The 288,358-nt window shown below is 36.6% G+C and overlaps 1 protein-coding gene across 2 annotated transcripts; it reads left to right on the top strand.

Moving 5' to 3' along the window:
- The first annotated feature begins 139,105 nt into the window (after positions 1 to 139,105).
- TUSC3 (tumor suppressor candidate 3) lies at positions 139,106 to 277,032 on the top strand. 2 transcript variants are annotated; one of them, XM_056326628.1, is made up of 10 exons: positions 139,106 to 139,296; positions 187,854 to 188,023; positions 198,696 to 198,813; positions 201,257 to 201,397; positions 201,903 to 202,043; positions 211,674 to 211,763; positions 250,842 to 250,905; positions 265,053 to 265,127; positions 267,467 to 267,557; positions 276,747 to 277,032. In XM_056326628.1, exons 1-10 carry the CDS (start codon positions 139,165 to 139,167, stop codon positions 276,760 to 276,762), a joined length of 1,038 nt encoding a protein of 345 aa, XP_056182603.1. In that variant the 5' UTR covers positions 139,106 to 139,164; the 3' UTR covers positions 276,763 to 277,032. The 2 variants fall into 2 exon arrangements, with proteins under 2 accessions (XP_056182603.1, XP_056182602.1); XM_056326627.1 differs by lacking the exon at positions 139,106 to 139,296 and adding an exon at positions 139,497 to 139,766.
- Positions 277,033 to 288,358: the final 11,326 nt, after the last annotated feature.

The raw sequence follows: 288,358 nt of genomic DNA, 5'->3' as shown, positions 1-288,358 counted from the left end.
TCATGCTTTCCAAAGCACAGATGTACAACTGCACATTGGAAGAAAGGGAGGTTCTTATTAAATCTGTTCTTGTATGTCCATGTTTAAATTATCAGTAATTTCAAAGAAACATAAAAATATGAGTTATCCAACTTTAAGGTCTTGCATGAAAATTGAGGAACAATAAATTTCATTGGTGATGACAAGCAATTGGTAAAAGCAACTTGATCATTTATTAAGCTGGGTACAAGCAAAAAAACCCTATTTTAATCCCACCAAGAATGTGGTTGCATATCAAGGATAGAGGAGCAAAATAGTTCTTTGCAGAGGCAGTGACTGTATCCTAGGAAGCAGTAAAAGAAAAGGTTTTGGGATATAGCAAGAAGCAAAGGTGAATAAGGTTACTTACACATGGACTAACCATTCATGCTCTTGCTCTCTGAAAGGGTGAATGTGATCTTTGAACATAGAATTAGGAGGGTTTCAAAACTAGAGACATTTTTATACTAGTAGAGCAATTATTGGAACCATTCCATGGTATATTTCAGGAACATCTTTAATGTTAAACAAAGGTCCACATCTTTTAATCTTCATGGAGAAAATTACTCAGAATGGATGGCACAGGATTGTTCTGTCTCAGCCAGAAACAAATTATGGGCAGGAATAATTATCTCTTTTGTTAAATTCATACTTTAAATATACCTATATATAAACATCCTTTTATAGAGATCATATGCCTAGAACCTATCTAAACAGGTTAGGTTGACATGGATATTTATATAGAATTTAAAAAAAAATACATAATCTCCTCTTGCTTTTTATAATCTGTATTTCCTGTACACGTTGTTTCTATCGTGTTATGAAATGTTAAAATATTACTGAAATATAAAAATATGTATTTCTGAGAATCTTAATATTTCAAAAGTAAATTTATGCTAGTAAAAGTGTCAGGAATCCTTTATGAATTGAATAACACGTGAAAACAATTTTTCTTAGTTTTCATTGTTCTGCTATTATACTGCCTCCCATTTCTACACCTTTTGTCTTCTCAACATCAGTCATCACTAAAACTTAGATATTGATGAAGGGGATACACTGCATTAACTTTCCTGTGGCAGAGTCCCATCAGCAACAGCTGTTGATTCAGAAGTGCATGCTGTGACTACCCCACCAGTATCACATAGCCATATTTCCTTTATTTTACTTTTTGCTTGGGCTCAACTGCTCTTCAAATCAGCTCTCTTACCACACCTGAAAATATTTCAGTTTTATCTGCAACAAAACTAGCAATTCAACCAATTTGACTGTAGTCTTCTAAATGAGCCTCATCTTGTCATTGTTTTTGGATAATGAAAGCTTCCAGATGTAAAATCTTCAATTGTTTTAAGTGAGAAAAAAATGAACTTTTTAAATTTTTGGTATCACTGTAGACTCTTGAGTGTACAAAATGACAATATAGTGTACAGTGTTTCAATTTAGCAGCTGAATACGATAAATCATAGCTACTTAAAATGTACCTGATCACCTGTGAGTGAGAATTTATTTGCTGAAGCTCTGAAGAGAGCTGATTCTGCAGAGCTAGATATACATAGTAAAGAGTTTCATAGGATAATCATCTGTAGTGCAGGAAAATATCTGTTCATTACTGTCTTTATGTATATATTCACAGTCACGAGCTCAACTTCTATTATATGAAATACATTCTTTGTTTGATCAAAATGAAGAGACATAAAAATGGTAAAAGCACTTCAGCTCCAATTTGTATTACCACATGTTATTTACCAAAATAAAATCGTGTTCATTTTTGCTTGCTGCTGCCCACTAAGACAGTAATTCTGAGTCAGCATCAGGAGAGTCTTCTTTATTTTTACCAGAACTTTCTCTGGAGCCACATAGGATGATAAGTCTCATGCATGTTATTTATTGTTCTTCAGGTCTTTGGAAAAGGTGATCTACCATCATCTGAGGTCTAGACGCTGATCTCTATCTACCCAGTAACAATTCTGTTCTCATTTATTCCCCTGTGCTCATTTTGTGACTTTTACTAATTAAAATTAAATTCCTGAATAAATAATGTATCAGTAGACTACAGCATTTTCTATGGCTAGAAATTAATTGTATTTTACCCATTAATTTGAATATATTTACTTAAGATGTTTTTAGGAACATTTAAGAACAAACCAAGATCTCATTCTGAGACCTTCCGTGTTTACTAATGATTATTTGCACTTTAAAGCTACAAGCGTAGGAAAGTAGTTAAAGACATACCCTTGGTGTCATGAAGTTTCCAGGGCTGGTTTTGAGCATTGAAAAAGTGAAACTAATTACTTTGGAGTTCTTTGAGGATCTCCACAACAGATTAAATTAACTCAATAACATAATAAATATATAAACAAGTTATAATAATAATGTTTGGATTATGACTCTTTGCAACTTGATTGTTAAACATAAGAAACCATAAAACACACTTTTTGTTATAATTACGATGTCAGCAAGCAGTTACAAGGTAAGAAGGTGGCTGAAGCTATGATGTTTCAATATAGATATAGTAAGAAAATATTTGCATTGTGTATGTTGATACAGCACTGTATATTTCTCCAATGTTAAGTATGAAAGATTAGATTTCCTAGTTGCCTGGATACACTAAGATTTTGCTCAGATTTTTGCAACAGGCTCCAGATTAGTATAAAAAAGAAATGAAATCAGAAAAGTATGTGTTCTGTATTTAAAATATTGGTCACACAAGCATACCCCTGCTTGCTTTCATTAGTTCCAGGCTTAAAGCCAACACAAGATTTACTTCCCTTTCAATGCTATTTTTATTTATTATATTTTCCAGCTTGTCTCTTTTTATTTACAGTCAGAAAAGCTTAGCCTCAAATGCTCTAAAAGTTCCCCTTACACACCTACCTATCTAGGTGGAGGTTTTGATGAAGCTGTATGGCAACTGAATGCACATTCCTGATGCAGTTTAAGTGACCTAATTCCAACCCAGATTGCAACAGTTCAAGAAAATTATATTTTCAGAAAAAAAAAAAAAATTCCCTTTCCTGATCATTTGTGGATTTGTGGGAGTGGATGCACCATGTAAATGGCTGTGTGTCCACAGGTTAGGAGATGGTGCAGCAACTGCCATCTGCTCAGCAGGGTGGCTTGCTAAAGGCCACAGGAAGAACCTGCCCACCAACTGGAAAACCTCCAAAGCCAATTTCACAGGAAATTTGCAGGGCCTAATTCTCAGGATCCTATCACAAAACATATGCCTAAATCCCATGAACAGCCAGATTTGGCAGGTATTCTCAAGCACAAGCGTAACAGGCACCAAATAGCACACAAAGTGGTTGTACAGTAGGTTTCCTCTCAGAAAATGGCAGCCAGACGGAGCACTGCTGATACTACCACTGTTTTATCTAATTATATCACTCACCCAAGCTGGGAAGGCCACAATTCATTCCCTTCACCTGTCAGGAGGGATTAAAATTCGTACGTAATACGTCTTCTGCAGGTGCTTCTACATTAGCATTTTATTTCAGCTCGATTGCATGCTTTTGAAGAGCTCTTCCTCATGTCTCCATTTAGTGCCCTGTGGTTAGCACTGCCTTTCCAGTTGCCTCCATTGAAAGTCTTGAAGTATATTTTCTCATGCCCTTTTGGCGGTGATAAACCAGAAAATATATTCTGGGAGAACCCCTGTGTCCTGCAGTTACTGAAAGGCATTCAGTCCTCGGTGATGGGCTAGAGATAGCCTGGAAAAAAATCCTGAAAAGTGTGGTACTCCTGTACATGTCAGTCCTCAGCATTGTCTGCTCTGTTCACATCTGCTGCTGCTGGGCTGTAGCACAGCCATAGCCTGAGAGATCGGCAGGCACCTCCTCGCACATGATCCGAAATTGTTTAATGTCATAGCAAAGAATTCAGGATTCATTTTGCTGGAGACACATAAGTGTGCACACACAAGGCTATAAGGTAACGGTTAGTGTACTTCAAATAAAGCTGTGATCTGAGTACCTATTCCTTGCTATGAGAAACATCTCTCTATGTTTCTAGTGTCAATTTAAATGCAAAGAGCGGTGGGTTACCTTCTGAATATGTTCTGTTTCAGTAGAAACTGCCATACTCCTGGACTTTCATGCAGACTGTTGTTTTGCATTGTCTGGGCTCCCTTTGTATCAGACAAACAGCATCAGCAGAATTAGTATCTCCTATCATGCCTCTTTTAAGTCAGATATAATTATTCCATGAGATAAAGCACAAATCAGTAATAAGGTTATTGCAATATTCTGAGGTGTAATCATAAGAAGCATTTACAGACTATTTTCAGGAACATGCAGAGATAGTACTTCACTTCCAGTGCAGCAGGACAGTTTGAATTTCCTTGAAATTGCCTTTCGTTTGGAACCCAGATTTTCCCTTTCTAAATGTAAAAAATAATTAGAAGAGCCAAAACATAACATATGACCAAGACCATTATTCATATTAGACTAGAACAGACTTTGTGATTTCTTAGACTAGACTAGGCTAGGACTAAACTATTTCAGTTGGAAGGGGCCTACAATGGCCATCTAGTCCAACTGCCTGACCAGTTCAGGGCTGACCAAGTTAAAGCATGTTGTTAAGGGTGTTGTCCAAATGACTCTTAAACACTGACAGGCTTGGAGCATCAATCACCTGTTAAGGAAGCCTTTTCCAGTGTTTGACCACCCTCCTGATAGGGAAATGGTACCGAATGTTCAGCATGTACCTCCCCTGATACAGCTTTGAACCATTACCACAAGCCCTATCACTGGACACCAGGGAGAAGAGCTCAGCACCTCCTTCCCCACTTCCCCTCCTCAGGAAGCTGTGGAGAACAATGGTCACCCCTCAACATCTTTTTCTCCAAACTAGACAAACCCAAACTCCTTATAGGATGTTCCTTCCAGGCCTTTCGCTAGCTATGTTGCCTTCCTCTGGATGCGTTCAAGGACCTTCACATCCTTCTTAAATTGTGGGGGCCGGAACTCACACAGTGCTCAAGGTGAGGTCACACCAACACTGATTACAGTGGGATAATCACCTCTAAATTGGCTTTTTAAGGAGGTAATAACTTCTCAGACCACTATCTACTCCATGGGACTTATCTGCCCTGACCTATTTTAGTGACTAGTACTGAAATAAAATATGCAATAAAAAAGAATTTAATAGAGGTTATAGATAATAATAAAGAGAAAATTGGGGAAAAATGTGACAAGAAATAGGACAGACACACACATTATCAATCTGCTAAGCTTATTTGCTATTGTGTAACCTCCCAGGATCCAAGAAATATGTCTATTCACTGATGGAAAAAGTAACAACTTGACTTGCAACATCTTTCTACATTAAGAAAACATTACTACTTGGTATGGCTTTTTGATTTAGTTAGTCAGATCAGTGAAAAATACAGGAATAGGTATAAAAGTTCTTTTACTATGTTTACTCTCTGCAGTACAGAGAGTTATTGCCTAGGATTAACTGATGATTAACTGATGAATCGATATTTCATCCAGACTGTTCTTACATCTTTACAGTGGTAGGAGTAAAGAATTTCTGATGCAGCGATTGGAAGCTCTAATCACTATGCATTTCATAGCATTGGGTCAAATATTACTTGCATAGTCATACAAATACTGTAAGTGGGAGAGGTTAAAGAGTATTAATAACTAAAATATTAAGTTAAACCATTCTACTGACATTCCTGCAAAAGGAGGAGGATCAGCTCAGAGCCTTACTTGAAAAAAGTAATCTAGCAGAGGTAGGAATGGTGGGAATTCTAGAAATCCTCTTCCCATTTGATGCCTTGCTTTCTGAAAGTAAATGACATCAACTGATGTGATCTAAATCCAACTTGTACGTAGTCTTCATGGTTGACCAGTCCAGCATACTGTAAGCTTCTGTGCTACAGTCTACTTGACAGAATAAGAGAGTCACTTCTGGGATTGCTGTCTGACATGTGCAGAATCATTCTTAATACTGCAATCCCTTAGGAAAAAGCTTTTATCCTGTCAGAGGCTTCAGTGTCAGCCTTAAAAATAGATATCTATACATATGTATCTACATCTGCTTATCAGTAAAACAAGACCTTTTATCTCCAGAATGTGCAAATATTCAAATTAAATGCATTATTAAAACAAAATATTAAATTAATTGTTTAACTTCATAGCTGTGTAAACTAAATTATTAAACATTTAAATTTCTTCACGAAAGTCAGTGAGAAGCATACTGTCTCTTTCTCCAGTGAAGTAAACAATTGAAAATGTAAGACTTTCAATTGAACTTAGGATTTTCAAAGAAAACCCAGCTTTTAGATCACAGCAAAAAACCCCTGACTGATCAAACCATTCTGCATGAAATTGTACAGTTCAATGAAGATGCAGATGTACTGTAGATTACAGGCACTAATTTTCTTGTAGCTGAACCCTCCCTGTTCCCCCAAACACCCTCTACATTAAATTCCAGTTTGAAAAATGATCACAGAATCATTTAGGTTGGAAAAGACCTTTGAGATCATCAAGTCCAACCGTTGACCCAGGACTGCCAAGTCCATCACTAAACCATGACCTTAAGCACTGTATTTTCTAAACACCTCCAGGGATGGTTATCGCACCATCTCCCTAGGAAGCCTGTTCCAATGCTTGAGAACCCTTTTGGTAAAGATTTTTTTCCTAATATCCAATCTAAACCTGGTGTAACTTGAGGCTTTTTCCTCTTGTCCTGTCCCTTGTTATCTGGGAGAAGCAACCTACCCCCACTTGCCTACAACCTCCTTTCAGGGAGCTGTAGGGAGCAAGGGGATCCCCCTGTGTCTCCTTTCCTCCACACCAAACACCCCCAGTTGCCTCAGCTGCTCCTGGTAAGACTTGTGCTCCAGACCCTTCACCAGCTTCTTTGCCCTTCTATTCTATTATTATGTTAATTGGAGCATGTAAAGGAGAGAAGTCAGAAGACACTATCATTTTATCTGTGTAATCCCAGGGAACTCCAAGTGACAGAGACTTTGAAGACCTAGTTAATTATTGTATCATATGTTACATCCAGAAAAAATCCTCTATTAACAGCATTAATGGAGTAAAGTGCAGTATCCAATAATCAGAAAATAGAAGAACTAAGGTTGACTTGTAAATCTTAGTCATACTGGTTTTCTGCATATACACCAATTTGGTGATTACTCCATGCACTTGAGGTGAGGAAGAATTTGAAATACACTGAATGTTTCAAAAAAAATGCAAGTATGTCCCCTTAACAAGCTGCAGTGCTTGACTTAAGTCTGTGGAACTACTTAGTATGTAAGAGATGCTGGGCTAAACATAACCAATGAAAACCAATGGGCAGCCAAAGTCAGACCTGGCAAATAAAAGCACACCTTCTAGACTACAAATAGTGGTCCAGAGCACAAGCGCTCAGAAGACAAGAGCATACCTAACTGCACATACCTAGTCGCAGTGCAAGATGCATTCCTCATGGTCTTCCCTCAAGGTCACACTACCAAACAAACCAAAATCATGCAACAGATGGACTCTTTCAGGTGGTATGGTTCTGTTTTAAACTGCAGATAAACTAATCTGTTATAATGGTCACTTCTAGTCCTGAAACCCATTAATCTTTTTTTCATGTCACAGTTAAAAAGAAAAGTGCAGGAATCTGCTTAGATTTCCTAGTTTACCTAAAGTTATGATTTCTGAACACCTGCTAATGTCCTAAAACACCTTTTAAACATCATAATAGTTTATGTGCAATATTTTATGGGTTTTTGTTCTCAGTGAGGATACTTTTAAGGATCAGTGGGGTATTGTCTATTGTGGTGACTCAAGTCGAGGCAGACTGAAAAAAACACTATGTCTGCGTGGCTGGCTTCAGACAAAATGGCCTTTATTGTTTATACAAACTATTTAGATATCTTAGACAGTACAGGTGTTAGACCCTGATAGGTTCTTGTGTCCTTCTTGCTTGCTGTTTGCTGTTACGGTAGGTGCCCGTATGCTGTGGTTCTAAGTTCCGGTTCTTCACATCCTGTTTACATACCTGACAATTTGTGGCTGTCTTAAAGGTACACGGCTAAGTCTTTGAAGTCAACTAACTTGTCTGCAGACCCCAACAATTCCCCCTTTTTGTTTTTTGAACAGCTAGTACCCGGTTTGTCATGTTCTGCAGGGCCCTTGCAAACATGACAGCAACCAAGGCAACAGCAAACAAACAATACTGCCAACTGAGTGAATTGATGCCAAAATAGCTGACATTTTCTCAGATTTTGGTAACATGTTGCTGCAATGGGGCACCTAAAATCCATGCAGCACATACCATCAAAATCCTCACAGCCATGTTCTTGAGCCAACAACAAAAAGCCAATAGTTGCTCTGTTATATATGTAATAGTAGCAAATTTGACTCACATTCTTAATTGCCTAACAAACAAGGTGATTTAACTTTTTAATGCTTTCCCTGCTGTTACTTCAAATAAGAGAAGAACCGCTGCAATATGTTCCCATCAGTTCCATAAATCAACTACATCATTACATGCTTCATCCAAAGTTATATTGCGTTTAAACACATTATGCTTATCAACATGTTCACGTGTTGATTTATGCAGGTATCATGGTCCCATCATAGCCTTTCACTACATTAGCATCTACATAAAGACAACTATCGACATTCAAAGTGCAAACAATATTGACTTCTTTTGGGTTAACATTATACAGAGGTAATCAATTATCGAAAATATCAAGACTTTCAGTAAGATTCTTCATTCCCCGCATACATTCACTTTCTTGCAACAATGTCTGCAAGTCAGTTTCAAGGAAGGGCACACCAAACAAGGACTGGTTCAGTAAGGAGGCCACACATTAGTTGTTGGGTTGACCGACGGCAGCAGCGCTCCTACGATCCGGCACACTAAGCTCAGGCCGCACACAGCGAGCAGGTATCCATCGCGGACCTTCATCTGTAGAAACACAAACATAACCTCTCCTCCAAGTTAACAATTCATGCGGTCCCGACCAATGCCCGGTATGAGGATCTTTCATGCATACCAAGACACCTTCATGCTTGTGCTGCTTGTCACCAATTGACACAAAATGTCGCACAATGGGAGGCACCACATGGTTGGCAGAGATTTTCAGAAAGTTCAAAACATAACATGCTTTCTTTAATTGTGCCTCTGGGGTCATTCCCTTAATTCCACCACCACCCCCCCCCTTTTTTTTTTTTTTTTAAGTTAGTGCCACTTTATTAATAGACTCACACCAATTTATACCCCCAGCTAAAATACACATGCTATGCAGGCTTTGTTATTTAAAGGCAATAGGTTAAAACTACTCGTTCACACGCTTCCATCTCCCCTATGATTGGTCCCAGTGTGGTGCCCACACGGTGCTCCCCCCTTGTGCCGGCATCCTGTTTTTTCTCATCTTTCTGTCCAACTCTTATCTCTCTGCGAGTACAGTTTCTTTGTCTCCCTTGGCCTTGCATATGTCCTTCACAACACTTGCAGCTTGTTACAGCTTTGGCCTGCTCGGCCTGCTATTACAACAAAGTTATGTGGTCTGGATTGCTCATAATATATCTATTGTCTTCCAGCCATTCCACAAATCCCCCTTCTTGTTTTTGAGCGATCCAGACCCTTTTTATTATTCTGTTCATAATTCTCATAAAGCAATTCCACACACAGATCAATATCATTAAAAAGATTACAGTGGCAATTAATACCGTTGTCCTGTGCAGAAACAAATCTTTTAACCATCCAGTAATTCCTAAATTCTGTAGCCAGTCCATTAACCCATTCTCAATCTTTATAGCCTGTACATTTTTTCTTAACTCAGCAAGCTGCTTATGAATAGAGTTGGAGTGATCAAATTCATATGCTTTCCTTAGTGCTGTTCACTACAGGCTACTCTCTACTGTTCATGCTGTTTCCTTATCTTCTAGAGGTGAGATCACATTCCTCCTTTGTTTCTGTCTCATCCTAGTTTCTTCTCATCCTCCCTTAAAGTTATTTAACTCTTTGCTGCAGGATCTCAGCTGCACATTGTCAGAGCAAGGCCAAAACAACCCACTGTCTCTGTTCTGTTGTTCCGTACAATCCTACAATTCCCTAATTCTACAATTCCCTTTTTTTTTTTTAACAGCATAATACATTTCAACTGCTGTAATACAGTAGAGTATAGACAGCTTTTGTGCGTGACAGGACACAGTCACCCTATACTGCGAAACAGATTTTTGCAAGTCCTGTACTACTTTCCAAGCAAATGGTGTATGAACATGAGGATTACCAGCAGCCGCATCTCCCAATACAATAGGATATGCATGCAGCGCATCAGTGGAAGGCGTAGTAAGATCAAGGAGTAGTCCGCCTACCAGTTCTACTAAAACCCAGTTGCCCTTTCTTAATGCCCCATCTCTTACAGCCTGCCAAAATCACCGAGGGTCTCGCATCATTACTGTACCACTGGAAACTGGATTTTTATCACGTCCAACTTCTTCATTGCCTGTGACTGATAACATTTTTGTAGCTGGACCCAAATCTGGGTTTTCAGCATTTCCATCCCGCACAGCCACAGGTGGAGCAGGCTAGGTGGGTGAGAGGGCTGGAGCCGAGGGAGAAAGGAGTGTGGGCTGCCACAAATGTTCACGGCGGGGCGGGTAGGAGGTCTAGGATCAGTCCGCTGAGGTTTCTGCTTGTCGTCCTTGGAATCAGAATCAGCATCAAGTATAAGTTGATGCAGTTGGAGAGATTCAGGGGATTCGGGGCATTGGGGAGTGGCATCTGGTAAGGGGGACAGACTCTCCCTCTCCCCCTGATCCTCTTGTCTGTATTCTGGAGGGGGATACAGTGGAGGTTTGAACCATGTACCCTCACTCGCATTTTGCTGACTTTTTTAGCCCCCACTCTCATTTGGCTGACTTTTTAAGCTCCCACTCACGTCTTGCAGACTCTGCAAGTCTCCACTCGCATTTTGCTGATTTTGCAAGCCCCCATTTACATCTTGCAGATTTTTGAAGCCCCCTACAACATGTCTAAGCAGTCCCCATGTAGGCAAAAGCCCTGGCGCCTTTTTGTCCCCTTTCTCCAGAGCTTCTGACAGTGTTGATCCTAAATTGTCCCAGGTAGACACACTAAGAGCAGTTGCGGGGGACACTTCCACTCCGTGTGTTCTGGCCCACAATCACATATTTTTTAACCAAAGCTGATCTAAAGTAATTCCACGCTTCTCTAATACTAATTTCCACATTGAGAGCACTATGGTATCTTCTTTAGATAACTTACTCCCCATGTTGTCCCTGTTGGCTCACCTTACCAGTGTCACGTTCTCCCAGGATCTTGCAGCCGCTTGCTGCGCTACTCCGCTTCACCAGGCTCCGCCTCCCCAGCAACCCACTGGTCACAGTCTCAGGATCTGCTCCTGACACCCCTTACTGGGGTCAGATTGGCACAGTCTCAGGGTCTCTTTTTGATACCATTTACTGGGATCACATCCGCACATCGGGGTCACCAAATGCGGTGACACAAGTCGAGGCAGACTGAAAAAAACACTATGTCTGCGTGGCTGGCTTCAGACAAAATGGCCTTTATTGTTTATACAAACTATAGACAGTACAGGTGTTAGACCCTGATAGGTTTTTGTGTCCTTCTTGCTTGCTATTTGCTGTTGCTGTAGGTGCCCGTATGCTGTGGTTCTAAGTTCCGGTTCTTTACATCCTGTTTACATACCTGACAGTCTGTGGCTGTCTTAAAGGTACACGGCTAAGTCTTTGAAGTCAACTAACTTGTCTGCAGACCTGCTGCCAACCCCAACAGTCTAATTTCCCCCATCTCTTCCTTCTCTTTCCTTTTCCATTCATCTCTTTTCCTTTCTCTCACCATTTGGAGATGTGAAAGTGGGAGAGCTAAGCCAAGGAAGTGACTTTTTCACTTTGCTGTGAAGCCAGGGAGATTTGTGGTCATCCTAATCTCCATTGGTAAGGAGTTCCCAAACCCAGGTGCTGCTGCTGAGCAAGCCAGCTTCTGCTCTTATGGGCTTTGCTGTCATGATTGACAGCTTCATCACTAAGGAACACAGCTGTCAGGGCATGGTTGTGTTGCAAAAATACCAACAACCCCAAAACCAACCAGACAAAAATGTATTCTCCAGCATGTCTGGAGGTAATACCTCAGATAGCTCTAAGTTAACATGTATTCAAGCAAGAAGAAACCAGTGTGTTCTTTTAGCACATTTGTCCTGAAATACGTGTGATAGAAATAAATGGGAAGCTTTTTGTGTGACTTAATTTTAATCAATGAAATACACCGTTATGAGCTGGAAGAGATACATACTTACATGGGCCAAATCCTTGACTAAGGAGATGCTATTTTTACATCCTCATTTCCTGAGTGCAGCTGCACCTCCAAGCCAAAAGCAGAACGCCTGTAAAAATAAGTGTAGAATTTAGTTCTTAAATCCATTTTAAGAGCATAATAAAGAGCCATGTGGGGGGTTTGTTTGAAACTTTGAGTTGGTGGAAGTGTTATACTTTTGTGACTGAGAATATTCCTTCAGGCACCCAAATTTGGGCCTAAGACCAAGCACTGAGCAACCAGTCTCAAAACCTTTGTTTAGTTGTGAATTTCTTTAGACTTTTTTGGGACTTAACACTGCATCATAAAAGTTGCTTTGATTTGTAACTGAAAGACTAGGTAAGATTTAGTAGTTTTTAGATGCCTTTTGCTTATTGGCACATTACAGCAAAACAAAGGGATTGAATTGAGCAGCCCCCCCCACCCCCAGCCTTTACTGCTGCATGCTAAAGAAAATGCATGATGTGCTTCATTTTTCCTAACTTCTATTATTTCAAACGAACCACTGCTTAATGTTTTCAAGGCCATTTGTTTTTGATTAAACATTTTTGTTGTGTTTCATAACAGAAATTTTTAATGCTCAATTCCCAGTGCCACATCCCTCACCATTCCAAACTATCCTTTCAAGCCCTTGCATGGCAGTCACAGGCCCCAGCTGCAGAAAACATTTTCTCCAGCAGCAGAAGCAGCAGCAGCTGCCGGCTGCTTGGCAGGCTCAGCAGCCAGCTGCAGGGCCAGGGCTGCCAGCACCTCTGGGGCTGAGATGCAGCAGCAATGTTGATGTGTGCTGCCTCCACGCCTACAGCCTCAGATACCCCTCTCATTCTTCAGCAGAAGACTTTGCACACTTGTGTCCATTTCAGTTCAAGAGGCTTCAACAAGACATTAGGATATTTTTTTAATTGGTGCAATAGAAATGGGTCACTGCCAGGTCATCATAATTTCCTTCCAAAGTCCCAGCTTAAAGGCTCGCCCTCCTTGAATGTTAAACTTTCTTTGCTCAGTAGGCAGGCGAGCAGGCTGTCTGCCAAGCCAAGAAACTCGTTTTTGTGCACTCTCACACATGACCCATATATTTGTGACTAGGTTTTCAATGATGCGCCAAGGAGCTGCGATGTCTGCGATTCACTGCCACCTGGAGGAGTTCAAGTTAGGCTGGAAGGGCCTTCCTGCCTCCAGTTGTGTTTTAACTCTTCAGAATGGCTTTTAGATTTCATTTGGCACCCCTAACAGAAAAATCAGACTGGAAGCTAGGTTTAAATATAAAGTTGTATGTGCATGTGTGTGTTTAAATCATGGTTTATTAAAGCAAAAGAGAATTGATATAAATAAAATGACTTCTCATCTCAGTAAACCATGTCTGCATTGCTTTATTACCTTTAGTCATGGAGTGCAAACACAGCTTGAATTCATTCTTTATTTCTCCACTTTCCTCATTTTAAAATGAGCCTATTTATTTTCTTTTCATAAATAATATTCATGAGATGGAAAAGCTTTAACATTTTATAAACTGTGCTGTATTTCTGTTTACTTAGTCAATTGCAAATTCAAAGAATTTTAGCAAGTGCTAATGCTCTGTTGTGTCTTTAGGTTCTTGAATATTCAGATTTCGATATTAAACCTCTGGCTACCCAATAATTATGAAAGTGTCCATAGTGTTTTCTAGGATGATAACAGACAGTCCAACAAAAAATATTTCCTCAGCATTCCAGAGATATGGAAAGCAGTAAGTCACATCTAATAAAAAAATCTCCTTCTATTTTCTGATATTTTGCCAATTAAATGCAGTTTCTGTTCCAATGGTATAAGGCTCCCAAAGTGTTTTTAAAGCATATATTTACTTAGTAAATATTACTGAGATCCAAGAGCAGTTTATAATTCAAATCATGGACTAGATACAGATTGATTCTTAGCTTTCAAGTAAGATTTTAAACATATACTGTTAATGATTTAGGTCTCTAGTCAACAAATATGTTACACATGAAAGTGCAAATGCCTCCAGCTGAGCACCCTGGGAGACATCTCAGATGAGTTGTGCAACGAATTGGCCAAAATCCATCTGAGGACACCTCTTCAAATAATCATTTTATATGGCACGGCATAAAAAGCGTCTCTTTGGCTTATCTCCCTTTTCACACATAAGGTGCTTATGGGAAGAGAGATGGAAATCAATTTAGATGCACACCTACAGCCCCCTATTTTGCCATCATGACCACACTTTAGCAGGTTTGGTCTGCAGTTTCAGCCTGCAGCATATGCCAGCTTCCATGAGCTTGTTCAGCCTCATCCATTCACACATCCAAGCCTCCAATGCACATCCCAAGGTACACATCTTTTGTAAAGAATACTATTGTGGAGCTACACTACTTGAAGGATTAAGCATACCAGTCCTTAAAGTTTGTAAATTTTGCTCTGACTCGTACAAGAACAAGTAGTCCCTTTTACCAGACTTTCGTCCTTCTGGCTGCATTAGATATACCTACCACAAGAGCTAACTTTTCAAACTGGATGTTGCTTTTAGGTATTTTGTCCATAAACAGTCAGCAACTGTAGCAGTGAAGAAGAGACCTTTCAAGGCTAAGAAGAGTTTATTTTATCTAAGACTGAAACTAAAAACATTCCTGATTTTCACATTAAAAAAAATCCCTCTCTTGCAAACCAAAGTTTACATAAAAGTAAGATAAATAGCTTCAGTTACATTTTGTATAGAATTAATCAATGTGTCCTCCAAACCAAACGTTACCATTTTATTTTAAATCCCTCAGGCCTACCCTATCTTATTGTTTAGTTTTAGAGTTATATGGTCTGACAAATTTTTGTTTTGCTTATACGAAGCAGATTTGCTTAAGTATGACTATTATTGTGTTTTTCATCATATCATCTAACCAGACTTGATGGGAAAATTTGAAAAGGGTAGGTAGATGAATACGCAAAGATATTTTTAATTCAGTTGGCTAAAATGTTTTAAAGGATTTCTAAAAATTGGGTAACAAAAGTTCATTTTCTAAGTTGTCCACAAGCAACTAAATTTACAATCTGTGTTTAAAAACTGCTGAACACCCTCTCAGTTCAGAAGAAAGCCTATTAAAAAATATACTGTCAAATTAAAGCAGCCCTCCATCCTTTAATTATAGTTTAATTTCCTGCTATGTTTTCCATCAGAATTTTAACAGACATTATTGAAATCTTTGTGATTAACAGGACAATTACAATCTCTCCTCCACAGATATAGGTCTTTTTGCTTGTTTTTGCACCCAGAATGATATCTTCCAAGATCTTTCCTTCTTATTTGATCAACCATCACTTTTTTTCATATTTTGGCAAGTTTTTTTTTATAATTTCCTATATTATAGGCTTTCTCTTCTTTTCTTCTGGAAAGATTTCTGGGGTTTTTCTCCTCTACTCTAGACTTCTGAGTTTTGGGGGGTTTTGTTTGTTTTGTACATTTTTAATATCTGGTTGGATTTACTCCTGCACTCCTGGGAACAATGACCTATTGCACATTTTAAGCATCTTGAGTCATAAATGGAGAAAGCCATAGTACAACATACCTTCACACAAAGTTGTGTGAATAATGAAAAATACATGGTGCGAAAGTTAAAATATATGCTCCAGTGAAGGAGCTTCCATTCACTTGCTCATAGAAATTGTGCATCAGACAGCTGAAAACACAGAAGGGCTGAGGAATTTCTTGAGGCCAGACTTTCTACCAGGAGGTGCGATAATGGTAGGAAATGAAAGGAGAAGAGGTGAAGGATTTTCTTTGGTGGGGGAGAAGCATGTACAAAATGTTATTACCTAAGTGGAATGTTGTTACCTAAAGCTAAATTTAGCAGAATACTAGACTTAATTGCTCTTTGGAAATTTTCTAAGGGAGCTCAGGTAACCCCAGGCAGTTCTTTGGCTTACTAATTTTTCATCTTCATGAGACAGCATTGTTACAGTGTGCAGGCAGGGGACCCTGGCCTGGGGTTTATTGAACAGAAAATGAGAAACTTCTGAGCAGAAACTGCTGGACATAGCAAATAAAGTGAGAAGCTGACAAAAGTTGCAGATAGCACTGTAAGGAATGAGCAGCTATCACAGACTGTTAAGGGGAAGTTATGTGCTAAATGGTCAATCTTCTCAGATAATTAGAAGGAAGCACTGAGGACCTTTCTGGTAATACTTAGGTACTGCTGGCAACACAAGGCTGTAAGTGTATCAGTACTACCAATCAGTATTATCAATATAACCATATAAGTAACACCCTTAAATTGTACTGTATAGGGCTGATACTACCTAGGGAACAGGACCAGAAATACTGAATTTTGACACAAATGTAGCAAAGCCACTGGGGGGAAAAAAGTAATTATGGTTGGGCTTTTTACTTGGATGGAGATAAGATCACAGAAAGGGAGGAAGTCCGTGTGTTTGGGGGAAGACCAAGAACTGGAAAATGGGAAGAAGGAAGGACAAAAAGATCTGGTCTACCGACATCAGTCGTAAGCCTACCTTTATAAACACTTGTTTGTGACTAAGGCTGTAATACACTATATATATATGTGTAGTTTTAACGTAAACATAAAGTTAACCCATTTCTTCTTTCCCTCAGAAATTCCCAAAAATTACCTTTTGCAAGGTAGTATGGCAGCAGAGGAGGATGATTTAATATCTAGTGGGAGGAAACACCCTCCAAAAAGTCTTGAGAAGGCAAAACTGGATTGCATTTTATAGGTTTGATAGAAAAACATGTCTCCTGATACAACAGCAGCTGTATGACAGACAGTGATTTATAAACAGGAGAATTAGAAATGCAAGTTTGCCAGTCTGTGTGTGTGTAGCCTGCATTAATAGTTGATATTAGACACCATGTCTTAGAGATAAGTTTCATATAGTGCTTCAACTTTTTATTGATTTAATTTATAAAACTGGTGTAAGATGAATAACCTACTAGTGGAAAGGGAATTTTTTTATCCTTATATTAAAAATTGTGTCATTTTCTTTTAAACAGAAGTACCTCATAGAAAGTTTTAAACTGCTATTTCTATTATATGCATTTTCTGATATAGGCTTAACATGTCTACCTTTTAAAGCATTGCCTACATTTAAATATGTTGTCATAAGAATTCTTAAAATACAAAACATTTAAAAAGGGATTGGAAAATATTTAAGACTTCTAAATGTGGTTGTTGATATCAAGGAGAGGCAAGTGATTATTTTGTACTCTATGGTGATATTTTATTTAGACAAGTTGATCCCTGTAACCTTTGAGCCCCTAGCGTTTGGAAGGGAGACTGTTTGCCAAAATATTGAGAAGTTTTGATCAGGTCTGAACACAGGTTTGTCAAAATTCTCATTTTATGCCATGTATCCCTCAATTCTGGCTATATTTGAGAATCTTAAATAATGAAATTACAGTTCCACATTCTAATATATTCCACCTAGAATAAAGCTGAAAGGCTGAAGAACTAGCTACTGGCTGTAAATTAGGGAATCCCCATCAGCTGCATTCTCAGATTAAGCTTGATACAACACAGCTGGGCCTCTCTTAATTTAGTTTTATAAATAACAAACTCTACTCAGCAGGTTTGTTACTGTACTCAAATTCTGGTTACTCTGGGTTTCTTTAAAAATAATAATGTTCATTTTAACAGAAGTAGCAAAAAATAAATAAAATTGACTGCATAGATGCCTGTAGTTCTCACATATTGAGGTTTTCATAGACTACAGCTTGTGATAGCAAAGATTTTTGTGCTTGGAGTAATATTGGGGCAGGAAGTGTCATGGTTTAACCCCAGCTGGCAACTAAACCCCACACAGCTGCTCACGCACTCCCCGCAGTGGGATGGAGAGACCATCAGAAAGGTAAAAGAGAAAACTTGTGGATTGAAATAAAAGCTTAATAGGTAAAGCAAAAGCTGCACACACAACCAAAGCAAGGAATTCACTCACCACCTCCCACCAGCAAGCCAGTGTTCAGCCATCTCCAGAAAGGCTGGGCCCCATCATGGAGAACAGTTACTTGGGAAGGCAAAAAGCCTTAACTACAAGCATTTTCCCTTTCCTTCTTTGTCCTCCAGATTTACATGCGGAGCATGATGCCATACAGTATGGAATACCCCTTTGGTCAGCTGGGGTCAGTTGTCCCAGCTGTGCCCCCACCTGCTCACTGCTGGGGTGGGGTGAGGGGCAGAAAAGGCCTTGGCTCTGTGTCAGCACCACTCAGCAGTAACTAAAACATCCCTGAATCAACACTGTTTTCAGCACAAATCCAAAACAAAGCCCCATACTAACTGCTATAAAGATAATTCTATCCCAGCCAAAACCAGCACAGTGAGATTTTCCAGGAAGATAAATCTAACTTAAAATAAAGTCAGGTATCAATAAATGTTGATGAGCTTTTTAACTTTTAAAATATATTATTAATCTAGTCAAGTTGTAGAATTATTATTATATTTTTATATTGAGTCACATACTTTCAAAGTCCCTTGAGCAAATCTTAACCCCACAAGTAGCTATTTCAAAGCCCTTGTATCACCTGTGTTTCTGATAAGGCCTACCTGAGGCCACAATAAATTCAGCAGTAATGAAAGCTTCCCTAGTCCTAATGTATGCAAACTGTGCCCTAGATCATCTGTACTATTAAATTATCTAGTTTTCTAATTATTTCTACTATTCAGTTAGTTTGTAGAAGTTGGTCAGTTTCATTACAACACCTCTACACTATTCTGTGGATCCAAGAGCATTAGTTCACTTAAGGTAAGACCACTTAATTGCAAAATTCCATCATTTCCATGGCTATAGAAAATTTGAAGTGTTTTGTTTTGTGTTTTTTTTTTTATATGGATACAAAAGTCAGAATGTTACCTGAAGAGTGTTTGTATTTCCTAAGCTTCTAACTAGCCTGATGTTAAAGCAGCCTTTTCCAGAGGAGCCCTTATAAAATTAAAATAAGTTTGCAAATATCTTAAATCTTCATTTTGAATGCTTGCTATATCTTCAATATAATAAAATGTACAGTTATTAAATTCCAAAATATGTCTGTGCATATCTAAATCTGAAGCAGAAGTCTGTATTGGGAAAACATATACAAACTCATTTGCTTTGTGTCTCTTATGAGCTCAGTATTTCACCTTTATAAAATGCATATACATACATGAACATGCACACATTCCTGAATGTGCTTATACATGTAAGAATACAGATATTCTTGTTTTGCACTAGTTACTGGATCAACGTTAAACGATTCATGGGATGACCCAACAGTAAAGCTTTCGAAACCTTTGAATATGAGAGAGATCACCAACTTACAAAACCATCTTATATTATCGGTTAAATAGAGAATATTATCCCTGTTTAAGAATATGGCATACAAATAACACTGAAGGTCTGAGACTTACTACTCTAGAAGCATCATCATACACAGGGCTTACCTAGTACTGTCTTTTGACCTTTTCTCCGTGAATTATACTAACAAAGGCTGTATTAACTTTTTCATTACTCCTTTTCTTAACATGAGTTGAAATAACATTATATCTATTTGAAGAATCTGTATTTGTAATAGCTGTGTTTGTGCTTGACCTGGGTGCCTTATGTGTAAAGCATCTGTCAGATATGACAGCTATGTTTTTGTCAGCCACAAGTAGAAATGCAGCCAGTGATCTCATTCAATTTCTACGTGATATTCCTTTCACAGTGAAGAACCACTACAAAATGTAGCACATTATTTACGACTGGAAGTCTTTGGTTAGAAAAGGCTCAGGGCTGGGATCAGACCAAGCAATGAAGGTCAGGGCTGAAACACATTAATTTTTAGGAATGCAATAGAAAGCTTGAACTTCATTTACTAAGGCGTATGGGTCACTGACTTTGCCCTTTCCAGACACAGATACCCAGCATGTGTCAATGAGATTGCAGTGAAAGGAATGAAGATAGAACCTACTTTATATCCAAGGATAGCACTCCTTCATTTGCAAGAATGTTCAATTAATTTGAACAATGAGACCACAAAGAGCAAACAAGCAGGCTTTTCTAATCTATTTAATTTTCTCTCAGAGCTTTTCATATCAGCATCACCTAGAATATCCTGGAAAGCTGTACCTCCTCACAGTCCTCACTCAGACCAGGTGGGAAGACTTGCAGAAGTTTGGAGAGGGGTTATCTTCTCTTCCTTGCTAATTGCAGATGGAGTTTTTTTAGTTTTGCTTTTAGGTTTTAGTTGGGGTTTTTTTGTCATTTGCTTTTTTTACTCATCATTTGACTGGAGCATCAGATTTAAAGCGAGTAGGTGACAGTACATACTGATGTACTGCTCTATCAGTACAGTCACATGCAACTCCTCCACAAAGCACTATTTCAGAGAACTTAAGTGAATTATTTTGGTTTTCAACATACAACATATACTCAAACGTCACTGTCACAATTTTTTTTTTTTTTTCCAGAAAGACATGTTACAATGTTAAATGTTAGGGGAGGCTTCTGAAGTCTTTTGTGCTAGCATGGTAATAGTGTATATTGCTTTAAGACTATTGTCTTATTGCTCGCTTCAGTGAAGTGAACATTTTCAGGCAAATTATTATAACCAGTAAAATACTTCTTCCTGTCTTACCTTCCCTAAATAGTGCAACAAGTGACATGGTTTTATGGAGGTGAGTTTGGTCTGTAGTTCACATTGAGGTCTCCATTTGCCATTTGTGACCATAAGGGTTCAAAGACGGGGATCTCTATGTAAATAGTCAATATTTCTAAGAAACTATAACTTCCTTCAGTTTATATAGACAAGGAAATACACCAATATTTTTCAGATGAGGAAAAGAAATAAACTTTGCTTTTACTTTGTTTGCTCTTTAAGTGAACAACCTAGAATCCATTAAGATTAAGTTAAAACAGGCTGGCTACTAAGCTCTTGCATTTTTAAACAACCTGAACAGAATGACATGATAATATAAAGTCAATTAGAAGACAAGAAATAGTAAAAGAATTATGACAACATGGCTTTAAACTGTAACCAACAAAATTAATACATTTCTGCAATTATTCAAAGCAGCACAGTCAACACTGAAGAGATCTAAATTTCACTAAATATAATTTTTTGTCAGTTTTTCTTCCAAATACTCCTTTACTTTGATAATATACCCTATGCCAATAATATGCCTATAGGTATACTGATAAGAATCTTCTGTGTCTTACAACCCTTATTTTGATACGAGCAATGTATTTCTTTCAGTGTTTAATAACAATACCTTATTGCCGATTGAACTAAAGGGTAACCTATGTTTTTAAAAAAAACTTTCATACAGTATAATCATAAGATATCTAACTTGTGTTGCTTTCAATAATAGATTGTGCTTACATGTCAATCTAAAAATAATATATCTCAGTTTTCATTGAGCCCTGATAGTTCTTTAAATAACATCCTCTTTCTATTCCAAATAACGTTAAATCCTGACTAGGACAGACTTACAGCCTAAGCATTTACTATTTTTAGGTTAGAAATATATTACTGTAGAGGAATGAAGGCAGTGGGTTGATTAGCATTGTTAATATAGGGTTTGTCTCTCTGTCCACTTCTGATTGTCCTAGTGAATGGATGATCAATCTCCATGTTGTTAATAAGGCTGCAGCATTTTTGTCTCCCCTCGAGCCAGCCTTAAGAAGTACCTTTCCAATACTTTGCCATGTCTGAACGCTGAAAACCTTTTCCACTGTAACTAGCAAATCATACTTTTTACATCACACTAGCAGAATTCTTATTGCCATTTTATCATATTTTACACCTCTTTTCAAATATACCCATAAGCATTTTTAAATATAGAATTTGTCTCCCTGTCCACCTTTAATTGTTCTAGTAAGTCTAAGACTAATCTCCATGTTGTTAGTGATGTTGTTGCAGTTTTATCCCACCTCGAGGCAGCCTCAAAAAGTAGTTTTCTAGCATTTTGCCACATCTGAATGCTGGAGACATTTTTCAGCATAACTAGCACATCATTTACTTTGCTCCATCCTAGCAAAGTTCTTACTGCCTTCTTGTTACACTTCATGGTGTTTTGTTTTTTTTCAAATATAAGCATCATTAACATAGAATTTTCTTCTTCTGCACCCGTATCAATTAGTCCCAATCTACATTGAGCACCAAAAGTTGCCATTTGAGTTAGGATGGACAACAAATATGACAATACACCCATATCAATTAGTTGTCAACAGCTCACCTCTCACAGCGCCTGTTATGGATTGCAGGTTCTCCTGCTTGTCTCAGCTACATCGGGCACCAGTTGTTGTAGTCAGAGTCCAACTCAGCTAGCCTCACACAAGGCACCAATTGTGGCAGCACAAACCAACTAGTAGGCTGCAACAAGGCTTTTAGAGTTGATCAGATTCTACTATCCATGCTCTTGCTCTTTCCTTCAGAAGACAAAGCACACTACTCCTCCCCCACAAGTCTCAGTGCTATTTAACTACTTGGTGGAATGAGCTACACCTGCACATCATCCATGTCAATCAACCCACTGCCGCTGAGGCAAGGCCACAGCTGCATGTTATCAATGATAATCAACCCACTGCCTTCATTCCGCTCCATATTATGTAGTATATTAACTCAAATAACAACTTAATTTCCTCTGAAGTGACTAAATAGAGCCTTTCATTTACTTTGCTAAGTGGTGAAGGCTGGTTAAACTCCCATGGATGTAAATCCTGAGAGGGACAGATTTTTTTTCTCTTGGTAGTGAGATTTTTGGTGGAAGTGGTGGTGGTTTGTTTTTGGTAGGGTTTTTTTTCTGCATCTTTTTAAGCATTTTTTCAGTACACTCCTACACAAATGCAATTATGAAAAATATAAAATTACACAATTTATGTACATAAAGATACAGAAAATATATAAAGTAAGTCAATTCAATGCAATGGCAAGTTACAAACTTTATAAACACCATCAAAACATCTCCTGTTCTCATTTCTCAGTTACAAGCTTGGACTTTTTATCTGTGCAACAAGTAATGTCCTGGAAATATAAATACATGCAACTTTACTGAGATAAGTAAACTAATCTACTATGACGGCAATAACTAAAAGCACAAAATTACTTGTATGTATAAAATGGTATATTTCAGGATTCTCAGTCTTCTTACTTCTGTAAAAGACTGATTTTTCAGACTTTTGCAGAGGTTAGAGGTTTTATGATCAGAACATAGAGCAACAGTTCTGGCCATAACTGTAACAAACTACTGATTGATGGAGAAACACAGGGACAGGGAAGAAAAAGATAGAAAACTTTCAGGAGGAATTGCTTGTCATGAAGATCTCTAAAGAGAAAAGATCAAGCTGTGTGAAAAAATAGGGTTCATGCCCCATAAAGTGTTCTTAGTCTTTGGAAAGACTTTATTTATTTTGAAATATGACAATGCTGACATACCAAAAAGATTATGCTAGAAGGAGTTTACTGAAGACAGCAAAATGTTTTGTTTCTAAAAACTGATTCCAATAAAACACTTCCAAAATGTCACATTTCATAATACCATTTTGTTATGAATTTTCACATACAATACCAAAATGTTTAGCTGAAAAGCAAAGTACATTCTTAACATTAAAAAACAATTTAAAGGATATTCTTGTCAGAAAAAAATTATGAGAACAAAAAATTTCAAATAACTATAGAGAATTACCTGTACCCTGGAAAAATCTAAGACCATTGTTGCATTCTCTGGAAGATATAACTGCTCTAAACACTTCACACTCATTCTGGAGAGCCAAGTAAATGATCCATTGTGTTGACACAGGCTTTGACAATCAAATTGTGTGAACTGTACCTACAGGCATTTTATGCATATTAATAATCATGTTCTTCATGTCCTACTATGCTGCAATGTGTAGTTACAGCAAGTTTTTTGAAAAAACTTTTCCCAGAAATATATTTTGTATGCCAACACTGACAGCTAGAACTCTGATGATCTCCTGACTGAATCTGTACTGTATGGTCAGTGGATGCCACCCTGTGTGAGGTTCCAATCATCGGTGGTATGCTGAGAGCACATATGTGGGTATCATTCATGTGAAAGACAAAGAGGACTAATTTCTCAAGAACTGACACCTATTATTAAGCACAAAGAAGTTGCCGTGAACCAGTTATCTGACACACAGTGAACATCTAACCTTGTCTACCAGTAACAACCTTGTCATATGAATAGATCCTCATACATTCATTCAGAAACAGAAACACCTTACCCTGTGACCTCAAGAGTAAAAAAAAAACACAGGCTTCCTAGGAGAAAATGATTTTTCATGTTTTATTTTCTCATCTCCTCTTTTCTCTCCCTGTTAAATTGCTGAATTATTACTGGTGCGAAAGCACATTTGGATAATGTCATCAATCCCCTAGTTATTTCATGAGTTATTTAAAGTGATACTTGGCCATTGGGACTAGGTGGCTACTGATATCTTAGAATCTGGGTAGAGTTTGTATGCTGCTATTTATTTACATTGTTATAATATAAAAAGTACCCATTTTACCAATTATACCAAAACGCCAGTATTTTACCTACAGTTTCTGTTATGAGGGCTAAAAAATAATAAGAAACCAAGTATTTTATTCTGCTTTCTGTTTCAAAAATGGAGCTCACAGTACTGTTCTCTCATTATGTTTGGTGGTATTTGTTGGTTGCTAATAACGTATTTAATCTATCAGCATTCACACTTCACTGAAGATGATAGTGTGCTAGATCAACTCTTTCAGGTTAAATGAAGGAATAATTAAATGTCTTCCTATATGGAGGCAGCTGAAAGAATAGAAGATACTGATAGAGGCACTGGTCTTCATAAAGAGGCTGGAACAAGAACTCAGGGAAAAGTGAAGCTATTTCTGGAACAGATAACAAATGTTATGGCAAAGGAATTGCCAAGCTGTATGGAAAGCCTTAAGAGTAAAGGATTGAAAAGAGAAATAGTGAGTTTAGTTGAAAGAGGAAACAATGAGGAAAGCTACATTTTGGCAGATACCTGGCTAGAAAGACAGTGCGAACTTCTGAAGAATGAAAACTGCCTTTTGTTGTTTATTCCATCTCAGTCCAGGGGACATAGGAAATATTAAAAAAAAAAAATAGAAAGGAAAAAGTTATGTAGTCACCCAAAATATGTTCCTGACTGTATAAATCAGTTTATCCTCTGATTTGAAACATATCTTAAGCATTAGCCTAACCAATTGGGCTACAGGCAGCTATTTTACACCTGTCAAGGGAGAGTGGTCTTTTGCCTTATACTGTGTACTACAGCATGTCAGATAAGTGACTTATTATTACCTTGTATTTTTCAAGCATTTGGTGGTATTCTTAAGCGACTCTGGGGAAAGGAATATTATTTCAAATAAACCTGAATTTTGGAGGTGCCAGCATCCATTATTTTACACCCACATTAAAATTCCACTTGTAGCTAGGTTTCACTGGCAGAAAAGTCATCATGTGTGTCCAGTAAAACCTCAAAGGTAGGCCAACCTAAGAAATACTTTATAGGAAGAATGATGTGGAAGTGGATGGGTTCTCTACATCAGCGGAACCTGAGACAGAAATTATCCATGGGAAACTCCTAAAACACCTGACATTGCATCTTCCTTCTCAATAGAGGAACAGAAAACATCCATGGAACATTGCTTCTGACTGAAAAGATATATTGTACACAGTGGCTCAGTGGATGTGCTGAGACTATTAGTAGATTAAGGCTACCATTGTTGAGAATCAGTACTGGTATGGCATGATGCTTATATATCATTACATTTGGCTATATTCGTGTATTGTAGCTACATCATAGCCAGTGGTCACTGCTAACTTGCTTTTTCTCTGACATGATCTATAGACAGATAAAATAAGCACATCAGAGTAAAGGTTGTCAGACAAAAACCCCATACATGTGATGAAGTTCCAAAGGACAGTCTTGCTCTTGTGAATATGCCTCGTGGACATTTGTTTTAGCAGCAGCATGATCAGTGCTGTAATGGTGCAGATATAAACCTTTACCACTGACCAGCAGAAAGCACGCGTTTATACAAAACTATCAGAAAATATTTTGTTCAGCGTGCCCGTTTGTGTCAGCTTTGACAGATTCTTGGTATAGAACTGAAGTTCTTGGTGTTATGCGTTAAATGCTGGCTCAGCTGGAGCTGCTCTGCTCCTCTGCCCACGTGCCTCACCCAAAGTGCAGGGGAAGTGCTTCCTGCTTGGTAACCTTGCAGTGCAGGTTTCACCCCTTCTTGTGGGAAAACAAGCTCCGACTATACCAAGACAGACAATCCATGCTTGCCATAATAGTAAAGACGGTTGATTCTTCCTGTTCTTGGTGTCTTCTTCAAGCATGAAATTACTGGCTTTGCAGGATCCTGCCTTTCTGCCTCACCCTTTTCCTTTTCTGCTTTTATATGTGGTCTCTGATAGACCTCTTGTTTGCTTGAAAAAAACAGAGCAATGAGATTAATATTTTTTTAAATTTCCAATTTTTCAAAGTTTTGTGGAGTGGAAGAAACACTATCTACGCTGGGTCTACTCTTCAGTTCAAGATCAGTTAAATGAACAAACTATGAGTGTGTTTGTGGAACAGAGCCCAAGTATAATATAACAGGGAACAAGCCACATGAAAAAAAAATAAATCAGAGCAAAAGAATCCTTAAAGTTTATGCTGTTTAACACAATCTAATAGGAATAACACAAAAAAGTCTAGGTTACATTCCAAAACTACCTTTAATGGAAGAAGTCTTTAAAAAAATATGAAAATTTCTGAAAATGATACATATGCTCATATTTCCAAGGTTAAATATGTTCTTTGAACCACAGAGACCACAGAGCAGGACCAGACTTCTAAGATCAATTTCTGACCAAATATGGTGTTAGTATTTACTTTAATGTCATTTTAGATGTAATGAAGAAGGCACTGCCTTTATGAGGCACCATCTAATATAGACTGTTCCTTCTAGGAAGTTTTGTTTGCCTTTAACAATGTATATATTAGATTATTTTTAAATCAATAAGATGGGTACAAGCTAGATTGTGATAACTTCATTTCTGAATAAATATTTTCTGTATTTTCATTACAAAAATCTATGATGTATAAGAAACCTTTTTATTTTCACAAAGCAAAGGCATAATCTATCAGGTTCTTGCTCGTGTCAGTTCTCAGTAATCCCAGTTAAATACTGCAGCACTAGTCCCATTAGTAAGGCTTTGTCCTGTTGTCATAAGACTGAATCTGTAGTTATATAAATACATTTGACAAGAGGGAGTTTTTTTCCCCCTAAATCTGATTATAATATAAACTCTACTTCTTGTTTTAAAATACCTTCCATCAATAAATTGATTTTACACACATAGCTATATTTAAATACTTCTTGCAGCCACCTTCTGGCTAGCTCCAGTATTTCAGCCATTGGACACAAAAAGTAATGAGTATAAACTAGATCATAGAAAAGCAATTAAAAGTAAAATGCAGAGGTGAAGAGAACAGCATTTTGCCTCAGAAAATTAGCTGGAGGGTTTCTTTTCCTATTTAAGTAAATTTTTAAACGATTGGACCTGTTAATGATGTTTAAGTGAACTGCTGAAATATGAGAACTGAGAATGCTTAATTTTATCCTATTTATATCTGGGTGGATATTTAAAAATTATGCCATTTCCTACTAAGTATTGCTTGGTTGCCTATTTATTGATGTTGTTCTTGGAAGAAAATGAAAATTATCTTTTGCTTATGCAGCAAATAAATTTTGATTTTCTATCACAGATATTTTTAAATTCCATATGTAAAATTCCAAATACAACACTCTGAAGATGTTTTTTTTTATCAGCTTGTGAAAAAGAATGGTAAGACAGCTATCCACCCCAGAACATTCAGTGACCCACAAAACCCTTTTTGTCCTGTGCATCTTGATAAACATTCCAGTCAGAGTACAAAAATTCTGTATTTAAGTGTATTCTGAATACACTTAAAATCTTTCCATATGATGAAGCAATCACTCTTCATTGTGCTTATTAGTATTTTTTCTCAGTTCTTCAGCATGCAAACATTGAACTCCATCCTGCTGTTCTTATTCTCAGAAATAGTTTCTGTGTAATGAAGCACACAAAAGGATCTCAGCCTAGCTGTATGCCCTCAGGGGCCTAGTTTCTTTTTTTGAGAAGAAGTCCTATTGATTTCAGTAAATGATTTGAGTATATAAAATTACTCTCAAGCTCAGGTACCTGTAGAAACTCTGATCTAGGGAAAGCAGCACAGCCTAAGAACATTTCCTACATTGTCCCTGCAATTAAATTCTATACAGAATTTATTATATTCTACTACCTCCCGTCTAGTCTAGGTCTAGTCTACTAGTTTCTCTACCATATCTGGAATCAATATACATATAGATATATAGCTTAAATATATAGTATATTATAGTACCATAGCATAACTCAGGTGGGTAGAGCCTTGTGAAAGCCTTTAGTCCAACCTCCTGCTAAGGAAGCAGGGCTAGCTGTGCCATCAGTCCAGGTGGCTCAGGGCTTTACCCAGTCTGGTCTTGAAGGTGTCCAAGAACGGAGCCTGCCCAACCTCTCTAAGTGACCTGACAGACTTTCCTCCTGGGGAAAACATTCCTCTTTACAGCCAGTTTGAACCTCTCAGTTTATACCGATTGTCTTTCATCCATGCACCACCATGAAGACCCTGGCTGCATCTTCTCAATGACCTTCCCGAAGTTTCTGGGGGGCTGTGGTTAGGTCCCACACAGTAAAAACTTCTCCATGCTGAACAAGCCCTAGTCATGCAGCCTCTGCTCAGAGGATGAGCGATCCAGTCCCTGTCAGCTTGGTCACTCTCCCCTAGACTTGCATCTTTGTTGTACGCGGGGGGGGGGGGGGGGGGGGGGGGGGGGGGCGGGGGGCTAAAGCTTAAAGCTGGGGGGCAATGTTCTGGATGTGATCTTAGTGCTGCATAGAGGGGGATAATTCCTTTCCTTCACTGACTGGCTGTACCTCTGCTAATGCAGCCCAGGAGGCTGGTGGCCCTCTCAGCTGCCCAGGTGCTGCCCACCAGCACCCCCACGTCCTCTTCCACGGAGCTGCTCCACGCAGCAGTCCCCAGGCTGTATCGTTGCAGGGGGTTGTTTCTTTACAGGTGCAGGATTTGGCCTTTGCCCTGGCTGAATTTTGTAAGGGTCCTGCTGGCCCACTCCTCCAGCCTGTCTGGGTCCATCTGGATGGCAGTCCTGCACACAAGTGCATCAGTGGGTATCCCCTCAGTGGTGTCATCTGAATATCTTTGAATCATAGAATCATTTAGGTAGGAAAAGATCTTTAAGAGCATCGAGTCCAATTGTAAACCTAACAGCACCAAGTCCAACACTAAACCATGTCCCTAAGTGGCACATCTGCACATCTTTGAAATACCTCCAGGCATGCACATATTTCTGTGTAGATGTGTATATACATATATTTATTTATACTTACACACATCATAGGTTTTCCATCAGTCTACCAGGCATAATATCCTGTACATAGTATTTAAAAAATAATTGTGCATTTCTCAGGTCTGATTAAGATGTGCTTAAACTTCTGTTGAAGTGTAGTGATGCTAAATTAAACTAGAACTCAAAGTAAGAATCATGTTCTCAAAATTCGTGTGCAAATTCATTTTGTTAACAGTCTTCTCTAAATGTTTGCTTTTTTCCTCCACATCTAGCATGGAATTTTACTTTGAAAAATGGTGGCTTTTGTCAGAGTCAGTGGAATGATAATCAGCTCATCATTAAAGACAGAAAAATTTAAAGCTATGAAACAAGGCATAATCAGGTCTATCACCTATGAGTAGGAGGTCTTTTAGCTACAAAAGTCTTGATAAGTAATTTCAGTTTTTTCTGTGAGTTCGTATACCCCTCTAGTTTTAACACACAAGCAATCATTAAAGTTCATTGGCTATCAGTGTCCCACTAGGAGAAACCTTTACAGCTCATTACCAACTTCAGTTTCTGTGGAGGATCCTGAAACATGCACCAGCTTGTAGAAGGTAAATCACAGGTGCAGGTTTTCACTCTCAAAAGGTGGCTAACTGTACAGTGAACAGAGTCTCACCCTAAACATCTGCCAGCAGAGTGGGCTTCCCACGTTAGCTTACAAATGCATCCCAATTTAAAGAAATGCTTCCTTATAATCTGTCCATAAATGCTTTAGAAACTTCCAAGACCCCTAGTAAGTTCATTATATACAGGGATTTGAAGTAATCCTGTAAGCTCTTAATATAAATAGATGTAATTACACTTACCTATTCTATTTATCTTCTAAAAGCATATTTTCCGTATTTTATTACATTCTGAAGGCTCCTTGTCCTTACTTATCTGCAATGATTTTAAGAAAGGAAAATATTTCTGGTTAAATGCTGTAAAGTTGGAATTCTAGTTAAATGCTGCCAAGTTGTCTGAAGGCTTCTTATCATCAGCAGATGACCTGGATTTTCAGCGATTATGCACACTTTCTTCCATTGAGGAACTGTTTGTTTTCTTTTCTTGTTATCCTTGAACAACCCTAAGTAGAAGACAAAATGGTATATTTATCTTCCTCATTGTCTTTTCCCTCAGCTAAACTGACAAACCGCAGCTCATGCCCTTTACATGGTAGTTTTTGACTTTGTACAACCCGAAGGAAAAGGAAAGAGTGGAAGGGGACAGGGATTTTTTCTGGAGTTTGCAGTGCAATGAAAACAGACATTCAGTCATATACAGAGTTAAGAAGGAAGGTTATAAATGTGGTCTTAAAGACCACTATGTAGAACTAATAAGTGAGCAAAGCAACATTTAAGCGATTTGGCCTGCTAATAGAGATGGGTCTGCCAACCCATACCACAAGCAAATAAGAAGCAGTCAGCTGTTAACCAAAGGGATGTTCCACCAGCTGTAGAGATCACAGACAGGCTATTTACTGGCAAGCTCCTGAGCATTCTAAAAATTATTGTGATAAAACCATTCATTTTAAGCTCTGAAGAGTGTGAATAACATACAGCATATGTTGTGCTCTCAATATGAGGACTAGCAAATCGGTGTTGACTACAGATCAGAAGACTTTATCTATGTAAACTGTATAATTTATCTTCTGATAGAAACTTATATTTAATATAAAGTGCAACAAGGTACCATAAATTTTATGGAAAATGCCAGTTGATCTACTAATGGCTCCTCTTTTAAGAAGATTAAAATAATCTAAGTGATACACAATTTTTTGCTGCTTCTTGGTATTACTTCTTTATTGAGCAAAAAGAATACATGATATTCAGTCTTTGAAGAATATAACAACCATAACCATCAGCATGTCAAATGCAGGAATGCAAAAGTTCCAGAAAACAACCAGTTCTGGCCTATATTTCAGTGAAGAGTTAAACATTGCTGAAGACAACAGAGCTACAAAATGATAGTTGTGGTTTTAGCCTCTCCGTACTGCATTTAAAGTGTACATCCAGCTATTTAATTTTTTACCACTTTCCCACATCTCTCTATTTATATTCCAAGCTCTTAACTATTTAACAAAATGTTGTTCTTTCAATAAGTTTTCTTCATTTTTCCATGTATTTCTGGATTTTTCCTCAAGCTTCTTATATCATGCTGCAGTTCTGAAATACTTGATTTGCTTTAGCACTTTCCAAATTTTTTACTTTGTGTTTCAGTTCTTTCTTCATGACTTCACTCTTTGTGCCTTATCACTTTATCAGACCATCATAGGTATTTTTAGGACAACTTGTATCTAGGCACCTTATCACTATTAAAGGTATTAGAAATTGCTCTCAAATAATTCTATAAAAAAGACATATTCATCAGGAGGAGTCGTGCTGCAGAGATACAAGAAGTGCTGACAAAGGGCTGGTCATTCCTACTCCCATGCACTGCAAACCTGCAGGATAAACAGCCTCACAATTAAATGAAGTAGGAAATAGTGATCAGGCATAATTCCATTTTTTATGTGATGCCTTTTCTGTACAAACAGTGATAACAGGCATTCTACATCAGTAAGTTCACACAGGCACACATAGGTAATAAGGCTGAGGCAGATATTAAGAAGGTATATGGACAATCTGATCTTCCTACAGAACAATTATGAAACTGGTCAGCGAGGATAAGACACAGTCTCATTTTCTCACCTGTGCCATGACTGGTCTAGGAGAAGTCTTTTGCCACACCCTGCTCACATGAGTAACACAGTGTCACTCATTCCAGTACAGAGAAAGCTGAGTGCAGCTTGAGAATGCGCACTTATGTATACACAGTGCTGTCATAGCTCCAGAAGAGTAGTAGATGGTGTTGCACTACATGGAGAAGCTCTCATTCCTATATCATCACTATTGTCATGAGCTTTTCCATGCAAAGTGGCAAACAGTATTTTATAATTTGTCATCAAAGAAATGGACTGCCACAAGTGAAATCACTCCTGATGCTTCCTTTCCTTTGGCTACCAGGAATCCAGCTGCAAAACTTCCTGGTAATCTTTCTGACTCAGGAAGATTGGAAAGACTCAGAAAGACCTCAGGAAGGATGGGATTCCTTTCATTTCCTTCTTTTTTTTTCCTACTGTTAAGTACTTCAAAAACAGTACTACCCAGCCTCCCTGATGCTTTAGTGTCTCAGATGAACAAAGAGCTCTCAGAAGCTGCTTGTGGTGGTGTGGACAGATTTATTTTCTAAACCTGAGGCAACTACTGTTCTTATCTCTGCTTTTCCATCCTGTAAAAGAGATGAGATGGAAAAAGCCATCATGGGCTTGATATCAGTGAATAATTGTTACCTGATAAAATAGTGTTCAACAGCCTGCCAGTGCTGGTTGGGAGGCCAAGAAACATAATCTGGCAGCCCCTTCTTGTCCAGGAAATCCCTGCTGTTGCTGCTTCCTATATGTTTTTTCATCAGATATACAGGCAAAGATTTGCCATTCAAGTGTAAAAATCAGACCCAGGGTCTCAAAACTCAGTCACAGGGTAAGCATGGACTCAAGAGACCCTGAAGCACCCCAAACTGCCATCGAGTCATCCAGTGAAAAATCACAAGGAAGCTGACATCTGGTAGGAATACATTCCCAACACCATGTCAAATTATATTTTGACCACAGACATAGACACAGAGAATTGATTCAAACAATTTAAAGCAAATGTCACTGCCAGTTTCTTCAAGGTTTCAGAAGTCTCTGGGATCTCACTACCACATACCTTATTATATTCTCAGACTGAAACAGAGAAAAAAAGCTTTTCTTCCTTTTTCTGCTGTTATTTGATTTTCCAGTTTTGAATGAAGTTATTATTGAACTGAATTAGTTGGAAACTGAACAGAAGAATGTATTCTTCCTGTACCTGCAGAAGAAGAAACATCTGGTAATGTTCCAATAAAATAGTTCCAAATATTAAGCTAATATCTTTTACTTCATTGTCATTAGCATTTAGAACAAATACTTACTAATTGATCTTTTTTAATGTAAAGGACAGTTAAAGTAATGTAAATACAGACTATTTAGAGTTTTAGCCGTGTCCCATTTTTAATATCTGTTGATTTTTACTTGCTTGTATATTCATTAACAATTTCTTGTTCCCATTCTACATATTTGGTTTGAGTTTGGGGGGGTTTTTGCTGTTCTTTAACTGGGGATTTGGTTTCTATTTTTTTAGGGTTGTACTTCCACATTGCTGTTTCCCAGTTTATTGCACCTTAGAACACTGCTAGAGTTAACCTTGAAACTTACAAACTAAATTTGCCCTTGTAAATGTAACAGGGCCGTGGACCACTGTCAGGTCTTTGCAAGTGGTCTTGAACAGCTGAATTAGTAGTATATTGTACTTTTCCCTGTCCTCCATAGGTTGCATAAGACAGCATCAAATGTTTTGCACTAGTCCAAGTAGATATCTGTTGCTGCTCCCTCATCCACCAATGCTGTAACGCTGTCACAGAAGGCCACCAAACTTGTCAGCCATGGCTTTCCCGTAGTGAAGCCATGTTGACTGTCACCAATCACCTCCTTATTTTCCATGTGCCTTAGCATAGTTTCCAGGAGGATCTGCTCCATGATCTTGCCAGGCACTGAGGTGACACTGACCTGCCTGTAATTCCCCAGTTTTTGTTTATTTCCCTTTTTAAAAGTGAGGGTTATGTTTTCCCTTTTCCAGACAGTAGGAACTTCACCAGATTGCCACATCAAATATGATGGATAGTGGCTTAGCCACTTAATCTGCCAGTTCCCTCAGGACCTGTGGATTCATGTCATCGGGTCCCACAGACTTGTGCATATTCAGGTTCCATAGATGGTCTCCAGCCTGATCTTCTCCTACACCATACGGTTGTGCATTCTCCCAGTCCCTGTTTTTGCCTTCTGCAACTCAGGCTGTATGGCTGAGCACTTGCCAGTGACAACTGAGTACCTCAGCCTTCTCCATGTCCTGGGTAACCAGGTCTCCCATTTCCTTCCAGAGGGCCCATGTTTTCCCTAGTCGTCCTTTTATCACTGATGCATCTATAGAGGCTTTTCTTGTAGCCCTTGATGAGAACACATAGAAGTGAATGGTTGTGAAACCCAACATGCTTCTGTAGGAAAGTAATAAACTCAACTTTACAACACTGGGAAATCTTAATATATCAGGGGGGAAAGCGCCCGTTTTTCTTTATGTGCATATTACAAAGCAATAACTTCCATAAAAGATAGACAAGCTGCTTTGGTGTTTAGTACTGAAAAGAAAACAAGAAGAGGTACCTGCTAGTGGCTACCAGGAAAGCTTTCTGATGAGATACAAACCCAGACCCCTTATTTAGGAATCTTTGTTAGATAAAAACTACATGATTTGTGACGCTGTTATAAAAGGCTGTAGCTGCAATGAAACAGAGTATTTTACCCATCCACCAGGAAAGTCTGATAACTTTCAGACTTTCAGGAAAGTCTTATAACTTTCAGCTTCTGAGGTTGAAGATTTTTATAAAGATAGTGAATGACTGAAGACTTGAATGCAATCTGAATGTTTAGAGTCTTTCAAGATATGTACTAGGTGTTTGGTCAGTAAATTCATGCGCAGACCATAGCAGAAATTGCAGTTTCTTATTTTGAATGTTCATTTAAATTCCTTTGTATAATTCTGTATAATTCTTGAATAGTTCCATCTTTTTAATGTTAAATGCTGGATATTAAATCAAGGCAGTTATCAACCCACACTGTAATTATTCTGTTATGGCTATCTATTTCTGCTTAGCCTTTAAGAAACATATTCACAACTTTATCTTGTTAATGTTAATGTTTTATCATTGTTAATGTAATCCATTAAGTTTTGCATTTACTTCCTGAGTTCTGCCAGAAGATCTTTCCTTGCTCATTTATGGCATTAACAGAGCCAGCTGCTTCACATGTGTATTTAAGAATAGAGGTCTGCAGTTTGGCGGTATGTATCTGCAGAGAACAAATCTGGACTTGTGCGCCTGTGTGAGTGCATGCACATGGTTATTGCCTTGTATCCACTAATGCCACAGGAACTTAAACTTCAGAACCTGATGTGCTGAGTTGTTAAAAAATAATACTGTGTATTCAGGTTTAGTACTACAACATAATTCATAAAGTTGAGTCAAGGATTCATGTTCTAAGTTCAATTTAGCATAGGTAAAATATGAATTGTTGCGTTTCCATTTCCTCTCTGATGTACTTAATGCACTGAATTCCAACCAAAAAATTTACATACATTTCATTAATGCCTCTGAATATATGCTTATTTTCAAGAGGCCTATGAAGTCTCAGAAATTGCTGGAAAATGGGTATAGAACAACTTCCAAATAAACTCAAAAAACTGAAGTAATTGCTGTCCCTATGCACGTCCTGACAGGTGTGAGATGAGCTGTATTTTAAGGTTTTGCTGATTATGTCTCTCCTGGAATACACCATGATTAATGATGGTGCTGATGGAGTAAATCTTTATTAAAGGTAACAGTTAAATGATTAACAGACACAACAGCCAACAGTAATACAGAAAATTATGAAAAAAAGAAATCCCTATGACTGAGCATTCTTGTGAACTAATTATAAAGGAAAACAGGTCATTAGTAAAAAATCAAGTTTAGATTCTTGCCTTATTATTCATAATCACGAACTATTGTCCTGGCTGTAACACTCCCCCCACCAAGACAATGCTCTGCAGTAGTTTCTAAGGCATTATCTTCCAACACCTACCCTCCCCCGCCCCCCCCCCCCCCCCCCCCCCCGCAAAGTTTTAATAACTTGGAAGAGCAACTAAAACCAGACATAACCATACATGAATCACACTGCATACCAACAGTCTCACCATTTCAATGCTTTCGGTGCTTTTAAATGTGTTGCTGTGTGTTACCAACTGTCCCAGTGAAATTTCTGTGTGAATCCACTATTCATAGATATACTTTCATTATTTATGTTACAATAGTGTCTAGTTGCCCTCTCTGAGACTAGAGTGCTATAAATTCCTCTAATTAAATGAGAAATAGCTTCCGCTCTTGGAAATAGAATAGATAGGCAAACAGCAGAAGAAAGGAAGCATTATTAACTACATATTAAAGATGAGAAGTTGAGGGACAGACTCAGGAGATATGTGAATTATATTTTCTGGGGGAGGACTGAAGGGAAAAAAAAACCACATTTGCACTGACTGAAAACAAACTTTTTTTTGGTCAAAAAATTCAAAGTATTCCTTTTATATTGAGATTTATATTTCATTCAACATAAAAAAATAATCTTTTTTTTTTTTTGAGGAAAACCATGGAAACCATGGAAAGAAAGCCCTACATTTACAGGACATCATTCCATTTCTATGGAAAGAAAGCCCTACATTTACAGGACATCTTTCCATTTCTAAGGAAAATGTCATCCTCCATTCTACCCTTCATCTTAGTTATAGAGCTCTCTTAGAATTAACTTTCTTTATCTTAGCTCCATCTGACCAGTCAAATTCCTAATCACAGTATTCTTATGTACATTGAGAAAGAATGAAATGAGATAATTTTCATTTTTTCTGTTGACTTCAGTTCTACTTTATATAAATACCTAAAATATAGAACTCTGCTGTTTCTAGTCATTACTAGAGTTATCATCTCTCTTTTTCAATGCATATATAACTATTCCATGTAAGATGGAATGGCATTGGTGGAAAGCAGTTGAAAGCAATCTACACCAAGATGCTATGCAATGCCTTATAGGATTAAAAAAGTGCTCAAAGAAAGAGGTTCCAATAATTTCCAGGAAATTATGTGTTATATAAATGGAATTTACATTTTAATGGATTAGGGACAGTAGACTTTACTTTCTCTTATTGTCATCAGAAAGGTTTCAGAATTGTGAGCATAAGCTATTTTGATGTTTCTGAAAATTTTAAAGCATGCAGCCTCCTCCAAATAGCAGATTTTGGTTAAAATAATTCAAAAGTTCTGGTGAGAAAAAAGGTGATTTACTCAAGTCACATGTGAAATATCTGGTAGGGACAGAATATGAAGCATGTGCTTCTGTGCTCTAGTCCATATCATTTGTCCATCAATTATAGAATTCAAGGTACAGAAAATGAAGCATACAACGTAAAAAAATAATTGCAATTTCATGAAGCTTCTTTTAATTCAGATTCCTCACAGACATCAGCTATCATTTTCATTGAAAATGCTTTCTGTTCTATTTGGACTTTTCATGTCATATCAAAGAGTCATGTTTGACTTCAGAACCAAAATGCAGCATGACTAAGAAAAGAATAAGAATCCTTTTTAACTTCAAAGTCTTGAATGGCATGAAATTTTGTTTCCAAGGAAACTGCAGATTTTACTTTGGTAGAGGCTACACCACAAAGAAGGTGTAAAAGCCGTCTTGTAAATGGTCTCTACATATGTCAAAGCAATGTACAAGATTCTTTGGTCTCCTTCCTGCCATGGAAAAGAAGTGAAGTTAATTTCATTCTTACCATTTATATGAACCAACAAAGACAGTAGTTCTGTAGTGTCAAAATGTAAGAAAATCAGAATTCAAGTATTATTGCTATCCATGAAAAACTATAACCTGAAACTATTTACAGAAATCACAGTGAGGCCCATTACTCTATGGAAGTAATGAAAGTCTGGAATATCTCCATCTTTTTGACTGGAATCACATTCTTGCCTTTATCCATAGATATTTACATGCTGGAAAGATACATCGCCAGTAAGAAGCCATGTCACTCTACTAAAGTTTAGTGTTATACCGATTTGTATCAGCTGAAAAGTTGATAGATTGTGGTGTCTCCAGTGCTATTCAAAATAGACCTTTATATAATATTGCTAAATTTCATTAAAACTAAATGCCTAAATGTAAAGAAATATGATGTTTATATGCTCTGCCATTTTCCTATGAAAAAGGAAGTCCCAATAGTAGATCTTTCCTGCTGAGTATATATATGTTTTTATACAAAACCTCTCACCATTACTTTTTTAAGTTGCTGTAAATTCCCATTTGTTTTTTCCTCAAGTGATCCCAAACCCGATTCATTTAGCATGATGTTACAGCAGTAATTAACAAAATGATGAGTCAGTGCCTTCATTTGTAGTGCAGTATGGTCAGATTATACAATACGCTTTTCTCCTCTAGCTATATTTCCTTAACTTCTATTGTGTCCTTCCGTTTACTAATACCTCAGATCTGGTGAACCAAACTCTTGGATGCTGGAAATACTTCCTATCTTAAAGGAGCAATAACAGCAGTACAGATTTACACTGTTTCTGGAATCAGCTATAAAATCTCAATCAGATAAGCTTTCTTAAAATACTCAGATATTCTTAGATTCCTCTAAATTTAGTGTCCTGTGTATTACACAGAAAAACTAAAACTGTTGCAAAAAACGTATTATTTCTGAAGAGTCAACTACTCTTAATATGAGCTTCACGTCCCCATAGTGATTGTTCCAACACCATCAGCCCATTATACCCTCTTCATTCTGTTAACTGCTTGCCACAGTTCATGTAAGCTTTACTTCAAGTGTGCATTGATGTCAACCATTACTTTGATTAACTCAGAACAAAGAACAACTGTCCATAACAGTATTTAACCTTTCACACAAGCAGTAAGTAATGAGTGAAGGTCTTCAGAAACTCCTGTCCTTACAGCAAAAAAGTCTGCCCTCTAAGCTGCTGACATTTTGGTGATAGATACCAAACCCACTTATCATTCAAGCCAAGAAACTTCATCATTAGTAGCACTGGGAATAAACGTTCATCATGTAGGCTTTATTGTCTGCAAGGGCTGCTTTTATGTGCTTAGTTTTAGAGCTCACTTTAAAACAATTTGGCTTGCATTGCAAAGTAAGTGAGAAAAAGCATTACCTTTCCTATTAGATGGCAAGAGCTGTATTTTGAAATCTGGCATCTAGACCATAACTCTCATAGGCTTCACTGATAAAGATATAAATATTCTTTTGAAAGCAATGGATGCCTGAGACAGAGAGTAGAAGTCACCACATAGCAAAGAGCAATTACAGTTTGGGTTGTTGGGTTGGTTATGTTTAGAATACATGTTGTTCCCTGAATACCTTCAGGAAAGATATAAAACTTGCCTGTGCCCTTCTCACTGGAATACACTCAGAAAATCAAAACCAATTTCTTATAAGGCGTTAGAATTTCATTTTGTTCTATGTCTTATCTTTGTGTGAAGGATGACATTGCATCTTTAGCCCTAAGTAGCCTGATTAAATGACTCAAATTTACATCACTGTTCAATAAATTGTTGATGGGACCATAAGCATCAGTCTTGTATTAGCTGGTGCTTGCCTGTTCTAGCATGGTACTCCTTTTTATGAAATTCCTAAAAAAAAAATCTCATATGAAATACCACCTTCAGTAGATGAAACTGCATTTGGAATGGAAACAACGACCCTAAGCCATTGCTGCTGTCTGTGTTCCATTTGGCACTGTCGATAGGTTCCATCATGTTGGACCGTTATTGGAACTTCTTTTTTCCTACAAAAAGTTTCCAGCCCTGACAGTTACATAACAGGATAAACAAAGCAAGCAAACATAGCCTCAAGGTCTTAAAAATTTTAAATCCTATTTTAAGGGAAACAGCTTTAACCTGATGATCCATTAAGGTCCTTATGGAACAGCACATAGATAAGTGGGATGTACTACATACCCTATAAAAAGTCATTATGTGAGAGATTATTAATTCCAAAAGACTAATTTACTTGGTGATCTTGTTCCTTTCTTGATTAGCTCAGTGCATCTCTCAAGCTTGGCACTGAAAAGCGAAGACAATGTTTTAAAAAGTGTGTGCAAGGGCCTGGCTGACTTCTTGGATGAATCAGCCATGCAGGTGGGACCTAATTTCAGGCAATACAGTGGCCTTGTATAACACAAAAACCACAACGTAATTTTATGTGAATAAAAATCCCAGTGAGGCACTTCTGTGAACACTGCTCTTTGCTAAAATTTTAAATGTTTTTTTTTAAAAAAAATGTTCTGCCATTCATATTAATTTTATTGACGTTTGCTGTAGTTATAAATGAAACAGTTAAAGAGCTGGAGGCGTTCTGAAATTACTGACAGCTGTGAAGAACATGGTAAAGCTTGTGAAACTGTTCCCTTTAGTGATTTCAAGACCAGCTTCTCAGAGAATGAAGTGCATCTCGTCCTGTACAATGCAGGGAATAATTTCTGTGAAAAATGCTGTGAGAGGAGATAGGTATCATGATGGGTAGAATATGATTCAGTAATTTTTTTAACTGTGTTGAGGTAAAATATACGGAAGTAAACAAGCAGAGCAGATAGAAATTGTGACCAATATGCATCACAGATTTCATTTAAAACAGAAGCCAGCCCTTCACCTGAGTGAAATGTCCATTCTGCTGCAGTGTGGAAGATGGTAGCCCATTTATAGTCATACTATTCCAGAGTTTGCTACAGACAATTTAAGTCATAAAAATGGCTTCAACAGCTCAGAGTTACTCTAATTTATTCTCAACTGCAAGCACCTCAAAGGAGTCGGCATAGTGCCACCATGTAATGTTCTTGCCTCATGCACATGTTAGTATAATCTAGCCCACTCCCCAGCCGTGGAGATGGTGCATGTGTCTCACTAGTCCTGGCTGTCACACTTCTTCTCACTAGTCCTGGCTGTCACACTTCTTCATTCCTCCTCAGACTGTCTGTATCTGACTGTGGACAGTGGCTCTGAACCATCTGAATTTTAAAAAGTGGTTTTATGGGCCAGCCAGGTCATAGACCAATGCTGTCAGCAAAGAAACTGCAGCACTGCATACACAGCAGTGTATGTAGCTCACATATTACGATCACAATGAAAAGAAGTTCTCTCACCACAACAATAAGATCCACCAATAACATAAGTCAAAGATGTCAAAGTGTATGCAGCTTCTAATATACTATTTTTCATATTTTAATACTACAGTGTGGTAGATTTTCTCTTCAGGCCCTTTCAAGAATTTTAGCTATGCTATAATAGTTACCCTTCTATCTCCTCCTTAAGAAAGGAACCTGTCTGAGAAATCGAATCCCTAGGATTTTATGGGAAAGTTTCCACCTTTCATTTAAGAAGTCAGAAACCAAATGGCACAATGTTTGTAAGCCAAGGGGAAGAAGCATGTGCTGATCTTATCCCTCCAACTTTCTACCTTACTGTTGCAACAGATTCAGACAATAAGGCACCTAAAGTATGCCTAGAAGTGATCCTTAAAAAAAAAAAAAAAAAAAGAGTTCAGGTTCCCTCTCTGGAAATTGCAACAATTAATATTTCACCCATTTGGGAATGGCACTATTGAATTGGCATCATGCCCTCACAGAAAGCATTTTCAGAAGTTCCTGAGCAGAACAACTAGCAGAATGAATAATATATATACATATGTACATAGGTTTTATTCTGGTGAATATTGTCAATATGCTCAGTATATATATATTTTAAGGTTTGCTTGTGGGTGTTTTGGGGTTCTTTGCTATGTAGTGAGGATTTACGCTAACATTACTTTTTTGAATTTGTACAAGGCTTCCATCATTTCTAAAGCAGAATTCTATATGAAAGTAATCAGTGTACATCCTTTTTCATAAAACATAGCTTATGTTTTTTGTGGAGGGAATTGGAAGGGATTTTTAGTTTGGTGGTGTATGTTCACATATAAAGATACTGAAAAGCAGAGGAAAAGTTTATATCTGTATGTGCTTTTTTAGTTAATATCAGAATGGGAATTATATAGCTAATCGCCACCTATCTTCTCTCTGCAACAAATGTAATTTAAGATTGAAATGTAACTTTATTGGAGAAGAGACCAAGTTGATCAAACAGTATGAAAAATAGAATTTATGATTGTTTGTTATGAAATTATTTTCCCCTGATACTGTTCATCATATAGCTTAGTGAAAACCAGGATAAATCATTCGTGAAAGTATGAACCTGCATTTGGAACTGAGGCAATTGAAGCATTGTTCTGAATGTAAGTTTGTAAATGAAGGATTTTTTTTTTCCTGAGTATGTTTCAAGAGTTTTCAGCAAGAAATGTTCACACAATCATTCTCCACTGTCTGTTGGATTAGAACCAAGGACATGAAAAAATTCTGGCTTTAAATGAATATTACTATGCAACAGGTCTTGAATACAAAGAAAAAATATTTTCTTTATGAAAACAACTATATGTATGCACAGGTTATAGCACATGGAGTGAGAAGATTGGAAGGTAACAAACTACTGAGAGAAAATTAGTTCACAGAGGTTCCAGCAATTCTTTGCCTGCCCTTGTCAAAGGTTGGTTATGACAAAATTAATCAAATGAGATTTTTTTAAAAGTGTACACCCTGTATAACTAGAAAGAGAATATTTGCATGACATCCAAACAGCTCATAATGGTAGCAACAATGATGCTAAGAGTTTATGCTACAGAGATGCTAAAAAGGTAATACAGGAGACATAATTTAATCATTTCAGAAACCCAAACAGATGGATCTCTCCTTCAGATATAAGACTTCATACATGCAAGTACAATTATAGAATGAAACAACACAAACACACTGTTTCTGGGTACATGCATATAGGACCTCAGGTCCTGTACCTGAGGTAATAGAACCTCATTCCTGATTACCCCTTACCTATCGCTACAAAAGTAGTTTGATATTTTCTAATGAAGCAACATAAAGAGGTGTCGTGGTTTAACCCCAGCTGGTAATGAAGTACCACGCTGCCGTTCACTTGCTCCCCCATCACCCCGAGGGATGGGGAGGAGAGCTGGAAAAGAGTGTAAAACTTGGGGGTTGAGATAAGGACAATTTAATAGTTGAACCGGAATAAAAATGAAAGAACAGTAATAACAATAATGACAATAACAGTTATAATGAAAAGGGGAAGGGAAAGAATAAATTCCAGAGGGAAAGGAAGAAAGGAACACGCGGTGCATAACACAACTGCTCACCACCCGTGACTGATGCCCAGCCAGTCCCAGAGCAACGATCTGCCCATCCCCGCCAACCCCCCAGGTATATATACCAGACATGACATCCCATGGTATGGAATACCTCTTTGGCAAGTTCAGATCAGCTTCCCTGGATGTGTTCCCTCCCAATTACTTGTGCCTCTCCAGCCTTTTAGCTAGCAAGGCCTGAGGAACTGAAAAGTCTCACATCAAAGCCAAAACACAGCACCGCACTAGCTCCTAAGAAGATAATTAGCTCCATCCCATCTGAAACCAGGACAATAGGATATTGAATCTCTGTAGCTGTGATGCTGTATCTGGCTGGATTTAATGCATCTTCTCTGCCCCATTAGATTTACAACATGCTATGGTCCAGAATATCATATTCTTTCACATTGATGCAGAAATCTGTATCTACAGTACTGAAGATCAATATCCCCCAATTCTTTCTATATGTATACTGACAGTTCTTTACAGTGAATCTCTGATTTTCATAGTTGGTGTCAAGTTTATATTCTAGGGTCTATACACTGAAAAATTAAATGTCATTTGGTTTAATTCATTACATCCTCTGCTAATGGTCTGGTTTCATTGTACACTCATTGACACTGCTGATTTCATGCAGCATCAGCTTTCCTGTAGGAGGTTTTGCTTTTCTATCATTTGTTTCACAGCTTTTCCTATTTTTTTTTCCTCTATGAAATACCCATGTAAAAACAATGCATGAGGGAGGAGAGGGGGATTACTTACTGAAAGATTTATAGTTGTACACGTCTGAGATTTATATTCAGCAGAACAGTGCCCTTACCATAAGGTACATCTGCATTGCCCTTGAGTATATCACCTGCTGTGTATTGGTAGACTTGGAATGCTTACTATGTTGCTATTAATTTAATTAATGAAAGAGCCAAGCACATTTTTGGATGAAGCCCTGGGGTATTTCTGAGTTTGCAGTGTGAAATAGACCTTCTGTGTGATCTGTGATCATTATTCCTACCTTTTGCCCTCAGCGTAGCCTCCCTGCTCTGTGACCAAGCAGTCTTCTTGGGGCAAATGTGAAGAGTTTTCAGAGCAGTAATTGTTCGTGTGCCCTTACGGATATTACACTGATTTATATATATCAGTCTCTAGTTTAAACTTAGCCCACTGATATTTTTCCCTCTTGTAATGTCTATAAACATTTTGTCTGTACCTGGCTGAGCTGTTGTAGCTAGAACTGTTTTTGCTGCTGAGCTAGCATTGGTGTTTGCTTCCAAATAAACATGTTCTTTATTGAAGGTTGTCATTGAGACTAGGTAATTTTTTCTGGGTTTTGTACCTCCTTTAAAATATTTTGACTTTTTAAAAATTTGGTGAGTGTTCACCTACTTTACCCATTTTCCCACACTTTCAAAATACTACTTCCTTTTCCGTTCCTTTTCAGACATTCAAACTGGCTGTTGGTTTATGTTGTTGCTTTTGTGGTAGACCAAAAGCTACTTAAAACTGTGTATGTAATTTTTGTTCCTATTTAATTATAAACAGAACTTGCAGACTGTTTCAACTTTGTTAGAAATATTCACTACTCCCAGTAAATAAAATGCAGCAATAATTCTTTGACTTCGGAAATTCAAATATTATCCTAGCTCAATTAATTTTATACATACCACAAATACAGGTGTCAATTTCTTTATCATTAAACTCAGGTGTTCTGACATCTTCCATTTAGTTACAAATATGCATGCCACATACTGATGCTGGGTTTTTGTTTCTTCAGCTGACACATCATAATAAATACCTTTACCTGTTTCGCCAGTAAGATTAGGCCAATAACAAAATCCATCTCTGTATGCTTGGATTTCAGGAGTCAATCTATATGCAAAATGAGTAATTTCTAGTTCCTTAGAAAATATGCACCCCCATGATTCGTTCCTAGTAGTCAAGTTCTAGCTGATTTGGGTTACTCTGGCATTTTTAACAGACTGTCAAGCTTTGGTATTTTTATTTAGATAATGATTTAGGTACTGCATATATTATATCATCTTGAGTTTATGATCTCATTTTTCATTATAAGAAAAAAAGCTGTATATCAGTATTTCATTTCCTCTTGCTTTTCATTTTCCATTTGAACAGAAATTATTAAGAAGCTCTGGCAGAGAATAACAGCAGGTCAATAACTTAAATGGTAAGGTAAGTTAGATGGTAACTCCTATTAACAGTGCTGGGAGAAAGCCGGGAAAATCACCTTAGAAAAGAAGCTTCCTAGTAGATGCATATCGTTCCCTCCAGCAGATTTGTTAATGAACTACACCAGAGCTGGAATATAAAGTATAAGGTTAACCTATGGCATTTGCTATTTTTGGCTGCTTAAATCTAAAGAAGATCTATCTGATTAAAATGTGGTAAATTTTCCCCTTTTGAAAATAAGTTTTGCAAAAGAACCCTGCAAAGGAAAATCACCTGATTATGTCTGCATTTTCCTCTGCTTTTTTTTTAGCAAAGCTAACAGATTAGGTAGCCACTGAAGTCTACCTACCTCACTGTTTTGTTTATGCATAACAGAACAGACAAACCTATACTAAAGGCAGGAGTTTTGGTAAGATGCAAAATGTGCTGAGACAGGACTTGTAAAACATTGCTGGATGTCAGGCTGAAATTCTTAAGAAGGATTGCGCCAAAAAAAAAAAAAAAAAGTCTTCTTACTCCCTGCTGGCCTGAGCATTGCCTCACCCCTCACCAGGGCTTCAAAGAAAACAACTGCAACTGAGCCCTCCCCTGGGTCTTCTGACAATAATTTCATGTAAAGAAATACAATCTTAAGCAAGATCCCTCTTCAGTTTTTTTACCATGATATCACTCTATGGAATGTGCTATTGCCATATCTTTTAACTTCGTAGTGACAAATATGAAAATTTGTTTGTATTTTCTTTACAAGAACAGAAAAAAATTAATATTTATAACAGATTTGGTCTACAGGGAATAAATTACTGTTTGGCTAAACTGTACATAAGTGCATTTTGGTTCTTTCTTTAATTACTGTCTGTTTAAAATAATCAATTTAAAATAATTACATGTATTACTTTCATTCCCTTAGTCTTGATACTCTCCTGGGTTTGGCTCGGATAGAGTTAATTTTCTTTCTAGTAGTTGGGACAGTGCTGTGTTTTGGATTTAGGATGAGAATAATGTTGGTAACACACTGATATTTCAGTTGTTGCTAAACAGTTCTTAGACAAAGACAAGGACTTCTCAGTTTCCGATGCTCTGCCAGTGACAAGGTGCACAAGATGTTGGGAAGGAGCAGAACCAGGACAGCCAACGCAAAGTACCCAAAGATACCATAGAACGCCATGCTTGGTATATAAAGTGGGGAGACTTGGCCAGGAGGGGCCAGTCACTGCTGGGGGCCTGGATGCATCGGTGAGCAATTATATTGTGTATCACTTGGTTTTCTTGAGTTTTATTTCTCTCTTTTTTTGTTATCTCCCTTTTAAGTAGTAGTAGTAGTAGTATATTTTATTTTATTTCAATAATTAAACTTTTCTTATCTCAACTCATGGGGTTTCTCTTTTTGCCGATTCTCCTCCCAATCCCATCAGGGTGTAGGCAGTGAGCAAGCAGGTGCATGGTACTTAGCTGCTGGCTGGGCTCAAACCACAACAGATACCTATGTCATGCACTTGTTTTATTATATATAGCATTTCTAGATACTCATGGTTGTTATATTATTAGACTACTTGCCTGGAGATCACTTTTGATATTAAGCATGGCTCTATTAAAATTTAATAAGAATCAAATTCTAAATGTCTCAGGAACAAAACTTTTCCACAAGTCTGTTTATGGGAAAATTTTGCATACAGCATGCTTCCCCTGAGCTCTGGCTACAGCCAGGAGATTTTTCTCTTCTGATATATAATAAATTGACTTTCATCTTTTTTTAAAAGAAGAGTATATCAAAGTCCTTGAAAGTACAGATTATTTTAAATACTGTTAATAAATTTACTGCAGAACTTAGAGTATGTGTAAAGGAATTGAGAATTTTTTAGGACAAATATTAAAATTATATTCAGTTATAACAATAGAATTTTGAAGGTGCACACACTGTTTTGACTTTATATACCCGTCTAGTGTATGGTACATCACTGTACTTAATACATTGATTCTTCAGTAGTGGAAACGGAAAATTTTAAACAGCACAGGCAAATATGACAACTCATCCAGGTGATATAGAGTACAAGGTAGTTTCTGTTCCATTTTTATACTACAGAGAATCAGTTACGACAAAGTGAAATAGTTGACTCAAAATCAGGGTTTTTTTAAATGTTGTTGATGTCTGCTAAAGGGGAACAGAGACCTTGACTAGAAGATAATGAAAATGGATGAGCACATGTGTTACAAAAAGTAAACACAGCATCAGCTATATTGTTCAAGACTTTTATAGTGTAATTAGAATTCAAATAAGAACATCCATTACAACAACATTAAATGAAAACTTTTGACCTTTGATATTTAACAACATGAATCTGGTAAACATATTTTCAGGAAGCCTGAAAAACATCTTTGCTTGCAAAGCAGAATAAAAATTATTGTTCTGCCTTTTTGCTTAGTAGAAATAATGTTAACAGTTCAAACAAAAATGCCTTTTAAAGGATGGTTTGTGAAGTAATACATAGTAGTTTTTCAAGTTCTCACTGGTCTACACAAAGAAATGCTCACAGAATTAAGAGGCTGATCCGTTTCAACCTGATAATTTACTGTTCACATTTTAAAGTGTCAGCTTGCAGTTCTTTCCCATGCAAAATATAAATTTGGAAATGCAGACTAGCCTAAGTTGAAAGCAGAGATTGAAAGCAAATCATTACCTTTCCATAAAATTAACAAGATTTTTCTGCTCTCCCTCTAATAGCCTTATCCTTCAGGGATGACATTTAAGAGCTATGAAGCCCCTATTTATGTTTTTGCATTCAAAATGTTATTTCCACTCTCTTTAGTCCTATGAAGTCACAGAGACTTCACAGAAATGAAAACTGAATTAACCAAACCTTTATTAGCTCTTGGATTTTTTTCTTTTTTTTTTTTTTTCTTTTATTTCCTTCCTAGAGGTTAGTCTTGTAAGGAGACCTAGTAGATTATTGTGTGATGCTTCACTCTTCCAGCAAAAAAAAAAGAGCTAAGGGGTAGCTGATACCAATACCTTAGTATCACACATTCCAACCACCTTAAACCTTCTCTGAGATATTTAGCTTCTGGGATCATATAAAATTAAATTAGAAGTTTGCATTATATAACAAGTTTCTAAGGTGAATAAAGAGGTGAAATAAAAGATGTGATCCTATTTGCTCTAAAAAAGAAAAAAAATTAGTCTTTCTCACAAATCTACTATTCAAATTATTCATTTTCAGAACTTGGCTTAATATTTTTACATGACTGAGATTAAAAATGTTCTTTTTGAAATAAGTACTTTTTGAAATAAATAGAAGCATTCAGGACAGAGATTGGTTGGGGCATTATGTATATAACTGCATTCAAAATTATAATAATGTCAGGAGTTGCTTCCTGTTTAAAGATGAATGCAAAAGTGTCAGTTTGATGTATTGCAAGCTTCACTACTATATTTGCATTGCTGAGATGGAAGAGACATCTCAGTTGACCTAGAAATGAGTGGTATAGTGAGGGACATTGGATGTCCCACAGCAGTCTTCATGGTGGTCTGGCTTTCATCTGCTGGTCTTTGAGATGTTGACTGAAAGCTTCACTTGCTTTTAATAGGATAAGATGGGGAAGGGACACAGAGTAGAGACTGGATGTCTTCTTGAACTCAGTAGCCACAAAATCAGCATTTTCTGAAAAAGACAAACAAGAAAGACTAGAGAAGTAGAAGATCATGTGAAAAGAGTGCAACAGAAAGGCTGAAAAAAAACCCCAAGTAAATTAAGAAGAGATAGAAAGAAAGTAAAATGGTTATCTGATAAAAAGGAGTGAAAGCCAATTATATAGAAAATATAACATGATCAGTCTTATGGAAGAGAGGATCCAATGACTAGAGATTCAACTAGAGACACTAGTAAGTTTCAGACATGACAAAGGAGAAGAGGAAGGAAGGGATGCAATTCAGATTCTAGATTACAAGATCTGTAGGCATCTACTAAACATAGCCAGTGCCACATATTGCAAGATCCTTTATTAATAACAACAGACAATCTAAAGAGGATACAAAGGGCAGAAGGATGCAGGAGTAACTATTTAGGTGTAGCACAGAAGCTGAGAAGGGACCTTGACTGGAGCATGGGAGAAATCACTGATCACTCTTTATGCTGGGGTAAATTAAATTACAGGAAAAAAATGCATACACCCAGTGTCTGCAGATAGTAAAAAAGAGACAACTTAGGTGATATGCAGTAACATTTTTCCAAGTCCTTTCCAAATCGATTGGAGAGTGGCAAGTTCAAGTATTAGTATTGTAAGGAATGTACGACTACTGGGACCACTGATGCAACAAAGGAAGCTTTTTTGATGGATTGATTCTACCTGACGTATTAGTCATTCATGACTGAATCTGGCATGAAAGAACAATATTTACTAAAAAATACAGAGAATGAGATGAGATATATTTTTGGTTGTAATGGTCTTTGGCTGTAATGGTCTTTGGCTGTAATGGTCTTTGGCTGTAATGACCAAGATAAGGAAAAGAAAGAAAATTAGGGTACACTGAGGAATTCCAAGAAAGAAAATGGAAGTGATATGCAAGACCTGTTATAGTGATGTGGACACCAAAGACATGATGAAAGGATATTGCAAATAAAATTTTAAAAAATAGGCAATATACATAGATACATATATTTATTTATAAAAAGGTAAAATTGGTAGTGTCCTATTGCATGGTAACAATATAAAAGATTCTAGAAGTGTAACAGAATCATAGAATCATAGAACAGCTCAGGTTGGAAGAAACTTCAAAAGAGGTCTCCCATGCAACCTTTCATGGGAAAGAAAGGCTAAATTAGGTGATCTAGCACCCTGCCCGATCACACTTTGAAAACCTCCTGTGACAGGAACTCCACCACATCCTTGGGGAAGTCGTTTCAGTGATTAATTGTTCTCACTATAAAAAACAAATCTTTCTTATGAAACAAATCTTAAGATGAAACCTCTCCTAGTGCAACTTGTACCTGTTGCCCCTTGTCCTTTCCACGTGGCTCCTTATGAAAAGAGAGACTCTGGCCTCTTTGTAGCTGTCACTGATGTACTGGCATACTGTGATGAGGTCCTCCTGAGCCTTCTCTTAACACAGACAGTTTAAGATCTGTTTGGGCTAAAGTCACTTTGGAGATGAATAATGAAAGGTTCTACAGTGATATTAGTAGGAACTGCAGGAGGTTTAGTGACCATTGTGTTTATACGTAGATGAAAGTTTCTTTATCCAATAGCCACTGATGGGAATTGTCAATATAAATGGAAGGAAACAGTGTTGAGTTTGGACAAAAGTCCTCACAGCTTTATCACTCAAACTAACAAGAATAGACTACTTATTACAGGCAACTGAAGTGTTTAACATTAAAAAGGAAAGTTTGAAAGGCAATATTTTAATTGTTCTTGAGACTGCCTGACTGCAAAGTAGTAAATGTGGTCCTTACATATGGTGAAGGATATGGGAAAGAAGATAACAGTCAGATCCTGCATGCAGTGCTACTGAACAAGATTTCAACATGGAAGTAAAAAAACCTGTAATGTAGGTTTATCAAAGATAGTTCATGTCAGAGACAGTAATCTTTGGCTTTGAGAGAACGATTAATGTTTCAAGATAATGAGAGACTTTTCTGTCTTTCAATAACCACTGAGTAAAGGTTTTGATATGGTACCACACAGAAGACTACTAGTTCGATTAGGATTAATGTGGTAACTTAGGGGAGAAAAGCAAGTAAGTAAAGGTGAGATAATGGACTATATTGAAAAGACAATTATTGGGCTACAAAGGTCTATCTTGCACTGAGAATCTTGGCACAGAAAGAAAGACTGAGGGTAAATCTGTTGATTACATGAAGCCACATGGCTATTGTGTAGATGAATTCCAAGACGTGGGACAGAAAATAACAGATGATCCTGAGAGCAAAATATAAATCAGACAAAGTTTTAACCAGCTAAACGCACAGGAACTACTCTGAATTTACTCTGTAAGCTTCAGTTCATCATTTGGAGAGTTCATAGCGTATTTTTCATTTCAGTGTATATATGTGTGTATTATATATGTATACATGACACATAAATTACCATTTTTATGCAGCTGTGAAAGGCCTAAAAAACCATTAAAAACAGTTGCAGATGTGCAAATATCTATATGCTAAAGAGAGGGATGTCTGTGACCATTGAATGACTAATGAGGATCTATGTAAGACAGAGGTAATATCATGCAGGGAGGATGAGCAGATCAGGAAATGGCCCAATATAGCATGCAAAGAGTTAAATATTTGGCATCTGACCTTGAAAACATGCTTAGTGTTTGGCTAATCTAAATACATATTAAAATGCATGATAGATGCATGTCAGAAGACAGTATCAAATAGAAAAACATATAGATATAAAGGACAGTCATCACTTGCAGTCACTCGTTTCCAGCTGCTGAAACCTCCTGCGTGCTGTTTAATCACTGCTACACTGTGTTATGCTCGTTATTTGCCAGACTGTGGGATAAAAAACACTGAGTGACAGCTTTGGTATTTGACCAGGCTTTGTGGCTGGACAAGGTTAAATGAGTGTCATCTCTGGACTGATGTTAGAAATAGCTTCTAAGCAGTCAATTGTGTTCACTGAAGAAGGAGTCTCTGCAGTGCCAGTAACAGCCAGGGAGCCAAAATGGCCAGTGGCCAGTGGAAGACAGATTCTGAGAGAAGCCAACAGCAAAAATATCTGTTTTTACTAGTGATGGGGGAGTATTACGATAAGTGTTTAATAACATTTTCATCTAAACTTCTTTACACAGTTCCAAGATAATGTGCAAGAGGGAATTCCAGCGCATTTTGGTACAGAGATGGAGCAATAGGAGAACTAGAGAACTGGTGGACTTCTGTGAGAGTAAACAGAGAAGCTGGTTTATTTAATCTAGCAAAATGAAAAATTGAAGGTGAAAACTGAATGTCCCAAGGACTACACACCAGTTGCGGGGAAGACTATTTAAAATTCAAAGGAGCAAATTCAAAACAAGAAAAGGTAGATAAAGGTGTGGCAAAAAATAACTTTGGTTTATTTAAATTAAGGGGGAAAAAAGTTACCTCTTTTCAGTGCAGTGATGTTCCAAAACAGGTTTAAGTAAGAGTGGAGTGGAGACAGCCACTTAACAAGCTTTGAGGTAGACCATAATAAACACAGGAATAAGATTGTGTTATAGTAATAGCAAGATAAAACAGAAAGTTCCTTTTACTGCTGTGCTCTGTGTTTCTGTGGAGGATCTTTTTATATTCTTTTTCTTATAACCTTATACTTTGCAAGCAAATAATTCACATTATTCATGCAATGCCAAAACATTTACCTTTTGTTTAAAATATAAACCAAATCCTAGCTCTTGTGCTTCATTTCTGTGACATACCTGTTGTCTCTTTCTAGCTGGCACAAATCAAAATCCCCCATTAAATGAAGTCACTGGTAAAAGAAAACAGTCAGCCAAGAAAAATGGAGCAAGCTCTAGGAAATCTTCAGTTTAGGATGTATGACTATATGGGAAACCTGGAGCTACTAACACACACTTCTGTACTCTACCATAACACCTGAGGATAACAGAAAGCAAGAGGTCTAGTGCAAATTTTATCTTAAGACTATGTAGCAAACCATTGGAGGCTATATATGAAACCACTATGATTTCTGTGATGTTGCCAGATGAATTTTGCCGTGCTGTATTTATTGCAGTCTTTCACTGCATGTGGATATGACTAATGCACATTTATTGGCATATCTATGTAAAAAATTTCCCTATTATATTGCTTACCTACTGGAAATGCCTAGTGACAACACACGGTAATATCAACAACCTCCTGATTAATACCAGAGAGCACATTTACAATCAAACGGTCTATATCAATGAGGCATGTGGAGAACATTTTGTACATGAGTTCAGCATTTCATGGAGTAGTGCCATTACTGACATAAAACTACCCGTTATTCACCTCATGAGCTTTGTTGTACTGTTTCAGAAAGCTTAATCTTATATAAACTGGTATTTCTCATGTCTTAAAATAGATGATTGTAATATGGTTTAGAATTTTATTTTTTTTTGGCAGCCAACCTTAACCACCCTGTGAAACACAATGCCATACAATGCGATCTCTGCTCCACGACTGCAGGCAGAGAACTACAAAAAAAGGTCAGTGGACATATTGCCCATTGTTAAGGTGAAGATGTAGATGTAGAAACAAATTTCTGTGTTGCTTTGGAAAATGAAAATCACCATTAACACAGTACAATACAGTGGAGGTTTTGCTACTTCTGCCATTTCTGACTTTATCTTTGGAGACAAGTATTTCTTACTGTATTTAGGCATGATTTGTGAAACAGGTTGCTTTGAAAAGCAACTGAGTTGACTTTCATAAAAAAGAAGGTTCTAGTCAAATTTTTAAAAATATATACGCTATTTATTTTTTAATTTATTCTCATAAGCAAGGTTTCGAAATTAATGATTGCTTTTTCATTATTAATTGGATAATCAGTTCAATTTTCAGCTTACAATGCTTTTCTTCTGGAACACTAAGAAAAATGGTTTTGAGTCATGAAAGTCAACAGTTTTGTTATTTTTCATAGAAGACTAGCAGGTTTTAGGATAACAATTATTTAACAACAAGAAATAACTTTAGGGATAAAGCGTGCAGATGCTGTGCAATCTGTTCTAGCTGCATTCATGACCTCAGTTGCTGCAACTGGTCCTTTTGTATATATGTGTGAGAAACAGAGTTATTATGGGGCTAATTAATAAAAAAAATGCCTGTATATACATAAACAAGTAGGTACTAGATCAAAGTACAAGTATATAGCAGTAAAGAATACAGGTCACTGTTGCTGAGGTTTACAAACCTGCAGCTTCCATGCCAGGTCTATGCCTGCAGATATTCTCAAGGATCTCTGATGAAACCCTGTCCTTGAAATACCAGCCATGAGCTCCCCCACTCCCAGGGGTTTAGTTGTGTGGATGTGAAGGACCCAGGTCCAGCCCTGATGTGGCTTAGCTGTGTTACCTTGACTCACACTGCAGAGAAAGAGCCATGAGACAGCCTGTGGAGACAGAAAAAGGTAAAAGTTACAGAAGTAGGACTGCTGAAACAGGATCATTAATAAATCAGGAGGAAAAACATCAGCAAGGAATGGTATAAAGCCCAAACAGAAAACAGGGAGGCTAGTTAGTTCTGCTGGAGGTCATTAGGTCAAGTTGTCAGTACTGTCAGTTGATGGGAGACAACAGCTCAGCAACATCCAGGATCAGTCCCACATAGCTACAGAAGCTAACTTCTCCTCTGGAGATCCCCTTTCTGGCATTTTTGTGCTGTGCTGTATGGTCTTGGTATGCTGTATCAGGGGAGGTGGACATGACAGTGCTTGGCCAAACAGCTCCCTAAAACTCCTTTATGTTTTAAAGTTGTGTATACCCCACTTGCAGAGCCTCTTTGCACCTGCCTAAAGATGCCCAGACAAAGAGTTCCAAGTGAGGGGCTGTAACATCAGGATGTATCCCTTGTGCTTTGTCATGGAGACTATGTGGCAACACCCGGTAAGGCTCAACTCCTTAGAGCACGTGGCTTTCTATCTGTCAGGCAGGTTCTTAGTCAAAGAAAATTGATAGACCTTTTCTCACTGTGCCTTACTGAAATGCAGACTCAAAGGGCAACAATTACTTTTATATTCATTAACCCAGTTGGTACCACTTTGCAGCTTTTCTGTTAACCACCCACACCCTAAGTTTTCTGCCTGAGCAGCTATAAGAGCACTTCAAACCTTACATTTCAAATGTCATGAGCAAGTAAAACTGTTTCTCATCTGGAGAAACATGGATTTGACAGACAGACCACTCAATGGATAAGGAATTGGCTGGATGGTCACACTAAAAGAGTTGTAGATAGCTCTTGGTAAATTTGACTACAGGAAGTGCCTAGACCTTTCTCCTGGGGCAGGGACAGGCAGCAGACCTGCCTGCAAAAGGTGTTCCCAGGTGGAGGGGCTCTTGCAGCAGATGGCTGAGCTGCAGGAGGCAGTGAAAGTGCTGCATAACAGCAGGGAGGCTGAGAAGGAGTTAGACAGCTGGTTTCAAGTGTGGTCTGCAGTGGACATTGGGTTTAACGGATTGACCACTTGATGGATAAGGAATTGGCTGGATGGTCACACTCGAAGAGTTGTGGTCAATGGCTCAATGTCCAAGTGGAGACCAGACGAGTGGTGTTCCTCATGGGTTGGTACTGGGACCAGTGCTGTTTAACATCTTTGTCAGGGATTGAGTGCACCCTCAACAAGTTTGCTGATGACACCAAGCTGTGTGGTATGGTCAACACATTGCAGGAAAGGGATGCCATCCAGAGGGACATTATGACAGGCTGTGAAGGTGGGCCCTTGAAAACTTCATGAAGTTCAACAAGCACAAATGCAAGGTCCTGCATATGGGTTGGGGCAAACCCCACTATCAATACAGGCTGGGCAGAGAAGGGATTTGGAGCAGCCCTGAGGAGAAAGACTGGAGAGTGTTGGTGGATGAAAAGCTCAACATAGCCCAGCAGCATGTGCTTGAAGTCTAGAAAGCCAACCATATCCTCAAGTGTATCAAAAGAACCATGACCAGCAGGTCGAAGGAGGTGATTCTGCCCCTCTGCTTCACTCCCGTGAGACTCCAACTGGAGTACTGTGTCCAGCTGTGAGGCCCACAACACAAGAAGGACATAGACCTGTTAGACTGAGTCCAGAGGAGGGCCACGAAGATGGTCAGAGGGCTGGAGCAGCTCTCCTATGAAGAAACACAGGGACAGTTTGGGTTGTTCAGCCTGCAGAAGAGAAGGCTCCAGGGAGACCTTATTGCAGATTTCCAGTACCTCAAGGGGGCCTACAAGACTGCTGGAGAGGGACTTTTTACAAGGGCAGGTAGTGATAGGATGAGGGGTAATAACTAAACTGGAAGAGGGTAGATTTAGATTATATATTAGGAAGAAATTCCTTATTGTGAGGGTGGTGAGGCACTGGAACAGGTTGCCCAGAGAAGATGTGGATGCCCCATCCCTGGCAGTGTTCCAGGCCAGGCTGGATGGGGCTTTGAGCAACCTGGTCTAGTGGAAGGTGTCCTTGCCCATGGCAGGGGGGTTGGGACTAGATGATCTTTGAGGTCCCTTCCAAACCATTCTGTGATCTAGAAGTTGAGGACAACTGCAGAAAAATATTCAGTTAGCACATTAACAAAAAATGCTGGGAGTGTCCGCAGAAGCTTTAAATGAAACAAAAGGAAAGATGTATATACAGTTTTTCACGCAATGACAGTTGAACATTGGATATATTTCTCAACAATAAAGAAATGGGGAGATGTAAAGAAATTACTGTAGCAGGTTAAAGTGGTAAGTGAATGTGGCATTACACTGAAGGTTCAGGAGCCTGGATTAAAACGTGGCTGAAACTTTGCCTTGTTTATTATAGAAAAACTGCTGTAGTCTGCTCTAAAGCAGTATAGACATGACATAGTTTAATGTGGTAATGCACTACTGTGAATTGATGTTGACCTTACCCTTGGCATTTGGCTTTAGCGTTTTATTTCATTCCCTTGTTTCATTAATGATGAAGCATCTCTCCCTTTGTAATTATCATTGGTAATTGACTGCACACCCAGAAGGAGAATACTTTCTTTTTTCTTGGACACTGAGCTGGGCTGGAGGCTTTGTATTTTGCCTGTTTGATTAATGTAATTATAACATACATATATATATATATATACATATATATATATATATATGTGTGTGTGTGTGCCTCATTAACATAACAGACAATCTACTTAAGATCATCACATTTGAAAATGTCAATTTCCAATTCAATCTTAAGATCATTCCAGTTTAACGATTTATCTTTATGAACGCATACAATTAATCTAAAGTTTCGTAGCAAGTAATAGGCTCTTCCACTGATATATCTTCTCTTTGGTGGAATGATACATTCTCTACTGCCTTCCTTACCCATGTAATATAGATCATCTTAAAGAAAAAGAATAAAAAAACAAATCAATAAATATTGTTACCTAATTTCAATACCTATTTTTGGGAAAGGGCCTTTGTCTACTCTTTCTGATGCATCCAAAGACAAACACATCCCATGCAAAAATTGTAGCAACACATACATCATGTTGGGCTAATGTGGATTTGTGAAATGCTAATAATAACAAAGCATGGTCGAAAGTGTTATCATCCAGCCAAAATAGTTTTTTTGGTGATAGCTTTCTTATGGAGTGCTGGAGTAACATTCTTACGTCCTTCTCTACAGCATACCAATCTTGTTTCTTCCACAGAGCAAGGAACAAATTTAATCCTTTCAGTATGGAAATCTGCATGCAGATGCAGCACAAGAAGTCCATGGTCTTTTCTCATTATAGAAAAGAATATACCTCTGTGACCTTTAGAACCACAAGTAAAACTTTTTTTTTTTCTGTTTTGTTGTCCTGTGGGATATTAACTATCTCGATGCTAAATATAAATGAATATAAATATAAATATTCCAGTATATTGTTTTATTGAGTTAACTGTTTTTCTTCAGAATTATAGATATAAGAAAAATGCATGAAAACATAAAAATTCATTAATGGTTTCCTTATTCTTTTGAATATATTAATGGCTTAAAAGTATTTTTCCTAATTTATAAGGCCTCTGGCAATATTGAGTCCTAGTTCTTCAATTTTTCCTTTCTTCCTTTTCCTATTGGTATAATTTTTAGGTCAGAATATTCTGATTCATAGTTTTGTCCTAAATATAGTTTAAAGACTGTGGGTGTCTGAGCATTTAGTGTGTGTTTTCACAGTGTAATGAAATTCCTATTTATATTTGGAAAACTGGTTGTGGATTTAGTTTTTTAAAGCAGAATTTGAAAGATCTATTTTCTGTGTTGCTTTTACTTGCTTGGGATGCAAAATTCCCTGGGACTCTGGAAAGGGCACTTTAGAAATTAAATTTACTATTATTGCTGTTTTGTCCACAAGTAAAAGCTGTTGTTAGTGACAACTAAGTTGCAGCCTTACAGCTCCCTGCCCACTATTATAATGCTCCAGTCTTCTCCTTTTGGGCTCAAACATCTTATGCTTAGATTAAGCTGAAAAATTTTGGTTGGCTGATTGACTGAAATTTGTTCAGCATTTTTTTAGTTAGCAAAACTTGCTTTACAAGAATCTGTACACAAACAAACCAGCAAATATATTTAACAAAGAGGACGCATTTTAAAAAGCTCATTTTTGTTAGAACACATAACTTGAAGAAGTTGAAACATGAAGGCCAGATGGTTAGCTGCTGTAAATATTGTAGTTTCATTCATTTAAATGAAGCTTTGCCTGTTCATAAATATTAGTCCTCCACTGTCTGTCTCCTACCCAGTATGTCTCAATGAGGAGTTATCATTCATAATGAGCTGATCTGAAGTGGTGAGTGGGAGGGTGTATGTGTAATTGTGAGTGCCAGAAGTTACTTGGAAACTTGAGGCATGTAGAATATTAAACTTCTGAGAAGTTTTCTAGAACTCTAATTACCGTTAAAGCATAACTTCAAATTAAGTTTTAAAAATGTGGTTTGCTCTCATTCTATTATTACTTGATATTAGACAGCAAGAAACTCAAAGGTTTCGTTGTAATATAAATTCTATACAAAACCGTTTAGTGTATTAATACATAACTGTAGGTTTATGGATTACTACTTAATAAAGTAGCATTATTTGTTACAGCTGAAATTACCTGAAATTACTCTGTGTTAACTTACTTTGTGAATCTTATATTATTTACCATATTCCAACTGCATATTGCTGTAGGCTGCCTGAATAGTTAAAAGACTGTGTTAACAAAACTGAAAGACAGAGTAAGCATCTGACAAAAAAGTCAGCCTCGGGTGCTCTGTTTTTGTACAATTTAAGAATGGATGGAAATCCTTGTCAGGATGAAATCTGATAACTGCTTATATTCAGTGTAGGAACCTTGGAGTAATACAGGAAATGTTTTCCTTCTTGATAAAATAATTCTTTAAAAATAGTCCATTTGCCCTAAAACTACTCAAAAGTTTCTTCTGTAAAAAAATGTAGGAAAGAATATATTAATAAAACTTGGAAGAAAGTGATACAGATTCTCTTTCTTTCTCTTCCCACCTAGTGGTTAGGGCATTCATCTCGGTTGATGGAGGCACAAAATCAATTTTCTCCCCTGCTTGAAAGGGATTAATTCCGTATTGTAGCAAGGACTCTTTCCCACAATACTGTGATGTATTTCGGGGTGGGTTACACTCAGTATCTCCCCTTGACTGTGACCCTTTAAGTATTGGATATATATCAAGAAAACTGGCTCTAGAAGCTGACGGCTTTAAGGGTGTTTCAGTCATTCCCCCAGGTCTGACAGACTTTGCCTTCTGAGCCCAGTGGCCTGCATTAACCGCAGATACTGAGCAAATGCTGTCTTTTGAATACCTTCCAGCCTGGTGATCTTATCTGAGACATGAAAAATTATACTTAGAACAAGAATTTCAATTAAATATGCCCCAAAATAAACATGTTGTGCAGTGGTCTTTCCCAGCCACTGAATATTTAAGTAGAAAAGCATCACCAGGCGAAACTGAAACTAGCTTACTCAGAATATTTTATTGTATGGCACTTAGCACACTCTGGAGGTAGACGGAAACTGCCAAGTCAGAGGACAACTCTGAATTTGGGTCAGGCACCACGGGGGCTAGGTATGGGCGGGGGGGGAGGGGGGAGGGTGTACAAATCACAGGTATTGGAGTATGCAAGAGAAGAGTTGCCATCAACTTCACCATGTATATCCTTCAGTTCTGTGAATGGTGTTTAGACAGGCTCTTTTATAATTTATTATTTTCAAAATAGAAATAAAATTATTGCGCTCCATGTCACAATAATATTTCATCCCATCTACAGTTATTATCTTTTCTTCTCACTTCTGAATTTCTACATATATAAATATATCTAGTTTTGTGTGTGTCCAAGATATATGTACAGATGCATATATATGTACATAAACATCTATATGTATAAACTCAAATGTATTTTTTCTCTTTTTTAGGACCATGATAGATGGCATTTGCTTTTCCCGTTTGCTGCATTTTGCTGTGCCAGATTCCTTCAAGTAAGGAATGCTTGGATTAGGTGTAAGTCTCTGAAATCAAATGGAATTTGCATGTTGTAATTCACTTGTCCCATCCCCTGCCCTGGCACGCTGCGGGTGCTAGGTGAGTGTGCCAGGAGGGGAAGCTTCCCCAGGGCAAGATGGATCTCACAGGGGAGTGTGGGCACTGCAAAAACTGGGAAAGCCATAAGAGGTGTAAAGAGTGACACAAAGGCAACTCCAGGATATGACAGGGGGGAAATAAAATGATATTCCAGGAAGCAGACAACATGGTATGGAGACACATGCAGACTGGATGCCCACAGCATCGGACATCCCTGAAGGGCTGCCAGGGTGAGGGAAAGCCTGGAAGAAAGGGGCTGTCCTTCAGGGAGTGTGTTTTTGATGCCTTTCATTCTGTCTCATGTAACTGATTACACAATTTTCGGATTTAAAGGATTTTTTTAACACATTTCAGTTTTTTCTGAAGTAAAGCCAGGATTCTGAGCTTTAAAATCCTAGTAGCTTTTTGGAGGTGGCACGCTGCCTAAGTAGATCCAGTCAAAGCAGCAGCAAGTTAATGTGTCATCATAAAGGCAAGACAAGAAAGTACTTATTATTTGTTGCATCTCCATTTTATTAGTCTCAAGGCTATATTAAAGGACACACAAGGAAGCAGGCACAATCTAAACCCTTTTACTTTTACTAAAGAGGAAGAAGATGGTGAAAAGCTCCAAGAGGGGTGAAATCTATAAACACTTTAGGATGGGTCTGTCAAAGTGGGAGCTGGCTAGGCTGGCAGCAGCATAAATATGTCTAAATAATACTGGTGCATCAGCAATCAGCCCTCTTTATCCTAAATGTTTCATACCTTTGAGGAATGAGCAGAACATGATGTATTTGGAAAAAGCTCTATTAGTTGCTTCAATCAACTTTTGCCACAGGCTGCCAAAAGGAAGTCCTTGAGGGAAACCTTAACCCTCCCGTATTAATTCAAATTTGTACCCAAAGGTAACTCGGGCCTTGGTCTGAATGATATTACTGCGACATACTCTGCTGAAAGTCACACACCTGAGTGGGTGCCCTCAGTGAGACCCTGCAAAGAAGTGGTCCTGAAAGATGTCTCTTAGCTTGGTAACCATGACAGTAGCTTTCCCAAATACTTTCTGCTAATGAAGAGTCCAAAATGTCACATCTGCTTGGTATTTTTTTCCCAGTGTATTCTGTGGATATTACCATTACTTTCAGAAACTGAGAAACTGAGGAGGAGCCCAGTCCTGATTAGAAATCCAGGTGCTTGTACACTGGGCAGGTGATGTGGGGTCGAGGGGGAGAGGAGAGGGCTGTGTAGTGGGAAAGAGGTGAGGGGTAGTCTAACTCCTCACCAAAACAAAATCACAAAAGACAGATCACAAGCAGCCACACTGAACGTAATCAGATCTCACAGATCTACAAAGACATGCGAGCTTGTGGGAAGAAGGATCTCTTGAATTATTACTTTAAATAGCAATCAGCGGTGTATTCAGCGCCTATGAGCAAAGTCAGTTCCCAAGGGTTGGTTAGCATCAGTCTAACACAGCATCTGAAGTGTTTTAATTACAAACCAGAAAGCTTGTTCCTCCTGAGGGATAATGGAGGACAGTAGATGTGGGTTGCATGTGGAAATAAGTCTGAAAAGTCAAGTGACCCTAGGAAAGGGATAATTGCATCCTGGTCCTTGGCCTCAGGGAGGAAAGGCTGGCAAAAGCTCAGGGACCTCCCAACCCTCTTCATGCTGTGCTTAGACCACAGGGATCCCCTGACACTCCCCCGCCTTCCCTCCCAGGAGATGATGTCTCAGCAGGGCTGAGGCTCAGAACCCTGCAGCTGCACAGGATGAACTGGAGCCATGCAGCACCGCATGACATGCAATGGAAAGCCACCTCCAGTCGTGTGCTAATGGACGCATCCTCAGCATAGTGTCCAGGCGTCACACAGGTGTTTCCTGCTCCCAGCCTGCAGCTGGGCATGTGGTAGTGGCTGGGGAAGGTGTCCCTCCCTTTTTTATCACTGATAATTGAATTAAAATCCAATAAAATGTCAGTCCTCACAAACATTTCTCCCTGATACATGCTGCTACCTGTTTTAACAGCTGCAGAAAAAAACTGTCTTTTTCCATGCCTATCTGCAAATATCTAGTGTATCTACCTCCTGTAGCTGTTTTAAGTTAATTCCGTGGTAGTGTTCATGTATAAATATATAATTATTTATATGAGTATATAATTCAGAAGGCTAAACTTTAAAGATATTACCAGGGAAATACCACATCAGTTATCATAATTATAGAATTATAGAATCATAGAATTATATAGGTTGGAAAAGGCCTTTGAAATCATGTCTGATCCATTTGATTTCAATACAAAATCTGTGGAATCTGCAATAAAATGAGTTGAATAAGTATTAATGGGGTTTGTATGTGAAGAAATAAACTTACCTGAATACAAAAACTTTCCCTGCATGTGCCACAAAAAATTAATGCATGTGGCCTTTAAAACTGTACCAGCAGCATTAAATCTTGGAGCCTAGATGTAAGAAAAAAGTTGTTAAGTATTTCAGATCATGATCTGTATATTTTAGTCCATGATATGTAGTCAAGGTTTATTTTGTAGATCAGTCTAAAATTTTATTGTCTTGTTCAAAATATCTTAAATGACGGGACAGCTACCACTTCCACTTAATTACGCTGTACTTCAAGAAAAATAATTTGTCAGGATATTTCCTTTATAAGCCATTGCCTTTTTGCTTGCCTGAGCCAGTTGCAGGTTTGGAGCTTCTCAGAACTTAGATGATGTTTTCACAATATGCTATAAAAAAAAATCCATGCATTTCTATTGTCATACCCATTTTTTGTTGCCTCTGCTTTTTCTTTCCTTTCTTTGTTTCCTTCCCAAAATGTGTGCATGCTGACCTATGCACAATGTGGCATTCCCTTCCTGAGGAAGCAGTGGCCAGTGTTTAGGGGGCTGAGGGAGCACTGTTGCACTGAAACCAGCCCTCCCTTTCTGTTCATCAGCAGATTAAGTGTATTAATATTATAGCTGCTCCTAGAGATACCAAAAGTGGTCCAGGTGCATGGAATAATTGCTTATCTTTTCCACCTTTCTTTGATGCACTGAGGAAGATCTGAGTCTATCCAAATGAAGGCTTCATCTACACAAATATTCTGCTTGCATACTGTCAACTAGCTTTTTATATTGATCTGTGATTTTTCTTTTTTACTATTATATGCAGGTTTCACATTCTGAAGAAACATTTTGTTGTTTAGCTCCCTGTTTGACTAGGAATTTGGGGGGATGCTGACTTCAGCTTTTTGTGGTTTTTTCTTGAAAGTTTTTCCCACTACTTCTAATATTAGACAGGGAAATAAAGTCCATCTTCTCCTAGATATAATATGAGGGTTCTGAAACAGATTCTCTAAATGAAATTTTAAATTTCTACCCTAGCTGTTGTAAAACGCAGTGCTAGCATTTCCAACAATATAAAAGTCTGCATTTCAAAGAGTTAATATTTCCTTTATTAAAAAAAAAAAAAGAAAGAAAAAGAAAAAGGTTGACAAAATTCTTTATTCCTGGAAACACAGTCCAAGTCTATTGAATCAGAACTGTTTCTTTAAAACTCCTTTTCTAAGCAATTTGGGGTTTTATGCCATCTTCCCTACTCCCTACATTATTGACTACTGTATGTCCCTGCCTAAAAGGTGCTTTGTACTTGGCACTGGTGAGACTTTGGCTTGGACTAATGTATCCAGTTTTGTTTGGAAGATACTAGGAAACAAGCAAACAGACAAACAAAACAAAACAAAACAAAACAAAACGGAAAGGATCCACAACAGGACAGACCAGAAAGCTAAGAGTTTTAGAAAATATTATGTTGCATACAGAGCTGAAAGAGCTAGGTGTTCCTAGATTACAAAAGGTCCTGAAGAAAGATACAATGATGTTCCACATGCAGTTGTGCTTTACAGGTACAAATAGGAAAGGAAAATCAGTCAGTTTTTACGGCAGTAGAAGTATGCATTGTTACAGAACTACTGGAACATATGTGAAGAGAAATCAAACACAAATAGTTGATCCAGTATGATGTATTGAGGCTCGTTATTTTATTTACTTACTTTAATTTGGTTTTTACTTTGGGAGATACATGTTGGGAGGACTAGAAGTGGGAAGAGCTATAATTTACCATTTAGGAAAGATTACAGAGTTAGCCTGAGGTTTGTAGGTAATTTATCAATCCATTTGTCAAGTACTTGCAGTTCCCACTTCATGTAGAGTACACCAAAATGATAAACACTGATCCCACAAAGCTGTCTCCTGATATTTTATTAAATAAAAAGCTACAAACAAAACCAAAAATCTGTGCAGATATGACTGCTACTTCCAGCTCTTGTTAGTAATGACATTGTGTTAATGGTGGAGCTGCATACATATTAAATAAAATTACCTTTACTCATACTTTCAAATAGAACCAGCCCATGAATGTTTCTACACTTTTCTTTACATTAAATATAATTTCAACTCAAAAATGTATTTCCCCTCTGTAAAATCAGAGTTATGTAATAGGAAATCATGAAACTAAGGGTTATCATAGAATCATAGCATCATTTAGGTTGGAAAAGACCTTTGAGATCATTGAGTCCCACCATTAACCCCAGACTGCCAAGTCCATCACTAAACCATGACTTCAAACACTGCATCTACTTGTTCTTTAAATTCTCCAGGGCTGGTAGTTCCACCACCTCCCTGGGAAGCCTGCTGCAATGCTTGACCAACCTTTCAGTGAAAAAGTTTTTCCTAATATACAATCTAAACCTTCCCTGTCATAATTTCAGGCAGTTTCCCCTTGTTCTGTTGCCAGTTATCTGGGAGAAGAGACCTACCCCCACCTGCCTACAACCTCCTTTCAGGGGTGGTAGAGAGCAATAACATGCCTCGGAGTCTCCTCCTCTCCAGACTAAACACCCCCAGTTCCCTCAGCTGCTCCTTATAAGACTTCTGCTCCAGACCCTTCCCCAGCTTTGTTGCCCGTCTCTGGACACGCTCCAGCTCCTTAACATCCCTCTTGAAGTGAGGGGCCCAAAACCAAACACAGTATTCGAGGTGCGGCCTCACCAGTGTCAAGTACAGAGGGACAATTACTTCCCTTGTCCTGCTGGCCACACTGTTTCAGATACAAGCCAGGGTGCTGTTGGCCTTCTTGACCACCTGGGCTCATGTTCAGCCAGCCGTTAACCAGCACTCCCAGGTCCTTTTCCTTCAGACAGCTTTCCAGCCGCTCTACTCCAAGCCTGTAGTGTTTACTTGGGATTGTTGTGACCCAGGTTGTTGAATTTCATACAGCTGGCCTCAGCCCATCCGTCCAGCCTGTCCAGATCCCTCTGCAGAGCCCTCCTGCCTGTAAGCAAATCAACACTCCCCCCACATCTTGGTGTCACCTGCAGACTGACTGAGGGTGCACTCAATCCCCTCATCCAGATCATCAATAAAGATATTAAACACAACTGGCCCCAATATTGAGCCCTGGGGAACACCATGTCTGACCAGCCACCAGCTGAAGGTAACACCATTTACTACCATGCTTTGGGCTCAGACGTCCAGCCAGCTTTTTACCCAGTTTAAAGTATACCTGTCCAAGCCATGATCAGCCAGGAGAAAGCTGTTGGAGGTGGTGTCAAAAGCTTTACTAAGGTCCAGGTAGACAACATCCACAGCCTTTCCTTCATTCACTAGGTGGGTCATCAGGTTAGTCATGCAGGACCTGCCTTTCAAAAACCCATGCTGGCTGGGCCTGATCCCCTGGTTGTTCTGCACGAGCCATGTGATGATGCTCAGGATGATCTGCTCCGTAACCTTCCCTGCACCAAGGTCAGGCTGACAGGCCTGTAGTTTCCTGATCCTCCTTCCTGCCCTTCTTGTAGATGGGCATCACATTGGCTAAACTCCAGTCCTCTGGGACCTCCCCAGTTAGCCAGGACTGCTGATAAATGATGGAGAGTGGCTTGGTGAGCTGTTCCGCCAGCTCCCTTAGTACCCTTGAGTGGATCTCATCTGGCCCTATACACCTGTGCATGTCCAAGTGGAGCAGCAGGTCACTGACTCTTTCCTCCTGGACTGTGGGGACTTCATGCTGCTCATCATCCCTGTCTTCCAGCTCAGGGGGCTGAGTAGCCAGAAATATTATATTACATATATTTATGTTCAAATTATGATTCTAAGATTTTTGGTGGATGAAAAAATACACAGTAAAAGGAAAATGTACTGCTAATGGTACAATGGATTGGATGATGGGTGCCAAAGGGGGTTCTTGATGAGGGCAGGGTGCAGTAAGAAATTAGTAATATTTCCATGGTATTTTAGGGAGGAGTGGATGTGTTCCTTTGACTTGATATGTTTTTTTTTTTCCATTTGAACAGATGCTGTTGTCATTTGGAAAAGTATCCCTTCCTAAGGTCAATCCTAAAACATTAGGATTAGTCCTCTTGATTTATGGTTTTATTGTTTTCTGCATAAATAAAGCTATGGCCTCTTCTTTCCAGTTAATGTGTCACTAGCTTAATTAATTCTGAAAGCAGAAGAGGGTGCAGGAGAGCTGATATTAATGAGCTGTACTAACAACATTAGGGACTGACCAAAACTAGTTATTAAAAATAAGAGTAGGGTTTGTTATACACTTTGGAATAACTGCAGTAAGTAAATCCAGTAAATCCAGACTAAACCAGGTATTTTTTGATATATGTCTATCTGCATATAGCTACTGTACCCCAGGAAAAATTCTCATCTGAACCTGAGCCCTGTGTTTAGTTCCATACTTTAAAAAGTTCATAAAAGTAAAAATCCTGCCTATAAATGAATTCTCCATTTTGAAAGCTAATATTTCACTCATAGCTAAGAGAGGCCTTGCAGTTAAAATTTTGCAGTTTAATGTACCTATAGTTCAGGAAATAATTTGTATGCAGATCATTTTATTTCCTTCCCTATTGTTATACTACTAGTACCCAAGTGTCTCAGTTAGATGGCCATAGTGTTAGCTATCACACATTCATACACATTCAAAGCATGTACATTTTTCGATCAACAGCAAGATGTTGAGAAGATGAGAAGAAAATGATGTACCAACAACAAAGATACGTGTGAAACTCAAGGACAGCAAATGGCAGGGGAAAAACATAACCCAACAAACACCTGCTAATTCACAGTATTCTAACTCGTCTAGAGCGGAAGTAGCCCTGACATCTTCAAAACACGGAAAATGGGGAGACTACTACTACTACTACACATCTAAGTAGGTGTCCAAATCTATTGTTTCATGTTTTGTGCTTATTTCAGTCTTAATATCCTGCGAGTTGGAAAGATAGTCTATTACCTTGTTATCTTCCATTTTGAGCTGCTGCTGTTCTGCATGAATTTATTTCTTACATTTCCTTGTGACTTTCTCTACTATTCTGCCCCATTTGGGATCAAAAGGTATTTTTTTTAAACTTTGGTTATAAAGAAAGGTATTTTTTTTAAACTTTGGTTATAAAGATTTCCCTAAAGCTTTTTAGCTTTGACCCAGAGTGGTATTCCTCTTCTTCCTATTCACTACCCTCAGATAGATACTTGGCTATTTTGGTCATATTTCTTCCAAAAAGTATTAACTCTGTTATTAAGCTCCAAGAAATATTTGTTCAAGCTGAACGTGAACAGGCTTTCAAGAGTTTGCGGAGAATCTAGGAAGGGGGTCAACTTCACCATCACCCTGAATGCAGTAGAAAAGGATAGAGCAATGTAATTAGGCTTTTTTTTTTTTTTTTTTTCCAGTGCTGTGACTCCAGAGTATTTGCAGTGTAAGCAAGAGCAGCGTTTGACCAAATCTTTCTGCAGACACATTCACAGCTGAAGTCACAGTACAGCGCTAACAGCCAATAAAGAGTCCCTCCTACCCTTTGACAGGAAATCATTTGCACAGACGTCAGGGGAGAAGGCTGTGTAGTGTGAAAGGAAGATGCAGATGCTCAAGAATGCCTTTTGCATAGGTGAAATTGTTTATCATTTCAACTTGTTATACAGCAAAAGGAAAGAGAACCAAGTTCCAGGGTAGAGGTGAGGAAGAGATACCCAACAGCCTAGTCCTGGCACTGGAGAGGAAACTTTAATCTTGCTTGAAAGTGTGAATAAGTAAGCCTCAGTGGATCTGAATGAATCAAAGCTTATTTAGACAGAGATAATGTAGAAATCCCCTCTCTCTAATACTACATGTATAGTGTTAGGGTAGGTACAGCATATATTGGGTATTGTAAAGTTAGATTGTATATAGATAAAACATACCCTTCTCTGTAACTCTCTCAGAAATATTTTTTCTATTGGTAATTAGTTCCATTAGAGTGTACAGTTACACAGGATTGGTTATAGAGTAAAAATCATATTTTTCACACTGTCCTCAGTGATTACTGTATTTAGTATGTAATCAAACATTCAAATGTTTATTTGTGTGAAGCGATATTCCAGACCTTAGGATATTTTGGTATTTATTCAAGCTGAATATCTCTTCATTTTGCAGAGATGGTAAAATGCCTTGCTCTTTATAGTTAAAACCCAAGTATGACTGACATACATCCAGATCCCATGGATAAGGTAAATGAAATTTTACTTCCTATGGGGATGGTAAGTATTGCCAAGAACAGTAGCTAGTATGAGACAGAAGTATTGTTGCCATGACATAGAAGGAGATATCAGGGAAAGATCTTCAGCTGACAGCGTGAAAATCAATTTACCAGTATATCTTAAAGCCTGGAAGTAGGTTATGAGCAGAATTAAGCGCTGTAGCACAGCTTCAGAAAGCTCATGAGTGAAGTGCTTAGACACAGAGCGAAAATACACTTGTGCCATACCAAAAAAGAGATAATAAAAGTGATCAACACATGGTTTTCTGTCTGCAGAAAGAAGGATGTAAACACAGACTTGCATGGCAAAGCCAATTTGGATTGTCTCAGGCATAATATATGCAAAAGAGGAGATCAACTTTTATTTAGAAAATAAAATAACTGCCACGACAACCAAAATTCCATACATGCAGTGGTCAAAATGAAGTTGGATGGCAGCAGTTCTTCAGTGTGTTATGTAAGGCGTTTGGGTATTTCCTTTTCTAAGCAGTATAAATTGTTACATTCATTTGATGGCTGATGGCCTTGATGTGGCTTCCAGTAAAGACAGGAAAAAGAAATTAATTACAGATTATACGATCCCTGGCCACACTAGGAACCCCCACCATGATCTTTCTCTTCTGGTCTTTGTCATCCAACTAGGCAATAACAGCTAAGCAATAGTTCTATCAGTATTTAATCTCCTTTCAGTAGTGGACAGCATCCTTTGCCTTGGGCCTGAAAAAGGAATTGGGGGGTGAAAAAAGACAAATTGGTATTGTTTGTTACTTGTGGAACATACCGGATATCTGTATTCTGACATTCCCAGCTAAAAATTATCACAGTTACAATTTTAACATCTGCAGAAATATATTGTTACAAAGATATATTTTCTAAAGCTCAACAGATGGGAAACTTAAAACTTTTCAAGTGCTAAATTAAGCCAGTATAGAATATCACAAGGGATTTTTACTTCCCTGGATGTGACATATGATGTCTGAACTAAAGCAATCAGATCGATTAAAAAAAATGGCCTCACTGTGGAAAATAAAAACAATTGTTGAAATGTTTTTTAAAACTCTAGCCATTGATATCTCCGAAGTGGAAATAACACAAGTCAAAACAGAGTAAGCAGTCAAAAATATATGAGAAATAATGCTTATACATTACTTAAGCATTGGTATACTAACATTAGAACTACCATCTAAAAATGGAAAAATTTCTGCACCAAATTTTCTTTTCTGATATAAATCCAGAGTAATTCTAAGCCAGTTACCATAGAGCCAGTTCAAGATTTATGTTCAAACAATGTAAATCCACACACTATTTAGGTCTTTGTACTGGGGTTCCATTTTCTGTTAATAAATTAATGCAGTGTATTCTGGAAATAAAAAAAATAAGGAAGTAAAATAAATATATAATCTCCTGGAATGTAAGGAAATATCAATATGTCCTTTGGTTTACATTCTCAGTCATCCAGCCTGATGATCTTTGCCATTGACAGAGATTATTTTTGTAATAACTCATACTGATGGTCAAATTTTAAATAACTCTATGTAAGAAAGAATGTGTCCAATTCAATATTAACATATAAAATATCGTGCATAGTTATTAGCAGTATTACCTACTGCTAGCACATTTTATTTGAAATTCCTTTTGGTTTCAAACACCCCTAGTACTTACAATACATTCTGGAATTACGTGATTGAGTTTTAGTCTGTCATTAAATGAGTAATTTCTGTCTACCCTAATACAATTTTGTATGACAGGACCTGGAGAAAGTTTACCTGAGCACCTTGTGTGGTGACTGTGAAACTGATATATCATTCACAGCACCAGCAAAGCCATTTCCTATGAATGTGGAATAAGAATCAGTTTCTATTAAAATAGGGTACTTTTCCTGAAACTCAAGACATTCACCAAGGCTTGCCAAAGCAGAAATGATATTAGTATTGTCTTGCTTCATTTTAAAGGTCATAAAATACATTTATCACCCTTAACATCTTTTATGTTTCTGTAATTAAATTATATTCTTCATGTGTTTTTCAGACACTCCTTGTATGAAACCCAGGGAGATGTAATGAATACTATTTATAAGGGCAGAATTACAAGATTATTGGAATGAATGCTGTATGAACTGTGCAGCTTAAGGGTGAGTGAATAAAATTTTCCAGCAACAATATTCATAATTATTACAGCTTTCCTACTTCAGGAAAGAGTGAACTACTGAAATATGTCTCAGTTTTGACTCAGGACTTAGTCAAATATATTGACTTCAGTAAGTAAGGCACAATACTTATTTCTCCTCAGCAGAATACACTGGGCATAGCTGATGAATGCAGCTATCAGAGTCTCTGTCATGGCACTTTTGCTCTCTGCTGTGGTCCAAACTGCAGCAGCCCAGGGACAGAAGTAGCTTTTACAAAATGGCATACGTTGCTCTAGGGACTGGGTGCTCAGTCCTAGTTCCAGTCCCTTCCACATCCTCGCCGCCATGAGTCCCAGGAAGAGAGAAACAGTAAACTGACTTTTTATGTTGGACATGTGATAGAAGATACTGTAAGGGGATTTATGTTGGTGAGGAAGTTCCAAAATATCAAGCAGATAAATGTTCCTAACTCCCCGAACTAAAAACAATTGGCCACATCCTCATGAAGAAACTTTAATGGTATCCTTGTTCTGCTTAATGGTTCCACTTCTGACACACATGGGAAAACAAAAGGTGTTGCATCTGAAGTACAGGATTTTTATATAATATTTTACAGTACCCACATTTAGGAGGTGTTCTTTTTGTGAAGTAAAACTGAAAGCTGTGCAACAGTCTGGATAGCATGCCTGAATGGCAGCTATTATGGTTCTGAATTTGCTTATGAATAGGGAGTGGCCTCCTGCATAGCTGCTTCTGGGATTTTGACAATCTCATGGTCAAAAGTCTTTTTCAAAGTAACTCTTCATTCGTCAAAATAGATCTGTCCTTTCAAAAAATGTTTTAGGATTTTATATATTACTTTTCTGGCCAAGTATTTCTATTTCCTATAGATTTACTAAGAACAATGCAATGCCCTTATAACTTCTATATTTTGCTAGGCTAAACAAGCTTAGTTCTCCCTTCAGCATTTCAATAGTCCTTCTCAGCAGCTGTTCCAGTACAAATTTGTCTTTCTTGAATAAAGGTGACCAGATTTATATATGATATTCCAGATGGAGTTTCAGCAGTTTCCTTGTACAATAACAGTAAAGTTTTGTAATATCTAAGAGAATTATATTACTCTTTATAGTCTCTACACCCTCTTCATGATGTGTTACTTTGATACAGACTAGTCATCCTGTAAACAAGACCTATAAAACTGGTTTCATGCTGCCAGAAGCATGGTTTTTTTCTCCTGCCCTGTTGTTTCCAGGTGATGGGCACTCACTATTAGCAGCCAATAGCAAAACTGTTATCTGCCAAGTCACAATAACTTTGACTATAGCTAAGTTCTAGTTTTTCCTTCAGAACACTCCAATTCTCCAGCGTATTGATGATGTCTGTCAACTTAGTCACCAGCAAATTTCTGAAAAAAGCAACTAACAGTGTTATTAAGATCTGTTCCAGAACCAGTCCTTGTATAACTACACAACACAGTTCCCTGTAGCCTGATGTTTCCCCTTTTCATACATCCCATATTCATGTCTAAAGTCCTCATTCTGTATCCTGTCCAGAGCTGCAGTTTATAGTCTGCACTTCTGAAGTCAGCCAGTAATTTCCCATGCAAATATGTATGCCTTCTTCACACATATTAAATATACAATCAGTTATTTCTTCAAAAAGACAACACACTTGTCCATCATTATTCACTGCTGGTAAACACGTTGCATTTTATTACTTTTTCCATTAGCTTATATACCTTTAAATTACGACAGTCTTCATTAATGCTGACAGAATTTGAAGATGGACATTTTTTTCGCCCTCTCACACTCAGCACAGACTGCACTAAATACTGAGGTTTCCTTCCACTTGACTGTAACTTTTAGTTACTTCTAGCCATCAGGCTTTCTCTGTTTTTCATAATAGCATATTCCTTACCAAAAGCTGAGATAAAATATTTATCTTTTCAGAAAAACTTCATTTGCCTGTAAAATTTAATTTTCCTAAGTTCATAGTGAAGATATTTCTTCTTTTCTTAGTCTTATTTTTGCTTAAACAGTTGCATTTTTTATTATTGGTTTGTTTATTATTTTTAAGATCAAATTGCTTTTTGGAGTTTCTTTTTAAGCTCTGCATTTCCTATCTTTGACAACCCACCTTTTTTATTTTGTATCATCGCTGCAATTCCTAATAAACCTTTCAATAAATTAGGTCTGGAGTCTTTTTTAATAAGTGTTTCTTCTCCTTTATTTGAAACACAGTTTCCAGAAAATCTCTGTGCCTTTAAAGCTTTCATGCTGAGGTCTCTAAGCTCTACAGCCCAAATAATGTCATTCCTAATTCCTTTAATTTCTCCAAATTTTCCCTTTTGAGGTCAATATTAATATACAGAGTAATTTTTATTTTTACTAGACTAAGATAAAATCTGAAGTTGCATAATTTCCAGCTCATTCAGTGAAGAACTGCAGTAGGCACCATACCTTAGAATACCTAGACTACATTAGTAGTCTTTGTTTTCCAATGTCTATTTGGACAAAAAGCTTGCAATAGTGACAGAAGTCCTGTTAGGATAAATTTGTCTAGAAACAGAGTATTAAAGGACTATATAAAATAGAAAACAGACCTTTTCTTTTTTTTCCCTCTACTGACAACACGTTGTCATGAGGCAAAATTTGTGGAAAGAGTGAGTCTAAATATTATTTTAATGTTAACAACATTAATGTTATTCTTTTAATATTAACAACATCACAACAATGAATAGGTAAGAGTAATTGCAAGCATAACAACGAGAATATTTTTTTGAACAAGGAATACTCAACCTGTAACTGATGTCCCTGTCAAATGTACATTCTTCCTGAGACAAATAATGATTCTGTTTTTTGATGGAAGCTACACATTAGAGCTAGAGAAAGATATTGACCAGTCTGCTGTCAAAAGTTGTAGTTTTGCCAAGACCAAGATGTTTCCATGGAAGTATTCCAATTTCTGACCAACTCTATTATAAATACTTACTTGGGAAGCTGAATGGTCTGGTCTTTCTGCATACTAAGTAGCATTGGTCTCCAAAGATTTTAATATGAGTGGAATACCTTGCAGGGTTTGATCCTAAAGGAACTATATATCTCTCTGTAGTATCTACAGAATAAAATTCCGGTGCTGAATAAGTCTCTGAAGACTGACAGAAATGAGAGAAGAGGCTCTGTCAAAGTAAAAATACAAGCTAGGTACTGTCCTATGAATCCATGATCCAGAAGAACAGTCAGACCCACACTATTACATTTATGGCTTGAGGGGTCAACATCCCTTAGTCTGATAAACTAGATAGGTAAAAGAATCCACAATTTTACCAGTCAAGACAGACAGTGCAAGATACAAACTAGAACTAAAAATATAGCCTGACTGGAAGCTTCCCTTAAAAGCTATTCAGGAATAAAAGAGCTACCCTGGAAGAGAGATGAAAATTGCATTCAGAATATTTTCTACAAAGAAATATTAGGTACATCTTTTTCTTCTTTTCATTAAATAAAGAGAAATGTAAAATCCAGTTATAAGCATCTGAAAAATGAAATTGGAACAATACTTTAAAAAGGAAAATGAATAAAAATCACTAGTGGTGAGGAGATGGTGCATTGCTTGAAAATACTTCATAATTCTTTCCTTTGATTCATCTGATGACTTCAAGACATTCTATAAATTGAGCAGATAGTTGTTTTCTGGAGGAGCAGATAACTGTGATATCATCTCTAACATCGTATGGCACATGCTGGCTTTTAAAATAGTGGCTTCCGTAAAAGCAGGATTTGGGCCATTACACTGTGATTTAGCAGAATCTTATTCCATTATTTGGCCAGATTATGAACCAGTTATTAGCATTCATATTCAGTAATGCACATTCGTCCCACCTAAATGTTTCAGAATCGTGGCACTGTGTCAATTTTGCTGCAAGTGCAATATGGAATTAATCTATAAAAGTACCGATATAAAAATCTGATTTAGAGTGGTGTAGCTGAATCTTCTGAACAATTTAGAGTCTGAGATAAAGTATTCTAAGCTTAGGAAGATATTTCTGGCTGCTGCATTAGGTACTTTTTGTAGGAAGTGTGAACAGTCTAGACCTCTTGACTCACTACTGCACACTGCCCAGCCAGACCATATTTGTGCTGAGCAGGGATATTCTATGCACAAAGGTAACACAATTCATTCCACAATTTTGTAGTCTGGACCAATATAAACAGTTTTATCTCCATCACATTCTCATCCCTTCTGTGTGACAGAAACATTGTCTCCTGAAGTTTACTGTCCTGCAAAAAGGAGAGTCCTATCAACAGAAAGGATTAAGCTCAAAAGTGATGAATTTTCAATTGTCTCACATTTGTTAATTGTTTAATCAGCGCTTGTTTAATTTTAAATGAAGGAAAATAATTTGAGTGTTTAAGTTCTTCCATTTCCTTTTTTCCACCTCCCACCAAATCTATTTTGTTACCTAGTAAAATGGATTATCATTATAGCTAGGCAGTGCATAACAACTGATGAAAACGATCAGACTATAGAGATTAACAATGCATAGTGAAGGACGTTTCATTTTATTTTAGAATGCCTTTTATGACAGCATACTCTGGCAGAGCATATTGATTAAACAGCTGATAATGCCACATTGTAAAACACTGAGGTTCTTGGTTCTGTATAAGGAATTAGCACTAAAAAGTGAGCTGGACTTCTTCTATCTGAATACAGTCTTACTGAAAAACTTCAGAGTCTCATTATTATTCTCTGAGATAACTAGGTAGCATGTTGTACCTAACTTTGCAGACAGAAAAAAAGATGAAAGTAAAGTCTAGTCAAAAGTCTCTAGCTTTCTGGTAACTATAATTTTTATTTTAATTCTGATGTCACATATGAGTTCACTATATTGAAAGAATGCTTTTATGTTCCTTCAGTTCATTATCCTGTGCAGATCTTATTACAATAATGTTATTCACTCATTCTGTGATAATTAATATTGATTGCATGTTAGTCCATGAGCAAGTAAAATGGCCTTCAGTCCCAGTCAGTAGAAAATATACTTAGAAATCTAATAGATATTTTTTTCACGTGTTTTATCTTGCTTAATGGTGCATCTCTCTTGCCTAAAGCAGTTCTTATTGTAGTTAGAAGGTGATGAGCAGAGGAGGTAACTAGCTTTATTGTTGCCCATCCACAATTTCATTTCCTTGCTAATGCTCCTGCCTGAATATTTCCAAGCTGCTTTCCCTGAAAGAAGATACAACATGAGAAAATAAAAGAGAATGTGAATAGATTTTTTTGAAGCTCCAAAAGTTCATTGTAGATTCCTTGTTTGATTATTTGCACTTGCTCCTTCCAATGTTCTTCTGTCAAATTACTATATTCTCATAATGGGAGCCCAACTAATACTCTTCTTGCTTTTTAGGAATGTCCCAATTAGGCCATCTTAAAAAAAAATATATATATATATATATATAATAAATAAATAAATAAGTAAAATGTTCTGATCAAAATAGAGGAAGAGATGAACTAAAAACCCAGCTTTGAAGATTCCTGATTTGTATAGCATTAACCTCTGACTCCTAACTTTTCATCTGTATTCCATCAGGACATTGTTGGAAAATGTATAATTCATCATATAAAAAATAATCTGAATAAACCAAACTGATAGACCATTTTAAATTACAGACTGAAAAAGAAAGAACAAAATGTGGAAAAATAAGTAAAAATATTTGCATATCAAATATTATGAAGCAAGACAAAGTGATTAGTACTGGAGAAATTATTTTTTCATTTCAAAGTTTTATATTTTTTACTAAGAAAATAATCTAGCTACACACATTTAGAAACTAAAGCATGCATCTAATGGGTTCATAAGGGCTTTAGAGTTTGAGAAAGATCAAAAAAGTCTTTGAAAATGGAGAATAAGAAGGTCCTCAAACAATGTTTTGCTAAGCATAGATTTGAAACAGAGTCCTAGAAGACTGTGTCACTTTATTTAAATGTCAGAGAATGGTAGTCACCTGCTAAGTTAAGCCAACATTGTCCCTAAGAAAAAACTACATTAAAGTGTATTTAAGTAGACAATAGACCTCAATGAAAGAGAACATTAATTAACGGAAAATACACTTTAGTAATTGCGTTTACCAGCAATGGTATTTCCTCACACCACCACCATAATTTTAGAAATGTATTCTATATTAACCTATATACTGAAGAAATCTAATGGGTAGTCTGCAGATGTAGGGTGACATTTATACCCCTAACACTGGAGCGTGTCTGCTGGTTACTGTGTATGAGCACAGTTAAGATACTTTCTGCCTTTGACAGCATAGTTGTTTCTGTCTTTCCCACAGATATAGATCAGCTGAGGGATTGAACCAAAGTCTACATTAGCATCTAGCTAGGCAGAAAACTATCCTGATAAAACGTAGACTGGATGACAAAAGTAGAGGAAAAATGATACAGCAACATATAGCACAGATACACTTTTTTCGGAGTGGTTAGCAGTGGAACACCTGGCTGGCCACAGTTCCCTGGGGGCAATCTGCAAATAGCTGACCTAATTGCAGGTGCTTGGATTGCTGTTAAAGTCAGCAATTGCCAGCAGTTTCCAGAGAGTAGTATCTAAGGAATTTTGTTAATTCCAAATTGTGGTAGAATCAATTCAAATACTGTCTTCAGCAGAAATTATTTATGTTCACTTTACCAGTCTTATATGCATGCTATTCTCTTTTACTCTGCCAGCAAATTGGCTAATCTGCCAACAGAAATACTCATATGTGGGAGGAAAGACAGAATAGGAGCTGCCTGTCAGCTGGTGTCATGTGAGAGCAAAAAGCCTGCAAGGACACAGTCACAACAGAAGATAGGTGGCCCTCCAGCTATTTCTATCTTCTTGGTCATAGTCCTCCAAAGCACATTAAAAATACTGAACTAAAAGTCTCAGGTGAGGACCATTATTGCTTTTATGAAGATCAGCTCCACATCAAATAGAAGAAAACAATGTCATTTCTAGAGAAAGGTAATTTTCTAAATTCACCCATAGATTTTATAGCTCGTGGAGGTCAGTAAGAACATTCTCAGTTGGCGAAGACTGTAGAATTTCAGGGAGTCATTTGTTTTCTCAAAAACTTCATCTGGATGAGCTAATACAGTTTAGAAAAACAGGCAATTGTCTTGACTTAAATTCTTCATGGAGTTGAGAATACATATCCACTATAGGTAAAATATTTCAGAAATTAATTATACTGTTCCTGTGTGTTGTTACTAGTCTTGATCTGTATAACTTTAAGTTGATTCTTGATATATCTACCTGTAATATAAACAGCCAGGCAGCAAACAACCACATCATCTCCCAAGTTCTCCAGACCCAAGTATCCCTCTGTCTCGGAAAAGATAAATTTGAATTTGTAACTAGCACACCTCTATAAATATATTTAGGACTCTGATTTGCAATTCAATCCAGTGGAAAAACACCTCTAATCCTATCTGCAAGAATAAGAGAAAAAATAAAAGTGACACATGGAGATTCAGAGATTAGAATATTCCTACAAGAATCCCACGTTGCAGAAGAGGTTGGTTTTGTTAAATAAATGCCAGACATTCCTCCTGATTTTAGCTAATCCTAAATAGTGTAAGCACATGATGCATGTACTTACAGACACATTTTTTTCCTAGACAATTCAAGACAATTTGGATACTGAAAGGTAATGAATAGTGCTTTGCTAAGAGGACAGTGAATCTATCTATTAGCAAGCTGACAATATCCTAAGAAAAGGTGCATTGACAGGCTATTATTGGGACATCAGAGAGTAAATTTTTTCCCATTTCTCTCATGCCATCCACATACTTGCCTTCTGAATCCAGACACAGAAAAGTGCATCAGATTACTTCTGTGTACTGATGTGGTTGCATGTACATTCATTGGTATTGCAAGCTGTGAGACTGAAATTGAGACTTTTTGCTTTAAAACACTAGATTATATAGGGAAAATATTTTAAAATATAGGAAAGAAATGTGCTGAAACGTGAATTCCTAAAAACTGGGCTTCAAAGTGTGGTGTCCTTGTGCAGAAGTACTGAAGTATTAATGCTGAAGTCTATGAGTTCAAATAAATTCAGTGTGAGAGAAAATCCTTAGCTCTTTAAAGTAAATAGAGTTTGAAGATAGATATCAGTAGGAACAGACATTTTTAAAGCAAATTTGAAAGAGCTTTTAGATGCCTATAAGCTGCTGAGAGAAATGAGACAATGTCCTGAAGGAACACCCATATTTGCAGAGGAAAAAATGCACCAAATTTTAGCTTTCATTATTTGGATTTCAATTGATAAAGCCAGTCTCAAGATGAGTGTTTGTAGTGGTGAAAGTGTGTGGGAGCTTCAACTGCTTTTTAGTACAATATAGCACTTAAGAAAGCTTAGCAATACAGAAATTCATCATCTGACAACAGTATTTTTATCCTGCTGTCTGAATATTCAGGCTGTCTTCTGAGAACGAGTTTATCCTGAGAAGTAGAAGATAAAGCTATGAATCAGCTGGTAATATTTTAGCCAATGAAAATATTGACTAAGACATCACTCTTGGATTTTATACTCCAAATATACTTGCATTCCAAATCAACTGTTATTAAGTAAAGAGCTTATTAAACTCATAGCTAAACAAAGGAATCTGCTCAGCATACATATCTCCAGAATTTATAGGCTTGCAGGAGGATTAGTGAAATACCATTATTTGTTTCATCATCATCTTGTGCTGTGGAGAAAGCTGTTCTTTTTTTAATTCATAGTTATCTATTTCCTTCAGTCTCAAATAGCTTAAACAACTGACAGAGAAATATTCTGATATGAAGTTATTCACAGCATTTTGCTAAGTAAAACTACAAATATCAGTGCCTGTAATGAGTAAACCCAATTTCTTCCAACAAAAATAGCTTTTGCTGTCTAAACTAGGGTGCCATATCTACCCCAGTTCAGGATTTTTTAGTTTTTAAATGCCAGTGTGATATAAAAGTGAGCACTGAATTCCAGCACTGCCTCACTGATAATGTTGAGTGCTGAAAATTAGCACTAGTCTTCCCATCAAGAACTGTAAATCAACTGTCACGTGTGGTATTTGATAAGTTGATTGTTGGCTCAAGTGTCTTATCATAGAACAGTTTTCACATCAGTATAGCGACATTTTAATTTGTCTGTTCTTTACTGCTCAGAATTAAGGAAGGGGCATCATTCCAAGCTATTTCTCCAGTATCGTTTAGAAGCAACATGCCTTTTGACCTCTGAATTAAAACTGCAAATCTCTTTGCATACACAGTATTTTGCAGTGCTGAGTTACTCTTTACATTAAATCTCCAGCTGGTTTACTTTGCAACTGAGAATATGCAACCACTTGTTCAGCAAAAAGGAGATTACCGTGAAATAAATTACTGTTTTTTCAAGGAAATTAAAAGTTTATGGGACACCTTGATTCAATGTACAGCTTCATTGCTATTCTAGAACCTTCTAGTCAGCTCAGCACAAAGCATCTTCATTTATTTTTATTTATATACATAACAAGGAATATCAAGGTCAAAGTTTCTTTCAGGAATGAAATTATGTGAAATTGCTTAGTTTATTTACTTCTCACAGTCACATTGAATGTAATGTATTATGCCTACCATATGTGAAACTGTTGAGCATCTGACCAAAGATCTTTCAAAACACCTTCATTACTATTATCTTTGGACTTAAAGCAAATGTGTATTTTTTACCAAAAAAAGGACTAAGATAGTGTGTTCAAGGACAAATAGATCATGACCAAGTGCGGTATTTCATAATCATTGTGGAGTGAAAAGAATTAATGCAAAAGGAGGAGGAGTGGAAAAAGTTGGGGCAGGGCAAACAAAGGGGGTATCTCATTGGAATTCCCAAATCAAAATAATATTATTTATCCTTACAGAAAAATCCTATGAAACTTTAATGGTCATATTGCAATAATGGCTTTGTCTGGTTCATGCTAGAGTCAATTCCAAAGTTGCAGTTCAAGGAGGTAGGAATTATTTCTCTAAGTAACTTGTGGGTAGAGTTGTTGCAGTAAATTATTGTTTTCTTTCTAAAAGCTGGAGGCAGACTCAGTTGGGTCAATCATTGCCTCTCTGTTGTCTCTCCAGTAGGGAGAGCTACATTCACTCTGTTCTCCGCCCTTTCACATTCAGGAACTAAATGGCATCAGACTGCTTGGAGCTCATTTGACCTCTCACGGTTATGTGTAACACCAACTTAGACATTAATGTCTAAACATTGGTCCCATAGCAAAAGCAGTGATAGGGAACATGATCTGCCCCATAGTTTATACACATAAATCAAGATTAAAAGGTATTTTTAGGTCATATATACATATATATATACATATGTGGGGCTGTACTCCTATAATGATTTCCTGCAGAGGACACAAGGAAGTGGATTTCAAGCAGAGTGCCTATTCTGTGGTCACTACTTATGTATGTTGCTAAACTACCTCAAATAGAACTAATTTCAGTGAAAGCAGAGAATTTAATGAGGGAGCTGATGCCAACTTTAAAAACTGCCTCCCTCCATCCTATTTCCTAGTCTGCTGTGTACAGCTTCTTTCCTTTGCATGCTCCAACTCAGTGCAATTTATGTGTGGTCCCAAGAGATTGCCCACAGAAGAACTCAATATGCATATTTTTGTTGCCTGTTTAGTTCTGAGCTATCCTAAAAAAAAAAAAAAAAATCTATGCATTTATGCATGTGAAAACAGCGGCAGTCACTGCTAATGAAACTGCAGATAGAAAAAGAAAGGGATTTCTTAAGTGCAGTGTAGAGCTGAGTCAACCCTGAACAAATTGGCTGTGTTCAAAAGTCTGAGGGAGACTCAACATCCATTGCAAAGTCTGGCAGAGTTACATGCTAGAATCCATGTGACCTCAGAGACACTAGAATCTAATGCAACCTCATTTTGGGCTTATGAAAGCAATGGTAGCTGTGACTTGACCCTGCACTAATGCAATTAAACAACTGGTGTTTTGTTTAAAAGAATGCATGAAATGATCTTCCATGTTACTGTGGACTTATGCATCTAAACTATGTCTGGTCCTGACCTGGTAAAATCCACATGCTGCTTTGCTATGTCACATATCGTTACTGGCTCTGATTTGCATTGGATTGTTTCTACCTCCTCCGACATGACTACTGTATAGAAGTAATAGTCACATCTAGGAACTCATCTGCAGCCACAGGATGTTTTGGGTGGTTTTGGTTGTTTGTTTTTTCTTGACTGAAACATTCAGTTATTCCAAAAGCTTCATCTTAAAAATACTCAAGCAGACAGTCACAGGCTGGAGCAGACATGGGCTTAGGACTCCAGAAGACATGACAGGATGATTGAGGACCACAAGGCAGAAGGAAAGGCTGCATTTCTTCTCCCTTGTACAACCTGTAAACCAGGATGTCCTGCATAGGTTCTTTTACTGTATATTGTACATTAAGAAAAAGTCTAAATTATGTATGTGGTCCCAATTAATGTCATAATGTGACAATGTCTCTGTGTTTCAATGTCTCTGTGCTAGGCTCTTACCTGTAGGTATGACACAGTCAATATGGCATTTCTCTCATTTATAAACAGCAACTATTTTAATAGGTAAGCATCAGTCACTTAAAGAACAGACTGCAAGCAGGTGGTATTTAAGATCTTAATTGTCCTTTGGGTAAACAGTCACTTTATATCACTATCTAACTGTTCTTCCATGGAAGAGAGAGAAATAAGATCAAGGAATGAATCTTTGGATCACTGGAGCCCTTAACTGAGTCTCCAGTGAAAGTCTTCACATACAAAACCAGGGATTGCAAAAGATGCATGTTGTCTCATTTATGGCACTCACACAAGTTGCCTATGACTGTGCCTTACAGAATGCATTGTTCTATAACAAACCTACTAAGGTAAAAAGCCATCTGTTAACTTATCAATATTCAGATAAAGCCAAAAGAAGAATTATCTTTTGCTTACTGTTAATAATAGGACATTTCACAGCAGCCCTTTCTTCAGCAGCCTGATGGGCTGACCCTGGCTAGTGACTGTGCACCACACAGCTGCTCTCATTCTCCCCCCTACGACAGGGCAGGGGAGAGAACAGCCAGAGCAAAAATGAGAAAAATTCATGGTCAAGGTAAAGACAGTTTAATAAGTGAAGGAAAGAGAAAGAAAAAAATACACAAAACAAGTGATAGAAAGGCATTCACTCACCATCTCCCACAAGCAGACTGTTTCCCAGCCAGCCTCCAAGCAACAGCTACCTCCCCCCACATACCCTCCCCCCAGATTTTATCATCGAACATGATATTACATATTTCTTTGGCCAACCTGGGTGTGTCCCAGTTGTGTCCCTTTCAAACTCCTTGCTCAGCCCTCAGCCTGCTCACTGTTGGGGGGCGGTGGGTTGGGGGTGGGTGGGGGGGAGCAGAGTGTGAAACAAAGGAAGCTGTGAAGCTGTCCAAACATTGTTTAGCAACAGCCCAAACACTGGTGTGTTATCAACACTGGTTTAGCCACAAATCCAAAACACAGCACCATAGGGGCAGCTATAAGGAAAACTTATTCCTTCCCAGCTAAACGCAGTACAGAGCCTTATTCTTTCCCTTTAAAATTAATCCTGGTATTTAATCTCAGCTCACCTGTCATGGTTTAACCCCAGCTGGCAGCAAAGTACCATGCAGCCACTCGCTTGCTCCCCGACTTGACCCTTAGGATGGGGAGGAGAATCAGAAAAAGGTAAAACTCAAGGGCTGAGATAAGAACAATTTAATGATTGAAATGAAGTAAAATATAATAATAGTAGTAGCAATAATAACAATCATAATGAAGAGATAGAGAGCAATAAAACCCAAGGGAAAAAGAACAAACAAGTGATGGACAACAACTGCTCACCACCCACTGACCAATGCCCAGCCAGTCCCCCAGCAGCGATCAGTGGCCCCCAGCCAGCTCCCCCAGTTTATATACTGAGCATGGCGTTCTACAGTATGGAATATCCCTCTGGCTAGTTCGGGTCAGCTGTCCTGGCTCTGCTCCAGCCCAGCTTCTCATTCATCTCCTCGCTGGCAGAGGATGTGAAAGTTGAAAAGTCCTTCATTTAGAGCAAGCCCTACTCAGCAACAACTAAACCATCAGTGTGTTATCAACGTTATTCTCATACTAAATCCAAAATGTAGCACTGTGCCAGCTACTAAGAAGAAAATTAATTCTGTCCCAGCTGAAACCAAGACAGCACCCATTTTTTCATTTAGCCAGGCTATCAGACAAACACGAGCATCCTAAAAGGTTCCAGGGCCACCTTCACCTTCTGTAGGTGTTCCACCTATATCAAGATAAGCGAGTGATATAAATCACTGCATCAAGGTGTGCATCTCTTGTTAAGATAAATTATTTTCTCCATTAGTCTTGGAAACACTGCTGGAGCTTAATATAAATTAAATGGGCTGCTAAAACTAGCATGCCTCACAGAATATAGAAAAAGACAGTTGGCTCCTGGAATCTGGGAAGCCAAAAGCATTTGCAAATATCACTTGGTAAGTCAAGTTACATATTGGCCATCACCCAAGCTCTGTAGCATTTCATTAATCTGAGGTATTGGATGTACATCTGAACCAGATATTACATTTAGCTTCTTGAAATCAATACAGAAATCAGATATGCTGGTAAGGTTCCGGAACTAATGTAATTAGGCTGCAGCATTCTCTGTATAAGGCTGTAATGACTAACTGTGGCATCTCCCATAATTTGCCTTTTACTATATTCCATAACTGTTCATGATCTGAGTCATTTGTAAAACTCCTCCAGGTTCAGGTGTTTCTGCTATAGAAGTAATCATTGAAAAGCTTTTAATTAGCTATCTAACTTCTCCATGCTGCTTAAGAGCTGAGTAATCCCAAATGGTGTTTTGGTCCTTCCACCAGAAGTGTTAACTAAATTCCATTAATCATGTCAGATTCTACCTTCAATTACACTTCTGAAGCCTAATGGATAGAACAGCACATGCAAAGAGAGACTTTGGCCTTGTAGATTCTCTTTATGTCAGTAAATATATGACAGCCTGAAAGGATATATCATTTCTGAAATCCTGGGCTGAGCATGCAGGGCTGCAGCTGGGAGTATTTTCATTTTTTCCTAGAACCTAAGCAAATATGATACAGAGTCACTGATCATAAAAAAACTCCTATCATGCTGCTGTTACACTGACAGAAGTCAGGACTGTTCTACAACTCAGGAAATAAGGACAGCTCTATTGTCTCATGCTCATTGTGTTCCAGCTTAAGTTAAATAATGTATGTAGCATGAACCCAGCTCACATCTCAAAATCCACACCTCCCAAACTATTACATCATCGCTTCAAAATTGGCTGGCTAGATGGAATAGTGGAATAAAACTTGCTGTTTCTAAGAAATGGTGAATAATAGCCTGATTGTATTTTCTAGCCCCTCTGAAATATGTCTGAAGAGTATTTCAGAAACTCACATAGAAAAGAATGAAAAGACTGCTGTACTGTCATTAAATAAGAAACTATGCTGTAAATCTAAGATACTTTTTTTCATTATCAAGGTGAGCTTTCTCAAAGATGCTGGAAGACTGGAAATGAAGGGACACTTATCTGCTGAATCAGGCCTAAAAAGGAAAAATGGCTCCTGCAGTATATGGCTAATGCTTTGCTATCACACATTGCTGGAATATTTCACTTCAAAGTTACCTAGAGAAAATATTTGTGAAGTTATTAACATTTTTTGTACAAAACTCCCATGACAGCACCGCAGGGAAGTTTTGATGCAGTTGCTGTATCTTTTCGTAGAGACCTGCACTGTGGATTTCAATGATGTTCTAACACTTTTAGCATGCACTTAAAAAAAAACCAACCAACCAGAAAATGCATTCTATCAGCTTCTATTGATGGCTGCAAAGATCACACTGCAGAGACCTTGTAAATCTAAACCCCAAGTGTTTAAAATGAAATAAAAAAGGGTTTCCATATGTTATTATTTTTAGGAGAACATAATTTTTGAAGGTGTAAGTTTGGGAGTGTTGAATAAACAGAACTCTTCCATTTCCTGGAAATCAATTTTATTTTACAGAAACATTTGTACTTATTGATACAAATGCCATGCAGAAACAGCGAATTACAGACAATAACAGAATCAAAGAAGAGAAGGCAAACTTGCTGAACATAAAAAAAGAATTATAATATTGAGAACTGGCAGTTGAACTGCAAGCTCAAAGACACTGCATAGAAGTAACTTAGAAATATACTCAGACAAGTATTCACAAACGAATGGTCCTATAGAGCCAATCACACTCACCGCAACCAGGGGAGAAGTGTGTGGAAAAAGAAGTGTGTGGAAAAAGAAGTGTATTCAGCTTGCAGCTCTCCCTGAGAAGCCTTCTGAGTGCACTGACGGATGCTGCCACCTCTGCTCTCCCCACAGGGAACTGAGGCGTCTTTCCTGAAGGTCCTCTCTGGCACGCCGCAGCCCTACCGCCCTGCACCAGGCACCTGTGGCAACAGCTATGGCATGGCATGGCATGCAGAAGAGTTGTGGGAGCCTGCATTCACACAGCCTCTTCTCATTGGCTTGGGAGTTACGTGCAAAGTCCTACCATGGCTTTTCTTTCTTATTTGTCGCCTTCTCAGTACATATGTGCCTAGCCTTCCACATTGCTAATCCCTGCTTTACATCACCTTGGCTTGCTGATCTGACTTCCTGGCTTGACCTCAGACCTGCCTTGTTGCTGCAGGCTTTTCCAGCAGTCCCTGAGCTGTGGTTAACTTCAATGACTGCTGTAGGACTTCCTCTGCTTTTCTTAAGTGCTTAAAGACTGGGTTGCTTGTAGTGAGCCTACCTGGCCATCATCCTCAGCTCCTGGCTTGTCCTCTGTTGAGGAGCAACTCAACTTTGGATGTTCCCTACCAGTTTCCCCATAAGTGTGTGTTTCAGATGTGTATAAAAAGTAGTCATTACAGCGCCTAATGAATCATTTGTGAGACTACTAAGATGCAAAATGACTACGAAAGCACTAAAGCTTTAGTTCTGTTGTACAACTTAATGCAGAAGCTCTTTTGAGTGCCAGGATGTAAGTAACATGTCAACAAATAAAGTATTTAGTGTACGTAAGGTATGCTGTGAGATGGAGAATTATGAACACTAGCCTCTAAGAAGTGGGATTTCAGTAACCTCTTTGTTGTCTTTATTTAATCATTATACAACACAATAGCATGGAGCAATATTCTTACTATAATTAGTCAAAGGAGATACCATGAAGGTCAATGCACAACATTTAAATTTTATAGGCATATATATGGGTCTACATAACTACATAGGCCTCTAAGGGCTATATATAGACATAAGAGATAAAGGATTTATCCGTTAGCCTTTGTCATAATTACATACCTAAATGCTTAAAGGCACTTCAGAATATGCCTTTTGTCGATGCAATGGTAATACCTGAATAGAAACAAACTTGTCTATGAAACCTTTAAACACTGATATTAGTGCTATAACACATATCCCAAAGGAAACGAGTTTTCTGTCAGTATTAGAAGATTAACCATTGATAGGCTTTTAATTGTAACATCTGATTTGTGGTTTATAATAATGACTGCAGTAATAAGTATTCAGTAAAGTTTAGAAGCTCTTTCCTTCCTTGTTATGCTGGGTGGAAATTGTTTAGCTACTTATCAACTTAAATGTTTCTATTCTTCCAAGTCATCTTCTTTTAAGTGGAAAAGATGCTCAGATCCAGGAAGCACCTTCTGTCTGTTAGAGTTGTCATCTAACAATAAGTTTATTAAAGTCTAAGTAAGATCATATAATCAGCTACTTATACCACCAGTAAACAGGCATGAAAAATCAAAGGGAAGCAGAAATCTGAACAAGCTATGTATAGTCTGTGCAAACATCCTTGTGTTATGCTTCAGCTGAATTTTGCTTCTGGTATAAGAAACTGTAGGGATCAGTCATCATTAAAACTGCAGAAAGCAAGCTGAGCAAGCCGTTGCAGTATTAGCCTATACTCACTCAGCTGAAACCACATTGCTACAGCTGCTGATGGTTTTTTTCATTCATCTGTGCCTCTCTTACTCTTCAGTAGGCCACCCACTGTTTGCTTGCATATTGCTGTATATGCACATTGAAGATTATGTACTATCATGCTCTATTTCTCTAAATTTTCCTTTAAATAAAAAAGCCCTAAGGCTTTCTAGATGCATGCCTTTCAACAGTATAAAGCTTGGATTAATGATGTCTATAACCTCATCTCTTCTTTGATAGGTGTTTCTCATTTTAACACATGCATATTGGCTAAAATGACAAGTTCACCACCTGTCGGTTTTATTAAGTAGTACTGGTGCTGGTTAAGTGTTGTTTGTTTATCAGAAAGATTCAGATTATCAGAATAATGGGAATGTGGTGAAAAATAATTATTGAATGGGACAGACAATATTCAGTTTGACCCATTCTATATAGCTCAACAAGCATACAGCAGGAAAGAAATTCATTAATTATTTCTGTGGGATGCTTCATAAAACTTACAGGATGTTTTCTATTATTCTAGCAAACTCCCTCCTCCTAATATCAAAGTGAATAAGATTTGACAGGTGGAACTAGTAATAACTAATGTTCTTCCTTTCATTTTCAAAAATCACTGAATATTTATCTATGCTTTGAATTCTAATTGCCTAATTAATAGGTAATCTAACCTTCTAATATTACTTAGACACAAGAATTAATAATTTCTGTGCATCAAGAGGAAGATACTAACTAAATCACCAAAAGTTCATGCTTAAAAATTATTCTTTTGCATCATACCGATACTCACGTCCTAACACTCTTGGAGCTTTCTATTTTCTCCAGAACTTTCACTTTTTTCCTCCCTTTACTGAGACTTTCTAATCCCTCAAACAGGCAATTTTTTGCTATCTTATTGTAGAGTGGCACCGTAAGAACTTGACTCCATGTTCTTCTGTTGATTTTTCACTTACTGTTCAAGGCAGAAAGGTTTACTGGTAACTCTAGGAAATAACCTTGAGAAATAATAGACATCCCAAAAGAAAAGTGCAAAAGTGTCACAGCACTCTCAAAACTATCAAGCTGCAACAAGGTCTTTTATCATCTCATACCAAGATATTCTTTATACTAGTCCCTCTGCTGCCTTCTCCTAGTCTCTCCTCATCCAGGGCTTGCATTCTCTCTGCCTCTTACTCACCTCTCTTCCTTGGCTGCCCAACCTCTTAACAGAACCAGCCACAGCTGCACCTTTTCTACATCAGCCAACCCACCGCCCCTGAAGACAGCCCACAGCTGTATGTTATCAATATTAATTAACCCAGCTTCATTCCTCTACACAAAAGTGGAAGAGTAATAGGTGAAGGTTTTGTTAGAAACTGAGGCTTGGAAAGGAAAATAATAATCTTATAAGGCTAAAGTTGGGTAGGAAAATCCTTAGAACTAGGGGGAGATGGACACACAAAATAAAGAAACAGAAGAGTTTAGGTTCAGGAATAAAATTATAGGATTGGGGATTTTGGAAATGGAAAAACTAACAGGACTTTTGGGGTATTCCCTAATACTTCAAGAGCAAAATGAGAAAGTAGAGCCCAAGAGCAGATGAAGGAAGGATGAAAGAAGCCCAGTCTTCAGAAGACTAGAGACTTTCAGAAAACTCTAGGATGAAAGGCTTGTTTACACCTGGCTCTGTGAGCCTGCAGTCCTTCCAGACTTTAAATTGGGTTTAAGGAACTGCTGAGATACATCTATAGCTAAAGGTGCTGCAACCTGATGAGTGACAGACACAAGGGGAAACCTGAAACAAAGGCATGATCTTATTCTGATTTTGAAGAATCCTGCTGTTTGGTGATACTCTAAAGAAATAACTCATTGAGCTGATCGATATGATCAGTGACAATACGCTTGATCTGTTTTGGCTGGTAAAATGAAGTATAGATAACTTCTATAAATACAAGCTTTCTATCTTGACTCTGAAAGGATCAAAGATTATTTTCATGTCAAATGTATTTAAGCAAAATGTTGAAGAGGGAATAGCTTTCAGCAGGAAGACTTGAACTCAAATATCTGTTATTGAAGGTCTTACCTTATTGAATCAATTTTCTTTGATTATTCACTGTGTCTTTGTTTAACCCCAGCCAGCAACAAAGTACCACACAGCCATTTGATCATTCCCTCTGCCCTGATGGAATGGGGAGAAGAATCAAAAAAAGGTAAAATTTGTGGGTTGAGATAAGAACAGTTTAATAATTGAAATAAAGTAAAATATAATACTAATAATTTTAATGAAAAGGGAGGCAATAAAAAGAGTTGGTCTCTCCATTAGACATTCAGATTTACCATATATAGCTATTAAAGGGTGAGGGGGTCTTGCTGATCACTTCTTGGCTCTCCAGTCGATGAAGCAGCTTACGCATGGGAATCAAAGAGCCTCAGTTGGTGCGGTGTTGCCACCGCTGTGCTGCTGATTGGCACCTGTTCTTCAACCTTCAGCAACCTCGGAACAGAAGGGTCCTCCTAGAGACTGGGCAAGGTAGAAAACTGCTTAATTTCCTCCATCTCCAAGGCAGCTATACCAAAAACCCACCAGTACCCTTCTGGGTCCCTGAAGTACCCTCTCCTGAGCTAGTCTATGCCAAGGGCGCATGGAGCCTCTGGGCCGGTCACTTCCCCTTCAGGCTTATTTCAGCCTGTTGGGATCTGTCTGCTGCTCCCGATATACGGATGGGTTCTGCCCCGTATAGCTTGATGGCATTAGGTGACACTGTGCACCGGTGTCTACCAGAGCCTTATACTCCTGTGGGTCTGGCGTGCCCGGCCATCTGATCCACACAGTCCAGTAAACCCAGTTGTCCTTCTCCTACACCAGGCTGGAGGCAGGACCCCTCTAGTCCCTTAGGAGATCATAGGATTCTCCACTTACTACTTGTAAAAATGGATTACAACTGCTTTCCATAGGATCAGGAGTCTAAGATCAGCCCTTTGACTCTGTCGAAACTGCCCGCTGGAGCAGCAGTTTTCCTGGAAGAACCCCCATTTGTGATTGTTTTTCCTTGCAATTCATATGCCCATATCTCTAGGGTCAAGATAAGTTTTCCATCCCACTTCCTCATGTCCTCTCCATGGTCCTGTGGGTAAAACCACAGGGTATCCCATAGTGTGTACCTCTTATGTCCTCTCTCTTGAGCAAAAGGATGCTGGTAGTAGCTGAGATGCGGGTCTGTACAGGTGCGGAGTGGGATCTATCCTCTTTGGATGGGCCAGTTTCTCCACAGCTGAGATGAGACAGGAAGAGAGATTGTCTTCATATTCCCAGAGCTGATGAACCACTTCATCCACGGGCAGTGCTGCTTCATCTCTCCAGCTCATTACCACCAACTGAGTTGGCATGTGACGCTGGTGCTCTCTGTTCACATTCTCATCACATGGGTCATGTGCACTGGACTTTGTCTGGATCTGTAAGTAACTGTGCATTGTTTGGTTCACAATAAATCATCTCTAGCACAGCTAATTCTCTCAGGTACTGGATACTTCCCTCTACTGCATTCTACTTCCCTGGGCAACATGTATTATCCTTCTTGAAGGGACACCTTGACAGAGTCACGCTTGACAGGAGTTGCCTCCAAAGGCTGAGGACTTCTGTCCCTTTTCCAACTGCCCTGTCAATACCCCCCTCCCTAGAAAGTGCTCCCAGCTGCTTGGCTTCCCTACTCTCTACGTCCAAACTATTGGCTCTGCTATCCCAGTACCAGAGCAGCCAGGTGATAATGTGCAGACCTGGACGATGGTGACAATATTTTTGCATATCCCACAGCTCACTCACGTATAAGGATTGAGTGGTTACTTCTTGTTCTGCCTCTTCCTCCTGTTCCTGCCATGGCCCTGCTTTGTCCTCCTTTAGTAATGACATGACTTTCACGTCCATTCCTTCTCGTGTATAGGCATGACTGATACTGGCAGGGGTTGGTTCTCTGCTTCACCTGCAGTGTCTGTCATGGGGGCTGGAGTAGCCACAGTGCCTGTCACTTTGCCGTCAGATCCAGAGAGCTTCTTTTCCACTGGAGGATACTTATTAGTGTTGAACAGGGCTCAGTAGGCATGGGCCAGGCCCCAGCATGTTGCAGTGATTTGTGCCTCTCTGGAACTGCCAGGGTGACAGTGTACTTTTTCCAAATAAAGTATTATTTTTTCCGGATTCTGCACTTATTCAGAGGTGAAGTTTCGAAACAGTTCATGTACCCAGTGTCCTAGGTACTTGCCCATAATATCCCATAAACCCTGCCACTCATAACTGTCCAACTTTGGGCAGATCTCTGGGTGGTATTCTTAGCTGTTTAACCTTAATCAAGACCTGGAACACATTCAGCATTCCTAGCAATAGGATCATGCTGGTTTCCACATCCCAGGGATACTCAAAATTTTCAAAGTTCTCAAACACCACTGTAATTAAACTGCTGGGGAAAGGGAAGATGTGGGAGGGTCTCTCCATCATAGGTTGGGTCTCCAAGGAGAAAAGGCAAAAGGTGTAATTATTAATAGTTCCCATTAGATGACCCCCAAAATACAGAGGTGATGGCCATGCTGTGTACACATACCAGATTAATTTCACAACCAGTAATTCTATAATATCAGAAGCCAATGTTACAAAGTACAACAAAATAAGAACCTCCGCCCAGGCCCCAAGGGTGATAAATACCAAAAGAATGAACACGTACTGCAAGTAATGTGCTACATAATGCAACCCCGAAGAGAAGCACAACAACTCAGAGCAAACAAATCAACATTGTGACCAGTGACTATTAAACCACTACAATAAATTCTTACAACAATTTTGTTTTAATACACTCTGGTCTGTCATTATTTCAGCCCTTCATGCCCCATGTAGGGTACCAAAATGCACTATAATAGTTTAACCTCAGCAAGCAACTAAGTACCATGCTGTCAGTCACTCACTCCCCACCTCCCCTGGTGGGATGGGGAGGAGAATCAGAAAAAATGTAAAGCCTATGGGCTAAAATAAGAACACTTTAATAATTGAAAGAAAGTACAATATAATACCGCTAACAATAATTGGAATGAAAGGGGAGATAAAAGGAGAAATAAAACTCAAGAAAAAAAACAAGTGATGCACAATATAATTGCTTATGACCCACTGATGGATATCCAGCCAATCCCCAAGCAGTGATCCCACACCCGCAGTGAACTCCCCACAGTTCATATACTTAGCTTCATGTTCTGTGGTATGGAATATCCCTTTGGCCAGTTTGGTTCATCTGTGTTTTTAAGTAACTTACTACAGTTTCTTTCTTATAGGTATTTAGGACTTCTAACACTCACCAGCAGCAATTAAATAAGATCAAGTATTACTGATGGAGACCACAAAAGAATTTGTGTATGGGTCTAAAGAACAGACATTTTGGTGTTGTACAGAATTCTGTCTTAATAGCCCTGGTGGCAATACTCAGTCCACAGCTATGCTTAAAAAATATAATTAAGAACAATAATTCCAAAGATGCAGATAAATTATATGCCGAAAGACTTTCTCAAGAACATTATTTGAATATCCAGCTTTCCAGGAAGTGTTCTGAAAGTTTAGTATTTGATCTCCACTTTATCCTACTAGTCTTTATTGCAGGGCAATGATATAGATATGCTGGACAGACATAAGCAAACTGTGGACATAATTATCTTTTGCAACATGTATAAAATCCCAATGATGTGAATGACTTTACAAAGGATAGGATTTGGGTCTATATTCATAACTCTGTTCTCACTAGAAACAGTTAGCTTTGGATTTAAAAAATGTGTTCATGTTTAAGAACACAGTCCTTGAAGGGAAAATCTGCATTCTTGCTCTTCCTGAATACCAAGGCTGGGTGGGTGTGGGGGCACAGACAGTTATATAGAAATATATTACTTGTGCTGTGCTAAGAACTGGTTGAGAGTCAGTAGTGTTAAGATAGTGACAAGGAGTTAAAATGCTGAGGGCTTTTCCTTTTTTTGATGTAAGTCAGCAGAGGAGAGAAAAAATTGTTCTACATTTCCTTCAGGGACTTCCATCTCTCTGTAGGAACAACCACATAATACTATTGTGCTATGAAATCTGTGAACATCAGTTCCCTTCCTGAAAGTCTCTTTGCTGTGCAGGAACAATGATTGGACTGTCTTCCACTGCCAAGCACCATTTCCCTCACCAGACTCCTTTGCAGAGATTCAGTTCCTCGCTGTTCCCAGAATCTGTCTCCCTTTTCCCTCTTCCCTCTCTCAGCTGGAGTCACTCAATAGACTGAAAGAGCTATTGTTGCCATCTGTTTTGGGAAATGGCAGATAATAAATGGAACTAAAGCCCGCCACCACTCTGAAGGACTCCAATACCACAGTTGATGCTGAAAGTGATGTGAAATGGCATATCCCAGCCTTTGGCTTCGCCCTTCTATTTTCAGTATATTTCTGCTTTTTATTGAGAAAGAGCTGTGCCATGATATCACTTCTTTCAGACATTCCAAGTGGACCTATATGGCTAGGACCTCCCAATGAATTAGAAGACACTGTTGTCATTGTGTGTGAGAAAGTGATGGTGGCGTCCCTTGCAAAACGTGGGGCAGTCTGCACTATGCTGCTGCTGCACTCACAGCTGCAGGGCTCTCCTGCCCGTCAAACACCCGCCGGTCACAGAACTCGGCCAAGCTGTGACACAAACCAACTATTGACAACCATATCCTCCAATTTTATCAAATACTCTGGTGTACCCAACTAGTACCAAATAAGACCTGGAGATGACACTATCTTTATTTATACTGGATAGATAGAAATAAATTAAAACTGTTCAGTGAGGAACAAAGTCTGACCTGAAACCTCCTGAATACAGATGAAGACAGTTTTTTCGTATCATATTGCACTGAATATTAGATGAGTTATATTTGATGTTTTATTGATTTTAACGTGGGTGGCCTGAGAAAGAATTAAGTAAACACTAAATGTTATGCTAAAACGAGTCCCAAGATGGAGATTTGTATAAAATGGCTGTTAACAACCTTGCAACACTGAAGGCATTAAAAGTGGTATATGGAAGGACTGGAGGAGAGAGAGTTTGGAGAACAGTAAGGGAGTGGGTAAATAAGGAAGAGGACACGCATTAGCCAAGAAACTCCAATGCCTCACTTGCCATTTCAAAGTGATTTTTTTCTGCTAGCATACTTTTACTAGGTGTCAAATGGATATCTATATATAGATCTTCCTTCACTGATTTTTGTGGTACTTAGCCAGGGACCTTAGGTAACTCTTTTATATCTCATTGCGTAATTTTAGTGCTAGACACATGTTTAGTGATGATACAGCTCATTGATTGCCAAGAACACATCACATTTCTACTATTTATTTCTGTCTCATAAAACTAGAACTTTTAAGAAAGAATAACCTTAATATAGGAAAACAGTGAATCTTGGAGAAATTTTACTTTAATGAAACAAGTTGTTTAGTATGCTATTTCATAATATTTTGTTTCTTTCATATCCCATAGTTTCAGCAAATTTTGACAGGCTTTTTTGGGGCTACAGTGATAGCCTTGAAACATTCCCAAGAGCCTGGCAGCTATCCATCCCGTATAGATCTCTGCTGCTCTCTGAATGTGCCATTTTCAGCTGTCTGCTTGGGAAGCTTCATTTCCATATGCTCCAGATTCTAGTAATTCCAAATATACTTTTCTCTGCTGAAATGGAATATCATTTCCTCTCAAAAGTTTCCCATGTAAACATAACTATTCTGAAAAAAAATTATATCCTAATTGAAAAGAAACTTCCTCCTTTTTTTTAAAAATTATTTTAAACCACTGTCCTCCATTTAGTTGTCAATGCCCTCCGTAATGCATTGATCCTGAACTGATGTGGCATCAGTTAATTGCCTATGCCTGTTTCTCAAAGTTAAAACTCCTGCTTACTCTCTTTCCCCTTGAAATACTGGGAAATGGCAGTGGGTTGCAAGAATCCATGTTACTGATAACTACCACAGTGTTTGTTAGCACATGAACATAATTTAATGAGTTTCATTCTTCTATCTTACTACTGCAAAGAAGTTTCATTTAAATCTCCCCTTACTGGGCAAGAAGCACATGGGAAAGGAGGAGTTTCACTCTTGAGATAAAAGAGATAAAACCCATATAGATGCTAATCCTAGAATTTCCAGAGGTTGAATATAGATCCTTAGTGAGTGCATTAATTAACTGTTACTGGCAAGGCTGCAAACGTATTCCTAAGACTATATTTTCAAGCTATCATTTCTCTACAGTATAATCTACACAGAGACATTTTCTTTTGCTAACTTTGGCTTGGTTCTGATAGTGGAGCACTGCAAATGAGGCAGCTGATTACCACCAGAAAGTTTACTGTTGTGTTTTGTAGATTTACGTCTGCATGCTTAAACAACTAGAACTTTAAAAAGCCAGTGTTAGCCTGCTACCCCACTGAACTGCCACACATCTGGGCTCTCCCAAGCAGTTTTTCCCATGCAGGATTGCTTTGGATGACCTTGAAGAATTTGTTTGGGATTTCCAGATGTATTTCAGCTCAGTGTCCTCAGGTAACTTCTATGCACCCAGGAAATCCTGCACGTGTGGTTCAGTCCAAGGGCACATATACCATACAGAGGGATGCTTTTGAGAGCTCTCACACTGACTGTGGCACTGCAGGAGAGTAGCTGGGTCTGGGTTATAGCAGATCCAGCAGTGTTCAGAAGGGTGGAATGAAACACTGATGCACCGCACATGTGCAGTGAGACAGGCAGTCTGAAACCCTGCAGCTGACTGCGTTAAGAATAAGCTGTGGTGATATGATAGGCACCTACAAAACTGAGAAGGGATTAAAACATTTTCCAGCATTTAAAGGCTACCAGAGAGGGGAGAGAATGAACTGTTCTCCATGTCTGTGGTACACAGAATGAAAAGGAATTTTGCCTTAAATGCCAGCAGAAGGTTTCCAGTCAGATACTGGCTATGCTTTCATATATGTAAGAACTGCAAAGCACTGAAATGGATGGCTTAGGGAGATTGGAGTCTTCACCACTAGAAATACTTAATGACAAGTTAAACAAGCACATGTCAGGAGAGAGATCCTGGTTTAGAGAGGACACTAGGCTAGATAATGTCCCCAGGTTCCTTCTAGGTTTATTTTCTTATGATTGTATGCACAATAAATCTGACATATCCCAAAAGTTTCCAATTACTGTGCATGAACAGACCATCTGTGCAAGGCAATCTCAATATGCCCAATGCTTCCTGGAAGCATTTTACTTACTGAAACAGAAATATAACAGTTTTACCCATTTATTCAAATGTCTGCCCAGAGTAATTTGGAAAAATTCTGGTAGAGACACCAATCCAAAAATGTTTTCTTTGTTTACTTAGCATCTCATGTTGAATTTGAGTAAATGACTGGTTCTTCCAAGAACAGTGTGTGCTGAAGATACCTAGCATCCTGCAAGTGTTGAGATGTAGTCATGCCTTTCCCTGAGAATTACCATAGGAACCCACCCCATGAGCTTTTAAGAGAGAAGACTCACCTTAGTCAGACCCGTAAATCAGTATTTGTATGAGTGTTTTTAGGATCAGGTCCATAACAACAATTCTTGGTGTTGCACTGAAAGTTACTCTTGTTTAAGAAATGTAGCAAACCACTTTCTTTAAACATTTCCTTAAGGAAGGAAAATACACATCTAAAGCTGAATTACAGTACTAGTGGACAGTGTTTGCCAAGTTGTCTGTAAATGCAGTCTTAACACGATAGGCTCATTTGTAAACAGGTGAACTGAATGGCTGGACATGGAATCAAAGCCTTTAAGAGAACTGAAATTCCTCTGCTTTAGAAAAGGTGAGGTTCAAAATAAAAATTGTTAGATAAACCACTTATCATGGAAGGCTATGTGGGCAAAGACAATGGTATTTGGGACATTTGAGAGCCAGTGACTCAAATCTTAAACCACCTAAGATCACTTTTAAACCTTGCTTAGTGATAAGCATGCCTCCAGTTTATATTATTTCTGCAGAGTTGCATTAGTCTTATAGATGTGCATGTTATAATAACTTTTGAGATTTATATAGCATATGCAAAGGAAACTATCAGTATGCACAAAACACTAATCTTTAAAGTCTATTTGGTAAAAATGCAATATATAGTTAACACAGGAACCTATCTATTCAAAGAGTAGAATTTGGTAAAGCAGCTTGATCTTCTTAACATTAAGAACAAAACCCAAAAGTATGTGTAAAAATATCTCTCTGTCTTATTCCCTTGTATGTTGCTATTGCTGCTGTTCTTTTGTGATAGTAGTTGGTAGTACTGATTAGATCTGGGCTAAGTTCAGAGACACAGAAAAAATGTATCCTGTCTGGTGCTCCTTCTGCAATGAGTTTTGCAGTCTTGCAGCCTTGCTCTTATTTCTAAATGAGTAATGCTGTGATAATGTAAGTCAGGAGTTATGGGGAATTTAGTATAGCTTTTGAGCATAAAAGCATGAGGCAGGAAAAAGGTGAAGGATACACACAGAAAGAATAAGCAGAAGAAATTTTGCCCAAACCATCTACTATTAGTTCTGTGTTTCATACTTACAGCTGATCTTGTTGAAGTTCCACACTGTAAACTGGACTCTGCTGAATCAACAGACACAGAAAGAAAGCCAGCAAAACCCCAAAATAATATCTGAGTTTCATTAAAAGCCCGAAGGATATCAGATCGATCCTTCATCCCTTGGGGGATGAAAAGGAGTTCTATTCACAGTAATATGCTGAGTATCAAGTTTTCTAAACTAAAAGTTTAGTGTAAACATTTGATGTGTCAGTACATTCGAAAATTTTATTAAATAAGCTAAAACTTTTTAATTTAACCAAGTTGTGCTGCTTTTAAATAATTAACGTTTTGAATAGTGTAATAAAAATTCTCAAATGCCTGTTCCCTCCACACAAGAAAAAAAGACAGAGAAAGTTCAAAAGGCTGAGATCTGAACGGGAGGGTCTGGGTGTGGAAGCAGTGAGGGAAGGGTAGAAAAATAAAATTGTCATGGGTTAATAGCATCTTTGTCAGAAGGTCCGAAATATTACCATACATCTACATTCAGCTTCCAATACATCTAGATCAGAAAAACAAGATAGTTTAAAACAAACAGCAAAGGAGACACCCAGAAGAAAGTGAGGGACAGATTGAACCAAGCAAAAGGTTGAAGCCAGTAAGAGATAATGGCAAGAAAATGAAGAACAAGTTGGAGCCATTAGACACTGAGATAAGGAGACAGAAGCCACTAAGTAGGAGCATCAAGCTCATCAGCATACCATCAGCAGAGATGCCTAGTGATTTACTGACTTGAGGCTGGAGACAAAAGATCACAGCCACTGACAGCTCCTAACGGCTGAAAAAAAACAGCACATTGCCCCCTGTTGGAAAAGAACTAAGAAAAGGTGGTGAGGACTTGAAAGCCAGCACGTTGGTTTTTTTTTTTTTTTCTCTCTGCACCCTGAAAGATTCCCAAAGACTGTTAGAAGGGGAAGCAGAAGCTTCTCCAGACACAGGCATTGGGGAAATGGAGGTGAAAAGGAAAAACAACACCCTGGTCAAGTCTGTGGTGGACTGGGGGAGGAAGGGTAAGGACATCTTTTTTAGGGGATTATTTTGGGTGATGGATAGAGGGTTGCCTTAGTGCTCTGAAATTAGATGCCTGAGAGAATTTGAACAACAGTTCATGTACTCAGTATTTCCTATTAACTCAGTGGCTTCCTGCTCAGCTTGCTGGGTAGCTATATCCCATCTCAGGACACTGACTTGCCTCAGGCGCTGTGTCGAAGTGTAAGCTCCCTAACACAGCTGCTGGGCTTAACAGGCATCATTTGCAACTGTTTCTTTGAGAAAACACCCTTAATTTTTTCAAGAATCTTTAAAATCTTGGTCCCCTGCTAAAATTCAGAAACATTGGCTGAAGTAGTTTGTGGTTGGGTTTTTTTCTGTGTGTGTGTGTTTGGTTTTTTGGGTTTTTTTAATAAATAAATCTGTCTTTAGCTTTGCTTTAATTGATGAAGTGATATGTCAGTTACTTAGCGATGTGAACAGCTGAACATTTTGGCTTAAATCAAGTTTCTATATTCTATACCTTCCAATTTGGAGTATGGCAAGGATGGCAAGAAAATATGCTGATTCTGTTCCTTTAGACAAAAAATACCTGAGGTCAACAGGCAGGATGCAAAGGGCAGTGATCAGAATGAGAGCAGAGTTTAGGTGGGATAAGTTTGTGTTTTCAGGGATAAATTCTTAGATTATATGTATCTGGGTAGTCTCACTAACAAGAATTTTATACCCCATCAAAGATTGCATCTGGCACCATCTTCAGTAACGGCTCTGTGACTTCTTAGAAAGAACATTTTGTTTGCATCTTTGGTGCTAGGATAGTTCCTCATTATAATCCCTTTAAGATAACTCAATTTGGGAAAGAGTCAGGAGAGAAATTTATGTCTGTTGAATGCTACTGAGCTTTTTATCCTAGGTTGACTCCAGTTACAGAGCTCCCTCTGAAACTTCTAACTTAATGTGAAGTCTGAGGCTCTTTGCTTGATATACTGTGTGTTGATTAGTTACTGCTTAACCATTGGTCTCTGTGGTTTATATATATATATATATATATATATATATGTATGTATATAAAATTTCTGGATACCTTGCAAGTCTTAGAGTGTGAAAATTTTTTGTTGTTGTTTTTGTAGCAGCAAGCCAAAAGAGAAAATCCGGTAGTTGCAGTCTATAAACTTGTAATGGCCAGATGAGAAATCTGTGTCGTTCCTGTGTATGATTGAAATATTTGTTCGTTCAGGAACTGATTATTCTAGGATGACATTAGTAACTGAAAATTAGTAATCAAGCTAGATAAATCTGGAGGAAAAAAAGAAAGATTAGGGATGCAGTGAACAATTTGTATGTCTCTGCCAGTCATAACAGCTGTTAGAAATGTCTGTTAGATGCTTTCATCAGCTTTACTTTCATCCTGTGACTAACATGATAGCTGAAAAGAAATGTATGGGCTTTTGTATTTTGTTTTAAAATTTATTTCATAGGATAAGTTACTTTAGACAAGAGATGAATAAAAGGGCATGTAAGAAGTATACTGAATAAGGAAGAAAATGGAGACATAAATTATATAGTCAGACCTTCTCTCACAATGAAAGAACATTAAAAGGAATTGGAAGAGAATACACTGTAAAGCTATGTACATTTACATGAAAACACTAAATTAGAAGCACTACAGATGTTGTAGACTTGATCCCTTATTTAAAATATGACAAAGTTTCTCATCTGCTTTAATGAGCTTTGGTCTCTTGTGAGATGAATTTGGAAGCTCAAAGAGGGAATATGAAAGGGACTTGTGCCTAGTGAGAGAAGAGTACACCTCGTTCCACCAGGGGTTAGTTTGGCTGTCTTTCTGCCAGTGGAAGGCTTTGCATTGTAAGGCATCAGCTCAGAGCTGGAGAGAAACTCCCTCTCTTTGATCACAACAGAGAAAGGGAGAGAGATTTCTAGACTCCTGCCGAAAGATAGGTCTGTTTATCACCAGCTTGAATGCCATGAACAGACACAAAATATAGCACCAGAATTTTTGTTACAAGATATGTACCTGAGGCTAAAAAGGATGCATTTCAATATGCCAAAGATCATCCGGCAAATTTCAGAAAATAATGCTATTTAGGACTTCCCTGAACAGATTGAAAAAGTCCATTGGGGCTGGCAGGGGAGAGAGTTAAAGCAATCGAAACTTTTTTATTTTCAGTGAAAATTTTTTTGACCTGTGGGAGGAAAGAGAAACACAACAAGGAAGATGAACAAACTGCTCAAACACTAATAAATCTTCAAGGGAGGCTGAAGAAAGTTTGAGCACTTGGAAGCGTGGATAGAGAAAGTATTAGTTATCTCACAGCCTAGGGAAATAACATTGTTTGGACTGAGGTTAGTCTGAACTGGCAAGAAAAACTTTTTAAAAAATGAACATTTTTGAGAGATATGTATGTAGCTTTACACATGACTGTAAATCATACAGAGAAACACTGATAAATGAGGGTATGGCAGTGAGTATAACAGTATCAGATATCAGAAAGTTATATAGTTACAGGTGAGATTTGCAGGAAAGTAATGTAAATAGTGAAAAGCTTGGATGGGACAAAAAACAAGCAACCAGTAGCTGAAAGGCCTGTGCTCAGTTCAGGACCCCAGACATCAAATGGTGCTACCAGAATTACTAGAGTAGAACCTGAAAGCAGTTATTAACATGGCAATCATGGCAGAGTACAGCTACTGACAGGCACAAATCCTTCAGGAAAGACAGATGTAAAAGTAAATATGATGAATACCGCTATATGTGGTGCTATATCAGATGCTAAGAAACAAGGAGAAATAGCCAGGAATAGACTAAAATCTGCTGCAAGACAAAATTCATTTTGAGGAAGGTTAATAAACTAGATTGTATTGGGATAGTACTGTAATAGATTCCCTGGATCAGATTTGGGTAGGAAAAAATGATGCAGAAATAAAGCACGAGAATCAGTATATAAGATCTTGTCATTATTAAATACCTTAATTTGCTAATGATAGACCTAACAATGTAGTTAAAGGTCTGTATATTGTGGAATCTCATAGCTGACAAAGTTTTTCAACAGCTAATCACTAACAAAAAGTGATGCCAGAAGTTATTTCAGTAAGACATTAAAATGTGATCAAAATGGTGGCCATGGGAGTGAGAGGGGGGTTGGGAAAAGTGTTATCAACAATCATAACTTTATTTCTGTTAAATAGAAAATTGATAAGGTTCTGTGGTAAATTTGTGAATTTCAGAAGCTCAATTTTGATCAGTGAAGAGAAACTGTTAGTAAAATTAGCTGAAGTAAGAGCTTAAGGCCTTGAATTTAGAAGAGGCTCAGAATTTCTCAAAATCAAAGAAATTTGATTTCTAAGCAAGGTAAAAATTTTATCAGAAATTTAAATAGATTAAAAATTCCTTTACAAGGCATATTAGGATTAAAGGATGAATTTAGAAAAAGTGAGACAAAAGCCTTGATTTTGAAAAAGCTGGATGTTAGAGATCAAGAACTGCAGGAGTAAAATAAATATAGTCTAAAGGGGCACCAAGTTTGATCGTACAATATTAAAACCAATAGTAAACATTAAACACTCTACATACAAAAAACAAACTACACAAATAAAAACAGAGTAAGGAAAGAGTGATGATTAGCAGTTCAGATGATACTGATACAGTCCAAAAGACAAAATGAAACCTTAACCTCTGCTTTTCCTAAGAGGGGAAAACAGTGAATAAATTGGAAAACCAGACTATTAGAAATGAGGGTAGAGACATTTCCATTGCCAGTTCAAATAAAAATCATTCTGTAAGAGTTTAATACACTGATATTTTGAGGAACCAATAAATTCTTACTAGGAAAATCAGTGAAAAAACACACCACAGTAATGAACAACTGAAGTATCTGATTTTGTAGCAAGAATTTCTAGTAGGTCAGTGTTTACCACGTGACTACATCCATAGCTAAAACAAAGATCTGAATGAACGGTTTGGCTTTTTTTTAAACAATCCTCACAAGAAAGTTGGAAGATTCCTGAAATTTGCAGGTATCACTAAGAAGGGAAATGGTGTTGAAAGGATTAAGGCCCTGAAACCAAGGAAGGTGTGGTGAGTACCTTAGATACTTAGGTCAACAAAAGAGGATCCAGATGGTTGTAAAATAAGGGATGGGTGTAAAATAAGGGGGGAGGAATAATCTGGTAGACAACTCAGTCTAGAGAAGGGATACAGAAAGCCACAGATATAAGAAAGTTACTGGAGCATGGCAACAACAGCCTCAAAGGATATAGTCTACTGATCCCAGAACTGAGTTTGCTCAGAAGTAAAAGGTCAATCAATGGGCATAGTGAAAAAGACTACAAGCCTTCAGCTGAAGACCCTGACGACCACACAAAAACCACCAGGGAAGACCACTGCGCATGTGTACCAGACGTTTGCATATATTAATGAGTTCCAGGAAATCTCATGTATATGTAAATGAGTTCTCGGAAATCTTGTGATTATGGTATATAGTCTCTAAAAGTTTGCCAGATTGTTTGAGCACTTATGGTGGAGTTATCCCCAGTGCTACCCCAGTGCTGCAATAAAGAATACCTTACTTACTAACAGTCTGCTGTTACTGAGTTTTATTATATTGCACAACTTAGCCAGCCACACCTGGGGAGGTTAGAATGCAAGGGGGGCTGGATGCTGCCCATCCTTGTATCTGTGTCAGTGCAGAAAAGAGAGAAGATACCTTACTGAATGCGCTCAAAGATTGATAGAAGTCAGTGTTGCAACACACAAGGTAGCTCTCACACATTAATAACTCCTGCTTTAATCTCTATCTTGTTAAAGAGAAATAACTGTGGTGTAGAAATGGTTGAGCGGTGGTTCAGCGAGTCTGATGTATTAGACAGGCACAGGAGGCACATGTTGCTGCTGGCATATGGCCATGTTGAAAGAGGGAGGGCGAGAGGAAGATGTGGCTACCTGATACATTGGAATGGGCATTTCCAGTAGCAATGGAGGGGAGAACTAGGCGTCTACTCAGTTCAATGAAACAACATCTGAGGGGATAAGATTTCTCTCCATAAATAAATCAGGGGCAGGATACACAACTGGGAGAGAAAACTGTTTGAACTAAATGACAGTGCTAGCGGAGAATGGAGTTTAAACAGGTCACAACAAAATTCATCTAGAAATTAGAAGGTTTAAGTACGGCAGGAGTGATGGTCTGAACGATTGAGGCTACCAACTGCAGGATAAGGAGTCAAGAAAGATTCTGTTACAGGTAGTGCAGTCGGTCTAAGGAAAGAACTCCATGCTATACTGAGCTGTTGTATTTCAGGACTAGATCACGAAGGCCCCTTCTAATTCCTAGTTACTGAAGTAACTAATTCTAATATTTCCAAATATTTTTTTCCTATGCAATTCTCTCCTCTGTGACTTGTCAAGTTTTATATGTCCAAATCAATTATTCAAGGAAGTTCTCATTTGTTACCTTCATTTTGAAAGACTTCATTCTTATATCTTTGGCATAATTTTTCTTACAAAATTATACTAACTATTCTAACACTCAAAGCAAAAATCAACAGAAGTTGGAAAAGGAAAAAAATAATCTTAATTGAATGAATAGCTTATATGTATTGCAACTCAATTTACAGACTTTGTTCATTGTCCTTTCCAATAATTTACTGGATATATTACTCGAAATTACCATAGAAATACTGAAAGGCATTCAAGCCATCAGTACAACTAAAAAAAAAAAAAAAAAAAAGCCAAAACCCTAACAAAAAGAACAACAGAAACTACATAACAAGAAGACTAAATTCTTTGCTCTAGTAATCAATTTTATTTCAAAACTAGCTCATCTTTAGTTCCTGCTGTGCCTCTTTAGCAGAAATGTTAGTGCCTGGGTCTTTGTCTGGCCTTTGCTGTAATTAGTGCTAAAGCTCTGTTCAACGCACCTCTGAACAAGTTGTCACCCTTCATTGCAGCTTCAGTCTTCAGCAAAGCTAAGCTTCTTTTCAAAGTATGAAACATCAAATATGTCTTAGTGTTTTCAGAAACAAACCTTGGTTTGATGCTCCCTGTGTCTTTCTCCCCACAACCCTAAGCACTTTTGTGGTTCAGCAAAAACTAATTCCTTCTTCTGGGAATTCCTGCCAAAGACCGGGAATACTGCATGGTTTTGATTTCTTATGCTGCAGAAGTAAAAGCCATACAATTTCAAAGACCCTCCAGCTAATTTTACTAAGGAAAATGACATCACTCAGCAGTCCTGAAATTCCTGAAAGAAGTTCAATGCACATCACAGGGTGCGGGTGGGGGGTGGGGGTGGGATGACAGACTTCATGAAATCCAATAAAATCTTCTCAAAGTATTTTAGTTATTTAATTTTCACATCGCAGATACCATAAAAAGTAAAGCTTTTCTGCCTGTAAACTGTCTGCATAGAAAATGTTGGTGGGTTTTTTTGTTTTTCTTTTTTTAGCTGTCTCTTGGAATTGTAGGGAATTTCAGTAGCAGAGAAGAAAAAAAACAATTAATTTACTGACATAACATACCTGCATATCTATGTACACCCATGAGTTTTTATGTCCATATGCTGGCATGTAACCACATCTCTGCAAAGTACCAGCTGAAACATTTGTTAGACAGTCCCTAAACCAGTAAGATTTGAGTTGCGTGAGGCCCTTCACCTGGCAGGTGACTTCAGTGCCTACAAGGCAATTCATTAGACACAATTTGCCTGAGTCTATGACCAAGTGATATTGTCTGACAGTACATTCAATATATCTTGTACTGAAATACAGACTTCATTTCTTGTTGATTGTTTAGAATGTTTTAGTTTGTACATCCCCTTTATTGTTCAGCATATTTTCCTCCAAATTCTGATTTTTTGTTCACACACTTGGTTTATGTCCCTAATTTAGTTTTAGTACTTTACAAGAAACTTACTCCTTTCCAATGATGGCTCTTTATTGCCTGGCTTTTTTTTTTGTTTGTTTATATCAGGTTTTAAACACACTTCTGTAAAGTAGTAACTCAGGGTTGCTAGGTTTTCTTCAAGACAAGTAGCCTACAACACTGGTGGTAGAAATCATAGCAGTGTTCTTAGGAAAACCTATAGGAAAATGCCATTATAGAGACTTTTGCTGCAACAATGTTTACCTCTACTTAATTACAATCCTAAATGGGCAACAGTCTGACTTGCACAAATTTTCATGCACTTTTAAATAGTCTTTTTCAATGTACTTTAGAGGTAAGTAGATCCATATGTGCTACAACCAAAATAAGGCATACAGGAAGCTGTATACAAAATCATTGTATGAAATATGAGTTGGTTTAGAGCAGGTTAAGCTCATGCTTAATTAATTGAAAAAACTCACAGCATCTTCAGCTGGAGCTGAACTCAGCCGCAACTTCAGCCCCTGAAGACAACCAAAACATTCTTAAACTGAATACCACAGCATGTGAAGTGTTGTGTGACACTGGAGATATTTTTCTGTGCCTACTGCTATAATGTTTGGTCTTTTATCACATAGACTAGGAGAATCACCATTAGTTATTATCAATGTTGTACCCATAATACAAAATCAGGCCAGTCTGTTTCCATTCAGTAGAAATCACAGATATGCTGTAGATGAGAACATAGAATGCTAATCCAATATATTCTGCCTGACAATGAGCAGTGTAAGGCAGAGGAAAATGCAAGAACAATGTGGTAACCTACTTTTAGAAGTTTCTTTTCAATTCCCCCCAGTTAGTAGACATACATGTCCTGAAGCATGAAAATGTCAACAGATTAGTTTATTTTTCCCTAATGTAACTGTGGAAGATTTTATGGTGAATTCTGAACTTGCCTATAGAATCCATACATTTACAAAAAGATATGTAGATTCTACAGTGGATTAATTACACATTCTGGTAAATAAAGCATTTCCTTTATTAACTTTTCATTGTCTTGTAATTGGAGCATGGCTGATTTTGAATGACAAGATGAAGTTATTTTTATTTTAGTTAACTTTAAAATTAAGTACTGTTAATGCAGTTTTATTTATCCTTCCTTCTATCCTTATTCTCTTATCTTTAGGTGCTAGGAAGATTTCTGTTGAGCCATAAAACTTGATTTTCATTTTGTCATTTATGCCTTGTGATATGAAAGTAATGCTTTCATTTTTGGTGAAGGGCTTTGGTGGCAATGTTGACTTCAGGAGCTCCTGTCAGCCTCCACTCCCTCACCATACCTGCTCTTGTTATTGCTCCTGCAACTTGCCGGGTTGTCAGCTGTGTCAAACCAAATGATTGCATAGCCATGTCCAATCTGGACCAAAATACTCTTTAAATACTGGTCTCTCTTCATCCCTCCCTTATTCTCTATGTATGCTTATGTTTGTTTCAAACTGCCATCAGTCCACGGGGGAATCCAGCACACAGATGAACAAAGGGGACAGTGAACTGTCACGACTTGCCAAGGCAGGAACTCCTTAAGCCATATTGTTTCCACAAACCCTGCATCTTCAAATTGAGGTTTCTGTCTGTTAGAGAAGCTATTTACAGGACTGGATTTTTCCAGAGAGTCAGGAAGAAAGTTTCATTGCTTATATGTAATGATCTGACAGGTATGGCAATGTGTCTGCATTAACCCTCATTCAGAGAAAGCCTTAGCAACTGTTATTTCTAAACTTCTGCTGATACAGGTGCAGTTCTTGCAGGTTGCACTTTAGTTAGCTGTAAATGTTGCTTTACCTTGAGCAGATTTAAACTGATAGCTTTCCTTCATATAAATCCACTGCTTTCCAGTTCACATAAAGTGCAGATCAAACTCTTATTTCTCTTACAGACTTTCAAATATAGTGTGGAATTTTCATTTAAAATTAGTCAGGTGGAGGTTGTGTGTAGTCATTTCCGAGTTTTATATAGGCCAGCCAAGAATACACATTGTACTAAGTGACACAGTAGATATTTGTCTGATAACAAGGTCTAATTTGCATATATTGATCTGCTCAAAAGTCCATAACCTTTGTATTTTACTCCACATTCTTACAGCTGTTGCTTAAGGCTTTGCAGATGAAGCATCAAAGACCTGTTACCTAGGAAAGCTTTCCAGCTCATGAAGGCTGAACAACATCAAAGCTTTCTGTGACCGTTCTTTCTAAGGAGGACAAATAAAATTATTTTACTAGCAGCTTAGTTCCTCTAGATCTCCACCTTGTTCACATTTTTGCTGAGAACTCAGGCAGTTTTCAGCTCATCATTTACATCCAGGAGATGCTATTTCTCCCTCAGTTCCAGTGCTGCTTATCCTGATCTGTTGCTGAATTCTTTTTTTCCTGAAAGTTGGAAGCATGTAAATGTAATCTACAGAAGCTGAAGATCATACTTAGAAGCAGTCTTGGGTTTATAACTGCACAGAGAAAGAGTACCTTGTAAAGCTGTGTGGCTCTAAAGATGTTCAAGTTTATAGCAGCCCTGGCCAGACAATATAGGTGACATTAACAGTGATCCTTTTTGTGCTAAGGACATGACATTTTCCTAGCAATCTGATTTTGCTTTATGTCTTTTTTAGGTGGAAGCTGCATTACTAGAGGTGAGACTCAGTCATTACAGAAATGAATTAAATCTGGAAATGAGATTTCTTTGGATTTTATCATTCAGACTTGGCACCCGAACTTTCAATTTCAGTTTGAGTCAAGGAGGGAACATGAAGCACTGACACATGTTTTTTTCCACTACATCCTTGTCTCACTGAGATTTGCAGACCCGTGGTCATGTCCGTGGAGTATAACCAGTTCAACCATACAGTGCATCTACAGTAGGGCCAATGTTGTGACATGGCCAGCTGTACATGTGTTACACAAATGATTTAACTTCCTCAGGGTGCATGGTGTATATATATATTCTCCATACATTTGCAGTTCATGCCTAGCCGGTCTGACTCTTCCAGAAGGTATAAGGCTCACTGCATGCATGCTAAATAGCACCTGTGTATATACCCCTGCTCAGAAGAGCCCCAGCAAGAAATAAAGCAGTCTTTCCTTGAAAATTAGCTGGTATATATTCCAAAAAAAAGATTATGTGGACAATAAACCCAATTTTAAAATAGTGTTATTTGCCCCTGTAAATTATAATGCTAGGGTTAACTGTACCAAAAAAATGAATATTATTCTGGCAAGTATTTTTGTGGGGGGAAATAAAGAATAAAAGAAATGCAATGTATTAACAAAAGTGAAGCATATTTAAGACACGTTTTTGGGATTAAAGTTTGGCACTATGAGTCCTCTTGTTCAGAAGATATAGTTATTACACAGATAATATATATAAATATACTCATTTATATATATAAATAAATTTATTATATAAAAGAAGAAATCAGTCATTATTTAATTAATTACTCCTTTATAGAATACACGGCCAGTTAAGAAAACAGCTCTGTGGTGCTGAGCTGCCTACCACTGTTAACCATAACAGTACAGTTAGTGAAACCATGACAACAGCAGCATTGAATAGGAACAGCACTGTGGATGGCTTTAAAAAAGAAAGTATTTAATTTTTAATAATATAATCATCTATTTAAAGTAGAAAATAAGTTGTATTATACTTCCAGTTTTAAATTATGTATTTTGTATTATTAGATACCTGGGGAAAAATGTTACTAGGGTTGTTGACATGAAACGGTCACAGTTTGTATTTCTGTGTATAACAGAAGCAAGATTCCATATACAGAAACCTTTTCTTGGTAGCACCACTGTATCATAGGACTGAGCGCAGAGAAACCTTTGCTTGAATTAATGTTTATCTAGAAATGTAAAAACTAGAGACAGGGTCAATTCTACAAGGAATTACTTGTCACTGGAAAAGAGTTGAAACTTGCTATAAAAGTTAGGTGAAGCAGGTAAATACCTGTTTGGGACTGAGGCTTTATCATCTACAGGAAAGCTCTTATATTATTTCAAGAATATAAAGTGTTTCTTGGGCAACAGTATGTAACAGAAGACAGTGCGCAGCAGACTGGCAACCTATCCCGTACGCTTGTAAAGAAAGAGCTTTCCACCCACCCACGCTCAGGGCTTCCTTTGAGTTATCAAAAATGTTACTCAGTGGGCATTTATGTCCTGACCTCAAATGTGGAGACATTTGTGTACTTTTGTGTCTTGCCATTAATACCTATAGTCTGTGCAAAGTCTTGTGGGAAGATAGTTTAAAGAACATGGAAGTTCAATACATTTTCACCCTAGCAGTTAAATTAAAAGATTTATGGAATCTTATCAACAAGCAAGCAAAGTATTAGTACACAGCATTCAAGGCTGTGATTTAAAGCACTTGATACTATTTCCACATGTTGGCACTCATAATGAGCATTAGTTGCTCACAAGCTTGCCTAGCTTTTGAAGTTTCCCTACCCTGGGTGTATGAGCCAGCAGATGAAGACAGACATCTCTGCCTACACTATCTCTGAAACAGAAGTGCAAGGGAATAGAGACACTCGAGTTGAAAGGCCCATCTCTGGATGCAATGATCAGGTTTGTTTTCGTTGATTTTTGGAGGGTTCCTCCCACCCCCCTCTTTTTTTTTTTTTTTTTTTTATGCTACAGATTACTAAACTACACTTCATCTACAACATGAGCTATTACACTGTGGCCTTAGTACTCTAGGTGTCCATTGCTTAACAAGTTCTTTAGTTGATGTTATGGCATGTGTCTGCCTTCAGTATACAGGCTAGAGAACATATAAACTCACAACCTAAACTAGTTGAATATAACTTCATATAAAAGGGTTGCGACTGTCATCTTTTCTGATGTAAGCTAAAAAAATATTTTTTCTTTAGTAGCAGGTATTTTAGAAAATTAGTAAAGTAGTTGTGTGAACAACAGTAAACCACTGAAAACACTACTTTTTCTATCACTGATCTGTGTAAGAACTTTTCTTTTTCTTATGAGCCAATTACAGTATCTTCCATAGTAACCATAAAAGAAAGGAGCTACACAAAGACTGACTTAATTACATACAGACTACTAAATTTTTATTAGGCTAGAGTTACCTCAAAATGTAAACTATTATTTCTATTATATCTCCATAAAGGGAAAATTCAATGTAGTATTAAAGGTTGGGCAGTAAGAGGACAGCATTCAACTACTCTAAAACAAAAGCTGCATCTTTTAGATGTCTTTGGCGATAGTTCATAGAAGTGAAGATTTTTCTTGATTCAGCTGCATTTCACATGTGCCTTTTGGAAAGTGCATTCAAGAGGTCAGTCCGTTGGTTTTACTGGAGGAAATAAGGCCCAAGTGATTCCCATTTTGACTCTTATAACAGGCCAATGATTGAACCATGACAGCCTGCATGCTTTGTTTCACAGGCAGAGATGCTGTACAGTCTTGAGTCAGCAGTATCTTAGTTAATGGAGAAATAGAGGTTATATGACTTTACATTGAAGGCTTCACAATTCAGAAAAAAGATCAGATCAAGCTTGCTAGGGTCCCAACACGCTCATGGTAACTGAAGTGATCATTGTGATCATTCTTTAATAGCTACAACTTCTTTTGCCACCGGCAAGTACCTTCAAAGATGCTGCTAAGCCAGGAAGGATAGTTTTCTTGCAAAACAGATCTATATTACCTCACAAGGGGCTATACTGTGGCCAGAAATGATGTACATTTATGCAAAGAGAGAGGGCAATCAACTTACTGTCTTCATCCAGAGCCTGTGAGGCTTACACAAGGACATTGCATAATTGCAGCCTTTGGACTTGGTGGAACACAGGCATTTCTCCTTTGCTACATTTCTATGAGTGTAAGACTACCCAAAAGGGTAGTGGAAGAGGAAGAATACTTCTCCTAAGCCATCTCCGTCAACTTGAAATATGTAGAGAAGAGAACACAGGTGATGCACTTTGGAGATCAATTACCCAAGCAGCATTCAAGTGTCTTGGCTTTATGGCTAAATATAATTAAGAAGGTACCTTATATGCAAATTATCAAAACACACTTGATTTACTCATTTGCCCTTGAGGCATTACTGAGAAAAACCCTAAGTTAATAGTAATTACCTCTAGAAACAAACTAAACAATGTCTCAACTTATTCCCAAGGGCAAATTCCCTGCATCAGTTTCTGAACTGTGAAGTCTTTAAGCTTAGTCATTAACATCCAATTTAGATATTGATTATGAACCCTTTAATTCTCATTATAGAGCTGCTTATCAAAATCTACCTATGAAGTCTAGCCCTTGCTTCTGAAATTGAGATTTCTGTACCTCACTATACAGATATAGGAATAATCTTTTATTGTGTGTACTTTTAATTAGTTTATCTAAAAACTGTCCATTTGTACTTTTAATTCAGACACAACAAATATTTCAATGATATGTTCATAAGTTATTAAAAGAAACTTAATTCCTTTCCAGACATTATGTAAAATACAACCCTAATGAGGAATACTAAGGTCCTACATTCATGTTTTGTTTTGGAGATATTAATGTTGCAAATTTTTGAATTTCATTTTTCAGTACAGGACTTGTTCTTAACTAGGCTGTTACCAGTTCTATTATTCATTCAGGATTACTCTGATGTAGCAATAAATAACTGCCAAAAAAAAAAATTCTGTTGATTTCACAAGGTTTAATTTCTATTATAACCACTAGCAAGCTATTATTATGTGTCTGGAAGCTTCAACAAATCTATAAATGAAACAGCCTTTCCTAGATATTGGGACTTATTACTACCTATGTTTTTAGATTTGGCTACAGAGAAAAATATTACTATATGAATTTTGACTTTTGCTGATTTGTTGCCTTCATTCTTTTATCTGCAAAATATAATGCATTTGTCTGTTCATAGAATTAACTTTCAATCTTTAAGAATTATATGTAAATGAGGTGAAGATAATTTTGCATGAATCAAAATTAAAATTAAATTCCTCTCAACTTCCTTATGATTGGCAAACATTTCCAGGTATTCTTTTCTAGTACTACCTGTACTATTATTATAGGGTATTATAAGGTAAAATACCCAGTTAAGGTTTTACTGTCTACTTAAAAAAATAGTTTTGTTAAGAACATTGATTTTCTTCTGTTTTATATGGCTAAATCACCCAAGTAATTGTATTAATTCTTGTGTTTTAATATACAAATGAAAATTAGAGGCAAACGAACAGCACCGAGTTACTTTCCTAAAGGAATAAGAAATGAAAGTAATTTATAGCTTTTGATCCAAAGTTTTGGACAGTTTTGATCAATTACCATTGATAAGTTTGCCATGCTGTTATATGGTGGGAGAGTACATAATATGGTGGGTTAGGTGGGAGCCAGGCATTGCTGAACACCAGACTCCTGATGCAGGTATGTGTATTGCAGCGTAGTCACTCAAGATTTGTTAAGTATTCCTGGGCTTTCAAGTAGCTTCATGGAGTTCCCTTTGAAAGTACTTCACCCTTTATACAAATTGGATTCTTCTGCTGAAGAAAATTTAAATTTGTGCTCTAGCCAGTGGGATCTGCACAAAAAGTAGGAGCAATTGTATTACTAGACAACACAATGTGTGGTGAAAACTCATCTACTGGTTATCTGCTTGCTAATTTAATGAAGGATACAAGTGACTTGATCTTGATGATACAGAAGCAGAAGTACATTTTACTGCACTGGGCTATTGCACCTCAGATTCTGTCCTCACCACATCAAGAGTCTAACTTAATTTATATATGATTGTTTGAGTTGATTATATTACATGAATTAAGTAGCTTTGCCGTAATATTCTACTCAGACTCCTGATTGTAGGGTTCACCACTCAACGAATAAATGCATATTATTAGCATCTACTAATGAAACTAATTATTAGCATCCACCCTGAAACACACTAGTGAACACAGATTCCATTTAGTTTTGTAGTTCTGATGCTTAATATTCATAGGGGTTTGGGGGGAAGGTATTTTTCACTTGCATTTAAGGCCAGAAGTGAGCATTAGATCATCTACTCTGACCTTATGTATGATATCTGCCATTGAATTTCAGCCAGTTGATGCCAACTTATTTTAGAGAGACAGAAAGATCAACAGCAGACTGTCTCTTTCTGTCCATTTGAATCGGTGCACAAACAACCTTTTTAAAAATGTGCGTCCCTTTTCTGCTTGACTGTGTCTGGCTTCTAGTTATTATGGTTTATTAAATCTTTTCTTTGCTGAGGTAAAAAGACCTTTAACACCAGGTAGTCGCTTCTCAAGGAAATACTTATGCATTGTGTTAAGTCACCTTTCAATCTTCTTTTTGACATGCTAAACAGATTAAGTTTTTAAGTCTCTTCCTCTAAGGCATTTTCTCTGCACTCAGTGGTTTTTCGTTCTTTTCTCTGCCTGCTCGATTTGTTAAATGTGAACAGCAGTAGAATATGTAGTATTCCAACACTGCAGTCAGCAACATCACCCTGACAGATTAAGTCCCCACTTCTTTGTTTACAGTCAAGGATCAGATTACACTGAGGTTACAGTAAACTGGTTTTCTCTTACACATCCCTTTCAGGATTCCCCTGTCCATGACCAAGGACTGCAATTCATCTTTATAGATGTATAAAGCATTGTTTCTTGAATATCTTCAGCCTGCTGTGTGATCCAACAAGACTGTTTTGTTATTATCACCAGTCTCCAGGTTGGCAGCAGTGTGTCTAAGGACTTTATCTAGAACAGCAATAGAAATGTTTAATAGCAGCATTCAGCTGCTCTCTGCAGAGCCCTGTTAGAAGCATCCTGATTTGATGATTCTATGTAAAAAGATATTCTGATATATGACAAGTAGCTGTTCTAGATCTACTTTATTGAAGCTACTTAATGTTAACTTATTAAAAAACCTGTTGTTGTATGAAAAAACGTGTCAAAAGATCAAGTTCATTAAATTTCCAGTTACCTTTATTCACCAAAACAGTACTCTCATCAAAAGCTGAATATTATCCATGTGAGTATATTATATCTCATATAATTCAAAAACCCTGAAGATTTTGATGAATTTTGAAACAGCTGTCATTGCCACCTGCCTCAATTTCACTAGGACATTTATGATTTTATGGTTGTCATCCCAATTTTTTAATGTGGAGCTTTGGGATGAAAATTGCCTATTTTTTCTTTTTTACACTCTCATCTACATTTCCTGAGCATAGTAAAAAACACTTAACGATGCTTTGTTTCTCTTGTATTATGCTATATATTGTAATATTTAACAGAGAATTTCAGTCAGAAGAAAATAACAGGGAAAATACAAACAAAACCAATGTGCAAGCATAGCATGTGTGCATCTGTATCACCACAAACATCCATTCAAGAGGTAGCCAGACAGATTTTGAAAGTAGCTCGCTGTACTTCCCTATTTTTTTCATTTTTAATTTTGAATATTCAAATAAAAATATACCAAAATAACACTGGGTTTGCAAATAGAAACAAGCGTACAAGTAGGGAAATACTAAAAGAAAAACCTCATGCATACTATTGTTTCCAGAAGTCTGCCACATTTAGATTGCATAGCAAGAAACTACATAGGAAGTCTGTAGAGAAGGCATCTTGCACCATTGGTATCTCAGTTTGTCCCAAATTCTGTTCAAGTGTCACATAAGGAATGAAACAGCAAAACCACACTGTATGATGCAAGGGTAAATTAAGATATATGTTCATGTGGATGGTAATAAGTACACAGCTCAAATATGTTGCCTTGCCAATGTGGTATTTTTGAGTAACGAGATACCTCATAATGTCCCAAAAGAAGTGAAGGTGATAGTGGTCTTGTGAAAAGCTGTCAGTGGCACCAGTGAGCTGAAGTGCCTGCACTGCCTCATGTACCTGCAACAGTGTCACGTACTTGCTCCAGTGAGCTCAGGCTGTGCCACTGCTGGTGAACAATCCTGGAAGTATGTGCATCACATGAAAAATCAGCGGGAGGCATTGTTTCTCCCATAGTATGGGAAATCCTGCAGAATTACCTGGCCAAATAAGATGGCCAGCAAAGAACTGATAAATAGCTGATCTTGTAATGATGTGTTACTTCTCTTGAAAGTAGTGCTAACATGAAATAGATTGAGATACTTCTACCATGAGTCCTACAGGTTGGAGTGGATGAAATGTTCAAGGAGGATCTGCCAGAGACCTTGATTTGACAAAAGAAACTAGTTCTGCATAGCATCTGAGTGACTGACATAGTAGGGTGGTGGAGATAAATCAGTGGAAATGGTCCTTGCCTAACGTTACCAAGGAGCAGCACCAGAACCCAAGGTATAACACCAGAATGCACACTCCTGTACACGTTGACTCAAACTGTGTCAACTACTGCTATGCATGTTGGTCATAGACATAGCGTTAACCTGAGTGTTGTGCAGTTGTTAATAGTAAAGTTACACTAGGTGGCATAATGTGTCACTATTTGCACTTCAAAATGTCACAGAAAGCCAGAACAGCAATTATTCCTCACTGTAAGTTTTACCAAGCAACCTCCTTTAAGAAAGGAGAGGGCAAAGCAGCTGACCTTACTGGAGAGTGACAGTAGTAATCAGCTGATATACAACACCTATCACAGAAAAAAAACCCCAAAGTAACTGGCAAAAATCAAAATGGATGATCATCATTCCACTGGAATGAAAAAGTCTGTTCAAGCAGTTGTGGCCACCATATTACCCATTATTAGTAACCTAAATAAAAGTTCAGGAACAAATTTACAGAGGCCATAAAAATTTGCTATTTACTTGATCCCATACAATATCCTAAGCCAGCTAAGTGAACTTTGGTTTCTGAAAACAAGAAATCAACAACCAGAGAGAAAATCTAGACATATCAATCAGGAGCTGAAAGCTAAACAAAAGTAGGTGAGGAAAAAATCTTCCAGAGCAAAACTTTTGAGTAACTGTAAGCCTCATCTCAGAGGTCTACAGGTTAAAGAACTTGTGCTAGATTTGTTGCAAGTAATTTAGCCAGTATCATATACAGATGACAATCTAACACTTAAAATAAGTTGTAATTTATGGGAAAACCCACAATGTATAATTGCTCAACTTTAATCACCTGTAAGAATAAATTAGAGCATAGTAAAAGTAATTCCTAAATGCGCTATGTGTAGCTAGTCAACTGAGATCATGTAGGGGTTTTCTGTACCCAGCATTTTGAACATCTAAAAATGTTGACTTTGTGCAGATACATGTATTGTCTGAGTTGCTGCTACAGAGGAAAACAGAGATGTACTCTTCTGTTCTTACATATAAATTTGACTTGTTAATGGTCAGAATTTTTACTTCAAACTAACTCGAAAATAATTTAAGACTAGAAGAATATTACTCCCTGTGTAAAGAAAAAAAATACAGCATGCAAATCTGATAAAGGCTTTAAGGTCAGTATTTTGCCTAGCTCCACAAACTAGCGTTTAAGAGCAACACTCTTAAAGGCTGTTTCTAAATCTGGCTACCCAGCTGTATGTATTGCAGGAAGTCACTAAAACTTGGTAAAGTGATGTATCTGTCATGGTTTAACACCAGCCAGCAACTAAGTACCATGCAGCACCTTGCTCACTGCCCCCCATGCCGCTCCCCACCCCCCACCCCCCATCCCTCCCACCCCCCTGGTGGGATGGGGAGGAGGATCAGAAAAAAGGTAAACCCCTTGGTTTGAGATAAGACAATATAGTAATTGAAATTAAGTAAAAAAAAAAATAAAATTAACAATTGCAATGAAGAGGAGAGGGAGAGAGAGAAATAAAACCCAAGGGAAAAAGAACAAACAAGTGATGGACAACACAACTGCTCACCACCCACTGACCAATGCCCAGCCAGTCCCCCAGCAGCGATCAGTGGCCCCCAGCCAGCTCCCCCAGTTTATATACTGAGCATGGCGTTCTACAGTATGGAATATCCCTCTGGCTAGTTCAGGTCAGCTGTCCTGGCTCTGCTCCAGCCCAGTTTCTTACTCACCTACTCATGGACAGAGCACAGGAAACTTGAAAAGTCCTTGACTTAGAGTAAGCCCTACTCAGCAACAACTAAAAAATCACTGTGTTATCAACATTATTCTCATACTAAATCCAAAATGTAGCACTGTGCCAGCTACTAAGAAGAAAATTCTACTCCAGCTGAAACCAGGACAATTTCAAAGTAACTTATCAAAAGTAGTAAAATTCTTAGGTGCCCTTCTTCTTGCCTGAGAATGAGTCTCAAGTAACCAGCTGAACCCCAAGGTTCAAGCAGAAACTATATATAGAGTTTTTTTCGGGGCAACCCACAACAGGCAAGAGCTTCTTGCCTTTTTAACAATAAAAGAATTGAGTACATTACCAATATTGTAGGTGGAAGGATTTTCCAGAACATACAGTGGGTAACATTATTGACTTTCCCTTTCAGGAGAGGTGGGCACAGGGAAAGAAAAGATACGGGAGGAAAACAAATTTGAATGCTCAACAGAGCTTAGCATACAACGTAGCCACAGCTTTATTTAAGCCAAAACTATCCAGCAGCATATAGACTTCAAACTCTGAAAACAGACTCTGAATTCTTCACTTATCATATGTTAAGGGAATTAAAAAGCCAAGTCTTCAGATTTCTCTTCAGCAATTCTGCTCTTTTCTGTTATTGCCTACTACCATATTCCGTGGCTGTTGTGGTAGAGGGTTATAACTGTAGCAGTGACATTGCAGTTAAATAGAAACAGGTGATCTCTGTATGGGAGGCTTAACTGCTGTCAGCATGAAATTGTTTTGCCAGACTCTTAAAAGACTGTCAGTAAAGCCTACAAGATTAACATGCTTACATCCCACGGAACTGCCATAAGGACAGGACACCTACTTCTACGGGTTCCGTAGGAAAATTAACGTAATTTCTTTTGATTTAAAGATTAGATTTTTAAGTTTTAAAGGTAGTGCTGCAGTTCAAAAGTAGCAGGTATTATTCTGTGTTTCAGTAGTAATCAGCACAGAAATCAGAGTAAAATATGCAGGCACACTTGTCTTGAAGATTAGTTATCTACAGCAATGGAGGGAAGATAGATTGGCAAACAGTACCACGTCCTCCTTAACCTGCACCATTCAGGTGTGACACCATCAGAAATGCACTCTTCAGTTTAATGCAGGCATAATAATGATGGGGCTTCAAGAATGAATCGTTTGAGACTGACTGACTCAAAAGTGGAATAATGTGCAATATGTCTGTCACAGATATTATGTCAGCATAATTAAATTGGAAAATGTAATTAATCTAGCATCCCAGATAAATGTGTGTGGATAATTTTAAGTTACACCTGTCCAAAGGCAATGTAACAGCCTGCTAAACAGGGACAGTAGAGTATTTGCTCTTTGCATTGGTTTAAAAGTCTTTGCAAGGTGCTGTCGGTGGAGAATTAGGTGCACAGATTTACTTCAGTATTCTTTTGGGATGCTGCTAATTAATCTGTGACAGGTATGATTCATTGAAATATTTGTGAAGAGCAAATGTTTCTCAATAAGTTTAGTCCAGATCATCAGAAATGTGTACCTGAAGTTTAGTAAAGTGTCATACAGCACGGTACTCAATTTGCATTGTCCACAATCTAAAGGCGACTGGGATAAAGACCTTGAAATTTAAAAAAATTAAAATGGTTAAAAATTTAAGTGCCTTTCACTAGGGCAACAAGAACATCAAGTAAGTGTGTTAACTCTTTATACAGTTAAGGACAAAATAATTGTTTTAGATGGACAGAAACTAATACATATGATGTATAACTATGGTAGTGGCAGGTTGTAACGAAGTGTGACTTTCATAATACTTTTATTATGCTTTATCTGTACTCCCAGGTTTATCAATGGAAGGTTTCCTGATGCATTTGCCAGTATATGGAGCTTATTTCTTCTAATGTTTAACTTTCTAAGGGACTGCAGTTTTGTTGCTTGTTGGGAAAGGACCTGAAGTTCACTGCAATTATCTTTTGGATCCCTTATGTGTTGCAACTTTCCTATTACTTCTGGAATGGAAACTAGTATGTAATTACTGACAGCTAAAACTTTAAAATGCAGGTCAAACCAATATTTTGAAATAAAACCAGTGCAGGTGACAGTATGAGGTTAGGTCGGGTATGTTGGATAATCACAAGAACAATCTGTTCCAAGCTTCTTAACACAAAGGTATCTGCTACTGACTCTACAGAGCAGAGGTAAAGAAAAGGAAATGCTCCTTCCCAGTGAAGCAGAACTTGGAGCTGGAGCATTCAAGTTACAAAAAAACCTTCTTAACGATTTAGGGTGAGGACACCTCTGAACTGAATTCAGCTTTCTCAGTCTTTTCAAATTTCCCATGCAGATACATGGTACAGTTTAGAACACTGACCTTGGGTTTTTTAAAAGTGAGATATAATTATACTATGAATAGATTAAAAAAAAACTTAAAAGGTATATGTGAAATAACAACCAATGCAATTCTACTGTCTGCAGACCAAATAAACTTTGTGTGCTAGTTTCCACATTTCAGAACAAGTTCTTGCACTTGTTTAACTTCTAATGTTCCCTAGGAATCAATGTTTTAACATTTTATTTATATTACAAACCTTCTAACTTCTTGTCCTTAGTACCTCTCAACTGTATGGTAAAAAGATTACACCTTTCTTTTGACTGATGGGTCATTCAGGTTTGTGCTCTTCATATATATATATATATGTATGTTGGGGGGATTTGGGAACCTAAGTAGTATCAGCCAAGTGGCCAGGATCTGTGCCCAACTGTTACGATTTCTAAGGCAAACCCATTTTACCTATTTACTGTGGGACTCCATCTAACTCTGGATGGAAGCATGTTTGAAGCTCAACTACTGAATAATGTGAGTGAGGCTTTGAAATTGATTTAAAACACCTTGCTTTACCTTCGGCTTGCACTCACTTCAGTGTAAGGCAGGTTTGGTATGAAGTCCATGTTCAGCCCTGTGCTTAGAAATACAGTGCAATATACTCACTGCAGCTACAGTTCAGTAGTTTTAGTATATTTTCCCTCATGGTTATTTTTGTTCTTCTTTCCTTTTTTATATTATATTTTCTGTTCATAATGATAAACTGGTAAGCTCTTCTGAAAGCTAATCCCCTGTTAGCTTTGCATCTTCTATGCTAATCTCTTGTTAGCTTTGCTGCTTGTATTCTGAGAGCTGATTTGCATTCCCTAATCCAGAGCTGAATCTCTTTGCTCTTAGTACTTAAGTTTGTGTGTATATGTATTTTTAAAATAATTAGCTGAAGGATCCTCCCCATAGAACTTAAAATAGATTGAAGATATTTTATATAAAGTGATGTTTAAATGGCTTGCAAGCCAACTAAGTTTTTTTTTCTGATTTATCTTTTCATCTGGGAACAGACAAACCATATGTTTATGATTTTTAAAATTAACTCTCAGCTCTAATTCTAGCGTAAGATTTTTGAGAAGCTTGCTTTAGTGCTTGTGAAAGGATTGCAGCAAAATTACAGGCATTCCTTCATCTGACTTTTGCAATTCTAGACATAGTACTGTAAGGTAAGTAGGGCTGGGCTTGAGAATCTTCCTTTCCCTGGGGTCTTTGGGAGGCACAGATCTGCCACCCTCATTGTACTATAGCCATTTGTGCATCCAGAAAAAGAGATGTGACCACTTCAGCCACGCACTCAGATTATTTGGTTTGCAATCCAACATTTACAAACTAAAGCAGCTCTACGTTGCATAGCTAAACCAGGAGTGCTCAAAGATATCCAGGATTTCTGTCTCCTATCCTTACCTCCCCAGTGACTGTGACAATAAGACCTCTGTTTTATTAGGAACACCACAAAGACTATATAAATCTTAAAGCCAGATAAAATCCATTTTTCTCAAATGTCTATTTTGTTTCTGAGAATTCCGGCAACATAACTCCCAGTCACCTACTCCGTAACATAAATTATGCACATTTTTATCATGATATATTTAGCATGGGGCCATAGAACATGAGAAAGGCTGTACTCGGAGCATGTAGCCTGATACCTGATCTTGAACAGTGAGCAGCAGTAAATGATCAGGGAAGAGTATAAAAGTGGACAACAAATGGTATTTCTGCTTTCCCTGAGATTGCCACAGTCAAAATTCAGTTTATAAGGAGAGATGGTCACTGCCAACTTGCTTTTTCCATGATTCTCCTGCAGGTGAAGAAGCTCAGCTCCCTGTACTGAAGTTGTTTCATGTATTTGATCATCCTGGTTCCTGTTCTGTTGAAACTCTTTAAGCTCCATTCTGTCCTTTTTGAGCACCTCTTCAGTACTGTACTTTCTATTTCTAGTTTAGAATACTCTCCAAAACGGTCAAAAACCCAAACTTTTATAAAACTTTTATAACCAAATATGAGAAATCTCCCTTATTCCATAGTTCTGTTTTACCTATATTGTGGATTTACCAATTTTTAACAGAGCATTATTGCTTAGTCACATTGAATTTCTAACAAAAACTATTAAACAGTCATTATTCTCATTTGTAAATTTATGTAATGAATGATTCTAAGCTACATATTAAAATATCCCCCCCCCCATTTAAATAAATGCAGCCAGAGAAGATATTACTTTTTCTAATTGGCTGCCAAAAAAAGGGCATATTTACATTTGTTTGACACACCTGACTGTAAACAAATGTATTAAGACTAAGTGAACTCCACTTAGCTGGAACTTACATTCAAAGGTATCTCATGGGATATGAGTCCATGTCAGGCAGAACACCACAGCACAGGACACAAGGCTGAAGAGGCTGGATTGGTCATTAGGACTAGAAGTTATCATAAGCCTTTAAATGACTTTATGTGCAACAGAAATCATACTAAGAACAATAACAACCCAATCATCAATACCTTTGTGAAGGCAAACTTGGATGCATGACCTATGGGATTGTAACCCAGCTCTGACAGGCTGGAGGAATTGTCTTGGGAGTTAGCATGGCATCAGAGTCTGGTAACAGAAGAGAGGAAACCAGAAATCAAACCAATCATTTATTTCCTGTTTTACTTTACTGCATCTCTTTCCAAACATAATATTTGATTTCACAAGCTTGGTTTTTGACTATAATAAACTTACTTAGCTTCTACATCTGAGCATTCCAGATATTGTCAGTGATTTCAGGGGACTTGCCAAGTCACAGGAATTTCACTCTTAGGAAGTGTCAGGTCTAAATGATGAGACTGATCTATTCTCATGAGCCCAGCACAAGGTCAGAATTCTCTACTGGCTTCTCAAGGCTCCAAAGGCCAACTGGACATTGATATCACAGACAGCTATTTAGGGAGAAGTACCTTTCAAGATAAACTATTAGCTAAAGTCTCACTGCACTGCAGTAGAACAGTGAGGCTGTTGGTGGAACATTTGGCAGACTGCTTGAAGAAAATAACAACTTAGGTCATGACCTAACATGAAGTTTATTATGTTCAAGTGCTAGGTGGACTACGACATAGACAAGCTGGCCAGCATTGCCTTTGATGCCCATTACATAATGAAATGATAACAGAATGGGTACTGTTGTAACATTGCCATGAGGTCTTTTTATGTTTTCTTCCTTCCCCCAAGTTACTTCAGTTTGTCTAGTTATTTATCTCATTAATACATAATTTTCGGGTCATTCATGATTTCTGAATGTTCATTTTTATCTGTGGCTGCATCCACAGCCATATGTGCTGGCCTGTCAGATATAAACTGGTAGCTGCAATTAGTTATGCTACAGCAGTAACAATGGTGGAGGCAGAGGTCGTACCTTATAACACTCCCGAATTGTAACTCTTCATAAATTAAACTGTAAGTGGTACTAGCAGAAACACTGTCGTTTTCTAAGGAATGTAACAGTCTGAACAAACTTTTCTTCCATTAAATTTATCTAGAGGGAAAAAATGCCTCCTTCCATGCAACTACAACAAAGACATACAACCATTCACTTTTGCTGTCACTATCACAAGTCCTGAATGTATCAATTTAGTATGCTCCTGTTATGCAGTTTTCTTACTTCATTGCACTGACTGCAGAGCAGACATATATCCAAATATTTTCTTTCAAAATCCTCTGACGTGTGGAAGCTCCTCCAGGCCAGCACGGCACTGAGACCCTATAGCACCCACAGCTAATAGCTGTAAAGCCAAATTAGCTCATGTGTTCTCACACCACTTGCGCCACTGTGCTTAGATCCAATGCACAGAAAAGCAGCACTTTACTGAGTTTGCATGGCAAGGTTTTAGTAGTGGGGGGACTACAGGGGTGGCTTCTGTGAGAAGCTGCTAGAAGCTTCCCCTGTGTGTAATAGAGCCAATGCCAGCCGGCTCAAAGATGGACCTGCCACTGACCAAGGCCAAGCCATCAGTGATGGTGGTAGTACTGCTGTGGTGACATGTTTCAGAAGGGGGAAAAAAGCCTTTGTAACTGCAGTCAGAGGAGAGGAGTGAGAAAACGTGAGAGCAGCCACTCTGCAGACACCCAGGTCAGTGCAGAAGGAGGGGCAGGAGGTGCTCTGGGTGCTACAGCAGATTCCCCTGCAGCCCGTGGCGAGGACCACAGCAAGGCAGGCTGTGCCCCTGCAGCCCATGGAGGTTAATGGTGGAGCAGATATCCACCTGCAGCCCATGGAGGACACCTCAGTAGAGCAGGTGGATGCCTGAAGGAGGCTGTGACCCCATGGGAAGCTGGCACTGGATCAGGCTCCTGTCAGACCCTGTGGACCCATGGAGAGAGGAACTCTAGTGTGGGCTGGAGCATATTTGCTGGCAGGACTTATGACCCCATGGGGGACCCACGCTGGAGCAGTTTGTGAATAACTGCAGCCCATGGGAAAGAATCACGCTGGAGAAGTTAATGGAGGACTGTCTCCCTTGGGAGGGACCCCACGATGGAGCAGGGGCAGGGCATGAGGACCCTCCCCTGAAAGGGAAGGAGCAGCAGAGACAGCATGTGATGGACTGATCGCAGCCCCATTCCTCATGTCCCTGTGCTGCTGTTGGGGAGGAGGCAGAGAAACTGGAGTAGTTAAGCCCCGGAAGAAGGGTTGTGGGGAAGATGTGTTAAGATTTGGTTTAATTTCTCAATATCCTATTGTGATTTGATTAGTAGTAAGCTAAATTAATTTACTCAAGTTGAGTCTGTTTTGCCCATGATGGTAATTGGTGAATGATCTTTCCCTGTCCGTATTTTGACCCACGAGCCCTTCATTATATTTTCTCTCCCCTGTTCAGTTGAGGAGGGTAGTGATAAAGCAGCTTTGGTGGGCACCTGCTGTCCAGCCAGGGTGAATCCACCACAAGCGTTCAGATGTTTTACACTTGCAGTGCAGATACGTTCTTTCAACACAATGCTGACTTGGCTCTTACAGGTGTTTTTTCAAAGAAAAATGACCAAAAAGGTCAAAAAATATGAATATACCTCATGACACTGGAGGTAGTAACACAGACAGCAGATTAGTTTATTGGACTATTTAGAAGTTACACTTCTTATATTTTGATGTGTACTAGGAAATATATTATTGAGGGAAAAGATAATTTTTTATCATTGTATTAATTAGACTGCTGGGATTAATTTTTCAAGAGGTTCTATCCTTTTCATGCTTATATAACCCTAAATTGTGACTACACCAGCATACTAATACAAAGCTGAAGAGCACTCGCATTTCATATTTTTTTGAATACCCCCTAATTGGGAGAGATGATTCAATCTACGATTCCCATTAAAGACTTTATTAAAGAATGTAATTCTTTTTCATTTGCCATGATAACACAAGCATGACATGACAGTTACCTCTAAGACCAGTCAAGAAATGAAGTGAGTTGTTTGCTTAAAAATTAAGTCAGAGTCCTTGTTTATACAGCAAAAGGTTATTGCAACACTATTCTGTAGTGCTGTATTTTTGCTGATTAATTTGCTTCACAGTGTATGGTGATACATTCATTTGCTGACATAAGATTCATAGTCCATCTTTTAATTAAATTGTTAAAGAATGATGGAGGATACTTGATTGTGAGAATACTGATTATATTTTATTACTTTCAGTCCACCTTTAAAACTTCAGATATAAAAGCTGATTTGAAGCCTATGACCATTTAAAGTATAACGCCTTTTTTGGGTTTTAATCCCAACACACCTTTTCTGCACAGTTAGCATATTCTTCTTATACTCTTTTTAGATGTTAAGTACCTATGAAAATCATATACTAAGTTATATATAAGCAGAAATAAAGAATATAGTTATTTTGGTACCAGGCATATGTTCTTGGGAATAATTGTTTCATTCAAGTAATTTTACCTATTGATATCAATTAAAAAATCATCACAGTGTAAATGGTAGATATGAAACATATTACTCTTGTGTGTGCTAATTTTTATCATGAACAAAGATCTCAAGAACTTAAGCATATTGATTCTGTAGGACTGGTGATCATACCCAAATCATGGCAGGTCTTTCTATTTTATCACTCTCTACATCTACCTAACAGCAGGTTGCAGCAAGGGGGGTATCAGTCTCTTCTCGCAGATAACAAGCAATAGGACAAGAGGAAATGGCCTTAAGTTGCACCTGGGGAGGTTTGAATTGGATATTTGGAAAAATTTCTTCACCAAAAGGGTTGTCAAGCACTGGAACAAGCTGCCCAGGGATGTGGCTGAGCCACCATCCCTGGAGGTATTTAAAAGATGTGTAGATGTGGTGCTTAGGGACATGGTTTAGTGATGGACTTGGCATTGTTAGGTTTATGGTTGGACTCGATGATCTTAAGAGTCTTTTCTAACCTAAATGATTCTATTATTCTTTGATTGACTGAGTTTTGGAAAAGGAAGGAACAGTAGTTGTTCCTTCCTGTAGTTCTGTTTGCTTTAGAGCATCTGGATAAAATTTGTTGTATCACAGATTCTGTCCTCTGGATTCCATCTATACAACAGTACATATAAACTTCAACTGCTTGGCAAGAAACTTGTAAGCAATATGTAGTGAACAAACATATCTAAAAAGATTTGTAAACTGAGGCAAATTTTAAGAAATTATGACTACAATATGAGTGAAACAAAACAAGTCCAACAACTTTTGCATGACTAAGGTGGGGAGTGGTACTGCCCATACCAGGAACCCCTGTTGCCTGGCAAAGGTGGAAATGAAAAAGATAATCAGGCATCCTCTTGGGACACTCCTGATCCAAACCATAGCCCAAGCGGAACAGTACCATTGTAACCAAAAAACACCGACCTGGAGAAGGGCTAGGATGGAATTTGATGAATGACTAAAGCCAATCATCTCTTACCCTATAAACGGTGGTCCTAAGTGAGACCCTTTGAGCTCTCCTAGAATGCAGCAGGCTGCAACCACCACCTCCCTGAGTGGGATACTGCTCAGGGCTCACAACTCTCAAGTTTGTGATACTAGGGGAACTGCTGCCAACAGCTGATGACAGAGCCTGGGCTCATACCTCTGCTTCTCAAGACTCAACCCTTCACTCATGGAGAAATGTAAAGGTATTCGATGTGACTATTTCACTGAACTCAAGGAGAACTTTTAGTAGGCTGTACATTTGTACAGGTATCTCTTATACATCTATTACTTTGTGTTTGTGTGCATGCGTGTGTATGAATTGATTTAGATACCTCAACATCTCTAATACAGTATGTGTTATCATTTCAGACCCGTAGTGAAATCATTGTTATAATTGAACTAAATCCTATTGAATCACTTTGTAAATGTTAATTTAATTGATGATTAGATGCTGCTAAAATTTTGTGATCAACCTTAAACTGTGAATAATCCCCTAGATATAATCTGTTGTTGAAGTCTGAGACTAGAATTGGATCTAGCTGCCCCTAAACTCTAGAGTTTAGAAAGCAAGGGCATCCATTCTGAACCTGGTGACTCAATGGGAGAGTCTCCTTTTGTCCTACTCTTTATATCTTTTGCATTAGACATAAACTGTTGACCACTCTGAGCCTAAAACTGAATTTAGCTGCACCTAAACTCTGCCAGAGTTTTAGAAAGCAAGGCTGTTCACTCCTCATGACTCAGTGCTAGTGTCTCCTTTACAACTTTGATCCCTGTATAAATTATTTTGGTTTTGGTTTTTCTTTGTGTGTTCTAACCATGTAATAATTAATGAGTGAACCTTGCCATTGAACTTTGTGAAGTCTCACTCCCACAAACTCATGTTAAAACCATTTTGCTCATACATTTGATAGTTATTCTTTAAGCAATTTAACCAAAACCACTCATTTGTGACAGGGGGGCAGTAGTAATTAAGTTTATGAAGTTCACAAGATGCAGATTGACAGTTCTTACAGGTACTATAATTTCTTTTTTCTTTAAGACATCATCTGAAACCATATTAGGGAAACAGAAGGATGTAGTGAAAAAGTTGTCTATCAGTCCCATGACTTCACAGACTAGAAGGGGAATTAGAGTGAAGGCAGATTCTTCTCACTGCCCACTAGGCTTCTGATACCGTATTCCCTCTATTCCCTCTAATACAGCAATATAGGTAAGCTTTAAAATACATGTAAATTAAATGTTAAAATTTTATCTATAGGTAGGAGAGAAGACTGCCTTGTGATAGCTTGAAAAACTTGTTCAGTGGAGATAACCTCTTTTTCTTAGTATGAGCATTAAATAGCTTGCAACATCCAATTAACACTGAAACGATTTCAGAATGATAAAAATGAAGTGCTGCTGGGAGATATTCATAGCCTGTAAACTAAGCTGCCATCCCAATAGTATCATCTACTAGTCATCCCATTTGGAGAACCTCTCCTGAAGGCAAAATTTCAAGAGGGTCACTAAGGCCTGTCTCCAGCAAAATTGATGAGTTTTAATGAAATAAATAGGTGTCAGCAAAAATCTCTTCCATATTAAATACAAAGTAGGAGACATATCAATAGTTTAAAATGCATGATATTTCAGGAACATTAGTATTTAAAGTAATAATAGCTAGAAGCCTAGGAAATTCAGTGTCATTTTCTACCCACAGTAAGTTAGAATTGCTTTCTGTGAGGAATAAATATCCATAGGGATGCAAAAGAAGTCATTAAGAAAATGATAATATTTTACTGTGATTATTTTAGGTCGTTAAAATGTTTCCATTACCTTCACTTATCAGATGTTTAAAATTATCCTCATATGCTTGATGAATACCATAATTTACATATTTATGTTGTTGCTTACTTTATTAAGTAAAATATTTAAGATAGTTAAACTTACAAAATCCTTTTCCTCTGAAAATGTCATATGCAAAAAGCTTCAATAGACATGCCTATTTTTGTTATGCTGAAGAGATACACATTACCCTAATTTACCATATTTTGATTTTGTCTTGCTAGAACCATTTGAATTTTCTAGACCACAGGGAGAGCTATTGAAAGCTGGAACTTATTGTTTTAACTAAACTTATTGTTTTGGTTAGAACAATAAACAGCACAGAGGAGTTTCTTATAGAGCAGAAGACAGCTTGCTCTTTGAAGAACTCTGGGGTTTTTTCTAGGATCTTAAAAGAGGTTCATACATTGCCTATCCATCCATGGTCTAGCTATCTCTCACAAACTGAGTCTAGGGCCCTTTATCATATTTTCATCCACCACATACTCTCTAGAGAAAATTTGATCTTTTATACTCACACAAAAAAGCCTGAAAGTGATGAGTACTAAAAAGGGGCAATTAAAATTTTGTGCTATCATCATTCACCTAAGAATAAGAGTATGCTTAGGTGAATGAACATTAATTCCATGTTAATATCATTCTTTAAGAGATTATTTATGACTGAAATGTTGCTATTGAAGCAAACTCTGTAATGGTTTATTTAAAGAGACTAAACACTTATTTTTAGTTTCATCTGATCTTATCACCTTTATAGATTAAAAATTGTTTTGACTATCAACAATAAATTAAGCAATATGCAGCACTCCTTGAATTATATTCTTTTGACTAATCAAACATTAATTTGGTCTTCTATGAAAAGTACACACTCTGAGATAGTTTTTAACAGAAATATTTAATATCTTCAAGTAAAACAGCATTTCAATACTCTCTTAAATGAATTATTATTGGAACAAATCAAACCTTAGTCTGTGCAATAAAAAGACTCATTATTGATGCAGAAATAATGTATGTTTCTCTTAACTTTCCTAGAGAAGAAATAACTAGCATTCTCAGAAGTGTCATTTTTATTTGAACCTTTCCATAGGGAGACATGTAAAAGATACTGTTACTGAAAGAACCACCTGTGCTGCTTGACTTGGGATTTTTTCATACTCCTCTCTTTTCATTTGCTAATGAAATATTCATACCTAAGACTAGTAAGTATTTCACATGTCCTTAATTTTGATGGTCCTCAAGATATAGTAAAAAAGGAGCTGTGAGTTTGGTGTGCTGTGGCACATCCCTAAATTATCTTCCAGCATGACAGTTATAAAGATAGTAATTGAAATGTTTTTTTCAATACAATAAATTTTTAGAATTTTTGAACACTCTGTCCCTCAATATATTCCTGTGTTCCTCATAGGTCCTATACCAACTACAGATTTACTATGGCAAGAAAAAGCTCCTATTCTAGGGAACCATTAGGAAATGCAAGGTTCAGGGTTGTCACGGAAGTAATTGCAGTGACTGTACTTCAAAATGCAGACCACTTCCCATTAATTCACCCACAGTGTTACATTTATCTATTATGTTTCCATGAATGATGCTCATTTGTCCCAACTTCTACCAACCAACAGTTTTAAGTCTACTCTTAATTACGCTGCATATAGTGTCAATGAAAATAAGCACTCTCAAAGAGTGATTCATCTGACCCCCCTCAAAATGTTATCTACAATAGTTGGTATCTTTGATTAGTTTAGAAAAATTTAACTTATACAGAGTTAGGTGACATGAATCCACCCTACATCCCTGGCAGGGATCACCTTGACATTCATGTCATGCCTGTTGGTGTTCAAGAAGCATTTGGACAATGCTCTTAGATACATGATTTAACATTTAGGGCCCCCTGTTGAGTCAGGAGTTGGAATTGAAGAGCTTCATGGGTCCCTTCCAACTCAAGATGTTCTATGATTCATGTAAAACATTGACTTTGGTCTTGATTTTAGAGTAAGTATTAAAATGTATGAGCAATTTCACATCCTTTTTTATAATCAAATGCCAAAAATGGTGTTTTCATACAAAGTAACATAGCTGTTGAGAGGCAAATGGATTATGGTGACACTTTTAAAAATTACAGGTGTCCATTGGAATAGTTTTTAAGTTTTATTTGCCAACAATGGAAAATTTTAAGAAGCTTTTCAGCCCAGATGTTCATGAGCAAGAACGACAGTTAATCCAAAGGTTAAGTATATAGCTTTCACCATCCTTCCAACCTATTTAAGCTATTGAATATGCAAACTCCTCAAAGACAAAATAAAATGTAAATTTTCAATTAATTTAAAATTTATATGAATTTGAAGTTGTTACAGAGTAGCTAAAAACCATATTAGTTATTTGCATAGCATATAATTTTGCTTTTCATTGTGGAACTGAAACATTTTTTCTAAATGTTTTGGTTTTCACATTCCCAACCCAAGATTGTCATAATTGGATATTGTTGATGTATGTCTGCAACTTTTTTTCAAGGTTGAAAATATTTCTTTGTTATAGATGATACACCAGTACTTACAGATAAAGTAACTTTTAGAATAGGATTAGCCAAAAACATGTTAAACAACCAAAGCAAAAGAAGGTTTTTAACAAAGCTAAGAAAACTAAATCCAAATCCAGTCAAAATACAACTATGAAGGCAAAGATCCAATTATACATTTATCCATAATAAAAAATTGTTTTCCTAATTTAGTCTTTAAGTACATATATGCCCAGAAAAAAGATAAGCACACTGCACTGAAGCTGTCTCAATAGATAAAAGCTGTTTGCCTACAAATTTTTATTGCATGTACTAACTTATCAGCACTACGTGTTATTTACCTGCCTGTCACATTTTTTCCAGCCTCCTCCATTTCTTTATGAAACGTTTCGTTTGGAGTCCCAAGAGATACTTGCACAGTGTTTCTTAGTGTCTGACAGTTTGAACAGTCCCAGGAAGTCTAAATGTCCTCTCCTCGTTGCTTATACACCCATCTCCCTATGCTACAGCTGTACTGCAACAGCCTGGGAGTTGTTAACAAGGGTCAGGATCCCTAACCATATCTGATTGTGTTTTATCAATATGGGTGCAAAATTAGACAAATCCACAGTGCAATCTGAGCTTTGGTCCTGCTCTCAAATATAAAGAACACCTGTTGCTGATATAGACATATATATAATCTACGTATACACATATCTTTAAATACAATAGGTACTAAAAAAATTCTTGGTTATGCTTAGATTGCTATTTTAGTTTTCCTGAATGTATGGATTATTCTACCCTGTGAGTCTGTGTATCTAAGATAACATGCAATGCATTCATCATAATAATATGAAATTAATTTATGAACAAATGAAAAGGAAAGTTTGCAAACCAAAAGAATTTTAAACATAGTGTTAATGTATATGGACATTTTTTTTTCTGTAGTTCAATTCCATCTAGTAATTTTTTGTAGAATATTTCTTGAAATTTTAATTGTAGTCAGTGAAATAGGACAACAGAAAAAATTACATCACTTGAATCGTATACATAAATAAGAAATTTACTAAAATTAAATGTAATGAAAAATACCAAAGTGAAGATGGTATGAGGTTTTTAATCAATCTGTTTTCATAGCACTTATCTTTTATATCAGGGGTATAAAGCATGCTAATAAAATTTATGCACAACAGCAAACACAGCATGCTTTATTGCAAGTATATAGCTGTATTCCCAAGGACAGGATCGGTGCCTTGTTCAGGAAGGAAAGATTATGAAAAAAATGTTAGTGTGGTTTCAATTTAAGAAGGCATTTTTTCTGTGTCACCAGCCTGGCCCACTATTGTCTTTCTTCTGTTTACGAAAAAAAAAACCCACCAACACCAACAACCAAACCCCACCAACAACCAAACCAAACCAAACCAAACCTAACCAAAAAAAACCAAAAATGACAACAAAAAAAGAGAATGTAATGTTAATTCTGTAAACTGGTAAGCTTGGATGGCTGACAGGTAGCTAGGTAGTTTTATCTTCTTTACTGAGAGTAAACAAGGTCCAGAACAGGAATCAGCAACTGTTATACTACTGCCAGCTATACACCATGAGCAGATCTTTTTTGAATGGCAGACAAATGTGCGATGACAGACCCCAAGAGGCTCAGTATCTTGAAAATCACATCTGTAAGAGGTAACTGTCCTATTACCAACAAATTGATTAATGGCAACTTCTATCTATGGAAGGCAGCATCTCCCAGCAACCCTTAAGTTTTGTTTTGTATGCTTCATCTTTAACAAGAGAAAGAAAAAATATAACTCAGTACACCACCCTTCAGATCTCACTTGGACGTGATGTGGCTCATTGGCTGCAGAGAGATCAATGGGGCATGAATGAAAAAGAGCTCCCTGAAGGCTGATGGCTGAAAGCCAGAAAAGAAGATATCTTTCCATTTGATTGTAGGAGCAAATTCATCTTTCAACATTAAAGTTTGTAAATTCTGACCTGTGACTGTTAAATATCCAATATAAAAGTAGTAAAAGATTGTCCTTAAGAAACTATGTTTGTCCCCAGGTTTGTAATCTTTTCTCTTGAAAGTAACCCTTGCTACTGCCTTTGACACTTTTTATCACAACCTACACATCATACTCATGTCAAGAACAGGATTATACTAATATGGATTTCTTTCCAAGCCAATTACCTCTAAAAATTTCAGATACAGGAATTAGAACAGAAGTCTGAATTTCTTGCAGAAAGTTCTAACGCATTATTTATTTTGATCCCAAATCGCAGTGAAATTCTCCTATTTTCACATCCTTGAAATTTTAATGAAGAAACATCAAAATATTTTAGCACCATTATTTAAAGGAAACACATTAGCATTCCCCGAGGTAAGATGTTTCATCATAGCTTAATAAAATGACCAAATTTCTTCATTTCAGGTCAGTTCAATATTGAATTGTACTTAACAAATGCAATTCCTTTTTCGACGAAGCTGTAGCATACAAGCCTCATTGACCTTTCTCTCATAGGCTGCTATCATAATTAAACATTCCAGTTATGGCCTTGATAAAAACCAAAACCACACTGCTGAATGGATGTGCAGTTTTAAAGGATGTAACGCTCTACTCCTGCAGAAAATATTGGGGGGTTGTGGAATTTTTTTCCAATAGAAAAAAAAGTCAAAGAAAAATATCCTAAAGAAAACTAATGGCAATTCAAAGTAGCAGATGATAACTTACAACCAGAGCAGTAACTTTTTTTTTTTTTCCTTCATATGGCTGGATATGGCTGTCTAACTCATATAATTCTTCTGTCAGGATTTGACTGTCTATAACAAAGATCAGGTTTAAATTTAAGGGGATTACTTAAAAAGTTCCACCTATAAACCTTTGGATAATTATATTAAACCTTTTGGTTCTATGAGAGATGGTTTTTCTCACTCATGAATACAAATTAAATAACATACAAAGAATAACCTCATTACAAGAAAAAAAAAAGGTAAGCAGGTATGTATGCAAGATAAGAATAATTCTTAGAGTGTTACTAAAATGCTTTTAAACAGTTCATTTTTTTTGTTTTTTCTTCTAGGGAACTGCATTTGGATCCTAGTACCAAAAAATGTTCTATTTTTCTAAAGTCTGGCACATTTACATAGGTATTTGGGCCAGATATATGCACACTATTACAAATACAAACTCTCTTCATAATTTTATGACAGAACTAACTCAACAGAGATAACTCTTGATAACAGTAACACAACAAATGTCAAACAATCAGATTTCATATAAACCTTCCCATTAATCTCTCCTTCTCCAGCACTGCACTTCTTTTCCAGGCTTAAACTCCTTCCTCTGTCATTCCTTGAGGAAAGAAGGAAGGGATGTTTTCCTTTCACTTCAGGCATTCCTTATCAGGTTCATATTCATATACGTCATGATTAAGCTATCTATGCCTGTATATAGTACCTATGAGGCTAGTTCTATCAGCACAGACTTCAGATAGCCTCAGAGTACAAAATACATAGGAAAATACTTTACCATTGCAGTTTCACTGGGTCACTTGTTGTATAATACATCCCAGTTATTGCATCAGCTGTGTGAAGTCTTTATCCAGTGAGCTAGGGAAAAAATAATAATAATAATAAAAAATGGGCTATGAAAGTTTTGATTTATATGAAACTGGTTAGAAATCTGATCAGAAAAGAAGTAAAGCTGTCCATGTTGCTGTTTTCTGCTTGGGGTCAGGGCTTCAGGTGCCCAAAAATGGAGACTTTTGATTCAAAATAAATGTAAGGATTTTGACAGAGCTGCACTGTGCCAAAGAAATTTCTTAGTCTTTTCAGGGAAAGAAGAATTCAGTGGTTTCCACATTCTCAGTATTTTTAATGCTCTTTTCATGCAGTGAAAACATGAAAGGTCCATGGTTTTGTAGGCTCAAGGGACCAACAGTTTTACAAACAAGGCTCCAATGAAATCACCTTGGATTCAGCAAGAGTGGCCTGAGATTTTTTAATTAAATGTTATTTCTTTTGCACATTAATTAAGATATGCCTCTCTTGTTCCAGTGGAAAGTTTCTATTAAATTCTTAGCTCCTAAATGAAGAGGAGGGAAAAAGGTCTTTTTTAAAGCACACCACTCTGATTCATAGGTATATCCCGTCTCTACAGAGCAAAGATCTGTGTTAGAAAACTCTGCAATCCACAATAATGACAGCTCTTTTTATTTTATTCTTTTTCTAACCACTTACTATCATTGTCCTCATTTTTGGAGAGGAGCAGGGAGGCAGATACCATGGGTGGCCTGCAATACTATGTTCACGCTATGTTCACTAGGTCACTTAGCTTATTATATAGTTAATGACAGAAATTACTTAGTAGTGGCTAGCATAGTATAGGCATACTGATAGTGGGAATACTGAGCCACTTTTTGTCACAGTCACGTTGAAGCATTTGTACTAATACAAATAAAATAAGAGAAAGGCTATCTTGGAACTGTATGCTTCTCAAGTAAATGGCTTTGTCTTGCTTCCTGGTAAGTTGTTCCTGCTGTTCCTTTTTAGCCACATTCTAGAAGTGTGTATTAGAATATTTGTAAGTGGATGTTTTAGAACAGATAGGGTGTTTTCTAGGTGATAAAAAGGCAAGTTCAATTAAAAGCCCTATTCTTATCTGAAAAAACACTCCGCCTATCTGACGTTAATGGAAACTCAGAGATTAATGGCAGCACAAGGGTTTCCATAGCTGAAATAGGATGTCTCCCTCCTTAGTTTACAAAAGAAGACAGAAAAGATGATTTCCTCCCTTTCTTACCTAGCTCATGTTGGGGTGGATAGGTCTACATGCTCCAGAAGACACTGGAACTCCAAGACCATGGAACAGATAAGGAAAAAACAAAGCTTCTCAACATCTAAACCTCCTGCATTCACTTCACTTCTCCATATGACCCTCTTCCTGTGTCTTGTCCTCTTTTCCACTTCCTTCTGCTTTCTGTCTTTCTATTTCATGATTATTATTGTCCATTGACAGTCAGAATTTGATGGGTATGTATAACAGAGGGTCTGAACTCTCTTGCACTTAAGACACTTGGATCAGTCTTAAGTATCTGGTAGATTATATGAACATGATCTACAATTCCTATGGATAGAAGTAACTTCTGAAAGGCACATTGCAAGTGTAACTTAAGGGAACATAATGGCCTGTTTCACGTTTTTTAAATGCTTAGTGGTAAGATGTCAGCAGCAATATCAAATTAGTACCTGATATTATCATAAAAAAGCTATCTAAAAATTCTGTGCCCAAAATACAACAGGTGATTTTGAACACCCTCTCAGTGCCTCAGCTTTCTATTTTATTCTGATGCTTTGAGTCTAGAATTTGTCACAACTTTTCCGAGTGATACAGCAAAATCTCTGAAGAAATGAATAGTTCTAACTTCTGAGTCTGCAGCCCAGATGTGAGTAAATAACTAATGTAGCATAAGGTATTTGGAATTCTAGGGGAAAAAAAGAAGAAAAAATTAAGTATACACTCATTAATTTAACATTACCTAGCCTGTGCACCGCAATGTGTACTTTCGTGGAATAAATACGCAATCACTGAAGACTGTATCATGAACGATAGTACCAAATTAAAGCTGCATGGTTAATGCTCTGGGAATTAAATTCACAAATGAATAGTATTAGTGATTACATTTAGCATTATTTTCTGCAGAGGCTTTCTGTGTGTATAGTGAAATCTGACAAGCGTATGCATGCGAACTTGTAGAAAAAAAGGGTCGTTAATTTTCATTTCTTTTTACAGTCTTGATTTACAATTGCACATTGTTCTTCAGGTAGCTGTGGTGGGGAATGTGGAGCACCAGGTAGAGCTGCTCACTGTAACCCCAGGTGGGCACCACCTCTCGGGGACCCCCACCACCTCTGGGGCCACAACCTTGGTACAACGCACTGCCCCTGGCAAAGCCGACCGCAAGCCTCCATCTCACATCACCTGCACGTAGGGCTGAGGGGCTGATCGCCTGCCAGGTACCCAGCACCGAGGCCTGCCTCACCCACCACCCCCGCGCGAGGCCCGCGGCCGCCGTCGCAATGGCGTCGAGCCGTCCCCGCGGGCACGCGGCGAGGCGAGCGGGAGAACTGCATTTCCCAGGAGCCACCGCGCCCCGGGGCGCTGCCATTGGCCGGCGCCACCGCCCAATCAGCGGGGAGGAGGTGGGCAGCGGTGCCGCAGGTGCCCGCCGGCGGAGGCGAGCGGCCGGGCGGCGGGGGGAACATGGCGCTGGGCACCGGGGCGCGGCGGCGGCTGATGATGATGCATCTGCCGGCCGGGAGCGGCTTCCTCCTCCTCCTGCTGCTGCTGCTCCTCCTCTGCGGCCAGCTCGGGGGAGGACAAAAAAAGAAGGAGGTAGAGATGTTCTCTTCTTTCGCCGTCGCGCCCGGCCGAGCGGCTGGGGCTGCCCCGCCGCGCTGCACCCGCCGCCCTCCGCCCCGCCTCCCCGCACTGCCCCGGCCGCGGCCGCCCGCCTCCTGCCCCGCCGGCTCCTCTCCCTCCCCAGCCCTCAGGGGGGCGCCCGCAGGGCGCCGGGCAGCCGCGCACCCTGCCCCGCGGAAGATGGCCGGCTGCCGGCGGGGGCTGCGGGGCAGCCGGGACCCAGCGCCGCCCTCGGCGGTAGCGCCGTGTTCGCGGTCCCCGGCGCGATGGGCGCCCGCCGCTCCGTGGACCGTCAGCTCCCTGGCGGTGAGCGAGTGAAGGCGCTGGGCCGCGGGCGCCTCGGCAGCCGGCCGCGGGCGAGGGGCGCTGACCTGCGGCCGGCCAGCGGGAGAGCGCCGCTGAACCCGCCCAGTTACCGCACGGCGCCGAGGCGGTGGCGGCAGGTGGGGCCCCTGCCTAAGGGAGGCGTGGGGGAAGGAGCAGGTTTCATTCAGGTGTCGTAGCAACGCTCCCGTCTTCATTGACTGCTTTGCTTAAACAGGGAAATGTGCAATGTAAATATTCGTCTATTTCACCTTCCTGTGCTACTGGAGCTTACTGGGCCGGCCCCCTCTGCTCGCCCTCGGTTCCAGGGCAGGCCCCATACCTGCCAGCACAGCCTTCGTACGGTTCCTCTGTAACTTCGTTTAGGGAAGGGGATAACTTTTGACCAAACTGTAATTTCTTTTTCCTTATATTTTTACATGTATCTAGAGTTAACCTTGCTAGAGGATTGTGCTTTGTGCTGGTGGAGGAGAGGGAAAGAGCAATTTTGCCAACAGATCCTCTCCTTGAACTATCTGCTCAAAGAGAAGGATGGTTGAAAAATGTGTTTTTCTTTAAAGAACTATGTAGGTTACGAAGGCTTATAGGCCAAAGAAGTAAAGGGGGTACAGAGAGGGAGGTCCCGATGTCTTTCCTTTGGTGTCCCATGGAAGGACGCAAGGGAATATTTGGCTTAAAGCTGTCTCAGGGAAGTCGGGATTGGGTATCGGGAAAAGGTTCTTCGCAGAGAGGGCGCCAAGCACTGCAACAAGCTCCTCAGGGAAGTGGTCACAGCCCCAAACCTGTTGGTGTTCAAAGAAATGTTGGACAACTCCCGGGTATATGGTTTCACTTTTAGGTTGCCCTGTGTGGGCTCAGGAGTTGGACTTGATGATCCTCATGAATTACTTCCAGCTCGGGATATTCTGTGATTCCAAAAGACCAATGTTAGTATGTAAAATCTTTAATTATCTAAATAGTGGTCTGACTTTGTGGTCTTAACAAGTAATAAGCTGATTGTTGAGATAAATCCCTTGGGCGTCAACGTAAAAACCAAACACCTTCACTCTAGGCATTGTCTTTTTCCCTCTTTCTGGAAAAAGTAGGTGGTAATGTGTTGCTCTTCTGCTGCTATTATTAACTTATTTTCAAATCTTTAACTTACTAATGTTTGACAGTCTTGACTGACTTGTTGTGATGTGTGCTGGCATTGTGACTTCTTTTGACACTTTCATGTGGAGTGCCCAGCTGTGCCACCAAGATAGCTGAAATAATCTCTTTTTAGATGGAGTCCTTTCCTAACATGTAAATAATGGCAAATTAAAATGCAACTCTACAATTAATTTCTATAAAGTTTCCCAATCCTACAGCAGAGGTGGTACACAACAGGATTGAAATGAGTATTTTTTGCCCAGTTATTTGATATTCAAATACCAGCCAGTTCAAGCCACTATTTCTCCTCTGTAAACTTGTTTTTCAGGTTGGGTTCCCCCCCCTTTAAGTTATTAACTGATTAAATTAACTAACAGTTCTCAGTCTTCTGCATCTTTTTACTGCCATTTTTCTTTCCTGTTTAGTCTTTCTCTGTTAATGCCATGGACTAAATACTGCTCCTACAGGCAATACCCTGGCTTTATATAAATACTTTGTATCTATAACTGAATGTTTACACAAACTAGTGCAACATTGTAAGTGCTTGCTTCACTTGAAATGGAGTATAAAGGAAGTGTTACTTAGTGGTTTTCAGGGTTTTGTACTTTGTACGTGTTTTGCTCTGAATATGTTATATATGTTACAGGTAAATCTGGCTCCTTTTCTTGTCCTACTAACCTCATGTTGAAAGCTGTGGTAGTTTGCCCAATGAATATGGGATAAAGACATCCGTATACGAAATACAAAACTTGAACTTTCTTACACTAAACAGTTTGAAAATAACATTTTAAAACTGTTCTGAGGAAAATTATATGAATTGAAAGAGCGCAGGATCTTGTGCTATGGGAGGTTCCTGTTCACAATACTGTCCAGAAGTACAGTGGTAAAAGGCAAAAATGATGGAAGATAAATGTGTAAAGTGAACATACAATGAATTGTTTCAAAGTGAGTGCTGCAGGAGGGAAGTTAATGTAGTAGGATTAAGATATATCTTGTGACATAAAAAGAAGTCACATCTCAGTTTCCTCTTTCCTGCTTGCTTTGTGTTTGCCTTTGTTGGGGTGATTGTCTGGAAAGAGAGGTAAAGAATTAGAGAAAGTAAACTTTTTTCCCAATCAGCTTTTTTGGAAAAAACTTAAGTGCTTGAAAAGTAGTTGAAAATAAGAGGAACTTGAGGTATTGGAATTGGAGCTTAAGCAAGGAAAGTATCCTTGTTGAAGACAATTTTTTTTTTTTTCTTTCAAAGCATTGACTATACAGAAAAGTATGCGTAAAGTCTGAGTGATTAGAGCTGTCTGGATCAGTTGTATGAGCCTGGAAGATAGAAATGTATTAGATATTTTTGAAGGACTTACTGTTAGGGGAGGAAGATGGATGGGGAAACTAGAGAACATTTGGTGAACTTTCTGTGTTGATTATGCAATACTATGTTAGAACTGTATTTAGAGTGGAAGGTATGTATGTTCTTAAATTTCTAAAATACGTTGTCCTATACAGTGAAATATTCTTAATGATAACTAAAGAAACTTTCCCCTCTGGCATATTACTGAAAATTGCTGAGGCCCATCTTAAATTTGATTAGATTTATAAAAAATCAAATAAATATTTATTTGGAATGGATTTGCATTAGTTGATAGTTAGTCATCTGGTGTCATGGAAACTATTTCTAGAATGGCCACATAAATATATAAACATGCAAACATTCCTATTGCTTCTCTTTAGTCCTGCTCTTCACTTTTCTGTACTGTGAACACTCATGACAGCCTTCACGCTGAGGAGATAAATAGAAAACATTGGACTGTCTTAAAATGACCACAGATAAAATGTAACAATTTGGAAATTAGATGAAAAGTAATGTCAGCTTTCTCCCATGGCTCAGACTTAAGGGCTAAGTAGACTGGGAAAGACTGCTTTTATGATTTTAATTCTGCTGCTGAGCAGTACCTTTCTATAAATTGAAGCTGGGGAAAAAATAGTTCTTGGTTATAGAAATAGCAGCAAGTGACTGAAGCAGGACTCTTCTCTTGGAAACTATATTCATGATGGGAGAAAATAATAGACTGTTTCCACAGTGTCTGAGAGAATATAGTTGTATTAACATACATGAATTTTTTTTGTAAGGCATGTTCCCAATCCTTTTGATGTTTTTTATGTACCTTATACAAATTCTAAGTAGGTAAAACTATTAAAAATTGAAAGGAATCAGAATGAGAATATTACACTTTGAAATATGCCAACAGCTTTTTATTATAAATTGCTTCACATGGGCAATTTATATTTATATAGATAAATAATTTTTTTTTGACTGAAACATTTAGAAGGAGAATATTGGTTTTGCAATATGAAAAGCATTTCTCATAGAGGGTAGAATTTATTTTTGAGCTTTCAAGTGATGATTCAGAAGCTTAGTTTAAACCACTGATATGCAACTGTAGCTATTTTTCTGTAGACTTGCCATTACTGCTAAATCTGACACAGGGAAGCTATCCATGTAGAGGAACATACCAGCTTCATTCAAGCGGAAGTATTTTGTTGAGCTTAAATTTACTCAAAAAGATGCTGATGACACATAACAATGTTTTAGTTATCTTACTCTTCTGTAGTGTCATAGTTTGCCCTGAGTATTTTTGAAGTGTTTCAAGGCTTGTATCTCTTTTACTGTTCCTTATCTTTTCCTCCCTGTGTGTCTCACCCTTTCCCAAACCGGCTGTAGAAATTACAGCAGCCATGAGAAATAGTAGAAGGTAGTTGAAAGGATGGTCTAATTGATCCTTTATCCCAAAGCTCAGCCATGCTTTTATTGTTCCTGACAAATGTCTGTTTGATGTGACCTTAGAAGCCTTCAGTGGTGGTGACTTTACAACTTCCTTAGGTAACCTATTATTGTGTTTTATTGTTAAAAAGATTTTTTTCCCAAATATCTAACGTAAATTTCTGTGTGTTCAGTCCCCACATTTTTGAGCCTATTATTTCTTGTCCTCATCATGACTGTAAAGAACAGATGATTCTTTGATGCATGGTCTTCTCCATTAAGGTGTAGCATTTGAGTTTTTCCAGGGTTAATTTTTTTCTTATAAATAGAAGTGACTCTGTATTTCTCTAAGGCTTTGAGTATTAAATGTGGTAATTTTCCTGAGAATCTTCAGTCCTGAACATGTTTTCTTCAGTGTTATGTGAAATTAACTGGGATAGATTGGCAGTATCTTCATGTTTCTGCACCATGTGTTCTTGTTTCCCTTTGCATTTACATATTAAGCCCATCTTGTTTTTTTAAGGTTACTGATGATTATTATGTTTTCCTTCCCTTGCATCCAGAATGGTACCTTTTGCTTTAGAATTCCTTTCCTAGTCTAATCCATGGTAGTGTTTCACCAGAAATGTAACAATTCTTACCCTTTCAGAGCTAGGGTCCACAAAATGTGCAGCAAAGCCTGCTGCCCTTGGTGTCTCTTGCTCCAAAATGGAAAAGGCATTAAAAATGGAGAAGGCATTACTTAGTTTCTTCTTCTGTCTTCTGATGCTGTTTTCGATGATCTATAGTATTCTTTCCTTCTGATGAATGTTCTGCCTGCATATTTAAATGAAAGAAAGAAATGATGAGAAACATGGTAGAGCAAGTGGAGAAAAAGCAAAGAAGAAACAAGATGTATGATGAATAAAGACTGTTCAGCGTAGATTCAATGGCAAATGTAGTATAAGAGAGATTCTTGATCTCTCAGTTCACTGATACTATTTCAACAAAAGTGATAATCAAAACTTAAGTTTCTTTTCTTCATCTGTTGAAATTCTCTTTAATGTTAAACTTGAATATAAAGCCTTTTTGATATTGTGATCATTAGAATTTTGGGTTTGGTCTCCAGACTGTGGAGCGCTGCGTGTTTTTGCTTTTGAAACAGCATGCAGGAAAATGGCCGTTATACCAAGTATAAACTTCTCTTCAAAAAATTTATTAAAAATTGAGATTTGTCAGAGGTTGAATATGTGAAGGGAAACTCAGTCCTGAGTATAGACTTGGCTTCAAGTAATTTTAAAGATATTTTGTAAGTGCAGGGTTTATATCCATTTGTGTAATTTGCCATTTTATCTACTGTTGCAGTAGAGCGAGAACTTTTTTCAATCAATGCTTAAAGCTTTTAAATAGCTGTCCTGGGTTTGAAGTGAAATAACAGTGATAAGTCATGCCTGAAAATGTGAAATTCTTTAAATGCATTTCTAAATGTTTTTCTCTACTCTGTCCTAAAAAGAATGGGAAAAAAGCAGTTGAAGAATTCTTTATGTTCTGCCGATTTTTACAAGCAGCAGAAACCTCTACATCCCTTCCTTTTTTATTCCTAATAAACTAAAGTTTTGGAGAAACTTGACAAAATTAACTAGCAATTCTTATTTTAAAAAAATCTGTATAGAAAACCTTGATGTCTTCAGTGATTGCGTACAGTAAGTGAAATAAAGGGTACTTACAGCAGCTTTTGTAATTGGATTACTTAAACTTTTCTGTCCCAGGTGTCTCCATTTGGCATCCTTGCTGTCATAAGAGAGATCAGTGGCGTAATTGATATTTTCTCCAGTTCTGTTCTATAACTGTTTATACAGCACATCCTGTGCAACCGCATGGAAAATGCAGATTGTATCTGCTTGAGTTCTAAGTGCTCTGGAAAAATTAGTCAGCACAAAGTGGGAAAGCATTGGGGGTTTTCGTTGTTCTGGATCTTCAGATTTATTCTCTCCATTTTTGTTTTGAAGGTCTCACATTGTATTGGCTAAGGTAGTGATCAGAACTGGAAAAGGAACTTCACCTGGAATTTGTTTTAGGCCTCTTCCTCTTGCTCTAATAAATCTGAAAGTATTGTTATACTGAAAAGTATAGTTGCTTTTCATCTAGTGCTATGAGATACTATAATATATATAAAAAGAGTATCTTCTTTAATCTTTTGAGCATATATCAAATGTAGTAATGATTCTTTTATTAGAACTTTCAATAATGAGGGATTGCCATGGAAAAAAAATGAAAGATATGTTACAGTGATCCTTAAAGTTGCATTTCATATAAAAACACCTCATGGTTTTATATGCTATTATCACAAGTCCTTCACATTCTAAGATAGATAAGCAAGTTGATACTGGCATTGAATGGAGTACTTAGTTTATGACAATTAAAATAAACTGGCAATATTTTAATGACAGAAAATAATCCCCAAACTGGAGGTAGAAAATATTGGCACCCTTGCCAGTGCAGGCTTATTCATGACAGCATTCTTCTTCATGATTGCTAATGTTGTGGCAGGACTTCTGTTGTTTCTTTGGGGTGCTTTTTCTCCCACTTAATGGGATTTGATGGTAGGATTTTATTTTCTTCTGATGATTGTATCTGATAATACCATTTTGGAATACCCCAAGTTCTTCATCTTCTTAAGCCGTTGCAGTCCTTAGCCTAATTATGCCATTCCATTACTTTTTCTTGTTCTTTTCTTCAGAACCTAAAGCACTTATTTTTGCATTTCAGACATACTGTTTGTTAAGTTTAGCAGAGTTGGGCTGTTTTTCATGAAACATTTGTGTATCAAGTTCATAACATAAGTGGTGATTACAGTTGTGCAGTCCCTTTGTGGAATGACATTTTGAACTCAGAGTTGCTCAAGGTTATAGGCTATAGCATCTGCTGCTTGAAAGATAAGAACTATTTTCTGCTCTGCTTTTAGTCTGGTTTGTAAATAATCTCATATTACTATTGCTGTCTGCTATACTTCTACAAAATTAACGTGTTCAATTATTTTCCTTATCTACTTGCCTTACACAGGCCAACTATTGACAGGATCTAGTTCCGAATCCTGTGATTTTACATTTCTGTTTAAATTCTCTAGATTTTGGTACGTATGTTTGTCTGAGCCATGTAAATGTCTTTTCAATAGAGATTTTTGTGGAGCAGAAGTGTAGGTAACATAGTAAAAAAAATGCTAATATGTAAGGTTTTTATTTTACAACTTCTACTAAATGTTTTTGTAAACTTTATTATTTTATGATCCATTGATACTTAGCCTGTTTTTCATGACTCGTGAAAATAATTAACAGTTGTTCAGCTACTTAGTTACCTAATTCCTTTGATACTGCATGTTATCAGGTCCTGCTGGTTACACGTTCAAACTTTTTCATGTATTTTGTTTCTTAGACCTTGTCAGTGGCAGAGGTGCATTCTAAATCTAAAGTTAAGCCTTTACCTCAAAACTGCACTGTCCTCCAAGAGTGTGATTGTTTAGAAAAATTGTTATATTTATATTGCAGTGTTTTTTCTGCACTATGCTGAACAATACGGGGTTTTTCGCAATAAAGTATGAGAGGTAAATTTTTGGTTGGCGCTGCTTAAACTTTTCTTAGTAGTTGTAGCTGCTTTCACTTCAGTTGTTCAAATTACTACTTAAAACATGTTCTTTTCTTTCTCTTAGTTATCATCAACTCCATATGACCCTCCTCTACTTTTGATCGTAAACTAGAATATCTAAATTGCATTTAATCCATAATTACTAAATTTACTGGGGTACTGATATACGAAAAATATGAAACAATACTTTTTAAAAAATCCTATTAAAGTATTTTAATGTGAATCTGCATCTTTCTATAAAAGACTTAACTAGAGACTCAGATTCTTCAAGGGAGATTAATGTGGGGGATGGTAAAACTGAGCAGACAGGATGCTTTGAAATACAGCTCCTTTCTCTACTCTTGTATTTTAAGGTTATCTAACAGTATAAAGAAGGTATTTGAGTACAAGTATAAATTTGTTTTGATTGATAGAGGTAATACTTTTCTAGATACCCTGGAAGTTGCAGGGCTGGGGCTACAGTGAAGGAATAGATTAGCTGTACCAGCATATGTTTAGGTGTTTGTCCAAAGACAGGAATTCAACTTACAAGTAGGTGATGCAATCATAGAGCAACTTACTATAGAAGCCTGAGGGCACCTCATCATAAGTGGCAGTACCAGTGCTCTGCACAGTCAGTGATCTTGAACTAGGGAATAAGAAATACAAAAGAATGTTTCTGAAAGCTTGCCCTTCCCTAGAGTTTGGGTGCTGAAGTCAGATCTGTAAGTCTGCTGTCCAGGATTTGGTATGATTTGCTAACATAGATGATGTCCTGGTAAAGTATTGTGCAGACTTAAGCTACAGGAGCAGGGGATGCTGGTGATGACTGCATACTAATTCTTCAACAAGGATTATGTATGTGGTCCTTAAAAATAATAAAACAAAAAAGCAAAATAAGAATGTGATCACTCAGAGTATTGCTTTCTTTTTTTTTTTTTTTTTCTGTCCACATGGTGATGTATTTATAGTGAAGGTGGTATGTACTCTGGTTTCTGTTCAGATCATGTAAGATGGTGCAAGCATGCCTATTGATTGTGGTTTACAGGATATGATTTCAGGGGTTTCTCCTGAGATGTAGGACTTAAATACTTCCATGTTGGTGAAGATCATATTGAATCCACTTCTCCTCCTTACTTGGTCAAACACTAAAATTTAGAACAGTGCACAAATTTACACAGACATAAGTGGGTTTTGTTTTCAAGCATGCTTTTAAAGTAAATCCTCTGTGATGCCTTTTACTGAGATGGTTTTGGGTATGAATTAGGTATTTTCAGATTGTGCTTAAAATCAGATGCCCAGCGGGATTAATACACTTGCTACCTACTTTATCAATCTCTTTAGTGGGACCATAACTTGATCTCACTGCAAAGTCTGGTGTGTATAAGTGTAGGGCATGTTCAGAGGCCTAGACAACACTGAGAATTCTTCTTCCTCCTTTGCTGCTGTGTGAGTATTTTTTATACGTGTGGGCTATGCAACTTGGTAGTTGGATATGAAGTAGAATTATACATGTTGCAGATGCCTGTGGTTAATTAACTTGATTGCCTTCCATCTATGGATCTAGCCAGCGAAAAACAAGTTAGTTAAACATGCAAACCTCATGTCCAGTGTAATGTTACACATCCTGGTGACTTAAATGGAAATCCCGTCAGGTGTTTCCCTGACCAGTGTGTTTTGGCAAACAAATGCAACTTGCTGCTGGATTTTTTTTAATTATTATTCTTGGGCTGGATGAGAGAAAAAGTATGTAAGGGAAAACAACTATTAAAAGCTGTCTTGAAAATAAGAGGAGGGGTATGAATTGCCATTTTTTTTTTGTTTATTCTAGCTTTTTCTACATAGTATTTTTGAGATGCTACCTTGCCTTACATTTTTGAGATAGTCCTAGAAGATTTTTTTTATACTACAATAACAATTAATGGGATATATAAATAGGTTGATATGACACTAAATGCAGTGCTTTACTGTAGAAGTATGAAGAAGTGAAACTGTTTATTTGCTCTTATGCTTGTACCTTTCTGACCTCATTTCCAAAAAATGGATTTTCATCAAACCATTTATGTTGCCATTATACTGTAAGAAGGCTTGCAGCCTATCTATGAATCTGGCAGTTGAGTATTGCAAAAATCAGTTTGAAGTGGATAAGTCTTTAGTAGGAGATGAATGAAGCTGATAAGATTTCTTCTTATCATCTACCAGCCATATGCCTTAAATGGAATTGCTGTTAATGACACATATAATTTCATTAGTAGCCAGACTTCTCCTGTATGTTCTCTCAGCAAGTCCTAAATTCTTCTAATTTATCTCATGCTGAAATGTGACTTACTCAATGGGTGGCTGATCAGGTAGGAGTGTTGAATCTGATCAACTTATTTTTTTCTATAAGCAGTTGATTTGAATTTGAAGCAAAATGCCTGTGAAATATGATGCCACACAAATTGCATGTAAAGATATTAAAAGCACACAATAAGATACACATGTTTCTAAAAAGACAACTTTTGATCATCCAAACAAATATTGTTTTGGTCCAGCAGGAATATTTGGTCATGCTATTTAGATAAGTCCTTTTATTATAGTTCAACAGTAATTGTTATCACATGCAGATGGCAATATTTGTTTATTTCATTCAGGAAATCATTCTAACAGTATTCTTTCTGTAAGGAAATGTGAAATGACCTTGCTTTAAAAAACAGTAAAAAAGTTTATGAGGTTTAGCTATTAAGATTTAAGAGAAGCCAAGTTCAATGAGCAAATCTGTTCAAAGTAAGAGTCCTTAAATCTTTAGAAATCTGTTAGAGGATAGAAACTGGTAGTGCTAAGTTGTCTGAATTATATATTATTTTTGCATCACAGTTAGAAATATTTAGGTTGTGGTTTGTACTCTTGGTAACCATATGATTGCTCAGCTTCAGTGCATTTAACTGGAAGCTTTTTCATCATCCAATTCTATGCCTGATTTCTACCAAGCTTCTAACTGAAGTAGAAAGTGAATGGCCGGAATTTCATTGGAATTTCAAGGACGACATCAGTCTTAGGAAGCTTAATCCAAATTCAAGATGTAAGACTGTTATGACTTTTTCTTGTCCACAATAGATGGATTCAGTTATTGACAATGTGACAGTGCTTTGAGTGGGTAAGGCAGAAATTAACAGGAATGGTGCATTAATATTGAAATTACTATGTAAATATTTTCCTTCTGTTGTGAGACACTTTCTCTTCTGAGCTAGGTGTGGATAGAAGCTCTTGACTATCTTTATAACTTTTCTTCAAATCTCTGTTTATTGATAGCACTGCACTACCTTCTTCAGTGGGCTGTTTGTTTAGAAACTAAGATGAAGCATTATTAATATCCGCTGGACAGGCTCCAGATATTGTAATTATTTTCCAGTTCTCTTATGCTTTATGTTTTGGGGCATTGCTAATAATTTTCCACTTAAAATGCATGACAGGCTTTCTCATTTTTCTATTTGTTTCCTCTAAGCTGGATAAATCAGTCAGTACAGATAGTTTTACACACACACACACAGAGGTTTGCCCTGGTCTATATGAAATAGCACACGTGCACACACAGGCGTACAGACACACACAGGTTTACCTTGGTCTATATGAAATAACATTTACCTTTGCGTTGACAGGTGCGAGTTTTTCTCTTCCTGTAACTCTAAACCTAGGTTCTGTAAAAGATCAAAGTGCTCTAACTAGACCTCATGGAGAATGTAGCTTTCAGAGCAGTTTTCATCTGAAACGGTCTCATGTAATTGCGTATTGGTTCTGGAGGCTGCTAACTTTTATTCAGTTTCTTTAAAAGTAATAGGCACTTGAAGTTCTGCTTTTGTACATATGGAAGGATAATCCTCATCTAATTTAGCATCTTGTGTTCTAGCCCATCCTGTGAATGAAACTAGGCATTCTTAAGCCATTGTGTGCTGTGAACTTGTGACATTCACAATAGGATTTAATTTGTCAATGAAATTTGACGTCTCAACCTTTTATACAGTAGCGTTGTGATTAGAGCATGTCTGGAAAACTGACATAGTGGGAGCAGTTGATATTCACATGATTTATGGGAAATGATATCCTGTTTCACTTAAAGTACCCTAGGCACGTGTCTGTCTGCTCCTCTGGGTGCTTGGATCCTGTTAAGGTGGTCTGCATTATTACTTTAATTCAAAAAGCGAGCTCCTGCTCTGAAGTGTATTGGTTGTTTTCCCCCTGCAATGCTTTGCTCGCCCTCTGAAATGGTCTCTTGTGTGAGCTGGATTCTATTACTGAAATTAAACTGAAGCATGCACTCCAGAAATGCAGGTAATGCACTCCAATTGCTAATCTACATTAAGTCCTTGGAACTAGTTTAGAATTAGTTTGAAGCAAAGTCCTGTAGGGCGTGGGTATCAAGGTTTCAGCAGTAGCTGTTTTGTTCGGCAGGCCCATTTGTTTGTATTGCACTGCTCGCTGGTATCGACCTAGCCAAGCTGTCCTCTTGCACAGGCACAGAGCTTCAGAGAAGGTTGGGGGATTCACTGGGCCACAGAGGAGCGACAAGAGGCGAGGGAAGATAATTTTCTAGCTGAATGATCATTTTAAAGAGGGAAGTCCTGGGTTCCCACAGCTATTTATATGTTTAATCCAATAACTGTTTAGTGTAAAATATTGTAATACAATCTGTTCAAGTAGGTTTACTTGTCTGCCATCTGGACTGAGTGCAGCCTGCCAAACCTCTAAGTTGGGGAACACACAGAGGGCAATGAAAGAAATCAAGGTTACTTTTAAGTAGAGATGGGTTTTCAGGATAACCTCTCTACACTCGCTTTTCTCCATTTAAGCTGCTATCACCTTCTCATTTGTAACTGCCTTTGTCAGTGCAAGTGGCTGAAGGAAGTAAGCGTAGAGTGCATTATGCCCAGTGCTCTGAAGTGCCAGCCCTTGAATATTTAAAAGTAATGGAGACTGCTGGGAACATAAATGTACTCAAGTCGACATTTTGCTTTTGCTGTTCTAGGCTGTTTGTATGTTACAAAAATGTGGAGGAGGGGGAGATTACACAAAATCTGGGTTGTAAGTAGCTGGTGGCAGGTGGGAGAAGCTTGTTCTGGAATTAAGAAGCAAATCTGGAATTGCTGACTGTAGTCTCAGTTCCTGTTTGCTCTAGATCCAAATTCCTTATTTAACTGCTTCTGTGTGGCTTAGTTAAGCTAAGTACCATGTGACATCTACAGATAACAGGCGAAAAAGAGCATAGCGCAAGTTTGTAGTGGTGTTTGATTTAGTTTATAGGTGGTCATATGTCCCCATATTTGATTTGGGTTTAATGGAGTGCTAGATGGGGGAAAGGCACAAAGCTGATAAGTTTCTTTTAGTGCAAACTGGTTTATACTTAACAAAATATATTAGTAAGTGGGCTACACCAGGAAACAATGAGATCTGAAATCATTCCGCTCTAGACTTTTAGTTGAGATAGTTATTAGTGGTTCAGCAACCTTATAGTGCCATCAGTAGTGATACTAACGGAAATGGTTCCATCTGTGTGAGAACTGAATGATATTTCCATCCTCAGCCTCTTCATAAATTGAGGATAAATATGCTCATGCCTTATGCATGCTCATTTTACAAGACCCTCAAGTGAGCTATGTTGGAGAGATCCTAAGTCCAAGTATATATTGCATATTCAGATAACATGTAGTTTCATAGAAAGTAGAACTTATTTTTTTTCTTGTCCCACTGCGTTCAAGAGGTAAAATTACAGCTGCGTTAGTGTATTAGTCTATTGGCATGTATCTTAAGTGATTCAAAAATCTAGCTGAAGCTGGTCAGTTATAGCAACATCAGTTTTTCGAGCAATGAATGCATTGTGCTGTCATGCAGAACTTGTGCTTGCTTGGCTGTGAGGGGGAAAATTACAAGTTCATTAGCTGATGCAGCAGCTTTGTCTTCTGAAATAATTTGAAGCCTGTACTCCTCCTAAGAAGTGAAGATGGAACTTTTCCTGAATTTAATGAACTGTTTTGATGGTAAAAATGTTCTGCAGGAAACAAACAGGTTTTCACTCAGGCCTTTACAGTGAATGTTGAGTCTACAAAGAGTTAAGGGAGTGTGCTTTAAAAATTAGCTAAGAGATACTTCCAGCTTTCAGCTGTTTTTTGTTATTAGATCTACAGTCACTTTTTCTAAGAATAAAAGATGCATAAAATGTTAGAAATTTGATTTCAGATTTATCAAATGGAAGTTAATTTCAGAAGGTAAAAATAAGACTTCATGATATGTCCATGTTTTTAAAAGAATGCAATGTTATTTTGGTAAACACAACAAAAGTTTATTTTTCTAATGTAGACATTAATTCCACTTCCAGTTTCCTCAGTGTGAGTTATTGAGTTATCCACTATAAGGGACTTGAATTTTTAATATTCATCACAGTAATTAATGCTGAGTATGGGTGTTTAAGCAGCAGTTTCTTACCACATTTAAACCCTTAGGTTTTGCATTAAAGCTTCCTGACCACTCGGTACGGTGTTGATTTAACATTCAACAATGAACTTCTGCTTTAATCATATTAATTGCACTTTTTCTTTACTTAGATCAAAATTATATGCTGGTATCTATGAACAGTCTTTCCTTAAAGTACTCAGAAGTAGATCTGAAACTACAAAGTAATTATTTTATGTTAAAAGGATTAAGGGCTTCATCTGTCACTAGAGATTGTCTACCTCCCATTGAACCACAGAATCCATTCATGAATTTAGCACCATGCTTGTCCTTTGTCTCATACTTACCAGGGAAGGTAGTATTCTAATGAGAGAATCTCCTGTTCAAAGAACTGTGTAATAATTCTGTCCCTTAAAGTAGGGATAATTCCAAGTATGCAACAACTTAATCTGGGTGGCTGACAGAGGAAAAAGGAAAGATTTGTAAAAGGTTTAACTTTTTGAAAACGTTGAAGTACTAGTTGCAGAGAAGAAGAATGCTAAATTTACTGGTTCTGTTGTAATTTTGTCTGGCTTTTTCCTCCCAAGAAACAGAAATTTCTAGGAAACTCTGACCATAAAGTGACCAATAAAAGTGTGGAATAATACAATAAAACAATGGAGATAAAATGTCAGAGATGGTGAAGAATGTATGAGTAACTATTAGTAATAAAATGACAGTGAAATAATGTGAGTATAGATGATATTTCTTACGATGAATGAGTCATGATCAAAAGAAGTTAAAAAAAATATTAGGAGGCATACTACTCCGAAACATACATTAATACAGGGATAGTGGGTACAATATACAAATTGCCTAATTTTTAAATGTGGAGTTTAAGCTTAATTAATTTTGATGCTTTCAAAACTTTCTTTATTGCTTAGTATTTCTAACTTTGTTTTATTTGCTTGTGGAATCTTTTTAGTGAAATGTTTTACCAAAAGAAAAAATAAGAAAGAGGATTGCTTTACATATGATAAAAGGAGGCATAATCAACTGTCTGAACTTGCATCCAATCTTTTATGACTAGGTAGTTGTGTTATCTGAATCCTTCTGTATTACAATTTCTCATTTATAACAGAAGAAAAGAGTGTTTTTTTGTTTTTGTTTTTTTTTTTTGGTGGCAAGTCATGCAGAGAAATCCTCTGCTCTGGAACCTTTTTTTCTTGTTTTATAGTAGGCTGTCCATTTAGTTGACTAGATCATGTTGCTATTGTTACTCATGTAAAGTGCTGTAGATATTTGTGACTATCTTTGATAGATAATGTTAATACCCTTAAAATGCAAATCTGTTCAAAAGGCAGGTTGACAGATATTTGGAGGGAAAAAATGAAGGTTCACAATTAATTTCTTCATTGTGGGAACAGTTTGACCTTGAAACCAGAGTGAGCTTTTGTTAATTTCAAGTGAAGTAATGAAACAAGGTACTACTTTCTAATACCCTTGTAAAAGAAGGAAATTTGGTATCTTACCTTCTCTACTCAAGAGTCATTGTTAAGACTGCCCCTAATGTTAAAGCATCATCTGGAGAGTTATTTGAATTCAGTTGTTAGATGTTGTAATTGGCTTTCTCCATAACTCTGCCCAGACTTCTTTTGTTACTTGTCCGTTTTATAAAATTGAAAGTTTGGTACTTCCCTTTGTTCCTGCTTTTTCCTTTTAATAGTCAAAAAAAGGATGTGTTAAACAGATAAACTGATGTTTTTTTGTTTTCAGCACAAATTCTTTTTGGAAAAAGTAACAGTTTTTTAATATTTGCTCTGTGGCTATGTAATTCTTCTGTAAGCTCAGAAGCTTTAGAAGCCATCAGTTTAGAAAAGAAAAAAAAATCTACTTGAAAAGCCCACCTTTTGGCCATGTCAGCTGTCTAATGTGAATGATTTTGATATTTTAATGCCTTTCTTAGTGTCATGCAATAAGTGTCAAATGTAGTTAATTTTGAAAAAAAAAAAGTGCTGGAAGTGTGCATGACAGGTTTTGTCAATCTGTAATATGACATTTTATGTATGTTATGAAATTTCATGAAAGCAATGGACATTGAATGTACAATAAAAATCCACTAAATATACTGGGGTGCACATGGTCAAACAAAACCAAATTCCCCTTAGGTCTTTTGAAGCACTATCTGTGATTTTTTTTTTTTTTTTTTAATAGTAACATATTTAAAAAGAAAAGCCTGAAGGTCTAGTTTATTTTGGGTTTTTTTTCTCCTTATAATTTCTGGCACTTTTATCAATGACTTTTGTTGTGCAGTGTTAAAAATTACCTTTTAAGGAAATGTAGGAACAAGAATCCATCCAGACGGAGGGCTGGTTTATGAATGAATGTGTAATATTACATACATAATGTAATAACAGTTGCTTCAAAATACTTAAAACAGCAGTCCAAAGAATAAGTGATTTCTTTCATCACTTCTGTATACCACTTGGGTTGTGAAGAAAAGTGAACTAATAAATTGAAGGAAGATAAGAACTTTAAAACCAGTTTCCAGGACGGCAAGGACCTGCTGGTAGTGTAGATTCCTTTAGTAATATTCTGCAGCTCTTTTAATAGAGGAGGATGAATGAGAAGTATTATGTCCTCTTTCTTTCCTTTTTAATGAAAATTGTAGTCTTCACATTACTAAAACAAAGACCTGGGTTCAATTGATGTAGATAACCTTCATGAAAAAAGGTAAGAGAAAATAAGAGCTCAGTAAAAGAGTTGCAGCCCTTTTTGGAAAGGCCTCTTTTTGGCAACAGTTCTATTAAAGTGAATTTCTCTCATTTACCCTTGCTGCTCTTGGATGGATATGGAATCACTGTGAACAAATACTAGAGGAGACCATCTGGTCCTGAGCTTTTTTCCAGCACCCCACTTCAAACTCTTCACTGTGCATGTTCAGCAAGCCAACAACACGTTATAATTACACACTTTCTCCCACATGCCTTTTAAGATCATCTTTTGTATGGATTTAATGTAAATTTAATGCATTTAAAACTGAAGGTACAGGATGATTAAACAAAATTTTTGAGTCAGATCTTGCTTGCATATCATTTATGACTTTGTTGGAGTTCAGTTTTGACACGTGTTTGGGGTGTTGTTTTTTTTTTTCCTGCTCATCTGTTTGAAGTGGAAAAAATAATGTGTTGAATGTAAACTTTAACAGTATCAGAATCTTTCATACAGTCTTGAGAAGATTGATGTAAGGATGCTTATTTGCTGTTTCTACCCAACTCTAGCCATAGTGCTCATTGTCTTTTATAACATAGTTTACATATAGCATACTGGAATCTGGACTACCGTCGTGGTTTAACCCCAGCCACCAATGAAGTACCACACAGCCACTCACTCACTCCCCCCAGCCTCGAAGGGCGTGGAGCAGAACTGGGAGAAAGGTGAAACTTGAGCATTGATATAAGAACAATTTAATAATTGAAATAAAGTAAAATAAAACTAATGATAATGGCAATAAAAATTGTAATGAAAAGGAGGGAGAAGGGGAGAGGAATAACATCCAGAGGGAAGGAGGCAAAACCCCCAAGAGATTCACAATACAGTTGCTCACCACCTGCTGACCAAGGCTGAGCCAGTCCCCCAGCAGCAATTGGCAGACTCCAGCCAACTCCCCCAGTTCTGATGTTCTTTAGTATGGAATATCCCTTTGGCTAGGTCAGGTCAGCTGCCCTGGCTGTGTCCCAATTTCTCATGCCCCTCCAGCCTTCTTGCTGGCAGGGTGTGAGAAATTGAAAAGTCCTTGTCTTTTAATAAGCGTTATCTAGCAACAACTAGATATATCTAGCAACTGATGTTATCAGTTACCAACATTGTTCTCACACCAAATCCAAAAAACAGTACTGAACTAGCTACTGAGAAGATGAACTCGTTTCACAGCCAAAACCAGGACAGCTACATAGTATATCATCTTTGATTAGCCAGTTCAATTATGTGAAGTAGACTACAGGGTTTTTTTTTGCCATAATGGAGAGTTCATGTACCAAGATAAGCCCGTTGGATTTTGACTACACATCTGCCATGGGTCAAATATGGTTATCTTCCTTATAAGTGTATGGATGAAAAAGGAGGAAAATAATTCTATTTCTACCAACTATCTGTCTTGTCTAGAGGGCCACTGCCAGAGATGTGAACAAGAAAATTAAAATGATGCTTGAAAAGTAGGAAGCACTATATTTTCTGCATTAAAAAAATGAATAAATGCTGTTGTGGGACTGAAAACTGATTGGCTGTCCAAATCTTGCCCATTATCTCATTCTGCCTTTCAAAGTGACCAAACTAATTTACTACCTCCTTTCTAAACATTATTATTCCTCAGAGCTAGGAATAGAATCTAGGCTTCCTGAATATCAATATTCTCTTGTTGATAGCAAAGATAAAAATAAAGGGGAAAATGTAACTTCATAGAAATGTTTAACTTCCTCTGGAGACTGGGCTATGTAGAAGTGGCTAGTTACAACTTGTGTTGCTCAGTAGCCTCTAACACAGGTTTTTTGATCCAGGGTATCCATACTGACAAGACATTCAAGATTTCTTGGTTATGGAGTTAGAACTATGATTTGATGTTGTAGTATTCAATCACTGCAAGATAAAAGAGCATGATTTTTTTATTTTTGTCACATGATTTTGGGAACAGTTCATTGGTTGATGCTTTTAACACAATTTATAGATGTAGATAGATCAGATTTCAAGATTAGAACCATCTGATTATCAAAAAGTGGTAAGGGTTGAGCTTTTAATTGTGGATTTGAGTGATATCCAAAGTGGCAGCTGTCCCATATGCATAAATGTCCATTGTCAACATAAGGTACATTTTCCCCTTTGTTACATAGCAGTATTGATGGAAAGTATACCATGTTTGCCCTTGTATAAGGCAGGCATTTATATCAGCTGTTGCTGCAGGGTGTACCTCATTTCTAGAGGTTTTAGAAAGTGAAGATATAGTAACAGCCAAACTTACTTCCACTTGGTCAGTGGCATCATATTTTCTAATTACATGAGTTTATTTTCCTGTAACGTAATTAATTTCTCAAGTAAAGGTTAATACTACTGTTACTATAATTCATGGTATAAAATACAAATATTATAATTAGTGTGTCTCAGCATGTTTGAAAAGTTTGATGTAATGCCAGGAATAACTTTTATCTAACTCGCCTGCAGGTGTAGATTTTTATGAAATTCTTCATCAGTTAGAAATACTGCTACATGCCAGTACTGAATTTTTATTTAAATGAATAGCAGTGGGTTTTTGTGTCTTTATGTTCACAAGAGGATGTTACATTTGCACAGATCCTTATGAGCATAAATCAGATGAACAGAAAGATATGTGGGCTCTCTTCCAGTCCATATTGCCTATATTTTTCTTTCTTTCCATTATTTTCAACTTTGGGATAGATGTCAAGTCTTGTGTCAGTAAAAATAACTGCTGTATATAGCATGCCTCCAGAAGTTATAAGGTAGTCACATAAACAGTCATAAGCAATAGCAAAAAGTCATTCTGACCTGTAATCTGTGTCACAGACAGAGAAGGTTTCTGTGCTTCACAGATGCATATTTTTGGGAATGCATCTATTACAGTTCTGTCTCAAAAACTACTGTTGGAGGGTGGATAGCTATGAGTTAATATTGCACAAAAAGATTCTCAGATGTATGCTCAATGTATACCCTCTTAAACAAAAGTGCACCTTTGAGTTTATGTTATTAGAAGTTATATGCTAGACTGTTTCAAATTTCCTTTTGTAAATGTTTTAGTATTCATAGCTCTATTGAGTTGGCTGAGAATTTCAGCAAACTGATTCCAAAATAAGGTGGAAAAATTTTCCAAATATCTCAGTGTTTATTTCTCAGGTCAAGGGCTGCTGTTGCTTCTTTTTCCTCTGCGTTTCCATTTGGAGTTTTTGATACATGCCAGATGCATATTATTTAACTTACTACTGTGCAGTCCTGGTTGTGGGTTTGCCTCTTTCCCTGGTAAAACTCCACATGCTGAGCAACTGTGTCTGTGTCTTGGAGGTGCCCTTGCTGAGGGGCAGGTAGCCAGATTACACCCAACTACAGTGGAAATAATTCCTCCTCTGAATTTCTTTCTCCATAAAAATATGACCATTGTTTTAAAAGACCCTTTACATGTAGCGTGTGCACCAAGGTTAGAGAGTTATTTCTTTCAGGTTCAGCTGTTTGGGTGCATGGGCTATGTATATTTAACCCTGAAAAATGTATTTAAAGTGTTCAGTCTTGCATGCTTACAGACTGATGGGAAGATGTGTAAATTTTTGCTGCAGCAGTATAAGGACTATAAAATTACAATGCAAAACTTAAAATCAACAATTTGTAAAAATTATACAATTTGATAATTTAGGTAAAGGCTTCTAATTCTTTAAAAATTGTGGAGCCACAAATTGCATTAGCAGATCACTTCTGACCTCTTGTAGGAAACTTTTGAAGTCAAATTTTTCATGAAGTTATAAGCAATTTCTACTGGAAATTGTGTATTGTAAAACTAATGACAATACATATAGCTTTAGCTGTTTGTTATTAACAGGACACTATGTATTATGTTTTCCAAAGAGCTACTTATTAATTCTCTAAATTCATGCATCAAAAAATAAATGGGTTGGTCCAGATCATCATCTCTAATACTCTGTTCAATTTGGTGACAGTAAATAAGTAGAAACCATTAAAGTTGTCAAAAATTGTGCTGTGCGAACAGACCTAAAGCATCATACAGCTATGCAGGCTACCTTTTATTCTTAGCATTTTCTCAGGGAAAAGCAGCATCACTTTTACATTAAGGTTACTAGCTGCTGAAATGGTCTTTTGATGGTATGGACAGAGTTAAACATACTGTTTTGCAGGCTGAATCTGACCTGTTAGAAATAATCCATATGGTTCCACTGGAGCTATCTCTGTTAGCCTTTCTGCAGTTCCTGTGACTGTGGTCAAGATGTTTTTGTACTGCTGGAATGCATGTGTTGTCACATGAAAGGTATGCTGTACCACGTTAAAAATACTTGAAACAATTTAGCCTAAACTTACCAAATGCTGTAGCACAAAGTGGTATTATTTTTTGGGTGTATGACAATAGTATATATCTTAGTTATGTGCAGTAGACATATACCTACCTGGAACAATCTAGTATAATGTTCTTTCAATAACAGCTGAAAAAACTAGTATGCTCTTACTGGTTTATGTAAATAATCCTGTTTTCAAGGAAAATTAATCCTGTGCTTCAGTTTTAGACTTCTGAGAACAACTATCTAAATTAAAAGAAAAATTCTTTATGGCCTCCCCAGCTTGGTGTCTCCTAGAGTGTCCGCCATATTTGGCTCAGTCAGCTAAATTATACTTAGTATTTTCCACAAAATAAGTCTTTTACAAGGTATATATGAAATGGAAATTAATCATTTACCACCTCCCTCATATTTCAGGTTGGCTTCTTTTGCACTCCAGGTATATCCTTGTCTTTTCCTTGCTTTAGTCTCTCTAGTCATCCTTTTCTCCTGTTAAAAATGTGTGAATGTTTTAGTTTCTTAACCCTTTTCTCTTGGTTTAATTTTTGAAAAAGAGTTCTTGTATATTTTTTAGTTACTATGTAGAAAGGGGAAATTCAGACCACGGAGAACAGCGCTCAGTAGTATGTCTGTGTCATCCAGAGAGAAATGGCCTAGTGGTTACCCACATAACACTGGTGTTTGATAGGGAGAGGTGTGCCTTATTTGCAGTGGTATGATACAGACACACAGTGAAAAGCAACGTTTTTTAGTGAGGGTTCCCAAGGAGGCCTGGATAAAATGAGTGTGTGTGTTGGAGTATTTTTGCTCTGATTTTCTCTTACCCGCTACACATCCTTGCATTGTCTCAATTATTGCATGCACATTCTTAATAAACAAACTGAGGAACAGTCTGATCAGTAGGTTACTCCTGTGGTAACTAAAGTAACTTAAGTGGAACTGGAGGTATGTAATGAGTGCATCTTAGATATGTTTCTATGATACAGAATGGCATTTCCAAGTTCAGGTTAGTTCATCCTCTGGGTAATATTTAGATCTTTTAAATAAATTTGCCATCTCAGCAGATACTCTTCTTCATATATATATAGTAGTCATTCTGACCTATGACTTCTTGAGATTCCCGTATGTACTCAGAATGAATTCTTTCCTAAATTTATGGTAGGGAATGCAGTTATTCTGTAATAGCTGTAGCTTGTTGCGTTGGCTTTAAATTACTTCAGATCAGAAAAGTATTTTATCTTTTCATTGTTTGGACGGTTTTTGTTGGCTATCTTCCTTTTATTCTTGTTATCCCTTTCTGTGTAATTTCCTTGGGGAGAAGTTTAATATCCATGTTGTCCTTCGATATTTGTATATAAAACCTGTAAATAAAGGAAAAGCGTAACAGCAGGTCAGTTTCTTACAACCTTATTTTTTCATCTGATAGTGGTTTTGCAGATTTTTGACATTTCTAGAAATAACTTTCAGCTCTTCTAGTACAATTTTCCATTGTCTTTTTTCTCTGGTTTTCTTTTTTCAAAGTATAACTTGTTTTCCAAACCTTCTGAGTTTTTATAAAATGCGGAGTCACCATCTGCAGTCTCAAGTCATCACAGAAAGAGTTACTTTTGTCTTCCTGTGACTACATTCATATTCTACTTAGCCAAAAAGTCTGCTTATTTCCTTCCTGTATCCCAGCTGGTGGTTGTTTTTTTGTCTGGATTGCTTCTTGCCATTTAGTTCTTCTCAGTTTTTGTGACTATCTTAGCTTTTTTGTTTACTCTAGAAATGGAATATTTTCATGGACCCTTGATGTCTGCTCAACTCAGGGAGCAAACTCCATCCTGGAATATTTGTGGCTGCCCTGGGGAAAGTTACTCGTGTGTTTTCTGCCAAAAATTTTTCTCTAGGTCTGTTCAAAGTCAAATTTCAGACTGCTTCCATTCAATTCCTGTGTTATGTTGTATTTCTATTCCCTTTAGTGTTAGAGTTCATTATTTTTCTTCCATTCTGTTTCTTCATGTTGTGACTCCCAACAATTCTACTTTTTTCTTCATGTTATGTTTTTCCTTCATATTGTTTTTCATCATAGTACTTCTTGCTTACTGTCACATTTTTATGATTATCTAGATGTTTTTTCTTATAGCCTTTAGTTTCATCTTTTCTGTGTTTTTCTGGAGTATTTTCAACATTTTCTCAAAAATTTTGGTCTTGTTTTCTTTTTTCCTTCTTTTTGATACATTGCTTTTCTTGGTATGTACAGATGGATTTTAAAAGTCATTCCCACAATCTGTTTTATATCCGTTCTTAGATAGACTGTCACATTTTGTTCTCCTTTAAGGAGAGAACTGAATGAAATAACATAAAAATTTGACTCATCCTATCTGAGGAGATCTCTATTTGAATTTTTTTTTTCTTTTTTTCTTTAGACCAAAATCCCAGTATCATCCCTCTGGATTTGTTTGGGGTGGGGAAGGAGGGCACGTTGTAATCATTATGGTATCTGGAGACAAATGTGGAAAGGAATCAAGGGTTTGATTTCATTATTCAGTACTCATCTTTTCTCCCACCCTATGATTTGTATGATCTATTCTAAAATCAGAGACCATGTGCATATTAGTGCAGGTGTGTATGCAAATATATCCTGTGAGTCAGGACCCAAATGGGCTCACTTTACAGCGTTTAAGAGAGACTAGCTCATAGTATTGTCATTCTTCCTCCTGGTTTCCATCAGCAGATGTCTGCCACTATTTGAGTTCCTCCCCATTGCTGAGCTGACATTGAATGTTGTGTTGGTTCTTAATTCAGTTATTTGTTTCTGCCTCACATCAACTTTCCTTCTAAGTCCATACCCTTTGCATGTAAAGCAGAAATGTAATGATCATTTATTTATTTATTTATTGGCTTTTAAGGAGTCAACCTTCCCTAAAATGAAAACATCCATTTGCTTCTAGGTTGATCAAATTACTGTCTTAGAAAGCTAGCTTGTAGTTTACACTGCAGAAAGAAATACCTAAATCTGCTTTCCAGTTATTATCTGGTGTGATTCAGGTTATCTCTGTGAAAATTGCTGGTAATACTAATCTGACTTCTAGCATATACTTAGTGTGATGTGCTCACCTAGTGTTTCTAAACACTGAAAAGTAAGAACAAGAATAAACCCTTCAAGTACCACTTGCTATTTCTAACTGTAAGATGCTAATGGGTTTTAGTTTTACAGATACACAATGCAATGTTAATCTGAAAGATAAAATGTTTTATTAGTTCTGTTGGACCTGGCTTTTCTAATCATGACATAAAGTGAAGAAGTTCTCAGAGATTCAACACAATCCTGTTTCTCTGTGACCTCCTTTTGCCTTTGAGATTTATTAGGTTCCCTGGTTTTGGCTTGAAGGTCTTCATTGTGACTCATAGGTCTTGGGTTTGTATTTCTTCCCTGAGAATTCAAAATAGGCTGCATGAATTAGGTCTGTAAAATTTTTTTCTTTGCTACGTTTTGAGAAGAAAAATAACTGGGATGACATGGTGTGAAATACTATCAAAATGAATGTGTTCTGTTAGATGCTTTTATTTTCCCCTCTCCAGTCCTTACTGCAATTCCCTGATACACACAAGGCTAGTAATGGATTCTGATCCCATCACGATGACACTCTGCACTAATCTGTAAAAGGGATGATTCTCATTCATTAAGCTCTAATCGTTACCTCTTGCGTTATCCATCTATTGATGGGAGCCCTCATGGAAGTGATTTTTGTCCTGTTGCTTTTCTGTTAAGTAAAAATGGTTCAGGTGATATCTCTTTCCAGAACAGCAAATGGTGCACCATATTATAATAATCAGAAGAATTTTTTTTCTTTTCCTTCCTTCCTGAGCAGTGGTGAAAAACTACCTTGTGCTTTGAATGTTTTATAACATTAAATCAGCTAAGATCCAGTAAAAGATGGGTAAGAAGTCTTAACTTCTTCAGGCTGAGTTCACCTATTCCCAATATGTTTTACTCAAACAGCATCTGCAAGTGGATGCCTAGGGAGGGGAAGCATTACCCCCTCACTAACCCATAATCTTCCACCCTTTAGCTGTTTTCAGCTCTGGTTCTCTTGAGTCTCATGTTTTCCCACTAATGGATCTCTATGAGGAGTGCTCGATCATGATAAATTAATTCAGCAATCCTAGATCTTGCACCTCTCTTTCTATGATTTACAGAATGAGGCTGTTAAGGAATCTGGTTCTGTAGTTACAACTGTATCTGGAGACAATAGACTTGGCCCCAAACTGAAAGTGTCTTATCAGATATAAATTCTGCTGTTGTATGCCTTCTGTTGCAAGAATGTATTCTTCTTAATCCAGAGATTGGTGAAACCATGCATGAAATTGTTTGTTTAGTTTTCATGTTCATTCAGCATCTCCTCAGATGCTAAGATGAAGAAACTGAATTTCAAATCTTACAAACTTGGCTGAGGAGCTCAGGCAAGTCTTATGGTTCACGCCATTTTGCTACTCTTTGTCTTTGACAAGAAAGTCAGTGTTTTTCTTTTCTCCTACCATCTAGGGTAGGATTGTCCAGTAAACATCCCTCAGAATTTACTGAATAGAGTTAGTAGTGTTCAAAATACCTTCAATACCTTATAGCTACCTTGCTCCATAGCCGAGTTGTTCTTTTGCAAGAACCTGTTCTGGCCTGAAATAGATTTTTTTTTTTTCCATTCCTCTCCGCGGCGCACCGCGCCCCCCCCCCCCCCCCCCCCCCCCCCCCCCCTTGCTTAACCCTGTGTACTGAATGAAATGAAACTGCCATACCAGTGTGGACTCAGACTTGTGTTTTACCATGCACCAGTTTGATTACAACAATTACTTTACCACTTCTGTCAAGGGGGTTTGTTCAATTCTTTAGAATACTTGCTTTCATGTCTTGATCAGTGTTGTATGGAAATATATTCTTCACAGAAAATATATGCTTCACAGAGGGTCAGCATTCTTAAGAGTGACGTTCTCCTTTTTCCACTCTACAGTGCACCAACACTCTACCAAAATACTGTCCTCTCTACTTAAGATGCAAAAGAGCCCATTCTCTTGCTGAAGGGTATATTTCTTTCAGGATAATTGGGTTGATATTTGGACCTTTTATTGATGATGTTCTTAGACTGTGAGCAAAGTCTTTCAGCTTTCTGGGACTGGGAGTAAATAAGTAAGATTGAGCTGAGTGTAAATTTGTGGTCTTTGAATTTGGCACTACCCTTTTGTCTTGAACGAGATTGAAAATTGCAAAACTGTATTGCATTTTACTGTTGTGATAAAGGTATGTTTGGTTCTTTTCTATGCAATAGACTGACATAGAGCTGATATGGCATGTTAGACTGCCAGTTTTATACTGTACATGCTCTGAGCAAGGATCCTTCCCTCCTATGGATAACTGTCTTGCAAGTCATGCAGTTTCTCAATTGGTGAAAGATCAGAGCTGTTCTTTTTTTTGGTTTTGTTTTGTTGTTTTTTTTTTTCTTAACATATTCCCAAGAAACATGAGGTATGGACATACCTGTAATCTAGTAGTTTGCATAGTGAAAAGAGGGCCACAAGAAGGAAATTTTCACTGGACATAGAAGGCAAAAAAAAAAAAAAAAAAAAAAAGGAAAAGGATGCCCAGAGAGGTTGCAGAATCTCCATTCCTGAAGACTTCCAAAATGCTAATGGACAAGGCCCTCAGCCAACCCATTGTAACTCCTGAAGTTACCCATTATTTAAGGAGGAGGTTAAACAGGATGATCTCTGGAGATCCCTTCCTACCACATTTCTTACCATGATAATATAATAAATAGTATAGTCTTGATTCTTAAGGAAAGACTGAGCTACTTATACTTATTTTCAATAATGGGTACTTTGTGCAAAGAGGAAGATTTTGGCTTAGAAGTATTACAGATAGCATAGGTCTTATTTTTCATCATTGCAACTATAGGACTAAAATTAATCCTCACAACTTTATTGTGATTAAAATAAATAATGATAAAAGTAATTTTATCATATTAATGATAAAAAAATTGTCATTAATGATAAAAAGTAAAAAATGATAAAAGTCATTACCACAAAAAGTTTGATGAGAATAACTGAATAAAAACATTATGCATTTGAAAAGCATGATATATTCTGATATATTGACTTTTTTTTTTTTTTTCCTAAGGAGTAAAGCCCTCCATCAGCCTGCTCATGATACTGTTCCTACTGCAGCGCAGCACAGGGTGCTGCTTTGCTGCAAGGATTCATTGCTGGCTCAGTTCAATTTGTTGTCCACCAGGACCCCCCGGATCCTTTTCTTTCCAACCGGTGGTCCCCTAGGGTGTGCTAGTGCATGGGGCTTTTCCTCCCAGATTTAGAAGTGTGCATTTCCCTTTGCTGAACATGAGATTTCTGTCAGCCCATTTTTCCAGCCTCTTCAAGTTCTTCCAGGGGGCAGCACAATCATCTGGTGTATAAACTACTCCTTTAAGTTTGTATCATCTGTGGTTTTAGTTCTCTAGGTTCAAGATTTTCTGTAGCAAGTATGAGATCCAAAAAAAATATATTTTTGACTAGTTGGATAACACAGATTCTTGGACTTTGTATGAAACACAACACTACAAAGACCAAAGACCATAACAGTAAACTTATGCTTATTTTTCCTGTTTCTGCAGTTGACCATTTCTGCTTACATGGCTCTTGGGCATCTTTTTGAAGACTTTTATAAGATGGTCCTGGAGTCCTGGATTGATGTGGCCATGGGGTAAAAATAATTAGATAAGAATGTAAGGAGACAGGATATATAATACTTGATAATATGTAGTCCTGTGAAGTGTATCTCTGTGTAGAGCACTTCAGTTTGTATCCATCAAAACATTAGTACTCCAACAGCTGATTTAAAACTAATTAGCAGATGTGCTCTAATGATGAAAATCCTGATCACTGCATTCCCTGAACAAATTATCTGCAATACACTTCTTAATTTTGCATGGACTTTTCATTTACTTGTAAACTGAGAAGAGACAGTCTTCATTTGACATTTTTGTAATTGTATAAAAATGCACTTTCTAGATGCAGTATCATAGTGCAGTTAGTTACTCATTAGAAATTCTGTACTGAACATATAATCGATGGATATATGAACATTACATTGGATCTGTGTATGCTCAGTGAATGTACCTGGGATTCCTGGTTGTCTGTAGTAGTTCTGAAAGGTCAAAAATGTAAACAAATGTGAAAATTCCTCCATCTACCTGGACCAAATTTCCAGGAAAAGAACATCTTTTTTTGAGAAATACGACCTTATTTTTTCTTCTCCCCAAAAGCTGTTAAGTGCACAACTGCATAATTTAATAGGTAAGCATGAATGAACTGTAACAGAAAGTGCATAATAAGAGAGATTTAAATATATGCAGGAGGGAAATTTAAGCTTAATATGGTTAATTGGTAAAGAGATGACAGTTGTCACAAGGTAATCACCTGCCATCTGTTCTGAAGCTTTATAAACAAAACAAATCAAAACACAAAAACAATGAAGACATTTTCTTGATCAAGCAGCAAGATGATCTTTTTTTTGCCTGTATTTATTGCATACCAAATTTTTTGGGTTTTAAAGAACTAGTGACAGTTCACTTTAGTGTTTAGTATGGCCTGTGTGAGGGCACAAGGTAGTTACTTTCAATGATAGTCCGTTTGAATGTGGAATGAACTTGTGGTGGAGAGCAACCTGGTATAAAACCTTTTTTTTTTTTTGACTGCTTTTGAAGTATATCAACAATTTTTCTCGAAAAATTGAACTAAATCTATCATCACATAACAGCAGTTTGCATTAACAACTACACAAAATATGGTTTTATGTTTTGAATGGGAGAACCTTGTCTTGGTTCCCAAGTCATAATGTAACAATTTGACTTAGTAACAAAAATGAACTTTTTTTGAATTATTTTGAAGAAATAGCCCTTTATTGTGTTTTTATTTAAGATGAAAGCTTGGAATAGAAAAAAAACATATGGAACAGGTCTTACACCTCCAAAAGAAAGATGCTGACTGAGGCCTATAACAGAAACTATCATTCCATGTATAAAATTGCTACCATGACAACAGATCGAAAGAAACACCAAGAATAGTACAAACAAGAAGGTCCACCTCAAAGTTCATGGCAGTCATGGTTAAAGTTGTGTAAGCAATAAGTATCAAGAACTTAGGAGTTTTTAAAAGAATTGTAATTGAATCTACATTACATCTTGTTAGGATGGTACTGTGGTAAGTGGTAGGCTCACTGAGTCAAAGAAATGCTAATTTCACATGACTGTTTCGAATGAGGTGATTTTAGATGTCTTTTTTTCAGTCTGATATATTGGTCGTCTTCCATCAGTCATTTGGAGAGCGACAAGTAGGTTTATATATGACATGGGTTATTTCATGTGATTAAAACCTAATGGGGCAGTAGTTCTGTATGTTGAATTCACCTGCCTGATTGGTCTGTGTGTCTGGGGACAAGTGTGAAGGTCACTTTTACAAGACGGTCCTGGAATACTGTGGTGACTGAAGGGGGGGGGGGGGCGGTAATAATGGCAGCCATTTGAAAGAGAATACTGATTTTAAGCTGTTGTGCAGAAGGTGAGTGTGATCTCTGAATAAACAATTGAGGAAATAATTAGCTGATTACATTATTGCATGTGCACATAGTACTGCCATGGATTAGACCGTTGATAGAGTATTATAGCCAGTTCTGATAGCAGTGCTGAAGAAAATGTTTGACAAATAATGAAACATTTAGGGAAATTACAAAAACTATTTGTAATCTGCCTGGAAGGGGAAGACTTGAATTCAGTTGTTGGCTAAAACTAAACATTAAGGATGGCCTTGACCACAATCTAAAACTATTTATATGAAGAAAGTTTGTTAAGAAAGCCATCTCTCATCTATCAGAAAATTATATGTTTTGTTTGACAGCTGAAAGCTAAAGCTTAGGCAAAGTGAGGTAAGAGATTAGGTGCAATTTTGTTGTAAGATACTTCATTAATTTCTGGTTAATTTTCTTGGGGTTTTAATTTATTTGGTATTTTTTGTCATTTAGATTTAGCGATTGTAATGCTGCTTTTTGGCTTTAAGCTATGAAAACTGCCTATAATCAACCCAGTTTCTGTAAATGATTTTTGTGTTGCAGTTCATTTTGTATGTTGTGTTCTCATTCTGTATGCCATATACTTGTATCAACAAAGCATAACTGCATTGCAGAGTGACAAACAAGATATACTGCTATCTTGTTAATCATTGGGGTTTGGGTATTTGAAAGTTGGTTGGATACAGTTTGTTAGAATACTAGCTGAATGTATTTATCAGAGTACTTGCCACTGAAATTAAGTGCTGACATTCCAAATGGCATTTGTAGATCTCAAAGTTATATCAGATGACTAATGCAAGTCGTGGCTTCATAGCTGTTGAATTTTCCACAACCTGAGGAAATAAACAGTGTCCTGATGTCTACTTACTCATTTATAGGGTTTTCATCACAAGCCTCAGAGTTGCAATTAAGATTTCTTTTTTTTTTCCCCCAGTTAATGTAATTTCTACAAAACCAGTGCAGTTTTTCACTTCTTTAGAACATTTCAGCATTGGTTTGTCCTCTCTGCTCCTCCCTCATCCTCTGACCCCTGGATGACTTGGATTTGTTAGTATTATATGAAAATAAAATTTGTTGTTAGGACAAGTTTACTTGTATATATGGAACCATCAGTGTTCAGTTCAGTGATCTATCATATCTATCTTAAGATCTTTTCTTGTTAAAAGAGGTCTAATGAATTACCTGAAGTAAATGTATTGGATTAAGTAGTCGTAGAAATTGCACTTTATCATGTTTTAACCCAAGATCTCGTATTTCTGTGGTAGTAACACCACTTGAATGTCATTGCTAACTTTGTCAATGGTCTTAGGCTACTTTATATGCTAGTGTTTGAGGGTGGTTAGGTTTCACACTTAATTTCATACAATGATTAGAACAGTACTATTTTAATCAATTACCCGAGGAAGTGATCAGATGTGGTTTAGGTTGTAGGGATAATACCAAGTTCTGGAGACTATATCCTAATCGTATTTAGTAGTAAGGTTCCTGTCATGAGAACAAACAGATGGAATTATTACAAGAAAAGAAATTGCCAGGTAAACTGAAATAAATTTTTTCCATACCATTAATTTGGGGAGAAATGCTTTAGGGTTTGCAGAAATTTAATAAATATGCATAAGGTGATATTTTGTGTTCCACATCCTTTACATTTATACTGGCTTATTAAAGATTTAATTAAGTTTTCTAAAAACAGAGAGGATGCAGTCTTGCAAAAAAACATAGATGACAGTATGGGTTCACAATAATTAGGGCTTTAGGGGTAAAAGAAAGGGTCTCTACAATTAATGAATATTAAAGCAATGGCTGCTTTGAAAACTTACAAAAATGACAGCATTTTACTTACCACATCTGTCTCCTGTTTGTATTCTAGCCCTGGTCCTTCAATATTTGTGATAAATGGCATACCATTTACTTATGCAACTATGGATACTAAGCAAAGGTTACAGAAGATATTTTACTTTCTTTTTTGTGTGTTAACAACTCTTTTTTGCCAGCTTCCTACTCTTCATTATTGTGCAGTGTCTGTCTTTGTTGTCCATTCATTTATATCTTAAAAACAAGTATATCTGAATGAAATTTGCTAATGTTTTCTATTGAACAAGCACCTCACAAAGCACTGCAAAAAGTCCTGTTCATTTAAATACCTCTTGAAGTCTGTTTTGCTTCAAGGTTCTAAAACCTTGACATTGGGTAGACAAGAAATGAGGAAAAGGAACTGTGGACCATGTTAACCCATGATCTTGCTCTCTTGTATTCTCTGTGCAGACATACATAAATGAGCAAATGAGATCTGTTTTATCTTCCTTGAGTAGCTTCCAAACTCCTGGGGGCAAGAACTGTCCTTTGTTGTGTGCTTCTCCAGTACCTCACACAATTAAATTCTGCTCCTTGACTAGGATTTCTCAGTGGTCTGGTTATATAAATAAGAGCAATACTGAAATAATAATTCCAAGCACAAAATTAATTAAGAGCATAAATGAAACAAACAATATTATACTTGTACCCTGAACGATATTATTTGGTCTATAAATTTTTTATCAAGGTAATATTGGAGAAGAAATATATTGTTCTACAGCTTAAAAGGTGTGTTCAATTGTGAGTTCAACACAGCTGCCGCAGATTCTTTTACAGGCTTTTATTTAAGGCCTTGAACATAACTTCTTGCTTCTTTAAGCTTTATATCACATATTAAAATTTACTATACAACCCTATGCTGTGGGTATGGCAGAAGCTTGCATCCTTTATGCTTATACTCTCTCAACCATTTTCCGGGTCTGCTTTCCTCCCTCTATTGTTGTTGATTGTGTGTTACTTTTCAAATATCTTCTGGATCTCCTCTTCTTAGAAGAAGAAATTCCATGGCTTTCAGATCTTTCTTTTCCATCTCTGTGCTCCACTTAAAATTCCAGTGGCCTGATCTGCTGATAGTAAGTTGGTAGCCCTTTCCTCTCTTCTCATTCGTTTCCATGGGAAAACTGGGTACTCTCAGGTCAATGATTGATGGTAAAGGGGAAAAGAGAAAAAAGGAGCTGCTGAAGGTAGTATGGACTGTGAGGAAAGATCAACAGTTAATGAAGCTTGCTCTAAGTGGTTTCTACAGTTGATTCAGGAGCTGAATTCTCTGCAACACAGCTCTCCTTCAAAACCCGCAGCCTCTGTGAAGGCATTGCCATGCCTCTAGTACATAGGTCCTGGTGTTAATCTTTTTAAAATATACCCTTTCCTGATATTTCTTGCCTTCACTGAGTTTTGCATTTTAATTGTCTGAACGCTGGTTTATTTGCATTTGTTACTTCTCCCTGCCAGTCTGTTTAAATGCCATTTAGAAATAGCAGCAGAGTAAATTTTCCTCTTGTGTTAACTGTATTTTTTCAAGTTGAAACTGTTATGTGCCTCAAACAGGGTTTTTGTTTTTGTATAAATAGGAAGTTTTATTTTAGTGTTACAGTTTCTGGTAACTTATCCTGGAGACAGAACTGTGTATATGCAAAATGACTTAGTCATACTACCCACCCCCTTTTACAAAATGCTGGTAAAAAGCCATCTGGCCCACAAGCCCTGTCTGTTCTATATTATGAGATCTTTAAATACTCGTATTTCTGTGCTCTTATTTATCTTTTGAGCCATATGTTTGCATAGTTTTTGGAAAAGCTATATTTTTTCAGCAAAATAGTAAGTGTCTTTTCTCACCTTTTACCACAAAACATTAAATTAATGGATATTTGGCCAAACCCTATGAGCCAAACTAACAATATACCAGGCAATCAGATTATTTCAGTCAAGTCAGAATTCTATTTGGATTATGTGTATAAAGCAACCTATTTGTATGGTTGATTAATATACATGCAGTTTCAATCCTGCATATGTAAATCCATGTGTATATATAGTGCCAGAATATTTAAGTACATTATGTTTATTTTTTAATATTTTTTGTGTCCTATATTAATTTCATAATTTTATACATTTTATAAATGCATTCATTATTATAATTGTATTGTTTGGCAAAGTAAATTCAATTGAGTTGAACTACATTCTTGGAGAAGGAGATAAGTACTTATGTACTGGGAAAGTAAATTGGAAAGTAATGCCTCATGTACTTATCTTTAAATGTGATTCAGACCTAAAAGCTTATAGCAAATCATGTGGTGTTCTTGTAAAAGGATAGGTTTCTGTCAAATGGAGATAAAGTGTATTCTCCGTCTTTGTGTCTGTAGGGATTAGGACAGTAATTGCATCTAATTTCTGGTGATGCTTTCCCCTCCCTGTGGTCACTGATGTATTATTTTGCTGAAAATGTGTGGGGAGGAGTTGAAGAGTCTGCAATGGATTTCTTAAATCTGAATGTAATTCCTGTTACTTTACATTTCATCTCTAGGCTTGTCAGAATGAGAGGGTTTTTTCCATAATTGTTTTCTTCTAAATATAGATCGGGAAAAAATTGTGTAAATGTAAGTCAAGAAATTTATTTAGGCATATGCACATACATAGTGCTAATATTGATCTTTCTCCCCACCCGCTCCTACCTCCCCCCACCACCCTTCCAAAAGGGGAAGGAAATTCTGGCACAATGAATAGAGTGATTCTGTAGGAAATGTAAAGTTTTTTAGTGTCCAGTTCATGAAATATGAAACCCTGACTCCTTTGAACAACATGGAGTGCAAATTGTGGCAGACTAAAGTTGGAGTGAGCTGATAAATGGTATCTACTTTTTCTCGGACATCTTCTTAAGAATGTAAGAAGTTTCAGTGATGCATATCTCCTATATTTAAAGTGATGTGACCAATGTGCATGTTCCTGGTTGGCATATTCCGAAGTAATAAAGTGATTTATTGTTTGTTCTTGCATGTTCAATGAATATTCACCAATTGTCTTGCTAAACATATTGACGAGCTTTGCATTTATATATCAGATCCTTTATTTTTTTATATTTATTTTTTTTTAGGCCTCTCTAATATCTTCCTCTCAAGAACACTTCTTGGTAATCTACCAAAAGTATCACCCTCTTACTTCCCTCCTGCTCCCTAAAGTAGCATAACCTTATCAAAGTTTTGACTGGTTAGTTAACTCACCTCTTAGGTCATATTTGTATATGAGTTTGTAAATTTAAATTGACAAATGAATAAATCAGAACTGTTCTGTGCTTTTTGGTCAGTTACTGCTTCAGTTTTCATGGGTTTCCCTTCCAATAGGAAAGTATGACTGTTCTAGCTTAGACCATTGTCCAAAGAATGATAGTGTAAAAATTAATAATGGCAAAGTATCCTATCTTTTAAGTAAAATCATTTGTTTTCATTTTCTGTCTGGATGTATTGGCTAGCTAACTTTGCTAGCTCATTATTAGAGTAAATGTTGTAGCATTTATAGGGAACTAGGGAAATGGCTTAGGGTCACATGGGAGAAAGTGCAGTACTGAAGGCCTTCTCACTCATAAAGGCAAACTTTTTGTAGGGAAACTGTTTCTGCAGATTCCACAGGCTATAAAATAAGGTTTCTAAGGTGCATTCCCCACCCCCCACGTGCTGATTTTTAAAGACTAGGTTGAATAGGAATTCAAAGTGCAGTGCTGGAAGGTGGCATGGTTAACTAGTGTGCTAATCTTGACCTTTAAGAATGCAGATTTCAAAGCTGGAATATTTAAGTGTGAGATAATAGGTTAAATTAGCTATAGTATATCTTTTCAGCTAGCTGCGAACCAAGACAGGACAAGAAGCTGCATAAATTTTATTCACCTATGAATGGATGTGTTCTTTAAAGATAGTGCAGCCTTTGACTTAAATAATTTTTCAGTGTTTATCCTTTTTGGAGTTCTTTTAAATACAAAGATAGTCTTTTCTACCTCAAAGTGTCCCTGAGATGCAAATGGTGAGGGCTTGGAGACTATACACTAGGATATATAATGTGTTCACTCAGTTCCTGCAGTGTTTTGTAGGAGTCGCAGGTTGGATGTGGACTAGGCTGAGTTTTGGCCTGAGCTGGTGCAGTTTCTGTTATGTCCTTACAACGATGGACTTGGGATCTACAGAGGACTTCAGAATATATCTGAGTGCATTTAGGTAATCAGGAACAGTGATGTCTCTTCAGCTGAAAAAAACCCCACAAAAACAATTAGGGAAAGTGCTTTGCAGAATTATCCTTCTAATTACTTTCAAAGCAAATCTCTAGGATAGATCTGTGGAATGTCAAATTTTATAGTCATGCTTTCTTTCTCCTTTTATATTTTTCATTATTCTACATCAACAAACTCCTTAAAGTCAACCAGAAAAAAACAAACTGCCAAGTAATTTTTTTTCTCTCCCTTTATTCTCTCTAAACTCCCTATGCTTCAAAAGTACGAGTGTTCTTTCTGTTTTCCGTAACTTTAGAGGCAGAATAATCAGTGGTCTGTAAAGGATCTGTTACAGAATTTAATCTTGACTTGTTTAACTCTTGAAATTGGCATTTACCTCTTTAGTGGAAGAATAATCTAGTATTTTTTTCTGGAAAATCTGCAGTTATTTTTAACCCTGATAACTCCAGACTTAGCAGATATAAGAGCTATCATTTTTATGTAGTGAGAATAGTAATGCTATTTTACATAATATTTATTTCTTTTCTACCATGTTTGTACATTGGAGGTTTAATCCTATGGGTGCTTGGGTTTATGGGTAAAACATGAACACCTGGAATTTTAAGGAAGAAATACAACTTGTATCTGTGGTAGGTAGTTAGAAGATGTTTCACTGTCTTTGGTAATAATAGTAAGTTTTTCCACTCTAAAGATTGATAACTCTTTTGCCTGCAGCTTTTCAACTGTAATCTTTGAAATTCTTGATTTGAACGTAGACTAGTTGGTGCATTTCTTATGTCAGAAAGTACCTGATTGGCTTGTCACAGGGTAGAAATTGTTTATTGCTTATCACCACCACATCTTTCCTCTGACATTAGTCTTTGAATTTGTTTATTATTCAGTTGCTGTGAAGAAGCAGATGAGAAATTTAATTCTGTTTTTTAGTTTCTCAGTGCACTGATCAACAAGGTAACCTTTCTTATTAATCGTAAAGGTGCCGGTATGGAATAGGTACTTGAGAATCCTCTTGGTATTACCAAAGAGGCAAATCTATTACATCTGCCTATGTGAGTTTTTTTGTTGTTGTTGTTCTGAATTTTGGGAGATGAGGTAGCCAGAGTAGTCATACCCATACCCAGAATGTTTTTCAACTAGATGCTTTATGTGGCCTCTAGATAAAACTAACTGGTCATTCTGTGCTTGTCTGGAGCACTGCATGAATAAGAACTCTGCTGATTTGTTGATTTAGGTAAAAGTCACTTTGATTCCTCTAAAATTATTTTATGTTATATACCCTCATTTTAACTGTCTGTTATATAGTAGCAAAGTAAGGTAAAGTACTGTTATATTTCTTGATGGAACAATTTAAAAAAATATTTTTTTCATTTCATATTCTTAGGGGGATCTGTCAAAATTATTTCAGTATATTTGACTGAGGTCTCATTGTTTTCCTGTTCAAGCAGTTGTATTTCTGATGACCAAACAGTGTTTACATGCCCTTTTAACAATGCCATTTCTGCCCTTTTATTCCTTTTCATACTGGCATGTTTTCACTCATTTAGATATCCAAAGCATCTCTGATTTGTATTGTATTTACTATTTATATTAAATTTTAAATGTTTATTGAATTAATTTGTTCTTAGTACTTTTTCTTCTAACAGGACATGCTCCTGCCCCTTCCCAGTCTTCCTTTATAATCTAATTCACTGTTAACTCTTGATACTTTTTCCATAGCTAGCAGTTCATAAGCTTCTTTTTAAAATAAAACTTGTTTTCTTTGTAGCAGTTTAGTCATCCTTCCGTACTTTCAGTGACTGATAAATACAGCATCTGCATTTTAACCTGGTGTTTGAAATAACTTTGAAAACTGAAGAGAAAGAAAGTTATTTTTTAACATTACCCATGGTTTCGTTGTCTGGCTTGATCGCTGGGTAATTCTTCAGTGGTAGCACAGTACTTCAGGGCTTTGACAGATTAGTGTCTGTGTGGTGATTTCACAGTGAAGAGAGCTCAGCTATCAATGGCTTTGTAGAATGTCTCTCTAGGATCCGTGTTTGCAGAGAGTGAAATCTGGATGCCATTTAAGTTTTTCAAATTTTTTGAGAGAAAATCTGGTAATACCCTGAACTGTTGTTGCTCCTTTGCCTTTTTGCCCTGTTTAAAACTGTGATTTGCTTCCAGCATTCCAACAAAGGCAAAGGAACCTTTTTTTTCCCCCTAAAATTTCTAATTTTTTTATTCTTTAAAGTTAATTTCCAAAGTGATTTACCTCTGTGTGGTGTTACCATCATCGTTGCTATATCAACTTTGAACACAAAATCTTGTTTCATAAACATGCAGAGGAATGTGTAAGCAAGGGGTGGGAGAGGAAAGAGGAGTGGCAGTATGCTAATTTAAAAGCACTGTGTAAGAAAGGAAGGGGCTTTCCAGTAATGTAGATTTCTGAATTATTTTATCATGAAATAGGGAGCAAATACACTTTCAACAAAAAGGCAATTTTGTTGGTGTCTATGCTTATTTGAGTCACCTTTCCTATAGATTCTACTTGCTCTATAGAGTAGAACTTGCTTTGTACTCAATGAAGAACAAAAAACAGGGTGAACAACTGTTCAGTAAAGTGATGTCTTGTCCTGCACATCCTTTAAATATCATGCATTTCATCTAATGCTCTGAAATTGGAAATGTTCTCAGGAAAGGCTGAGGGAGCAGGGACTGTTTGACCTAGAGAAGGGTCAGGAGGGATCTTAGTAATTTATATAAATACCTGATGGGTAAAGTGTAAAGACAGAGCCAGACTCTTTTCATTGGTGCACACTGACAGGACCAGAGTCAGTGGGCACAAACTGAAACACAGGAGGTTTCATCTGAATGTCAGGAAACACTTTTTCACTATGAAGATGGCTGAGCACTGTCAAGGCTTGCCCGGACAGGTTGTGGAGTCTCTCTCCTTGGAAGTTCTAAAAAACTGTCCTGGACTACCAGCTCTAGGTGGTCCAGCTTGAGCAGGGAGCTTGGACTAGTTGACTTCCAGAGCTCCCTTTCAACCTTAGCCATTCTGTGAATCTCTGAAATTTCTCTAGAGTTGTAAATGGAACCTACAACCATACTAGATAAGAAAGGCAGACTCTTTTCTTCATGTTCAGACTTGACGTTAGTATTCTGTTTGCCTGTATTGTATCATAAAGAAACAACAAATTCAAGTTAATGTTGACTTTGTTTTATTTTCTTCCAGTCTTTCTCTTATGGATACAGAAATTATTACAGGACAAAGTCTTCTGAAGAAGGGTTTTGTTTGTTTGTTTGTTTGTGTTTTTTTAAAGGATCATATTATGTAAGTTATTTGCATTTGTCCCTGGGCAGCATCTCGTTCTATATAAAATACTTGAGCTACATACTATGATATGTACAAAACAATTTAAGCAGCCTGATCCTGGATTACTGGGTTCTTATAGCTTGCCCTGTAGAACTATTTTTTTTAAATAGATCTCTTTATTTTAAAGAGACTTATCTAAACAAAATAATTTGCAATAAAATTGACAGGGAACAGTTGGTTATACATCACTGTTTGGAGAAATGTTCAACTTATCTTCACAAATAGTGCTTGAGAGTAGTCAAATAAGAATATAACTCAAGAAAGAGAGACCTCGCTTTTATGTTTTCAAAGACACTTTGGACTCTAGCCTTAGGAAGTAACAGAAAAATGACATTTGGCATGGAAAAAGAGAAATGGCTTGTGTCTTTTTGTACTATTGAGCCTTTGCTTTTTAGTAGAGAAATGTCATTTCTTCAAAGGATCTAGGTAGTTTAAATAAGGCTGCCTGCTGATTTCAGCAAACACTAAAGAGGTTAAGTGAAAAGAAAAGGATCAAAAGTTACTTTATTTTTAAAAATAAGCATAATGTTAATAAAGTGTCCAAGAAGTCAATATTCTTTGTAACAAGGGAAGGGTACACGAAGTGTATAATAGTTCTTGAATGGCTTTCAGTAGTTAATTCTCCACTGTAAATTCAGACAGGCTGCTGAATGCTGTGAGATGAGTATTGCAGCAAGCTAATAAAAAAATCTTGGGGAATGTGTGGAAGAATTCCTGAAATTTAGAATGGCAATATAATAGCAATTAGTTTAAAAGGCTAAGCTAAGTTTAGTCTTATCTAAAACTCAGAAATATTTGAAAATGGCATGCTGAATTAGTATATTAATGACACACATGCCTTGATAATCTGTAGCTGTGAGATGTGTTCCTGGATTTATAGAGTTTTTATTTGTGCAATACTAATTGTGCGTAGAATTAACTTGAAGTATCTGTTTAAAAATCATAAACTTAGCACTCTAAAAGGTATGGTCATATCCAGTTCCCAGGAACATGAAGGTTCTGAATCCTGGAAAAAAATAGACAGACATTAAAAATTGGAAGGTTGATAATTTTATTGAATTTAAATACCTGTGCAGAATTATGTATGCTTTTTAACTTTTTGGGGGATCATTTTAATATATTGCTAAGGATTTTCCCCCCATCTTTTAATCAAGAACTTCTGCAATATTTTTGCTAGGTCACCCTTATCACAACCCTGAAATGTTTTCCACTGAGGATAAATGGAACTTTTTAAGCCTTGCTGTATGACAAGTACTCTTGGAATCATCCTGGTTGTCCTATATTATGCTCTCCTGAGACCAATATCCTTTCAGTGTAAAGGTGACCTAAGCAAAATGTACTTTGAGGTTTAGCTGATGCTTTTGTTGTAGCGTATTTCCTCTACTTCATAATTCATCCTTTTGATATTTCTCATTATGTTTTTAATTACTTCCATACTTACATACATTAAAAAATCCCCCAAAACCGACAGTATAGGAAAAGCCTATAGCTGTATAAGGTGTCTTACCTAGGCTTATTTATATAAACTCAGGTAGTTTAACTTGCATTTATTTGATGCAGTACAGTAGGGATTCTCTTTCCTGAAGTGAACTGTGTGCTTGTTCACAATACTAGAATGCTACTCTGTAATTCATATTGTTGACTTGACAGATTTTATTTAAATTAGGTGAACTTTATGGATATGTACCTTCATTAAAAAATAAAATCTGTGACAAACTTTGAAAATTTTGAAAAGTATTAATTACAAAAAAGATGATTTTTTTATATTTTGAAAGAAATTGCCGATTTTGGATTGTACTCCATTGAAATTGAGGACAAAATACATCCATGTAAACCATTATGAGGGTTACTTTCTATCTTATGTTTTCTACAGTGACAAAAATATTACTGTTATAACTTTCTTGTGTGATCACAAAATGACAGCTCGGTATAATAGGAAATCACCCAGATTTTTCTTAAATTGCTAATAGAGCCACTTATGGGATAAAATAAAAAAAAAAAATACAAAACACCTCATTACTTTTAGTTCTCTGTTCATTTGTTTACTCGGCCTTAAAAGGACATTTTTAGGCTTAATACCAAAAAATGTAGGCTATTTTGCATAAAGATGAAAATCAGTGTCTGATTCCAAGAAGCAAATCCTCAGTCACAGCTAAGTAACCTCAAGTCAATGGAGCGTAATATCAAGTCAGTCACAGTGTGCCAGCTTACATGGCTCCTCGATTATGTAACTTCTCAATTCCTGTAAATATGTAAATAATCGGAAAGGGAATAAAGTATCCTAAGAGATTTATAGAAATATATATATATACACACACACACATATATATCTATACACACACACATATATATATACACAGACATATATATATATATAAGTGGTTAGTGATATTTACGTTAACTTACGCTAGGGATTTTTTGTGGGTTTTGGTTTTGTTTTCTTTTTTTAATTTTATTAAAAAACAGCCTTTGAAAGATTATGGAAAGTTGAAGAGGAGATGAGGACAGGAAAGGAAACTTTTGCAGTACTGATGCAGCTGTTCTCCGTAGAAGAATTAGTTTGTGACCTTACGACTTTACAGAACAGATTGTATTGTACTTCTGATGCCTACGGAATCTGATGTAAATATTGTTAATTTCTGCTGTAGAAAAGTATGTTTCTGACTGGAATATCCAGATACTTAATCCTGCAGTTCTCCATTAGGCATAGAGTTTCTTGTGAATCAAGAAATGACATTTAACAAAGTTCATTAGTTTGACATGACCCATGGTTTTTGTTCTTGATTTATAGAGAAGTTCAAAATAGGGAATAAATATTTTGGATAAAGCTACTGACGCTGCATGTCTTTTATATAAAGTGTACTCCTCTTCTAAGTAAAATATGTTTTAATTTTTTGCCAGGTTCCACAATAACCTAGGAGGTGTTGGAGGGAAGAGTGAAGATCTAGGCAGATCAAAGAAATTACTCTTCTTTAGCACCTTCAAGTCCATGAACCATGTGAGGTCTTGTGTAGAAGGCTTGTGCAGAAAAGTAGTCATCTATCTTCTCCCTTTTTAGTGTGTAGGGATATTATGTAAACGTACCTGAGTACATGCAAGTATTGTTTGTCAAGATTTATGAATGATAAAACTATTTTTGGATATGTTCAAGAATACTGATATATTGATAGTGTGAATTACATTTATATGCAGGCATCAGATGAACAAGGGACAACAGAGGAATGAATGACTAAATTTAAATAGGCTGTAACAACACTTTGAATGTTAATTCCACTGTCTTTCTGCCATTAATGTAATTGAGTTAATAATTACAGTGAATGCTCATCAAACATATTTTTAGAGGAGGTAACTACTATTTCTACAGCATACTGCTGAAAAGTAGTTTCTCTTTACTAGTATTATTAGTTTAAAGACTAAAAAAGTGACTGTTCAATTGGAATTTAAGCTACATACATCAGATTGAGATATTTATGAGATACTTTACATGCCTTATCGGTGCAACCTTGTGGATTTTTTTACATTGAGTTTTGTCCTGAAATAATTACCTACAAAGCTAACATTTCTTGAGGACTTGATGCACCTAAGTGAACAAAGCAGAGTCTTTATCTCAAGAGTGATCATTCAGTCTACATTAGATGGTTTTGGTAAGATACACATACAGCAAACATGGAAGTCAGGCCGCCTCATTTTTTTTCCTTTGCAACATCATAATTTAAGAAATATTCAACAAAATCTGTAGTTAATTTATCTCCAGTAGCAAATGTAGGATCAAGTCATTAATTAGAAATTTATTTCCTTGCTTTATTTCTTTACTACAGAAACTGAGAAACTTGAACTACTGGACTGAATTTGAATTTTTCATCAGGAAAGGGGAATGGCTTGGTAACAACCAATGCCTCAGCCTTACTAGGAGTCACCAGTAGATTGAGTCCCTGCCTAATTTTTTTGAGGACGTTTCCTAGTACTGGTATCTCTTCTTATGGATCTTGACTCTACCTTCTAGAGCTGAGATCTTCCATGTTCACGTCTAGCAGCATTCAGGAGGTACCATCTTACATCAGAAAGAGCTGAAACTTCTTCTGAAACCTAGGGCTTAAGTTACCCATGTGATGTTTTTCTGACTGAAGGTAAAGTAAATGAAAGGAGGTCTAAAGAAACTTAAACTAAATTTTCAATAATGTAAACCCATCAGAAATATGTATATATGATAAAGACAACTGATAAAACTTCTGTGAGAATCAAGGAGAAACTTCCCTTTGCCATACTCCAGCTATTTTGCTGTTATGTATATTTTTCAGATCAACAAATGTGAATCAACAAGTATTTCAATCTTAGGGTTTTTTTGTTTGTTTTAAAAATAAGAGATTTTCTTGAAATTTTCAGTGTCATCCGTTGAATAGCAGAGCAAGGACCATTTAGGAAAATCTGGGTGGTGTTCTGGTTCTTGGGTTTTGATTTTCTTTTCTCCAGAGAGATATGGTTTTATTTGGGTCAAAAGAAATTTTGAAAATCTGGCCAAGGAAAATTAAGTCAAGTGAGGCAAAACGTGTGTATACAGGGTGGTTGTTATTGTTGTTTATGCTTTGTCTTGTAGGCACAGTGTCTTGGGAGGCTGAATAAATAAAGCTGTGCTTTGAGTAGCTAATCTGCTAGTCACAGAGCATGAAAGGGAACGCTTGTAGATGCCAAGCTCTATTGGGTTAAGCAGCAGAGAGGAGATATGGGGGATCACTGGGAAGCAATCCCTGATAGGGAATTGCTTCAGGTAGAGATGCCAGAAGGTGGGCCTGCCAGCATCTTCTGTTTCATAACTTGTCACAGTTTGTCTGCATTTTTGACAGGTGGCACAGTTGTTTTAACACATCACTAGAAACTGAGATGTGTAATAGATAGGCTTTTAACTGTATTCTTTAGCTTTGTTCTCGTTTCATGATATGGACGACTGCAAATGGAAAAATCTTTTGCTAGCCATATGAAAAAAAGCAAGATTATTTAGAATTGCTGTCCCAAGCAGCTTATTTCAGTGGGGCTTAGCGGGATTGAGGTCAAAATGCCAAGGATTCTGCCCCTACTCCAGTAACAAAAATAATTTTCATAGGTGATCTCTTTATGGAGAAATCCCTGTCCTAAATAACTGTTTTCCTTGTTGCATCAGAAAATTTCTGCATTCTGGATTTTCTCAGTTACATTTTTAGGCGTTATTTATTTTTGAAAAAATGCTCGTGCCATGTATTTTCACTTGTAACAAAATAATGCAGGAACAGCAAGTAATAATGTAGTTCTGATTGGTTTACAGAAATTAGCTTTCGTGTTGTTTCCACATGTATATCATAAATGTTCTTTTATCTTGCTTGTAAGCATCAGGAAATGGGAATAAATAAATGGCACATGGCTGCCTCTTCACCCATTGATTTAAATGTTCCTTATGCTTTTATCAGTAGACTGTTGTCTGTTGACCCTTTTATAGTTATTTGCACCAAGAAAACTTGAACTTTACTCTGAAAGGTAGAATTTCCCTTCTCAGATTTATGCTTGTGGGTTTGAGTTTTTTTCACTGTTTAAATTAAAACAGTCCCATTGAGTTACCAGCATAAAGCTAGTGAATGTTCAGAGGAGTTCTGTAAATAAATGAGTTTAAATAAATGTAGGGTCTTTAAACTGTTAAGACTGTGGAAAGGAGCAGAAGTTTAGCAGTGTAGGGCAAAAATGAGATAGTTTCTCATTTTCTGGATGTGAGTACCAGTTGTTCATGTGTCTCAGTCATCACAAGATGTGTTTTGTCCAGTGGGTCTGATTTAGTCATCCTCTCCTATTTCCAGCTTTTCTCTGGCAGAAGTTTCCCCAGGGGGTGGAAAGAGGCCAGTTAATAAAATTTTGTAAATGTCTAGAATCCTAATGGAGATTCACTTTGGCAGTTTTATGTATGATTTATACAGTTTGATGGTAAATGGTAAAAGAAAAGTACTGGAGGACACATTCAGTTTCAGTACCTTCACGGCAAGAATAATTTGGGATATATCATTGTCTTTTCCTAGGTGTTAATAGATTATTATTTTCATTATTATTCCATCAGGATAATAGGGAAAATTCTGCCTTTTGTTTCTAAATGTTTTCTGTCAATTTGTTTTTTTCACTTTTCAACACTGTTCTTTTACGTGGGAGAAAGTTTTTGACTGGAGGTAGAGCTCATAGTCACACCTTGTATTCAGCAATCTGTTTTTCTTTTTTGTATGAAAAATGATTGCCTTTTTGACCCAAAGCTGAAGTAGGCAGTTGGAATGTTGAAATTTTCCATATTTCCTGAACATAGATATTCAGCTTTAAAGCAAAATGCATATCTAAAATGGAAAGTCATTTAACATTAGATTTATTTCTTGAACTTCATTATTAAGTGAGATGAGGAAAAGGTTGATAAATTACTCGGCAGCATACATTGTATGAATGTTTACAACAAAACAATATCAGATCTTCATCTATCTGTAAAGTGTTATGAATCAGAAAGCCATAAAATATAGGCTGTTCCACAGACTTCATTGCAAATTCTAGAGCTGTCAGTCCCAAGATCTCTTCTATCAATTACTTTGCAAAAGGAGACTTTCTGGAATAAAGTGGACTAAAAAGTAGTAGGATATCTAAGTGCAGCCAGTTACCGAAGAGAAATCTGGCCTATAGCAGAATGTTTCATTCATCAAGCTACTCAATGATAACTTTCTATTTGAAAAAAGTACATTCTTAAGAATCCAGCAAAGCAGGTAATAAAATTGTACCTAGTGACTTTATACTCCTGAAGTACTACTTAGTTACCTAAGTAAACATGTTACTTAGTTACCTTAGTAAACATGTTAGGTTAGTTACTTGCTTGTTACCTAGTGCATTTAGAAAAAGCAAAACAAAACATACAAGTGGTTGAGAACATTATGGTGAATCTCACCATATTGCACAAGAGCTATGTGAAGGTGATGTTATACATGGTTGAATCTGAAGGAATCAAGACAATTATTTATTGGCCACATCTTCCAAGTAAAACTTTGTGTAGGACTTCTCTGAGTAAGACTCTTCTGGTATCACTGATGATTTTGTAGAAACAAATTATATAGCAGTAATAGAGCTGGGTTCCCCCCCCCCCCCCCCCCCCCCCCCCCCCGTTTTTTTTTCTGTCAGGATCATGCTTTTGCTTTAGCACCCTTAACAATACTTCATAGGTTTCTGTTTCTTTTCTCTGCATAAGACCTATTCTGAAAAGTCTTTGGTCTTTTGTACCAAGTAGGATGTTGTGCATCCTTCCTGTGCTAATTTAAAATTAATGTATCTTTATCAGTTTTCTTTGTTTTATCTTTTTGCTTCAGCTATTAAAGCTTTTGGAAATATGAATACGCATCACTTTTTGGCCCCTTATGTTTTATTATGCATTACCGGGTGGAGTGCCTCTTGCAAAACTAGTGAATCTTTTGAAATGAACAGAAAGATTTAATCCAGGTACTGCTAATCCAAGGAAATTTTACAAATGCATAGGTTTCATTTTTATGTGATCTGCTTTATGGTTTGTTTTAAAGAACAGAACTTACAAAATATCTTTTTTAAAGTAAAACTACCAAAAAATAGGGCTTTTTGCAGAAGAAAAGCTGTATTGATTGATTCATTGGTATTCTTTTGACAGACAGAATTGTAGTCTCTTCTTTACTTTCGTGATTGCAAATCTCAGCTAAATTCTTAGAATAGTAATGAAAACCTAAAAGGGTTTTTTTGTTATTATTTAAAGGCTTTATACGGTCAAATAGATGTGAAATGTGGCTGTTTCAGAACTGTTCATGATTTACACTGATCAAAGCTTCTTCTTGACTCAGAACTTATGACGATGAGCTGTGCCTTGTTAGGAGATCCAAGGGACGTCATCTGCTAATTTTTATAATGGAAGATCTGACAGGCAAAATGGAATTTTCCTTTATCCTTCTATTTCATTCCTCCTTTCCCTTCACATACCTATATTTACTCTTATTTATAGCCTTACTGATTTGTCAAAATGTTACATTTTTTTTTCTTTAAAAAACCCAAACTCCTAGAAAAGCTACCTTGTCTCCTTGCTCAGTGGTTCCTGCACAGTATCTGAATTTTATCCTCACCTTATGTGTCTTGATCCCTTATTCTCAGAGCTTTCCCATTTCATTATATTTTGTTAAGATGGTTTATTCTTCTCTTCCACAGCAGACCCTCATCAGTTTGTATACCCTTTCACTAACTCGTGTATTTTGTAAGAGTTCTCACACCTTCCTGTTTTCTGAACTTAGTTTCTCTTTTGTTTGGTGCTTCCTCTTCACTTTCTGTCTCCGTTTCTGTCTGTCCCCCTTTCTGTCCTTCCCACCTTCTCTCAGCACTCAGCAACTTCACTGAACCTACATAACTCAGGAGACTAAAAAGTCTCTGCTGAGCATGTGTGACGTCAGGCTTACTTGATAAAAAAAAAAACAACCCAAACTAAATAGATTTTCATAGGAATGTTAGTTAATGTATTTAACTTGAGGGCCATCTGCTAATATGTCTCATAGCCTGATTCTAAATGCTTCATATGTTGGAATGCTTTCATGCAAAAGAAAAGCCACACACAAGGAATTTTTGGTCTTTCTTATATACTTCAGTCAAAATATTTTGGGCATCTCAACCTTGAAAGCAACTAAAAGTGTTGATCTCATAATGGAAAGTGCCTAGATGGGTTCATAAGACAGTGCACTCTGGTCTGTAGCAAAATACAAAACTTACATTAATTTAAATTCAATATGATACATATTTGTAAGGAAATTGTGAAGGTAATAACTATTTTTCTTTGTAGCTATGTTTTTCTTTGGTCTTAATATCTGAGTGACTGTTAGTATACTGCTATGATTTTTACTAACAGAATAAATATAACGCTGCATTTTCTAAAATTTTCAAATTTTACTGAAAGTTAAATGATTGCTGTACTTTTATCTTGTATTTAGATAATCAGCCTTACCCCACTCATTTGCCTTTGGTAGCAACCTGTTTATTTCATTATATGTATCCTTTCTAAGACCGCTTTGGGTTATTTTTTTTTTTTTAAGTACTTAAAATCTACTTGTCTACATAGAAGACTAAATTGTGCTATAAGCTATATGGAGGTGCCCCCAATCTGCTTAAGTCCATAGGTGCTGTGTGCATGCAAAGGCAGAATATGTGTACGAAGTCCTTGAAGTTTAAGCTTAAACAGTGTTCATCCTTGTCCTCAATTACAGAATCTTTTGGCTGAGAAGGTGGAACAGCTGATGGAGTGGAGCTCAAGGCGCTCGGTCATCCGCATGAATGGAGACAAATTCCGAAGATTTGTGAAGGCTCCACCTCGTAACTATTCTGTGATAGTGATGTTCACTGCTCTCCAGCCGCAGCGGCAGTGCTCTGTCTGCAGGTAATCTATACCTTAGTGATCTTTTTCACCTTCCTCACCACAGTTTTCAAGTGTACATTTTAATCAATGCGCAGTACACTGAGTAGGATTGGTCTTTGCGTGGGATAGATGCTTACTATTTAACAGGCTCATGTGTTTGGTCACAGTGTCTCTTCAACTGCCTTTTAATCTATATGTCAAATTTTAGTCTTCCTAGTTTGGGTTTTTATTAAATTACAGTTGAATAAAATATACACAACTGAGGAAGACTTTCTCTTTAAGAAATCTGCTGTATTTTGTTATCAGTTGACCCTGATCTTTCCAAAGACGTTTTGTGTCAGAAGTGATTTGTTACCATTTAATAATATGACATTTCACTGATTTCTTCATTTAAGAGATGTCCAAGGTTCTGATAAAGAAGTGAATTACCCTGTAATTTCACAGCTTTAGATAGTTCCTACATGCAAGCATATTTTTTCTGTGAGGACATGCTTATTGTGGAATACTGTCTGGCACTGCACTTTGTTATGTTTTGGTGGCTCCTTTTAGAACATGTATTAAAGTGGCTCTGGTATTCTAAGTTCAAGGTCTTTCTCTGTAAGTTCCTAGCTCAATAAGTTAATCCAAAATTGACTGTTATAGACATGGAAATTGGGCCAAGGGACTGAAAGGTAGTCATGAACTGAATTACCTTAGTAAATCAGAAAGTGCATTAATAAAACCTTCTTCAGTCAAAATATGCATTTGCATTAGAAATTGTGTTTAGTAATAGATTTGATTATTCTGCAGGGAGTTCTAAACAGTATTTAAATAGGCAGCAAAACACTTCATAGAGCTATGTAATACATAAGCTTTATATGAAGAAATGTCATTTCTTGGTTTAAAATAGATGCACTTTGAAGTTGGGATATATAGCGGCTTGTTACATTTCTTAGGTGTTGGAATGTGACATTTACAATAGAAACTAACTTGTGTACCTGTATTCATATACAGGCTTTATTACATTTTTTAAGTAGATTAATTTTAAGTCATTGAAGTCAGCTGGTCAGTTTTGAAAGCAAATATATAAATTGCATTCCCAAGAGTTCACCCCTCTACATCTGAACTGTGAAAGACTAGGTACAGATAGTTTCAAACATCCTTAAGTCAAAGGATTTTTTTCTTTAAAACTTGCAGCACTTTGTTGCTGTTATTTCTTCTTTGTGTTGCTAGAGGTTAACTTTTGGAGATGAAATAGGAGTTGAAAGTTTACCATATTGTTTTGAATCATTCCTTATTTTCCTACCCAGTAGATAAAAGTACAGCAGATGCACTAAGTTCAGCTATATAAGGGCCAGTGTATTCATTGTTATAATGGCCACCACAAATTCTTTGCCTGTGTTATATACAGCTCTTTTGTGGAACATCTGAAAACAACATATATATTGCCATTATTAAGGGAGTTAATATTTTCGTACAAATGTATATTTTTTAAGGAAGTTAATTTTGCTTACAACTATTTATTGTTTCCTGTATTGAAAAACAGCTTATAGTCTTTGTCCTGTAATATGCCAGGCTAGCCATTCATGTACAGAAACAACTCAAAATCTTTAAGCATAAAATGAAGGGAAAAAAATCAACATACTACTATCAGTTGGGTTTGTTTAAATAAATGTGAAGTTGTGATCCATTATTTCATGTGAAACAAAATGAGTTTAATGATGTTGATCATATTGCCCATAAAACCATTATCAGGAAAATCGACATTTTCAAATCAATGGCCAATTAATGGACAGGAGCACTGAAAGGATATACAGAACTGAAATGCATGCATTACTTTATAGTTAGCTTTTCACTAGCCAATTTGCCTAAAGGAAAAGTGGATTTTTAACTTAATCTGTAATGTTCTCTGAGGATGCTTTTGTCCAAGATTTAAGAAAACTGTTACTCATCAAAATATTTTCAGAAAATTGCATGGAAAAAAAAATCGTATTTCAAATAGCAAAAAGCACTTAGACTGAAATCTTTGACTTTGAATAACTGTCACAAAAATCACTACTTATTTTTTCCCCTAAAAACTGAGCCTGCTTAGTTTATACACCACAGGATTATCTAAAAAAAATGGTGTTGTCTTTTCCCTTTGTTGACTAGATTTGACATTTCAGTATCTTATCTCTTCTAAATGTCCAGTTTATAAAGAACAGGATGCAGTATTTTCAAAAGGGAAAACAAAATAAGTTTGTGTGCTGCTGTTGCATAGAGCTACATCAAATACTAAGCATGAAAAACACATCATTATACAAAAGAAGATAAATAACAGGATGAGGAACAATGGTAGGAAAAGTGGTCCACTTCTGGAGAAGAGCAGTGAAAGCTGATTGTCATTAGAGCAGGCCATTGCAGATTTACACATCTGAGGCCAGAACAGATCATGTGTGCCCTCTCTTGTTAAAATAAATTACATTAATTTTGTATCTGATTTTGGATTTCATTATATTTAGAATGTTTATTGTAAAAATGAGCCCCTGCTTATAATAAAATCAGTATGACTTTTCTGGCAGTGTTTTGAATGATTGTACCAACGAAGAGAGGTAGCTTCTTACATTCAGAAAGTTAATGTCACTTTTAGCACTCTTGAAAGTGAATGCAGAGTCTAGAGATCCAAATTCTCTACCAGATTAAGGACTATTGTGCCTGTCCATGGCTCAAAAGTGCTGTAGTTTGGGTATTTTTTAGAAGGTATGAATGAAAGATATTTTGCCCCCACCCCCGTCCTTTTAATGCTGGAGAAGTTCCAAATTTTGGATGAAACTTGGCTGAGGTTATCTTAGCCAAGTCTTAAAAGTCTTTCCTATCCATATAGCAAGGACATACGTGTGGAAAGCTGACCAAATCTGTCTCAGAGAATCCAAGGCTTTTCTATGCACACCAAGGAGGATATTGTAACATCAATCACATAAATCACTTAACAGCTATGATTTGTGAAAGTATATGGAAATAATACCAACTTATTCTTAAAGTGCTACATACAAAGAAGTCCCTGGGACTCCATATGAAACTTTTGTATGTAAAATATATCTTTTCATCCAAAGGAGCTGATCTTTTTTCAGTAAAACCAAAGCATATTGTGTGTTTTTATAGGTACTTCTAGCAAAAGTTATTCAACATACGATCTTTTTTCCAGTGGAATGAGAAGAGTTTCTTTGTCATTGCAGGAGGTGGATACATGATCTTACCTATCATCTTGAGAAACATAAATTAGAAAAACTTTTTGAATGCTTTGTTTGCCAATATTTTGAAACTTCCATGTTCATCCAGTGCTAGGCTTGTTTGTTCCTGTTATACATCATATTGTTGTATTTAATGCTTTCCCTTTACTTAATTTTGCTTGATTTGCTTCTAATTTTTGACGTCCCTTTTTAATATATACTTTTAAAAGTTAGAATCTTATGTCTACATTACTGACTGGAATTTATTCTATGCCCAAAACCAATTAGGTTGATTTATAAGTAAGTGTTTCTAAAAGACAACTACCAGTTTGTTATCTTTGAGACAGAGATTGTTTCTATATTCATCTTAATGAAATTTTTTCACAAACTGTAGACTGGAAAATACATCTGTAGGCTATCTGAATCAATCCAGTCCTAACACATGAAGGCTTCTGTTACATGTTAGTAGTGCCTCTAGTCGTGCCTCTAGTCATGCCTCTAGAGTTTTTTCAAAGAAATTCTGTCTTTATCCTAAAGCAGAATTTGGAATACAACATTTCCGTCTAGCTTTCTGGACAAGGAAGTTTCACTTTTCTGGTCCAAAAAGCTATTGGAAGCCATATGATGTCTTAATAGCTGTGTAAGTGGTAGCATAAATGTCAGTTTTCCTGTTGACACTTGTTTAGGTTAAATAGACATAATTGGTATTGGGAGGTGAATTAACCATAACAGATCAGATATCTTACGTGCTCTTGAATGTGAAGTCATTGGTGAGGTGGAATGTGTTTCTAACAGTTGAAGTTGTGGGGTTTTTTCCACGTGCATTTGGAGACATAGTTAGCCTTGATTGGCTTTAGACCAAGAATAGTGCTAACATGTATACACTCTGCAACAGCACACTGGAAACGGATACCGAAGGGGCCTTTGATGCACTGAGATGATGAATCAGTTTGGATTTTTAGGGGGGTAGATGAACAGTGAGAAATAATCTAACTCTAAACAGTGGCTCCTCAGAATAAGACCAGCTTCCCTTTTCCCTTTGTGCTTAGGTATTCACTCAACTAGATAGTTTCTCTCTGTTATCCACATCAGTCACACTATTGGAAAAAATTATTTCTGTATGTAAGAAGGAGAACAAAAAAACAGTCACTGACAACAGCATCTTCACACAGATGAAGAGGCTGTTTCTCAGCCGGTACATTCTATTGCATGTAGGAAAACATTAACTACTAGCCTGACTTGAATCCATTTTTGGGTGAAATTCTCTTCCAACTTCTCTGCTTCTCATCTTCTTACCTCTGGCAGTCTGTTCTCCCATTTTATTATCACTACATTTTTCCCAAAGGCATCGGCACCATTTTACCAACCAGACTTCAACGACCCTCCCCATTCTACTTGATTGAGTATTAGTGCTTTGATTTTCGGCTGCACATGGGCTTTAGCTCTAGCCTGCTGAAACCTTCACCGTACTGACTGTTCTCCGCATCCTTCTTTGTTATCATTAACTCATTTTTTTTTGTTTGTTGCTGTACCATCTAATCAGTGTGTAAGCAAATTATATGAGATCTGTTATTTTACTTTCTAAGCACTGCTTCTCTCTCTTCTCACTGGTGGAAGCAACCATTTCTGCTTTGCATACAGATGCTTATCAGAAATATCTTCTTTATTGTCAAACAGTTCACATTATTGTCTGGTTCATTTTTCAAATTCATTGCTGGGGTGTTTTCATTTAGGAAGGGATATCTGGGTCAGAGAAATTAAACTGGTCACTTGAGTCTCTTTTTTTCCCCCTAGAGTTGAAGCCTGTCAACAAAAAAATGTATATTTTGTTTGATTGTTTTTTTCCTTAGTGTTCCTTGAAAAGACCAAAGCAGTGTCAGAGGCTAGATACTGAGTTTCAGTGAATAGGGTTTATTTTGACCTGTGCCACTAGTTTCTTATGAGATAATGATAAAAACATGTAAATTAGACAAGTACATCTCTCAGAACTTCAAGCTACCAGAAACAAATGGATTTTGTTTTGCATAGTTTCTAATATGCTTGTTTATACCTCTGAATTCCCAAATGTTTCTTTTAAAGATGTAGCTGAGCCTGTTTGAATCATTGCAAATCAAGATTAAAACCTAGAATTAGCATCATAAATGATCAGGTCGACTATGGAAATGGCAGGTGACCATTTGTGGAGACAAACTTGTAAACTGCACAAACTGAAAACTATGTTGTTTCAGTCCTGAATGATTTTTAATAGTACTTTATTGTGGAAGTAACAAACCTGCTTCCAGATTCTTGGAAAACACAGTTTTGCAAAGACAGTATTTATGAAGAAGAAGTTAGAGATGGCTGGTAATGCAGAGGAGTTTGTATAGCCTGTAATTTTCTTCACCCTCATGTTGGACCAGACTATTACATTTTTAAAAGTGTCAGAAGTTTCATTATATTGAAAGTAGCACTGATTACTCACATTAGCTGAAGTTGTGTGTCTGTCTGTAAATACATATGTGTGTGTTAATATACATATAAAGTATATACATAAAATATATATGTAGGACGTGAGGGAGAGAGGTCATTTTTGCATGTGTGGCACATGTTTTCTAAAGACTTTTGTTTCTTTGAGTGACAAGGATGAATTCTGTCAGAAGTTAATGGTTTTAATGGAACAAGCTTGTAGTTACTGCAGAAAGCCTGCTGCAGAATGAGCTCAAAGTCAACTGCTTAAGCTGTCCCTCCTATATTTCTTTACAGGATTATATAAAAGGTAAGTAATAATTCAACATATAATTTGTGTATTTTTGAGCTTAATGTAGTATGTATTTCATAAAGGGCTATGAGTGTAGCTGCCTTCTGCTGTTGACTCACAATGTGTGGAAGGAAATGACAAAATATATGAGAGAAGAGATTCCACATAATTTTATTAACATCTACCCTATCAATGAGACCTCCAAGAGGAGGATTTTTTAATCGAGAGAGGAATTCTGTTATTTTCCTTGTTCAACAAAATATCTGAGAAAACTCTTTTCAAGCAGCTGATCAAAGAGTAGGTCAACAGCAAAAAGAATTCTGACAGTCAAGGAGGTGTCATCAGAAGGAAGAAACAGGATCCTCTGCCTTTCGGCTTTTTGCTGATTGATCAAGAGCAGGTAGTGAGAAAATCATTGACGGGTCTCTTAACTGTACTGAGAGGGAATTATCTTTTGAACTTTTGTTCAAAGAAGGAACAGGAAATGAGGAAATGTGGAAAGAACTGTTGAAAGTTCTGCAATTGCTTTTTCAGTGCACTTCAGGATCTTGATAGAAGTATTGATGAGGTCTGTTTTACAAGGCAGTAATTTTACACTTGGATCATAAGAGACTCCTCTCCTGGTTTTGGCTGGGCTAGACTTAATTTTCTTCTTAGTAGCTGGTGGATGCTGTGCTTTGGATTTGGTGTGAGAACAATGCTGATAGCAGCAACTAAAACCATCAGTGTGCTAGGTGATGTACTAAGTCAAGGACTTTTCAGTTTCTCAGCCTTGTGAGGAGGCTGGAGGGGCACAAGAAATTGGGAAGGGACACAGCCAGGACAGCTGACCTGAGCTAGCCAAAGAGGTATTCCATACCATGGGATGTCATACTCTGTATATAAAATGGGGGGTTGGCCAAGGCCAAGGGTTGCTGCTCCGGGACTGGCTGGGCATCAGTCCACGGGTGGTGAGCGCAGCTGTGTTGTGCATCACTGGTTTTCTTTTCTCCTTTCTCTTTGGATCTCATTCCTCTTTCCTTCTCCCTCATTTTCATGATAAGTGTGTTGTTATTATTATTGTTTTTATTTTATTTTATTTCGATTAAATTATTGAATTGTTCTTAACCTTTGAGTTTTACATTCTTTTCTGATTCTGGGTGATGGAGGAGTGAGTGAGCGGCTGTGTGGTATTTAGTTACTGGCTGAGGTTAAACCAAACCCTGTGGTCACAATATTTTTTTTTTTATTTTTCACTTTGCAACTTCTACAAAATATGATCTCGTAGCTTCTTCTCATCTGCAAAATATTGGAAGTTTCCTGGGATGCTGTAAATAGAATAGCATGGATTTTAGATTGCTTTCTCCTATTGTAGTTATCTAGATTGCATAATTGCTTTCTCCTATTGTAGATATCTAGATTGCATAAACAGTGTAGTTTTCAACTAGTGTCCGTACTGTCTTCATTTTGTCATGTGTGGTGAATTTTCTGGACACATTTCTAGATTCTTTTCATCATGACATTAAGTCATGCTAAACAAAAATAAAAGCAAACAAGTATTCCGAATTTAGTAGCTTCTCAATACTGAGAAATCAAAATATGCACTTAGCCCTTTCTTCTCTTCATTTTGGGAAAACTGTTCCAAATAGTTGTTTTGGAAGTAAACTGCAGCAATGATCACGGTTTACTTTAAACAGATGGATAAGAATGGGTAGGTGACCTGGTAGTGAATTCTTTGCCAATTGTACAATTGTAAGTGTTTTGTGCAGTCCATAACGTGCCAGAAAATAATGCTTTACAGCTTTTTTTGGCAAATAATTCCACAGTCTCTTTTATTCTTTTCCTAATACTCTATTTGTGTTTTCCTTACTATAATTGGACTAGTAGAATAAAATTAATCTAATTTAATATAGCTCAAGCTATACAAATCTGATTATCTGCCATAGACACCCACATAATTAATCTTTTTAAATAAAACCTTTAATATTCATGAGCACATCTTGTGTAATGGAAGACGTTTTTGTAGAACACTTTCTTAGCAGTTTACTTTTCAGCATGTTGAATTTTCTAGGTAAGTAGCATTGCCTTCTGATCTGACCACTATTTTCTAGTAGTTGGTTAATATTACTCTTGTTACTAGTTCCTGTGTTGCTGTTATGATGAAATTCTTAAGAGGTGACTGTAGCAGCAGTCATTTAAGATTTAAACAACATTTAAATCTTCTCCATTTATCAAAAAATCCTTTCAAACTAACAGAAGCAGTGCTAACATTGTTATTCTGGTTTTCATACCAAGTGTAGTTCTGCCATATGCCTTTATAGTGCTTCATATAATTATTATAATGATTTCATATAATTATCATTACTTCATAGAAACAAACTGATAGAATCGATATTAACTAATGATAGGTAGGTAAGAAGTGTCAGAGTTTCTATTGCCTGATGTTAATTGGAGGGTGAAATTTCTTCAACCGGGTGCTTATGCTTTTTACTATTATTGTACCTGAAAAGAACTAGAGCTACAAAAAGTTACGTGATTGTATTAGGGTTGTATCCGTTGGAAATTCCATAGTGGACTGTAGGATGTTCTTCAGTGCTGTATGTGGTAATCCTGTAACTTTGTATTCCTGCCCCTCCTTGATTCACTCTTGTGTCTCAACACCCCTCAAGAGCTGCTATGAGGGTATCTTACACAGTGCTTTGATATCTTCAGTGTGAGGATGAGATTATGCTTTGAATCTGTTATAGAAAATCTGAGAAAATTTTTTGCAAAATGATACTTTCTGAACTATATTTTCTACTATTATATTCACTCAAAATAGTTCGAGGATGCAAAATACATGGAGATCAATGGGAGCAAGAGTCTTCCCTCAAATAGTGGGGGCATAACTGGAGTATCTAAATTTCCCAGAAATAGTGTTTCATCACAAATGAAAGGTAGGCTAAGAAGAATGATTGCATCAAGATGAAGTGATTTTTATCTTGTTCTTATAATAAAAATGGTTCAGCTTTAATATAGCAGGTTTAACAGAACAGTGCCCTACAGATATTACTTAAAATTTTAGAATGCCTTTGATGTTGTCTGACTGCCCTCTTCAGGATGACAGTGAACATGTTAGTCTGCTTGATGGTATCCGTTTCTAGAAATAACCAAACTAATGCCTAAATAACTTTTTTCTTAATTGCAAGCTTTGCCCTTTATGTCTTAAGTAGCAAATTTGACTAGTTCAGATAATAAGGGTGAAAGCTGAGTTTTGTTGTGCTTCATAATGTTTATTCTTTGGGGGGGTAAAATAGTAAAATTTAATTTTAACCTTTTTTTGTACTGATTTTTTTTCACGTACAGTATGTTCCTTGATACAATACAACTCTGGGGTTGTAGGTAATATATTTCGTGCCTAAGGCTGATCGCAGTTATGAGGAAATGGAGGTCTTATGACGTTTGGGGTCCTATCATCGTCTTCCCCCTCTGCTTTCTCAAAATACATTATGTATTATATGTGGTTAGTGCAGAGTTTCTCTTGCAACAAACAGATTTTTGCATCTACAGCCTTTAAATAAACAACATTCTGCACCATCAAACACATGGACCTGGTTTCACAGAAACACTGTTTTAAGAAAAGCTGCAGAATACATTTATTTATGCTACTTCTGCATCTTACCACATGCAAAGATAAGTTGCCAGGTGGTAGAACCTTGGTTTGGACTCTACAGCAGATGTGATTAATTAGTAATATGGAAATAATGAGCAAAGCAGCCTGTGTAAAGCCGAAAGTACTGCAAGGATCCTTTCAGATTTGGTTTGTTGTTTTTCTTTTTGGTTTGCTTTGGGGTTTTGTTGTTGTTTGTTCCCCCCCTGATTTATTCATTGACATATATATTTGTCCTGTGGAAGAACCTGTGGTTTTGTGGTTCTGTGACTGTGTTTAGAGACTGTCTCTGCCTGTAAGGATCCCAGAATTCTGCTGTAATTACTTCTTTTCCTTTCCTCTGAGTGCAAACAGGGCAAAGATTTTTAGTTTGTTGTATTTTTTGTTGTTGTTTTCTTTTTTTCTTTTAAAATGAATGGATGAACAAACAAAACCCACCCAACCAAAAACGCCTCACCTGAATATACAGCCATGAGAGGAAACTTTCTGACAAATTTGAATAGTAGCAATATGATTTTCTAGTGATGATAGAAAAGATTATTTAACCTTATATGTTGTGCAGAATTATCCTTTATCACTTTTAAACCAAATTATTTTTAAAATAAGAAATAATCTTGACTGTATTATGCTACTTAGAACTGTTCTGTTCATTTAGGCACTATCATTTCCCCAGTGTTTAGCAGTTTCTATGGCTTTCCTATTTTATGAAGATTACTACTTCCATGTTTCTGAGTTATTTGTCCACTAGTTTCAGAATTCCTTATGTGCAGCTGTTTCCAACAAATAAATCCTAATATCAAACTCATTGGTCACGTAAGCATCTCCTTGCAAGGATATGTTAGCAGGTTTGCATGATGCTTGCCACTCAGGGTATTTCTGTTTTCTGAGACTTTTAAAACATTGCTTTTTGTTATCATCATCTTGGGATGTATATTTTGACTTAATGAATTTCTAATTCTGGAGAAGGCAAGTTTAAAGCAAAGAGTTGCATAACTAGCTGAAACTCTTTTTTTAATTGATAGTATAGGTATTGAGAATGATAACTGCAAATGTAATTCATATAACCCTTGCAGCTGGTTATAGAATCTTTTTTTGCCAGCAAATGCCACATGGATGTATGTTTGTTTCTTTCTTTTACAGGCAAGCTAATGAAGAATATCAAGTACTGGCTAATTCATGGCGCTATTCATCTGCTTTTTCAAACAAACTGTTTTTCACAATAGTGGATTATGATGAAGGGGCAGATGTTTTTCAACAGGTAAATGCTGGATACCCTAAACATTCTTATTTTTTAGAACTACATGTTGATTTGCCATTTGATACAAGACAAATTATATTCTGTGTGTAGGTGTGTACTACTTTGTTTTCTTTACAGATTCTTTGTGGTTAAAAACACTTTCTATGGCATTAGAGAAGACAGATCATACCAGTAGCCACTTCTGGTATTTTCCAAGTGTAAATTATAATATTTGTTTATAGATTACATTATATGTATGCAAGATTTTTTCAACCCATTGTTAATGTGATTTTTTAGAATTAAGTGCAATGCAACTAACATTTGGCTTTACAGATTTCCTTTGTTTTACCTTTAGGGGAAAAAAGCTCTTAACTAGAAGAGGCTTTTAGTTGCTTTTATGTAATACAATATTCTTCAAATCCAGTAATATTTGTATTAGTCTGGAAGTTCTTCAGGGAAGAGAGAAGAGATTGATTTAGATTTTATATATTGGCTATGAAGAGTAAAAATACCAACGGCTGGAGAACAATCTAAGGCCCCCTGTTAAATTGCAGTCAAGTTGTAGTCAAGGCAAGACAAGTCCCTTGAAAAGTGATACTAAATACTGACATACCTTTCTCTGTTATGTATCTGTTGATTGAATGTGAAAATGTAGATTAAGTGGAGTGACAAGTTTTGAAGTTCTCTGTATTTTTAACCACCTTTGGTGTGATTTGAATTTCTGAGGGGAAAAGGTTAATTTTTTTAATATTTGAAATTAATTAATATTAATAATTTAATTATAGTCCTAATATTTCTTTTTAAATACTTAATTTTAAAAGTTCAATTGTTCTGTTTAGTAAATATTTTTGCTTCCAATTGACATCTTAAAATCTATTGTTAAGAATACATTGTAAAGAATAGTTATTAACGTCTTAAGACTTTGCTCTAAAAATTTTAGTTCAAATAAACTTCAAAATCATATTATGTTACCCTACATGGTTACAATAATACAAAATATGTTGTTAGATCTTGACTTAAGCCAACCAATACATATTATTCCTGGTGTAAAAGGGCACAAATGGAGTTTACTTCAGGTGGCGTGCATTTAAGTCTTGTAAAGTTTAGACCAAATTAGATAAAATATGTAAGGTTTTGGCTGTCTTTGAGAAATACAGTGTTAAGACTACGTGACACTAATGACTATTTTAAGATGCATTTGGGGGAAATGCAGCTCTTACCTGATGTTTATGTGTGTGAACAAATCATGTAGTAACTGATGTCATAGCAAAAAAACCTCCCATAAGTAATGTGATTTCAATTTTTCAGTTTTTACTCTGTTTATAGACAAATAATAAAGCAGTTGTAGACCAACTGCCCCCAAACTGTATACAATGTCAGAATGTTTCTCTGTCTCAGAATGTTTCTCTACCTTGTGAAATGTTTCATTAAACTATTTCAAAACATTTGTTGTGAATATAGCCTGTCTCAGAATATTTCTTATTTCCAATTCAATTAATTAAAGAAGAGGGCTATTTTTGGCTTAGATGGAAAATACTACGATAGCTGGTAATTTCAATTGATAAATTCAGTTCTGTACTTGATTATATATTATGTTTTGGTAATGTGATGAAAACCCCTTTTGCAAGAATGAAACAGACAAGTTTACTCTGCCTTTGTTATTTGAAGATCTCCACATGGCACCATCTTTAAATATTTCCCCGATTTTTTTTATGTTAATTTTCATTTTTTCAAGTGTTTTATTGCACTGTTTCTGAGATGGACTGAATATGGAAGAATTTTATATAGAAAAATTATGTTTCATAGGTTAGATACCGCCTTGCAAAGTTGAAATGCAAATATATTTTAAAGTGGTAAATGTAAATCTATTTGCTTTTCACCTTTTGAGTTTTTTTTATATATAGTGAATAGTTTCAGTGACATCAACACATGGATTTACAGTCATATAATTTCTAGGGCAAGTTATCTCAGCCTTTCTGGATTCAGAAAAGGCTAGTCACTAGTGGGTAGTCTGTTTTGAAGGCAGTAAAAGACTAGATGAATAGTTTAGTTAACTTTGGATTGGTGAGAGCTAGGCTAAAGAAATAATGTCAAGCTATTTTCCTACCCTAGAATTAGAACCTAATATGCTTCAAGAGATTGGATGGGTGGGGAGTCTGTTTCACTAATTACAGGAAAGTTCTTATATTGTGTGAGAACTTTAAAGCATAAGATGCTCTTACTCAGAGAAGCTTATGGGTGCAATACTCTGAATAATTAAATATCCCAAGGAATCTACTGGAGGGAGTATTCTGAACACTCTTTTTGTAGAACTATGCATGAAGGATGCATATGAGAATAATGTATGGAGACAAATTATATTTTTCACGCTAATTAGACTTGTGTTGTCTTATACATTAAAGGGAAACATTTTTGAGGATAGAGTTACTAATTTTTTTTTCTGCTATTTTTCCTCGTTTTGTAGCTGAATATGAACTCTGCTCCGACTTTCATGCATTTTCCTCCAAAAGGTAAACCCAAGAGAGCTGACACATTTGACCTGCAGAGAATCGGATTTGCAGCTGAGCAGCTAGCTAAATGGATAGCTGACAGAACAGATGTTCATGTAAGTCTTTCGACAGTTTTAAAATTGAAGCCAAATGTATCTTTGTAGTCTGAGACAGGTTGATGACAGATTCAGTCTTCAATACCAGTTTTCCTCAAGTGCAGGTTCTAGAATGCGAGGAAAAAAAAATACAGCCATGGTACTTGTGGTAACTTCTGCAGTGTGCAGAATATATTCCATTCTTACTTTGTTAAATTCTGTATAGTCTTACTCTGGATGAAAGCAAGCAGTGACATTGTGATGATTAGTTATTAATAAGTAATTCAGACACAAACAGCAAATCTGTTGAAGAAATAATGTTGAACAGTTCAAAACAATGCCTAAAACTTTTTTCGTATTATGTGATTATTAAAACAAGTAATTTTTTTTCTTGTTTAAGTATCCCTTTAGGGATTAGTTTTTCTGACCCTGAAACCAGATTTCAGATGCTCTCTGTTTGTTTGTTTGGAATATGATCTGTATGTATGCATTTATTGTGATCTGTATTTGTATTTATCTTTTCCAGATTAGAGTGTTCAGGCCTCCTAACTATTCTGGTACAATTGCATTGGCTCTGCTGGTATCTCTTGTTGGTGGCTTGTTATACCTGCGGAGAAATAACTTAGAATTCATCTACAACAAAACTGGCTGGGCCATGGCAGCTCTGGTATGCAGATTTCCATTACTAATGCATTTTATTAGTTTCTTATCATAGCATGTGTGTCTTCATTACTTGCACAGTAAATTTAAAGCCATTGCATTAATACGTTGTTCAGAATGGTACTATCAGACAAAGATTTGTAATCTAGATTTTGGGGCTAATTCTTATAGACAGTGAATATCAGTTACTATGAGTGATTTACTGAAAATCAGCAAATTCTGTGACAGCTGCACTGCTATCATCCAACGTGCTCTTTTTTTTTGTAAAACAGTAATGTTATGGTTGGTTTAGTGTGGATATTAATAGCAAGACTGTATCACTTTAGAGTAATGAAAGTTTAAGAAAAGTAACAAAGGCTTTTATATGTTTGTAAGAAAACAATAAAAGAACTAAGAAAAAAAGAAAAAGGTGGAATTCTTTCCAAAACTGGTTTCAGTAGTACTGACCTTAACATGCCACTGTTAACCTAAATGAGAATAGGACAATCTTATAGCGTTAACTGAGGAAAAGCTAGAACTAGCCAACAGTCTGTTTGAAATATTAGTCAACTAAACCCTCAAGGCCATAAATAGCAATTTAAGGTTTAACATGCTTAATAGTGTATTGCAGTGTGTTTATTTGTAACATAGTTTTCAAATAACTGTGAGCAGACTGATGAAAAAGGTGGACTGTGCAGCATAGTCAGCTGCCTGTTTTAGATTGGAAGTAGCATGCAAGGATGGTAGATGACAGTTAAGGTGTATCAATAAGTACTCATTACTCTGCCTTCATTGTGACTGACAGAAGAGGAAAAATCTGCAGAGCAGCATCTAAGGCTTAATTTTCAGGGACCCGAAGCCAGGAGCATGGTTATCAACACTAGAATAGTGTCTAGGATTATCAGGTTCAATCCAGCATTTTACAGCTTAATGGAGCTCATTCCTTCTATATTAGCAATATATTGAGTATAGTACTTTTAAAAAATTTGTTCATGTATTTTGTACAACATAAGCCAAGCTTTTCTTTTTTTCCATGTAAATGGTTATTTATTCACTTCATCATTTTAAAAATTTGTTCTCAACTTGCCTCAGTGTGAATTAACCTTTCTTGAAAGCACATGGCTAGGATTGTAGAAGGAATATGAGTTTACTTGTGCAGCAGCATTCATATATTATTTCTGATCTAGACTCCCTTTCCCATGAAAGCTTGGACCAGACGGTCTTTTGAGGTCCCTTCCAACCTGGGCTATTCTATGAGTCTGTGTATTTTAGCTCTGTTAAAAGTAGGTTACGGGTATATCCTATAACTGTTTTTGCATTTTCAAAGCTATGTCATATTGATGGTTTGCTGTTCTGCTCCGATTCAACAATATGAGAAGATACCTTCTTTTGTGATACTCTCAGCTGATGGGCCCATTGGCAGTCTTCATTACATCAATTCAAAGATGGAGTTACCTAGTACCTGTTTGGTTTCAATTAATATTTATATCTAAACGATTAACAAGATCTTAAAGCAAGCTCTTTGTTCAGATGTCTTTAATATTTGGCATTAATCTTGGAATAATGGCTACTGATAGTGCTGTTTTCTCTCATATGCCATCACAGCATTTCCTGCTAGTGTAACATGGCATACATTCTTTGTTTAAGCAGTTTGTTAATCTATCCCATATATTGAAGAAGGAATGAAGTGGACTAGATTTTGAGTAGAATGATGTTTCCTTTTGATCTAGAGAGTCAGGACAGAATGCCTTCTTTGTTGTAGTATGTCATTTGGAATATCCTGAGCTCTAGCACAGTTTTGACAGTTCTCTTCCAAAGTAAGTCTGTCATATTTAGATCCATATATTTTTCTAGATTACCAGTATTTCCCAATGATAATACTTTTCAAAGATATACTACCACCAGAAAGCTCAAATTTAGTATGTATCAGTCTAACTTTTTTTTTTGGACACCTAATCTTCAGAGATCATCTGAGTAAAACAATAGTTAGCACACCAAAATAGATGTTTGTGTCAAAAATCAAATAAAGATATGTAATCAGTGGTACTTCCATTGCTTAACCATGCACTGTTTCTCTGGAGACAGCAATTTTATTCCAATTTCATACCTCAGGGTTTCTTATCAAAAGTTTAATGTTTGAATGTTTTGGGGAATTGTGTTGTTTGTCTTGCAGAGGTTAAAAATCAGTTCTTCAAATCAAGAATCATTCTATTACAATCTTCATTCAGTAAATAGTTGAAAGACATGTAATTAACTTCCTAATTTAATTAAGAAAATTAGCACATCAATTCTTTCTTAAAATACTTGCTGTTCTCCTTAGCAGCAGCTGAATATTTTACATCTGAACGTAACTGTAAATTGAAAGTAGAAAACTTGTAATCACATTCAACTGAACCCCTGTGGACAGGGTCAAAGTCCAAATGTGATCAAATATTTAAAGAGATCGTATTAATACCATTCAGTAGTTGTCACCCTGCTGATTTTATTGACAAGCAATAACAGTTGAAAGAAATTAAAATGGCATTAATGCCATTTATTGTTGTAGCTAATACTATTTCCTGTAAAATTCTGTTTAGTTTAAACTTGAATAGCATTTAGAGGATGTTTTTGTGAAAGGTCTTATGTCTGAAAGTATATAGCAATTAATCATGCCGTTGACCCAAGGCTTCCCTTTTTTAGTCATTACTGTTCTTTTGCCTTCACAATGTTGTCAAAGCCCCATACTGCAAAATGATGTTTTAGCAGAGCTCATGCAGTTACTAGAAGTCCTTTTGGTTTTATTCCGACCCACACAGACATACAAGTTAATGTAAGTTCTTTTTGGTGAAATCAGCAGGGACTCCAGATTGCAGACTTTTGTACAGATCACCTCGGTTCTGAAACATGACTAGAATGTGTCAGGATCCATAGAAGAAAATGGACAGTTGTTCATATATTCATTCTAAGGTGTTGTGTAGTTATGATTCTCTTACATGGTGCTTTTTTCTACCAGTGAAACTTAAAGCTACACTTTTCATAAAAGCTCATTAGAAGCAAAAATGGAGAAGATGGTGTCTGGTTAAGGGGAGAGAGTCATGCCTAACAAAATGCTTTTATGAAGGATATAAATAACTAATAAATACTTAATTTTAAAGGATTATATTCTTCATGAATATTTTTTTCTTTTTGAACTTTAGAAAAAAAATTAAACAGGGAGAGCCTGGCAAGATGCATAAAAACTACAGGAAGCCCATGTTTTTGACAGGGGTATTGCAATTATTTTGTTCCTTATTGGCAGTTCTTTTTATAGATGTTGCAGAACTGAGAAAGCACAGGAGCTTTGTTCTAAAAGCTGTAGCTTTAGGTTTTAGTGCTTTTTGAGGAGATGTACTGCTAGAAAGCCAGCATTTATTAACCATATGAAAAATAGAATTTTTAATTTCAACTGAAATTCTTTCATAGATATCCTGGAATTCAGTAACTGAAAACTGTTTCATTACAAAGACAAATCTCTTATTTTGTTTTCCTTGCTTTTTAGAGCTTCTTAGTTTGCTTTGAAGAGCCTTTACGATGATCTCAAAGATCTCTTCCAACCTAAGTGATTCTATGATTCTATGCTCCCAAATGTTGTATTCTTTTTATTTAAATGAAAAATGGAAAGTGCCGCTCTGCCTGGTTGAATGATCTCTTCCTAAAAATTAGAAAAAGATTTTCAGCATGAAGTGCCTCTGCTGTTTTTAGCAGCAGAAGAACAGAGGATCCCAGAAATGTTGAAAAAAAATATATATAAAAATATATATTATATAAATATATATTGATACCAAAAAGCTGTGTCTCATAGATAATGTTACCAGCACTGTTTTAGGAGAATATTTAGGAATGCAATTTTTAGTGATCCATCTAATGGTTTGGATAGACTTTCAGTAGCAACACCAGAGCTTTCATCTCACACATTGATTCTAATGCCATTTCACACAAGACTATTGAATTTGTTTTGTCCTCAACGTTAATTGTTCAACAGCAATGCTATTAGTTTTATCCCCTTGTTGAAGCACTGCATGCAGACTTTGGTAGTATCTTGTATGCCTTAGGCATTTTTGCTTACAGCATTACCCAGAAGAGTTTTAGAATGGTAAACTAGGACAACTGAGTCACGGTACATAATATCCCAAAAGATGTCTTTTGAGATCACATCCAAAATCTATCCCCTAGATTATTTTAGACTTTAATTCAAATCCTACTGTTCATCTGGATATTTTTCCCTCTGACATGCTGACACAAAGATGAGGAAGGACTCCAGTCCTTAGATATTTGCAGAGTCCTGTCCTTTTATACTGATAACGTGAAGCAATTCAGATTCTTGTCAAGACTGTTCATTTCTTAAGCAGGGAGAATAAAAGGTCAGATGGTATAAACTGGGCAAATTTCTAACATTTTAGATAAGGAACTGCTACGTTTTAGACAAGAGTAGTGTTGCTGAGAGTTTGGTTGGTTGGCTAGAGTGTGGACTACTAGGGGGCTTTTTAAAGCATTTTCTTTACCAGGCTGCGACTGTGGGTTTCTGCATGTAATTTTCAGTTTTATTTTATGTGTATATTTCAGATTTGCCTGTATAACTGCACAATCTGGGGAGGCAAAGTCTGCTCAGATTAGAAGACTGCTGCCTAGGAGTTGACTCTATTGGGCAAAATATGTCAAGTCACTTGAATGAGGAGATAAAGCATGTGTTTACTGTTGTCATAACAGTTAATGGTTATGAGAAATGTGTTCTGTGCTGATACACTCCACAGTACCTATGCTATACAGTACATTCATCATCAGTTACTGCTCCAAAAGAGCTTGAAGGGTATCATGGCTACTAGCGGCTTCTTTAACCCCTGGTGGGAATGAGGATATAAAAAGTAATGTGTTTTACTCAACGATACACCTAGAAAATGTCAGACTCTACGTGAGTAGATAGGCATCTCAAGAGAACAGCAGTAAATGCAGGTTATTAATTTCCTTTTCTTTCCATAGTTAGAGGTTTTAGAGATGCATAGTGCCTTTTAAAGATACAGGAGCCCATTCTCTTTGCTTCTGTGTCATACTGTCCTTGAATTGTATATCCCTTAGAACTCCAGTAAGTGACAGACTGTCATTCAGAAATTGAGTACAGATCTTGCAGCTCTGTAGCCTTCATTGAGTACAAAAGCAAAGTTAAACTTGATAAATAGGATTAAATTTCTTTAAAACAATAATTGTGAAATGGCTGAAACATATTTACAAAACAGTATAGAAATTAAGTACAAAACTGGCTCTCTGATTCTCTCCTTTTTTTGAAACCATGCTTGAATTTATATGAATATATGAATGTAGAATTTAAATTTTTTTCTTGTTACAAAGTATTTGCTGTGTTCTGAGTTCTAAACTTGCAGAGAAAAGTCTAATGATCTGCTTCGTATAGTATCTGCCAGTAAGAAGCTTCACTTAAAAATGCATATCAAATGGCTTTTTAAGCCTGTAGTAATTTTGTTTATTAAACTGGCAGATAGTATTAAACAAAACTTATAATTTTGAGAAAGTTATGTATTAAATCCAAATCATTTGACAAAGCTTGCAAAACCAAGAACAGTTGAGACATTCTGCCCATGTACCTGTAAAGTTGTGTCTTGCTAGCAATTCAGTGTTCTGGTGGGGCTCTTGATACTTACTTACCCTGCATCTGTTCTTAGGAGCCTTGTGGTACACACAGGTGAGCTCAAAGCCGTTTCCCTCTTGGTGAAACTAAAGCTGAAATCATGCACTGTGAAACCATGAAGAAAGTACCACTTGCAATTAGTTAACAAGGACATTGTGTAGTACTGTCTATGCATACAGTGTACTCACCTAGACTGGTAGTAGGGGTTAACTTCATTGCTACTACAGACATCCTGTGGACATTTGGTCCTGGAACTGTAAGATGTTGTAGCAAATCGTTGTTCCTTCCCTCTCCATACTACACCAGCCAATAATGGAGGTTTACTTTGTATACTTTTATCATTTGGATGCAGAGTAAGATAACTAAATCTGGAAGCTCCTAAAATAGCTAAACCCTGAACTCCCCTGATAATTCAGGTAGCATGCAGCAGCTAAAGTGTTGTTCTTGGAGCATGACAAGGAGCAGGGGGATGAAAGGGGTATCCGTGGTACTCTTCTCTGTACAGCTACTGAAGTACAGACTCAACTCTGGATAAGTGGAGTTCAAAGTCTTTCTAAGTGCTCAGAGAAAAACACCTCAGCTTGAATCTTTTCCTGTTCTACAGTTTTCACCCTTTGTACTTTGAGATGATCCAAAACCCCTGCAGAATGGGGCCCTTTCTCTGCATATGAATTGTTCCATTGAAATAAATGCAATATAAACCCATAAGGTAAAAATGAAGTCATTAATCACGTGTCACAAGTTGCTTATTTGTAAGAATGAATTTGGTGAAGTTTTATCCTGGGAAACAGCAGCTTACAGTAACAGAGTGAACAAGGTGTTTCAGAAATTTTGGATCCCAAAGCGTGGGATCCTATGGAAACTATGGGGTTTGGAATGGCAACCCTTGTGTATCAGTGTGATGTGTCATGTCTCATAGATACATGCATCTGTTCTACAAATAAGGGTGTGTATTTCAGGAGTATTTTACAAACAGTAGAAGTCTGTTGTTTCCAATGCTTTTTTTACCCAGATGATTGCAATAGAACAGAACACAGCAAAATGAGCTTGAATGTCAAGTGCTATCTGTAGCATAACAAATGCTTCATTAAGGGATATGAAGGAAATGCTCTCTTCTTAGGATACTTTAAGTAGTTGAAGAGTGGAAGAGGACAAGGGAGAAGCTGGAGAATGTTTTTTGGCTCCTGAAAAGGTCATTTTGAAATACACGGTAAAGAGGTGCATGGTGAAAGGAATTCATGGCAGATCCAGGATTTGGTGAATTATATTAGTTTTCTCAGACACTTAACAGTCTGAACTGAAAAAGTATGAAATGAAAGATGACTTCAGGATAAGCAAACATATTGTTAAGTCTTTCCTTTTCAATAATACTAATACTTGGAATTTTTGTTTCTCCCTACTGTTGTGTCTTCTAGATATTTTTTGTTAGACGCTACTATGTTGTGAGACAGTGTATTTGTATTGGCAAGCATTAAAGATCTTAAGTAATTTGAGAGATTTATCTGTTTTAAAGTATATGACTGTATATAAACTGGGGTAGGATTTTTCATCTTTCTGTATGGATGCAAATTTGACCCTAGAGAATGTAAATTATATACAGTAATTTAAGAATGAGTAAAATGACCTCTCATGGAAAACTCACTTTGAGAGCCACAGTTTGTGTACTCTATGTATCTGTTCTTTTAATGTGTTACTTTTCAGCTAACATTTGGCTTTCAGAATTCTCTTTCATCTCTCTTTTGTTACCCATGTTTTCAGTTTCTACACTTTTTTACTTTCACATAAGCGATCTCCTGTGTGATTCATCACCAAAATTGCAGTATAAATTTATCTGCTAAAACAATCTGCAAGGTGTAGAAATAACTGTTACCCTTTTCTAGTAATGTAAGCATATACGCTCTTCATTTCTTTGCATATTATTCATTAAAACATAATCCATTTCCTAGTAATCACTGCCAGTATGCTTTCATCTGACATATTAATTGCATTATTGTTGCATTGCAAATCTTGTTAAGGGTAAAATGAAATACATCTTATATTTAAAGGTACGTGTAATGAAATCTTAACACTGCAATGAAGAATTATTATTAAACCCGATAGGAAAATGTAATTTTTTTTCATAATTGTCTTTTCCTTTCTATTATAAGGCCAAAAAGTCTTAATAGTAACACCATGATTAATATTCTTATGCACACACTTTCTAGTACCTTTGCCTTTCTCTGATGTCACAGTTACTCTTCCACTGTTTCTCTCTGGATCTTGCTATTATTCGTTGGCTTCGGTGTGGGGAGGGGGTGCTATGGTGAGTTGTTCCAGATTCTTTGCTGGGAGGAGTATGCTGCTGCTGCTTTCTTCCTCCTTGCTCTATGGTCCATTTGGAGCTACTTTTACACTTTGTGCTTCCTTCACTGATCTGCAACTACATTTTACATCAGATTTTACTGGGAAAATGGGGATTGTCTTACATTGGATGCTTGTCCTTTGTTCTCTTTGTTACTCTAAAACTGGTTTTGACCAGTTCCTGTATCTGTTGCCTAATTCAGCATTGGAGTAATATTTATAGGCTTGGGGTCTCTAGTGTAATCCTGTGCCCCCTTTCTTATCATTCCATACTGGTACACGGCATCCTGTGTTTCCACTTTTATTGTCTCTGCTGTCATCCCATGCCTACGCCACATGAGTATGTTGGTCATAATTGTTTCATCCTTAGTAGAATAGAAAAAAAATACTAATATGCCATACAAAAATAAGCAAAAGTAATGTAAACTAGCCATAGTGACCTGGTCTTTAGAAAAAAAACCTGCTGTTTCAGCTAAACAAATTAAGAAAAAACAACAAACATCTGGGAAAGCCAAGACAGGTGTAGATAAAGCCTGACAAGACTCAATCCTAAGGCCTTGCAAAGTTTGTTCAAATCATATTGCTAGAGGTGACGATGCTGCGTTTATGGGGAATACAGAGCTACACTAGCTTACATTTGTTTCATGAATGTTACTAAGCATTCTTTAAAGAAAACTACAGGTTTTTAAGTAAACCCTGGTTTAGTTAACCATCATGGTATGATTTTTTATATTTGTGGTCCATCTGCTTAAGTCACTATGGCTATACTGTGCTGGTGGGAATATTGATGTAAAGTAAAAATCAGCATACGTGTAAAAACTATAATTAAATTATCTTGGAGCTTTTGTAAGCATTATCTGTACTGATAAGTCAGAAGACACTTAGATAATCAGTGTTTCCCATTTTGGCTTTTCTAATTTGGTAATAAAAAGATACTATATTTTCCTCTTTAAGGTAGTCATAATGACTCTTGCTAGGACTATGATGTCATGTAGATTCTACAGTATGACTTTCTACAAGAATTAATGTCAATTTTTACAGTTGTCATACATCCCTAACCTAACTTCACGCTTCTTTCCATAGGGAATTTCTCTTTTCCCCAACTCAACCATTGTTACTTGTCATAGCTAGAATCAATCACAGTCATACAGGACATACAATGAGAATTTCATTAAATGGAACAGACTCTTTTTTTATGACTGAATTTTTTCTTATGTTTTTATATATAATTTCATCCACCTGAGAGCAAACAGTTAAGCTAAACATTTGTATTGGAATAGAGGCAGAAATCATTTCATGAAAGGTTGTATAAATCTTGAACACTAGTTTGCAGAACATTTCAGTTAACACCTACATCTGTGAGCACTTTTTGCTATATAGATGTGTAAATGTGGCAATTCCAAATGCACATAAAGACAGGATTATTTCAAATGAAATTTTGAAAATCTCTGTCTTGAGCTAACTCATTTTCTAGCAGAAGTCATTAAGAATTTTGAAAGCAACACATGTGAAAACCCTATCCTAAAAATCAAATAGAGGTAGATACTCTATTTGATTAGGTAAACAACTGCTTATCTAAAATGAGCATCACCAGCTGAATGCTTTTCTATTCAATTTGTCTGGGTAAATAAATGAGTATATTTTTTTTCTGTTTTTTTCTAGTGTGTTGTATTTGCTATGACATCTGGTCAGATGTGGAATCACATCCGTGGACCCCCATATGCACATAAAAATCCTCAGAATGGACAAGTGGTGAGTTGCTGCTTTTAATTTTATTTGGAGGGGAATTATTATCTAGCTAGTCACTTCCTGCAGTGAATCTACAATTTAAAATAATTGAAGTTCCATAGCATTGTGTCGGTCTGTCAGAATCTTAAATCTCCCTTTGCAAGCAGAATCTGTTTTGGAACTTCAAATGTTAGGAAAGTGCCATAATCTTTGATTTGAGCAATGACATGGGTGGCCGTTTTTCAACATTTTCTCTATCCGGCTGTAGTGAATGTGTTATAAAATGCTCCACACCACACAGTTTCCACTCCCCAAAGGTAAATGGATATTGTGTCTTTTTGTGAGGGAGCATGTTTCTACAAAGTGAAAAGCATGTTTATTTTTCCTTCTTTTCAAGCTCCATTTACACAAACCTTTGAGATTTGTAACCTCTTATCTTCCTCTTTCTTGAGCATTTTAGTTGGAAAAGGAGTTGGCAAATATTTTGATGTGCTTTGTACCATTTTTCGTCACGCCTGTAACTCTTCCACAGAACTTCATGGAATGCTTTTTTTTTCTATATCTCTTTACTTCAATTTAAATTCTTTATCAGCTTTACTAAGAAGTTACCACTAGTTGACTAAAACCAAAATTATTGTTACATCCTGCTACTGTTGACTTTGAAGGAATTCTCTTACTTGTTCTTTCCTGCTCGCCAGTTAGCAAATGTTCATCAGAGTTCAGAAGGAGAAACTCTCTTTGTGTCCTGAGAAGCTGTTGCACATAGAGTGGTGCACTTCACTCATAAAAGGGAAGCAACAATATGTTTATTGGTATAAAACAGCGATTTAACAGAGTTTGATAGTAAATGTGACAGTGGTTTAACAAGATTCGATGGAAAGGTACACTTAATTGTTTACTGCACAGAGGTCAGGGTTAAGACCAAACTGCCAGGGAGACCCTCCCATTGAGTCACGAGGTTCAGGAAGGGTGTCCTTGCATTCTAAACTCCTTCTCATAGGGGAGTTTAGGTGCCGCTAGATCCAGCCTTAGTCTCAGGCTTGGTCAACAGTTTATATCTTAAGGGTTGTATGTGCACAATCAGTCCTTTATACCACTTAGCTAAGATTTCAGTTTAGCATGCTAATTAATCACTTATTGAGAATCTTTTGTGGCAAGGAATCTCTCAGCCTTGAGGAGTAACCTTGAGAGGCGTCCCTACTCAAGGGGACATCCTGTCTTGCATCCCACTGCCATGCAGGATTGCTCAACAGGCCCTGGGTGTCTGCTATGTGCGGAGTAAGAAAATTGACTCATAGTCATATTTGCATACTTACTGCTGAAATTGGTTTCTTTCAAACTTGGCTTGAGTTGGAAGGGCACATTGTTCAAATTAGCTCTTGGCTATTTTGTCATTATCTGTCTCCCCTGAATTCACAAGGTAAAGAGGACCTTGGCTAGTGTCTACCACTCTTTGTTATTTACCACTTTTTAAGCAAGTTGTTGGGATGGAATCTATGAAACTTGCAGTGAACTTTAGTGGTCAGGGGGCTTTTTTGTAACTAGTGGCCTGTCAGGCGGTATTCATCTTTGGCCGTTACTAGTTAAAGGAGACTGATGTATGTCTTCAAAAAATAATTTGGAGCTCCCTTTGTGTTGTGTCTTAATTGGAGTAGCCAAAAATGACGGTTCGAATTTCATTACTGATCTGCTTTTTATCAGGAATGTTGCAGCATATTGCTGTCATAAAATGACATAATTCCATCTGTCAACTTTGTTATGTGGAAGTAGAATTGATAGTGTAATAAATAATCTCCGTAAAACATTGTGTTTATAAAAATTTAGAGTTTTTCATTGCTGCCTTGCAGTATTAAATTTATGATGCTTTCCTACGGAACAACAGAAAGGAGAAATACTGCATAGGAAAATCACAGTTTGTGACATATTAGTTTTTACCATATCCTGTTTTATATATCTTGCCCTTCTTAAAGACTGGTTTCTGAAGCATACCCTACATGAAATAATTTTAAAATATCCTTTTAATACTTCCTGAATTTGTGCCATCTTGTCTCAGTTTTCAGAGTGTGAACTCGAATCCTATCTGAGTCTCTGAAAAGCTACTAGTTTGGGAGTGTTATCATACACAACTAAATAATGAAAATAATGATAAAGATGGTTTTAAGTTCTAGATACTAACCTACTGTATTAGTCAACATATGTTCTTTTCTGGTTTTGCTCCATTATATGACTTCAGGTAAGTTATTTTGTGCCTCTGACCCACTTTCCTTCCTTGTTCATATGCATCAGTACTTTCACCTCCTTGGAGCTATGTCTATGTCAGTAAGTAAAACCAGTCAGATTCTAAGAATTAAAAAAAAGTATAGGTGCAGGATCACCAAGTTCCTGATTTATTTAAGGTATCACTGACCAGTATAGCTGTAACTCAAAGCTCTGATTTTTACCAGTGCTAGAAGCTTAATAAGTATTCTATAAACCTTTACCTTTTTTACATTGTGGCTTTGGTTGTGGGTTTTTTTCCAAATAACACTACTGAGCATTTCCCTGTTGTGTTTTTCTATCACTTATCTATGTTCCCTTGAATTTGAAGTCATAAAAGTGCTTATCTAACACTTCTGTGAGAGTTATTCAACCATGATATTTCACTGTAACACCATTTTGCATTGTCAGCAACTGCTGTCTTTACATCTGGATGAAATTTAACTCCTCACTTTCTTTCCAATGTCTAAGATATAGTACCAATTCTGAATTTACATGCCAATCTTGTACAAGGATTACTTGCATGTAATACTCTGAAACTTTGTTACTAGTTTTGCCATGCAAAATTCTGTTTTTAAGAGGAGGCATAAAATAGCTCACAAAGCTTAATTGTTTTATTGTTACGTTGTAACATTAGTACATTCATATGTACTAATTCTTAGCTTTTCTTATTTCATAGGAATTAGTGGTTCAGTTCTCTACTAGCTATAGAGCCTGATACGCCACCAGACTTTGAAAGTGATAACATTCTGTCTTTATAAACTGTTCCTTGCCTCAGGTATCTTCTATTATTTGCTCTGTTCTTGTCATAATTTTAGATGACACTTCATTTCTTTTCCTTAAATTCCTATATTTTTTTTCACAAGATGAAAAGACACTTGTTTGCTTCCCTTAAAACAACACAATATACTGGTTGCCATTATCTTGTGCAAATAACATTACTGGTTCTTAAAATGTTTGGCTAGTGCACTGCATTTATGATTATTTCCTTGATTACGTAAACTGCTTCAAGTCCATGATTGTATTCTTTGAATGGAGCTTTTAAACCATATCTTTGTAGTTCTGGTGGGTCTGTTCTGTGAAGTTGATGTGCTCTCCTACCGAGGTTGTTGCAGTTATTTCCTTTATTCCCCATTGCCATCAGCTAATTTCAGGTTTTGTGTCCACATGAAAGCAGTACCAAGTTTTTATGTAGGAAGCAGAGTCACACATTACTGCTGTTCTTTATTTCAGTTCCAGTTTAGGTTGATGAAGCTGGTGCCAGTCTTCTGTCTTGACACATTGTTTATCTTTTGTATTTCTGAAGTTGTCCATCTTCTGCCTAATGATTTTAGGCCTTTACTGGCTGCGTGACACTAAAATCTGTACCTATTTTACCAGGATTGCGAGTGAAAATTAAACATCCCATTGGTGTCTTTATATAAGCATTCTTGGGAGACTTCTAGTTTTTATTAAGAGCTTGATTTGTATAGAGCTGGTAGTGAGACAAATAGAGACCTGGAGAAAGCAATTATGTATTTTTGAGCCTTCTGCAGAGGTAGTTCTCTTGCTGTATAATTGACCTAATAGCAAAGAATTCTCATTAGCTTTTCATCAGCTTTTAAACAAATAGCAGCAATGGCTAAGAAAGCATTTATCTATCCAGGGATTAGCAGCTTTTTTTTTTTTTTTTTTTTTTGTACAAATTCTAACATTTTTATTGTGCATTATGCTCAAGATTGCATCTTTAAAATGGTTGAAAGTTTGCTGTAAATGAGAACAGGACAAAGGACAAGCTTGATCTAAAATATTTAATTAAGATGGTTTTGAAACCTTGTATTTTTTTTTCCTTCTCCAAGAAGAAATTATTGGGAGTTGGGAAAGTTTTTGTGTGAAGAGGAAAATACAATATTTTTATTGTCAGGTAGTAGGTAAGCAGATGCTTTGTGAGGTGGATAATGGTATTAATTGCCACTATAGTAATCAGATTTTTTTTTTACATCTTATATTTTAAATTGTTAAAATTGCTTAAAGGTAACATAAATTATGTCCTTAGGAAGTAATTTATATCTGATTAGCAGATCTTTTAGATAGAACACCTTGTAATATCAGATCAAATATAAATATTTGATCAGTTGTGGAGTTTATTCAGTTTTCCTTTTTTCTACGTACCTTTCAGTTTTACAACCACTGATCTTTCAGGAGCAGTCTCTAAAATACAATTTTTTTAATGGTCTTATTGATATGTACGTACTAATCTGTATGTTTCTGAAGCTAAATGAGAAATATATTTGACTGTTAATATCATTAAGGTACTCTGTAAAAAAATTATGCTTAGAATATTGAGATTCTTAATTCACATTTGTCTTCTACTGCTAAGCAGGGCAAAATGTCATTTATTAAATGATATGCTTCTGTGTTTTCTGACATGATTTTTTCATATAAGTCTAATTAAAATAAATGGAAATGATTCCTGGAACAGCTTTAACGAATGACTCTCCCTTTCAAGATCATTAGGTGACAGTAAATACATTGTCCTTTTGCCTTCAATCTCTCTGGAAGCGTGTTTTTAAAGTACAGTCACCAAGATTGTATTTATAATGCATGACTTTTCTGAAAGGGGCCATATTGCTTGGTAGCAGTTTCAATATATAGAAAAGTCACTTTACTGTGTCATATGTTATGATATATTTGTCTTGTTTTGGATAAAAAAAAAGTTCATATAGGTTATTATGTCAATATCTAACATGATATCCAGATTGGTGTCACTTAGACCACAGCAATATTTTGGTGCATCAGTTGACAATAATCACAACCATAGTGCTATTGAAAATGCTTAATGTTTTATTGGAATAGCCAATTATTTGGGTCAATATGCTTGATAGAAATGAGAAGTAGGTTATTTAAGGTTATTTATGAGTGTATTTAATGAAATGGCTTTCCTGTGGTTATCAAAACAGTGAGTCCACTCAGAAGCTAAACCTAGTAAAGGGTTTCTTAAGCCTTTAATTTAAGCTTCTGTATTGATTTAGTCTAAAAGCAACAATTGGCAGCGTAAGATGTTGAGCTACTATAAAACAATCTTAATTCTGTTAACAGGTCAGCACATTAACAAATGGGCAAATCATGTCTAAACTGGTCTTTGGAAAACTGTAAGACAACTGTCCTAATTTTTGAGTTGGCAAGGATGATTGTAGCTGGCATTTCAATGCCTTCCTGTATAACACATTCCTACCTTGCTATTAGAAAAGGGGGAAACCTTACACAGTATCTGGTACCCTTTTTTATAGTGGAAAAAATAGGAGGTCAGAAAATGATTGTGACAGAAGGGTTGCTCAGAATAAGGCATTAGAATCTCTAAACTCTTAAAATGGTCAATTCTTGAAGCATGTGTAAAAATTCATATAGTACCATTGTATTGCAAGTACTGCCGTTTTGGGTGAGTAAAGATGGAGCATGTTCCCATCAAGTAAAACTGGATTCTAGACAAGTAATCAGGCAGCAATTAGTTTATCATGATAAAATCCAATAAAATAATAATAAAAAAGTTAATTTTAATTGCTGCTTGTAACAACAGAAATCCAGTTTTAATTGACTGATACCACTTCCAACTAACAAACACGCCTCCACTCCCCCCACCCACCTTTTGCTAAGTGTAGATGGGCTCCTAGAAGCGATTTAGTTTCATTTGAAATAATTGTTTTGTAAAGAACAGCTCTTTTTATGTCAGAAGTCAGGAAGAACTCAAATATGTGAAGTTATAAAGTATTTGAAGATAGAATGATAATAAAATACAGATTTTTTATTTTTTTTTAAGACAGAAAAACAGAATGACACAAGGGAAAAAACCTGTTCATGTTGTTCTGTTACTACTAGAAAAAACCAGACATTTCCTTAAACCCAGCTTGAGTGTCAAGTAGGAATCTAGTTTTTCTGTCTTCCTGGACTTTACTTGTTGTGTAGATGTTCAAAAGTAAGAGCCTTCTCTAATACAATAATTTTGATTGCAAGGTACCTCTGAGCATTGTCTAGTCCAGTTGCTTGTTCAAAACTGGTCAGGTTGCTCAGGACTTTGTCTAAGCAAGTTTTTAATATCTCCATGATTACAGATTTCCCAACCTGTTCCAGTGTTTGACTATCCATATCATTCCTTTAATTTTACCTTTTCTTTTTTTTTTCTTTTTTTTTAATTCCTCAGGAACAGTCAAGGTAAATTTTATCCTTCTCTTCAGTAAAACCAGATTTAGCTAACTTCTTAACTAGAATCGAACACTGACTTAGCCCAGCAGTATACCTCTCCAGAGATCCTGACAGCATACCTCTGCTAGTGGTACTAGTACTATTATGTTATCACTACAGTATCCACACTGGAAACAAGAAAGCCTGCAGTAGTCGTAGAGATTTTTTGCTGTATAGATTCTGTTCTCTGAATACAGCTGTGCAGACATTCTTCCTGTAGGTATTAAACAGCTGTTTTCTTCTAAAATCTTGTAAATTTTCAACAATTTTGAGAGGGTGGAGAAGCAAGGAGAGAGGAAAAAACTCTGCCATGTTTTTCCTATTGCACAACACAGTCTTTCATTGCTTTAGCTGGATTATTTTGTGAATCTTCCTGTTCCCTGCAGAAAGATGATCTGTAGTACAAGGGTGCAGATGTTCCTCTTGCTGAAGTAAAACTTCGGCAGTTGGGAATTGTCTTGTGAATTACTAAGCAAGTATCAAAATATTTTTTATCCTGCAGAGCCATGTAGAGTTAGAGACCTGGTCCATTTTTCCATTGGAGAGCTCTTGCCTCACCCTCACCATACAGTTTTGCTAGTAAGTGCTAATGCTGTCATTTCAACGTAACAGATTAGATTTCTTTTATGTCTGTGAACAATGTCAAGAGAAGGAACGTGCATTTGAGTGTGTTAATGTAAATGAAGCAGCGCACTTCAGACAGTCCTTCATGGACTAATGCACCCATAATCTCTGGTTCAGAGAGATACCTTTTTATGGTGATGATTCTTTTTATGGTAGTTATTCTTTTTATGGTGGTTATTATTTATTGAACATAAAGAACTTTTAATACTTTTTTTTTAAAAAAAATCTGCAAGGCAACAGTTAATTTGCTAGTTGAAATTTTGATAAATATAAAATGATTTTTGCATGCTTTCATGGAAACAACAATTATTCTGACACTTTTTTTCATCTAGCTCTGTTACCAACACTAATCCCTTTCATTGGCTAACCTTTCCTGTTTACTGACTGTTCCTGAAGGAAGAAGCAATAGAATAAGACCTAAGGACTAAATTAAAAGGTAAACTAAAAAGTATTATTGTAAATGCAGATTGTTCTTCTAAGCCTCTAAAAAGCAGCAGAGTAGTCCTATACATTCCACCTTTTAAATATCAGATATTTCTCATTGCTCCTGGACAAAAAATGGCAGGATATCTGTATTTTGGTTTTCTGTTCTTTGAATCATTAATAACATTTTTTTTAAAACATATGTTGAGACCCAGATCTTGTAGATAATATAGTGAGGACAAGCACACATACCTGTTTTAATTATTTTCTTTAGAAATTGTTTTGAAGAATTATGGACATTCACAAGTTTAATGATTATGCCAGTATCGTTCTTCATACCATTCATTTTGAGACTTAGCGTCCTATTCTTGAGCCTTTTTTTCTCTACTGCCTGTCTGAACTCAGGTAAAAGAGGAACTTTTACCTCAAAAAAAAGAGGTTTTGCTTCTGATAGTGTGCTCGGATAGGCAAAACCTATTTCTATACAAAAATGAAAATAGAATACAGTGGTAGTTGGGAAGATTGTACTTTGAGTAGGATGTGACAATAGATGCTCTGGTAAACGCAAGGGTTGACTATTGGGTTAAACAGGTTTGGTTTTGTGGGGGGCAGGGGGGTTTCTACAGGGTTTTTTGTTTTGTTCAAGTCAGTGGTAAAATTACTACTGATTTTTATAACAGTAGAGCTATTGAAGGCACCTTTGAAAATTATATCCCAGGAACATGTATATATTCATTTGTCTTTTAGTACATTAATGTTGCAGTAGCAGAAATGAAATTTGGTCTAACTTTAGAACAAACAATTAAAATCTTCAAATAAATTAAGGATCTGGTTTCCTGAATTTTTGCATCTCTGAGATTAATTTATACAGTTTATTTATGTAATTTGCAATGGATGGTATTTTACTTCTGTTTATTACAATGGTTGTAAATATAAAAGAATTTGAATGTATGTATATACTTTCATCTTCTTAGTTCTACTCATTGCAATGTATCTTGAAAATAAAAAAGCTATTTCAAGGATTACACTTACGGAAGCTGTAATGCTTATGGCATCACAAATGCTATACAACATGTGTGTAAAGTTAAAGCTTTCTGCTGTTCTGTTATTACCAAAGGACAAACTCAAACTAAACTATTGGGATTTTCTAGAATATACTCTACTGTGCAAACTCTAGTCTTAGAATTTAGGATCTTGGTGAAAAGTTCAATTTATTTAATTATTTTTATATTAGTTCAATTAGATTTTGCTTACAAGGATAGCTTACATGGCTGTTACATTATCTATGCATATATGTCGAAGCAGCCATTGCTAAGTTAATTGCCTTGTGGTGGCTGTGTATGTGGTAAGCTATATGTATGAAAAAAGTCACCAAAAATGTTTGAAAGTGAATTGCTATTTTCCAACTGCTCCATCTTCCTTGGAGCTTGAGGAGCAGAGGATTTAACTTCTATCCAGATTGCTGGTCAGGATTCAAACTCTATGTCCACATTGTTGAGAAACAAGTTCACAACAGGAGTAGACTTCACACAAACTTTAGAAAAAGGAATTATTTTCATTTTGCGCTACCCTTTAGACAAGCACACTCCTGTCTGCCACTTAAAAAGCCATTGCAGAACTGCCATGTGTATTGGTTAGAAAAGTTGGTCTAGAGCCCTTCTTAGGAGAGTTTGCTTCTGCATAACACAATTGAGATTGATCTGACCTTTACATGTTTTAAAGGCATCTTGCATCAAGCTAATGTGATTCAAAGAAGTGGGTTGAGGAGCAGATTTAATGTACCTCACATTTTCTTAGTATTCAGTACTTAAAGAATTAAACTTTCTCATTTATTAGAAATAGATGGTAGTTCTTGTGTACATGTTTGTACTGAAAAAAGGAGGCATTTCTCACTGGTCCCCTTAAAAGTCTATTGATAATATTTATATGAAAGCTGTTAGAGGCTGAAGCACTTTAAGAACAGTGCAAATTAAAGAGAATTCTTTACTGAAGTTCTTGCAAATCTAGGTTTTGAGCGATAAACAAAACAGGGAAATAACCTTCATGTTCACAGGTTCTCAGGTCACTTAACATAGCAGAATGCTCCACATGAAGACAAAATAGTGTTATCATTTAAGAAGGAAGTTGCCTGAATTTACCAGCCTTTCACACTTCTAATATAGGTCAATGGAATGAAAGAAGAATTTGGTCTATGAATTTTTAAAATGTAATCAATATTTAAAAAAATATTTCCAAGCAAAAATTATATTCATGTGCCTTTTGAACATTCATAATTCTGTAGTTCATATTAATCAGACTGAGTAATCCTTGTCAGATAATCGTTCCATAGTCTTTTCTGTGGCTAAATACCAGAGTTGTAGAACTAAACTGAAAATTGTTTTTTCAATTGTTGTTTTATTTGTCTGTAGACAGGAAACACTTCAGTTATTGGTATAATGAGTGAATAAACGCCATCTGATCTTGTCCAGTGCTGTCATTTAAGACATTAATGCTGGAAATGGGGGGAAAAAAAGACATAGATTGTCTTTAGAATACAAGTAGGCGTACTGCCACTAAAATTCTTTATGCGTAAAAATAAAACCTTAAAATTGAGCTCTGGAGTCTGCAGAAATATTTGGGCATAGTAGTACTTGCAGCCTTTCTGTGTAGCACTGAAGAATCAGAGAGAGTTTTGTCAGTGTTAGCTACTTTACATACTGAATGTGCATTTCACGAGAAGCATGATACAGTGTGGAAATGCAAGTATTGGATCAGCTGCACAGTTTAAGAATGGATTTTAAGAATCTATTTAAGAACCAAATTGAATTAAATTCATGCTGTTAGTCATTTAATATCCCAATAATTGATCACTTGCATTATTATTACTTATCTCTGGAAAATACAGAACCACAAGGACATGATGTGAATGTATACGCCGCTTTAGACAGTGCTCACAGAAGGGCCATAATGTGTTAGCTGCTGTCATCTTTCCACTATATCCCTCTCATCCCTTAAATTCAGGCGTACAAATGATTTGCAGACCTTGAGTACCTGGAAAAACAAACACAGTACACAGACTTTAATTTGTATTTCTTCTGGCTTGTTTCTTCTATTTCCCTAATTCTACTAAAATATTGGAATGCTTCATTTAGTGAAGAACAAGCAATTGAAACACCTCCAAACCAGCCTCTTAAAAGCTGAGGGAAAAATTCTGGAAGAAAAAGATTAGAGAGACATTCAAACCACTGTTACTCAGAGGATTATTTTCTGTATAAATTGAAGAACATACCTTCCAAAAAAGATAGCAGGTATAGCACAAGGTAGAATGAATCCTGAAAATAGACAGCACAACTGAAATAGTAATCACACAACAGCAATTTGAAAAGGAAGAGGGCAACAGGAAAAAAAACCAAAGCAAAACAAAAAATCAAACAAACCAGAAACAACTTTCAGCAGAATCCTGGATTTTACTGGTATAAGTGACAAATACACATCTGCTGATCTATTTAATATCTTTAGAATGAGCCTCTTTTTGGTGGAACTTACTCCCTTTGAGAGTCAGAGCACTGTAAGTTTGGGTTATTAACGTAAATATACTCCCAAGTTAACAAGTCCTGTCAAAATGCATAATACTGATTTGAGATTTTTTTCTTTTTCCTTTCCCCCTTATTTTTTTCCAGTTTTGGGGTTTTTGGGTTTTTTTTCTGCATTTGACCATCTACACAATTTCCTATAGCTCTGATCCAGCAAATAACTTTAACGCTTAATTCACAGTGCGTGAGTAAGACATAGTGGGAGGGCCCTTGTACATTTCCCAGTCATGGGCAAGTGCATCTTATAAAAAATCTTTGACTTTAATTGAGATTTGCTCCCTGATTTGTTTTACAGTGCTGTTGTACCACCTTGTGTATTCAAATGAAACTTCTCTTAATTGTTGGGTGGATTGCAGATGCAATACTTTGTAACTTGATTTTGACTTTATTTTTTAATAGGCAGATCACATTAATTAATCATATTCAGCCCATACTTATATAGTGGATAGCTTTTTCCTAGCTGAGTTCTTTTCAGATAATGAGAACATTATTTGTGGAAATCCTTCTGACTTCTGAGGCTTATAACCTTCATTTCTTCCCATGTAATGTAGTGGTAGTTTTTTCCTCTGTTCCCTTCTGGCAGCAGCTGAATTCATTAGTACCTATTTTTGCACTCCTAGTCATCAGCTTGAAACTTAATAAATTAGTCCCCAGATCTAGAGTTTCTTTATGTGTTTTTAAACAGCTTATTCTGTCTCCCATTGAGCCAGTTATTCAGCCTGCTTATAGTGTTTTTCCAGAGTCATTTTTCTCCAGCTTTACGTGTAACAGAATGAATTGCCAAAGTCCAGAGAAACAGTAGCATGTTTTCTTTGTCAAGAGGATTAATTACCTTAAGAAAGAGATTGTGCCTGATGAATCTGGTATCTATCTCTTTGTAATAAATGTGCTTTATTTCATCTTATTTTTCATATGTTTAATTGTCCTTCATGTGTTTTAATTGTTCTTTATTTCAAAATTTATTCAGAAGCATTTCATGTTATTGAAATCTAACTTCCTGTATTCCAGAATGTGTTTAGTTTCCATGAATGTTGTTCTATAGATTTACTCTAACATGCTCAGATAGACTTGGCTACAATATAGACATAAAAAAATAAAATTGCTACTAGGCTTTAAGATTTATGTACTAGTTTTGGAATCCCGCTTTTTGAGTTTTACTTCAGCTTTTTGTGGTATAGATGCATTCTGTCAGCTGTGGACCCTTGTATTCCTTTTATTCATTATAAACATTGCTGAAAACAGAATTCAGAAATCGAGTCATTACCACCCTTTACTGCATATTAACTTATTCACTTGTTCTCTGTTTTAATGGCTGAAATATGAGCTATCTGTTTTCATTTCATTTATGAGGCCACCTCAGATTACCTCCTGACAACTTTCATTTTATTGCTAAGCTTCTTGATCTTTTAAAAGGGAAATGTATTTGCTAGTCAGTCTCTTACTATTCTTTCTAAGTTCTGGGTGTTCATTGTATTCCATTTGTGATTATTAATTAGGTCTGGAATCCTTCCCTGGAAGGTCATCAATTTATTTTTAACATGTGTGGGATACAGATTCAAAATTATTTAAACTGCTAGTCTCTGAAACATGCAATTCACTGAATTTTTCTAGTGTAGATGGCTTCCCTCATTAATTTTCATTTCAGTTGAAATCTTTTGAAATGTAAAAATCTTAAATTGAAAGTTTTAAATGTGTTACCATTCATCTTTCAGTTTAATTTACTGAAGCAACTCAGGTCGTATTATCTGAAATTATTTTATACTTCCTGTGTCTTTACAGTGCCCTTTCTTCTATGAAAAAATGCCCTAAAAACATTATTGCTTCTTGTTGAAACAGTGGGCAACTGAGGATAGAATCTTCCAGATGTCACATACCAATCATTCAGGTCTGCTTTTAGTGGTATCTGATTCAATTCTATCTAGAAAATTACTCTCCAGTATACCATGAAGAGTTCTTTTTTGGAATGTTTTTCAGTTCTTCAGCTCTTTAGTATTCTTCTCCATTAGTGGGGCCCAGGTTTTCTCTTAACTTTGTTCTCTTCCTCCAAAGCCTGAAAAGTTCTGCTGAAGCTCAGTTTGTATTCATTTCCATTTTTCTGTGGATTCACCTGCATCTGTGCTTGGTTCAGGTAAGAGGTGCTCATTTGAAGCCCGTGCCACCTTTATTTCCCACCTTCTGTACTTTGGTTCACATTACACAAAGCACATGGGCTATGAGCCTTTTGCATGAAGTGAAGTCAGAAGGTGGACTCCAGTTCAGCCGCTACACTTCCAGCCTGCTACTGGTTCATTCAGTCCATGGGATCAAAGAGGAACTAGTGTGAAGTAGAACCACTTGAGAAGTATATAATCTGGATATAAAGTTTGGAGAATTAATAGGCGCTACTTGCTAATATAAACATAGCATTTGAGCCCTCAGCAGTTCAACATAAGCATCTTTACATCAGTAATGGTGGTATTCTTCCAGTCACATTTTGAAATTTGTTCTGATGCGAAGGATAATGTTGAGCTGGAGGCTCTGCTTCCATGAAGACGTTTCAATCACAGATTTGCATCTGATATCCCTGTTCCTAGGAGGCGTGTCTTACATTTTACCAGACGCATTCTGGTAATGGATCATCAAATGAATGTGCAGAAAGAGCTTTGGGTCATGTCTGTTGCTACCTTAGTAGCTCTGTACTGGTCTTTTCTCTGTTTCCTGAAAAGACTCAACTTCAGTAGGCTCTTCCGAATCTTGACTTAAAAGCTTTGCTGCCTGCTTTCCTTTCATACTTTTAAGGCTTTGGTAGACTGTATGTCAGATGAGAAAATATGTATTCTGAAAAGTCTACTTAAGTTGAAGATCTTTCCTCTTCAATCTTGTAATTTTCTACTGACATTGGAAATGCCTTATTGAATGAATGTTTAGAAAATATGACTACCAAAGGGTAAAATGTTTGTGGGTTTTGTTTTGTTTTGTTTTTTTTCATTCCAAATGTCTAAAACAATTTTGGTGTTGAGAAGAGATTCTAAATAATGTGTCATGGGGGTGGGTCTGTAACAGCCAACAAATTCAGAGAAATTATAATGAATTCTTCCATTTTACATCTTTACTTAACCTTAGGTCTTGTGCAGATAAGGCTGATACAATTTTTGGTTAATTATCAAATCAACATTTTCTCAACTGAGAAATTTTGAAAGTAACTTAGTAACTAAATTCTATTAATGTGTGATAATAAGAATTTTAAAACATAGTGTTCTTTGTACATTTCAATATGGAATTTCTATCATATTTTTAAGAAGTATTACAGTGGGTGAATTCTGGCCCTTCTGTCATATATTTATTTTTCATATGCTATGAGGATAATTTTCTTAGTATGCTATGAATATAATTTTCCTGCATTTAACAGGTCATACTAGAGAAATATTTTTGTTTCCCCATATTTATGGCTTTCAAACAAAATATTCAGTCCTTTAATATTTTTATAATTCTCTATAACTCTTGATTTAAATTTTAGTAAAAATACATATTCAAGTTGATATTTAGATTCTAGATATAAACAATTAGAAAAGCTCAATCTTTTAACAGAACTAACATATACCTTGGTGTGTATAGATACTTTTCCTAATGGCAGTACTTCCTCTTTTCATTTTAAAGGTCAGTTCCATTATTCCTGATGATTTTATTTTAATTTGGTAAGCTAAAAATAGGGAGGAGAACACTTTCAACCATACAGACATTGCATTTTAATATCTACCCATTTCTCAACAGAAAGTTTGTCAGAAAAGGGTTGCTAGATGGTATTAAAAATACCAGTTTCAAGGGAGACAAAAGAGTAACCTTCAAACTTTTTCTGACTTTGTCTCTTATCAGTCATGCAAGTGTCAGAGTCATAATGTGAATAGTCAAGAAGGCTTTGAATTGTCAATAGAGGAAGCTTCCTCTTTGAGGTTATATTCGCTGGAACAGAAGAGATAACACTATTATCAGTGTTTTTATAGTGTAGCCAATTTCTCATTGCATGTACTGAAATGCAGTTTTTAATACAGTTTAGATTTTAGTATAATGATAAATATGTCAGACTGTTAAACTAAATTCTGGGTGTTTCTCTCAGTCCTGATGCAGTATGGAATTCTGCTCTGGTCTATTTCAGAGATTTATGATCATTTTCTGGAAAAAAAAAAAGTAATTTTCAAATGCATTTCTAACCTTCTTTTTAGGAAATTGACATTAAATATGTGTTTCTGGGATGTATGTTGAATTGTCAGCCAGTTGGGACTTTAAAGTTTAGCACTGGAATGCAAACATACAGAATAAAAGGTAGCTCACTGTCTAATATACAAATACCATTACAAGCTATTTGTCATCACTGTAGTATGATTTTTTATGCTTTTTTTTGATAAGGCATTGACGCCCTGTGTTTCAACTGCTTAGTCTGTGAATTGGTTTGAACTGCTGTTCATGGGCTTGTTACTTTTATTTCTTTTATTTTGTAATTGGGCTAGCTAATTCACAAAATCTCAAAGCATTCAAAAGTATTGTGCAAATTTTGCATTATAAAGCTATTGAGCTAAAATTTTACATATGGCCTGGCCCCCTTCAAATCTGTTAGTATTTACACTGAAATGAATCAATGGCTTAACCGCTGCTAGTGGACTGTACAGAGCTATAAAGGATTGCTTTTCATTTCCATGGACTTGTAGGTCATTGTTAGCAATGTGTCAATTAATTATTCAAGATAATTTCTGCAAGAATGTTGTTATCGTCATGACTAGGTGTAGATAGTCTTATGAATCATGACTGCATTTAGATATTCTGAAGTAATTTTTATGTTTTACTTGAGTGGAATTCTCATCCCTATTCTTATAATATACAGATTAGCAAATAAAGATTGAAAAGTGTGTCAGGGCATAGGGTTTCATCAGCAATCTCAAATATTTCAAATATATGAACAATAGCCCTTAGTATCCAATACCATCATCATGACAATTAAAATCCAGAAGTCATCAAATATGCTAAGTGCCTGGAGAATACTATGTAGGCAGAATTGTAGCTCTTCTGAAAGCTAGACTTTTTTTTTAGTATCACAAAAAATAGTCCATATTTTTTGATTGTTGGAACTAATTGTTGGTTAATATCATACCTTATAAAGTTAGCTGTGTTTCCCTCTTAGCATCACTCAAGAGGCTGATAGCAAGTACATTTCATTTGACAATAAGACTCCAAATGAATTCATATGGTGGCCTTTAGATCAAAACTTTGGATGTTGTATGAAGAGCTCTGTCAGTGGAAAACTTCTGTGTCAAGAGTATTAGTGATTTTAGGAAGTTAAATAGTTGATAATATATATTTTATAATGCATGAAAGGTCAGGCTATAGTATACATCTTACAAAATTAAGGCTAAATTTTGTCTTGTTTCTGTTTTGTTGTTCTTAGTTGCATTATCTCTTCTGCCAAATGTACATGTTTTCAGGAAAGCAAAAGTAGTTGAGGCAGTGGCTAAGTGAGTTCTTTCTCAATTTTCTTGTTGCTGATGGGGTTACTCATTGAACTAAAAAGTTAAAAATAGAAGTTAAAATCAATACCTAAACCAGTATTGTTTTCAAATACATACTTTCACATTTCTGTGCATACCCTAGCAGGTTGAATCCTAGTAGTTTTTGTAGTTCTGAAAGGATCCAGAATGTAAAAAGGAAATTAAGAATCAATTAAATGAAAATAGAGAAGCAAGACTAATGAAAAATATTCTACTTATTATCCAGCTTTTCTTCCTAGCTGTGTCATGATCATATACAAACTTCTTTGAGAAAGTGTCCAAAGACTGTTGACTACCAGAGAGTAATTCAGATATTAGTGGTTCCATTCAGCTTTTCTGCTGTGCAAAGTAATTATTTTTTTTTTCTACATGTATACTAGACGATCTTCAAAGTTCCAGGTATGTAAGGTAGTAAAGGAACTTTATTCAAAACGCCCCAAGAAAAGCAAAGGTTTACTGGTAACATTTTTACTTATGATATCATGGATTAACTTTTTAAAATCAAAACACTGTGTCTTCAAGATAGCTAAACAATTGACATCCATATTTGAAGTTGTTCTTAACTTTTTGTTAACTAGCTTAGTTTACCTGTTTTGAAGGACATTGTAAATAAAAATCAAGGAACCTGTCTTGTGAATCTTCAATTACTATGAGGATGAGACAGAAATATACTGAAATATCTGGAATGACCTCCCTCCAGAAGCATAGCATCATTTTTCAGTGGTTCTAGTCAGACTTTTCTGAAAGTGGGACATGGAGTTCAATGCCGTAGATTAAAGAATGGCACTAGCAAGTATATTATAGCAAACATTGCAAAAAAGTCACGTCATTCAACATGGGGAAATGAATAGCCTTCTTGGTTCTTGATTGTAGATGGTCTTGTTAAATACGATGGCTTTGGCTCTCCTAATGTGTGACATTTTTACATTTAACATAAAAAGCTTGTATCAATACTGTTATTAAGTCAAACACCAATATTAAGTCAGTGATGTTGCACAAAACTAGTCACCTCTATCCAAGGATTATTTGAAGCTGTCACACAGCAGGCAAAAAGAATAAGAATTTATATTTGATCATTAATCTGTGACTATGACAATAGAATTAAACCTAAATTTACTTGAAAACTTGCTATAAAGTATTTGTCTTATGACTACTATCTAGATATTAATATTTTTTTAATTTCCAGAGTAATTTGTCATTTTAAAGATACTTTTCTTTAGCTTGTAATACATATTTTGGTTGTTCATTCTTTATCTTTAGTTCCAGAAATATATAACTGGGTGGTAGGAGTGGATATGAGGGTGAAAAAAATCCACCTGATGACTAAAGTGAAGCATTTCTTAAGGTGGTTAATGAATTAGCTAAGAAGAATAGAATAGCTATAAAAACTTTCACATGTATGTGCAAAGGTGTGTGTGTGCATTTATATTTATGTATCCTTATATAAGGATATGTTTTACAATATTCTTCTGGCTTAATGGCCATTATTGGCACTAACATCTATCCGTTACTTTTGCATCTTAAATTGTGATATTTTGGGGGGAGTGCAGAGTGCCTTTATTTCAATCTTTTCATCATTAATCTTTATGGTGTTGCTGCTGACACACTACTTCTTCATTACTATAATTCTTATCCAGAGTAACTTTGTATCAGTATATTAGTTTTTCTTTGGTTCTTTTCATCTCTTTACACACTACAATGACTTATTGCTTAAGGCTGTATCTGAACTACTGCTACATATTTTGAAAATATAGAAAGAGTCAACGTTCATATATATGCAACTGTTTACCAGTTATATGAAGATATTATTGAAAAAATTGAAAAAAAATACTGAAATACATATTTTCTTAATAAGGAATGAATTATTACATTACACCTGAGAGCTATGAGGTCTAAAGCTTTTTTGTTTACTACATTTTTTTTTCTCATGTTCTGGAAAGCTGGTAAGAGTCTTAAAAGCTCAGGGTTCTGTCAGCTTAGTTCCAGGTCTGGATTTTTTTAGTGGGAATGAGTTTTTTGTTTATTTGGAAACAATACCAGGAATGTTCTTGTAGCTATAGTTAGCACAGTATGTAGTTACTCTTCAGTAAAACAATGATGTGCCTCTTTCATATCTTTCTTTAACAAAGATCTACAACAAAACCAGATTCTAGTCAGCTTGTTTTCTTAGGATGTGGGCTGTATACAACCACTTCTTTTTGATGGATCTGGGCCTTCTTGAAAAATGGTACAAGCTAAAGGGAAGTTGTGTAAGAGGGGAAAAACATTCTTGACTCTGTCCTGTGTTACCTAAAAACTTTTGTGCTAGCAATTACATTTCATAGGTTATATGTTTCCTTATGACACACTCAATAAAATATAAATAAAATCTTTAATTCTTAAAGATACCCTGTTGTCTTTGGAAGCAGTTTGAAGAACATAAGCGATACATCAGAGATATGTAGTGAGTACTTCATTTATATTGAATTGACTAAGAGTGGAATATTGTTTAATTTACACTGAAAGGCAGCGAACAGTGTGAGCTTTTAAAAGGGGGAGACAAAGGATCAAGGGATTTACGGTGCTACAACTGCATGTTGCCAAGAGAATAGCGAGTCAACCTAAAGCTTGTTGCAAGAGTTTAAGTATTGCATCATACTTCTTGAAGTTACATTGTACGGAATGGACAAGGCACACGTTGAATGAATTAAAAACTTGCTCACTACTTAAAAGGTTTTTAACAGGAAGAGATCAATAAGGAAGACTTTTGGGTGACCAGAGTTTCCTAGCAATCTAGACATTAATGTTCTGTGTCATTAAAGAATTTCAAATACAATGAGAAGTAGTGTTGGTACTGGAGGACTGGGAATGTGGTTAATGTGATGTCAGTTTTTAAAGAAGGTGTGGGGGTGCTTGCAAGGCTCACACTAAACAGGATAATCTAGATAACAGCTGTTAAGATAGGAATATGTGTGTGTGAATGGAATACCAGAACTAAGGGAGAAGGTATTTAACCTAATGCTTTGTTAAAGAGGGTAGTAACCATCAGATGGATTAAACAGTAACTAGGGAATTACAAAGAGACTTTTGAAATTAAAAAAAAAATCACCTTGAAAATATGTGTGAAGAAAGAATGAGAATTTGTACCAATGGGGGAAGGACCTTGGAGGGAGAACAGAGCAGCAGTAACAACTAGCTTTCCCACTGCTTGAAGTGGCAATATGACACTGCTTGGGCTTGACAAAGCAGCCTCTTGCTCAGATACTGGACATAGCCCGTGTCTAGCTAGTAGACTAATAGTATATGCAATGCATATGCAATAAGTAGGGATTCAAACATGGGTGTGTGGGATGTTTTTACTTGTGTGTGCATTTACTGGGTTGTAGGGAGCTTCATAGATGTACACAAAGTGAGAGCACAGTGTGGGAGGTGTGTAATAAGCAGGCAAAAACATGCTTCTGGAATCCCTGATCTGGATATAACTGTGTGAACTGAGCAGAATAGATACATGAATAATTGTGACACATTAGAGAGAGCAGCATGCCTCATGTATCTACTCAAGTTCCTTGAAAGCATCAACAGGAATGAGAGGGCTACTGCTAACAGTTGAATTGAACTGATGGAAGTTTTGTCATCAAATAGGTTTGAAGAACTTACAGAATGAGGTCTGAGTTCTCATGAATGAATAAGGAACTGATAGGTGTCAATTAGTACTTTTCAAGGTGAAAGGCAATCAGTGCTGTCTCATAAGGATTTATGTTACAACCTTTGCTATTTACTGTCCATCCCTTTCCAAGAGCTTGAAAGTTTGCTGTTGGCCTTAAGTTATTTGGAAGAATAAAAAGAAGGGCCGGCTGCAAAGAAGTATAGGTGGAGTTCTGTGCAGAAGAACTGTGCAAGAGTGTTATCTGCCATTGTATTGCTCTGTTGAAAATAGCTGTGAAGTTTTGTGAATGAAAAAGGAGATCATACATTTTCCCTATAAAGTGTCTGTAAAATGATTGGCTCTTAGCAGGCTATTTCTGTTGGGGACTAAGATCTTTTGGTTAGGGTGTAGCATAATCAAAACAACTTCTAAATACTCTGTGGACAATTCTAAAGTTTGCTCTTTCATTAGAAGAGAAAAACACTTTCAATGCTGTACATTCTGTGTTTTATGCACAGCTTAAATACAGTCTGGGAAAAGCTCTGGTGATGAGACAGGGTGAGCTAATGTATGGAAGTGCCTCTTTAGAAGGGATGATAGGCTGATTTGAGTGAGGTGCATTAAATAATGACTGACATTGAGTAAAGTGTGGAGGGAATAATTTTCAGTTTACTCAGATTTGAAGGTGGCATTTTCAGATGTTTCTACATGTTAGACAGTGTGGAACTCTTTGCTGCAGGTTATTGCATGTATTAAAAGTTTACAGCTTTCAAAAAGCTACTGTACAAATTTGTAGCTATTAAAACCCCTTCAAGATGATAGTTTCAAGGTAGTCTGCCTAAAACCTGGTAGTATCTCTTGGGAGGCAGTATCTAGGGTAGAGACTTAAAGGGACCATTCTAGATCATAACCTCAGTCTAAACTGTAATGTCATTAACAGTATCTATCTTGGAGTATGTGAAGACTATTAAGTGCCAAGTTATTCCTTTGTCTACAGCATTTAATAAAATAATGGAATAAAATCTGACAGCAAATGGTTCAAGTGTTTGTACTTCAAGAGATGTGAAAATGGTACAAGTATTGTCACAAGAATGAAGATTTTCAGTAGTTGGTTGTTAAAAAATAACTAGTGGTTTCTTAGTGTTTTATTGTAAGATTGAAGAGTCTTTTGTGCGGTCATACTAGAGCTGCCTTTGTCTCACACTGGAATACCTTCATCATTCACATGGTGTATATACCAATTCACATCCTTTGGAGTTATGCAGATTTAAAAAGAAAGGGAAAATGAGATGTGGACTGGCAGGGAGCAGTACGTAGTCCTGCTAACACACACAGTTGCAATGCATGCCAGCTGTTCAGATTAGATTTTGAGGGAATATGGATCACTGGAGACAGATACTTGTAAAAAAGGAAAGATGTTCACTAGAGGGCTCTTAAACTGCTTAGGCAGAGATAAAAATGTGCTTCCTAGTGTTGAAAATAACTTAAATTTTGGAGTAAGTTATTTTCTCAAGGCAGATGCTGCATTCCCTATTACTTGAAGGAGTTTTAGGACATGTTAAGGATGCTTAGATTGAATTTGGAGAAATTTACCTCCTAGTAACAGAAGTTGAGAGATAGTAGAGGTAGTACTTAAAGGACTGTGTCTGTTCTTGTCTTGATATGTGATCAAATCCACTTCATAATCTTTGAGAAGATTGAGCACATACATACAATACATACAGTAGCTTCTAGCCATCACAGTTCCTTGTTGAGATAGAGTGCAGTAAAAGTCAGTGCTTCATCTGTTAGTTGTTGTTTTGCTGATTGACTGGATACCAAGCAAAAATTAATTGCAAATCAAATACAATAATAAATGCAGTTTATTATATTACAATACAATAAAGGAAAATAGAATGCAATATGATAAAAGGAAGCAGTAGCAGTTATGTGCAATATGATAAAAGAGCAATAGAAAAGCATCAGATCATTACTACAAAGTGTTGCAGAGGCTAAGAAAAAGATACATCACCAATTACCACCTTAACATCAGCCAAACCCACACTGTGGCTGGAAAACACCATTGCAGACAGCACCAGGGGTTTCTCTGTAATTGGGAAAATTCCTGTGTGGTGCATCCACCCATAGGTGAGGCTTTTGGCCCAGTCCCAGAGCTTGCCTGCTTTTATACTCGGCTAAAAACAAAAGTAGTTTACATAGCATATGTAAACTTTTAAGTTCAGGCTAGGTGCAGGTATGCACTATCTCATGACTCTTAAGGTTCACACATGCCAGGGACATTGGAAAGACGCCTGAGCGTGGTAGAGTTACTGTCATGACACAGCTGCACACCATATTTATTGTCTGGATGTTCCTGCTCATATCTTGCTTGTTCAGGGGGCTCAGGACCAACACCACCTACTCATTAAAGTTGTCTGTGAGCTCCCTGAGCTCTCTGTCCAAGTTAAACAATTCCTAATTAAAGACAAAGACTTTTTCATCAGCAGTAATCAATTTAATAAATTTTGACCACAGTTGCCATTTGGAGTAAGCAAAGAGTAGTTGCCTTGTGATGAAAAAAGAAAATACAAAATCTTTCTGGTAAGTGGCAGAGAAAAGAGCTCACCTCAGAGAAACTTCAAATACTAAATATGGGATACTGGTCTGAATATGGAGCATTGCTCTGAGGATGTCATGAAATGTTCCCTAGATTTTTCTTGTTCAAGCCTTTAGTGTTAGCCGTATTTTGGTTCACTAAATAATTCACTCTCCCGGTCAGTTTACAAGAAACTTGGGGGTGAGGATGCATGACAGTTTACCTGCTGAATCTCATACCTGAGGTTATTTGTAGAAGCCTTCCTTTTGTATTGAAAGCTTGCTTTCTTTCTTATGGCAGCCAGTTGACTCTTTTGCAGCTAAATGTTATGTAGAAGTAAATGCATTAGATTGAAATTCTTTGATATAGAGTAAATGGGTTTACTTTATAGTTTGTTCTAAGCAATTATGTTCTTGCTGTAGACTATATATCTTCATAAATATTGATGTTCTGAAATACTATCACCAGAAAACCAAGAGAATGAAATATTGGCTCTGTTGAAATCAATAGCAAAATTTTTATTGACTTCTTTTGAATCAGCATTTCACCCAAATTATTTCAGGTGCAGAGGAGAAACCACTGTGCTCTTCTATGAATACCGTGGGACTGGATGTATGCTTAGGTCAAAGTCATTGTGAGATTTTTTAACTAGAGCTTCATACTGTGTGTAAACTAGACAAATAGGTGTGTGGTGACAACTATTTTCTTTTTTCTATTTTTTAAAAAGAAAAGATACTTTGAGAAATCATCTGTTGTATTAACATGATTGCCTAATTAGTCTATAAGAACTGAAGGGAATCTTGACATTCCAGAGATGTGAAAAGGGGCAAAGTTCATTATGAAGCCGACAGCTGCTCCTCCAACACTAGGAACAACGCTTTGTACTAAAGTGGTGGGATGTGTGGACAAACAAGTCTTCAGATTGCATGTTTATGTTTTTAAGTTAGAGATTAACTTGCCTGTATGGATGAGTTCTGAAAACTGAGAAAAACGCTGAGGTTTCTTGGAATTGCTGTTTGGAGTTGTGTTGTAATTTATTTCAAGAAGACAAGAAAGACCATAGTAGAACTTGCTTGTCTCAGTCTGCAGTAAATTAGTGAATTAATTAAATTCAGAGAAATACAGCAGGTTAAGGCAGTGTTCTGCCTGTCAGACCCTGATTCAGCCTCAGCTAGTGAATAAGTTTCACTCCAGCACACATCTAAAAGGCAAAACTAGAAGTTTTTGCTTGGTTTCAGTGGGCTGCAAGTACTCTGAATTATGAAAATACTATGTGTTACAAAACCTTAAATCTTAATCAGATTTGGCATGCTGTCTCAAAATTCTGTTGTGATAAAACTATCAATGAAAAATATTTCTGAAATGCTATGTATTTACGTGCAATGTCCAAATTTATGTATAGTAGGAATAAAATTAAGGAACTCAGTGAGTAAGCAAACAATTTTTTGCTCTCAAAGCATTCAGTTATCTGGTACTGTGATGCATTTAGGTATCTGAATGCTAAGCTTGGAAGTATTTAAGCCACCTAAAAAATGACACAATGGCACTAGAACATATTTAAAAATCTGCTTGAACACGGATCTGTCTGACAGTGCTTCCAGATCTTTGATCAGTTTGTCAGGCTGTTCTTGTGCGTTAATTTTAATTTAATAATTTATTTTATTTTTTAAAATAATTTTAATCTAATTAAATTGTTTTATGTTAATTTACTAGGTGACATACAGTCCTTAACTTGTTCAGTTTTTCTCCTTCATTTAGAATCTTCAATTCTTACCTTTTTTTTTTTTTTTTTTTTTTTTTGTGTGTGTGTGTGTGGTTATTTTTGTCTGAAGATATAATTTTTTTCTTCCTTGTGCACAAAAGCTATTGACCTATTCTTGCAGTTCCTCATGTGATGAAGTAACCCATACACTTTATGCATACTTACAACTGTTGATAAAATTGTTGTCTCTTAAAGCCTCCCAGGCTTTCCTTTTCCACCTATGTTACAGCATTTTGCAGGTAAGATAATGATACTAACTTTGTTTTGCGCCTTCCTAGACAGTGGATCAGTCAGCTGTTTTTATATCTGTAACTTTTGTTGGCAACTTTGCAGCAGACTATTTAATGTTATGGCATGGTTCAATATAATATATTGAAATGTAGAAATCTCTTGTTGACCATTGCTAAGTGTTCACTAAATTAAATGGCCTTAGTGAAGCACAAAGAGTTTTTTGATTCTTGTACAATGTTTTTGGGTTGTTTTTGTTATGCCCCTGAGGCTTGCTACATCTTTGGCCCCCTCCGATTTTCTTAGTCTTACTGTTCAATTAAAATTTCTGGTTTTATTGTTTCATAAATTCTTTTTCAGAACCACGTTCAACATAAAGCACTAAATGCAAAGCACCAAAGTAATATTCCATGCTTTGTAAATTAATTTCACTGCCTGCTGGTCTTGGGAGTCATGTCAGTTTTCTCGATATCTATGCTGCACAAACTGAAAGTATCTTTTCACGGCTATTCAGCCTGAGGACATCCATAGAAATATTTTTTCTAACCTGGAACTTTTTTGTTCTTCCTTTAATTGGGAGAACAGTTTTGTATGTGCTCTAATTTATATTTCATTTATGTTTCTGTTTCACTATGGTAGTCTTTCACCTGCTTAATCAATACTGTGTGTGATTCTTCTTTGAGTGGTTTCCTACAGTGTGATTTCCATTCTAACCCATGTCTGTCTGTGTCTGCTCCACCCCTCGCAAGTGGTAATTTGCAGTTTAACCTGTAAGAGCCCTCAAAATCTTAAACATCTCACTGATTTACTTACTTTGTTGCTGTCTTCTTCATGGTATATCAGCTTTTCAGAAATTCTTATGAGCAATTTAACTTCTGCATTTTTCTTGTGTTTGTTCAGCCTTGTCCTGTCTTTTCTGCCTATTCGCAGTGACTTTCTTTGATGGGATGTTGACATTTCTCTTTCCATTTTCTTCTTAGTATGTTCTCATCTACCTCTTTCAGGCATCATAGTGCTCTCACATGGAACATATGAATACTATTATATAAAATTTGTTGTTGACATCAGTATTGTATCTTTTTCTAGTTAAAATAAAACACTATTCTAAAAAGTGAACCATCTACAGTTTTTGCTTTCAACAACTTTGCCCAATTTAATAGTACTTATTTGCAAACTGCCCTCATTTCTGCAAAGCTGTGACCTACTAAATGAAAGGTTTTTTTCTTCTCTGTTACTTACCACAGAGAAAGGAGAATAATTTATCATGAGGTATTTTATCTGCTTTTTCAAATATCTACATTGTGTTTCAGTACACTTTGTTAATGAAATTCATTATATGGCCTTTGCCTTTGACCTAAAAGCTTATTTGTACACAGTGGCCTGTTTATTGTTTGTTTGTATTTCAAAACACTGAATGTGTCTTGGAAGTACAACTTTGTTATTTTATGAATTTGGGCACATTAATTGGGCTTAGAACAGCTTTAACTTCTGGTATTTATAGAATATTTCTAAGCTTATGTACTCCTTTCTGACCTGAAAACATACTGCAGTTTCACAATTCTGTACTTGTAATATCCTTTTAACTTCCTTGCATACAGTGTCAAAGTCTCACATGAACAAGCATTTACTACATTTTAAGAGAATTTTTCATTTGGCCTCAGATAATGCCCAGGTTTCCCTGTCCCAAATACATGGGCATCCTATGTTCTATTGCTTTATCTTCTAGGTATTTATTTTTATGACTTCTTTATTAAAGCTAGCATTTTAAATATTTCTATATAAGCCTGAATATAATGATTATTCTGAATGTTTATAAGACTTGTGTTGTTTCTTGCAATCCTGGAACTTTTTGCTTCTTCGCTATTTGGGTGGGGTTTTTTGGAGGCAGCTGACAGAAGGAACTTGAAATGCAACTGGTCTTGCAAACAGCAGCATTTGATCTGCATTCACTGCAGGTTGGAACACTTGCTAATGATAGCACAGCAAATAGGTCTGAGGTTTTGTGTCATAACATAAAATTTTTAGCCACTGTCTTTTATGGTATATTAAGTTAATGCCTGCCATCCTAAACAGAACTTTAGAAAATACATCATCACAAATTTGATAGTTGCTGAAGTACAAGATGTTTAATGGCATAGCACATCCTTTGAAAAAGTGTTCTCACTCTTATATTCTAATAATTAGGAAGCATCTGCCAGTGCATTAAACAATGAATTTAAATAAGTGACTCCCGTAGCTGCCTTCATAAATCATGGATTCAAAGCATTTCTTATTGTGAAATAAATTCCTATTTGTCAAGTGTGCCTGCTTTCAAATTATATATTCTAAACATGGTATGATTCCTTTGTTCTCAGTTTGTCCTGCTAAAGGCTTCATTTTGCTTAGTTCCTGTGTCATATAGGCTTATTCTAGAATATTGATATGAAGATTAAAAACAGTACAGGAAAACTTACTAAGAATTTAGTTTTGATGCTTTTTTTCTATGCATTCAGTTCTATTTTGAATTTTTTGTTCAATCATGTTAGGACTGTCCTTTTCCTTAGTCCCTTTCTCCAAAAGATTGCTTCTTTGTAATCTTAATTGTTAATTAGCAGAAACAAAGACCAAATGAGAGTGATTGTACTGGGAAGAAGATAACAAGCATATACCTCTTTTCCATTGAGAAAATTCTGGAGTAGATTTGATTTTTCATTCATAAAGAAAGTTACTATATTAGTTTGCAGAGGAATGAGGAGAAGAGATATTAAATACAAAGAAAAGGTTTTGGAAAAAGAAGAATTAAAGTAGGAGTGTACATAAGTTTCCCTTAAGTAATGTGTGCCAGCCTGAATTCTGTTTTCCTAAAAAATTGATGAGATGTTCTCTTTATCCCAAAAGTAATGTTAATATGTACTGCTGTGGAATGATAGTAAATAATGAACTTAAAATATCAGTATTTAAAGCTTTAGATCATTGAAATGATATCTTATTAGAACAGCATCAGATGGCATTACACCTGAGGCTGAACAGAATAATAAAACTCTTGCTGCAATGAAAATATACTTCTCTCTGACTGAGAGGTTGATACTTTATATACTTTATATACTTGCATAGTTTGGTACATAATACTGCTTTTAATAAAGACTATTCAGTTTTTAAGGTGTTATTCTGGCTCACTGTCACATCGTGACAAAATCCCAAAGGATATAAAGGATATAAAATGTGAGGACATGTGTATATGTGACTGTATGTGCAATATGCTATGTAGGAAAAAAATTGGTTATAAAATTTTTTTGACAAGATTTTTTTGAAAGAGTTGAAACAGTTATGTATTTCAAACAAGTATAATTTTCTTTTAGTTTTTATAAAAAATATCCTGAAATATAAATAGCTGAAATAAAATATGTTACTACAAATGACTCTTGTCCCTTAATGGTAGCTCTAGCTTCATTCTCTTGTGGTCCAGTTTTGACAATTAGCTGCCAATATACTTTCCAAGAATAATCCAGAGTTTACAAAAGCTGTAATTTGTAAAGACATCAGAGATCCACAGCTGTACTCAAGAAAAAAACTTTTAAATTCATGAATCTGTTGGTTTATACAGTGTTCACTCAGATACCTTTATTTAAAAATATGTGTTAAGCTTGATAAAATAATGTACATGCTATGCTTTAGATGGTGCTAAAAATTACTTTGTCAAGAAAGACTAGCATGGTTTTCCTCTCTGGCATATCATATTGACTAATTTTTCATACTCAATTTTGCATGCCTGATCATGCCTGCCTAGTATCTCACCTTCCTAGTTAAATAGCATTTTAAAAGCAGCATTCCAAATACACAAATATTTCCTCTATACTTGACCAGTTTGTCTGCTACTGCAAATCCAAAAAACCGACTTGACTTTACTATGGAACTTGCAGTCTGTGGTCATTGTGAAACCTGTAGCTCAAATAATACATATCTCTGAACTCTGTGTAGCAGAATTAAGGGCAGTATCCAATTTGCTTGGGGTAGGTATCTACATCAGACATCATGTGATTATTCTCGCATTCCTCTATTGTTGTTAACTGGATTGTGGCTTTGAGGTAATTGGGATTTACACCTCCCCTTGCTTCTGCTATAAAGCAGACTTTTCTGGCATTTTTCAGCTGTTTGAATTCAGCAAAGTTTATTTTGGAGTCAGTTTCATAGTGAAGCCTCTCTTTCTTCACTTCTGCTTCCAGCACTTCAACATTCAGGTCAAACTACCTTTTTTTGCCTCACTTGGAAGCCAATTCAAAGAACACTGTGAAATTTTGACAGAGAAAATATCACAGGTCATACCTAAGAAATTAAAAGCATCTTTGAGTTCATAAATATTACCCAAAGGTAAAAGCTATATGGAAAAAATGGCTTTAATTTCTTTGTCCAAAGACAATATTACTACAGACCCAGGAAAAGAGAAACTTAAAGCTATAGATATTTTCTGGATAACTAGAATCATGTGCAACTTCACTAGTCTTAGATTCTAAACCATAATTTAACTAGCAGCAACCAAATGAGCTCAGCTGAATGGCTATTTCAGCTCTTCCACCTCTATAATTTATAAGGAAAACTTATGGGCTACTATACACTAGCTGTCCTGTGTACACCATGACCCATCTTTCTCAGCACACTAACGGTGTGAAAATCATCATGCTTCTGCACTGTGTTGGATAAAAGGGTTCAGGAGGTGGGGTGGGGAAGAAGAGTTCCCACTCTAGAACTTGCCAATGGGAAAAGTGTAGTTATTTAACCATGGTCTTACCAGTCTTATATGATTGTCTGGAATTGTGTCATCAGTGCCACCTAATCCCTATATCAAAAGTAATTATAGGTATATGGTAACATCTATATGCATATTTTACCTTTGACTATTTTTTTTAAGGAAAAAAAAGAATGCAGAAGCTAAATGACCAAGGAGATATATCTCATACTGTGCCATATTTCCCATGGGAATGAGGGCAAAAATTACATGAATATTTTTGAGTTCAGAGAATAGTTCTTATTAACAGCATGCTTGTAATTTTAGGGGAATGCTGTTCATGATAAACATCTCAAAATCTCTTTTGTTTCCTAATTAGAAGAAGTATTATAGTTTGGCTTCCAGGTTTTAAGCAAGCAGTCTGTACTCCAAAACAACTATTAACAGTTGAACTTTAATTGCAGCTCTTCTTTCATTAGAATCACTGGCTTAGTTGTCCAGTTGTAATGAAATGTGTAGGAATGTCAGTTATCTCTTGAGATTTTTTTTGGCCATCTTTCTTAAGCTGATGAAAAAGTAATCACATTGTTAAAACATAGCATCACAGTTGCAAAAATTTCCTTTCCTTAGGCAGCTAGCTAAGCTATGTCACGTAAACTTCCCAAAACTACCAGAATGCTCTTTCAGAGATCCTGGAAATCTTGCCATCATCTCTGTTAAAGTCTCTCACGTGGGTACTGTGTGTTGTAATGCCCACTCAGAGGGAAGTCATTTGTTGCATGCCAATCTATTAAGGTAACTTGGGAATTCAGTGCTGTAAGAGTAGCAATGTTTTATTCCTAATGAGAGGTTAAGTTCTGGGTTTTTTTCTGAAACTCACAAAGAAATGACTCATCAAAGGATTGCTGTATCTTTTGTCTTATTATTTATTAATTGCTAAATGGGGGAGAAGTCCGTCAGAATAAATTCTTGTTCAGCGAGTTGTGTCAAAGCCTCTATATAGCTGAGCAGAGCATTCACAGTTTCTGAATTTGTAAGATCATTTCTACTAATTCCTTTGATAGCACTTCTAGACACCCTAAATAATGCAGCATAGCTATAAAAGCTGCCTAGACAGCCCAAACAGCAGCATAAACTAGGATTTGTATACTATCTTAAATTATACCAACTACCCTTTCCAGCCAGCTAGCCTGCAAAAGTAGGCAGCGTTTCTCCACTTTGCTGTAGGGCTGGGAACCCAGATCATATTCTGTGCTTGGTGCCAGATGGACTTTGTGGAAGGCAGCCAGCACAGCCTGTTTCAACCAGCCAGTCCTGTGAAAACTCGTTGCTGTCTTTGGAATCTGTTTTGGTTTGGGGCAATGGTGAACACAGCAATGAACTCAGGCATGGAAAATGTAACTCATATTCATTGAATTAATATATGAGTGAATTAAGGAGGCTGTATGAAATCGTTGTGTGTAACTGTATTATATATGTTTTTTTTTAAAAATAAAACATCAAAAATATATTTAACAGGGTAAAAATTTATCTGTAGCTATTAAACTCTCCCATCAAATGTGGCTGATATGTTTTATGGTCATCAAGCGGAAGTCTGAACACCTGCATTGCTATACCAGGGATGCTGAAACGGGTATAAATACATGGAGGTTTATTTGTGAGGTCCCATGTTGGTTTTCTAGATTATCCTACTACTTTTAGGTGAAGGACTTGAGTGTAAGCTGAACAAAACCACTAGAAGTGTGTAGTTACCACCTTTAGTAATTCTGTTTATTCCTCGCCATTTGGTGGTGTTGGTGTGTGCAGCTTGGCTGTTTTCTTAGTCCTTGTCTTGTGGCCTGTAACTGAGCTGGATTGAATTTCATGTGGAGACATTGCTTAGACAGACTATTAGCTAGGAATATAATAAATGAAATTTTCAAGAGTGACATTCTGTTGGCTTATATTTGAGTTGGAGATGCTCATAGAGCTACTAACTCTCTAAAAGAAAGTGGTTCAAGTGGGTTAGTGTTAAACTAAAATGTTCCTGTTTCATTGTTTAAAAAAATGAAAATCCATGAAAAAACTACTGCTTCAAATTCTGGCTGCGCATTTCCTGCTATAGTCATATGTGGTCTTCGTTTTGCTAGAAACAAATTCATTAATTCAGGATTTCTGTTAGAAGTAAGTGAGTTTAGATTTATTTTTGGTTTAATACTACATTATACTTTGAAGCAGTTAAGCATCATTTGCAGATATGCCATTTTATAACTGGGTATCTGCAATAAAAGTGATTGCCCTATTAAACACTTGGATATTATCTGAACTCTTGGACATTAATATGTGATTAGAACAGTCAGAGGTTTCTGAGCTGTTTAGTAAATGAACTGGAGTCAAGACTTTTCTGTATTTCTTTAGTTTTTGAGACATTACTTCATATATTTATGTACTTTGTTTCAGCGTTATGTTCCTTAAAATGAACTCATACCCACATTACATCCCTCTGTCCAAAAAAAAGGCTGAAAATTATTTTGGCAAATGGTGATCAAACGCTAATACATGTTCTGTGTTGGTAGCTATTCTCACACATGTGAGTGAACAACTTAGGCCCAAAAGAGCATCGTCTCATGGTTTTTTACATCAGTAGTCATGATAAGGGCTTTCAGAGGGCTGGCTGCTACAGAGGAAATAGGTCATGTTCATGTACTAGTGTCAGCAAATAGTGCTGTCTTCTGTGATGGAAAAAAACAGGGAATTACATTATGTTTCTATTTTCAGATTTTCACAGACCTGCCTAGGCTAATAACTTCATATGAAATCCCCTATTGGGTTCTTAAGCAAGTTAAAATGCTGTTCTGCCCATATGAACTGAGCAGATACTGCTATGTAGTAATAAAAAAAGCATATTCGGACGGCATGCTTCAAGTGAAGCTATGTGAAACTTTGCCAGTTTTAGAAAACAATATTTAAATGGGTAGCTGCAGTAAAAGAGTCAGAAAGCTAGGGTTTTTCAGCTGCGTAAGATTTTATTCTTAATCTTGCTGGGCAGGGTGCCACTTTTGAAATGTTACATAGTCAATGTGGAAGAACACCTATCTGGAGAAATCTGGTTATGATCATGAAAACACACAATAAAACATGAATTTAATGTATCTTGATGTTTGGTCTCGAAGTACTTGCTTTGCTGAATGAACGATTTGTTTTCCATAACATTTAACACATTTCTGCATTCCCACTTATAATGTTAAGGTATATAAATTGTGAGAGAATGTTTTAGAACTTTTGCCTTTCAATCATTTAAATACTGCTGAAAGCCATGCTACTCCTGGACTTGGAAAACATAAACCTCTGATGAGATAAAGAATGTTGTGGGGTTCTTTATTCCCCCCTCTAAATTATGAGAAAAGAACAACTTCTTATAGCTAATGTATGTTTTTGGCAAAATCGATGGACTTTAATTGAAATAGGCCATGTTGAAGGCTTAATCATAATTAAGTAATCCATGGCCTTCTGTAATGTTCCTCTCTCTGATGTATTTCACCCTGAATGTTAATGTAGAAAGGAAAACAAATTAATAGCAGCTGTCCTGTTGGTGTGGAATTTGTAACTCATAACTCTCTCTCTTTGGACACCATTAACTGGTTTGTTGCTTCATCTCTTTCCACATATATTAGCATTAATTTGGCCTGTTGTCTCCTCCAGGAGACAGTCTCCATCTAGAGGTTATTTTCTACACGCAATCCAAATTCAACTTATTATTAAGAAGGATAATTATTATCAAAATTGTCTGGTTTTGATTGGTTTCCAAGAAACTTTTGTATTAGATGTGCATCATGTCTTGTAAACTCAGGGCAAGTTACTTTCTCAGATACCCAAAATTATAGTACTTCATGAAGTAGCTAGTATGGTATTAGTTTGATCAGTTCACTCCACTCTAGAATCTTTTATGTACATACTCATAGAAAAATGTCATGTTTATTTTAGGAAAGATTACTGGAGCACCTGAAACCATGTTTCAGTTTTGATGTTAGGTACTCCACAAGTTAATTGCATTGCCTTCAGGATTAACGTACAACTCACAGAGGCCTTATTCCCACTTACTTTGTTTCTGGTTTATTTACATTGCATTAACAGAAAGGAAGGAGCGAGCACAGATTTCACTCAATTATTTTACCAAACTGTTCCAACTATCACTCTTGAAGGGAAATCACAAGCATATGCTGTATTTAGGGAAATTTAAAAGTATATTGCATTGTTGTTATCGTTGACTGTCTTAGTGAGGGATTATATATATGTACCATCTGCAGCTCAATAACAGTACATATGTAATGAGTTTAGGAATAGTAGATAAATATTTAACACAGCTTTGTAGAAGTGTACGTGCATTGAACAATCATTTGTCACTGCCAAAGAAAATGGCCTGATTTGGGGAAATGTTTATTTCTGTTAGCAATTCAAATTCCTTCTGTGGAATCAGACCTGAGATAGGAGAATGTTAAAAGCTGGAAAAGAACCCACTGTTCAAAGTCAGTCACTCGCGCTTTGGTTCACCTATTAGTCCTACCAGTGTGGCACTTGCTGTTGCATCTGTTACGTGGCTGTGATATTTGTGTGGCTGTACAGCTGTTCTGCTCAAACTGTGGCTGCATCGCTTCTGACAGACTTTAGCTTTGCATCTTACATGGTCCTCCCTCCTGATGTCTGTAAAATGAAAGAGAAATACTGAGTTTATTCATTAATTTATTTGAAGTATTTGCCTAGAGCGCTTGCAGCCAGATAGACTTCACAGAGCTTCCAAATATTAAATAGATTCAGTGTAAAAAAACCAGAAGAGATAGCAAAACCAGAAATCTTACTTCTCATGTCTTAATAGTTTGTCACTTCAAATAAAATTTTGTGAGAATATGTGCCTGGCATGTAGGTCGTTCAGCAATCTTCTTATATAAGGAAAGAAGTATGAAAATTGAGAAACCTCACGTGACCAGATCCATTCTTTTGGTAATATGGATATAATTTCAAGAACTTAATCCAATTAAAAATTGCTGTGGAACCACAAAAATGTGTGGAGGAAACTGGTTGAAAACTGTTGAATAGCTAATTTGTCTAAATACTTTAAAACCCCCTGTCTTTAAATGTATTCCATTTAAGGTAAGTCTGAGTCAAAGATGGCCATGAATTTCAAAATTTAATGAATCAGTGGCCATTGCAGTGTACAGAACTGGGGTGTGTAGGTACATTTGCATAAATATGTATCCATACAAATATAATCTGTGCTTCAAGTGGCTTCACACTGTTGTCATGTGCCTGTAGGGAAAGACACAAGGACAAATGCCACACAGTTCTCACCGTTGTCCCCTCAAGAAAAGCTATTTTCCATCATTTTTACATTAAGTACTGGTCTTCTGTCTTCTGAAAACTTCTACTCTAATTTTTGTCTGTTTTTTAGAGCATAGGTCTGACAGTTCATTGTGGAAAAATCACATCCTGTAATTCCTTTGTGAAGTGGTTAAGATGCATTCATCATTAGAAATGGGGTGAGGTACTGTCATAAGTACAGGTGATTCACATTATATTGTCAAATGCAAATTATTTTGGTTATCCTTTGGCACTGGAACAGTCTTTCAGTGTCTTTACTTCTAAAGTACCATCGCTCTGACTGACCCACAGCTGTAGAGGAGATGTACCATTGTTTTGAGCATTTGGAGAACAGTGTCTTGGGGAAGCCATTTAAGGAACCTGTTGATCACATGCAGTTAGCTTTATCACTGGGTAACTTTAGGGAATAATCTAACAGAGGACATTTATAATAGAACAAAGTTAACAGTTAAAATGAGTTGAGTCGCTTGGGGTTTTTGTTTGTTGTTGTTTTTTCTGTTGGTCGGGTTTTTTGTTTGGTTTTTTTTGTTTGTTTTTGTTTTGTTTTTTAGTCAATACTGGACAGTAAACTTCTGCCTTATTTAACATTTTAACTAACTGGCTTTCAACTAGCACATTCTCTCTCTAAGTTAGCTCAAGATCTCTTGCCCTCTCAAATAACGATGAAGCTTGAGTTTTGTGTTTAAGGTGGCTACTCACTTTACTTTTACCCATTCCTGTTCCCTCTCTGGGGACAGAGCAGCAGGTAACATTTGTCTCTTACTAGCTTCTTGATACACACATAAAGTTTCCAGAACTAAATGAAAGAAGATCCACTTCCTTGCAAGCAAGGCTATGCCTTTAGCGACTCAAGTTTAAAGAAATATAGTTACAACATTAATCCCTATGAGATGTTTAGCCAGTAATTCATATTCATCAACTAGTTTTCAAATTACATTCTCTGATTCAGGTCTTCTGGGCAGGTTTTGTTTGTTTCAGGTTTCAGTTTGGTTTTTGTTTGTTCAAGTTTCAGTGTTTGCAAATGAACTGTATCTAGTCCATGTTTTTTTCTTTATAATGAGTGTCAGGTGGTATCTAGGACCCTTATCTGTCCACTAGTTAATAGTGATAATTAGAATATCTCTGTTTTCATGGTTTTGTTTTCATAAGGACTTGACCTTTTGAGAGACTGGTCTGGTGGTGCGTTTCATACTGTGAAAGCTTCTCAAACAGCTCCTGGAAAAGGCTCAAATGAAAAAATCCTGAGACAAACATGCATATTTTACATCATGCAATAAACCTAATGATTTTGGGAATTCAGTGAACAGGCATTCAAAGATTTCTGATTGAGAATCTTTCTAATGGCTGTATCCTTGTTACATCATTGTGATACCAACCCTGCTATTACTTTAGATCAAATCACCATATTACTGCTGTAACATAAAAATGTGCCTTCTCAGGTTGACGAGACTTAAGCTTTTTTAAGCAAAATATGATTTTTAAAAAATTAATGATCTAATTAGTCTTTACAGCCTTTAGTCTTTGTGGTGTTTCACCTTTGCATTGTAAGTAGTCTACACGTACAACATTGCAAACTGGGTTTACCTGCTGCAAACTTTGATGATCCTCAGATTGAAAGCAAATTTTTCAATCAGTTTTTCAAGTGTGAATAACTAATGAAATATCATGCTTGAAGTTTTCGCTGTTGAGAGCATATTTGCTGGCATTTTAAAAGCATCATTAATGTATGGGCTTGACAGCTAGATAGTTATGAAACTGTCTTGTTCCATTAAGAAGATTCTTTGTATTTATTTGACATTCACAAGTGAAACCAGAAGACACACAAACTTGAGTAGTATTTTTAAATAAAGTTGCTATGCTGGGTGGTGAAGACTGGTACCTAAAATGTGGTCCTTCCCCAGTGTGGAACAGATTTATGTCATCAGAAGCAGTAGCATAAAAGTTACTCTTTTTGAAGGTGAGACTGTTCCTCCCTATTAGGATGAAAGATAGCCTATTTAAAGTCAGTAAACTAATTTGAGGAAAGGAATGATTGATCTGTATAGTCTCTGCATGTGTATGTGTTTATGTACATACCTTGGGTTCTGTTCCTTCAGTGGTGTTACAGTGAATTAAAGTGTATAATAGAGAGAGAAAGAGAAAGAGAAAAATAATTTACTTTAACAAAATATAAAGCATATCAATAAAAATGATATCTCTCATCTATATGTTTTTCAAATACAGAAGGCATTTATAGTTTTAGGAATCATATGACAACGAGTTTTATTAATAATGTGATAGTAATGTTGTCTTTTCAACATGGAGTGTATTTCTTTAGTACCCAGTGTGCATTTTTATACTATTTAGCATCTGTGTAGAGGAAGAGTAGCAGTGATTATGTATAAATGCATATAGGTATTTAATAACTAAATCATTCTACTAGATCGCGTTAGACTTTTCTGCTTAAAGGCTCAGCTTTTATTTCAGTTCACATTGTATTAATATATACAGTATATATTGAAATAATTTCAAGCTTTAGACTATAAACTTGGTGATATGATTGTAAGAAGCAATAGTTGTTTATTATTTGTTAGGCATACTTGAATCCAGATCCTGCAAGAGTGTATGTATGCCTACATATGTTTGTGCGTATTTATCTTCAGCTGCTTGAGAAATAATGACAGAGGGTCACTATTTGCAGGACTGTGGTCACAACTGAGTCAGAGTACACAAGCTATTAAGCATTTTAACTTTGTCATTAATTTTTGTTAATGTAAAATATTCCTATTTCCTTTGTTTTATATATAATTGTCTCTCTCTCTCTGTGTGTATATATATATATATACCCTTAGTGAGATTTATAAAAAGCCCTGCAAAAATTCAAAAAATACACATCGACTTATTGTCATACCATACTGCAATGAGATAGTCTTATGAGATCAGTGGTTTTTATCTTGTTAAAGAAAAAAAGATGTCATCTTTGAGGAATAGAATCTCTGGATACATGAAGTTTTTGCCTGGCTTGGCTTTGAATTGGTTATTTGAATGAACATAATATAACTGAACTTTGAAAACAATAGATAACCATCTACTGAGTAAAAAATGTTATGATGTCTTATGAACTGCATGTTTTGACAGTGCATCAGCCAGAATTTAACCAATGTGGTTGAAGGCATTCTTTTGTATGCTGAAGCATTGGAATATTTAAAATCTGAATTGTTCTGAATCTTTACAAGGATGGTATTCAGACAGAATTAATCAGAGTAAAGTGAATTAAAGCAAATAATATGATTTAAAAAACAAACTAACAATCCTCTGAATCCATAAGGAGGGCAAAAAGTCTCCTTTTTCATTATCTTAATAGGAGTGAGCACTTTTCTTTCTATTTAATTGGGGTAAAAAAATTGTCTATTCCTAAGAAGAATACATACAAATAATAGTTTGAGAACATGGATATATTTAATTTCATATTGAATAGTATGACAAGCTATACTTGATGTTTGTAATTGATGTAGTAGAAGATACTCTCCCTTATTTTGTGTATGTTTGCAGTCCAAAATTTATCTCCTTTTTTGCTGTTGTAGCTACTTAATAATACACACTAACAACTTCTGAATAATATGTTATATGTTCTTAATAGTAAATGTACAGAATGAGCCCATTAACAATTATTTTGGGGAAAAACAGAGCAGACTGTTAGGTTTGCGTTTAGTATATAACATCTGTTATTGAATTTACTACAATTCTATATGAACAAGAAATTTTATGAATTAGGATTTTTTTATGGACACAATTGTACCTTCTTGGAGAAAGATGGAATCTATTTTGTATGAAAAACTTCACTCAATCTGTGTAAGACTAAAGTGAAATGATTTTTTAAAAGGAAGGTTTGTTTTTCACTTTTGTGAAAAATCTTGCTGAGGCATGTCCTTGATTTCATCGCCTCCCTTCTCAAAAATTGTATCTCTCCAGCAAATAGATGTGTGTTCTTTATTCCACGCTAGCAGCAGTGTGAAAAAGAGCCCAGCGTAATGCACTTATGTATGAAACTTTACATTCATTGTGTGTATGTGCTTTGCCTAAATATGGTAGTTTTAGCACTCCTTTTTACTAAACATACATGCATAAACTATGCTGTTAACTTGTTGCTGTTGCTGTCTGTTTTTCTGCAAAGCGGGGTTTATTTTCATTTTTACATATTCAATTGTACCATTTTCAATTGATTTCTTTGTTTTAAAGGAGTTTGGTTTTCATTTTTGTTTTACAGAGTTACATACATGGAAGCAGTCAGGCTCAGTTTGTTGCAGAATCACATATTATTCTTCTGCTGAGTATCCTTCAAACTGGTGTTGTACAGAAAAAAAAGCAAGCTGAGGCACAGTGTGCTGTTGAATAAAATTGCTCTGACAGTGAATACAATTGAACTTTTGAGCAGGTATTGTATTTTGGCTTACTTACCATATATTTAAATAAATATTAAATATTTTTGCTGTTCACTGCCAAGTAAAGCTGGTATTGCTTTTCACTAATATGTACCTTATCTCCTTTGTTACTCATGTCTGGTTACTAATCTTAATGTTTTTTCCTTTCAGTGTTATCTTTTTAGTCGCAGAAACAAATTTGCTTCTCTTTTCAGTCTTTGTTATAGAAGTTAAAAAAATAATGTTAAAAATTATTTTATTTGTTTTAACTGACAAGGAAAGCGTATTGCTGTTGCCTAATCATGCATGAAGATGATTTGTCCTCCAGTGGTCTTTGGTTTGGTTTTATTTTTCCCACCTAATCTAAACAGTTTACTACTACTTCTTGGGACAAATGACTCAATCCCATTTGTCCTGACATTGTCTCTTCACAGTAAGACTATAGGACTGACTTTTACTCTTTCATTCTTACTGAGTCAGAGTGAGTTCAATTATTTTTTAAATCTATCGTAATAATTTGTAAGAAAAAATTCATATGCTATCTTGGTTTCTTTAAACCCTGCTTCTCATCAACTTTGTTCATTGAGTGAAAACTCTAGTCACCATTAACCTCTATTAAAATACAGTCATTCCATCATAAATACCTTCTTCTAAGGAGAATGAGAGGAAGAAAATAACATTTCCCAATTTGAAGTAATTGCTAGATCTCAGAGTTTGATGATCGTAGCTGCTCTTTGTTCTCCCCCTGAAATTATGTTGGCTTAAATCCTGCCCTTCTGGCTTCCCTGTCTAACTGCATCTTTGGCATTTACTGTCCAAAGAGAACACGGTCTTTAAATCTTTTTGCTTCATTTCATTGATTTGCCTGGCATCAATATTGCTACCTGCGAAACCTTATTTGCTCCACAAGTAGGCATTACTGATTTGATTTCAAAGTTATGATCATATTTTGCAAAGTAAATGCAATATTCACAATTGAACTGGAATACTGTGTCCAGTTCTGCATCTCCCAGTACAGGAGAGATGCAGACTTACTTGAGCAAGTCCGGCAAAGGACCACATAGATGATTGAGGGACTGGAGCATCTCTCCTGTGAGGAAAGTCTGAGAGGGCTGGAGCTGTTTAACCTGGAGAAGCTTTCAGGGGGGCCTTATCAATGTGTATAGATACCTGATGAGAGGAAATGAAGAAGCAGGAGACAAACTTTCTTAGTAGTGCCCTCTAACAGTATAAATGGGCCCAAATTGAAAAACAGGACATTCAATCTGAAGACAAAAGGACACTTCTTATTGTGAGGGTGGTCAAACTCTGGAACAGGTTGCCCAGAATGGCTGTAGAGTCTCCACCTGTGGAGATATTCAAAACCCAACTGGATATGGTTCTGGGCAACCTGTTCTAGCAGGTTGCTCAATCAAAGGGTTGGATTACATGGTCTCAAGAAGTCCCTTCCAATCTCAACCATTCTGTGATTCTGTCCATTCTCCAGATTTTATATTATACCCTAATTAATGTTGTATCAAAAACATATTGTATGTGTTAACGTTTTGAAAGCATTTTTCTTTTTTTGTTATTTCTAAATTTCCTTTTCTTGGGAGGAGAGAATTAATGATAAATAGCTTTACCTGAAAACTGCCAAGTCAGAACTCAGAGATTATTAATTTATTTGCTAGTTTTTTTTATAAAAGTACACAGAGACAGCTATTACCTTTCAGATTAAAAGTTTCTTGTATAATAGTATGCATCTTATTAGTATCATCTTTATGCTTTCTTTTCTATAGCTGCAATTTATTTTTCAATGTTTTTTGCTTTTTTTCTGAACTGCCACAATTTAAACAAATCTGTTATCTAAAACAAACAAATCCTGTGGGCTGTTTAAGAATGGGAAAGGTAACCCCCCAAAAAAGCTAAGATTAAAAATAAATAAATCCTTTGTTCATTACATATTTTGGTTGTCTGACTCAGGCATGAAAGTGGTTTCTTTTCATTGGCAGAGACTGTCTTTAAACTGGGAAGTTGGCTAACTATATTAAAGCAGCTGGCTGAAAGAATCCTTTCAGTGAGGTTGCTCATTGCCACTTGCAAAAAGAATTCTCTGAGGTTTCATTTCATGGCTCAGTACTGCTGAGCTGAGTTTTTGGTTAAACACAAATTTCATAAGTGACATGAAATCTTGACAGATTTTAACAGTTATGCATGAAAGAATTAATATTTCTTTATCCTTTCAGTGTTGGCAGTAATTATCAGCTGCTTTGTTGTTTTTTCATCATTTGTTTATTCAGGGAACGTTGATAGAAAATGTGGGCATTAGGAAAAAAGCATGCCAGATAGTTAAACAGTAGTATATTCAATTTATCCTTTAAGGTTTAAAAGTTGCATTGAATTTTAAACCAAGACATTACTATGCTGGGAATGTACATGCTTCATTTGGTTGCTTCTTTTTATTTTGTAGTAGTAAGGACAAGTTTGTCACTTCTTGCTAAATGTTGAAATGCAATATTATGTTTCTCTAGAAAGTGAATTTTTAATACTTGTGATGAGAAAATATAAATTTCCATTGCATTTCTATGCTTCCTTTTAGATAGTGTTTCTAACCAGTCTGCTAGATGATTTCCATATAAAGATCTGATGTTTTTCTAGAGTTGTAGCTACATAATTAGGACATGGGTAAAGACTTGTGAAGGTGTCAGATATTCAGTTTCCATTATATTATAAAGCAAAATTAAATTCAGTAAAATCTATATGATGTTCCTGATTACATACTAGGTGTATGTCCAAAAAGTTTATAATATTTTAAACAAGTAGTTTTAGTCCTAACGGATGGTTACTATGTCTTAGTAGTAACACTATGGAAATCACTGTAATAATACAGCACATAAAATGTTACATCAGTAAAACAATTCTTTAAAAAGTATTGTTATTTTTATACTTTATTTCTGATATGTTTTCTAACAGCTGAAATACTGATACTGCATTTAACAACAAATCAGACTAGCTGAAATGGGTCACACTTAACAGTTTCTAAAAGACATTAAAACCTTACAGTAAGCAAGCTCCTCAGAACAAGGAGGCATTCTTTCATTTCCAAATTCCCAAAGCAGGTTCTGATTCATTCTGAGGCTCCTTAGAGGTGACAGATGGGGGCCATATTACCATGTCCACAGTATCTTAGACCATAGGTGAAGGTTCCTTTAAGAAATTGAAGGAAAAAAAAAAATCACCATATTTCAACATAGATCTTGCTGCTTTCCAGGCTACAGAATAGTGATAAAAATTTGAGTAGGCTTTTAAAAACAGGTGGGTTGACCTTGGCTGCACGCAAGGTGCCAACCAAAGCTGCTCTATCAGTCCCCTCCTCAGCAGGACAGGGGAGAGAAAATACAACAAAAAGCTCGTGGGTTGAGATAAGGTCAGGGAGAGATCATTCACCAATTACCACCACAGGCAAACCAGATTCGACTTGGGGAAATTAGTTTAATTTATTACCCATCAAAATCTGAGTAGGATAATAAGAAATAAAAACTAAATCTTAAAACGCCTTCCCCCCACCCCTCCCTTCTTCCCTGGTTTAACTTTCCTCTTGATTTCTTTCATTGTTTGAGGTGGAATGGTTGTGTGGTCCAGAGGATGGAGACACCGGGCTTGCCGAGTGCAGAGTCGAGGCCAGTCAAACCCCAGCACAGCATGACATCACTGCCTTTATACTTGTTCCAGGAACATTTTAGTCCAGAACAGTTTAGCTCCATCCTGCCAAGGCAGAGATTTCATCTATTTAAGCTGTAATATATCGAAATCCACAGAGTTGGCTTGGCATTCCAATGCAATTTTCCCATTAGTAGGAATGCAGTACAAAGTACTAGTTGCCCATGCTCAAGGTGATCCAGAGTTGCTAAACTTTGCTGCACACACCCCGATGCCAGCTTAGTCACTCAGAAGGCACTCAGGAGCAGGCTGTTATGTCATATACAGAGCAAATACATGGAGCTGGCATCTAAAACTGGGCCTGAACTAGTAAAAGTCCTTGTGGGTGTGCATGTAGCAAAGAACAGTTAAAGAACATTGTGGGATATGATGGTGCTTGTTATATTCTACACTTTAGTGACTTTCAGGCTATTACTACTCTGAAACTTTGAGGGGTTTATGATACGCTGACAACATGACTGTTACTCAGTTTTGTTGCTATTTTGGTCCCCTTTCTCTTGTCTTGGAGAGTTAACTTCAAGAAGTAATCATGGAAACCATATCAATGTTTCTTGAAAGAACCTCTGAAGATCACATACTCTAATCTTCCTCTTAAAGCAGGATTATCATCAGACTGCATCTGTTCTTCCATGTCTAGCCTGTGTTTTTAAAAGCTCCAAGGATTGGGATTGCATAACCTCTCTGGGCAGTTACAGAAGTTGTTCCTAAACATCTGGTCTGAAGCTCCCAAGCTGCAATTCATGGCTTGTGCTGTTGTGTATAACAGTCTTGTCTGTCACAAGGTTTTGGCTTCCCTTTGGGTTTTTTGCCAGCCTTGTAGAATTAGCGAAGTCTTCAGTAATGTTTTCATTCAAAAAAAGAACACAACATTCTATGAGGTAGAATAATGAGATCCGTTATGTTTTGCTTTTTTATTGCCTAGGAAGAAAACAGAAAGCAAGGTTTGCTTTTATTCATACTACTTTACAACTCATTTCTAGCCATAGATTGGCAGGTAATTTTTTTTTTTTTTTTTTTTCACAGAGAGAATAATTTAATATTTATTTCCAGAGAAGAGGTAAAACTGAGTAATAGTTAAGTACAAATTTAATTTGAGGCTGCATTTAATCATCCATTAAAATATGCTGGTCTTTTAAATATCTTCTTTCAGTTTTCTTTGAAATTGACCAACTTTGATTTCCTTCCCAGGAGCAACAGGACCTTGTTATCATTTGCAATTGAGAAGGAATTTTTATGTAATATATAATGGTATTTATCCCCACATCAGCCTGGTGATCACTGCTTCAAGCAACTGCGTAATTTACACACATAATTTGGAAGGTTGGGTAGAATTATAGCAATATTGAGACTTTCCTGTGAAGTAGAAATGGTTGTTATGGAAATGGACATGTAACTGCTGTAGAATAAATAGGGCAGACAGCACAAACAAAAATTATTTAAAAGAAGATCATGGCATAGATTTTATTTAAACAGAACAAAAATCTTTTTTTGTTAAATGGATGTGAAAACAGTAACTTATGTGGGGCTATCAATATGCTAGACATTGTGCAGCCTGTAATGCCAGGGATTTTGCTTCTGAAGAGTTTTGGTTTCTCTGAGGACCCTAGGACTGCATAATTTACACAGATGAATAGCTTTGTTCATATAAGTAATCCTGATAAGACAATCTATTTGTTGGCTAGATACCTAATTCCACATAAGAAGAGCATGTATCTAAACACCTTATGATTTAACAATGAATTTTAGCATCTTCTCAAGTTATCATCACAGTTTACTTCCATAAGTATAAATGCAGCAATGACTGTTAAGAAGATTGAGAAGGATTGTGCAAAACAAAACATCCAACCCTAATCAGTGATTTGGGGATTTTTGAGCCAGATCTAACACACAGAATATTATAGCTCCTAGCCACTGATGAATACATTCTTATTTCTTTTTTAATTATGGCACAACATTCTTTAACAATGACTTTTCAGTGTTAACTTCATGTAGTATACAGCAATGACTCTTTTAGGATGTTTTTTAACCTATGATTTGCACAATAACTGTTGTGTGATTTATTGCATAAACATAAAGTCATGGGAAACAGCATAATAGGGAAATAATCCTTTCTTTTGGTTTTGTTTTGGGGGTTTTTTTTGTTTCTTTTTTTTCTTTCCCTTTTTCCTTCTATTTGGGGCTATGTAGATTTTGCAATGTAGATTTCTCTTTCCAAGTCGAAAAATTCTACCCTTTCCTCATGCAAAAGATGTTCCAAGCTGCTGGTGTCTATTAGTGCAACCCTTTCCTGACAGAAATGGGGTCATAGATGATAGAAGTCAGCAGAAATGATCAGGTATTAAAAAAAAAAAAAAAAGAAAAGAAAAGAAATGAAGGAAAAAAATGTAGGGTAGTTCAACACTGTTGGAGAAATAAGGAACAGGAACTAAAGTCAAGGGTATTGTACTACTGCTGCTAGAGCTAGGGAGGATAGAGTTATTAAGAAGACATAGAGGTAGAAGAGAGATAACTGTGAAATTAAGAGCTGTCATTTTCTAAGAGGAACAATGTGAAGTAAACTGCCCTGTGAGTATTAGTGTTATAATTAACTATAGCTGAATTCAGATAGACTACATTGACTGTTGTAAACCAAGCAGCCATTGGAGGCATGCGGTGTTCAGCTGTAAATATGGCTCTGGGTTTCAAAATACAGTGAGAAAGATAAAGGATAGTAAGGTTATATAGGCTGTGCTGAAGTTGAAAGATTTCTTCAATTATTTCATTTCTTCCTTTGGTAAACACTCATCATTACTTCTAACGAATGTCCATCTTCATCAAGTTTTCATGTCATTCCCTGGAGAAACAAAACTGATTTGAATGTAATGTGTCTTTTTTTTTTTCTTTTGCAGTAACAGTGAATCTTTATTATACAAAGTAAGCTTAAAAGTTACAGTAAATATTTTCACTATGAAAAGAGTTTCAGTTATTAAATAAACTATTTGTTATACAGGAGGTAAATCTAAACCATTATTATAGGAATTAGCTGTTACTATTAACCTGATAATTTTTTTCATTATTACTATTAAACTTAGTTAACTTTGGTGCTGATAAAACACATGCAGCCAAGTAAAAATAGAAATGACTTTTCAGTTTTTTAATTTGAATTCCCAAGGTGGAGTTTAATGTGACAGCTGTGTAGGTGGATAGGAGATGTTGATTGAGAAGGAAAAAGAAATTTGATTGGTTACAAAGAAAAAGACAAATCCTTTCTGTAACATTAAAATTACACCTATTATGAAAGACATTTCCTGTCCTACAGAGTGAATTTAAATGAGTGTATTAAGTGCTTCTTTGGTGTAAGGAAATTTAACCACAGAATGAATTTAAATGAGAGACGTCTTTCTGTGTGTCAGTAGGGCTCGTGCAAAATCACTGAGCATAAGAACCTGAAATTTTGAGTCAAAGTCAGTAGAACAATACTCACTTAGTTCTCAGGACTAAGACTCTATCAGTCCTGCATAATGGAATCAAATTGTGTTCCCCTAAGCTTATGTAAAAGTGAATGATGGTGATGACTAAAGCAGTGAGATAAGGTTTTAGTATGCTTGATCTTAAGGATAAGAAAAAATGGAAGAACACCACAGTGGAAAAAGATAGAACTAAAAGCACAAAATTATAGCATATTTAAGTCTGCTTCTTAATTAACTATGAAATCAACATCTAAAGCAGCAAAATACAGTGCATGGTTTCTATTCTTTACTTGTACTATCCGCTATTACTGTCTGTTAACCTTGTAGGCTCTTCTGGCTCTTCTAGTGGCTGCCTGACTTTCCTAAGTGTAAGAAAGCATAAGGAAATGATAGCTAGACATCTCAAGAAATTTACTTCCATTACCTCATTCTTCTACTGCCTGACCTTAAAATAATTCATAATATGACCTTTTAAGAAAGATACTAAAGTTTCTTAGATGTCAGAGAGATATGCAGAGACCTTAAATTTACAGCCGGGCATTTGTCAACGTAACCTACAACATAATCCTCTTTCATCAGCTAATTGCATGGTACTGGATTTGGTGAACTAGCTTCAGATATGGCGTGTGTCTTCTGTATGAAATCACCAACACTGTAGTTAAGTGATTTTCAACCATTTTCAGTTTCTGGCTCCCAAATTTTCCAATGGAAGTACAGACTGCCACAAAGCAAATTTAGCTGTCAGCTGCTCTGGCAACTGCCCCATTGTATTTGATTTTTGCAAATCCCCAGACCTAGAGGCATTCACTGACCACAGGCTGAAGACAACAGCATTTTTTTAGGGTTTCTTTAGGCATCAATTAATAATTTTAATGTTTTTTTTAATTGTTAAGAAATATATTTTTTGAGTGGCTGAAAGATGCAGAAACATAGTCCAGAGTTGAATGTTTTACTTTCTGGATCCACAGAGGGCTTTTACTAAACTGAACAGTCCTCAAGTACATTCAGCTAAGAATAAACTGTCTATTAAGATACTGCCCAGGTCTTTAAAATAAAAGAAAGTGTAATGCCAGCCTAGAGTCATATTGATCATGATTTATGATATAGAAAAAGAATGTGTGATATTCTTTAAAAAATGTATGGGTGCTTAGAGAAAGCAAGAGAGATGCTGTACACACATGGTGAACAATCAAGTGTGTACTAAGAAACAGATGAGACAACACACAAAGTCCAGTATCTTAAATAAAGTGCTTGAAAATAAGGTAGATGTTTGGAATACAGTATTAGAATAGTGGGAGAAAATTATATAGTGTCATAAATACTTATAAATAGCTCAAGTAGAGCTTGTTTTAGGCAATGTATCTGTGTTTAAATGTTAAGAAATGAAGCTATTAAAGATGCATTCAGTTGTTTTAATCTGATACGTTTAACGTTAAGGAAACTAAAGTACTGTTACACATCTACCCGTTATGGAGATGTGTATACTTCTGTGATTTATATGTCTCTAGGCCATAAAATTTGTAGAGACAAATAATAATGTAAATAAGGTTAGAAAAAACTATTTATTTTGTATAGTGGCAAACCACACTGTAAGAATTTGCGAGATGGACAGGACTAACCCTGAAACTCCATCAGATGTCATTTACAAAACCAAAAAGGTCATAAATAATAAATGTATAGAGTCATCTCCCCAGAGTTAGTCATTAAAAGATGATACCCATGTGAACAATTAGGATGTAAATCAGGCTGAAACCCCTGAATGTTTGATTAGTGATTTAGCACAAATGTAGTCAGGTATCTGGATGCTACTTCATTGCAGTTGAATTAAAATGGATTCCAGAATCTTTCTCTTCTCCTGAAGTATATGGCCTTTCCATTCTCAGGTATCTTAAGAGCATCACAAGAGGGATGGTTCCATCAGATTATTTGTGGATTAGAAAGACAGTCTCATTAAATTGGAGATGAAACTAATCAAATTAATAATAAAATATTTCACTATAGGAGATTCTATATTAGTATCAAATTGATTATCCGCTCCGTTAAATTGATGAAAAAGCATCAAAAAGCAAAGTGTAGTTTGGTTGACATTTAAAAGGTTGAAATGCAAACTTGCAGCTACTTTATTGTTGTGAATTGCATATTTCAGGGAGTTGAGGGGAACTCCAGTGCCAAGACTCGTGTAATAATTCCTAAATTCTTGAGAAGCCATTTGGTGTACCTGAAGCCTGAAGGTTTTAAGGTGAAACAATTTTCAGCATTATTGTGACTATCAGTACAACTAGATTTCAGGCCATTACAAAATACTGAACTACACCTTGATTTTGTACAATCATAATTGAACTAAAATTATATTCAAATAAATAATTTTCAGATTATCCTCCAGTTTTTCAACTTCTGAGTTATGAGTCATCCTTCTTCACTGAGATGAGACATGAGATTTGTATCTTAAATGTGCCTCCTTCCTCAGCCCTTAAGGCCTGTTGAATAATCCACTGGGATAGTTATGGTCTAATTGAGAGTTATTACACATTGAATAGTGTAAGTGGAATATTCAAATTATTGCTCATTGTTACCTCATTGCTCATTGAACTAAAGCAACAGTGTCTTGAAAGAAACCATGAGACCTGTTTCATTGCAGAACCATACTTTTTGTCTTCATTAGTTTTTTTCAGCCTATGATAAAAAATTAGATTCTCGAGCTGGGAAAAGTGGTTAATACCTTGTTTTCATGAACTTCAAGTCGTTGAAGAATATTTCCTAAATAGAATGACTAGAATGCATGTTATGCTTGGATTTTTTCTAATTTAAGTTGAAAGTTAAATCCTCATGAAATGGTTCAGATAAAGAACCTGTAATGTGGTCAACATTTCTGAAATTATAGCAGGTATTTTACAGGTTTAAGAATTAGTAGGAAAAAGTTAAGATTAATGTCTCTCTCAGTTAGCAAAGTATGCCCCAAGGGGCCAGCAAAGAACTTCTCATGTTCTAATCATCACCCCCTAGCCCCCCCACCTCCCCCAAGCATAAAAACAAGTAAAAGGAGAGAAGAAAAACACCATAGATTTTCCTGTTGATCATATTACTCCTTCACAAAAAAGGTATGTGCTTTTCTTTGTTCCATGTATGGGAAAGTGAACAAGAAGTTTTAAAAGTTTGTGTGATAATCTGTCCCCATTTTAGTTAATAGTAAACTGAGCACAGACTCAAGTGGATGCATATTTTCTTCTCTAGTTTTTCTTGTTCATGTGTTATTAAAAAGCTGTGATCAGCAACTGAAAGATAGTTGTTTCTTTATGGATATAATGCTAATGCTGGGTTTTGTACTCTTGGAAGAAATCCACCAGAATATGAATGAGACCACCAACCTTTTTCACAAAAGTAACCAAGTGTTACTCAACTTGTTTTCTTTCCTTTTTTAATTCCCCACCCACTACTAATTATATTTTTTTTTTAGAAATTAGAAAATTAGAATTAAATTTGTGAAGTTAAGATATTAATTATATATCACATTAATAAACTTATGAACTATCAGGTTTACTTCCTTTGGGGCATTCTAGCTGGAATTAACAATGATTAAATTTTCTATTAAAGTACAGTAACCTACTAGTAATTTTCATTTTGTAGGGTATCTGTCATTCTGGAATTTATTGACCCAATCTGTTTTGTTTTGTTTTGGGTTTGCGTCTCTTCTTGTGTTTTTTTAATACTTCCAATCAGACATCTTGATTTTTGCAGGACTAAATATTATGCTCTGTAACTGCTGATCATTTTCTGAATAATCTTATGAATTTTGATGATCAATCTCTCTTTCATCCTACTTTAAAACTGTTGTTGTTCTTGTATCAAAACATTCAGAACCTTTTCAAAAACACTAACTGAATAATATATGTTGTCAATTTCTATGAAAAGCATGTACCAGCTGGGAAAAGGAGCAGCAGAAGTTTAATATGTAAAAGTAAAATTATTCCAAATTTGAGCAGACATATAACTATAACTGGATATGCACAGACAAAAATAATGCTACAGAGGGATACATTTATCAGAAAACATGACCATCTGAAATTTAAAACATTTGTTAGCCATGGTTTATCTGAGTGCCACACTCCCATATCTTTTCAGAATAGTTTTGTAATGCATAGTGAGGGAGATAAAAGAGGAATTAGAAAATAAGTACATTATTTGATATCACCACACTTTTGGCAGATGGAAAATTGTCCAAGTAACCACTTGCTAAAATTTTACATTCTGCACTGCTAGAGAAATCTGATACTGTAAAAGATTATTTTCAGACCATTGCTTTTTTTTGTAGAATATTAAAATAATGTAAAAACATAACATATGTTAGAAACGGGAGCAAATAATAGCAGCTTATTAAGCTATGTATTCTGTGGTAAAAAGCTAATTATTGCATTTAAATCACAACTCGGCAAGACTGATTTTTTACTTGAACAAGACAGAGCTGAGGCAAGTGACACGCTGAGTGTTAGAGTGTGAAGTTATGAAGCTGATATCGTTGAAGCTAAAAGGCACCTAGCAAGGCTGAAAGCTCAACAGTGATGACTAAAGTTAGAAAGCAACAACTGAAGCAATAATAGTGACAATGTGAGGGAAGCTTTAGGGGTAATGATGTGAGACTGGAAAAGAGAGGGGAAAAAGAACAGAACAGTTCAGCTGGTTACAGATCTGAAATTCTCAGTTGCAGAGCAAATAGTTAATTTTGTGATACTGTTATTCTTGATGGGAAGAAAAGTGAATTAAACTCATGGTCCGGTAAGAAAATAGGAACTGAGGAACAGAATGGTTGTCTGCCAAACAGCTTTTTAGTGTGTGGTTGGTTGGTTGGTTGGTTTCTGAGAAACAACTAGGTAAGGGAGATAGCAAACGACCACATTATGTGCAATACTGCACGAGATAATCAAGCAAATCAATTCCATTTACAAAGCAGTCCAAAACCTTTGCAGAAAGTAGCACTTCCCTGAGAGGATCTGGTGAGTTACCCCCATATCTTGAGGCTGGTTTTTTCCATGACACGGTAGAACCAAGAACAAAAACACTACTATAAGTGAGGGACTGGTAAAGTTATTAGATAATGTTACATTAGGGGCTTTCTTAACAGGGTAGAAATACATGTGGATTTTGTTTTTTCTCAGCCCTTTTTGTTGCACCTTCCTCAATTAATTAATTTTTATGCTTTCGTAACTTTTGAAAGCAGAGAATTGAATGATTCTCATTACATTCTTTTGAATTCCTTTTTCCTACTGGAAACATTAGCACAGATTTCCAGTCTTATGCTCATGGATCTGAATCTTAACAGGCAAAATTTTTAGAAAGTAATTTTTGCCTTCCCTTCCAATTTGCATAGTCTCATGGATTCTAGGGCTGTTTTTTTCTTTCACAATAATATGCAAACATTTTTTTTATTTTTTTAATATTTTGTCATGTCTAGTAATAAGCTTCTGGCAAATTTGAATATAACCATTTATTCATAAGAGTTAGCCTAGTAACGTAATCACTTGTTTGTAAGAGTTACCCTATGCATTATACTGTTTGCATTTCAGAAAGTAATTTGGGCTACTAGTGTGTTGCTAATTAGTGTCTAATTTAGGATTGTAGGTAGATGTCTTTACTGAAGAGGTGGTGCCAAAACTTCTATTTCCCTGACGTTGCCTATTGGCATCTACATCCTTTCACTGTTGGTGTTTGCTATTTTTAATCCTGTTATTCTTCATTTGACTTTTCTCATTCCATAGATATGAAATTTGGAAGTCTCGAACCTGAATCAGGCTGCCAGTCTGTGATGAAGTGTGATGATATCATTGACACTCGTAAATCCTTTTGCTCAGACTCAGCTTAATTGAAATTGCATAACTGAAATTTCAGAAGTCTTTGAACATGGTTTGATTTTGAGCATTTCTTACGTGAAAAATGTTAATACAAACATTTGTAGGATTAGTGGAAGTATAATGCTACGAGATGCAGATGTTGTTTATGGAAGTAGCATGTTTGAGGTGTCTCCCACGAGTTATATATGTGCGTAAATAGAAACCTTTTATTGTTCTTAAAGTTGGTAGTCATCCTGCTACCTAGCCCTGGGGTAAGTAATGCTTAAAAATCCAGTCTTATTCAAGAATCAGTTAACTCTGGTGAAGTTCATATTCCCTGAAATTGTGTGACATAGCTCCCATGATGCACTCCTTCAGTGTGGCATTCAGGCATGCTGCCTCTTCAGAACAGATGTTAGGCACAGTAGTAACCACTCCTTTCTGTTTATACAGTTTATAATAAACAATTAAGTGAATGGTTTAAGATCCTGATAAATTAGTTAAATTGTTTTACTATTATGCACTTGCTCACATTTGTAACAGTTATAATGAGACAGTAAAGCACTGAAAGTGACTGAGGACTTTGCCTCTGAGATGTTTCCCTGCTAAATTATTAAGCAATATGACACTAAAGAGGGAGCTAATGTCTTATGCAGAAGCAGAGGAAGATAAAGCAGTCTTAACTGCTTCAGTTTGCATCAAATAACCAATGAATTGTGTGCAATAACACTGAATGATTTCTAGTTCTTACAATTTTCATTTTTAAAAGTCCTTTACTACCATATACAAAAAATTGCAAGATACTGGGGAATAGCTGTTTCACAACTGTCAAAATCTGTTTGTCCTACTTGATGACTTGTCCTTTAAAGCTTCTTTCCTTTTTTATCTAGACTGCACAAAGGGAAATCTCACTGCATAATTTTTTTGCCACAGGTGAGTATATTGGTACAGTACAGATTGCAATATGCAGTTTTATATATAAATACTTTCTTTCATTTGATGAACCTGAAAGCTTTAACTTGTAGATGTACCTTTGTGGCTTTCTGAGGTATCCACACATCTGTTTTCCTTGACAATGGCGATACAGATGCTGCTATCACCATGGGAATGGTACTCCTAAATGAAGCTGCTACCTCCAAAGGGGATGTGGGAAAAAGAAGAAGTAAGTTCTTTAGTACAACTAAGACAATATTTAGACAATTAGAAGACATTGAGAAATTAAAAATTAACATCTGATTAAGTTTTCAGACAGTCTCTACCTTAAACCAATGTTTACCTTTTGTGGGGTGGAGAAGAGTATAACAATTCAGTTGAAAAATCTACATTCACATGAAGTTGTAACAGTAAAAAAAATGTTTTAAGCATATGTGGTCAAGGTACAGCTTGACACTATCTCTACTATGTAGAGTAGTATATAAAGTAGTCGCTACGGAGCTCTTGAATTATACTGAAAATTAGCAACATAAAAACCAGTTTCAAATTAATTTAGGCATTTAAGATGCTAAAGATGACAACATCCAAAAGAGTATGAAAATTCTTTTACTTGGTACTTTTACTAGTGTCACATCTTCAGGGGAAGGTGAAAGCCCAACAGTAGATGTAGTACAGAACATAACCTAATCTGTAATGTCTAAAAGATTTTTAGCCTGAAGTGCCAGTTTTATCTTTTTCTGAATGTTGTTGTCATTTCAAATATTTGCAAGATATTTTGGCAATTAATTGCATAAACACACAACATGAAGGTATTTTATCCAGATTTAAACTTCTTAACTGTTACATCAGAGTTCTGCTGACTGTGGTATAGGTTGAAACAAATATGCCCATCAGCCTTTCTACTCATGTTTTTTTCATTTCTCTTGCCACTTATTCTTTTTCTGGTATAAGGTGTTGAAAAGCGTTCGAAGATACCAGACTTCCTATGCTGCTTCCCCTTTCTTTCTGTATCAGTTCTTTAGCTTATTCTATGTAACACACAGTATTGCAGATAAGGCTGGCCAACTATTTTCTATAAAAGCATTTTAGAATTCTTTGTAATAACTAGTTGAATGTTGAGTAGAGATCTCTCATCTGTAGTGATTTGAGGATCATCTTCAATGAGCTGTAGACATATAATTTAATTCTGAATATCTTTTACAGTATCTAGCCTTAATACTGATGTCAAAAGAGACAGTGGTGTGAGTTTAATTGGAATCTGATCATAGATCACAATTGAGATCTGGATCTGTGAATGTGGACACAGCAAAATAAGAGTGGGCTGCTCTGTCAGACTCTCTTCTGCTTGTGGCCATTATGTCAATGCTTTTCACGTACCTGACCTGCCCTGTTCATACTTCACAATGTATTCATCCATTTGAAATCATATTTGTGAATGGTGATTTCTTCATAATTATGTGTCTTTGTAAGATTTGTACATGGCTAGTTTTCTCAAAATGACTGCAGATTTTTTTTTATTTCAATTGACATATGTCAATTTCCACATGGTCAGTTTTAATGAAAAAATGCATCATTGTCAATTTCCCCAGCTTCATGGTTGCTCATACTTCACTCAAAGCCAGTACACTTTTGAAGCATGAATATACAATTAAATAACAAAGGTTTGGCTAAAGTAGGAATAGTATAATAAGAGAAGCTTTTAAAATCACAGTAGCTCACTAGAACCAAAACGTTATCTAATGTGGATGAGCCGCATCTCAATTATACACATCAGCTTGTAACATGTTGCCTTTTTTTTTCCACATGCAATCGAGCAAGCTATCATGATCAAAAAGGTTTTATGCTATTATCACATAGACAACTGGTGTTCCCAATTTTATTTGTTAATTTAAGCATTTACTTGCTGATTCATTGTCTGTCTGAAAAGGCTCAAAGTGCTTCCATCTAGATCATATCAAAAAGTCTCATCATTGTTATTTATCTTCAAAACCTAAAGATTTACATTGCTATCAAGTTAAGAGTAAAAAGGGATTTGACTACCAGCCTTGGAAATTACAACAGTGAAATGTTTTAACCAGTAAGAACTGGAAAAATGAATTATTAACTGTCTTTGCTGTCACTTCAGCCTTAGATGGTTGACTAGAGAGAACATGATTCCATTAGTGAAGGGATATTTTTCTAAATGTAATTTGTTTTCCAAAAAGAACACCCAAATACCTGAAATAAAATGGCTTGATATGTATAATTTACAGGGTTATTAAACCCATTATCAGCAGCAAGGTGTTTGCATCCACATACATTTAATTTGATAATTTCTACCTTTTTTTTTTTTTTCTGGAAAATGTATCTGTCACTCTGACAAATTATTTTTTCTTAATAACCATAAATATTATTTCCATATGTGTTTGAAATCTTGTCAGAAGATAGTGGGCATCAGTAGTCAAGACAGTAACATTTTTGTATTTAACTGTGTCAAAATATTCCAGAAATGATTGACATGAATAATATGCCTTGTAGAGATTCCAGGTTTAAGTCTTTTGTGTGCTAGTAAAGTTATGTTCTTTCCAGTAATATGTCTGGTAGGCCTGGGGCTGGTGGTCTTCTTCTTCAGCTTCCTGTTGTCGATATTTCGCTCCAAATACCATGGCTACCCATACAGGTAATCTCTCATTAAAATTTCATCTTATACATTTTAATAGATTTGTATAAGTTTAAGAACAGCTTCCAGGTAAACAATCTTTAATTTTTATCACGAAGTCTATGGGAAATGGAAGAAGCAGGAAGAAAGCAAATTTAATTTAAGCAAACCAAAAAGGGCGGGAAAGCTAATGTTGTTAACTTAGCTGTTAATGCAGAACAGTTAAATGGGTCTGAGCATATTGTCATGGTTTAACCCCAGCCAGCAACTAAGTACCATGCAGCTGCTCACTCACTCCCCCCATCCCCTGGTGGGATGGGCAGGAGAATCAGAAAAAAGGTGTGACCCATGGGTTGAAATAAGAACAGTTTAATAATTGATTTTTTTTTAAATGATAACAACAAAAATAATTTTACTGAAGAGGAGAGGGAGACAGAGAAATAAAACCCAAGGGAAAAAGAACAAACAAGTGATGGACAACACAACTGCTCACCACCCACTGACCAATGCCCAGCCAGTCCCCCAGCAGCGATCAGTGGCCCCCAGCCAGCTCCCCCAGTTTATATACTGAGCATGGCGTTCTACAGTATGGAATATCCCTCTGGCTAGTTCAGGTCAGCTGTCCTGGCTCTGCTCCAGCCCAGCTTCTCATTCATCTCCTCGCTGGCAGAGGATGTGAAAGTTGAAAAGTCCTTCATTTAGAGCAAGCTCTACTCAGCAACAACTAAACCATCAGTGTGTTATCAACGTTATTCTCATACTAAATCCAAAACGCAGCACTGTAGCAGCTACTAAGAAGAAAATTAACTCTATCCTAGCTGAAACCAGCTGACATGTTGCATATGAAGTGCCTCATGAAAAAGTCAAAAGAAAACATGTGCTTGAGTTTATAAACCTTTATCAGATATTGATTTGTGTGTCTTTGTAACTAAGGTGTACATAAGAAAAGGCACAAAACCACAAACCAGTACAGTAAGCTGTGATTTATCACTAAAAGTATATATACCTCTTCTTTTGTCAGCTATACCAGAAAGAAAAGAAAGGGTTATAGTCTTTCTTAGTTATAGGTACAGATGTCAATTAAACAGTTATAATTTGTCTGACAAATGCAAAAAGTAGAAAGATAGTAAAAAAAATACAGTTCTTGTCTTTTGTAGGTGGATGCTTTCAGCTGGGAGGTCACCTTCAAGGGGCAGTCTAGCCTTCTGATTCACATCTTCTTGCTGATCTGTTACACACTTTTTAGTAGCCTGTCAGGAACAGATGGCCCATAGCATTTTCTTGTGATCCTGGTACCATTTTTAGATGTACATGAAAAAGCCTAGCTAGAGGAAAAGAAAAGGTGCAATTAAGCAAATCTTCAGTGCTATAGTGATGATGGACAAGGCTACTGAGGTAAAAGGAATACAGTGACATTTCCCCAGTTGTCAGGTTTGTGGAACAAAAAAAGAGACCTGTTGATTTTTCTCTCCCAAAGCTTTGGTTTGTAGAATGGCTAAATATTTTTAATGAGGAAGACTACTTTTTCTGTTGTTCTGTTTTCCAGGATTAGCAATTTTGTTCCATTGACTTTTGATCCTATTTGAATCATAGAATCATTAAGCTGGAAAAGACCTTGAGATCATCAAGTCCAACTGTTAACCCAGGACTGCCAAGTCCATCACTAAAGTGTGCCCTGAGCACTGCATCTATGTGTTTTTAAAATACCTACAGGGATGGTGATTCCATCACCTCCCTGGGCAGCCTGTTCTGATGCTTCACCACCCTTTCCATGATTTTTTTTTTCCCTAACATCCAATCTAAACCTCCCCTGGTGTAACTTGAGGCTGTTTCCTCTTGTCCTGTCCCTTGTTCTTCCCATTGCTTCAGTCTTTGCTTCTTGTTAACTATTTTCCCGTAGAGATCTGTATATGTATACAGGTATATAAATATGTATATACATGTATACAGTTGACATAGTCTTAACAGGCTATGCTAGCCTTTACATTAGAGATAATATGCATGAATGCTGTTTTCTCCCCTCTGGTTGGCCACAGTACATTTGAAAAGGTGAGATTTTCCTTATCTCCAGTGAGGCTGGTTTCTGTAAACCAGTAGACTAATCCTTCACAGAATATTAGTCTATCTTCCGATTACCATATAGTGAAGTGTAAGTGAATGACACCTGTGTTGCAATGTAGATACAGTATCTGGCACCATGAAATGTCAACTAATATATATGTAAGGGAAACATCAGTACAATAGATTCATAAAGCTCTATTTTGGAGTGAGAACAAAAGAACTGTATCTATTAATGTTAACAGTTCTATTGTTTTTACAGCCACTGTTAAAGAATCATATGAGGAATTCTTGTATAGTTTTTCTCAGATCCTTCTTACTGTTCTTTTCCATGACTAGGTGTTGTGAATAGTGCAGCAGACAGCTTTATATTCTGTGCTATGTTCCACTAGTAAGGGTTCAGCCTTGCAACACCAACTTCGATCTAACATTTGAGTTAATACATACATTTTTTGCTATTACTTTTTGCTGTGAGACTTTAGAACTATTTTCTTGCTTACTGAGCTTGGTCTCTTTATGCTGATTAATTGACATTTAGTTTAGATCAGCTCAGGTTAGATTTAGCCTTTAATAATATACTCAAGACAAGGAAACTCTTCACCTTGCAATATGCACAGTAGGTGTGCTGCTGCTTTTTACTCATTTCTGCTAAGGAAACAGGTTTTCAAAGGGCCAAATAATATCATATTGCAAGATTTCATCAGTATGGAGTTAGTAGTTTGCCATCTGGCCTGTCTGTATGGCCTCTCAGCATCCTCTCTGGAGACTACCTTCTAGCTCAAGTAACTTAGGGTGAAAGACAGGATCTGGTTTTCCTAAGTGTGAGTATTCTTACTTCCCATTAAGTGCTTAAGTGTTAAACTTAACAGAAGAAGGAATTACAAGCTTGAGCTGCAGATTGCAAGCTCACTCGAGAAGCACTGCCAAAGAATGTCAACGCATGGCCTGAGCTCACTTGCATCTTCTCATAACAAGTTTTCCAAAAGGAAAAAGTAGTTGTTCCATGCCATGCAATTTAACAGCTACTAAAGAAAGCCTGACAGTTGTACTGCTTCCATTTTCAGTTCTTTCATCTTAGCAATGTTCTCATCACCTGTTAACAACAGGCTTATATGACTGCCAATTTCCAGATCTTGCCTGGCTTTTGTGAATGTTTGCACTAAGGTTTTTTGACTGCTGTGTGATACCTACTCTGTTACACAATACCATTGATGTTACTGCAGACCTAATTGCTCAGGTCTACTACCTATATTGTAGTATCACATACTTTAATGATTTATATAGAATTATAGATATATATATATAATGAGCTTTAAGAATCTTAATTTATGTAGGGTGTTTCCCTCTCTTCTTGCTAACCTGTTTGCTGTAAATTCTAGGTGGGATGGATTTATTATTTTTTTTTATTCCCACACACACAATTGAACCTGTATTTAGTAATATATCAGATATTTTTTCTTTGGAGAGTCTATCAGAAGTTGGATTATTATTATATACAAAATTTGTAGATTTTGTGGTCCTCAGTGTCCAAGCTAAGAATAAAGGACCAAGAATTTAGGGCAGGGGGGAAAAGGAACTTCTGAATTCTATTGAAGTTTAATTGCAAGAAATTTAGTTTGATATGCAATGCATGTGGAAAAGAAGTGCACCTATTAGTATGTTAAAGCTGGTGAAGAAAGAAATAAAAGAAATCCAGGTTAGTGCTGAAAAGAATGATTCTTCACAGTCCTGTTAAAATGAGATAGTGCTGCATCATGTTGATACTATGAAGGAATTATTAGATACATAAACTAAATTCTGTCTTAAGGAGCTAAGTAGATTCAATATCACAACTTACTAATCAGTAAGACTCATCAAGTAAATTAATAAAAGAATGAACCCTGTGGATGCAGAAATACATGAGAATCATTTAATAGCTGGCTAAGTGTTATATAGGTTTCTTTGATTTTTTTATAATGTTATTGCTGCTGCAGAAATAAGCAAGATCTTGCAGGTATACTTGGACTGTTGTAGATTCTTCATGTTTTCATGGGAATAAATTAATCATTCAATCCTCATTCAATGTAGAATTACAGGAAATCACCACCAGAACTGTTCCATTTGCTTTGCTATTATTAAATTTTACTTCCTAGTTTCCCAGACGTGTAATTTACTTTCCTGTTCCTTTCCAGTGTTCAAACTTTCACGTTTCTGTTGGTCTCCTGGGTAGCTCTGACCCCATTTTTTGTTGCATTCTTTTAAACAAACATACTATTGATTCTTTGACACTTCAGTGATCTCAACCGTGTCATCTTCATGACAATGCTATAGTGTTTCTTAAGAGAAGCCTCTTTGGTTTATGTGCGTATTTCTTAAAAAATTTAACAAAGTGAACATGGAAAACACTAAGGAGAACCAAGTGTGTAAGTTCTGTAATTTTCTCTTTCCCCCTTTAATTTAATATCCTGAATTTTAATTTTAGTCATATATTTTGATATACATTAATCTTTTTATCTGATTTCCTTAGGATCCTCCAAGGAATTCCACGTTCATAGCTTAAGATATGAAATAAGTCTGTCTTTTGTACTATCTTTGTCTTTGAAACTGTCATAGACTGATAGTTTCAAGGTGAAGCCTACAACCAGTCAAAGTCTATGTGATAAATTGTCCTCAGGCTAGTAAATCTTTGCCTTTAACAATACTAAGAAAAAAAGCATACTAATGATCTGTCAGAAAAAAAAAAAAAGAATGTTTATGTTGGTGTGCCTAAAGCAACAATTAAAGAAAACTGAAATTGTTTTAATGCTATATGCACAATCTCAAGCATCAATTTCACTGTCATAATTATTTTTTTAAAAGTCAAATATACTAAATTGTTTCTGTTCTCTGGCATTGAACAACCAAATAAGCCCTCTATGTAGCAGCATGCATCCCTAATAAGTGAAACAGTAACAGAACCTGCCATACACCCTCTTTCCCTCCAGTGACCTCTATGTAGCAAAGATAAATCAAAACAGAGGTGAATAAACATAAAGCAGGAGTCAAAAACTGGAGAAAGACTGTAATTTCCTTTTCTAATGTGCATAGATAAAAGTACTGGGAATGCTGTTATTTTTTTGACCCTGCCATTGTCATTGTTAATTTCTGTGACACAGAAGGGTTTCCAGAGGAGTGCTAGGTAAGAGCACAGGTCTGTAAGTATGCTCTTTAGAGAGCATGTATGTAGGAAGGGACACTAACCTTTTGTTTACGTTTTTTCATCCACTTCAGACATTTTGCAATTAAGTTTTTAATTCTTCTTCCACAGAATTTTCTTCTTGAAGTCTGGGGTTAGGGGAAAAAAAAAAAGTTTAATAAGCTGGTAAAATACCCTTTTATTTTATCGTAAGATACAATAAAGCATTGGAATGGGAAAGGTGATGCAAAATGGAGGTCATCACAAAGGTTACCTACTGAGGCAGCACTGTCATGATGGATGAGCTAGCATGTAACAAATCTCTCTGCTATAGACATTTTTACCATGGCAGGGCATTTTCATGCCTCTACTAATCCACTTTTTTTTATGGGAACTAGATGAATTGTTTCATTTTGCTAAAACTTTCATTTTAATTGCTGTCATTAACTGTTGAAAGATAATGCAATAAATTTTATATATATATATACACACTATTAAACATTTTGCCTTTCATTATGCTTTCTGTACAAGGCAAGAGTGTTGATATGTCCAAGAAAATCTTTTTTGGAAGCTTCCTCAGCCCAATATTTAAACTGAATAAGGTATATGTTAAGTAGCACTCAAGTGATTGAGCAATAAAATTTCATTATATCAACACAGAACTCTGTCAACTAATACAGATGGGAATGACATGGATACTATTCTCAGCTATAAGCCAAAGCATGAACTCTTAAGTTAGCTTTGCTGTTCAGGAAAGAGGTTGGAGATCTCTCTGGAAACCTCACTTTAGAAAGTTTCAGTCCAAAAAGTACACAGATTATTAAAAAGAATGAGGGAGGATGGTAAGAACAAAACAGAAGACATCAGTACACTAGCACAGCATTGTATTACTGGGAATGTTAGGAATGTAAATATTTGTAACACTGGTTTCTTCAAGAGGACAGACAGAGAAAAGTCTTGCCCACTGTTTACTGATACTAAAAAAAGTTTCTCAGCTATATATATATATTTTTTTTTTTAGCAGCTTTGGCTGAAGCATTAACTGATCTCTGTTGGTTTTTTCTGCTTTATTTTCTGGGTAAAACTTTTAGCACAGTTTTATTATCATTGACACATCCAATTGTGCTTTCAAATCTATGTTTTATCATTTGCAGTTGTTTTAATATGAATTTAAATTATTTGAGCAGCTAAAAATTCGAAGTTTTTATATAAGTTTTCATTAACTAGCTTGCATTAAGTAGCTTTTAGAAGGATTTTTTTGGTACCTGCAGTTGAGTGTTTTGTTGTCAGATTCTTCTTTATAGCTATTGCATTTAGGTATTATGGAAAAAAGTAACGTGAAGAGTTTGTAGTTATACCTACTATATACTGTAGTTATAACCAGCCTTCTGAACTATGCATTGGTGGAATGGAAGATACATATCCTGTATTGACTAGCAGGGAAAATGAACTAATCTTCAAGAAAGTATGATAAATAAAAGATGCCTTATTTTCTTGAAAAAAACCCATAGCTGTTAAGTCAGACATGAAGTATTCATTCATTGATTAGAGAAAAACTTTGTCAATGAATGCAAGAAGAACAGACAAATTGCAAGATGCCCCAGAGCCTCAAAATTCCTGGCATTAACTATATACACCATATAAGAAATATCTACCCTCATTATAATTAAATTCGTTTCAGTAAAGAAATCCTATATAATATTGAGCGATTTAAATGCAAGTAAATAAAATGAAATAGTTCTTTATTGGAAATATAAAATATTGGTAAGTAGAACAAATAGTATTTGCAGACATATAAAATCAAATTTATTGATAAATGTGAGCACTACTAACAACTATTCAGATGTTCTGTGTTGAATTCATGCATAATTAAATTGATTCACCTTAAGTTTATGAACTGGTAAATCTACTTCTGATAAAATTCACATTCAGGTCTATAGTGCTCAACAGGCTACTTTCTTTAAAACAGCAGAAATCTGGATTATTTTAAAAGACAGGAAAACAATAATATAGAGTTTTCAAAATAAAGCATCTTCCATTTAGCATTTTCTATAGTACATCTCTTAACACGACTAGAGACAGTGTTCTTCAGCAGAGAAGCTGCCCATTGAAATGGAAATCAAAACAGCTCTGTCTCCTCTGTTCATCTGAGCCATCCAACAGCACACTGAATTCATAGGTATCCACAGACTTCCACATTCCTCTTTGTGAAGCGTCCCTGTTCTGTGCTGGTTTCTAGCGCTCTAAAGAATGGGAGATCTGAATTTCAGGTGTCTGGCCCCATAACAGATCTCTTAAGGGTGCGTGTCTTCCTGTGGCAGTTTGCATGCTTTCCTAGGAGTAGGACCTTCATTCTGTGACTTCTGCCATTAAGAATGCCTCTTTTTATGTTTATAGCTTTCTTGTAAGGCTTACAGTTTACCATTTACTCCTACCTATGCTACCCATTTCCAGCTAGGTAATGTCAGTTTGGCCATCCTTTCCTGTTCTGCTTTCCCCTGCTTTGCATAAGGTGACATGGTTTCTTTTTAATTTCTGCAAATCTACCCCAACAGATGTCCAACTTGGTATTCTAGATTTTTCAGAACCGCTGCCCAGCTCCTCACCCCCTTTCTTTTTTGGCTGCTCTCTAGTTTATGATTTTTATGGTGTTTGGGCTTTTTGAGGCTTTTTTCTTCTTTGTTTATCTAGCCTCTTAAGCTTGTTTTATAACTTGTCTATAACTTCCAGTGTTTACCTTATCCATATTCTGTATCATGTCTCAGCTGCTAAAGATGCAGTTCACTTGTAGGCAGAAAGTGAGGAACAATAGCTACAGTAGTAGCATGTTTATCCAAAATAACACTGCCCACTTTGTATTTCCTCACAGTTTTATCATTCAATCATTCACCCCTCCTGAGCCTATCAATGCTACCTGCCTGATTATTGTAATCGCCAGCCATTACCACTCTTCCCCCAAACTTTGCTACCAGTATTCCTCTCTCTTCTCCTCTCTGTTCCTTCCCTATACGTGGTGTTATACATCTATCCTAGCTTTTCCCTTTCAATAATCACCCTCCAGCATCCAGCCAGTTGCCATCTGTTTTGCCATGGTTTGTATGTCTTGCCTAATGAGCTTGTCAGCTTTTTGCAGCAGGGAACATCTTTATACTGATACAGTCTTTTAAGCTTATGGTACTTGTACTTGTATTTTGTAATGATTAATTAATTATGTCATTAATAGAAAAGTGATGGAATTACTACAAGTGCATGCTAGAGTACACTGCATACCTGTAAGAAGATGAAAGTTCTTCCTTCCATGTGAAGCTAGAGGCAGTGCAGAAACCCCCCCTCCATTCAGTAGTTGGTTGCTTTTGCATTTGGACAGTTAACTTGGTCTATAGTTGTGCATAAGTCTCTCTGTGTTCCCATCTCCTGATTTATGAGATAACACTTCTTTGTTAAGGTACTTAGAAAGCTGTGGCACACAATATATATCTACTTTTTAAAAAATACAGTGTCACGTTCCAGGGGTAAAGGAACAGCAGTATCAACTGAGACTTCTTAATTTATTAAAATATTAAGAGTTTGGAAGACTGCAACCCTACAGAGCCTTGCCACGTCCTCTACCCTCCCCCCTCTGGGACCACTTCAACAGTAAAAGAAATACATTTTCAATAAATCTGAAATGTCTCCTGAGAGAGATAGTTCTCACTTTAAGCAGTACGAGCAGATGCAGAACTTGATTAAAGAGAACAGATGATTGAAGTGCATTTTGCTTTTTAATTTTTTAAATAGGCAAATTTAAGTTTCAGTCACTCAGGTTTTATTTGATAACTTTCATGCTTGCTTAGTAATTACTAAATGGGATATAAAAACTTAAAAATTATTACACAAATGTCAAATGACTTTTCAAATGAATGTTTTGAAGTCCTTGTTTATTGTTTTCAAATAATTGCGATGCTATACTCTGTATGCATTTTTCAGCATTTAATCATGGTGGTTTTTTTTCTTTTCAGCTTCTTAATTAAATGAATTCAAGAGGGATTCATTTAGAGCTGCTTACCATGAAGATAAGCTATAAATGATACTATCTTCCCACCAATGTTACATGTATTCAAGAATCTTTTGTTGGTTCATCTGTTTTTGTGATAATTTATATAGTATGCTGATAGAGAAATGAGTGCAGTTCTATGCAATGAATATGTAATTTATAGAAACATATAGTAAGCATCTCGTTGGGAAGCGCTAAAAAGTTATGAATATAGTGTACTCAAGAATTTAAATAAATTTCATTATAATGGGCTTCTGTTTAAGGCTTCCTCATTAACTTTTTGGGCTTCTGTTTAAGGCTTCCTCATTAACTTTTGTACATGAATCCAAAGGGTATTGCTAAGATTTTTCACCTAAAGCTTGTTATAAGGTTTTGAGATATCTTTTAGAACTGAACAAAGTATCATTGGTTCTTTAACTACTCTTAGGAAAATCTGCAGGGTGGAAACTGTAATTTAATGCACCTTGCCATCACTTTGCCTCGAAACAGTATACGTATATATAGTTGCTGATCACCTCAGACATGCTAAACCATTAATATAAAATTTTATTCTATATATTTTCATCCTGGATTTCATCTTTTCCTGGCTCAGCAGTATTCAGAGTACATACACTGCCAGTTCATCTCTCTCTCATGCCAAAGGAGGAAATTCAAAACGGTTTGTGGAATCTTGGAGACAAGAAGGCTTAGATCAGTCAGAACTCAGATCCTTTTAAGCTGACTCTGTGGTGGCAAAATGGGAGGATGGGGGACAACAGTATTTTGTAATCCACAACATGCTTTTTTTTTCTAAAATAGCAGCAGAAGGACTATTATCCTAAACTATGTTTATAAGGCAATACAGACGAGTCTATTGGAACAGTTAGCAGTTGCTAGTTTTCTGTGTTCACCCAGCTTTGTGAAAAACTTATGTAGGATTTTGTAACACAATTTAAAAATACCATTTTTGTAGCTGATCACATCTCATATTATATAATTTGCTCATAAACCTTTGTGTATGCCTACATAGCATATTCTCTGTGGCTCAGGATACAAGAAGAGTCACATGCTACCCTGCCTCAGTCCTGCTGCTTCTTTTTCTCTCTACTGGTCCTTCTCCAAGTACCAGGTTCACCATCACTAGCATTCCAGAAATGAAATAAAGTTGGAATTTCTTCATTCATTATATAGAAATGCCTCTAAATAGGAGGATAAGTTTGACTAGGCTTTACAAAATTAATTTCATCTAATGTTCTAGCTGTTCCTTCTCCAGAAAATACCAGTATATTAAGAATTGGGAAATGTTTTAGGACAAGAAAACCCAGGAAGGACAGGTTATACCTTACAGAAAAACAGAGTAAGACTGCTGGTGTGGAGGTGCTGCAAGGCTGTAGGAGCAGCATTTAGACTAGAAGCTAGGAGAAAACTTGACATCAACTCAAAACACCTGGTTCAGAGACCAATACGGACTGTAAAGGGGGTTGCAGCACAGAAGGCAGATCTGTACAGAAGGCAAATCAGGCTGCCCACAAAGCCAGTTGACTGATATATGCCAGTATAGCAAAGCTAGAGCAAAATTTGCAAGAGCTTTAAGTCAGTGCTAGAAGCTCGAGCAATGGATGGAGGAATTAGAATGTGTGGTATTGAACACCAGCCCTGGTGTAACAGGCATTCAGAGCCCTGGTGGGGAAAAAAAGCTCCTCAGTAGGACACTGTTTCCAGGCTCCTGACTTGAATGGCACAGCAGGATATGCAGGTGACAAAGTGGCACCATATGCAAAATATTACATAGAGTGCAACAGCATGCACATCTTACAGGAAAAAAAAAAGAAATGTAGCAGTAGGTCTCTGTGGTTGGAAGTCTGTACTGATCTAATAAAAAAAATAATAATTAATTCTAAAAAAAGAATTAAAACTGTGCTACTGACCTGACCCCTGATCAAGATGACAGTAGTGATCAGGAAGCAATACTAGAGAAACTGCAACTTTCAGACAGGTAGTAATAGTAAGAGATCAAGGCCACATTCTAATAAGTTTTTCAACTTGTGATGAGATAAAGCATTCCGGTGATACATTACTGCCTCCTGGAACAACTAGTAGTTCTCAAATAATAACCAAATCAAAAGCAGCACCTTGAGTAGCGTGGGTACTAGAATAAGAGGTATTCATGTGAGAGCTACTCTGCAACAGCAACCACAGTGCAGTAGGGTTAGTACTGTTGCAAGAGAGGACAGTCAAACTGAAATCTGAACTAATAAGTTGGAGCAGTGGAGGTATAACGGCAAAACAAAAAAAAACAAAAAAAAAAAAGTCCAACTAGCAAGATGCCTACAACCAACCTGGAGGCTGTTAAGTACTGTATTAGAAGCCCAAGTAAAATATGTGCCACAACTCAAAAAGAAATTAAAAAATGCTTACACGGCTCAACAAGGCTCAATAAGAAAGTTACTCAGAGGGAGTTCCCCCTGGCAAGGGAAACAGGAAAACTCACAGCACCTCACAGGTCAACTGTAAACATAACAGGTCTGAAAAAGCAATCTGAAGCTCATGCTCACAGTGGTAGCACAGAATTCTTTAAATACATCAAAAGCAGGAGACCAGGCAGGGAATTACTGCGAGCTGATGACAAAGATTTAAGAAGGGTCACACATTGATAAAGACTGAGAAGAAGCCAAATTCTCTGTAGCAGCTAGGCCAGATCTAGATCAATGTGGTCTAGCATCTTCTGTGTAATTGCTTTAAAAAGAGAAGCTAGATACTGGTAAGATCTCAGGACCAAATGGCATTTATGAAGAGCTCTGAAGGAAAGGAGATGCGAGGTTGCAGCACTGCTAAGCAAGGTGCCTTCACCTATCATTACAGGTTGCCTCTGTGTCAGAGGACTGACAGATTGCCAACACAGCTGTCACCTATAAAAAGGAGAGTCTAGAGGGAAGGCTGAGATACAGACCAATGAACAATTTCCAGTCCTGATAGGATGGTTGAGTCTGCAATTAAGAGTAAGTTTACTGAGAGCAAGGGTAAATATAGTCAGCTGAGAAAGGTGTAGAACTTGCGTAAAGGAGAATTTAAGTTCATGAATCATGTAAAGGGCTAAAATACTGTGAGAAAAGCATACGGATAAAAATCCTTTGGCAAGGCTTTATTAAAGAATGTAATCTGCAGTTGTGGGAGATGTCCTTTTCATGACTTGAAAACCAATTAAAAGATATCAAGCAAAAGATAGGACTTAGTGGTCACTTCTCATGACAGAAAAGTCAGCAGTGGGACCTTCCCAAGGACTGGTGCTGGCACCACTTGAATACATCATCAGTGACCTGTATAGAAGGGCATACGCAGTGCAGCTTGCACTATAGATAAGCTCATAGTGCTGTGCTCATGGGGAGAAAAGTCCACAAGAACTTCACACAACTCAATGAATGGGTAAAAAGATGGCAGGTGAGAGCACCAGTGCATCTAGAGAAAAATAAATCATGCCTTATTCAGCTAAAACTCAAAAGAGAGACCGGAGAGTCATAACTGAACACATTTTAATGGAATTGTCAGTGTGCACTGGCAGCCAAAGAGATGTTTGGTGTCAGTAGGGCTATGGATAGCAAGACAGAGGACAGCACTAACTACACAAAAATCTCTATGCACTCTGCTGGGTGAGTGCTGCATGTAGTTCTGATCTACACATGTCAAAGACACAGAGCACTTCAAGGAAAAGACACTGGGAATTGATCAGGGAGATCCCTGATCCTGATCGCTCCTTATGAAGGGACACAGAGGACTGGAACTCTTCACCTTTAAAAAAAAAAAAAAAAAAAAGCCGAAGAGGGAGTATGATTGTGGCTTATGATTTTATAAATGTATTAGATAAGCTGAATACAAAACATTCACCAAATTCTACAACACTAGAACCAACATGCAGCTTATTTAAAAGGAAGTACAACCATACTACTTTTTCAAACTCTGCCACAGGAGGTTGTGGAGCTAGATAATATCAGCAGGTTCAGAATACAGTCAGAAAATTCATGGCCAGAGTTTCACAAAAAAGTCTAAAAGTGAAGCAAGTATGCACCGGTTACCATCCTTAATACAGTAATTCTGGATGCTGAAGAGAGTATGAGGGAAACGAACCACATTCTCTCTAGTATCTCCAATCAGCCAGAACACCAAGCTAGACAGACTTGGTCTGACCTCCTAAGGCATTTTGTAAGCTCATTAAGAGCTGTGAAGACGGAAGAAGGTGATGTTAAGATGACCTGTATGATCTACTGCAACTTTTGTTCTCTTGACAGCACAAGAAACCGGGCCTGGAAGGCACCAGCAATCAAGGAAGGGGCAGACACAGGTATTGGCAGAGGTCAGGAGGATAAGAAGCATTTCAAAAGACCCCAGTCCCAAGATGTGTGGTCAGGCAAACCCTGTATGTAAAAAAGTACACAATTTAGCAGAACACAAATACAGAGTGATGTATTTAGGTCTCAAATGCTGTGCAATAAGAACACATACAACCACATTTTAAAATATATACAGAAATGTGTCATTAACAACTTAAAGACATTTTCATCACGTGTGATGCATCAGAAACCTTGGGATCCTTTTTTGATGCTAATGCACATTTTATGAAGTGCTAAGGGCATTGCTATTTGTTTTAAGATGTCTTTCCTTCCTGTTACATTTGTAAGGAGCTGAAAACTCAGTTCCTGTCGTATTTTATAGGTGATCACTTCCAGTGCTACAAATTTATTGCCTTAACTATAGCATTCACAGTAGTATAGGGACAGATTGAAGTTTAATTTAAAGAACAAATTGAAGCAGGGAGAAACAGCACAGCTGTAACACAGATGAGAACTGCAAGTCTACACGCAACAGGCAATATGGAGTCCTCCATTTCTTATGACTTCTCTGCTGTACGCTACCTAGCACATATGCTTCCTCCCCACCCCCAGCTTTAGATATTTTTCTATAGGCTTTAGCAAGCATCTTCAAAGCCATTACCTCCATTTGCTTCCATCCTCATGTACCAGCAGCTCCTTCCTTGTGTCCTTTTTCTGTATCACAGGCCTTAAGGCTTTTACACAGATCCAGCTGTGCTTGACAAAATCTCCTACATTTGTTTTGTTGTACTCTGTTAGTTGCTTTACCTAGATGCTGATGTAATTGGACAACATGTGTTGTCATTAAAGGGCCCATTTGGGTGAAAATTAAATAACTTATAAATTTGAATCACAGACTGGTCAGGTTTGGCAGGGACCTCCGGAGATCATCTAGTCCAACCCCCTGCTAATGCAGGTTCACCTACAGCAGGTTGCACAGAGTCACGTCCAGGTGGGTTTTGAATGTCTCCAGAGGAGACTCCACACCCTCTCTGGGCAGCCTGTGCCAGTTCTCTGTCACCCTCAAAGTAAAGTTCTTCCCCATATTCTGATGTAACTTCTTGTGTTTCACTCTGTGCCCGTTGCCCCTTGTCCTGTCACTGGGCACTACTGAGAAGAGCCTGGGCCCATCCTCTTGATACCTGCCCTTAAGGTATTTGTGAAGAGTGCAGATAAGGTAGAGAGAAGCAAACAATATCTCTTTTAAAGTACCCAGATTCTAAAGGAGCAGGAGTGTCGTACTAAAACCTTGATGGCATTTCCCTCTAGTTCATGTTTGCAGCAGTGGACATCTAAAAACTTGTAAAATATGAAATCCATACATGAGGATCAAAGCATAAAAATTTATAGGAGCAAAGAAAGAGAAAAAAAAAAAAAAAAATCACCGTTCTGTTTCCAATCAACCTCTGCTCCAGACACTCTTCAGAACACCTAAATAAAACTCTCCTCACAATGTTTTAGGTGACATTAACAAGGCTCAGTATCCTGTTAAGGATCTAGAACAGACCTCCACATGGATGCAGGTGTCTGGTCAGGCAGAGTCATAAACCTTTTAAGAATGGCATCATGAGTTTGTGTAAGATTCCTTTAGACCAAGTTAGAAACTTTAACAGTTATTCTTGCAATTCTTTGTAATGCATGAACAACTGAGTATGATTGTGTTCTTTATGTTTGGTAGCACTGAATAAATGTATTCAAGAGAAAAATAGCCTATCATTTTTGCCTGTGAGAAAAACATAATATTCTTGGATGTTCTAATAGGAGTTGAAGATTTTATACACTTGTTGAGACTTTGGGTATTTTTCCTCCCCTACATTTTCTGTCCTATAGGAATTTCATTCCTACATCTATCTATCCCAGACACACACACACACACACGAGTGCCTCATTAGGAGTTCTTAATGAAAAACTTTTGGAGCTCTGACAACTTCCTGTTGGAATGCCTCGAATCCAAGAGCAGACATCCACCTATGTACAGTTCATATATGACCAGGAGTACTGTATGTTCTCCTCTGAGGTATGGATGCATGATACATGAAGAGCTACACAAGTTCAGAGTTCATTGCCTGCTATGTGGCAAACCGAACACAACACCATCCATAAAAAAAGGTTAGGTCAAACAACACAACTCTTTTCTTTCTCTGGCACTGTCATATAAAAACAGTATCTTCAGGGGAACAAACCTTTACAGAATGTTTTTTATTTTTATGTTACCAGTGCTAGAAATTTAAAGTCTACGTCCTCCATTCACCCCAGTTAGCTATACTATTATGCCAGATATCATTAAAATGAATAAGCAAACCCAAATTTATTTCTTTGTGCATCACAATAAGCGTATGATACTGCAAGAAGCATCTTTCCGTATTTTCAAGGAAGGTTTGTCTCATGCATTAACACAGGTCAGTAGATTTTATTTGAGATTAGTAATTTTCCTAACACCAGGCTGTGTGTTGGTCCCTCTAAAGCCACTGCAATTAAATAGGGAAAATTTATCTAGTTTGTATTTAGCCTTTCTGCCTTGCATTTTAAAAATGCTTTCCAAGTATAAACAGTAATGAAGAAACCTCAAAAGTTCCTAAGTTGGAAAGCTTTGTTTTATCTTCTAATGGTTATATTTTTGCTTTAGGAGCCTTACTCTAGAGAGAAAAGAAGCCTTAAGGTAAGTCATTACTGAGGAGCACTTCAGGCAAAAACAGTGGAAAATAGTTTTTCTAGGCTGCAGCACACACAGTTTGTTTCCCCTCCGGTAGCACTTGGTGTAGGAGTTTCTTTCTCTGACTTTAAGGACAGAGAACAGGAAGCTTTACATACAATGTGTTTAAAGACCTGATAGAGTCCTATTCAGTTTTAGTTTGTTTTGTAATAGTATGTATTTTCACTAGCAATGGAATAATTTTGCAGAATGAAGGTGAGCAGAACCACTTACTCATCTGAAAAAAATCTTATCATTGGTCAAAGCTAGTGAAAGCTATTGATAGTATTGGAGAAAGCTTTAGCCAGTTTTTGCCCTCGAGTGGGCTATCTAGCACCAGCACAACTGATGGCAAGTAATAAATCACCTCAGTACTGAGGCTGGATTTGGCTGGCCATCTGTGTCAATAGAAAGCCCTCCCTAGTCAATGTATTTGGAGCTAGGAATAATTGTACCTGGTGTGGAACAGCCTTTAGCCCTTCCTTTTCTATAATTATTCACTCTTCTCAACTATTTTTAACCAATTCTTTGCCCCACCTCCCTCATGGATAGGGTCATGGCAGGTTAATGGCCCTGCTACCATGGCAATTAAAATCTTCATCAGCTAATTGCTGCTCAGATGCTCTGTTTTCTCCAGGCTCTGTTCTTGCATTTCTGACTCACCACTTTTCAGCCAGAGCCAGACAGCTGGACTGGATTATGCTGTGACTTTTCTCAAAGAATTTCATTAACGCCAGAGGTGTCCAGCCCCAGGCCAAAGCTCCCTGCCCTCACACACTGCATTTCCCAGGGCTGCCTGACCCAAACAGCCTATCCACCCTCCCTGCTGCTCTCCTCCTAAGGTGACCATCTCTCAGAGGAGGGCTTGGCTGGCCCCATGGACCTGCCCTTTGAAGCAGAATGGTCTTTTCTTTTTCAGAGTTTGCATATTATAAAACCATAAGAGGAAACAAAGCTAAATATCAGCCTCTGCTGTATGGTGCAGAGGCATTCCCACAGGACGACAGGCTGAAAGCACAGCAGAACAACAGATACAGCTTTGCAAGAATAAACAGTTTGCAAACACTGCAATAACTGGCACCTAAAGACTTAAGTTAACATATCATGCTGCAAATACTTGAATACAGAGAACATGTATAAAGAGCAGAGTAAGCATTTCTCCAGCAGTCCTTGTTCGGTGAGAGCAGGATACAGTCACCATTCATTGGCTTTATAATGCTGCCTCTATCCTGAAGCCATTGTAGGCTGATGTCAAACTTACAAAAATTCCTAAATAAGTGAGCTATGAGGGTAAGTTCGGAGAATTTTAATGAGCATTTGAAATGGTGCAAGTTAAGAAATTGATGACAGTAATGGTACAACTTCATCCTACACCCCTTTTGGTAATCACATCTATCAAAAGCCTTAGCTCAGCAGTGGCCAGTTCTCAGGTAGGAGCTGTCCCAGGGGAATTTCCTTAAAGGAAGACAAGGTTTCCTGCTGGGCATATAGCTCCCTCCCCAGACAGGTTCCACAAAAAAAGAAGCGTCTAAGCCACAGGCACACACATCACAGCAAATCCTAAGCTTGCATTTTAGTTCGCAGAATAAAAACAGTGAAAGCATTCATGCCAGTGCATCGTGACAGCAAATGGTGTCACTATCATTTATAATTAAGGGAGACAGACAACACTGAAAAATCTAGCCATGCCAGCTCTAGATACAGGATTTTTCACGTTTTAAACTGTCACCAGAGGAGGCAATTCTTAAGGGGTCAAGGAAATTAGTCTTAAGTGGCTACATACTTAATTTTTCAAAGGTCATAAGGTCCCAAGACCTGCCCCCACAGAGACCCCTGCTAGGAGAAATCTGAAATCTCCAATTTCCATGGTTTCTCAGGGATGCTCAAGACATCAGTGTCCTCTGACAGACAAGTCATGGTTACTCACATTCTAAAGGTACATATCCATTAAAAAAAACCCCACACCAAACACACACTAAAACCAACAAACCAGACAAAAAAAAAAAAAAAACCAAACCAAAAAAAACACCAAACCCCCCACACTACAGATGCTACAACTCATGCTCTTCAGGGACATATTAATCATCATCAACAGGCCAATCAGCTGATACAACCCAGGAACTATTGAGGTATTAATTAAGATTCAGATTTATTTTTCTAGAAACTTACTCACCTGAATTTGCTTTCACAAAGCAACCCCAAATAACCTGCACCTCTTTCCCTGTGTATTCAGGCACATTTTAGTGCCTCTGGGGTCTCTGTTTATTATTAAGTTGCATAAAACCTGAAGAAATATTTTGATAACTAAGAGCTCTTCAACAATGGTGTATAGTATAAGAAAGGCATAACACATAACCAGTGCACAGTAAGTCAAGGTGTCCAGTATCCCATATTAAACATGTCTTCTGCTTAAAACCCACATTTCATGGTCTTTTTTCAGCTTCCTTTCTTATGCATATTTAAAAACCCTTCAAGTTTACTGTTGCTTTAAGAGACTCTCGATTGTTATTATCACACAAGTATCATCACTTTTCTTTCTGAAGTGGATTAGTAGTTTCAAGTGTCATTCACACTGAGGGATACCCAAAGAAGTACATTAAGAGGGTTTGGTTTCGATTGGTTGTGCTTTCTGGGTTACTCTTCCTTCAAACAACTCTTCTACCTGATTCTTTTCAGGAAAACATGAACGTCTAGTGTCATGACAGGCTTAAGTAGATATTTATCATCTTTTTGAGGGAGGGGATTTCCTTTTTGGAGGTCACAATTTTTGTGACACTAATAAATCAGCATCAAAGGGTGCTCTAGTTGTGTCATGCCTTAATAAAGACAAAAAAAGGGCAAGATAATAGAGATAAATGAAGATGAATTTGATACTGACTAGCTTTCAGCATGATTTGCAGATAGGGTAAAGCAAGCACCAGTATTCCCGGGAGTGTCAGAAGTCCAAAAGCAAGAGTACTGCTCAATATATAGATTTATAATATTATGTCAGTGGATTGCTAGATAAATTACAGCTACAAAATGTACTCTTGATACACATCACATACGAGCTGCAGTTTACCAACAAATATATTAATGCAAACTTTCCTGGTGTCCACACTTGCCATACTTCCCAAATGAATATTTGTATTGTGAAGAAATAATAGAATCAGGCCTCATTCTCCCCATAAACATTATTTGCATTCAGGTATGTTATATGCTAGTAATCCTTAATTTAAAGTTATATATTAGTTGCAGTCAGCAGTATATGTTATTCAGGTAACTGAAAAGTCTACTCCTAAATAACAAAACTAAAAGCAGAAAATCATGTTTGTTGTAAGAAACTGCTGACATTCAGTGCCTACTGTTACAGCCTGCACAAAGAACCCACCTGCAGTATTTTTTAGAAGGCAGAACACAAAGATTTTGTTTGCATAATACCGATTACAGGAAACAGCTGGGAAGAGCTCATTCAGCCCATACTCTGTACAGGGAGGATGCTGCAGGTGACCTGAGCTTCACAAAACTACTGTAGGATACAGGGATAATTCGGCTTGCAGATCTGACATGTAGCCTTCTATGTAATTAAGTTTACAGCTTTATGAGATACATAATAATGAAAGCCTGGCTTATAAAAGCAACAATCACTTTTTACATGAATCTTTTCTTATGTAAAGTATTTGTCTTCCTACTTAGGAATAATTGATTTGTTACCATTTTTTTTTCAGTTTAGGAGACTGCTGGGCTGAGTTCTTCACTTATGCTACCAGTGGGCACATATTTACGCTAATTATCAGTATCATCTTCAAAGTCCTAATCAAAAATGACATGCAAGGACAAGATTGCATAGTATTTATGATAAAGAAATCACGCTTGGAAACCTCATAGTAAAGAGCAACTTTGTGTTTACAAGTTATGGTTCCTGTAACTATTGTTTCAGTTATTACTTTCAACACAGTAAGCCAGGGCTATAAAAGCAACAGAGAACAGGCAACATGAAACAACATAAACATTTCCAGTTATAGATGCACGTTATGAGTTTCCATTATTTCCAAGCAGATGTGAGCTCCAGACAATGATAAAGGGAACTAGAAAACAGATAAATAAAAATCAGTTTATCAAAATAAATAAATAAAAAAATAACCAGTGTGCCTATATACTGGTTTTCCCTCCCCATCTATATGTAGCTGTCGTGGATATTGTGATGGAAGGTACATGTTTTTTGCTCAATTTAATAATAATCCTATGATTTTGTTCAAGGTGAGCACAGATACAAAGGCAGCTTTGCTCCCAGTCAGACACAACCCCAGGAGCAAAGGGCATGGCATAGTCCCTGAGGGTGCTGCACCTCTTTGCTGGCACAGGCTTCTTCGAGCACAGGGCTGGACAGCAGGCGGGGGAGAGACTAAGCAGGTGTAGTATCTACAGCATGGACTGAGGTTTAAGGCACTCTTAAGAAGTAGAGGAGAGGAGATCCACACCTAAAACTCAAATATGATAGAAACCATCCTGTCCAAGAAGCACACGTAGTTTACTAGGACCTAAGGCAAAAAAAAAACCCAA

The sequence above is a fragment of the Falco biarmicus genome, chromosome 1 (assembly GCF_023638135.1).
Source record: "Falco biarmicus isolate bFalBia1 chromosome 1, bFalBia1.pri, whole genome shotgun sequence".
NCBI lineage: Eukaryota > Metazoa > Chordata > Aves > Falconiformes > Falconidae > Falco > Falco biarmicus.
The sequence above is the reverse complement of the archived record's forward strand: the minus strand, read 5'-3'. Positions and strand labels throughout refer to the sequence as shown.

Coding starts and splice junctions, on each gene's coding strand:
- TUSC3 (XM_056326627.1), top strand. CDS start 139,590: ATGGGCGCCCGCCGCTCCGTGGACCGTCAGCTCCCTGGCGGTGAGCGA. Junction 198,814..201,256: donor GGGCAGATGTTTTTCAACAG/GTAAATGCTGGA, acceptor CTCGTTTTGTAG/CTGAATATGAACTCTGCTCC. Junction 202,044..211,673: donor GCTGGGCCATGGCAGCTCTG/GTATGCAGATTT, acceptor GTTTTTTTCTAG/TGTGTTGTATTTGCTATGAC.